Here is a 204,084-nt window from a genome sequence, read left to right as displayed (position 1 = left end):
GTAGCCCTGGCTGTCCTGGAACTCTCTCTGTAGACCAGGCTGGCCTCGAACTCAGAAATCCGCTTGCCTCTGCTCCCCAGAGTGCTGGGATTACAGGCGTGCACCACCACTGCCTGGCTAAATTCTTTTTTTTTTTAATATTTATTTATTTATTATATGTAAGTACACTGTAGCTGTCTTCAGACACCAGAAGAAGGTGTTGGATCTCATTACGGATGGTTGTGAGCTACCATGTGGTTGCTGGGATTTGAACTCAGGACCTTTGGAAGAGCAGTCAGTGCACTTAACTGCTGAGCCATCTCACCAGCCCTTGTGTCTGACTTTCTAATAGTCCTGGTTATATAGTGCCAAATCTCTCCTGGAGACGTACTCTTTGGTAGGGTCTTCAGACAGTATAGGACATCACATGTCTAAAGGAGGAGTATATTAGATGTGTGATTCTAACCACACGGTGTGCAGAAGGCCTACCCAGAGAGAGACACTAATAGCTCAGTGTAGTAGCTACTGATTGCTATCTGCATCCATTACCTTTGGCTACTACGTGGAGAAATGCACCTTTGTCCCTGTCTGGATACTTTTTATGTCAACTTGAAACAAGTCAAAGTCATTTGGGAAGAGGAGGTCTCAATTGAAAAACATCATTTTTAAAAAAGATTTTATTTATTTATTTGATGTATATGAGTACAATTATAGCTACCTTCAGAAGAAGGCATCAGATCCCATTACAGATGGTTGTGAGCTACCATGTGGTTGCTGGGAATTGAACTCAGGACCTCTGGAAGAGCAGTCCGTGCTCTTAACCACTGAGCCATCTCTCCAGCCCCAACATCATTTTCTTAATTAGTGATTGCTGTTGGAGGGTCTGGCCCATTGTGAGTTGGGCCACATCTGGGCAGGTGGTCCTGGGCACGACAGGAAATCAGGCTGAGCAAGCCATGCGTAGCAAGCCGGTGAGCAGCACTCATCCATGACTCCTGCTTCAGTTCCGGCCGTGAGGTTCCTGCCCTGCCTGAATTCCTGCTCCGACTTCCTTAGATGGTAGACGGATGGAAGTGTAAGCCAGGTAAAACCCTTTCCTTCCCAAGTTGCTTATGGTCGTGGTGTTTCTTTCCAGTGGTAGAAACCTAGGACAGTTGCTATTGCCCACATTTGGAGAGAGTATCTGTGGAACTGGAGACTCTGAGGAGAAACTGTCTTGGTGTGCATGAAGCCCTGGTCTCTTTTCTAGCACTGCATTAACCCAGCTATGGTGCACACCTGTAATCCTAACACTGGGGAGGTGGAGGCGGGGTAAGAACATCAAGATCACCCTCGGGCTAGCCTGGGATACTTGAACCCTGTCAAAGGAAAGGAAGGAAGGAAGGAAGGAAGGAAGGGAGGGAGGGAGGGAGGAAAGGCAAGCTGCATCTTTCATGAAAATAATAGCAAGGATGGTGGTCTGAACCCCCTAGATAAAAGACCCACCACCCCCGTGAGATCCCCGGACCTGGGAGGCTCTGAGGAAGTTTGCTAACTGCTAACCGTGGGTACCCTTGGCTTCCTAAATGATTCTCAGTTTCTTAGCATCCGACTACTGCAGTTTATGAATCACACCTGGAAACTGCCCCAGCAGCATTCCGGGACGAGAGAGACAGGCCCTTGCTTCTGATGGCTGATTGATAGTGAGTCAGGGAAAAGGGCACCAGACGGGCAGTCTGGAGAGTCAGACACTGTTCTGCCCAGGAACCTAATGAAGTGGAGAGATTTAGCTGCTTTTTCTGTCTGGTACAAGTGTCTGGGAAACCAGCATTTGGTCCCAAATCCTGCCTCCTGAGTTTCTACCACAGCTCTCTCCCCTCAGGTTAGAGATTACAGCTGGCACTTGCTACACCTGAATGTTTGTACCTCCTCACTTCTCCATAACTCATACATTGAATCCTAGCTCTCAGGTTACAGCACGGGGGTCATAGGTCAAGCTGAGCACTATGATGCGCATGTGTGGTCCTAGCTACCGGGTAACCTGGATGGAAAGATTGCCTGAGGCTGCAAGTGAAAGGAAGCTGGGGAAACAGTGAGGCCTGTCTCAAACAAACAAGGGTGCAGCATGCCCACAATCCTGGCTTTTGGGAAACTGAGGCAGAAACACTGTATTTTGGCAAGTTTAAGGCTGCAGGCTGGAATACATAGGAAAACCCTGCCTCAAAAAACTGAGAAACACTCATCCCCCACCCCCACCCCGCCACACATGTGCGCGCACGCGTGCGCGCGAGCGCACACTCACACACACATGCAACCCCTCCCACACTATATATACACCACACATACATACATTCATACAACATACAGAGCATACAACACAACACACACACACATATACACACGCAACCCCTCCCACACCACATATACAACACACACACATACATACAACATACAGACTACATATATATACACCACACACATATACCACACATATCACACAACATAACACAATACACACACATACCACACACACCACACACACACACATAATACATAGACCACATATATACTACACACACATATACACACAACACACAGACCACATACACACACATACACATGCATGCACACCACCACACATACCACCATACTACACACACCACACTTCTACCATAAACACACATATGCCTCACATACCACACATACCACATACACAGGGTGGGCGTATAGATCAGGCCTTAGAGGGTGATAGGGGTCAGAAAGTTAATTGTAGCATTCATTAATGGGATTAGGTTTTATTTTGTTTCTTTTTTTCTTTTTACTTTTTCTGTTTTTGCTTTGAGACAGGGTCTCACTATGAAGCCCTGGCTGGCCTGGAACTCACTGTGTTGACCAGGTTGATCATGAACTCATAGAGATCTGTCTTTGGCCCTTAAATTCCATGATTACAGGCATACACCACCCTGGCACAGTAGGTTAGTATCTTTTTTTTATAGTTTATTTTGGAGTGTGAACCATGAGCACACGTGCACATGAGGCCAGAGAATAACCGTTCCTGGAGTACTATCTACATTTTTTTTTTTTTTTTGAGATTCAGTCTATTGGTTGGGAGTCCGACAAACGGACTAGATTGGCTGTCTGAGGAGCCCCAGAGCTCTACCTGTCTCTGCCTCTCCAGCGCTAGGATAACAAATACACATCATCATACCTAGCTTTTTGACACAGGTTCTGGGCTTTGAACGCTCAGGCATCACTTTATCAACAGCTGGGCTATCTCCCCAGCCCCTATTTATAGACAAGACCCACGTGCTTATCTGGTCTTTCTGTCATGTGAGGATGTAATGAGACACTGCAGCCTGTGAAACTGGTTGTCACCAGACACAGAGCTGTGACACCTTGACCTTGGGATTCCTAGGCTCTAGACCTAGCTGTCAACAACAGACATTTGCTGTTTAGGAGCCATGGAGGTGGCTGGGAGATTTTGTTTAACAGCCTGAATTGACCAAAAAACACAAATTTGTTTTATGTTCACAATATAGATAGATAGATAGATAGATAGATAGATAGATAGATAGATTATGTACCTTTCTGGATGTATGTTTTATTTAAGCCAACTCTTGGAGATTGCCAATATTCAATCAAATCACAGTCATGTACTTCAGTCCTAATATTATTTCATAACATAAAAATATAAAAATATAAATCCCATCATTGAGCAGCCGTTCAAAATGGTGGTTGTGGGCTATTAATAGCTGTTTTCTCCATGTGTCCAGTGTTCATTCACCATTCATTCAGGAGAGCTCATTATGAGCCAGCGGGTTGCTAAGCCCTGAGGTGCAGAATGAATTCTCATGGGTCGTTTGCAGACTAGTGGGAAGAAAATCCAAAGACGGTCAGGGCTAGTGTGGGCGATGTGTGCTTGTAGTATGCACTTGAATGGTAGAGGTGGGAGGATCGTGAGTTCAAGGTCATGCTTAAGTATATAGTGAATTTCAGGCCAACCTGGGCTATGTGAGACCCAGTTCAAAAGAAAAATGGAGAGGAGTTGGAGAAGGGACTGAGGAGCTGAGGGGGTTTGCAGCCCCATGGAGGAAGCAACAGTGACAACAGGCCAGACCCCTCCCAGGGGACTGGGAGTCCCAGACTGGGGACTGGACCACCAACCAAAGAATACACATGAAGGGACCCATGGTGCTGGCCACATATGTGACAGAGGATGGCCTTGTTGGTCATCAGTGAGAGGAGAGGCCCTCGGGTCTGTGGGTGTTCAATGCCCCAGTGTAGGGGAATGCCAGGGTGGGAGGACAGAGTGGGTAGGTGGGGGAGCACCCTCATAGAGGCAGGGGGAGGAGGGAGGGGGTTTCTGAAGGGGAGACCTGGAAAGGGGAAACCATTTGCAATGTAAATAAAGAAAATAAATATCAAATTAAGAGAAAAAAAAAGAATTTCTAGCAAATGGCCAGGTTGGCTTGAGTTCATCTGTGTAACAAAGACTAATGAGACTTAAGATGGAGAAAAGGAGGAGGAACAATATCATTGCAAGCGCTGGGAAGGAAAACAGCTGAGTAAGGAGAGGCCTGCTTCAGGAAACACCTTCCCTAAAAAGCTTCATTATGAAGCTGACATCCCGTTTTGTTGTTGTTCCTGAGGATGACATTTGACAGACGTTGTAGAGTGTGCATCCCGTCCCCGGGAAGAACAGCTCGAAGAGAGGGAAAAAAGCAAGGTCGTGGACCCCACACCAGAAATATACTAGACAGGGCTGAGAACAAGGAGGCCCGTGTTGTGGGATCACAGAGAGCGAAACAGAGACAAAGACAAGAGGGACTTGGTGAAGCCCGTTGGCCCAGTCAAGGACCTTGAACTTTCCTTCTGTAAGTGGCAAGCTTTCCCCTCGGAGGAGTGAGAGCAGGAAGTGGGGCGCTCTGCTTTTTAGTTTCCAAAGGGCCAGTCTAAGAGCAGGTAGTAAGGGCATCCACACAGAGGCCTCAGAGAAGCCTTCTGTAGGGCGCAGGGGAGAGCCGAGGTTAGCGCTGACCCAGGGTGGGGTGGGCGCAGGTGAGAGGGAGAGCCGAGGTTAGCGCTGACCGAGTGTAGGGTGGAGTGGCGCGCAGGGGAGAGCCGAGGTTAGTGCTGACCCAGGGTGGGGTGGGCGCAGGTGAGAGCCGAGGTTAGCGCTGACCCAGAGTGGGGTGGGCGCAGGGGAGAGCCGAGGTTAGCAATGACCCAGTGCGGGGTGGCAGCGGTGGCACAGAGTGTTGATCCAGACAATAGCCTTTGTAGGCAGAACCTGAGCAGGATTTGTTGCTGCATGGCAGATAGGCTGGGGAGGAGAGTCACTATGTGTATAATGTAAACAGAAACAGCAAAAAAGAAAAAAATCTGTATGCAGTGTGAACAATACTGTTTTAAAATTCAACAAGTAAAAGTGCTTACTGTGTGAGCCTGACTCTCTCAGCTGGATCCATGGTACTCAAAAGAGAAGGGGGGAATTAACTCCTGAAAGTTGTCACACACACACACACACACACACACACACACACACACACACGCACGCACACACACACACATTCAAGCACGCACGCACGCACGCGTGCGCGCGCGCACACACACACATAAGCACGCACGCACGCGCGCTCGCGCGTACATACATACACACACACACACACACACACATACACACACTAGTCTTGAGAGATCAGACAGTCAGAAGCTCAAGCTCATCTTTGACCTCCCAAGTTTGAGGCCAGCTTGTGATTCAAGAGACACTTAAAAAAAAAAAAAAAGGCCTGGCGGTGGGGGCGCACGCCTTTAATTCCAGCACTTGGGAGACAGAGGCAGGTGGATTTCTGAGTCTGAGGCCAGCCTGGTCTACAGAGTGAGTTCCAGGACAGCCAGGGCTACACAGAGAAACCCTGTCTCAAAACAAAACAAAAAACAAACAAAAAATACCTACCCCTCTCACCTGTTCTTGGGAGACAGAGGCAGGCAGATCTCTGTGAGTTCAAGGCCAATCTGGTCTACATACTGAGTTGCAGGACAGTCAGTGCTATAGAGACACCCCCTATTTCAACAAACAAACAAACAAACAAACAAACACAAAAACAAACCAAACAAAATAAAGCTCTCTCGCTCTCAAAACAAAACAAAATAAAACAAAACAAAAAAACAAGTTTTCACTAACAAGGAGGTTAATTGTGGCAAAGTAGACAAAAAAAAAATAAAGGAATTGTTGAGGTCAGATCCCATTTATAAATAGATGTTTAGCAACATTTTTTTCTTTAAAAGAAGGAACTCGAGTCAAGGCTCAGCCATGGCTCAGGGACCTGAGTTTAATTTTCAGTACCCACGTGGTACGGTAGCCTGTAGCTTCTGCTTCCGGGGCTCCGACACCTTCTGGCCTCAGGCCCTCACCTGCACAGACCTCCTCCCCCCACCCCCACCCCCACCCCCGACACATAGACACACACATAATTTAAAAATAACATACATCTTTTTAAAAATCACATGGTAGTTACACACAGTGTAAGTGGCCCGTGAGGAAGATAAGGAAACGGAGGGTCCAGATGGAGGCCTGGAGGAGGCTGGCGAGTCTCTACCGAGGCTGGAGCCACAGTGGATGCTCAAGGAAGACGGTGGAGTTAGTTGAGACAGTGTGTGGCAGGGGGCTGGTCCTCAAGGCTCAGTGCTGGGTAGGGGAAAACCCTGGCCACGCAGGGGAGAAAGCAGGCAGAAGTGTGGCTGTTGCCGAGAGGATGTGAAGATCAGTTACGGCTTCCGGGACTCATTATAGATCCTCAGAGCAGCTAGTACAAATTGATCCTTTTCAGTATCCACGGCGTGCGTGCGTGCATGCGTGCGGAGTGCCTGTGTGTCTGTGTGTACACGGGCTACTGACTGATATTCTATCTCAAAAACAAAACAAGAGCAAATGAAAAAGATAGAAAACGTTAGTGTAGGCCAGGTGCTAAGCACTGTAGCACACATTTGCAATCCCAGAACTCAAGAGGCTAAGGCAACAGGACTGAGTGTTTGCTATGAACCAGCATTACATAGCAAGTTCCAGGACCTTCTGGATTTCTATTAAGAGATCCCGTCTCCAACAAACAACATCAATGACAATGAGAACAAATCAGGACTGGGAAGACGTCTCACTCCCCAGTTAAGAGAACTGGCTACTCTTCCAGAGGACCCAGGATCAATTCCCAGCACCCACATGGCAGCTCATAACCATTACAACTCCAGTTCCAGAGTTTCTGATTCCCTCTTCTGGTGTCCATATGTGAAGCACAGGTTAAAACACCCACACACATAAAATAATCAAAATTCTTAATAAAACTTAAAAATAGAAATCTAGGCTTAAGGATTGAGGATTTAGCTTAGTAGTAGAGTATTTGCCTACTATGTGTAGAGGATTGATCCACAGAACCTGAAAAAAAATAAAATTAAAAGAAATTAAACTCTAAGTTTGACACACTGGAGGACTAAAACGAGACCAAGCATCTTCCAGACGATCCAATAATTTTGTCACATAGCCATATTGCCCTCTGCTGGCCAAATCCGGTTTTGCATAGTAGTCCCAGTCCAGAGTTAATTCCATTTTTTGTTGGTAAGGCCTGCGATGGATGTATTCTATCTTCTATCTATAGTTTTATGGCTGCAATCTGACTGTCACCGGGTCTTTACTTGAAGAAGCAGCTGAGGTGGAAATCCCCTGGGGAAAAAGAGCTTTCTGAATCGAGTTGAGTGTGGTAGTACACACTGTAATCTCAGCACTTGGGAGGTTAAAATGGGTCAGGCTACACGCTGAGCAAGCACTTTCATTATCAGGGATTGCTCCATAAGTCTGCCTGCCACTTCATGGTCACATAACCCACTGGGTAAGGGAAAGGTCACAGGGCTGCAGGTCTGGAGTTCCACTGGCTTTGATTCTGCTTTGATTTTATTATTTTAATTTATTTTCTATTATTTTGGTTTCTTCCCCTTAGATACCTCATCAGACTGAAGCCTCTCAGCTGGGCCCACTTTAAAAAAAAAAAAAAGGATATTTCCAAGGACACACCTCTAATTCCAGCAGCACTCAGGAGGCAGAGGCAGGCACATCTCTGAGCGTTTGAGGTCAGCCTGGTCTACAGAGTAAGTTCTGGGACAGCCAGGGCTATGCAATGAAACCCTGCCTCAAATAAACAAAACAAAAAATAATAAAATTAGTTAATTAATTTTTAAAAAATAAAAGAAAGAAAAAGCTTGGATACTAACATTTTCCCATTTCCTAGGATTTACACGAGGCCCATGCAAGTGATAATCCAGAGGCTATTTTAGTCAAAGTGGAGCACCCTACAATAGAAGGGTTGACAACGGTTGCTTCTGGTTTCACTTCATTAATTTCTTGCCCTAAAGATTTTTAATATGTGCTCATTTGCTTAACAAACCAGAGTGATTGCCTAAGTTTATACAATCACAAAATTCAGTGTGTTGACTGTGAAAAAAAGAGACACGGGGGCAAAATCATGCTCTTGTCTGTAGGGGACACGTGATGGTGAGAAAGACAGACTTGTTAGTCCCAAGTCTGGCTATAAAGAGTCCTGTAAGAGTTACACAGTGGAATCTCTGGGCCAGCCTGGTTTGCAGAACAAGTTCCAGGACATCCAGAGTTACACAGAGAAACCCTGTCTCCAAAAAAATCAAAAACCAACCAACCAACAAAGAGAGAGAGAGAGGGAGAGAGAGAAAGACCTTGTTTCAAAGAGGAATACATGACTGGCCAGAGCGATTAAGAGCACTTGCCACACAAGAGTGACTAAGTTTACTTATGATTCTCTCTGTCTTTCTCTCTCTAACAGTAAATAAAATAAAGTTCTGAACTCTGGGTGTGATTTCAGGGTGTTTCCAGAAGGGGTTTACTGAAGGGGAAACCAGGCCTGGGTAAGGAAAGTCTCTTTGAATGGTGTGAGCAGGACCCACTTGGGGTTGAACTGAGGAAGATGAGGCTGTGTAGATAGGACTAAAAGGAGAAGGACACCTCAAGCAGAGGAGCAGTAGTGGGGCACGGGTACACAGGAAGACAGCGGTGTGTCTTGGGGGGTGGGGGGCCACAAGTCAGAACAGCCGGAAAAGGAAACATGGAAGAATGGTGGGGCTCTTCCAGAGGTCCCGGGTTCAATTCCCAGCACCCACATGGAGGCTCACAGCTGTCTGTAATTCTAATTCTAGGGGATCCAGCACCTTCAAACATACATGCAGGCAAAGTGCCAAGGCACATAAAATAGAGATACATAAATCTTTAAATAAAAAATTTGGTGGAAGACACAAAACTCTGCTCTGAGAGACACTGCTTTAGGTGTGGAGGAGGGGGAAAGGAACTCATTTAGAAAAGGAATTTATTTGTTCATAGTTCAAACTAACTGTGGAGCCAAGGTTGACCTTGAGTTTCTGAGTCTCCTGCCTCAATTTCCTGAGTATTTGGATTACAGGCATTTGCCACTGTGCCCAGATTTTCAGAGGCTGAGGATCAAACCCAGGTTATCGTCCGCTAGACAAGTGCTCTAAGCCAGATTCTTAACCCTGGATCCCCCCTTTTTGAGTGCTTTTTATGGCCTGAGAATGCTCACAGATTGTTTGACCTAATCTTTATGTAAATCCCATAAGGGAAGGTAAACACTCTTATCCTACTGTGAAAATAGCTGTTCAGAGAGGTTAAGTAATTTAGAGGGACTTTCATCTTGGAAGCAATGGGTTTTCACCCTCCCCAAACAGAAGGAAGAGAGCCAGTGGTAACAATATATAGAGAGAGGATACACTTGCAATTTATCCAGTACTGCAGCTGCAGCAGCAGATGAGTTGGCCCCGGGCAGACTTGAGAGTGAAAAAGGCAGCAGCCAAACACAACAAGGAAGTAGCTCAAGAATCCAACGCTATCCAGAAGTCAGTGGCTACAGCCAAGAAAGGTAAAGTTTGCACAGCCAAAACGTCACCAGTAATTGGCCCAAAGGCCAAGTTCATCAGTGGAGCTGGACCAGCAGAGTCGGGAGGAAGGCCAGGGAACTCCGGAAGTGGGCAAGCTACCAGCTAGACCTCAAGCTTCTGGCCCAGCTGACGTTCAAATTCTAGGAATTAAGGGGTAGCAGTGACACAAGGAGATAAGTTTTGTTGGTTTTGTTTGTTTGCTTGCTTGCTTTTTGAGGTGCGGAGGGGCAGTCTCTCGTCCAAGTTAACCACCAACTTGTTCTGTGACTGGGACAGACTTTAAACTGTCGATCTTCCTGCTGCATCTTCTTAATGTGGCTGGAGCCATGTCCAGCTTTATTTCCATTTTTTTTTTAATTTGATAAACTTTATTTTACAAACTTGTGAAGAAAGAGCTGGCTGGTGGTGGTGGTGGTGGTGGTGTCCGTGTCGGTGCATGCTTTCAATCCCAGTACTGAACAAGCAAAAGCAGGCAGATCTCTGTGAGTTTGAGGCCAGCCTGGTCTATAAAGCAAGTTCCAGGGCTACATGGAGAGACCCTGTCTCGAAAAACCAAAACCAACCAAGCAACTATCCAAAAACAAAACCTGTGAATAAAAAAAAAAAAAATCATACACCAAAAGACATTTTAAAACAATTATTTATTCTTATTTTATGTCTTGGAGTGTTTGCCTGCACTATGCATGTGTGCCACACGCATTCCTGGTCTTGGTGGAGGTAAGAAGAGGAAACTGGAGCTCTGGATGTTGGAGGCTGCCATGTAGAACAACCTGCCCTGCGGACCAAACCCAGCCTGATGCGGGAGCAGCCAGCGGGTACTCTAAACTGCCAAGCCCGTTCCCTAGCCCCCCAAATCAGATTTAAGCCCTGAGTATGCTGAAGCAGAGGGTGCTGTTGGGCAGAGATCAGAGCTGACACTGTGTGATCTGGGAAGGTCACCCAGCGAGGAGTGTATTATACAGGCCTGAGGAGCTGAATTGTGGTTCCAGTAATCCCTGTATTGGTGGGGGGAGAAGAGGCAGGGTAGTGGGAGGTAAAGACCCTTAGAGCTCACTGACCAAACACTTACCCAACCTGTGTATTCCACAGACAGGGAGAAACTATCACACACACACACACACACACACACACACACACACACACACAAAAAAAAAAAAAACCCTAAACAAACAAAACCAAAACCAAACGAACTCAAGGGTCTTCTGGAGATGGCTCAGTGGTCAAGAGCATGTGTTGCTCTTATAGAGGACACTGGTTTGGTTCCCAGCACCCACGTGATCCCAGCACCACCCAGATCACAGCTGTCTACAACTCTCATTCCAGGAGATTCAACATCCACTTCTGATTTCTGTGGGCACTAGGAACATACATGGGATACAAACATACATAATGTTGGCAAAACATTCATATACATAAAATAAAATTTAAAAATATCTGGGTAGCCCGGACTGTCCTGGAGCTCAATTTGTAGACCAGGTTGGCCTTGAACTCAGAAATTCACCTGCTTCTGCCTCCCAAGGGCTAAGATTAAAGTCATACATCACTGCACCTGGCTAAAATATTTTTTTTCCAATGAGGTCAATCTCTGGCTTAGAGAGACATCCACATGCACATCCATTTGCACTCGTGTACACACCCACACAAACACCTAAGTATACATATGCACCATACAAGAGCTAGAATCCTAGGCCCGGGTTTGGGTTTTTTTACTTTGTTTTGTTTTATTTTGTTGTTGTTGTTGTTGTTTTCTTTGGTTTTTCCAGACAGGGTTTCTCTGTATAGTCCTGGCTGTCCTGGAACTCACTCTGTAGACCAGGCTGGCTTTAAACTCAGAAATCTGCCTGCTTCTGCCTCCCAAGTGTTGGAATTACAGGTGTGTGCCACCATTGCCTGGCTAGACCCAATTTTTTAATTTATGTAAATCCCATTTTCTTTCTGCTATGGAAGCAAACCAGTTGAAGAAAGCTTCTGTTTGTTTGTTTGTTTGTTTGTTTCAAAAATTTGTTTTGTTTTTAAAGATTTATCTATTGCTTTTTTTTTTTCCTCATTGGGCGTCTGAAGGCAAAACGGGTCACCAGCACTCACTGGGGTCCCCCACAGAAGTTCAGCCAGGGTTCTCGCTCTTGCCATGTCTGCTCTAACTGCCACGGTCCTATCCATAAATACAGGCTGAACATGTGCCGTCTGTGCCTCTGTCAGTATGTGAAGGACACAGGCTTCTTTAAGTTGGAACAAGTGACCTTGAATGGATTATTCTGCCAAGTAGAACAGATCGTGCTAGTCTTTGTGCAAAGAGTAAAACTGTGAAGACCTGGGCTGGCTTAGCCATTAAAGGCTCACAACCAAAAATATGAGTTCGGTTCCCAGCACCATGGCTGTCTCTCCGGCCACCTTTTTTGTTGCATCCGTGCACACAGACTACTAATATAGATAAAAAAACAACTCTTCCTCCTCCCCCCCCACCCCAGACAGGGTTTCTCTGTGTAGCCCTGGCTGTCCTGGAACTCACTCTGTAGACCAGGCTGGCCTCAAACTCAGAAATTTGCCTGCCTCTGCCTCCCAAGTGCAGGGATTAAAGGCATGTGCTACCACTGCCCAGCTTAAAAACAACTCTTAAGAAATGCTATTGGTGGCATGTAAAGTGGATAAATAAGTAAATAAATAAATAAATAAATAATAATATAAAGTAAATAAACAAGTAAAAAGAGGGAAAAATGTGAAGACCTTTAAAAAATTACCTATTTTTACTGAGATGAATACACTGTAGCTGTGTTCAGACACACCAGAAGAAGGCATCAGAACCCATTACATGGGATTGTGAGCCACCATGTGGTTGCTGGGAATTGAACTCAGGACCCCTGGACGAGCAGTCAGTGCTCTTAACTGATGAGCCATCTCTCTACCCAAGAGCTTCTTATTTCATTTGCTTCTCTGCTGCTGTGATAAAACACTGCCTGCCAAGAGTTACTTGGGGAGTAAAGGGTTTATTTGCCCTACATGGTTCAGACATCATCAAGATCATGGAGAGACTTTATTTACTGGCTGGCTTCCAGGTGCACTTTTGGCTATCTTTCTTGTACAACCCATTACTACTTGCCCAGGGGAGCACCTCCCACAGTGGGCTGGGCTCTCTTTTCCATCAATTAGCTATCAAGAATATACTCCACAGACCAATCAGATGCAGCCAATTCCTCAGTTGATTTCCTTTTCCCAGGCATCTCTAGTTTGTGTTGACAAAAATTAACCAGCACGGCTTCACAGATGACGAAATGCTTGTGCTCCCCAAGTGGCAGTACAGTAGAGGAAGAAATCTCTGGGCAAAGGCACAACGGTGCAACTGTCAGTTCTATTACAGCCTGTGTGGGCTCCTTAAGAAGGATCCAGCTCCTAGAATAGTCCCCGGGCTTCGCCGGAGCTAGAAAATTGTGTCGGCATGGTTATTAGGAATATAGACTGGATCAGAGTTGTGGAGGTAGGCTGAGAGGTCAGGAGATGGACAGGCCTTTGAGGGATAGGGAAGATCATGGAGAAGTAGTTGGAACCAGAGGCCATGTACAGACACCAGAGGTGGGATCAGTTAACTGTGCTTCCAGCAGAGCGTTAAAAGAAAGGCCAGGAGTAAACCAGAATAGGGAGAGGAGAACACAAAGCCCAACAATGTTTAGGAGTTAAGCTCTAGGAGGCCTGGTGAAACCCTGAGAAATGGAGAACAGTGACATGTCCCCATCTGCAAGCAAAATGGCTGGAGCAGTGAGAAACTGAGAATGGCGGCTGCCGAGAGAACACGCGTGGGTGGTGCAGTCTCAGCAGACTCACTCAGGGGTTGCATGTGGGAGGAGGGGCTCCCAGACTTGAGGACTGGAGAAACCATTAGCAACCTGACAGAACCCAGTTAACAAAGGAAGGACTACATCTCCCAGCATGCTCGGGTTCGGTGGGGTGACGACTGGCGGTGGCTGCGCCGCATCCGACTGGTGGGCGCGGGACCTGGGTGGGCACCGGAGCCTGTCATCCCCGAGGGGTCGGCGGGGTGCGAGCAGCGATGCACTGCTGTCCCTCGCCCAAGGGCCGCGCCGGGCTCTTGTTCCCCGCCCCGCGGCCCCGCCCCTTGCCCCACCCCAGCCGGGAGACCTAACCCGGGCCGCAGCCCAGCGGCCGCAGCAACATCAGTCTCGCCGCCGCTGCTCCGCCCCATCCCCTTCTGTTTTTCTCTCATTCTCCGGTGGCGGCGGCGGGGAAGGCGAAGGAGAGGTAACAGCAGCTAGCTGCGGCTGCAATGAATGATCCCCCAGTCGGAGGGGAGGACTCCAGGTGAGCCTCTGACCTCGGGAGGACCGGGATCGCCTCGCCGCCCAGGACTCGCATCCCCCGCCATGGATCCCTAGGGGAAGGGAAAAAGGAGGAGGAAAAGACAGCTCTGCCGCCCACCCCCATCTCATTTTCCTCTTCCTTTATCTCATTGTTGCCGGAGCTGTTTACCGTAGCGCTCCCTCTTGCTCCAGCATGGGGTGGGTTCCAGGCACTGCCCTTCGGCAGGAGCAGCTTGCGCGGCTGCTTGGGGATTCTGCCTAATTCTACCTCTCCAGCCTGTGCACGGAAAGCCGTGGAGAGCTGTGGAGGCCTGGACTGCAGCAGTTGGGGCCAACTCCCTGCATCCCCACCCTGGTAGGCTGCATGCGGATTGAAGAGCGGTGCCTGGGGGCTGGGCCAGCCCGACTGATCCTGACCTGGGAGTAGGGCAGGAGGACCGCCCAAACTGCGGAGCGGCCCACCTGGAAGGACAGAGCGGCAAGATGGCCAGTAAGACCAAGGCCAGCGAGGCCCTGAAGGTGGTGGTCCGGTGCCGCCCCCTCAGTAGGAAGGAGGAGGCTGCTGGTCATGAGCAGATTCTGACCATGGACGTGAAACTGGGCCAGGTGACTCTGCGAAACCCCCGCGCGGCAGCCGGGGAGCTGCCCAAGACCTTCACTTTCGATGCTGTGTATGATGCTAGCTCCAAGCAGGCCGACCTGTATGACGAAACGGTGAGGCCCCTGATAGACTCAGTGCTTCAGGGGTTCAATGGCACCGTATTTGCCTATGGCCAGACTGGCACTGGCAAGACCTATACCATGCAGGGGACCTGGGTGGAGCCAGAGCTCCGCGGGGTTATCCCCAATGCCTTTGAGCACATTTTCACCCACATCTCCCGCTCCCAGAACCAGCAGTACCTGGTTCGTGCCTCCTACCTGGAGATCTACCAGGAGGAGATCCGAGACCTGCTCTCCAAGGAACCAGGCAAGAGGCTAGAGCTGAAGGAGAATCCTGAAACAGGCGTCTACATCAAGGACCTCTCTTCCTTTGTCACCAAGAATGTCAAGGAGATTGAGCATGTGATGAACCTGGGGAACCAAGCCCGGGCAGTGGGCAGCACCCACATGAATGAGGTCAGCTCCCGGTCCCATGCCATCTTCGTTATCACAGTGGAGTGCAGTGAGCGGGGCTCCGATGGCCAGGACCATATCCGCGTAGGTAAGCTCAACCTGGTAGACCTGGCCGGCAGTGAGAGGCAGAACAAGGCAGGTCCCAGCACAGCTGGAGGGTCAGCCACACAGCCAGCAGCTGGTGCTGGTAGTGGAGGTGGCAACACTAGTGGCTCTGGCAATAGCGGAGAGAGGCCTAAGGAAGCTTCTAAAATCAATCTCTCACTGTCCGCCCTGGGCAATGTGATTGCTGCTCTGGCTGGCAACAGGAGCACCCACATCCCCTACCGGGACTCCAAGCTGACTCGACTGCTCCAAGACTCACTGGGGGGCAATGCCAAGACCATCATGGTGGCCACCCTGGGTCCAGCTTCTCACAGCTACGACGAGAGCCTCTCTACCCTGCGCTTTGCGAACCGAGCCAAGAACATCAAGAACAAACCGCGGGTGAACGAGGACCCCAAGGACACGCTGCTGAGGGAATTCCAGGAAGAGATCGCCCGCTTGAAGGCCCAGCTGGAGAAGAAAGGGATGCTGGGTAAGCGGAGAAAGAGCAGTCGCAGAAAGAAGGCCGTGTCCGCCCCAGCCGGCTATCCGGAGGGGTCGGTGATTGAGGCCTGGGTAGCTGAAGAAGAAGATGACAACAACAACAACCACCGCCCGCCCCAGCCCATCCTGGAGGCAGCTTTGGAGAAGAACATGGAGAATTACCTGCAGGAACAGAAGGAGCGGCTGGAGGAGGAGAAGGCCGCCATCCAGGATGACCGCAGCCTCGTGAGTGAGGAGAAGCAGAAGCTTCTAGAAGAGAAGGAGAAGATGCTGGAGGATCTGCGGCGGGAGCAGCAGGCCACAGAGCTGCTGGCAGCCAAATACAAGGTAAGGTCCCCAGAGGCTGAGGGGAGGTGGCCCTACCAGCACTTTGATTGGTAGCTCTTCATTTGAGGGTCTGTGAGTCGGCCTGAAGTGGGGTAACCCACCTCAGGACCACACACTGATGACTGCCCTAGAGCAGCCAAGCGAAGTACGTAATACTAGGTAGCCAAGTGCACTTACATGCACGCATCCACACCAAGCAAAGTGGGCAGGTGTCTTGGCTCGGTGGAGATGCTCTGACCGGCCACTGTGCACCTCAGCAAATGGCCCCCGGATTGGTCAGGCCTATGAGAAGCCATGCAGGACTCTCCTCTTGTGAGTGTGGTTTCTCACTCCTGCATGGCCTCCTCTCCTCATGCTTTTTCTTTTCTCTGCAGCAGTCTTTGGACCTCATATCATATTAATAGTCTCTGACATTTGGCTAGCACTTCACAGCTTACAAAGTACCCCATTTTTGTATTCTCTTGTCCCCTCTTCATAGGTGCCATTCCAAGGAGTGGCTTTTAAAGCCTCATCTTACAGATGAGGATGTCAGGCTCAGAAAGTACCAGAACCAAGGTTCCATTCTTCAGAGTAGCTGAGCTGCTACCTGCAGACTTCATGCTTTTAGTCTTCAGTAGCAAGGCCAGGGAATCCTGCTTCCTATGGAAATGACCCAGTGGACGACAGTGCCAGGTCTACCCCTGGGTGTTGTTAGTAAGGGGACTCAGAGTGTCATGTAGGAGGTAGGATGGAGGGAGAAGCAGGCTCAATCCCAGAGACCTAGAGTCCAGGCCTCTTAGGCTCAGGCCCATTGAGTGATTGACTGGCTGTAGATTTCCCTTTTCCTCCTACCTCCATTTCCCTTTTTATAAATAGGATGTTAGCCTGGGGGATCAGAAAGATTCTACCAATCATCTGAGAAAAAAAGAAAAGAAAAGAAAAAAGAAAAAGCAACTAGCTTACACAATGAAACCTCTTGTCAATTATTTCTAATTCCCTATTGTCCTGAGAGATGTCAGGGCTTCTGCATTGGTCCTGGGCTGTCCACTTCCCAGAGAACCTCTGGCTCTACGTGGAATTAAGTTACTGAGTCAATTATAGACCTGTTAAATTTCTTCCTCCTTCTCTTCCCCCCACCCCTGCCTTTCTTCTTTGTAAATGGAATCTCATGTAGTCTAAGCTGGCCTAGAACTCTCTATTTAGCTGAGGATGACCTTGAGGTAATTATCTTCCTGCCTCATCTCCTGATTGCTAGGCTCACAGGCAGGTACCACGCCATGCTTGGTTTATGCTCAGCTGGAGATCAGCCCCAGAGTTTAGTGCATTCTAGACAAGCACTCTACCAACTGAGCTCCATCCCCCAGCTGCCTGTTAAATTTCAGTGCTGCAGATGTCACAACCCAGTGTTCTAGGCATTTCCGGCTCCCTGGAGCCTTCCACACTGGGGTTGGAGGAAAAATATGAAGAACTATGAACTCGCTGGGAAGATCAAACAATTCTTATTTATTCATGCGAGTGTGGGCTAGGAATGGGGAGGCCCAGCCCACAGCCAGTGGAAGAGTGACAGCTGGATCTCTGTGCATTGTCTCTGTACTGGGAATGTGCTGCCACACCAGGGGCTGTGGCCTGGCGTGTTTAATATTTAATTCACTCGTGGAGAAGCTCTGTCAGGATTATACTGAACTGCTTCCTCAAGGGGTCTGGTACCTCCTGGGGAGACACAAGATGATAAAGGCAAGGCTGTTAGTCCAGTCCTGTCTGGCAGGGAGAGAATCTAACATCCAGCCTGCTGTTATTGACTGGAAAATCCTATCTGGCCCGTCAGTCATTGCGTTCTCTTCTAAGACATCCCTTACTCTGTCAAGTTGGGAGGCTGAGGAGATGACACGGGCGAAGAAAGGGAGAAAGTGGACACTTTCAATGTTCTCATAGGGAGCTGACTGGTATTTCCCATACAGTGTTTGCATCTAAGGCGATGTAAGAACGCAGGTGATAAGACAGTCAAGAAGTCAGGGAGGACTCAGGCACAGGTGCGTGGCATGCTGGGAGAGCGAGGCAGAGCAGTCCAAGCCTGGGAGCTGAGGCCAGCCTGGGCGACATGAGGAGACCTTATTTTGAAAATAAATAAACTCACAAGCAAATCAGTCAGTTGATTGATCAAAACAAAGATTGGGGTGGCCAGAACTACAATCCCTGCCTTACAGGCATAGCCCATACAATATTACAATCTTCTTATTGGCAGGGGTCTGGGAGGACCAGTGTAGGCTTGGCTCAGGGTCACATTGGTGGCCTGAGCAGAGCCTAGCCTGTTCATGCACAGTTTACCCTCTTTTCATTGTTTACAGTCCTGATAGTGCAATTTGCTTCTAATGAGTCTATATCAGTTATATACAGTGAGTTTCATCATGGCACGTTTATACATAGATTTAATGTATTTTTATTATATTCACTTCTTGTACCTTCTCTTGTCCCCTCCCTACTTCCACTGGTCCCCTTACTCTTTCCAACCAACTTCTTTTTGTGTGTGTGTGTGTGTGGTGTGCTCTAGTGTTCCAGTGAATTTCATTAAGGTTGCTTATATTTATATATAAATACATATATATATATATGTATATATATATATATATATATATTTGAAATATGGTTTCTCTGTGTAGCCCTGGCTATCCTGGAACTATGTAGACCAGGATGGCTTTGAACTCACAGAGATCCATCTGCCTCTGCCTTCCCAGTGCAGGGATTAAAGTGTGCACTACCAATACCCATCTTTTTTTTTTTTTTTTTCCGAGACAGGGCTTCTCTGTGTAGCCCTGGCTGTCCTGGAACTCACTCTGTAGACCAGGCTGGCCTCGAACTCAGAAATCTGCCTGCCTCTGCCTCCCAGAGTGCTAGGATTACAGGCCTGTGCCACCCCCACCCAGCTTTATACTGTAACATCTCAATCCTATTCCTTCAACACCCAGAAGTAACCTACACAGTTTCAATTTTGCAACTATGGAAACCAAGGCTGGGAGATGGTGGCTGGTCTATGAATCTGGTTAAGTGGCAGAGCCAGTTTTAGAATTCAGGTCTTCTGATGTCCTGTGTTCTTTTCAAATCGCGAAAGGTTTCTCCATGTTTGCTTCCTGTGTGACTGGAGCAAAGACTTTTGCCTCTCTGAGCCTTGGGTTCCCTGTTGTCTAATGAGAAACAGAAGCTTGACATAGATCCCTGGGGAGTGGGTGAGATGGCCATTAAGTACTGGCTGTGAGATAGATAGATAGACAGATAGAAGCTGAGGGGGAAGAGCAGCCTGGGAAATTCCAGGAGAGGAATGAGTCCATATCCTGTGACTTCTGAAGCAGCCACCCCAGGATAATCAGCAGGGATCGAGGCCAGAATGGAATGCAAGCAGAGAACCCAACCTTCCTGTGCTGCCCCTAGGGTACAACCTGGTTGAGCAGTGAGTGCATGGGTTCTGGGATGGCGGAAACATTGTGACAGCTCCTTAGGAAGCCACAGGATAGCGGTAACAATCCTGTCCTTCCTCTTTCCCAGGGTTGCACAGGAGATGAAATGAGATCCTTAGCGTGGGAGCGTTTCAAATAGGTTGAAAACATTGAATGGAATGGAGGGCTTTAGCCGCTGCCGCGGGGTGCCTTCTGTCTGCCAAGCAGGGGTCCGAGACTGACACTTTTGTTGTTCGTTTAACTCTTTCTTTACCCCGCCTTTCTAAGAGCTTTGTCCCAACCCTGCGGAGCCAGGCTGGGAAGGTCTTAGAGACCTCAGGAGCCTGGGAGCTTGCGTCTCTGCCTGCAGTTAACTCTTGCCTACTTTCTGAGTTAGGCAGCAGCTGCGCTCCTCACTTCCTGCCCTCCCACCATTCCTTTCCTCCAGTTCTAACCATCCCCGAGGCCAGCTCAGTGTAGCTGAGTCGACCCAGTGCCCTCATTCGCTGTGTCTGACTCATCTTCCAGGCTGTCTTGCCTGCTTTCCCTGCCTGCCACCCCCAAGGTTTCTGATTCTCTTTGTTCTCCTCTGCGTGTGCACAAACACTGTGCCTGTCTCTTCTAAATCTTTTTTTTTTTTTAATCTCTTTGACTTTTACAGAATTTGCTGTGGGGCTCAGAATAGGTATACAGACATGTGAGGTTTTGGTGGTGACCAGTGCCCTGTGTAGCATTAATCATTAGCAAGCCACACACTTAGGGAGCTGAGGGACTTGATAGCAATCTCATGCTATGAAGTAGGAGGAATAAATAACATTACAGATGCACAGTGCATTACAAGTGCACAGTGAAGACTCCACTCTGTGAGGCTGCACATACACTGGTGCATGCACGTAGACCCGAAGAAGAAAGGCCCTCTCAGATCTAACTCTTGAGAGGTTGATATTGATTCTACAAATTTTGATTCTCCGTGGGTAGAAAGGAAGCTGTTAGGAGGAGGTGGTAGGACACAAACCCCAGGCTGAAATGGGAGCGGGGCAGATGCAGCATTGGAAGCAGGTCTGCAGAGCGAGTGTGGAGCAGGGGCTCTGGCGGGAGCCCAACTCTCTCTGTGTGGTGGGTTTCAAAAAAGAACCCTCAGAAGCAGTCACCAAAGCCAGAGGGATGAGATCACTCCGGGGAGGACAAACTGAACTGAGTACTCATTGTCCCCTTTGTGGGTCCCTCTTCTTCCTCCTATGCTGGAGTATGAGCATTATCCACATACCAGGTTAGCAGACAGGAAGTTTCTACTCAAGCATTAGCAACCTCAGCAATAATAATGAGGTTTACTAAGATCTACTTTGCTAAATTATATGCATATATGCAAATTAGGTTATTTGTTCTATCCATGCACCAGCCATTTCCAGGAAATGTGTTGTCATTGGTCCCATTTTATTTATCTTTTTATTGTGAGGCACCAGGATGGAAGTCAGGGCTTTGGCTGTAGTAGGTAAGCCCCGTACCCCTGAGCTACATTCCTAACCCTAGTTTATTTTTAATTTGGTTTTCGTTTTTACCTGTGCTGTGGACTGAACCCAGCACCTTCCTCATTTATACAAGACAAGCAATCAACCACTGAGCAATATCACCCCACATAACACAAACAACCTTTTAAAATTATTATTATTATTTTGTTTGGTTCTGAGAGATTTTCGCTCTGTGGTGCTGGCTGATCTGGAACTTGGTAAGTAGATCAGATTGTCCTTGAACTCAAAGAGATCAGCCTGCTTTTGCTTCTCAAGTGCAGGAATTATAGCTGCATACTACCATACCTACCACAACTATTTTATTAATTTAATTTTGTTATTTTGTGTGGGGATTTGTGTGTGTGTGTGTGTGTGTGCATACCTGTACACAACATGCATGTTGTACACTGGAGGCTAGAAGAAGGCATTGAATACTTTGGAACTGGAGTTATGGATGGTTGTGAGCCACAGTATGGGTTCTGGGAATCGAACCTGGGTCCTCTGCAGGAACAAGTGCTCTTAACTGCTGTACCATCTCTCTAGCCCTGCAAACTATTATTATTATTATTATTTCTTGCTATGTTGTTTAGGCTAGCCTCCAAATCCCAAAGCTCTTGTTTCAATGTCCTGAATGCTGAGACTGTAAGCATGAACCACCATGCCTGGTTTCAAGAACTGCTTGACAGAATCCACTTGCTTTAAGATTGAGTGTGGGCTGGGGATGGAGCTTAGTTGATAGAGTGCTTACTTACATAGCATGCCTGAAACTGTGGATTCAATACCCAGCATTTACCAGGCATGGTGGTACAAGCCTGTAATCCCAGCATTCCCGAGGTAGAAAGCCTGGAGGATCAAGGGTCAAGGTCATTTTTGGCTCCATAGCAAATTGGAAGTCAGCCTGTGCTATGTGAGCCCCACTTTCAAAACAAACAACATATTGGGTGGCATTAGTGGTGATAGTTTTATGGGTTCATATTTACCCCCAAACTCATTGATTTGAATGCATTAAATATGTACAGCATTATTTTGTGTTAATCATTCCTTGATTCAGTAATAAGCTCTATCTGGAAATGGAGCTCAATGGTAGAATAGTTGTTTAATTTGTCAAGTTCCAAATGAGGCTGGACACCACCCCTAAAACTTCCCCAATAACCTAGACAGTGTGTTCTTTCCAAAAGCTGATCTGGTTTCAAACACCTGTTCTCGAGGACATCGGCCCCAAGCAGACAGTGGGAAATGGGCTTGGTCATCAGAGCTCTGTGTGTACTCTGACCTATCCCAGTTGAGTCTTCTACTGTCAGACCCTGAGAAAAGCTCGGTGGTAACTCATGGCCCATGTTCCAGGCTGGGTCTAACATATAATCAGTGCCTATGGCTTTTCCCCGTTGGTGGGAGTGTATCAGGATTCCCTCTAATCCCTGGTGAGTGTGGTCAGTTCATGGAAGAATTCTGTGCCCGGAGCATTTTGTAAGATAAAAACCTGACTGGAGGAAGCCAATGAGGAGTTGTGGTGGCACCTGCACTTGGAAAGTAGAGGCAGGAGGACACTGACTATGACCCTTTCCCGGAATCCTAGGCCATGTGGTTAATGGTAGAGCTTTGCCTAGCTGGTACAAGGTTCTGAGTTTGATCTAAAGATCTGAAAAATGAGATTTTTTTGGGGGGGGAGATGGGGGTCAGACTGTAAATGTAGCCAAGCCTTGAATTTCTAATCCTCCTGCCTCTATATTCTTAGCGCTGGGCTCTCAGGCTTGCACAGTCGTTCACGGTTTATGTGGTGCTGGGGATCGAACCCAGGGCTCTATGCTTGCCTGTGAGCACTCTGCAAGCTAAACTACCTCCACGGTAGCTTGGTTCGTTTCTTTGGTTGGTTTTTGAAACAGGGTCTGCTGTAGCCTAGGCTAGCCTTGAACACTTGATCATCTTGCCTTCATATCCCAGTAGGTATGTGCCATCATGGCTGGTAATACATTTAACAAAATGATTTGACCATTGGGAAATATGTCTGACTAATTAATTTCCATTTGCAATTTGGGCTTCAGGCTCTGCTGAAGACTTGGTTAGTTCAGGTCTCTCAGCTCTGTGCTGCTGGAGGGATGGGTGAGCATTGTTGCCTTCGGTCCTTCCAGCCCCCGAAACAGGAGATTGGATGAAGTGGCCTTGATAATGTTCGCATTGTGTTCTGAGGACCCAGAGCGAAAGCTTGGAATTCAGATCAAGAAAAGCACTTTGCTCTCTCGACTCGGCCCTGCCAGCCATTGTGCCTGGCCTGGGGCGCTTCTTTTGTAGTTGCAGAACTGTGTGGCAGTCTGAGTGGATAGAAGAATGGCCTATCTCTCCTTAGTAACTGCTGTGTGGGTGTGGAACCTCCATGCTCAGAGCCTGTATGCCATCTGCGTTCTAGCGTTGAGATCTAGAATCTTTGCTTACCTTTTCATCTTTTTATTTTTTTAATGAGACAGGGTCTCACTCTGTAGACCAGGCTGGCCTCAAGCTCAGGAGGATCTGCCAGCCTTTGTCTCCTGAGTGCTGGGATTAAAGGCGTGCGCCACCACATTCCACTATTATTCACCTTTTGATGCTGAAAATGAAACCAAGGCCTCATGCATGTAAAGCCATGCTCCGTCTCTAAGCCCAAACCCATTACTGAACTTTTTAATATCCTGAGACAGTCCTGGACATTAGCTCCCCGTCAAAATAAAGTTACCATCCAGTTGTCTTTTTCCTCCCAGATTTCATTCATTTACTTGTTTGTTTTGCTCTTTTGGGGCAAGGTTTCCAGTATCCTAGGCTGGCCTTGAACTCTGTAAGTAGCTGAGGATGACCTTGAACTTCCGATCCTCCTGCCCCCACTTCTAAAGTGCTGGGATGATGTAAGAGCACCACTATGCCTGGCTTACTTCAGGCTTGGTTTGTTTTTTTGTTTGTTTGTTTGTTTGAGGCGGGGTTTCATGTTTCCTCACACAGATACCCTGGATACAGTTAAGGCTAGCCTCGAACTTCTCGTCCTTCTGCCTCCATTTTCAGAGGGCTAGCTCCTACATATTCCAAACTGTAGACTACCAGGGCTTGGGTTGGCTGTTTTTATTGCAGGAATTTTATTGTCATGTAGGCCTTTTCTTTTTTTCAACTGGTTGGCAGGAAAATACCAAAGGCAGGCGATAGTAGCAATTACTAAGCTGGTTTTCTTTTTCTTCCCCTTGTGTGAGTAAGGCCAAACACTCTGATACCTTCTTTATGTGTATTGATAATTTCAGCCCCACAGTAGCACCATGAAGCAGTGCTGTTCCAATTTCTATGTGACAACTAAGGATGCCAAACAGTGTCACCTGCCTCTGACATGGTGGTTTCAGAGTTCTGAGGCTGTGACTTCCTCCCCTCCACCCTGCAACATGCCTCATAAATTTATGCCAGATCCCTCACTAACAGGTCCCAGTGGGAGCTCTGGTCTCCTGGGAGGCTTAACTCATCAGCCCCGCCCTTCTACATGATGCAAGCCCTCAGACCCTGTTCTCAGCCCATCACCCAAGTCATATCATCAAATCAAATCTTAATATTGCCTGGTGGTGGTGGTGGTGGCGGCGGCGGTGGCGGCGGCGGCAGCAGCAGCGGCGGCGGCTCACTCCTTTAATGCCAGCACTTGGGAGGCAGAGGCTAGCAGATCTCCAGGTTCTAGGTTAGCTTGGTCTATACAGAGTACGTTCTAGGACAGTCAGGGCAACACAGAAAATCCTGTCTCAAAAAACCTTCCAAAAAATATTTTTAAAGCCAATCTCCTCGGCCAGGCTGGCCTTGGCATCCACCCTCCTCAGCCTCCATTGCCACGCTACTTTTTACCTTATAAAAGCAAGACAGCAATGATATTTTGTTTATTAAGTTAGTGTTTTTCTTTTTAGACAATAGTGGGGATTGGACGTATTCCCTGCACTGAACGTGGATACGGGCCAAATGCCCCACCATTTCGCTGAAGCTACCTCCCTTATGTTTTATTTGAAACGGTCTAACTATATAATATAGGTCAACCTGCAACTCACTGTGTAGTTCAGGCTGGACCTTGTGATCCTTTTGCCTCAGTCTTCCCTACAGGTGTATCCTGCTACACTCTACTTGTTTATTTATTTTTACAATAAGCATATATTGCTTTTGTTAGTTTTGCTTTGCAGTGTTGGGCATTGAATGTAATATCATATATGCTATGGTGCTCTGCAGATAATTTACATCTCTAGGCCTACTGCCTTTTATTTTTATGATGTAGGTCACTGTGTAGTCCAGGCTACCCCTGAACTCATGACTCTCCTGCCTTAGCCTCCTGAGGTACCAGGACTAGTGGCATTTACCTGGCTCTTTTTTTTTTTTTTCTTTTTTTGAGACAGGGTTTCTCTGTGTAGCCCTGACTGTCCTGGAACTCACTCTGTAGACCAGGCTGGCCTCGAACTCAGAAATCTGCCTGCCTCTGCTTCCCAAGAACTGGGATTAAAGGTATGCACCATCACCGCCTGGCTTTTTTCTTTATTTTTAAATTTAAAAAATTTGCATTTATTTATTTGTATGGAGGAAGGGTGTTGGTGATATGGCAGTCTTGAGAGTCAGAGGGGACCACTGGGAGTCTGTCAGGATTGGTGGCATGTGTCTCTGTACTTCAAACCTGCTGAGCCACCTTGCCAGCCTGGGGGTTTTTGTTTGTTTGCTTTTTACATTCATTTTATTTTATGTTTGTTGGCATTTGCCTGCATGTATGTCTGTGTGAGGGCATCAGATTCCCTGGAACTGCAGTTACAGACAGTTGTGAGCTGCCATGTGGGTGCTGGGACTCGAACTCAGGTCCTCTAGAAGAGCAGCCAGTGCTCCCAACTAATGAGCCATCTCTACATACATACAGACACACAAACACACAGACACACAAACTCAGACACACACAGACACACAGACACACAGACAGACACAGACACACACAGATACACACATACCCTTTTTTATTCAACAAAAATGAACCTAAACTTTTTAAGGAAGGAAAGAAACTGTCATCAGGGTTCTGTGGTTGAGAAAGAGAGAGAGTTTAGACTCTACACAAAGAAAGCTAGATGTGGTGGTTCATACCTGTAATCCCCGTATTTGAACTATAAAGACAGTAGAATCAGCAGTTCAAGGACAGCCTTGGCTACATAAAGAGTTTGAGGTTAACCTGGGCTACGGGAGACCCTATCTTGAGAAAATAAAGTGTTACCACCATCCCAATAACAAAGGCGGGTGATCCCCGGCACTCAAGAGATGAGTAATAGGGCGCCTATGTGTTTACTCGGTCCCCAGCACCGCGTGGTGGCTGACGACTGCCCGAACCTCTGGCTCTATGTGGTGCACATGCACTCGCACAGGCTTATGCACAGACACAATTAATTAAAAGCAAAACATTGAAACGAAGAATTAGAAATTCAGCATTGACCTGGGTACAGAGTGAGTTCAAGAGTAACCCAAGACAACTTAGTGAAACTGCCTCAAAATAAAAAGTGAAAAAGCTAGTGTTATAACTGAGTTACAATAAAGTGATTGCCTGGGAAGAATGAGACCCTCCGTTCAAACCCAGTATACTGCTCCCCAGAAAGTGTGTGTGTGCCTGTCTGTGTGTCGGTATGTCTGTGCCTTGGTAGGATGATTGACTTAAAAGCTATAAATAATTTAGAGGAATCAGGGTTTGTAATACTAGTCAGTCGATTTAGTTGCTGATAACCCTGCGATTGCACACATCTCTTGATCTTCTGAGGCATGTAAGAAATGCTCCTGCCGCTGTTATTCAGTGCATCACTTGCTAGGCCTGCCCGGCGGGCAGCGGAGGGTCAAGTACTCAGGCGCAGACAGCCTGAGAGGATTGATAGGGAGCCCAGCCGGGAGCCTGGAGTTTGTCACCTACAGTGATCCATCCCTCTGGGGCCTGTACTTCCTCTGTCAAAGACTGAGGCTAGTCAGCCGAAGTACATCCTTAGATTTTTGTCAAGTCTGATGCACTACCATTCTATTTCCTGTATTTGCATGTCAGGTATTGGAGAGAACCTTCTAGAAAGCTACAAATACAAAAGGGAAATGGTGGGTCCAGTGAGATGGATGGCCTCAGGGTAAAGACAGTGGCTGCCGAGCCTGTGACTGGAGTTCTATCTGGAGAGAGCTGACTCCCACATGCCCACCACAGCACAAGCACACATGTGTGCACACACAATAAATAAAGAAGTGTGGTTGGGCAGTGGTGGCTCACGCCTGTAATCCCAGCACTCTGGGAGGTAGAAACAGGCGGATTTCTGAGTTCGAGGCCAGCCTGGTCTACAGAGTGAGTTCCAGGACAGTCAGTCAGGGCTACACAGAGAAACCCTGTCTCGAAAAAACCAAATCCAAAAAAAACCCAACAAAACAAACAAACAAAAAAAAAAGTGTGATAATTTTTGAGGCATGGTTTTTCTGCATAGCCTTGGCTATCTTGGCCTCTGCCTCCTGAGTGCTGGGATTAAAGGCTTATACCATGTGCCCAGCATAAATTTTGTTTTTTGAGAGGGTAATCATGAAGAAAGGTGAGTCAGTTGCAGGTCAGCCTTGGTGCTCCTGCTCTGCCCACCTTTTTCTTAGTCCTCTTCCCTGGCTTGGAAAGGGTACTTCCGGCATCCCCACCTTGTCCAGCACCAGGACCAGAGCCCGGCCTACCTCACTCCCGGCCAATGTTTTTCCACAATCTCTAATTTTTCCTTTTCCTAATGAGAGTATTCTTGGCACTTGAAACATCAGTCACTTTCGCGAGCAGTCTGAGGAGGAGACTCAGACGTAATGCCCTGGTTTATGTCCGCAGGGCAGCAAACCACTGAAAATAGACCTATTCATCTGAAAATAGATCTATTCATGCTCTCCCCTTCATCTCTCCTTTCTTCTTCCCTCATTGCTGACTCCTCAAGACCTGCGGTCAGGGAGCCTGCAAAGGAGAAATAGGGCTGAGTAGGACTGGCTGCCTCTCTAGGAGATGGGCGCAGGGGCTGTTGCGATGGGCTTTTTGGTTTGGTCCTTCGCTGTGAGTAGGGAGTGCATCCAATGGTTCAGCCAGTGAGTTACCCACACTCTATTTCTTTGTGCTTGATTCAGTTGGTTTGTTTGTTTTGCTGCTGCTGTTGTTTCCCAAGTCAGAGTTTCTCTGTGTAGCTCTGGCCGTCCTGGAACTGACTCTATAGACCAGGCTGGCCCCGAACTCAGAGATCCACCTGCCTCTGCCTTGGTAGTGCTGGGACTAAAGGTGTGTGCCATCACCACTAACTGCTTGATTTATTTTTGCAGTGTTATCATGGAACCCAAGGCTTTATTAGGCCTGGCTTCTACCCAGTGAGCTACATTCCCAGTCCTCCTGTATCCATGATCATTTATGAAGCACTTCTAGCTGCTGCCCAACTGGTCTTCTTTAACTGAAGCTTGTAAAAGTGTGTTCTGGCTCCTACTTCACAGATTAGTCCTCTGAAGCCCAGAGGGCGGACACCTTGGATGTTGTAGCGGAGGGTGGCAGAACATATGAGGAAAGGCTCACTCGCATGCCCAGCACTCTCCATGCTATCTGGATACAGACCTTGTAAGGTGGACCCTTCGCATGAGCCTTCCAGGTTTCAGTCTCTTTAGGATTCTAATGATAGAACCTCCCCCAGCATGTGGGTAAGTGCTCCCTAGCCCACCCTCATCCCAGAGGCCCCATAAGTGTCCAGCAAAGGCAAAGGCTGTCTCAGCTGGAAGAGAAGTCAATGGTGCTCTGAGCTTTCCTGATGGCTCTAGAGTCAGCAAAGATCCACAGATCAAATGCAGCTTCTTTCCACACACTGCTGCCCTGCAGCCGGTGGGTAGCCAGGGACAGATAAGAGCCCTGACTTGGAGTCAGGTTAGCGAACAGATATCTTCTTGCTGGCTGGCTCTCTAATCATGGGCAAGTCTGAGCCTTGGTTTTATTGTGTGTCAAGTAGAGACCACAAGCGTAATGTCATGTCATAAGGTTCTTGTGATGATTGCACTGGGTGATGAAGGTGAAAGAGATCTGGTCCAGGGCTGGGGAGGTGAATTAGTGAGCGAGGTGCCATCCAGATCACCCAGGGCCCACGGGGTGAAGAAGAGAACTGACTCCTGCAGCGCTGTCCTCTGACCTCTACATGCCAGTCCTTTAATAAACGCATGTAATTTTTAAAAAAGAGACCTAGTCTAGCCACAGAGATAGGGCAAGATGCATCTGAGACTCTAGTCTTCTGTAGAGTGCCTCAGCATAGCTGGCAGTAACAGGCCAAAGCTGGTTTACCTTCTCTGTTCTTCTAGACTCACACTTGATGGTATCCTCCCCAAAGAGTGGCTGGTCAGGACTGGCTGTCGCCCTTTTAGCTTTCCTAACCAGCACTTAATAAAAAGCACCCCCGGGACACTCTCCCCTCCCCCCTCTCTCAGGGCACATCTATAGTAATGTGTCACCATGCCTAGTTTATGGGGTGCTGAGGATCAAACTCAGGTTCTCTTGTATATTAAGCAAGCAACTGATTGAAATCCCCCAGCTTCCCTCCCTCCCTCTTCTCCTCCCTTCCTTCCACTGAAATCTTGCTGTGTAGCACAGGCTGGCCTTGAACTTGTGGTCTTCCTGCCTGAGCCTCTCAACTACTAGGATCCCAGGTGTTTGCCTCCATACGCAGTTCAGCCTCTGGTTTCATACTTGTTTCCTGGAACTGGGGAACGTGACCTCTGAAAATTCAAGGCTGTGTCTACAAGCTGACATGTCCCCAGGTGATCCTGTTAATTGTATAAGAGCCGACTGACTGCCTTTGATACCCCGAAGTGGAGCCCTAATCAAATTGGGAAATTACTCGGAAAGTGCGGAGTTAATATTACAGGAGTTATGCACACAGATTTCTTAGTCAGGAGACACCAAGCTTGGAGAGCTGTGTTCCTGGGCCTTCACGTCCTGTCTCGAATACATGGAGGTCTGAGGTAATGACTCCCAGTGCCTGCTTGGTCATTGTGTTCAGTTTCTCTCTCTCAAGACTCAGACCATGGTACCCTGGAGCTCCCAACCAGATCTGCTCTATCCCACGGCCGTTTACTCACGCTGAACCTATTTAACATCCAGAGAGGCAAACAGTGCTGTCCCCAGGTCCTGCCTACCCACACCCTTCCCCTGAGAGATTGAAAAGGAAGCACTGACCAATGCAGCTGGTACTCCAGGGAACTTTTCCTTAGGACCATATCTTAGTCAGGGTTTCTATTCCTGCACAAACATCATGACTAAGAAGCAAGTTGGGGAGGAAAGGGTTTATTCCGCTCACATTTCCACACAACTGTTCATCACTAAAGGAAGTCAGGACTGGAACTCAAGCAGGTCAGGAAGCAGGAGCTGATGCAGAGGCCATGGAGGGATATTACTTACTGGCTTGCTTCCCCTGGCTTTCTCAGCCTGCTCTCTTATAGAACCCAGGACTACCAGCCCAGGGATGGCACCACCTACAAGGGGCCCTCCCCCCTTGATCACTAATTGAGGAAATGCCCCACAGCTGGATCTCATGGAGGTATTTCCTTCCCCATCTGAAGCTCCTATCTCTGTGATAACTTCAGCCTGTGCCAAGTTGAAACACAAAACCAGCACCCCGATTGGCAGCCCCTCTGCCCCATGCACCCAGCTTGAACTGGACGAGGGTTAGAGGCTCCTTTTCCCTCTGCTTTCTACAGGTGATGGCTAAGGAGAGAGATCTCTAAGGCAAAGGAGATGAGTGTGCTAGCCTTAGAACAGAAAAAGAAACAAAAAACAAAGAAGCTGATGTGTGACATATTTCAGAGTGTGGGAGTCAAATAGCATGGGCTGAGACTTTGCCCCTGGACCCCAATCTTGATTTAAAACCAGGATCAGCCCCCTCTCCCAACACAAGGCTGGTCTTGTCTGCCAATCCTGGCAGACACTGAGGGTTTGGGTAAGTGTGAAAGACTTACTTAGCAAGAAAGGGATAATGCAGATTCAGTGGTCATTTGGGCTGGGCAGGAGCAGCTGAGGGATGCTGAATAAATAGAATGGGGTGGAAATGGGTAGTTAGTCACTGTCTTAGTCAGGGTTTCTATTCCTGCACAACATCATGACCAAGAAACAAGTTGGGGAGGAAAGGGTTTATTGAGCTTACACTTCCACATTGCTGTTGATCACCAAAGGAAGTCAGGACTGGAACTCAAGCAGGTCAGGAAGCAGGAGCTGATGCAGAGGCCATGGAGGGATGTTTCTTACTGGCTTGCTTCCCCTGGCTTGCTCAGCCTGCTCTCTTATAGAACCCAAGAGCACCAGCCCAGAGATGGTACCACCCACAAGGGGCCCTCCCCACTTAATCACTAATTGAGAAAATGCCCTACAGCTGAATCTCATGGAGGCACTTCCCCAACTAAAGCTCCTTTCTCTCTGATAACTCCAGCCTGTGTCAAGTTGACACACAAAACCAGCCTGTACAGTCACCATCTAGGAGATGTTAATGGAGGACCGGCCAGCAAGGGGGAGTTCAAGGTCTCTTGAAGCAGTTCTAGGTCCAGGAAGCCCTTACAGGAAGCAGGCTGAGACTCACGCCATGGTGACTGTGGGCGAGTGGCTGGGATCTTGGGGACTCATATAATCGTGGTTGATGCCTGATTGCCCGCTCGTATTCTGTCTGATAATGTGCAGATGGGAAATGTAGCCAGGTAATATTTCGCCTTTGGATAAGGAGAATGTGAGCCTAGATATAGGAACCAGGGGAAGGTGGAGGCTGGATAAACAGTTCTACTATATATCACAGGTCCACATGTTCACTCAACAGTCACCCCAGCTGGGCATCACTGGAACATGCCTGAATGGCAGAAAGATCACAGAGTTCATGGAGAGCCTAGTCTATACAGCAAGTTCCAGGTCAGTCTCCTACACAGAAGACTATCTCAAAAACAAAATAAAAGCGGGGCAGTGGTAGTGCACATCTTTAATCCCAGTACTTGAGAGGCAGAGCCAGGCAGATCTCTGTGAGTTTGAGGCCAGCCTGGTTTACTGAGTGAGTTCTAAGGCAACCAGGGCTACACAGAGAAACCATATCTTAAAAAAATAAAAATAAAAATAAAAGTAAACAAACAAACAAAACTATCCCCAAGCAGCTCTTTTTGTTTTTGTTTTGTTTTTGTGTGTGTGTGTGTGTGTGTGTGTGGTTTTTTTTTGTGTGTGTTTTTTTGGCTTTTTTTTTTTCTGAGACAGGGTTTCTCTGTGTAGCCCTGGCTGCCCTGGAACTCACTCTGTAGACCAGGGTGGCCTCGAACTCAGAAATCTGCCTGCCTCTGCCTCCCAGAGTGCTGGGATTACAGGCGTGTGCCACCAGCTTCCCCAAGCAGCTCGTAAGACTGGTTGGGAGAGGAGAGAGCGAGCCTTGGTGAGGTCAGCCTGGAGAATATCAGGTAAAAGGGAAGCCAGGCACGGAGGGAGGGCCATGCCTATAATCTCAGCACACGGAAGACAGGCAGAAAAGTCAGGTGTTCTGAGCCATCCTCAGCTACAAATACAGTTGGAGGTCAGCCTGGACCACATTCAGTCCTAATGCTATCTTGAGGCGGGAAAAAACCCCTGTTTATTAAATTAATTCAATGAGGAGGCTCACTTTTAAATCTACCATTATAACAAATTTTCAATGATAATATTTCATGCTAATGTTACTGTGATAAAATTGTTTGCAGCCAGGCATGATGACATACACCTTTGATTTAATTCCAGTATTGGAAGGAAGAGTCAGGTTAATATCTGTGAGCTTGAAGTCGTCCTGATCTACTTAGTGAGTTCTGGACCAGCCAGTGAGACTCTACATAAATGTGTGTGTGTGTGTGTGTGTGTGTGTGTGTGTGTGTGTGTGTGTGCAGAAGTATAAGCTCCGGAATCCAGAAGGGGACATTAGTCCTCTTACTAATGTAAGAGCTGAACTTACAGACATTTGTGAGCCACCTGACCTGGGTGCTGGAAACCAGGCTTGCGTCTGTTACAAGAGCAGGAAATGCTCTTAAGCACTGAGCCATGGCTCCAGCCCCTCAATCATCCGTTTTTGAGGCTGGGTCTCCTGTAGCCCAAGCTGGCCTTGAACTCTCCATCTTCCTTCTCCCTCCTCTCAAGTGCTGGGGTCTATAGGCCTGCCACACTCACCACTCAGGCCATCTTTCCTTTGGGTGTCCTGAAACCGGCTTCTTTTGAAATCCCACACGTACTCTTGGTCTCTGTTCTAGGGTTGAACGGCGCTTCCTCCTTACCACTGTTTTTGATTGTATCACCTCTGGGCCTAGCCTCTTAACCTTCTTTGTCTTTGCAGCCTGAAGAACCCTATTTTTCCGCCTCTGAGAGTAGCTGTGGGGAGGTCCTTGCCGCTCTTCTCTGGCTCTCATGTCTCCTTTGAGTCTCTGGAGATTCGGAATGGAACCGTACACAGTACTCCAGATCTGGCTGCATCATTGCCAGATCTGCAAGGGGATAATTCATTTTGTTTCCAAAAAGCCTTCACGAAGGTCCTTAGTCACCACTGTAGGATTTTCGGCTGTGGCAGCATATTAAGCTGCGGTCTTCTGGGAGCAGTAGAGAAGCCCTCCCTTCCCTCCCCTGTCCTATTCTGGCTCACAGCTATCATTTAATGAGCAGAGCTAGGATTACTTTCCCATCAAATGGGAATCTGTAACAGAAGCTTGCCTACCTGCCTTTATTTATTTTTTTAATCAGCTCACATTGTTCCTTATGACCTAGAATGATTTGAGGGTATCTGTGAAACTGAACATTTAATCAGTACATGCTTTCTTGTACAGTTTTTTAAAATTAATTTATTTATTTTATGTATATATGAGTACTCTGTCCCTGTCTTCAGACCCACCAGAAGAGGAGCATTAGAATCCAGTAACAGCTGGGCAGTGGTGGCGCACGCCTGTAATCCCAGAACTCTGGGAGGCAGAGGCAGGTGGATTTCTGAGTTCAAGGCCAGCCTGGTCTACAGAGTGAGTTCCAGGACAGCCAGGGCTACACAGAGAAATGCTGTCTTGAAAAACAAAAACAAAAACAAAAACAAAAACAAAAAATCCAGTTACAGATGGCTGTGAGCCACCATGTGGTTGCTGGGAACTGAACTCAGGACCTTTTGAGCCATTTCTCCAGCCCTTTGTGTTTTTTGTTTGTTTGTTTGTTTGTTTGTTTGTTTGTTTTTTAAGAGTTTCTCTGTGTAGCCTTGGCTGGCCTGGACCTCACAGAGATCTCCCCGAATCGGCCTACCGAGGGCTGGGATTAAAGGGGTGCCCCCCCTTCCCCCCAGCTTCCTTGAAGAGTTTCTAACAGATCAGTTCTGCCGTCTCACTTGGGCATTTTCCCACACTGAGTGTCCTTCCCCATCTCCCACGTCCCCATGCAGTGTTGAATGGCCACTGATGTAGGTATGACCTTCTCACAGGCGTTTTAACATCTCGAGTTCTGGCTGCTGGCTTCCCAGGTGCTGCAGTAATTCTGTCCCAGTTTGAAAGAACTCTTGAGAGGTCAGGCGCAATCTTCTTTTACTGAAAACATGTTGCTTGTCCTGTCGTTGGTCCCATTTTCTAAAGTCCTCAGCAGAGGGACATTTAAGTCATCTGGGGACTTAGGAAAATGAAGGTGTGTGTGTGTGTGTGTGTGTAAGCCGACATTACTAACTTCCCACCTTATTGTTTCAGACAAGGTCTGTCAGCGAACCTAGATGTCAGTGAACCTAGATCGACTGGCCAGCAGGTCACAGGGCCCTTTCTGTCTCCATCACCCCTCTTAGCACTGCTGAACTAAACTCAGGTTTATTGTGCTTACACAGCAAGCCTTTTACCCACAAAGTCATGTCCGCAGACCCAGATGCAGAGTCTGGGTGGCCTGTTACTTTCCCAGGAGATTCCGATATGCGGCAAAATTTGAGAAGTATTGTCTTTTTGCTTCGTGCCAAAGTAAAGGATGCTAGAGTTACATAAAATGCTGAGGGAAACATAAAGATTCGAGCCTGGAATAGACAATGTGCCAGATACTGAAACTGGACCGAATGCAGGCCCTCTGAAGACTTGCTGTCCAGGGGTTAGGGTGCTCGGTTGCCTGCACCGGGCTCTCGTCACACCCCTCCCACCTTGTTGCTGGGTTTCCCTGTTGCTGATACCCCACGACAGGGAACATGAGTTGGTGGATGAAAGAAGCTGGCATGGAGTCCAGTAAAAAGGCTCGGGACCTGCCTTGGGAAGAGCCCAAGGACACGGTACCATTCCTCAAATACTCACTGGGCGCTGCCTTCGGTCAGGGACTGTGCTGTGACGCTGATGTATGAGGGAGGCATGAGTTCTGCCTTCATGGAGCTAACGGGATGAGGCAGGGGAATGGTCCTCATGGGGAAATGGTAGAGTGCGCCCTGGTTATGGAGGAGGTCTGAACAGGCAGCTCTGCAGGGATCGAAGGAATTTTCCTAAGCTGTTCCTGCTGGGTCTTTCCAGATGAGCAGTGGTTTTCCAGGAAGCTGTGGAATGAGGAGAAGACAGTGTCAGCTGTCCTCCTGTGGGGAGGAGAGGCCTATTGGATAATCTGAGCCGGGGAGGGAGACGTTGTTTGGACTTGTGTTTTTGGAGACTCAGATGGACAGAAGAGGAAGCTGGGATTGTAAAAGCTGATGGGTGGTCCAGGCTAGCCTTGAGGATTTTAGTGAGGTCAGTGGGGATCAGTGAGGACAGAGGAGACTGGTGTAAACCGCTCTGAGAAGCATTTGGTGGTGACTGGCCTTTCATCGGGGTCTGGCCTTTCATCGGGGTAAGCCCAAAGCCGTGCTGCGGCAAGCCGCCCAGGGCACCAAAATGGAGGGTTCTATAAGTTGTAACTCTGAACTGAGAGGAGTTAATTCTGTGACACAGCGATGGGCTGGCTAGATGGAAAGACAGCCATCCAGGGGGTTCAGAGGGCCATGGTGTACATCAAGGACCCCCTCCCACGGCCTCTTGCTCTCTCCTTTGTCTTTGTGACCACATGTGAGACTCCAGCCACTCCAGCCGTCCACTGCCTTACTGCACAAGCCAGCCTCCGACCGCCCCACAGCATCCTTTAACCCCTGTCCTGCTCCGTTCCCAATGACGTGATGCTCGAAGGGGGCTGCCCATCCCCCCCCACCCCAGCCTGGCAGCACCCCCAGCTCTGAGAGCCCTCAGACATGCCAGCTGGTTCCACTGGGACAAATTCCAGTGGGGAGGCAGCCAGTTTCTTCCAGTGGCTCAAGGTGATGTCAACCTTCCAAGAGGCCATCGATGAAATCAGAGGGCAGTTGGCTGCCCGAGGAAAGTGCCCTCTTCCTCCGGACAGTGACAGAGCATTTCAGGCCGTCACACTTTGTACAAATCAAATTTTTTGTGTCAGCATTGGGTTTCGGAAGCCCCCGTTAAAGGCGCTGATGGGGTGGGGGCTTCACACAGCAAGGAGCTCTCCACGAAGCTGTTATTTTCTCACTGGTGGTCCAGGACTAGTTATCCTTCCTCCCTCTGTCCCCTCCCCCTCTCTCCATTTGTTATGTGGGGAGATGAACAGTGTCCTAGCTGAGGTGTTCACTATGTTGAGGGCTCCATTTAGCACCTGACATTGTGCTGCCTGTGCCTGTGAGGTATCCAGAAATGAATCGGTGTCCTAATACTGCAGATGCGGGAACCATGGTGGTGCCTGGCGGGGCCTCCCGCTTAGTGGGCAGAGCCGAGACTTTTAGGTGGTGTCTAAAGCTGATGCAGCCTCTGGGGCTTCATTTTGTCCCCTGTTGCTGTGGAATCTCTCCCTTGGGTTCGGATTTCCTCAGCAGCCCAAGATTAGACCAAGTTTCCTGCTGCCCCAGTGATGAGCTGTCTTCCTGAGTCAGGAACTACTCAGTACAGGGCTGGGCTGCCGGGTGACCGCCATTTCTCCTCCTGCCATGCCATCTGGGGCTTGGCTGCCAGGAATAGATTGCCACCCACCTCCTCACAGGCATGGTGACCCAGCCGCTCCCTGGTCTCCATAGCAGAGATCAGGTGCCTTCCGTTCCCAAAGGGCTTCTCTCTTCTTCTCATCCTTAAGGATCCTGTCCACAATGGAAGCTTTGTGCTCCAGCTCTGGGGTTGGAGGGGAAAACTCCATTCCCACTGCGGGCTACAGGGCCACTGGATAGGCCTTATGCCTTCTCCTAAAAGGATCAACGGGAAAAGGATCGGAGTCTCTGCTCTGCGGTCCTGCGTGGAGTAGATTTATGGAGTGGAAGCAGAAAAGTCAGAAGGTTTTCCTTGGTTACATAAAAGGGATGGAGGGAAGGAAGAACACACACACACACACACACACACACACCTCACTCTTTCTCGACTCTTATTCTCCAAGACAGGGTTTCTCTGTGAGGCCCTGGCTGTCCTGGAACTTGCTCTTTAGACTAGGCTGATCTTAACACAGAGATCCACCTGCCTCTGCCTTCTGAATGTTGGGGTTAAAGGTGGGTTACCACAACTTACCACAGTTGGGCTGAGAATATTAAACTGTCAATAGGCATGATATATCCGTGTAGTTCCAGCCTCCAGTGTAAGTACCAGGCTAGCCAACATTACACAGTGAGATCCTTTCTCAAAAAACAAAGTAAAGGGCTGTATGTGGTAGTATTCACCTTTAATCCTAGCACTAGGGAGACCGAGGCAGGCCTATCTCTGTGAATTTAAGGCCAGCCTGGGTTCCAGGACAGCCAGTGCTGTTACACAGAGAAACCCTGATTCAAACAAAACCAAAACCAAAAATCAAAACCCCAAACAAAACAACAAAACAACCAGACCAATTAAAGCTATATGCTGAACACGCTTAGAATCCTAGCACTGCTGTCCTCCACTGCAGATAAGGTTTAAGGTTAGTCTGAGTTACAGGAGACCCTGTAACCAACAAACAAAAAGTCCAAAATTGAGATGGTACGGGCCTTTGCCAGTCCCGTCTCTGACCCCACCCCCACCCCACCCCATGACCGTTCCAGGCCATGGAAAGCAAGCTACTCATTGGAGGGCGGAACATCATGGATCACACCAACGAGCAACAGAAGATGTTGGAACTGAAGCGACAGGAGATTGCGGAACAGGTAAGGCTGCTGGGCTTCGGTTCCGAGACATATGGTCTTGGGGTCGTGTGTTGGGTAGGCTGGGAGTGTAAGCCCTGATGAACTGGGACTCCTGGAATTATACTGCTGTACCCAAGCTAGGTCGCTTGGATTCCCTGGGTGTACCAGCTCGGGGTGTCTCTGGGCGAGAGGAAGTGGTAGCTTCTGAAGTCGTTAGCCTTCACAAGACTCCTGGGCCGTGCACACAGATGAGAGTTCATTGCCAACTGTGTGGCTGTTTCCTAAGTCAAGTTAGTTACCAATCAACTATAATGCTACAGGTAATGTCCCCACGGTATGCCAGCACTTAGGGCTGGGGCCTCCATGCACACAGGGCCACACCTGAAGAAGTTGTATTCACAGGACCTGAGAAAAGGGGTTTGTGTCCCTTGTAAAGTCAGGCACTACCACAGCCGATTGAGCCAGCCCCTGAGCTCTGGCAGCCCTCCTCCAGTGGGCGTGGTTTTCTCGTGTGATCCCCCTTACCCTGCCTCGCCCTAGAAACGCCGCGAGCGGGAAATGCAGCAGGAGATGCTGCTCCGAGATGAGGAGACCATGGAGTTACGAGGTACCTACTCGTCCCTGCAGCAGGAGGTGGAAGTTAAAACCAAGAAGCTCAAGAAGGTAAGATGCCCGGCAGGGTAAACAGGTCGCTGCCCAAGAGTCGCGGGCCCAAAGAGGGTGTGCCTCAAAGGCCCCTCCCCACTGCTCTACCCCTGAGCTGTACTTCTTGGGCTGTGGGGTGGGGCACAGCGCGGTCATCCTCACGATCCTGGCTAACTTCTCTACTTTGGGAGTCACCAGTGAATCACAGTTTTGGTCGCTAGGTCAGGGAATGTGATGAGGCTAAGGAGATTTATGTCCTGGGAGGAAGAACCGGTCTCCACACCACTCCAAGGGTCAAGAATCTGGCCACCCGGATCCTGCAAAAGTCGTGGAAATTTGTGACCTGAGATAAAGATCTAGGGTAGAAAATTCCAGTGTGGACTCAGGGAGGAGCCCCAGGAGGCCCCAGGGTTGCTGTTGTGGTCACTCAGAGCTGGCCAGGGCCAGTCCTTTTAGCGGTTATTAGTATAGCAGTCAGCAGTTAGGGGGGAAACAGGAAAGCCATTACTGGCTCTCATGTCCTTACATTTGAGCGGGTTACCTTCGCAGCTCATTCAACTGCCAACTCGGTTCTCCGTGGATTTCCAAAATGAGACATCGCTCCATGCTTATTTATTTTACTTTATTTTGGTTTTTCGAATTGAGACTAGTTTCTTCATGTAGCCCTGGCTGTCCTAGATCTCACTCTGTAGATAAGGCTGGCCTCAAACTCAAGATACCCGCCTGCTTCTGCCTCTCAAGTACTGGGATTAAAGGTGTGAGCCACCACCATCCTCACCACCATCCGGCCTGGCTCTACTCTTTTTTAATCAGTTGTGACCTTTTAGAAAGGTCACAGCTATAGAAAGAGGATATCTGGCTAGCATTCCCTCAGTTCTCTTTCAGTTTGAAATACCCCGGGATACTGAGAGAGAGAGAGAGAGACAGACAGACAGACAGACAGACAGATCTTGGTGGGTTTCAGTGGGTGGGAAGGACTGAAACACAGGAGGTCAATGGCAACCCTTGAGATAGCCCATCCTCCTGACTAGTAGGGATGGGCAGTCACTCTGAGTTCAGAGCAGGATCCCCAGCCTCAGCGCGGGAGGCCCAGGCGGGGTGACTGGGGCTCGTCTGAACACCTCTGAGCCACACTTGTGCACGTACAGCTCTACGCCAAGCTGCAGGCGGTGAAGGCTGAGATCCAGGACCAACACGAGGAGTACATCCGAGTGCGGCAGGACCTGGAGGAGGCGCAGAATGAGCAGACCCGGGAACTCAAGCTCAAGTAGGGCTGGCTCCTCCTCTGGGTCTGGGTCCCCACAGGCTCCCCCAGTTCCTCGGGGCCTCTGTAAGAGATGCTCCTGAAAGCCATATTATAACTATGCGCCCACTTACATGTTTCCCCCTCCTTTGTTTGCATTTCTGTTTTTTTTTTTAAGATGGGTCCCTACTCTGTAGCTCAAGCTGTCTTGAAACTTTTAGCTATCCCTCCTGCCTCAGCTTCCCAGTTACTGGGTTAACAGGTGAAGGCTATCCAGTTTGTATGTCTTTGGTGTTTTGGGCCTAAGGGTATGTAGCTATACATGCATATTATTATTATTATTATTATTATTTTGGAGACTGGGTCTCTCACTGAACCTGGAGCACAGGAGATAGGCCAGCTCTTAAGGTGTTGTATTTCCTCAGCCTAGCTTGATGCCCCCCGTCCTCCTGGTGGAGTGCACACAGAGTGCTAGTGGACGATAACCCTCAGGGCCCTGGGCCCAGTCTTTGCATTAGAAGCCGTGGTCTTCAAGTTCCATTATTGTGTGCAGTGGCGCTGGTCCCTTCCACCCTTGTTCTCCCCGCCTCTCTGTTCCTCTGTGATGAGATCTCTCCCTCCCTCCCTCCCTCCCTCCCTCCCTCCATTTCTGCCTTGTACCCTGCCAGGTACCTCATCATTGAGAACTTCATCCCCCCTGAGGAGAAGAACAAGATCATGAACCGGCTTTTCCTGGACTGCGAGGAGGAGCAGTGGAAGTTCCAGCCACTGGTGCCAGCTGGAGTGTGAGTCCTTGGGCCATTTGTCCGCACCTAGGGCCTGGCAGGCCTCTCCGGGGTCGCCAGTGGTGAGGGCCATGAGACCCAGCTTCAGAGAGACAGGCAGAAACATTTGGGGCATGGGGAGTGGATTAAGAGGTGCACATGGGCCGGGTGGTGGTGGCGCACGCCTTTAATCCCAGCACTTGGGAGGCAGAGACAGGTGGATTTCTGAGTTCGAGGCCAGCCTGGTCTACAAAGTGAGCTCCAGGACAGCCAGGGCTACACAGAGAAACCCTGTCTCAAAAAAGCCCCCCCCCCAAAAAAAAAAGAGGTGCACGTGGAGAATGAGCTTTGCCAGGATCTAACCTGTATGGGTCTCCGTGAAGGAGGTGTCTGGATGTGAAAGGAGCCTGTAAGGGGAGGGGCTTGTGATGGGAAGCGCTTCAGACCCCAGAGTAATGGCTGGTTACTTCTGGTGGATACACGTGTGTCCTTTTGTTGGTTGCCAGAAGTAGCAACAGTTGTTATATTTGCCCATCTCTGCTGTGTAAGAACACAGGCAGAAGGTAAGTCAGACATTTCTGAGCTTGTCGTTCCCGGAGGGAAAGACTGAGAAGTGTCACGCCTGGGCACCATAGAGGCCGGATGCAGTCTGTCTAGCTTCTCAGCTGGGTGATTCAGCAATTCCACCTGTTTCTGCTCTGGAGCGCTCCGAGTCCCGAGGCGCAGCCGCATCAGTTAGCTGGGCATGCAGCGCCCTCTGCTGGTAGATGCGTAGAACGAGGTGGAATATTCAAAGCGGACGGAGTGCCTCACTCAGCTGGACCAAATCTAAATTTAGGAATAATGGCTTTTCAGTGTTGGCACTTTGCTCTTTAAAAAACCACCTTTTGGGACAGGTGTGGTAGTGTACGCTTTTAATCCCAACCCTGGGGAAGCAGAGGCAAGATTTCTGTGAGTTTGAGTCCAGCTTGGTCTACTTAGCCAAGTACAGGCCACCCCAGGGCTGTGTATAGAGATCCTATCACAAAAGAAAGCAAAGCAAAGCAAAAAACCAAAACAAAACATTGTCTTCTGTTACCACATACAATGGTTATTTTTTAGGAAGTTTCATGGTGGGAGAATTCTATTATATAGGTTATATGCATTTTTCCAGTTCCCCAATTACATAATTTATGGATGTTCCTTGCTCCTGGCCCTGAGATCCTTATTACATGTAAATGCCTGTTTAATCTGGAATTGAGAAGGGATATTTGTTTTTGTTTCTTTTTCCTTGAGACAAGAGTCATGCAATGTAGCCAAGGATGGCCTGAAATTCACTGTGTAGTTCAGGCTGGCTTGGGAGACAGAGGCAGGTGGATTTCTGAATTCGAGGCCAGCCTGATCTACAGAGTGAGTTCCAGGACAGCCAGGGCTACACAGAGAAATCCTGTCTCGAAAAACAGAAAAAGAAAAAAAAAAAAAAGAAAGAAAAGAAAAGAAAACCTGAAAGCTAGTCATTCCTCTGAAACTTCTAGCTCTTTAGTTTGCCTTTATGTGGTGTGTGTGTGTGTGTGTGTGTGTGTGTGTTTGAGTGAGGCACTCTTGAAGGCAGGTTGTACCTGTCTGAGCAATATCTCCTTTTGCCCTTTTTTTGTCGTTGAGGCTGACCTTGAACTCCTGATCCTCCTGCCTCTCACTATGTAGCCCAGGCTAGCCTTGCTCCTCTCTGTCTCAGGCTTCCCAGGACTGGGATTGTAGGAATGTGCAACTCCATCCAATTGAGGCAATTCTTAAAACATTTCTTTTAGTTTAATTTAATTTTATGTTTTATGCGTATGAAACATACGCATATGTCTGTATGTCTGTATGTCTGTTCATCATATACTTTCCCCACATATACCACAAAAGGCAGACGAAGGTACAGGGTCCCCTGTGAGCCACTGTGTTGGTGCTAGGACTCAAATCTAGGCCCTCTGGAGGAGCAGGGGCCAGTGTTCTTAACACCAAGCTGCCTTCCCAGACCCCATTCCTTGTTTCTTTTTAATTTTGAAAGCCGTTGGTGTTAGAATAAAGAAAGCAACAGTTCCTCCTCCAAATCCCAGCTGTGACTATACATCCACAGAGAAGCCCAGAGGGTGGGCTAGTGGCAAAGGGGAGTGGTAGCCACCTCCCATCTCCCTGACTACATCTGTCCCCATGAATTCTGCTTTCACAACTGGAACCTGGGGGCGGGGAAGGCCTTGAACACAGGTTTTGGTGAGATGGGGACGCTCTGGAATCTGAGGCTGTGGAAGGACCCTCCCTCCTTTCCCTCCCAGACATGTCCCACAACTCACCAAACACGACTCAAGCGGGACTGAAGATACAAAAGCCCTGTCTCTCACCATTAGAGCATTGTTCAAGTTGTGGGCTGTTTTGATTTGCTGTGGCCTGGGATATTCTGGGATGAGAGCACTGAAGACTGCACAGAGTGGAGAGACATTGTTTGAAACAAATTACCTAAGGCTATGCCGTCCCTTAGGAAAAGGCTTTTGTTAGAAGCAGCAACCCTCCCTTGACTACAACCACAAGAATCACCCTGCCCAGGGCCCTCTCCCAAGCAAGGAGTCATTGTTACTGTGGGACGATGTTTGGACACGACTGTGTCAGCTTATTTGGGAAGTGTTTTCTTCTTTTTGTCTCTTTTGCCTTCATAGTTTTGGTTAAAGTTGCCTTGAAAACAAGTTTTTCCGGATTATGCCAGTTTGTGAGCATGCCTGCTTGCTTAACTTCTCCTTTGTTTTGCTTTTAGGGATAGAGGTTAAACTCTATCTTAGCTAGCACGTTTGAGGGCCTGGGTTCAATTCACCCCTCCCTGCCAAAAAACCTTGTATTTTAATACATTTATAGACAAAGTTTCTTCTTTGGCAAAGTCCCCATAGCACCTAGCTTATAGTCTATGAAGTTATATTGTGACTTTAGCACTTTGTCCTCTGCAAGCACAGTTGTTAGGATTCTCTGCAAAATCATCACGGTACAGTTGAAGGACACTGGACTTGGATGGAAAACATTTTGAATTTGGTGTCTGATGAGATGGCTCAGCAGGCAAAGACACTTGCTGCTCAATCCAAGGACATGAGTTTTCATGGGACCCACATGATGGAAAGAGAAAACCAACTGGCGCAAATTCTCCTGATCTCAACATGAGCGCCTTAACACATATGCGTCACATTTGTACTCATGGGTGCACATACAATGCATAAATTAAGATAAATTAAATGTAATTTATATATGTGTATATATAAATATGTATATATATATATATATATATATATATATACATACACACACACACACACACATATATATATATATAAATTCTGAAATTTAGTGTCTACTTTGCCACATGAGAAATGGTTTGGTTTGACTTTGCTTTTTTTTTTTTTAAAGATTTATTTATTTATTATATGTAAGTACATTGTAGCTGTCTTCAGACACTCCAGAAGAGGGAGCGTGGAGCGTTGGATCTTGTTACGGATGGTTGTGAGCCACCATGTGGTTGCTGGGATTTGAACTCAGGACCTCTGGAAGAGCAGTCGGTGCTCTTAACCGCCGAGCCATCTCTCCAGCCCCCTTGACTTTTTTTTTTTTAAAGATCAGTTTTAGTGTATTGCTCAGGCTGGTCCCAAACTCCTGGCATCAAAGGATTCTCCTCCCTTAGCTCCTCAAACAGCTGGCACTACAGGCACATGCTACCCCGTTCTACTTCGAGAAACTTCTGCTATTTATTTATTCATTCATTTAAGTTAGCCTCTCATTCTACTGCCCTGGCAGGCCCTGAATGTAGCATGTAGCTAAGGTTGACCTTGAATTCCTGATCCTCTGCCTCCCCAGTGTTGGGATATGTATCAGTGTGTGAGACCCTGCTGCCCAGACTCCACTGCCTAGACCCCGCCATGAGGAACCAATCCACAAACATTTGTCAAGCCATCATAGTGATAAAGATGCCAAAGAAGGGGCTATGTCTGTCCCCAGCAAGTGCCGTTCTCTGCTGCTTTTGTTTAGATGTTGACTTTTTAAATTTAGATACATGCATACATACATATGCACACATACACACACATACACACACACACATACACAATTTAAATCTTTAAGAGAAAAGAGAGTGACTAGAAACAACTGACAACAAGAACAGTGCCCACCCTTGAGATGGAGCTCGAGGTTATTTCCATTTGGTTAATTATTTTATTTATATGGGCATTTTGCCTGCACGAATGTCAGTACCACTTGTGTGCCAACTGTCCAGAGGCTGGAAAGACAGCGTTGGATTCGTGGGAAGTGAAGTTGCAGATTGTTATGAGCTCCCATGCGGGTGCTGAGACTCGAACCTGGGTCCTTCACCACAGTCTCCTCTCCAGACCCTCTTCTACCAAATTTAAAGCCAGGTTTTCATGTAGTTCCCAGCCTGTCCTGAGTGCTGGTGTTACAGGAGTCTGTGTCCTGCCTGGTGTCTGTATGTTGTCCTGAGAGTGGTACCTAGAACTTTGTCCATGCTAAACACGTATTCTACCAGCCGAGCTACAGCCCCAGCCCAGGGGGTAGGGTTTTAATATTAAAGAGAAAAATATGATGTTAGACAGTTTTTGGGGGGGGGGTCCTAGGATCTGTTGAACCTATTTTCTGTCATCCTGGGTCTTTTGGAGGTATGGACTGCAGAGCTGCGCCCCAGCCCTGAGCTGTCAGCCATGGCCTGTTTACTACACAGGGATCAATCCTGAAAGTAGGCCTGGGCAGCAAAGGAGTGGATGGATGACTGCTGTCCCAGTTACAGACTCCCTTCCCCCAGCCCCGTCTTCCCCACGCATGCCACCCAGAATAACCCTGGCAGCCTTATTGGGTCGGACTGCCAGTTCCCACTGACCCGCTGCTCTGCCACCTAGCCCTGTCCCTCTGTCCCATTCCCAGAGCCTGAGTTTTCAAAGGCTCTCTCTCTGGCCCCTGCATGTCCCACATGCACTCCTGAGAGACAGTTCAGAGTCACAGAGTACTTGGGAAGGTTCTGATTTTGGGGGTTGCTAATTGTATGATATAAAAGGCACTTGGCTTTTCTAAGCCTGTTTCATCTATACTTAGGAGCGTGGTAGAAAATTCAAAGAGATGTGGAGTGTTCCTTCTCATTGATAAATTACTTTCCTGATGTTCCTGCTTTCTTCTCTGTGGGGTGATGATGCGGTTCTACCTGTGTGCAAGACTGTCACTACAGCTGCCTCTCTGGAAACTAGCCTTCTGGCTTCCTGTAGCCCCTGGGAACAAAAGGCTAGTTAGGGAGGAAAGGATTTATTTCAGCTTACACTTCCAGATAACAGTTCATCACTGAAGGAAGTCCTGACAGGAACCTGGTGGGAGGGGCTGATGCAGAGGCCATGGAGAGGGCTGCTTACTGGCTTGCTCCTCATGCTCACTCAGTGCGCTTTCTTACAGAACCCAGGACCACCAGCCTAGGGATGGCACCGCCCACAATGGGTTGGGTGATCCCTTCATTAATCACTAATTAAGAAAGTGACCTATAGGCATGCCGATGGCCCGATCTTTTTTTTGGGGGGCTGGGGGCGGTGAGACAGGGTTATTCTGTGTAGCCCTGGCTGTCCTGGAACTCACTTTGTAGACCAGGCTGGCCTCGAACTCAGAAATCTGCCTGTGCTTCCCAAGTGCTGGGATTAAAGGCGTGTGCCACCACTGCCTGGCTGATGAGGCGTTTTCTCAATTGTGGTTCCCTACTCTCCAGTGACTCTAGGTGGAGTCAAGTTGACAAAACTAGCCAGCCTGGAGAGTGACTGAGGAAAATATTCAGTATCTACCTCTGGTCTCTATCTATGTGCACACACACACACACACACACACACACACCCTGCACTGAGTGTAACTTCTCGTTCCTGCTGCAGCTTTGGGGCTTCTGTTTTATGCGAGAACAGAATGTCTTGCCTGGGCCTTGCTGAGGCTCCTCCCACCTTCTGCCTTCCCGTGCCACCTATTGAATTCTTTGTTGCTCTCGCTTTGTAGACCAGGCTGGCCTTAAGCTCAGAGATTCACCTGCCTCCCAAGTGCTGGAATTAAAGATGTGTGCCACACCACTGTCCAGCTTAATTAATATTAATTAATTAATAAGTATGTATGAGTGTGGTTTTGTTTCTGTTTTTTGTTTTTTTGGTTTTTTTTTTTTTGTTGTTGTTGTTGTTTGTTTTTGAGACAGGGTTTCTCTGTATAGCCCTGAAACTCACTCTGTAGACCAGGCTGGTCTCGAACTCAGAAATCTACTTGCCTTTGCCTCCCAGAGTGCTGGGATTATAGGAGTGCGCCACCACTGCCCGGCGTGATGGTGCACACTCTTAATTCCAGCACTCAGGAGGTAGAAACAGGCAGATGTGAGTTCCAAGTCAGCTTGGTTTATCTTTCCCAGGCCAGTCAGGGTCACACAGTAAGACAAAACAACTACAAAGGTAGAACCGCACTGTCCAAGCACTTAGGCTCTTGCAGATGACCCTGGTTCATGTCAGCTGTCTGATTCCAATTCCAGGGGGTTAAATATCCTTTTCTGGTCTCTGAGGACACCAGGCATGAACATAGAAAGCCACACTTGAGCCGGGCAGGTGGATTTCTGAGTTCAAGGCCAGCCTGGTCTACGAGTTCCAGGACAGCCAGGGCTATACAGAGAAACCCTGTCTCGGAAAAAAACAAATCCAAAAAACCAAAAAAAAAAAAAAAAAAAAAGGGCACCATCACACTCAGCTGCCTTGTTTTTTAAATCTTTTATTTTATTTTTTGCGTATTTGAGTGTTCTGACTACACATATGCCTGTGTACCGTATTTGTGCATTGGCCAGAAGACGGCATCAGATCCTTTGGAACTGTGGTTGCAGATGGTTGTGAGCCATTATGTGGGTGCTGGGCATCGAACCCAGTCCTCTGGTAGAGCAGCTAGTGCTCTTAACCCTAAGGCAGCCCTTACCTTATCTTTTGAGACAGGGCCTATTTCTAAACATGGAGCTCACCAATTAAACTAGACTAACTGGTCAGCAATCTCTGAAGATCTTCTGGGACTATAGCAGTTATTACTCTGTCTAGCGTTTACACAGGTACTGTCTCAACAGGCGAGTGCTGGCAGTTTCCATTTCTCTGTCTGTTTGTCTGTCTTCTGCTTTGCTTTTGTTGTGCTCGAGGTTGCACCTAAGGTCTTGAACGTGGCAGGAAGTATTCTAGCACTGGGCACATCCGCAGCTCTCTTTCTTTTTATTGCTTCTCACCTTTTTGGGTTGTTTTAGACAAGATGTCATATAGCCCAGATTGATCTTGAACTGACTCTGTAGCTGAAGATGACCTTGAACTCATTTTCCTGCTGGGATCAAAAGCATGCACTGCCCCATATCTGGCCTAGTTTAACCATTTTATTGATTTAACTCTTTCAAATGCCATGGAAAAGCAGATCATCAATAATCAATGTTGTGTGTGTGCACACGTGAGTGCACATGTGTGTGCATGTATGCTGGAGTACACATGACATGTGTGCACATCCTGTGGAGATAAAAGGATAACCTCAGGTGTCATTCCTAAGCACCATGCGCCTTTTGTTTGAGACGGAGCCCCTCACCTGACCAGAGCTTACCAATTAGGCAGGACTTACTGGTTGGGGTCTTCCTGTCTTTGTGTTTCTAGAACGAGGGTTATGAGTGTGTGTGAGACCATACTTTGCCTTTTTATTTTTACATAGTATCTTAGTCCGTGTTTTATTGCTTTGAAGAGACACCATGACCACAATAACTCTTATAAAAGAAAGCATTTAATTGCAGCTGGCTTACAGTTTCAGAGGTTTAGTCCATTGTCAGCATGGTGGCAAGCAGCAGACCAGGTGCTAGAGAAGCAGCTGAGTGTTCTACTTCTGACATACAACAAGGCCACCCCTCCTGATCCTTTCAAATAGTGCTACTTCCTGGTGACCAAGCATTCAAATATATGAGCCTCTCTCTTTTGTTTTTGTTTTTTGAGACAGGGTTTCTCTGTATATCCCTGGCTGTTCTGGAACTCAGAAATCCGCCTGCCTCTGCCTCCCAGAGTGCTGGGATTACAGGCGTGGGCCCCCACCGCAACTTTCTCATTCAAATCACTGCACATCGGCTCTGGGGATTAACCTCAGCTCCTTATCCCAGCATTCAATTAGCCCTTTTATTGTAAGAGAGAAAAATTAGAGTCATAAGACAGTTAAGATATGTTGATTCCTTATATGACACCAGTTGTAAGGTTGTATTAGAACAAGAAAATTGTAGAGCCTGGAGTACACAGGGCCTCCCAGCTACCTGGGTAATAGTTCCTAATAATGCCATTTATTTTGGGTTTCACGCTCCTATTCCAGTGTGGTGTTTTAGGACTATAATCCTAGCATTTGGCAGTTGAGGTGGGAGCTTAGGATCATCCTCAGCTATATAAATTCCAGGCCTTCCTGGGTTACATGAGACCCCATCTCAAAACAGGTAAAAGTCCACTAAACCAACAATAAATTCCTTCTAATATGCCATTTCCCTACAGGAATAACAGCCAAATGAAGAAGCGTCCAACTTCTGCAGTGGGCTACAAGAGACCTATCAGCCAGTATGCTCGGGTTGCCATGGCAATGGGGTCCCATCCCAGATACAGGGTAAGAAGCTGGGAAGTAGAAACCAGGAAGGGAGAGAGACCCAAGGAGAGGGATGCTTACAGGCATGTGCTTCTTAGTATCTGTTGGGGTTGGTCTTGTGTGCTGTGTATTCATTCAGATGCTAAGTTCTGTGCCCCAAGATAGGTTGCAGTCTGGTCATGGGCATTGTATTGACCAATGTGTCTCCAGTAATTTATAGTTGGATAATAAAAGGCTGGATGGGGCTGGAGAGATGGCTCAGCAGGTAAGAGCACCGACTGTTCTTCCAAAGGTCATGAGTTCAAATCCCAGCATCCACATGGTGGCTCACAACCATCCGTAAAGAGATCTGACACCCTATTCTGGTGTCTGAAGACAGCTACAGTGTACTTATATATAATAAAAAAAAAAAAGGCTGGAGGCTGTTACTGGACAGGAGAGGAAGGTAGAACCTGAGATAGGGGTGTGTGTCTCTCAGGTAGGGACCAGGAGGAGAAGGAAAAGACAAGGGAAGAAGGAGGTGGCCATGAGGCAGGATGGACCAAGTGAAGTATGTGGTCAAGAGAAAAACACCTTGAGGACACAGACAGAGCAGAGCAAACAGAGCAAGACTCAGTTGGCAAGAAACACAGGGCCTATGGCTGGAATTAGCTCAGAACTCGGCAATATAGGATTACAGCTCATTAATAAAGCTGTATCAGGTTTGTATCTTTATTCAGGAGCTATACAGGCTATACTGGCTAGAGAGGAGGAAGAACCCCCCCCCCTTAGATTTCTTCTATAGTATCCCCCCCAAACTTTTTGTGATACTTAGACCCAGTACCTGGAAGATACTTTGCTGCTCACATCTGATGCATTATTTTACCACAGGCTGAAAATATCATGTTTTTGGAATTGGATGTATCCCCACCGGCTATCTTTGAGATGGAATTTTCTCATGATCAAGAACAAGACCCACGGGTACTACACATGGAGAGGCTCATGAGACTGGACAGCTTTCTGGAAAGACCTTCCACGTCTAAAGTGCGAAAGTCAAGATCCTGGTTAGTACAACCGTGGTCAGAGTGGGCCCTGGACTGAGGAAATGGGACTGTGTGGATTGGTCAAGGCTGAAGAGGGTCTGAGTGGCAACCGAAGAGACCATGGGGAGGGGGAGGGGAGGGGGAGAGGAGAGGCTTTAATTTCTGTTCTCTGGTTTCCCTAATCTCTCCTTTGGTCCATCTCATTGTCTCTCTACAGGTGCCAGAGTCCTCAGCGGCCTCCTCCACCCTCCACAGCTCATGCCTCCATGGCCTCTGCTCCTCTGCACCCTGCAACAGTGGTAGACCATGACTGACCACCCCCAAGTCAGGCTGCCCCTCATAAAGACTCCTAGGGCAGGGCAGCCATCCCTGGTTCATCCCATCTGATGCTTGGTGCGTGTGTATGTGTGTGCGTGCGCGTCTGTAGTATGTATGCATGTGTGTGTATGTGGACTAGTGTGTGTACTAATGTGTGTGAAGGGGCAAGAAACTGGCAGGTGGTGCCTCTGCCTGTTCTTGGTGCCTCCTCTATTTAATTCATGTTATTTATTCATGGAACTTGGTTAGTGAGAAGAGATCCCCTCGCTTGGGCTGCCTGGCCCTGCCGTGGTCACAGCGTAGCCTCCTTGTTCTTCTGGCTGGGAAGAGCTCTCAGTCAGGCCCCAGCTCCTCACGTCAGCTGCCCCCAGGAGGGAAGATGGCTAGTGCCTGAGAAGACAGTGCTTCCTTTACCAGTCCAAATTCAGTTTCCATCCTCTTGTGTGATGGTGAGCAGCCGCTGACACTTTCTGGGGCTGGTGTCCACTGAGGGTGAGGAGTCCTAAGGGTGTTGGGCTTGCACTCCCGGTGGACTGAGCCTTGCTCTCCTTTCTGGGCCCCGGACTCTCCAGCCTCCGGGGCTCTATCCCAAGGACCTTCAGTAGCCTAAGACTCATTCCAGGCTCTCCAGCCTTGGCAAGAACTCATGGCTTCCCCAACTCCACTTCATTGCCAGCCCTCTCTGCCCTTGGATTGGGAATTGTGAACCAAACCGTTGTTGCCACCATGAGACCTGCAGGAAATGGAACAGTGTGGGAAACACATGGACTGCCATCAGGGGCAATCTCTCCTCAGTTCCCTTGGTTTCCCTCTCTCCTCCAAGAAGCTCCTTTGGAGAACAAACCATCAGGCCACCTCCTCATGTGAGGTGTGGCTTCTTCCTGCTCTGATCACTGTTTCCTAAAGCTGTCAGGGCTCGGTCCACAGTGGAAAGAACCAGTGTCATTTTGCCCCTTACTAAACGCAGATAACAAAATCCTTCGCTTTGTGCCTCCAGCTAATACAAGAAACAAACCCAGGCCCAATCTTTGCCAGATTCACCTTTCACCCCTATTTCTCAGCCACATCTTGGGGGAGGGGCACTATTTTGTTGAAAAAAATCAATCCATTCTTTACTACTTGTGTGACCTGGTCCTTCCTCACCTTCCTTTGTGACCACCCCAAATGTCTCCAGGTATTGCAAGTGATGAGTAAATTTCTATTTTAAAAAGTTAATTTTCATTGACCTTTATTTTTTACATGCAAGATAAAACTTATTTTTTTAAGATTTTATTTTTATTATTTTTAAACCATGCATGTCTGCATACATGAATGCAGAGGCCAGAGAGAGCTGGAATTACAGGTGGTTGTGAGTCACCTGCCGTGAGTGCTGGGACTTGAACTCAGGTCTTCTGGAGGAGCAATGTGTGCTCGTAACTGCTGAGCCATGTCTGGCTGCTTCCTCTCCTTCTTCTTCCTTTTTTTTTTTTTTTTTTTTTAAAGGTGTAGACCTGGCTTGCTACTAGTATTCACTTGCTCTGTGGCCCACCCTTACCTCAAATTTGAGGCACTCCTGCCTCAGCTTCCCAGGGGCTGGGATTATAGATGTGAGCTATGATACCCAGTCTTTATCTTTAAAATGTTTTTGTATATATACATATGCAATCCTGCAAAAATTGTTTGGAGTCACTCAGGTTGAGGTAGAAGAATTGCCAGTGATGACAGCCCATTCTATAAACTGAGACATTGCTTAAAAAGATTTTCAAACCTGGAGAGATGGCTCAGTGGTAAATAGCACTTGCTGCTCTTCCAGAAGGACCCGAGGTGTGTCTGGCAGCCACATCAGGCAGCCCCAGGGGATCTGGAACTCTCCTATGGCCTCTGCAGTGACCTGTACACACATGAACACACCCACCTACGTATACAGACGTACATATAACTAAAGATGAAATACGCTTCTTACAGTTGGGTTTAAACTGCGTTTGGTGGTGCATGCACTGTACACCTTTAATCCCAGCACTTGGGAGATGAAGGCAGACAGATCAGAAGTTCAAGGTCTCCCATGACTCTATAGCAGAAGAGAAAATAAATAATAAAATAAAAAGTTTACATTAAAACCATCCAGTTCTAGCTGTTCTACAACTAACTTGGATTCCTTCCCTAATTGTGCTTCTGATACGCCTCTAAGGGAAAAAAAACCCATACTCCTCTATTTCTGCCGTTTTGTGTTGCTTTGTTTTATTCTGAGCCAGAGTCTATGTATCTATGCAGCACTGGCTGGCCTGGAACACACTGTGTAGACTAGAGTGGATGAAACTCGCAGCTATTTTCCTGCCTCTGCCTCTGCCTCGAGTGCAGGGGTCACAGGCAGGCATCACCATGCGCAGTCCAGCATCTACTCTCTCCAAGTCCTGGAGCGACTGGGAAGCTGCTGCTGAGAGCAGTTTGTTGCAGAAGGGATTGCAATTGCTGCTGTCCACAGTCAGCAGTTTACTGCTTAATTATTATTCACTGAGTATAAAATTAAGTTGAAAAATTAAGAAATTCTCTCTTAATACTAAAAATCATACTGCTAAATATGTTGACTTACTTTCAATATGTATATTTTGGTGGGTGGTAGAGGGTAAATTCAGTGAGAGGAGACAGGAGTTAAGATTTCAAGTGCTCCAGTGTTGGGAGTCCCCTTCCCAGGCTTATAAGCAGGTCTCTTACTTCTGTAAGGCATGAAGATGACACAGATCTGCCAGAAGTTTTGTGTGGCGAAGGGCAGCAGGCCGTTCTCGTCCTCTGGGAAACAAGCCCTTCTTGCACCATTCAAGGTCCTGTCTGAGCATCTCTTGCTTTGACTCCGCTGTTGTCCTTTCTACTGTTCTACTGGACTGAATGGTTGAGCCTTGCGGTTGCCTGTCCTTCAAGGGACTCCTAGGTTTCCATCAGAGCCCTCTGATTATTTGACACTCAGGATTCAAACCAGAGGAATGGCTTTCTCTGGGACAGGAGCTGTGTGTAGAAATCTCCCGATGTGACCTGGGCATTGGGGGACCCCCCCACCTCTGTCATTTGTAGATGAAGCTGCATGAGCCACCCCACTCATCACCTGGACACACTGACTCCGCATTATCTGGGTCACTACCCTCACCGTCTTAGAGCACAATATCCCCACTTCAGCACCGCAGCCAAATGCTGGGCCCAAGGTGTGCTCAGAGGAGGTGCTCCTGCCTATGGTATTGTACATGCGTGTTTATGTATGTACATGTGTGTTTATGTTTGCCTGTACAGGGGGCACTACACTCAATGTAGGATACCCTGGGGACAGGGCTACTGAAGGTGGCTGGATCTCAGTCTCTGTCTCTCTCCTTTTTCTTTCACTGTATCAGACATTTGATTGACAAAGTAAGGGCCTTAATTAGGATCAAATTTCTATGTATGTTGCTATGGCCTTTAATTAAAGTTACACACAGTGGCCCATTCTTGTCACTCTATACATATGGGACATATGTAATATATAAATATATAAATATATACAAAGCATTAACCTCTGTCCCCTTGGTTTAGGATGGAGGCCTTTCTGTTAAGTGGAAATGCACCCTAGCTTGGTGCTGCCAGCAGCCTGCAGGCCCCAGCCCTGTTGAGATTAACACAGTTGACAATAAAGGAATGAGTATCATTGTGGAGTCGATTGCCTGCTTCTCTCCCTTTGCCTCTTCCATCCCCCTTTTCATGTTCACCTCTCTCTCCAGCTTTTTTTTTTTTTTTTTGAGCAAGGGTTCAAAAGTATTTGGAGGTCACCTGCAGCAATCAGAACATCGAGGGAGAAATAACTGCTCAATGAAAGGATGTCTGCAGATTAGCTGCTGGTGGATTAGCTTGGCTGTTAGAGGCTTGGGTAGCATATTCAAGATGTTCATGCACTGTTCTGTTCCTGGCATGGGAAGAAAGAAAAAGATCATAGCTGGGCGAGGGCTGGTGAGAGAGCACAGTGGGTGAAGTGCCTGCTGCCAAAGCTGGCAGCCTGATTGGCTCCCCAGGGCCCACACATAGTATGGAGAGACAACTGATGCCTACAAGTTGTTCTCTGATCTCCATATCTGTGATACAGCACGGGCACACCCCCACACATGCATGCTGTAACATATGATCCAAATTGAGAGTATTTGAATTGAGAGAGGACAAAGGGTCCAGTCAGGAAAATCGTGACTGGAGAGTTGCGACGGGATCTCTAGCACGGCTCACCTCAGAATGGCAGGGGATACTCAGATTAGCTGTCAGGGATTGGACAGAAAAAAAAAGTTGGTGGAAAGCACATGCATGTGTCTGGAACATAGGGAGTGCTGAATTCCAATACAAACCTTAGTTTCTCAACTGGGTGGAGCCCACTGAGAGAACATACAAGCACCATGCTGGAGGCCCTGTGTTCCACTACTGTGCACAAAACAAACATCTTGTTCATCCTGGAGGGAATGAAAAGTAGTGACTCAAAGCCTTGTGTCCTGGCTCACAAGGCAGAAACACCGTGAGCAGTTTGGGCACTGAAGTGTTTTCAAAGATGTTTCTTGCCCCTGTACTTCCAGCCCTCAGGCTCCCCCGAGTGTCACTCTGGTGCTGGAGACACCTACCAGAGATTGCACTGGACTCTTTGAATAAAACAATAAAAAAAGATATAGTGACAACTTTGGTTTCTTTAAAAACCCAGTTATGTGAATATGTTTTTGTTCAATCCCAGGTGTGGGATATGCAGCCACTTCAGACTGTCCACAACCGCTGACTATAACTGTCTCATGCTCCAGGAGGGCGTGATTTTTGCCAGCTGCATATAGTTTATGTTTGGCATTCTGCGGACTCTTGAGAAGGTATAAATGCCAGAGCTCCAGAGGGCTGTGGCAGCTGCTGTTCCCGCTGCTGCTGCTTTTGCTATTGCTGAATTGCTGAATTTCTTGTTGTAGGTATCCTGATGACTGAGATTGGACTTGCCCCCAAGGAACCTGGATGCCCCTAATCAGCCCAAAGGTTGGTGCCCCCCAACCTTTTCTATTTCCTACCTAGTGTTGGAAGGTTGGAAGGTATTAGGGTGGGATAAGGGTTGGAAGAGTAGTAGATCATAGAACCCAATAAAGTACCCCAAAAGTCAAGCTACAGAAGGACATGACTGCTCCTAGGTATGGTGGAAGAGGTTTACTGTTGATAAGAGAGAGAGCACAGGCAGAAAGCCAGTGGGAAAACCCAGAGTGAACATGACCTTCATTCCTGAGCCGGGACATGTGAGGAGATGGGAGAGAAAGGAGAAAGGAATCACCAACCAAGAGGGGCAGACTGGGCCAAGGGGTTAACATAGCCAAAAATGGCTGAGTTATATAGGAGTCAGAAACGCCGGGAGGGGAAATACCTGGGCTGGAGAGTTCAGGATAGGGGACCAATCAGGAGGGGGCCGGTAACAGAGACTGAAGGATGCTGGGAGAACCTGGCGGTCAGCATCCACTTTGGTACGTTAATGAGCACTTCAGCCATTTGTCCCAGGTTTGAGACCTGGGACTCTTTAACACACACTTAAAACACGGCTTTGAGAGCTCCTCGCACGTAGGACATGCAGTCATTCTGCGCTCAGAAGAGAGCTAGGGAAATTGAATCTTACCTGTCCACGTGGCGATGAAGCTGATCCTCCTCACCCCAAAGCCTGAATTTTTCCTCTCCAGCATGCTACTTCTCTATTCCATGAGTACCAAGGAAAACAACAGCTTCCTACATGAGTATGATAGAAAATTTATCTGTCAGCAGCTTCCTGCTGATGTGATCTAGCCACAGGCTCTCCATCTCAGTGCCCAGTTGGTGGGATCAGGACTGACTGAAAGGTTTGCATCAGATAGGTGGGGACGTGACTTGTGGAGTCCTCCAAGAGCTACAAGAGCACCACAACCACGGGAACAGGCGGTTGTGGTTACTACTAGAATGCAGATACAACAGCATTCTCATAAGAATATGATGGCTGGAGCTACCACTGAGTGAGGGGCTGGTGGTAGCAAGACTCTGGGCTTGATCCTCAGTACTGGAGGAAACAGAAACAAATGAAGAAGCTGAGGGCAGCAGTGGAGTAGGTTGGGCTAGGCACTGGACTGCCAGTACCACTGATGTTTTGTTTGTACGTATGTGTCAAAGGACAACCTGAGGAAGTCCCTTCTCTCCCCACATGTGGATTCTGGGCACTGAGCTCAGGCTGATAAGGCTCACAGCAAGCACCTTCACTGCTGAGCCACCGTACTTGTCCACAACTGATGTTAATTGTTTTTACTTACATGAATGTATGTGTGCCAGCATGAGTCTATGTGCACCACGTGTATGCAGATGAGGGCAGCAGATCACCTGGCAATGGAGTGACAGGAGGTTGTGAGCTACCTAATTTGGATGTGCGGCCTCTGCAAGATGAGCAAGTGCTTTTATCCACTGAGCCATCACTCCAGCCCCACAACTGATGCTCTTGACCGCTGAGTCAATGATATAGGATAGCTTTTAAAAAAACTTTTCTTTTTAAAGATTTATTCATTCACTATATGTAAGTATACTTCAGCTATCTTCAGACACCCCAGAAAAGGGCATTAGATCTTACCTTGGATGGTTATAAGCCACCATGTGGTTACTGGGACCTGAACTCAGGACCTTCAAAGAGCAGTCAGTACTTTTAACCACTGAACCATCTCCCCAGTCCCGAAGGATAGCTTTTAAAAAGTCCAATGTGCGGTTATACCATCCCCCTCGTTAATTTTCTTACACCATGGTCCAAGCGTTAACCTCAGCAGGGCACAGTGGTAAACATCTGTAATCCTAGCACTGGAAAGGCAGAAGCAGGGTCATTGCAAATTCAAGGCAAAATTGATCTCCATTACAAGTTCTACATGAGCCTAGGCTACATACAGTAAGACCCTCTCTCAAAAAAACCAGTGTGTGGCTGGACAGACTATTTATTCTTGCAGAGGATCCAGGTTTGGTCCCCAGCACCCACAGCAAGTGGCTTACAATCACCTGCATCTTCAGGGAATCCAATACTTCTGGATTCCCAGGGTACCTACACTCACCTACAGAGAGACACGCACCTGTAAAAATGATTAAAAATTATTAAAAAAGAAAAACCAACTAACATATTCCCTTTCCCCCCAAAAATAGAAAGATCCGAGAGCTCTCTAGGGCTGGAAGATGGTTCAATAGGTAAAGTGCTTGTGCTGCAAGCATGAGACCCCAAGCCCGAGTCCCAGCGCCCACATGAAAAGCCAGGCTACACGCCCCCTTAGAGCTGGATTGGAGACAGGACCATCCAGGGGCTTTCTAGGCCGTCGGTCAGCGTCAGTGAGACTGAACCTCAAGCAATGACGATGGAGAGTAATAGAGTGAGTGGGTACTTTATATTAACTTCTAGCCTCCATGGATGCATTCCCATGCCTGCATACACACAGACTTCCTCCCCCCCCCCCCCAAGAAAGCTATCTAGGGAGCCACACAGAAAATGCATCATTGAGAAAGAACAATGCCCAGGGGAAACTGAAGTGGCCTTAGCCTGTGAAGATGCTCAGCGGGAGACAGTTGGTGTTTAAGGGACCCGATCAGGCCTCAGGGAACTAGGAAGCAAACAAGTTAAAATCGACTTGTAAGCTGGGTGATGACAGCACACACCTTTAATTTCAGCAGAGGCAGGCAGAGATCTCTAGTTTGAAGCCAGGTCCGTCTATAGAGTGACAGGAAAGCCAGGGCTACACAGAGAAACCTTGTCTGACAAACAAAAACAAAAACAAAAACAAAAACAAAAAAACCTGACCTCTAAATTCTCTTGGCTGATCCAAGAATTTCAATGTCATTTCTAGAAAGAAAAAAAAAAAGATCTACTTTTATTGCTTGTCTTGCTACTGAGTGGCAAACCCCCTCTCTCTTAGGAATTGTGACTGTTGTGCTCACCCTGGGAGCGATGATTTCTATTTCAGATACTCTCTTCCACACCTTGTGAGCATCCACAGTTGAAGGATGTGATGGGCCTCTTTGATGTGCAAAGCAGGCTGCTTCTCTCCTCTTTGTTGCTACAGAAATCAAGGCTGGTAGCTGCTGCTGTTATGACAATTTACAGTTGTTCACGGCCCTTTCTCCTTGTCAAATTAAAGGCGTATGTTGACTGCATTTGTTCCTGTTAGGAATTGGAAAAAATTAAAAAATGAGTCTGTGCAGAAGACTGAAAGGGATAAATTGACTATGATACTTGGTTCCCCTCCCAGGAACTGGAGGCCTGGATACCAACCAATTCAACCAGAGGGAAGGGGGGTGGGGGGGGGAAGAGGAGGTTAGAGGAGGGCATAGAGAGCTGGGAATCTTCCCCCACTCAATTTCCCTTACAAGTGACAGGTGGAGAGGGAGTGGAATACAGTATTTAAAAAGCGGATTACAGAGCACTGGGACAACCTACCCATGCCCAGAGGCACCTATACACAAGTCTTAGCAACTAGAAAAAGGAGTCCAGTTGGAATAAAGATTTATAATCATTCACTGGCCGTTGAATCACCACAGTGTGAAAGGCTTTATCTGTTGTTAATAGTGCTTTAGGCATCACGTGCTTAAGTAACAGAGTCCTGAGACAGAGATTCCATTCTGGAGGTCCATACAAATTGGGTCTATCCTCGAAAACAAAACAAAAAGAGCAATGGTGAAAATTAGAAAAAAAGCAAAAAAGGAAAAAGAAAAAAAAAAAGAAGCTGATCTAACTTAGTGTTGTGAGGCTTGCTTGGCACTCACAGGGCCCTGAAGGAGATGGAATGCTTAGACAAAGCAAACTGGAAGATCAGGAGGTCCAGACGGAGACCGTACTTCACTGCTTAGTGAATTCAGAGGCAGCTGGGGACACTGGAGATCCTGCATTGATCATAAACAAAAGAGGAGTTGCTGCTGTGTGATGACTTGATTGTCTTGTCATGAGACACTCAGCCATCAGACCTGTTCCTGGAAACCAAGGTGACTGCAGAGGGAATGACTCACAGCAAAGGAGACATACAAAATTGAGGCTCTTAGCTCCTTGGTAGACATTTGCAGGGGCCAAGGAGCTGTCTGTGCTTTTAGCAAACGTGGCCTCCGCGTCTGTCTCACTCACTTTGAATGGCTGTTTCTCATCAGGTTCACAGCCAACCACCCTTTTTCCATTACAATTTTTCTTTTTCCCTCAAAATGTTTTTAGATGTTATTTGTTTTACATTCTGTGTATGAATGTTTTGCCTGCATGCATGTGTGTGTACTTGGTGGAGCCCCTGAAAGTGGGATTAAGATGCCTGCAGGCATCATGCGGGTGCTGGGAATAAAACCTGAGTCCTCTTCAAACAAGTGGTCTTAACTGCTGATCCATCTACTCAAATAATATATATTTTTTTATAGAGCCCTTCCTTTATAGCCCTCATTGGTATGGTACCTTACTATGTACATCGGTTGGCCTTGAACTTGTGATGATATGCATCATCTCTAGGTGCTAGGAAAACAGTGTGCACCCCTCATCAAATCTTGAACAGAAAACTGTACTAGCTTCCTAAATTCTTAAACACTAAATTCTTTCTACTGTTGCTTTCACTTCCTTGCCTTTCCTCATCATGTTAGCACTCATCAGTGCTGTCTTCCATAGAGTAACAGACTACACAGCCAGGCACTTGGGAGGCAGATGCAGGTGGCAGAGCTCTACTGAGTTCAAGGTCAGCCTGGTCTACATATCGAATTCCAAGCCAAGGCTGCACATAGTGAGATCCCATTTCTCTCTCTCTATTTTTTTTTTTTTTGATTTTTTTAATTTTTTGAGACAGGGTTTCTCTGTATAGCCCTGGCTGTCCTTGAACTCACTCTGTAGACCAGGCTGGCCTCAAACTCAGAAATCCATTTGCCTCTGTCCCCCAAATGCTGGAATTAAAGGTATGTACCACCACCGCCCGTTGAGATTCCATTTCTTTTTTTTTTTTTTTCTCGTGCCAGGGTTTCTCTGTGTAGCCCTGGCTGTCCTGGAACTCACTCTGTAGACCAGGCTGGCCTCAAACTCAGAAATCCACCTGCCTGCCTCTGCCTCCCAAGCGGGGCTTATGCTGCCCTATGGTATAGTGTTGTTCCCGGGTACCAAATGTCATGAGGTGTTCATGAGGTAGCACATACCTTCAATTCTACCACTGGAGCGGCAGAGGCAGGTGGATCTCTGTGAGTTGGAGGCCATCTTGGCCTACATAGTGAGTTCTAGTGAGAACCTGTCTCAAAAAACAAAAAACCAAAAAACCAAAGAGGGATAGACAGCTTAGGAAAATACTCACTAAATGTACTCACTAAAGTGCTTGCTTCATAAGCATACAAACTTGAGTCCAAGACATTGGTGGTGCCCACCTTCAATCCCAGTTCTTGAGCAACAGCAGATCTCTGTGAATTTGGGGCTAGTCTGGTCCAGGACAGCCAGTGCTACACAGAGAAACCCCCTCTTGAAAAGCCTAAAAAAAACAAACAACCCCCCCCCCCCATCCCCAACCCTCCGCCAAAACAATAAGATCTTGAGTTCAATTCTCATGTAAACAGCTAGGTAAACAAACCAGCCCCAAGGTGTGCCAGGGAGTGAGACAGTGTCCTTGGGGCTTGCAGGCCAACCAGCAGGGCCTAATCAGCAAGCTTCAGGGCAAAGAGAGACCTTGCTTCAAAAAAACAAGGTGGAGGGCACGTATGGAATGATCCCAGAGGCTGTCCTCTGAGTTCTCCAGAAGCACACACATGCACATATACCTGCATGCACACACCAAGATAAAGGGCCGGGAATGTTGTAGTTGAAACACTCAGGAGATGAAGGCAAAAAAAAAAAAAAAAAAAAAAAAAAAAAAAAAAAAAAAAGCTAGAATTAAAGGCAATCCTGGGCTACATAGCCTATTCTAAGCCATCCTGACATACAAGACAAAAAACTGTCTCAAAAGGGAAAAAAGGAAGTTTTGTGAAAATATGAAGATGAGCTAAGTTCCTGTATTTGGAATACAAGAAAGTGATTCTACCAAAGACTGAATAGATTTACTTCCAGTTAATCAGGCCGCAAGAGCAGAACTCACAGCATTTTGTATCAGGTGACTTTTTAAAAAAATGTTTTCCTGAGCCGGGCAGTGGTGGCGCACGCCAGTAATCCTAGCACTCTGGGAGGCAGAGGCAGGAGGATTTCTGAGTTCAGGCCAGCTTGGTCTACAGAGTTCGTTCCAGCACAGCCAGGGCTATACAGAGAAACCCTGTCTCGAAAAAAAAACCAAATCCAAAAAACAAAAACAAAAAAATGTCTTCCTGTTTCATGGTCATAGGGACTCTCTGCTGTGGCAGGGCCTTCGCCTGTCCCCTTCCCTTTAGCTCAGTGGTTCTCAACCATCCTAATGCCACAACCTTTTAATGCAGTTCCTCATGCTGTGGTAGCCTCCTACCATAAAATTACTTTTGTTGCTACTTCATAGCTGTCTTTTTGCTATTGTTATGAATTGTAATGTAAATATATTTGGAAGTAGAGGTTTGCCAAAGGGTCATGACCCATAGGTTGAGAACTGCTGGAATGGTCCTAGTCTTGGTCTTTACAAGGTTAGTACCTTGCCTTCTGTCTTCTGCTTCAACCTAATGTCAAATCCCGAGTGGCTCTCTTTGTGACTTACGGGTGCTCACACCCAGTCGCACACTACCATATTAACTAGAAGGCTCTTTGTTTTGTCTTTTTTCTAGGAGGTTTTCTCGTGTAATCCTGGCTGTTCTGTAGACCAGGCTGGCCTCAACTTGCCTCTGCCTGAGACTAAATGTTGGATGTAAAACCCTGTGACCATTAGTGATATAGGGCTAGGACCCTAGTGTTCTGACTAGACTCCATCCCCAGTCACTGGCTATAGCCAGGCTTTCCCTGCCCCAGTCACCTGGCAACAGCCAGACAGCCTGGTCCACTATAAAAGGGGCTGCTTGGCCACTCCTCGCTCTCATCTCTCTTGCCCCTCTTTCTTGTCTTCTTTTCCCTCTTTCCATGTGGTCATGGCAGGCTTATATTTCTCTACTTCCCCTCTCTCACTTTATTTCTCTATAATAAAGCTTTAAAGTCATGGGCTGTTTCTTCTTATCAAAACCCGCCAGGCTGGAGTAATGGAACAGGCCTCTCGTAGTGTTCCCAGCTGACAGAAAGGACCAAGGACTTCTGCGCCTGGCTGGGCTTCCTCTGCAGGTACTTGGGCCTCCGTCCCAAAGGATCAAGTCAAGTCCAGATCCCACCTAGCCAGGTCACCTTCCTCTAGAGGTACACGGGTGCTCACCATCCCTCTACAGGTACACAGGCCCCCTCGCCATTCTCTACAACTAAAGCTGTGTGCTACCACCACCTGAGGTTTTGTTTTTTACAGATTCCCAAAAACCTAAGTGTACTCCACATGTGTGTGGATGCCCAGAGGCTTGCAGAGGGCATCAGAACCCCTGGAACTGGAATTGCAGACAGTTGATTTCATGTGCGCGCTGGGAATTGAATTTGGATCCTTTGCAAAAGCAGTCAGTGCTCTTAATGGCCAACCATTTCTCCAGCTCTTATTTTTGAGGGGTGGGGTTTATGTGGCCCAGGGCGTTCTCATACATACTTAGTATGTGGCTGAAGCTGGTTTTTAACTCCCAACCCTACTGCACCCAACATCAAGCTGGTTTTTCAACACAGTTCTGATATTGCCCTTTCTATTAACTTCTCCCCTATGTTCATTCGAATAAAGTTTCATGACTATAGAACCTGGTATATTTCTGCATTCTTGACATTCAAATCAGTCTTTCACAAATAACCAGTAAGCACTCTTTTTAAAAAATATTTTAACCTGGTATGATGATGGTACACACCTCTAATCCCAGCACTCAAGAGGCAGAGGCAGGTGCATCTCTGTGAGTTTGAGATCAGACTGGTCTAATTAGTAAGTTGCAGGCCAGTCAGAGCTATATCCAGAGACTCTGTCAAACAAATAAAAACCCCACGTCTCAGTGTGGTTGTACACACATGAACACAACTGTCTCTGGAGGCCAGAAGCGGGCATCAGATGCTCTGGAGCTGGAATTGAATTATGCAATTGAGAACCACCTGATCTGGGTATATCTTAGTTAGGGTTTTACTGCTGTGAACAGACACCATGACCAAGGCAAGTCTTAATAAAGGACAACATTTAACTGCAGCTGGCTTACAGGTTCTGAGGTTCAGTCCATTATCATCAAAGCAGACCGTGGCAGTGTCCAGGCAGGCATGGTGCAGGAGGTGAGCATCTGAAGGCTGCTATGAGAAGACTGACTTCCAGGTGGCTAGGACTGGGGTATTAAAGCCCACGCCCACAGTGACACCTACTCCAACAAGGCAATACATCCTAACAGTGCTACTCCCTGACCCAAGCATATACAAACCATTACAGAGTACTAGGAACCCAAGTCCTCTGGAAGAACATCAAGTACTTTTAACTATGCAGCCATCTCTCTAACCCATTCCTTTCTGTTTTTCGAGCTTTTAATTCTGAAACTTTCCCAGTGTTGACATGACAACTGTGTGGCACTGTGGTTTTGTTTTATTTCCTCGGACAGGGCTTTGAAGTGCTGGGCTCAAGCCATCCCGAGTCACTAGGACTTCAGGCATGCATCACCATACCTTGCTAAAAATACAACTTTGTGGTTTTGTTTGTTTGCAGACAGGTCTAGTTATATAGTCCACGTATAGTTTAGAAACTTACTGTGTAGGCCAGGCTGGCATGGAACTAATAACAATTCTCCTGCCTCTGCTTCCATGAATATAAGAATGACAAGCCTGAAACATCATGCCTGACATAAAAATGAATATTCATTGAATCAATCAGTCCATGTTTAGAGAAATCACTGAGGACTTGAAAAATCTAAATAAATTATCCTCAAATCCTAACTGAAGAACTATGGGCAGTTCGTGGCCTCTGAGGAAGAATCAGTTTTCTGTTTGGTGTGGCTTCTGTGCCACCACAATTCAGAGGGTGGTCCACATCCACAATTATAGGGACAGTGTATGTTGGAGGCAATGGGTTTAAAATAAAAGAATATTGAATTGAAGTTAGAGGAGTATCGGCAGGTGGTGGTGGTGGTGGTGGTGGTGGAGGACCTGGGAGGAATTATGGGGAGAAGTGGAGGTAAATATGACCAAATATGCTAAGTGAAAATTTCAAAGAGTAAAAAATATTTTAAAAATTGTTTAAGTTCTATCAGTGAGTGGTAAGGTCAGGATGAATCTAAACCTATTTAAGTTCAGGCTGTCTCCCCTCCATGCAACAATCTATCACGAGTATCTAAGAACTATTTAAGGGTGAGATAGAGCTCAGTTTAGAGCACTTACCTATAAGAGCAAGGCCCTCCATTCTATCTCTAATACAACAAAAACAACTTTAAAAATGCTTTTGGCATCTGAGGAGTATTATGATTATGAAGAACATTTAAGAGAACTTCTGAACGAATGATTAAATTCCTCAGGTTAAATGGGGTAGGAGATGCTGTGGACATATGGCTGGACAAAACCCATGCTAACTAAGGAGTCACGCGGACAGGCTGTCTCCAGATTCTTCTGGCTGGCTCCAGTTCCTCCACCTTCCTTCCGGCTTCCTCCAGGTCCGCAGTAGTTAGCCGCCAGCAGTCCAGTCTGGTTCAAGTCATGGCTCTAGTTTCTCATCATGCTCCTGAGACTAGTTCATCCTTAAGTATAGGAACCAATATAAGGGGACTGGAGAGATGGCTCAGTGGTTAAGATCACTGGCTGCTCTTCAAGAGGTCCTGAATTCAATTGCCAATAACCACATTGTGGTTCACAACCATCTGTAATGGGATCCAATGGCCTCTTCTGGTGTGTCTGAAGACAGCTACAGTGTACTCATATATATAAAATAAATAAATCTTTAAAAAAAAGCCCAACTAAAAAACAACCCCACAAAACAAACAAACAACCAAAAAAATCTGTGGTAGTGAAACCACAAAATGCATCTGTTTACCATCGAGACAGCTCAGCAGGTAAAGGCACTTGGTGCTAAGCCTGATGACTTGAGTTTGATCTATGGGACTCAAATGAAACAAGAGAAATAAATCCTTAAAGTTGCTCTCTGACTTCATATGTGTGTCATGGCATAATAAAATACACAAAATCAAACGATTTCTCTTACACGGTGCTCCAAAGATAGTAATGACCATTCAAACATAGTCCTGTTCTCTTCCAGGGTCTAATATTTAATTCATTGTTGAAAATGACGTTTAGGGGACTGGAGAAATGGCTCAGGGGTTAAGAGTACAGGCTACTCTTCCGAAGGTCCTGAGTTCAAATCCCAGAAACCACGTGATGGCTCACTACCACTTGTAATGAGATCTGACACCCTCTTCTGGTATGTCTGAAGAAAGCAACAGTGTACTCATATACATAAAATAAATAAATATTAAAAAAAATAAAAGAGCTGGGCGGTGGTGGCACACGCCTGTAATCCAGGCACTCTGGGAGGCAGAGGCAGGCGGATTTCTGAGTTCGAGGCCAGCCTGGTCTACAGAGTGAGTTCCAGGACAGCCAGGGCTACACAGAGAAACCCTGTCTTGAAAAAAAACCCCAAAATAAATAAATAAATAAATAAATAAATAAATAAATGAAAGAAAGAAAATGATGTTTAGAACTCACAACCCTCCAGCCTTGGCTTCCCATTGTGCCTGGCTCTGCATTACATAAAGGCTACATTTTAACATACTATTTGTTCTCTCCTTTTCTCTTGGCTCCTGCTGGCCATAACCCTACATAAGCTAAATCTTGTTGCCCTTAGTTAAATTCCACAGACAGGACAAAAAATGGGATTTTGCTATTTCTGACAACAAGGCATAAAAAGATACAACAGTTCATATTCATTGATGTGCCAGGCATTTTTACATTTGTTGTCTTAAACAGAGCCCAGATTTCTGCTTATTTGTGCATGCGCACGCACACACACACAAACATACACAAACACACACACACAGAGAAAGCTAGGGAGGAGAGGGAGAGAGAGGGAGGAGAAGGAGAAGAGGAGGAAGGGAGGGGGAGAGGAAGAGGAAGGGCGAGGAAGGGAGAGGGAGAGAGATACCGTAGCAGAGAACTCTGAAAGATGAAGTGGCATGTCTAAGCTTCCCCACATGTAATATGGTCAGATGAGAATGGGAATATGGGAATTCTAGCCAAAACCAATCTATCTAGTTTGGTTCTATACAGCCACTTGCTGTAGAGCATTATGCTTCTAATTGCAATATTTCCTCCAAATTGAAACATTTGCTCCAGGAAGGACAAGAAAGCTCAGGAGCCTCAGGTGATAAACAAGATCCTATGCCCAGAGAACAACAATCCAAACCAAACCAGACTGAAAGACTCCTGAGAGTGCCTACTGAGAGTATAGATGGGTAAGCAGTTGCTAGGGTTACGATTCTGATGGGGAAACCACCTAAAGAGACATTCTCTCAAGCTGGAAAGAGAGTTCCAGGGTTGCAGGTTTCCAAGCAGGCAGCCATATTGGGGTTTCTGCTTGGGATGTCACAGCGGCTTCTGCCACCTACACTAACAAGTCACTAGTTCATCAAACTGTACAATCCTTATTTTGGTCTGTTATGGGCTATCTTTCTGGGATAAGTAGATGGGTGTGCTAAGTTTCTGTGTCCCCAGGAAAAGTCTGTCAGCCAACACCATTGCTACTGCTCTTACAGAGTCAGTGGCATGGACTTTGAGCTGGACAGAGCTATATCCTGTTGTGTTCCCGGTCAAGACCTGACTTTCGGCAAACATGGTTGAGATTGCAAAGTGGTTAGGACTATGGCTAGGGCCTCAAGCTTCTTCAGCTTGAGATGGGCTTCCTGAACAGACTAAAGACACAGGCTTTGTAGTGAGGAGGTACATCCCATAAATCTTTTTTTTTTTTTTTTTTTTTTTGAGACAGGGTTTCTCTGTGTAGCCCTGGCTGTCCTGGAGCTCACTCTGTAGACCAAACTGGCTTCGAACTCAGAAATCCACCTCTGGCTCTGGCTCTGCCTCCCAAGTACTGGGATTACAGGCGTGCACCACCACTGCCCGGCGGCCCATAAATCTTACTTAAGACAGTGAGTGCAGTGAGTTATTAAAGGAGTGGCTGAATGTGTATATCCATTATCAATTGCCAAAGTCCTGTGACCATTGCTGATGGTCTTTCAAACTTACTAACTTTAACATACCTGCCTGTTTTGACCTGAGAGATAAAGGTGTAAGCTCAATGGTTGAACACTTGTCTAAATGTTGAAGTCCTGGATTTGGTCCCTAGTACAAGTAAGGAAAAATAAATTTAAAAACTGAGGAAAGGTTATCAATTAGGATGGGTGTGGAACTCAGGTGGCAGAGGCAAGCGATCTCTGTGAGTTCGAGTCTAGCCCAGTCTTCATACAAAGTTCCAGAAATGCCAGGGCTACAAAGACCTTGCTTTAAAAAACCAAAAAGGAACCCACATTTATCATATACACATATTGTTGATGGTTCTTTTTTGAGACAGGGTCTCAAGGATGGCCTGGAACTTGCTCTGTAGGAGACTTATTGACAACCCATACTTCTATTTTCCTCAGTGCTTAGATGACAAGGATGCACCACGACATAGCTTTTGACAGAGAAAATATTGCCAACAATAAGGGATTCTGTGAACTGCTGAAACCCATCTAGGGAGCTCCTACATGCTAGACAACAGGTTATCAGTAGAGATGCACCTTCATGGTAAGGCCTGTAATCCCAGGTACTATGGAGGCTGAGTAATTTGGATGGAATTTGGAGTCAAAGCTTGCCTAAGCTACAGAATGAATTCAGTAACAGTCTAGATAATTTAGGGAGACTCTGCCTCTAAGTAAAAACAACAAAACGGCTGAGAGTACAGCGTAGTGGTAGCAGGCTTGTGCTAGGCTACAAGTTCAATCCCCGCATCCCTAGCCACTATGCATTCATTTTATGCTATTTACATGAACAGATAATGGGAGGTAAAATGTTCTGATTATTCAGGAGGGTTTTACTGACATTACAGATAATGAATAGTTCTTGACCAGCTATAGCTGAATCATTCAACAAATATTTAACGGATGCCTGATACATATAAGCTCTGTGCCATGGGCTTAGTTCACGGAGATAAAACACACTTCTCTGATGATACCAATCACATGTAAAAACATAAACGTGGTTCCTAAACTTTTTAAAAAAAGATTTATTTTGTGTATGTGAGTACACTGTTGCTGTCTTCAGACACACCAGAAGAGGGCATTGGATTCCATTACAGATGGTTGTGAGCCACCATGTGATTGCTGGGAACTCAGGACCTCCAGTGCTCTTATCCTCTGAGCTATCTCTCCAGCCCATAAATGTAGTTTCTTTTGGCCTAAAAAAGTCTCTTTAGTTTGCGAGGCAAGGCTTGGAAGCTAACAAACTAGTTTTTGGTATATTCATATCCTATACTCGAGAGTTGGTAAATCAAGCCAACCTGTCTCATCTATTAAACAGATTAATAATAGACGAGAACTGCATGCGGTACGTTTTCAAAAAGATAAGCTTTCTAAAAATGAACTTGAGGGCAAGGTGGTGCATGCCTGTAACTACCAGTAATGGGGAAACAGAAGTGCGGAGTTTAAGGTCCGCCTTACCTGAGCCTGTACCACAACAAAATAAAACATGAATTCATTGGAATGGTAGTTGGCAAGATCACTTGAGCGTCGGGCTCTTTAAGTCTCCAGAGCCTCTCCTCAACACACGCGGCAGGCCACCGCGCAATCAGCCTTTCCCGGGAGTAGATTCCGTTTCCGCTCGCAGATCTTCGCGGTGGGTGTGACTGTCAGACGTCCGACCCACAGACTATGGGCGGCCCTCATTATGCGCGTGCGCCCGAGGAGGCCCGGAGACCGGAAGCGCGGGGGCGTGGCTAACTGCTTCAGACAGCCGGCTCCAGCACCGAGGCTCGGGGCGCGCGCAATGCGCGCTCGTTCGTGCGGCCTGCTGCGTACAGTAGTGACGGCCGCGCGGGAGGGATCACATGACCACAGCGGCTGCCTGTACAGTAAGAACCCAATATGGCAGCGGCGGTAGCAGTGGCAACGGCAGCAGGACCGGCCGCCCCATAGAGCACCCCCCCCCCCCCACTGCGCGCCTCCGCGGCCGCTTCCTCGCTGAGTTGCTTCTCCGGTCCGACTTCCCCTTTCTCCCACCTTTCCCGGCACCGCGGGAAAAGCAGTGCAGGGCGCAGCAGGCAAGGGAACGCAGCCGGAGCAGGGGCACGGAAGCCTCCCAGTCAGTTCAACTACCGACATGAGGGAAAAGGGCCGAAGGAAGAAGGGCAGGACCTGGGCGGAGGCCGCCAAGACGGTAAGGAGGAGGGAGCAGAGAGAAAGGCTGGCAGGAGTTTGTTTTCTCGCTGGCCACCCGTCGCAGGGAAAGGGAGGTCACTTGGCCCCGCGACCGGGTTGAGGAGCACGAAAGCGCGCGCAGAGAGCGGCGGTTAGGGTCGCGTTGGCGAGCCGTGAAGAGACCGAGGCGTCGGCGCGAGTGATCCGTGGCGCGGCTGCCGCTTCTCGCGGGGGCTACGACCGGGACCCCTCGGTGTTCTGAGGTTGCCTGTCGGGGTCATGTCGCTGTCGCCCCCACTCTGTTAGCCCTTGTCTCGGCCCAGTGTGTTGTGCTTGCCCAGTAACCGGTTCTTCTCCCTTGTGCGCCTCGGAGAGCCCCGATTGGATGCAGACAGGAGGCAGCTTGTGCGTGTTTCCAGCCCCGGAAAGGAGAGGGGAGCGCCGGAGCTCGGTGGCGTCCTCCCGGGGAGCAGACGTGCCGCCAGACCGGGGGCCCCTGCTTATCTTGCCCTGGGAGCCAATGTGGGGTCACGAGGCTTTTGTGTTTGCAGCCGGAGCCGAAAGTGCTGGAGGTGTTTAGAAACGAAGTAACAGGTGGGACTTGGAGAATTTTTTTTTCCGTTTCCGTAGAGACCTACTCAGAGCAAGACAGCAGTGCATGGTGGGACGTGTAGTTTATTGGCTTGCTTTCTTTTTTTTTTTCTTTTTTTTCTTCTCTTTCTTTTTTTTTTTTTTTTTAAAGCTAAAGTGAAGGTGGACCGGACCAATGAAATTGTGATCAGTGCCCCTCGCGCCAATTTTGTATATGGAATTTAGAAGTCATTTGACAATGAGTATTTGTGAGAAACCTTTTTTTGAAAAATGTAAAACATGTATTTATGAAGAAAAGGAACCGTAAGGAGAGAAATTTCATCAAGCAGTAGTATCATTTCAACCTCTTAAATAGTGGACAACATAGTGGGTCCTAATAACTGAACCTTTATGGATTATATCTTTTATTTTCTCTTTTAAAAGGTGTGTGTGTGTGTGTGTGTTAGGGATGGAATGTGTACGTGCCATAGTACACACATGTAGAGGTGATAGGACGACTTGTAGGGGTTGATGGAGGGCTCCTAGGATTGAACTCAGGTTATCAGGCGTGCTCGACAGCACATTTACCCTCCGAGGAATCTCAATAGTCCTGGATTGTTTGTTAATTTATTTTTTGAGACAGGGTTTCTCTGCCTTGGAACTCTGTAAACCAGGCTGGCCTTGACCTCAGAGATCCCCCTGCCTCTACCTCCCAAGTCCGGGGAGTATGAACCACCACTGACTGACTCTTGTTTATTTTTAAAATGAAACTTGCAGAATTCAAAAATAATGTTCATCATGGAGAAATTTAAAAAAGTATGAAGAAAATAACTCAGTTCATTCTTTTATTGCCTAGTCAGTCTTGTTTCCCCACATTTGAATTATATTGGTTATTCAACCTGTATTTTGTTTCTATAAGCATGTGTGTTTTTTGTTGAATTTTTTCTGTTTGTTTATTTGAGGATAGCATCTCACAGAAATGATTACCTAAAGTTTGCAGCAATCTTCTTGCCTTTTCCCTTTGAGTGCTGGGTTTGTAGACATGTACTACCATGCACAGTTTTATGGGATTCTGAGGATAGAGCCTAGAGCATCACACATTTTAGGCAAAATACTCTACCACTTGAACTATACCCCCAGCCCACTTAGAGTATGTCTTTGTGACTATACTGGTAGTTTCCTCTAAAAGACAACTCTAGAAATAATTTTTTTGGTGGTAAGGAGTTTCTCTTCCACAGAAGTTTCAGGGACACCTTGTGACTGACTGCTTACTGTTAATAAAAGAGAAGATTCGATTTAAATCTTGCTTAAAATATTTGAATCCCAAAACTAATTATGTGAATTAATTTTAAGTGTCTATGACATCATTATTTATTTATTAGGTTTTAATTTTTGAGACCAGGTTTCACTTTGCCGCCTAGGCAGGCCTTAGCATCCAAAGTGCTAAGATTACAGCATCTCAGCAGTCTCACTATCTTTTTGTAAGATGGACTCTTTCTGTAGCCCTTACTAGTTAAGAACCCTTTATGTAGACCAGACTGGCCTTAAACTGGGATTATAAGCATGCACACAGTCTATACAGTACCATGTGAATTATGATCTTTTTGGGTTAAATAGTTTAATGGTTAGGAAATTGTGACAAATAGGAAGAATAATTTTGCACTTGTTTGATTTTTTTTTTTAACAATGATAATATTTGCTTATTTTGTGCCCTAGCTAAAATTTGTGAATAATAGTGTTTAAAAGACAGAAAGTAGGCTGGGGAGCTACTTAGTGGTTAAGAGCACTTGTATAGAAAGGCACTTTTACATAGTTATCCCACCAAGAGCCCCTTTTCCGCATTAAAAAAAACCACATCATTTGTTATATTTTTATGCATCTTTTTGTGAGGAGAGATTCCTGTGCGTGTCTAAATCTGCGTGAGAGCCAGAGGATGACATTAGGTGCTTTTCTCAGTTGCTCTCCATTTTATTTACTGAGGGAAGGTCTGTCACTAAAATGGAAGCTTGCCAGTTGCTCTACACAGAGTAGCTGGCCAGCTTGCCCATCTCTACTTTCCAGGCACTGGAAATGATAAGATGAGGCCGCCATTTACACCTGGACTTAAAAAAAACGTTTTCAAAAATTGTATTATGTGTATGGGTATTTTGTCTGCATGTGTGTCTTTTCACCATCTGTAGACCTGGGGTCAGAAGAGTGTTTCTGGCCCCCTAGAACTACAGTTAGAGATGGTTGTGAGCTGAACCTTGGCCTTCTGGAAGAGTGCCTTTATCCACTGAGCTATCCTTGGAACCCCCACACCCTGACTTTTCTGTCTTTTGCCATCTGAACTCTGGGCCTTATGTTTGTTCTGTAAGTGCTTTACATTGAGCCAATTTCCCTCTCCTCCTCCTTGTTTTTATATTTCTGTCCTGAAAGTCTACACACCTCCTACCTTGTTGAAGGCAAAACAGAAAATAATCTATTTTGGAGCTAGGAGTAGTGGAGCACACCTTTAGTTCCAGCACTTGGGAGGCAGAGGCAGACAGATCTCTTTAAGTTCAAGGCCTACAGAGAGAGTTCCAGAATGGCCAGGGCTACACAGAGAAACCCTGACTTGAAAAGTTTTCTGTCTCCAGGAAAATAACTATTTTGGATATTAAGTTAAAAATTTCTATAGGGCCATGTTGGGACCGGGTTGCAATCCAGCATCTTTATTTATGTATTGTTTACTTTGTTTTTCGAGACAGGGATTCTCCAGGCTGTCCTGGAACTCACTCTGTAGAACAGAAATACACCTGCCTCCATCTCCCAAGTGCTGGGATTAAAGGCGTGTGCCATCACTGCCTGGCTTGCGATCCGGCATCTTGTGGAAGAAGCAAAAATATCTTTATATTAAGGCCAATTTGTCCTAGGTAGCTGGGTCCTATTTCCAAAAATCTAAAAAAATGTTTGCTACAAAAGGAGCTACTGCTGTATCTCCTAGATTATGAAAACTTGAGAAGAAAAATCTCAAATTTGCAAAGCTGCCTACTGCTTTATTCTCCTATCTCCACTTCCCAAGTGCTGAGATTAACAGGCGTGCAATCTCCACATCTGGTTTTGTTAATGTAAATATTGTCTAGAGCTAGGGTTTTGTAGCATATAACTAAAATCCAACTCTTGGGAAGCTCAAGTAAAAGGGTCTCAACGTTTGAGGCCAGTTCTTCCCCTTAAGAAAAAAAAGACAAAACTATGTGATAGGAAGAGGAAATCTGACTATAGAAATTGATTGATACAAAAACCTGCCTGTTATTTTTCAAAAGTTCTGACTACCCTTCTATTTTTATATTCTTTTTACATGGAAGAATTCAGCATTCAGTTTTCTGGTATTATATATATTTTCTTAATTTTGGTGCAATATGATTCATTATATTTTTAGTTTTGTCCCATGTTACTGAATATACTAAATTTAAAAACTATCAATATGACTTAATATTACATGCTTTAAAATCAAATATAGAAGCCCCATGGTTGCTCATGTTTATGACAATCCAGCAGGAATTCAAGGCTAGCTTCGGCTACATAGAGTTTGAGGCCAGCCTAGGCTTCGTGAAACTTCCTCAGAAATAAAGAAACAAACCAATTTTATTAAATTTATATATTTCCACTATTTAAAAAACCGCAGACAGAGGTGGGCTGGAGAGATGGCTCAGCTGTTAAGCACTGACTGCTCTTCTAGAGGTCCTGAGTTCAATTCCCAGCAACCATCTGTAATAGGATCAAATGCCTTCTTCTAGTTTGTCTGAATACAGCTACAGTGTACTCATATACATAAAATAAATTAAAAAAAAAAAGAGGATAGAGATAGTTAATTCCAGATGAGTTTAGTCTACTGAAAATGTGCATACTAAAATACTAAAAATGTTCAGTTTAGAGCTGGAGAGATGCTTAGTGGTTAAGATCATTTGTTTTTCTTGCAGTGGACCTAGGTTTAGTTCCTAGCAACCTCATGGTGGCTCATAACCATTCATAACTCCAGTTCTAGGGGATGCAATGCCCTCTCTGACCCTTGGGGAAACACATAAACACACACATACATGCAGGCAAAACACTCAACCACATAAAAATTATGTTTAAAAATTCTACTCAAGCTAGCTATGATTGTCATTCTACTAAATATACAAACAGGTGGAGGTGTATATTACATAAAGTTCTATAATTTGCTTTCTTTATGAATATCATGGATGTTTTTCATGCCAACAACTAAATAGCTGCCCCCTTCTCATTTTTTTGAGACAAATTTCATGGTAGCAGGGTTAGGGAGAGTGTGCAAGTGCTAGAAGCCAGTGCACAGGCACAGAGAAACAAACTGGGACAAGGTACATGTGCTCGTTCTCTCTCTGTCTCTCTCTTTCTCTCTCCAAGGACTTAGTCTTTTGTTGTTTGTTTTGTTTTGATTTGTTTTTTGAGACAGGATTTCTCTGTGTAGCTGTCCTGGAACTTGCTCTGTATACAGGCTGGTGTCCTCACTTCTGTCTGCTGCTGCCTCCAGGATGCTAGGGTTAAAGGTGTGGGCCACCAACTCCTGCCTAGGACATTCTTAAAACCAGGCCTTACCTGTTTAGCATTTATCAGATTGCAGATCCATCAATGAGTTTATCCTTTGTTGAAGTCATGGCTTCACAGTCTATTCGCTTCCCTCAATCCCTCTACCTGAACACTGCCTCATTAGGAACCAATCCTTCAATACTTGAGCCCTTTGGGGAAGTATTTTATATCAGAATATAATGGTATCTGTTATATGCTAAAAGTATTCATCACATGAGTACCTAAAGTGCATCCTAGAACTGCATTTAAATTTTTATTTAACTGTAACTACTTGTAAGTGGCAGTATGTGGCTAGTAGGTATTATTGGACAATATAGAGCTAAAACAATTTCCCATGTTTATTGACTGTTTCTATATTCCACTTCCTACCTCCTGTACTGGGAATTGAATTTAGGGCCTTGTGTTTGCTAGGCAAGTACTATATTTATAGCGTGGTACCCCCCCCCCCCTTATTTTAATTTTTGAGACAGTCTTACTAAGTTGCCAAGATTGAACTTCATCTTAATTGGTAGCCAGAGTTGGTCTTGCATCAGTCTACTGAGTGTATGGGATTGCAGAAGAACACCAACGTGCCTGGTTATTTGTGTTTTTTAACCAGTAAACTTGACTATTCAGATTGTTTCTTTGTCTTTTTTCCTACCTTATTTCCTGGACTTTAAATTTTAAATTTTATTTATATGTATGTGGCTGTCTTCATTTATGTATACCATGTGTATGTAGGTACCTGCAGAAGGTGTTAGATACCCTGGAGCTGGAGCTAGAGCTAGAGCAGCTATAAACTGCCTGACATGGGTACTGGAAACTGCTTCGTTCCTGGAAGAACATTCTTAACCACCGAGCTCTCTCCAGCCCCTATTGCATGGTCTGCCTTTCTGTCTTTCCTTTTTAAAGACATTTTACTTTCCCAGTGTTGGAATTTCCTTATAAATTTCCTTCACGTCAATTTCTAAGTGTTTTGTATGTGAAGGTAATTAGCCCTTTGTTATGTTACAGATCTGTTTCTCTGTTTTTAAAATGGATTCATGGAGATTTTCTTTTCTGTACAAATATTTTTAATTTGTGTTTGGTGTGTGTATGCCATGGCTTGCACTTGAAGGTCAGATGACAACTTTTGTGAGTTGTTTCTCTTGTGGGTTCCATTGGTTTTGTAGATCAAACTCAGGTTGCCAGGCTTATTTAGCAAACGCATTTACACTGAGCCATCTTACTGGCCTCTGTCCTGTTCATGTGTCCAAGTATGCACCCCCTGTACATAAATATTTAAGATTTACTTTGTGTATGTGTGTGTGTGGTGTGTGTGTGTATGTGTGTGTGTGTGTGTGAGAGAGAGAGAGAGAGAGAGAGAGAGAGAGAGGATTGATTGATTGATTGATTGATTGATTTGTGTGTCTATAAATGCCTGTGCGGTACCCATAGAGATCAGAAGAGGGCATTTGACTTCCATGGAACTGGAGTTATAGTTGATTGTGAGCTATCTGAACTGAACATGGAAGTGCTCTTCACTGCTGAGCCATCTATCCCCTGTACGTTCAGTGATAATGTAATCAAGTCGACCACCCTTTACCTTTCCTTCTTTTTGGGTTTTGGGATCTTAGGAAATATTTTTCCCATTAAGAGATTAAAAGTTGTAGGATGGGGATGTAGCACAGCCTGAAGAATGCTTGCCTAACATTAACGAATTGGTTCTGTCCCCAGCACTGCATTCATGGCATAAACTGATGATTCATGGCATAAACTGATGTCTTGACATACTCTTGTAATCAGAGGGTTCAGAGTCATTCTCTGCTTCATAAGTTTGAGGTAGTTTGGGCTTGAGACCCTGTAGAGAGTGAGCTGGGAGGAGGTATAGAGGTGTATGTGTAGAGGGGACTAAGTGATTTTATTTATTTAGCTCAGGTAGCCTGTGCTAGCCTCTTGCAATGCCCTCTTGCTATATGAGGATAACCAGATACCCTTGAGTTCTCTCCAGGTCCCCATACTCCCCAAGACAGGGTTTCTCTGTGTAGTCCTAGCTGTCCTGGAACTAGCTCTATAGACCAGGCTGCACTTGAACTCAGGTCCACCTGCCTGTGTCTCCCAAGTGCTATGACTTAAGGCATTCATAACCACGCCTGGCTTGACCTTGAGCTCTTGATTCTCCTGAGTGCTGGAGTTACAAGTGGGTGCCACAATGACAGAATTACATGGTGGTGGGATGCATGCCTTGCTGGGAATGAAATCCAGGGCTTCTTGCATCCCAGGCAAGCTGAATACTAGCTGAACCACATTCCCAAGCCTCTGGAATATAAGCCACTGATGTTTGAATTATTCAATAGCTGGTTTAGTGATACTCAATTTCAAATAATTTGTTTCTGTGGACAGTTTTGGTGCTTTCCCTCATTCTCTTCCTAATTTTTGTGTTTTGTTTTGAGATAATGTCTTTGTAACCCATTTGGAATTTACTGTGTATTACAGGTTGGTCTCCAACCCAACAGCCAGTATGAACCACCAAGCAAAACATAAATCCCTAATATTTAGAAGGAAACTTTTTGATTTTCACAGCTTAATGTTCTTGGAACCCAGGCATACAGAAATTGTGAGATAAATGTATATTGTTTAATCTAAATTGGGTAATAAAATGTATAGTTAAGATTAAGAATAAATACATTGTTGAAGCTGTATAGTGGTAAATTAATAAAATTTGAGAGGTTTCTAAGAAGCAAAGTCAAATTTAATAGACCTCAGTACTATTACTGGTCGGTAAGGGCTGGAGAGATGACTTAGTGTTATGAAATATTCTTGTTGAGAACCCAAATTCCTAGCCAGACTTCAGGGCATTTGTGTGTGTGTGTGTGTGTGTACACATATACATGTGAATGCTCACATACACAAAAATAAAATAAAAATCTTAAAGATGATGGGTAAAAGATTTATAGGTTAATATGTAAAGTCATTGTAAAATGCACAAATTGAGAAGACTAGAAATAGTTTATTGCTAATTTATCTTTGAGTATTGTGAAATATATTTGGAGAAGGCTGAAAAGGTGGTGGTGAGGAAATTGATCTGATGTGTTTTTATTCTAGGAATTATATAACTTTATGCAGGAGATAACATCTATTTTAGGTCGGTTGAGTTGTGTGGGATTTATTACAGAGGTCTGGGACCTATGTGTAGCTGGCTGCTTTTTTTTATGTGGGCTTCATCTTGTTTTCACTTCATATTCCTTCTATTCATATGTCTTACACATTTAGTTCTCCAGTTGTATCTTTCTCAGGTTCTGCTGGTTTCCTGAAGTGTAACAGGGTGTTTTAGTTTGGGTTATACTGCTGTGAACAGACACCAAGGCAACTCTTATAAAGGACAACATTTAAATGGGGCTGACTTATAATTCCAGAGGTTCAGTCCTGTATCACCAAGGAGGGAAGCATGGTAGCATCCAGGCAGGCATGGTGCTGGAGAAGGAGCTGAGAGTTCTACAGCTTGTTCCAAAGGCAAACAGAAGATTGGCTCCCAAGTGACTAGGAGAGTCTAAAAGCCTACCCCCAACTGTGACACATTACATTTTCATACATGTACATGGTAAATTTCTATAATTTTTATCCTGTTATCCTTCCTTGTTGATCTTCTGCTGACACCTTCCTCTTCCCAGCTAAGTTCCCCCTTCTATTTTCTTTGTCAACAGTTTGGCGGCCCACTGATTTTTTTCATTTGGGTTGATACCAGGTACACGGATGAGGGGTTATTTACAGGCTTGTGGTCAGTCACCTTCCCAGTGTAGCCACTGAAGAAAATGCCTCTTACTACTTCTTAGCAACCATTAACTGATTCCTAGGAAGGGATGGGGTCTTAGGAGCCACTTTCACTTACTTGGTTCTTTGAGATAGAGCCTCTAACTCTAGTCCAAGCTGACCTCAAATTTCTGTTGATCTTCTTCCTCAGTCACCTAGCCTCAGCTATGAGCCACACCTTCTTTTTCAGTTGTCTCACTGTGTGTATTGTCCCCACTCCTCCATTGCTCTAGAGAATTCAGTATAAACTTAATTTTCTACTCATGAGTGTTGTGATTATAAAAAGAGAAAGCAGCTTAAGAATATGTTCTATGGGTGTGTGGGGCGTGTGTGTGTGTGTGTGTGTGTGTGTGTGTGTGTGCCTCAGCAAACCCTCGCTGAGGCAAGCATCCCCTTTTATAGTGGGCCAGGCCTACCTGGCTGTTGCCAGGTAACTGTGGGATGGAGCTTAGACGCCTAACAATGAGTATGTTATTTTACTTATCACTATATAGTTCCCTTTACTATCACTTGTATGTATTGTCATTGTCTTATGACACTACAAATTAGAAAGGCTATGAAAAACTATAATTCTTGTATTTTGTCATGGAAAAAATTTAAAGTTCATGAGAATAGCTTACTTACGCTTACCATATATTTGCTCTTTATTATTATTTTTCAAATTTATTATATGTTTGGGTGTTTTGCCTGTATGTATCTTTGTATACTGTGTACATATCTGGTGCTCCTGGAGGTCAGAGGAGGACATTGAATCCCCTGAAGTTGGAGTTACAGTTGTGACTCCAACAACTGGAGGACTGTGGGTGTTGGGAATTGAACCCAGATCTCTTGGAAGAACAGCCAGTGCTCTTAACCACTGAAACCTCTCTCCAGCTCCCCAATCCCCTATTCTTTTATGTCACTTTTATATTTTTTGAGACAGGGTTTCATGTAACCCACAGTAGTGTAGAATTCCCTATGCATCAAGGATGGCCTTGAACTTGATCATTCTGCCTCTTAAGTGCTGGAGTAGGTCAATGTGCTTGACTTGTCTTTCATTATTTATTGTTCAGATTCTTTCTGAAAGTACTTTTCTGCCTTAAAAACTTTCAGCTATTCTTTTAGAGCATTGTCTCTTAGCAACAGACTCTTCAGTGTCTTTTTGTGGGAGAGATTCCTGATAACCACCTCCAGGTTTGATTCTGTAAGACACATACATAGGGTTCAGCTTTTAGTCATACTAATAGTTGTCATCTATTATGACAAAGAATTCAGTTCAAAATTGGGTATGGTAGAAGCAAGACATGGTGTTTGGGCCTATAATCTCATTACTTGGTTGCATATGGGGGCAGGATTTCGTGTTTAAAGGCTCTTTAGGCTACATAAAACCTTATTTTCAAAAACAAAGCAAAACAAAACAATGCTGGGAAGATGGTTCATTTGGTTAAGTGCTTACTACCTACTTCATAAGTACCTAAGTTTGAATCCTCAGCACCCACATAAAAAGCCATATAGTACTGTATGCTTGTAATTTTAGGGCTGGGGAAGAAAGATTGGCAGATCCCTGCTCAACAGCCAGTCCAATCATTGTTTAGCCCCAGGCCCAAGTGAGAGAATATCTTAAAAAGGAAGGTGGAGGGCTGCTACTTCATACTTGAGGTTGACCTCTTAACTCTCCCCACAGGCATACATACATGAACATGTATATGCACACAGAAAATTCAAATTGAAGTGAACAAATGGAAGATGTGCTTGAGGTGAAATTTGGAGGAAGTTTGGAGGAGGAGTAAGATTATACAATGATTAGTTCCTGTAGGAATGATATGACAAGGAGTAAATTGCATGTTAAGAAACAAGGTATTGGACCCCAGGCATGGTGGTGCATGTGTTTAAATCCCAGCACTCAGGAAGCAGAGGCAGGCAGATCTTTGTTCAGGGCTAGCCTGGTGTACAAAGTGAGTTCAGGACAGCCAGGGCTTCTTCACAGAGATCCTGTCTTGAAAAACCAAACCAAACCAAACAAACAAAAAAACTAAAAAGTTTTTATTGAGAAGAGGGTAACAAACTCAATTCCCAACTAACTTCTAGAAGTATGTAGCATAAACCACACAGTTTGTACAGAACCATTTTTCTTCAAATCCCAGTTCCCATATACCAGCCAATGGCTAGTCCTTGGAGGTAGGACAAAATAAGCATATTAGATACAGGCTTGCTTTGTTTTTTTCCTTTTCTTCACATCTCCTTCCTTCCCTCCCCCCCTCCTCCCCTCCCCCCCTCGTTTCTCTATATAAAGTTTTTCAAGGAAGGGTTTCTCTGTGTAGTTCTGGCTGTTATATTTCCATCTGAAGTTTTTCTTACAAAATTATGATTGTTTTTGTGTTTTTAATTGTGCTTGATTTATGAACATTTCTTCTTTTTATTAGTTTTCTGCCAAATGTTAGGTGTGTGTGTTTTGCTTGTTTTTGAAACATAGCACAGGTTGGTGTGGAACTCAAGACCCTTCTGTATATGAGTATACTGTGGTTGTCTTCAGTTTTCCAGAAGAGGGTGTCAGGTCACATTGCAGATGGTTGTAAGCTACCATGTGGTTGCTGGGAATTGAACTCTGGACCTTTGGAAGAGCAGTCAGTGCCATCTCTCCAGCCCCAGTATTTTCTCATTGATTTATCTTAGACAACTTTGTGTATAATAATGTTTTCCAGTTTTCTTTCTGGCTTTTCTTTTTTTGTCTTTCTTTTTTTTTTTTTTTTGACCTAAATTGTTTATTGGATATGAATTCTAGAAATACCACATGTATTATTAGCAGTAACGGTGGAGTTGGAGAGTATTGCTGCATGGTGAGAACTACCAATGGTGTGGTGGAACTTGTGGCCCTTTCCAAGGCCACGGGTCTTTTGGCCAACAGATGTCAGCCCATGCATCTCTCTGTGCTTGTGGACTGGTTTGGTGATACACTGGATGTCAGGATTTCTTCTTTATGGAATGGATCAATGATGATAACCTCAAAAAATTTATATGTGGAATCTTCACCAACCCAGTAGGAATTCAGGACTCTCAAAGCCCCACAATGGCACTCAGCTCTTTCCTCAGCAACAGACCGAAGGCTTTGGGCAAATTTCAGCTGGTTAGCACCATGGCGGACAGGCTTGCCGAAGTTGCACCCTTAGGAACCCAACGCGTTTGGGACCACCACGGCACACACAAATCCGTAAATGACTACTTTGCTTCGCCTTGTACCCCAATCTTCGTGATTTATCAGGCCGGTGGGGCGGGGAGTCCTGTGCAGCCCAGAGAGCTGGTGGTATTGTCAGCAGCAGACCCTCAGAAGAAAGTGCATCATGTCGGACTGTTTCTTCCTCCATAGCTCCTGCATGTATTTGTATGCATCCATCTTGGCTTACCTGATGGCTGCCCCCAGAGGAAAGGAAGAAGACTTTCTCTCACAATCCCTTTTTGTGGCTCCTCCCTTCCTGGCTTTTCCTATGTTTATGAATGTCACTGCACAAAATACGAGCTTTATCACTTTTATGTCCTATTTACAAATAGTTTACTTCATATATCTCTTTGGGAAGTAGACTTAATTAAGGAATCCTCCAAAGGGAATATTTGATTGCATAAAACAAAAGTCCTAGGTTAAAATAAAACTTTTACATAATAGGAAATACAGAAAAGACAAACAAGGAGTAAACCTTTCCCACTCAGTGCCAAGTGTTATAGATGGTACTACTTGACTTTGTTTTAAAGGTGGTATAGCATAACCTTGTCTTGTTTGTGACTTCATTACTATGTAACACAGTCACTGATCTTGAAGAAATAAAATGGGAATAAGTGCTTCTTAACCTTTTTTTTGAGTAAAATCTAGCACAATTCACAAGACCTAGGAACGGTATGGCTTGAGTAAGGAGAATTGATTTTAGAATGTTATCATAGTGAAATTTAGAAGCTAGTTCATATAAAAGCAAATTTCAAGTTATATTTTCTTTCTCTTAGTATTTAGTATTAGTATTTGTTTTCTTTTTGGAGTACCTACATTTGTTTCTTTTTATTTTCTTCTCCTTCATTCTTCCCTCCCTTCTAATAGGATGCTTTTACTGCACATAGTTCAGTTTCTCAGCAGTCATAGTGTTTGTATATAGTAAGTTTGGTTAAGTGGGGAAGCAGCAGCTTCATTTTGTTCTTCAGTTTCAAATATCAGGCAGCAGGGATTTGTATGATAAAGCAGTTGTCAAAGCTCTACTTGCTTCTCATGTTGGGATCAAAATTTGGAGTGGCTAGCATCTCCTTTTATCTTGGTTGGAAATTCATTTCTGTTATTGACAAAGTAGTTAGTTGACTCCCATTCCTGATTTGCTTCTCTGTTCTTAATGTTAGTTGTTGCCTGTGGATTCCATTTCATTGCTAAACCTGCTGAATCTGATGTCCTTGATTAAATGCAGTCTGAGCTCCTACAGATAGTTAAAATAATTTTGTTACTTAAAAAAATGTTTCTATTAATCTTGCAGTTCGGACATTGTTGACCACTACAACTTCAAAATAAATTTGGCTTTTTAAAAATGTTATAAAGGTGTTTCGGTCTTTTGCCTGCACATCTGGTGCTGTGGAGGCCAGAAGAGGGTGTTGGATGCCTTTAAACTGGAGTTATAGATGGTTGTGAACTGAATGAACCTTCCTATGGGTGCTGGGAACTGAACTCAGATTCCCGGAAGAACATCCATTGTTTTTACTGCTGAGCTATCTCTTTCCAACCAAGCCCCATTGTTGTTCAAGATAAGAGTTTCTCTGTTTAGAGCTGGCTATCCTGGAACTCTTCTCTGTAGACCAGGTTGGCCTTGAACTCAGACCCGATTGCTTCTGCCTCCCAGGTTTTGGGATTAAAGACATGTTCCACTACACCTGACTCAAATTTGATAGTTTTTCTTTACTGGCTCTTGTGTAGCACAGATTTCTTAACTTTTCTCTCTCTGTGTGATTACAGAAATATTAGCTAGCCTATAAAAGGATTTTGGGGTGGTAAATACTTTTTGTTTCTTTGTTTCGTTTTTCAAGACAGGGTTGCTTTGTGTAACAAAACTGGCCTGTCTTGGAATTTGTTTTGTAGACTCAGCTGGTCTTGAACTCAAAAGACCTGAGGTACTGGGATTTAAAACATAGGTTATTACATTTTAAATGTAAAATGAAATAATCTAGATTATACAAATTTAGATTCTTTATCCATCTCTGATAATTTTTAAAAAATAGATTTATTTAAAGATTTATTTATTAATTATGAATACAGTCTTCTGACTGTATGCCTGCAGGCCAGATGAGGGCACCAGATCTCATTATAGATGATTATGAGCCACCATGTGGTTGCAGGTAATTGACCTCAGGACCTCTGGAAGACCAAGTCAGTGCTCCTAGCTGCTGAGCCATCTCTCCAGGGGCTAGATCACTGATAACTTAATTATGCTTTTTGCTTTCTCTTTGTTTTGTTTGTGACAGCATTTTATTGTGTAGTTCTGGCCTACTTGGAACTTGCTATGTAGACCAAACTGGCCTGTAACTCACAGAGATCCATTGTCTGCCTGTGCCTCTCTGCCTTTTGGGTGCTAGAAATAAAAACCTGCACTGCTACTTCTGGCTAAGGAGTAGTATTTAAGTACTTTAAGAACCTTCCTTGTTCATTACTATTGACTTGTTTGTACAAAATTTTGCTATTTAACTTTTTTTCTATGTTTAGCTATATTGTCTTAAGAATAGTTTGTAAAAATTGTGTTTTGTAGTTTAAACAGCTTCAGTAGAAATTAATTTTTGTGGGTGAGAGACAAACATTGCCCTCCTGAGGTTAGAATAACAGTAACGGTTTTAGGAAACTGCTAGCCGCCGGGCATTGGTGGCTCATGCCTTTAATCCCAGCACTTGAGAGGCAGAGGTTGAGGCCAGCCTGTTCTACAGAGTGAGTTCTAGGACAGCCAGGAGTATATAGAGAAACCCTGTCTCGAAAAACCAAAACAAACAAACAAACAAACAAACAAACAAAAAACCGCTAGCCTACATTAAACTTGTGGTAAAAGAATATGGTATGCCTCCCTTGGAATCCTTCCCACTTTCAAGAGTTTTCCTCACTTTCCCTTAGTAAATCTACACTTGCTTTATAGTAGTAGTAGTAGTAGTAGTAGTAGTAGTAGTAGTAGTAGTAGTAATGAATGTAATAGTTTGTATAATATTTTTGCTCAGAAATATTTTGATATTTTTCTTCTCAGATTTTTCTAGTGTATGTATATATTTTTCCTCATTCTTCTATATATTTTCTTAGGAGAATTAGGACAATTAAATATAAACAAAAAGTTATCAAGAGGATAAATTGTCCTTTTTGTTATTATTTATTTGTGAGTGCATGTGCACAGAAATGAAAAAACATCTTGCAAGAGGTACTTCTTTTCCTTTATCAAACTCAGGTTATTAAGCTTGGTGGCAACTTTGCTTCTGATCCATCTCACAGTCCTAGGCCTTGTTTTTGTTTTGTTAGCTTTTTAAAACATTTTTATTTTCTCTTTCTTTTTCCCTCTTCCTCCCCCTCCTCTTCCTCCTTCTTCCTCCTCTTCCTTCTCCTTCTCCTCCTCCTCCTTTGTTGTTGTCTTCTTTGTCTTCTGTATAACAGGGTTTCTCTCTGTACCCTGACTGTCCTGGAGCTCTGTAGACCAGGCTAGCCTTAAATTTAAGAGATCTGCCTGCCTCTGCCTCCCAGAGTACTGGGATTAAAGGCATGTTACACCACCTGCTTTCCTAGGTTCTGTTTTTGTTTTGTTGCCCAGGCTGTCATGCATGTTATATAGCCCAGATGCACCTAGAATTTATTGAGGTCTTTCTCTCTCTCTTAAGTGCTGTAATTATAGGCATAAGCCACTTTGAGGGGGAGACAGAATCTATATGTGTAGTCTAAGCTGGTTTATATAACCCTTTGTCCTCCTGCGGCACCTTCTATAATGCTGGAATTATGCAGCCACATATTATTCTGTCTAGTTTTTTGTTTGTTTGTTTGTTTGGTTGGTTTTTTTGGATTTGTTTTTTTCAAGACAGGGTTTCTCTGTATAGCCCTGGCTGTACTGGAACTCACTCTGTAGACCAGGCTGGCCTCCAACTTGGAAATCCACCTCCCTCTGCCAAAGTCTGGGAAGTCTGGGATTACAGGCGTGCACCACCAACACCCGGCTACCTTAAGTGTTTTTATGCATGATAATTTACTCTTGGTTTTTCTTTACAGAGGAGCGGGGTGTGTGTGTGTGTGAATTTAGGATTATTTTCTATTTCTTTGTGCTTTTTTATTAGTAGAAATTAATATATCATTATTTGTGGTGAAAATTGCAGAAAAAAACAAAGGGTTAATAGCCCGAGAAAAACATGTTCTTTTGTTTACTTCATCTAATATTGGTAACATTTCTGATGAAGCTGACATCAGAAATAGGATGTGACACAGATTTTTTTGGTCATCAGGGGGCAATCCTGTTTCGGCATTCTTAATACTGGAGTTAAAAACAGCTTCTTGAAGCATAGCTGTTTGTCCCATCCTAAGAATTGTCATTTTGGTTCTGTTGTTTGTAGTTTGTCTTTTATGAACTCTATAGAGTGGTTTCTGATTATGTATTTGACATTTTGTTTCTGTTAGGATCACACAGCCATGAGGGTTCAGAGAAAGGTCTCATTTGATAGAGTGCTTCATTGCATATAAGAAGTCCTGGAATCCATCCTCACTACAAACTGGGTAGATATAGTGTGTCTGAAGTTCTAACACTGGGGATGTGGAAACAGGAGGGACAGTTCAAGGACATTCTTGGCTGTGTAGGGAGCTATGGGCTTGAGCTGGAAAATCTGTCCTCAAACCAAGCTAAAAGAACTCATCAAATGCTTGTTTAAATTCTATGGAGAAATTCTGTTTGTTTTGGCAACAGAGTCTTACTGTGTACCCTTTAAGAAAGATCTACAAGGAATGTGCCTGGCATTAGCTTTAGTTCTCAAATCTATATACTAAAATTCAAAATGTCTTAATTTTTAGAACTTTTTCAGCTATCTGCATCTATTTTGCATTTATGTCAGCTAGTGGCTAATTTCAAAATTGGTTTACAGCTGCTGCCATGTTCCCTGGGCAGGTGTGTAGGAAGAGAGGGACAGGACCGTGATGTTCCCCAAAGTCTAAAAACTTGGGAGAATTCCCTTCCTCTGTGACACTAGAAAAGGCTTCTTTACTGTGCTTCAGATGAGAATGACAACATTTGTATTGGAGCACTTTCTGTCTGTGTCAGTGTGCTTTTGGGTTTGGGTTGCAGTTGAGTCTAGACCAGGAGGTTATAGAGAAAACAAAACCAGGAAACCCACTTCTGACTAAACCATGTTTTTTCTAATTGTGGTTTCCTTTTATCTGCTACCATTTTGAAGTCCTCAGATAATTATTTTATTCATTCTGTCCAGACTTTTAGTTACATTTAATGGGGAACAAACTGCTTACTGTCTTTATGGCATTCTAAACACTGATACTGATTTTTTTTTTTTAAAGAAGCATGGATTTAATTTAACTACAGTTTGAGGCTATAGTTCATCATGATGGGGAACACATGACAGGGGTTATATACATTTGGAGTCAGATGCAATTTTAATATAGTTGTATGTTCATGTATTTGATTGAGAAAATTTACTGTATGCCCATGCAGGAGTAGTTACTGATAGAAATGTTAACAGATGTTTTTTTGTTTTGTTTCGTTTTTTGTTTGTTTGTTTTAAGATAGCATTTCTCTGTGTATCTCTGGATGCCCAGGAACTTACTCTAGAGCAGGCTGGCCTTAAATTCAGGGATCCACTTGTCTGGTTCCCAAGTACTAGAATTAAAGTAATGGGCCAGCACACCTTGTTAAAATAGAGAATCTTAAGATGTGCACAGTGATAGGTCACAGATAGCGATGGGACTTGGGAATGGAGACTAAAATTGAGCAATTTCATATTTATTGAGTTATTCAAATGTTGATGTTAGACTTTTTGATCTGTTTCTGCTTTAGAATTTGACTTACTGTTTGTGGTTGAGGAAAAAGTCTGGATGAAATCTCTAGATATTTATGTTTTAGATCTAATTATTGTCATCATAATAATACATAATTGTAAGAATGAGAATATAAAATAAAATAAGAATTAATTCATTGTTACTATTTCCTTGTTTTTCAGGTCTTAGAAAAATACCCTAATACACCCATGAGTCATAAAGAAATTCTACAGGTTATCCAGAGAGAAGGATTAAAAGAAATCAGGCAAGTTATTAAACTATTACTAGTAATTATTGTGTTTGCTTATTTAATAATACTTACTATTCTTTGTCTTACACATTGATTGGTATAATATACTTTCTGAACTTCAGGTGTATTCATCTGTCTGTATAGTTTTTAAGTCTGTATATATAAAATAAAAAATAAGTAAAACTCTTCATGAGAAGGTAAAGTATCTCTTTCAAAGCCTATGAATGTTAATTCTTCAGAAGGTCTGAAGTCATCTTTATGGCTTCACCTATCACTTTGTATTTTTGATATACTGAGGTTAGTAATTATTGAATAAAAATGACTAAATGTCAGCTTCTAGAGGTAAGCAGTGCACAAAGAAATAAGATTTGTTAACAAGAATGAAATGGGGAAAATTACTATATGTGTCAAGAGAAAGTCTTTGCTGGGCATTATGACACTGTCCAAGATGCTTTAGAGAGACTGAGTCTTGGAAGATCAACCAACTTGGTTCTAGACCAACTTGGGCAGCATAGCAAGATCCTTTCTTCAAAAATAAATGAGTAAAATAGAGCTGCTAAAGTGTTTCCAGGAGTTAAAGTGCCTGCTAATCTAATCTCTAAGTTCAATCTCTGGAACTCAGTGGGAATAGGGAGGGCAAGAATAACTTCTGGAAGTTGTCCTTTGGTTTCCACATGCATTTTGTGGCACATGCACATTTAAAAATGAATACATAAGCAAATGTTTAATCTTCAAATGTAGTAGATGTATAGGGTCAAAGATAATACACTCCAATTTCTAAGTGTCTTGTTAGTATATAATCATTGCATAATTAAAACTTTCTTTTATCAAAAAAATGTGAAAATTATGTCATTCATTTTGTATATTGAGATAAATTTGGCTATCTACATTGGAGTTCCTTCATAAAGATAAGAAATTTGAACCAAAAAATGAAAACAAGAAAAGTTAGGTATGGTGGGACACATTTGTAATCTCAGTTTTCTGGAAGCTGAGACAAGTGCTGTAAGTTCAAGGCCAATCTTGGATACATACTGAATACTAGGCTGGCAGGGCTATCCAGCAACACTGTCTATTATTAGTTACTTTTTCTGTTGCTGGGATAAAACATGATGACCAAGGAATCTTACAAAAGAAAGTTTTAAAGTGAGTTTACAGTTACAGAGGGTGCTAGAGCAGCAGTTGAGAGCCTCAAGTCTTGATTCACAAGCATGAGACATTAAGGTAACTGGGAATAGGTGGGCTTTTGAAACTTTATCCCATTTCCAGGATACACCTCTAAGGTCATACCTCCTAATCCTTTTTAGTTGGGGACCAAGCGTTCAGGTATATGAGGTTTGGGGGACCATTCTTGTTTAAACTACTACATTCTGTTTTAGAACACCAAATCAAAATCAAAATACATGGTGCAGTATAGAGTTCATTGTCATTACTTTAGGGCAGAAATCATTATCTCTGGAAATCATTATCTTTGGCTATTTACCAAGCTAAATTTCCTCAAAGTGATTTCATTAGAAAAAGCCTAACTTAAGAATGAAGAACATTTTCTGTCTGTAAGATGACTCATAGATAAAAGCATTTGTTTGCTACACACTCCTAAGTTTGACCTCTGGATCTCATGGTGGAAGGAGTAGAAAGGGAGAAACAACTCTCAAAAGTACACATGTACATTTTTTTATTAAGTTAATAACATGTTTTTCTAAGATTAGCTCCTGCCTTTGTGATTAAGCATCTCTCTTCTTATACACTAGTTGTAGTCTGTTGTCAAGCCTGCAAATTTGGTAGGATTGTCAAGAAGAAGAAGTTAAACAAACAAACCCTTAGGTATTGATAGACAAAGGTTTTGTTTTCTTTTTTTGGGAGAGGGGTAGGTAGGATCTTATAGAACTCAGGGTGGCCTAGAAGTTAAACCTTGTAAATAATGAGATTACAGGTATATACCACCTTTTTGTTTTGTTTTGTTTTCTTCAGCCAGGATTTATTAAATAGCCTATGTTGGCCTAGAATTCATAAATCTGATATTACAAGCATGTGCCTCTATGGCAGCAGCAATAATATAATCTAATCTGCTGTTTAAATATGTATCAAATTCATTATAGATCACAGGGAAGCAAATAACCCTTAAGGCAATTCTTGATGACTTTATGACTCCTTGTAATAAAAATGCATGGGAAAAAGAATACTATTACAAAATTCTTACTTGGCTCTAAGCTGTTCTGTTAGGCTTTTTCATAGAATTCGAGTATTTCACTTGTTTTTCTATAGTAGCTCAGGCTATATAGCTAAATTTAAATGTGCAATTTTAGACAATGTTTTGTTTAATTTATGCATTTTGAAAGTGTAATGTTTTATGTAGTAAAGTGGTGATGGTTACTAATTTGAGGATTTGTTAGTATCACAGTATAAATTATTTGGGGGAGTTTACTTATTGTTACTTGTAAAGAAAAATTAAAACCTTTTTTTTTTCCCTCCTCTTATTTTCTTGGGGTGCATTCCAACTCCAGAAGGTAAGAAGTATTACTTTATTCTAAAGGAGTATTAAGCAGTTATAAAGCACTCTTTTACAAGTTTTATTGAGTGTGCTTTGCATGCTTGACTCTTGCTTTATCAAACTAATTGGCTTTGAAATGATGTAATAGTGATAGTGTATAAACATTAATTACTAAGTGTGCTTTTTTTATTGTTTATTTTTATAGTTTGTAACCATTACATGGCCATAATTTTAGAAATTGTGGACTTTAAGATTTATTAAAATTTTCATTTGCCTCATAGCATTGAAGTATATAATTCAGCATGTTGATGAAAGCACAAGATAGAGATGTGCACGTTGCCTGTTGCCTATGAGATTGAAAATATATTTGCTTGACTTGTATAGAGAAAATACTGGTCAGTTGTCTAGTCAAGTGATACCTGAAATCAGGCAGAACAGATTAAAATTCAGTCTGAATCCTTTACTGAGTTGGCTTTTTGTCTGTGTTTATATGCCACTTTAGATAACCTTAGGCTGTAGCAATTTTCTTATAGTATAGTTTTTTGTTTTTATTTCAGCTATATGACTTTTATGTGAGGCTTGAGAACAGGGAAATATATATATATGCTTTTGTGTCATGTATATGCCATGTTTGCTTATAGATTGAAGTCAGTCTCTTGTAACTTTAGTTTGTACTTTAAGTTCGTTTAAGTAATAGGTCATGAATGAAGCTTAATAAGATTTAAATTTTTATAAATATTTTTGGTGTGTCTGTGTGCTTGCCTGTGTATTGTGCTCTGATGACAGGACCTCTGATTTTGGTCTATTGGATACTTTGTAGGTGGTAGCTAGCAGTGGCCTCAGCTCTTTGAGGACAGAGTGACTTAGGCTGGACTACCTTTGTTCTGGTCTGTTTTTCATTGTTTTGTTTTTAAGCAGGGCCTTAAATGTCTCCAAAATGCTGGGCTTGGAGATGTGTGCCACCGTGCCCAGTTTATGCCCAATACCACCTAATAACTCCCTCTTATCTTAGTATTTGCTTTTTTTTTATTTTTATTTTTTTTTTCTCTCTCGAGACAGGGTTTCTCTGTGTAGCCCTGGCTGTCCTGGAACTCTCTGTAGACCAAGCTGGCCTCGAACTCAGAAATCCGCCTGCCTCTGCCTCCCAAGCGCTGGGATTAAAGGCATGCGCCGCCGCCACCACCACCACTACCACCCAGCTAGTATTTGCTTTTGAGGCTTAAAGTCAAAGCCATTTAATATAGCCTAAGATTTACTATAACTCTTAAGTTACTTTTCTGAGAAAGAATTCCTGATAGAAAATATTAGGAATTGGTTAAATGACTTTGTCAACTATTTAACAACTGAGAAGTCCAGCATCTACATCCACATCACCTGACATTATAGGTCTAACACAAAAACAGAAAGCAAACCTAGGCTGGAGACAAAACTCAGCAATTAAGAGCACTTGCTACTCTTGAAGAGGACCCAGTTGAGTTTCCAAAAGTGATTTTTTTTGTAAAGAAACTGAAAGCAGTTATTACAGTACTAGCTATTAAGATATAAAATTACATTGCTAAATGAACAATAACCACCCAATAAGGCAGCAGTATAAAGTTTTATATAATTTTTTGTGTTTTAATTGTCTCCAGTTCAGTTCTTGTATAATTATACAAGAATAGAATTATATAATTATAATTCTTTTTTATTTTTCACAAAGATAATGGGTTTCAATCTCAGTGATCACTCACATTGACGCTTCTTTTACCTGGAATCTTAAGATCCTATATGTTACTTTTTGTACTTATTTTAGAGGCAAAACACTGATTGAAACTTAGTCCAGCTGTTGAGCTTGATAATCTGGGCAGTGGTGGCCTTTAATCCCAGCACTCAGTAGGGGAAGGCACAAGTAACTAGATGTCTGAGTTAGATCACAGAATGTATTCCAAGACAGGTAGGCCTATACAGAAAAACTCCCTCCACCTCCAAAAGACCTTTAGATAGGCAGGCCAAACTCTTATCACAGAAATAGAGAAGCATTCTTTTTCTCTCAAAGCTGCTTTTTATTACCTGTTTATCATAAGATTCAAAAGTTAGGTGTTAACAATGAACCAGTATTTGAAATGACCTTGGTAAAATGGGAGTTAGGTATTTCATGTGTATTTTGTCTCATAAAGACATTATAACAGAAAAGAATTGTATAGCTAGTTAGTGATAGAACTTAAACTCATATTTGTTGTCTATGTGTAAAAGGTAGGCAATTGTTTGGGTAAGGATTTTCCTTGGCTTCCTTGAGAATGGGGATTGCACCCATGGCCTTTACAAGGCATGGTAGGCAGCACTCTACCAAACCTTGGGCAAGGAGGTGGGGTATTTTGTTGTTGTTGTTGTTTTCCACTCCACTGTGTATGTTTTATTTTTTAACAATTTCAGCTGGGCTTCATGGCACATGCCTTTAATCATAACACCCTTGTGGTTTTCTCTCTGGGTTTTAATATATCACATTATTATAGTTAGAAAAGAATGAACACATGTCCATTAGAGATATCCAAGATATTTCACAGGCTCCTTTTTTTTATTGTGTACGGATTTTTATTTTTTATTTTACTCTTTGGGTGTGTTATATGTACATGCTTATGTGGTTGCAAGACATGTGGGTGTGGTAGTCAGGGGTGGACATCAACCATTTTCTTGCCCATCCCTCCCACCAGCAGTCCCCCTTTAACTTTTTTGTTCAGTTAGACTGGGTGAGTAGTGAGCTCCAGTGACCTGCCTTTTTTTTATTATTATTATTAGTTCTTTTTTTAATTAGACATTTTTGTTATTTACATTTCAAATGCTATCCCCTTTTCCTCATTTCCCCTCCAAAAACCCCCTGTCCCATCCCCTATCTTCATGTTCACTAACCTACCCACTTCTGCTTCCCTGACCTGGCATTCCCCTACACTGGTCCAAGGGCCTCTCGTCATTGATGTCCAACCAGGCCATCCTCTGCTACGCATGTGGCTGGAGCCATGGGTCCTTCTGTGTGTACTCTTGAGTTGATGGTTAAGTTCCTGGAAGCTCTGGGGGTACTGGTTGGTTCATAATGTTGTTCCTTCTATGGGGCTGTAAACCCCTTAAGCTACTTGCTCTAGCTTCTCCGTTGGGGACCCGAACCTCAGTTCAGTGGTTGGTAGAGAGCATCCCCCCTCTGTATTTGTCAGGCACTGACAGGGCCTCTGTGGAAAGAGCTATCAGGCTCCTGTCAGCAAGCACTTGTGGGTATCCACAATAGTGTCTGGGTTTGGTAACTATATATGGGATGAATCCCCAGGTGGGGCAGTCTCTGAATGGTTGTTCTTTCAGTCTCTGCTCCACACTTTGTCTCTGTATTTCCTCCCATGGTTATTTTGTACCATATATAAGAAGGACCAAAGTATCCACACTTTGGTCTTCCTTCTTAAGCTTCATGTGGCCTGTGAATTATATCTTGGGTATTCCAAGCTTCTGGGCTAATATCCACTTATCAGGGAGTACAGACCATGTGTGTTCTTTTGTGAATGGGTTACTTCACTCAGGATGATATTTTCTAGTTCCATCCATTTGCCTAAGAATTTCATGAATTCATTGTTTTTAATAGCTGAATGTATCAATTTTCTATATTCATTCCCCTGTTGAGGGACATCTGGGTTTTTTCCAGCTTCTGGCTATTATAAATAAGGCTGCTGTGAACATAGTGGAGCATGTGCCCTTATTACATGTTGGAGCATCTTCTGGGTATATGCCCAGGAATGATATAGCTGAGTCCTCTGGTAATACTTTATCCAGGTTTCTGATGTATTGCCAAACTGATTTTCATAGTGGTTTTACCAGCTTGCAATCCTACCAGCAATGGAGGAGTGTTCCTCCTCTTTTTCCACATCCTCTCCAGCATCTGCTGTCACCTGAGTTTTTGATCTTTGACATTCTGACTGGTGTGAGGTGGAATCTCATTGTTGTTTTGATTTGCATTTCTCTGATGACTAAGGATGTTGAGCATTTCTTTAGGTGCTTCTCAGCCATTCGAGTTTCCTCAGTTGAGAATTCTTTGTTTAGCTCTGTTACCTCCCCCCCCCCCCCCTTTTTTAATAGGGTCATTTGGTTCTCTGGAGTCTAATTTCTTGAGTTCTTTGTAGATATTGGATGTTAGTCCTCTATTGGATGTAGAATTGGTAAACATCTTTTCCCAATCTGTTGGTTGCAATTTTGTCCCATTGACAGTGTCCTTTGCCTTCAGAAGCTTTGCAATTTTATGAGGTCCCGTTTGTCAACTCTTGATCTTAGAGTGTAAGATATTGGTGTTCTGTTCAGGAACTTTTCCCCTGTGCCCATGTCCTCAAGGCTCTTCCCCACTTTCTTTTCTATTTCAGTGTATCTGGTTTTATGTGGAGGTCCTTGATCTACTTGGTCTTGAGCTTTGTATCCACAAGAATGGATAGATTTGCATTTTTAAAAATATGGAACACTTCATGATTTTGTGTGTCATCCTTGTATAGGGGCCATGCAAATCTTCTCTGTATCATTCCAATTTTAGTTTATGTGCTGCTGAAGCAAGCACATGACCTGCCTTTTTTAATGTCAGTTCTTCAGATCTGTCCAAGTTGTTATGACCTCTGTTGCTTTGAGTGTCACCAGCAGAGAACTGAAAGGAAGATGAGTTTAGAATGTGCAGCTAAGTTGTTTTGTGCTAGGCCTGGAGAGATGGCTCAGAAGTTAAGGGTACTGACTGTTCTTCCAGATGTCTGGGGTTCAAATCCCAGCACCAACATGGCAGCTCACAACTGTCTATAACTCCAGTATCGTGACATTTTCTCATAGACATACATGTAGGCAAAACACCAATACACATAAAATAAAGATAGATGATTAAACATTTTTTCAAAAATGTAAAAGTTGTTTCGTCTCTTAATAATTGTAAGAAACCAAAAGAATCAAACAAGACAGCAATAATTACTTAAGGAGTCTCCAGTTACATCCTCTGATTCTATATGCTTTTTAAAAAACTTGCTTATTTATTTAAATATATATGAGTTCTCTATCTGCATATAAACCTGCATATCAGAAGAGGACATCAGCTCACATTACAGATAATTATGAGTTACCATGTGGTTGCTGGGAGTTGAACTCAGGACCTCTGGAAGAGCACCAGTGAGCCAGCTTTCTAGCCTTCCATATGCTCCTTTCCTTTCCCCTTTCCCTTTCCTTTCTTTTTCCTTTTTTCTTTCCTTTCTCTCTTCCCTCCTTTCTTCCTTCCTTTTTCTTTTTGAGATAGAATTTTTTTGTGTACCCTCTGGTTGTCCTGGAACCAGTTCTGTAGCCCAGGCTGGCCTGGAATTGAAGGCCCGAGTCTCCACCTCCTGGCTTCCATATGAACTCTCAGTGTGTTCTCTTGCTACTTCTGTAGATTTCCTAAGATACATGAGTATGTTGCTTTAAGTACCGCAGCACCAGCCGGGCGGTGGTGGCGCACGCCTGTAATCCCAGCACTCTGGGAGGCAGAGGCAGGCGGATTTCTGAGTTCGAGGCCAGCCTGGTCTACAAAGTGAGTTCCAGGACACCCAGGGCTATACAGAGAAACCCTGTCTCTCAAAAACCAAATCCCCCCCCCCCCCCCCAAAAAAAACCCAAAACATTAAGTACCGCAGCACCAAAAGCTGGGAATGGTGTTCCATACCTGTAATACTAGTGCTTTAGAGACTAAACTGGGAAGATTGCCTTGAGTTTGAGGCCAGCCTGGGCTACATCTAGAGTTCCACACGACTTTAGACCTGTGCTAGAGAATGAGAATTCTATCTCAAAGAAACAAAAAAGGAAACGAACAAAAAAAAAAAGCCCAACATCCAAAAAAAGAAAAGTATTAGTATATTTCCTTTAGTACTATAGCCCCTGCCTGACCTGAGGCTGATTTTTTTATAATATTTCTACCACATTTTATTTTCTGTATTTTAATGCTGTTCTTAGTTTCAAGCTTTTATTTTAATAGCTATAAAACATTTTATGTGTATGAATTTTTTTTAAGGATTTATTATTTATTATATATAAGTACACTGTTGGTGTTTTCAGACACACCAGAAGAGGGCATCCAGTCTTATTACAGATGGTTGTGTTGTGAGCCACCATGTGGTTGCTGGGATTTGAACTCAGGACCTTTGGAAAAGCAGTCAGTGCTCTTAACCTCTGAGCCATCTCTCCAGCCCCATGAATTTATTTTTGTTTGTTTGTTTGTTTTTGAGGCGGAGTTTCACAATGTAGCTCTGGTTGGCCTGATATTCATTATGTAGACCAGGATGACCTCAAACTCAGAAATTAACCTGCCTTTGCTTCTCAAGTGCTGAGATTAAAGGCATGTATCAATATTTGATGGGCAGGAGCGTGTATGTATTCATGCACACCATAGTACATGCCTGATGTCTCCAGAGGTTAGAAGGTAGCATTGGAACCTCTCAAACTGGAGTTATAGATGTTTGTAAACTCCCATGTGGGTGCTGGGAATTGAACTTGGGTCCTCTGCAAAAATAACAGGTCTTCTAAACCACAAAGCCATCTTTCTAACCTCTACAATTAGATATTTTATAACATGCTCTGTTTTTTAAATTTGGGGGGCGGCCTTGGGGGAGTCTTTACTCTGTAGCCCAGGCTGACAGAACATTGTCATCTTCCTGCCTCAGCCTCTAGAGCAGTGTTTCTCAAACTCTGGGTTAAGATTCTCTGGCAGGGTGTATCAAAACCCTTTCTCAGGGGTGGCCTAAAACCATAGGAAAATAGATATTTACATTAAAATTAATAACAGTAGTAAAATTACAGTTATAAAGTAACAATGAAATAATTTTTTGGTTGGGGTTCACCCCAACAGCGTGAGGGTATTAAAGAGCGGCAACATTAGGAAGGATGAAAACCACTGCTCTGTAGGCTTGGTTTGAACGGAAGTCACCATGCCCAGGGATATTCTTTAATGCATGTGGCTTTATGCTTAAAACTGCATAGCTTTCTTTCCTGTTTCATTTAGTTTCTTTCTTTCTCCTCTCCCCTCCCTTCTTCACCCCCTCTTTCTTTTTGTTTTTTCGAGACAGGATTCTTCTATGTATCCCTAGCTATCCTGAAACTTGCTCTATTTATTGAGGCTGGCCTTGAACTCAGCAATCAGCCTGCCTCTATCTCCCATATACTGGGATTAAAAGCGTGTGCCACCATACCCAGCCTTCCTGTTTCTTTTTTTTTTCCTTGTTCACATGTGTTTGAGTTTATTGTAGAGAAAAGTAACAGAAATTGTAGTTGGATAAAGAGAAGAATTGGACATAGAACTAATGTAAGCTTCTATCCCCGAACCTTAGCAGCCCAGTCATGGGTCTACATGGTTCTTTTGCATCAAGAAGCTAATCTTGCCAGCCATTTCCATGTTGTAGAACCTCTGCCTTATTTCCTAGCTCTCACTGGCAGTGGCAACAAGGCTTCTCATAGTAGAATTGTCATTTTATGATTTCAGTGGCTCATAGGAGGAGTCTGATTAGAGTCCTGTATGTATCTTCCACATTTCCCTCCACAGTCCTGGCAGTGAACTAAAAGCCATGGCCTTGTATTTAAATCTTCATTCTTCAGGACTATAGACTGGGACTTAAGTACTTGTACTTCAGGTTATTCCCCCGTTTCTTATATATAAACAGTTAGCAAGCCAGACAGTGGTGGCCTTTGATCCTAGCACTTGGAAGGCAGAGACAGGCGGATCTCTGAGTTCAGGGCCAACCTGCTCTACAGTACAGAGGACAGGACAGCCAGGGCTACACAGAGAAACCCTGTCTTGAAAAACAAAAACAAAAACAAAATGCAGTAAAATCTGACAACAGTTGAAAAATGAAAGTTTTTCCCCCTTAGGAATTTGTTTTATAATAGAGGGTAGTATTGAACTTGTGGTCCTGTAGTCTCAGTCTCCTACATTCTAGAATTACAGTTGTGTACAACCATACCTGATCCAGAAAAGAGTTTTTTTTCATCTAGGTATTTAACAAATTTTAAAATGAGGGGGGGGGGGAAACTACTAAATGCAATATAAAAAGTCTATTAAATCCCCTTTAAGTTGTTTAAAGTGATCTTCTGAGAGGTTTAAGTACAAGAAATCATGGCAATTTAGTTTTACTGATCAAATCTAGTTTAGTGCGTACAAGAGAATATTTATATGAATCGTGTGTGTGTGTGTGTGTGTGTGTGTGTGTGTGTCTGTGTGTCTGTGTGTGTGTCTGTGTGTATGTGTGTATGTGTGTATGTGTGTAAGCATGTTCTCTGGCATGTGTGCATGCTTTCCAATTTCATGTTTACTTATAATGTTTCATGTGTAAATAAAGTAGGTTTGCAAAATAAGTTTCATATTGCTATATGAAATTTTTTTTTTGCTTCTATTTAAGTGTTAAAAATTTCCCCCTTTATATATTCAAAGATGAATTCTCCATTTTCTTCATGGCAATAAAGATGATGTATTTCTTTCTGTATTCATATGGAAAGAATGAATTTGTAGTTAGTAAAAGCATTACATAAAGGAATATTAATCAATTAAAAATTAAGTCAGAATTACAAAAAATATTTAGATAATGATCAGATAAACTAATGACTATGTTCTTCACCTTCTTTGCTTTTAGTGGGACTTCCCCGCTTGCATGCTTGAATGCAATGCTGCACACAAACTCCCGAGGAGAAGAAGGCATCTTCTATAAAGTCCCAGGTAGAATGGGAGTGTATACTTTGAAGGTAAGTTGTTGGGGAGACAAGCAATAGTAAGTGACAACATATAATTACTAAGGCATAGAGAGAGACAGAATTCTGTTCTTGAGGAACTTATTTCCAGGAAGAAATAAAATTTGAACCCTAAAGTAAATAAGTGAGTAAAATTTTGGGGAGGGTGAAGATATTCTGGGAGTTGAACTCAGAGCTTCATGAATACTAAAAACTCACCCTCTTTATATGTTTTATTTAAAATAAATTTTTTGACCTTAATTATATCTTATGTGTATGGATGGCTTGCCTGCATGTATATTTATGTACCACATACTTGTAGTGAATGCCAGAAAGGGTGTTGGATCCTCTGGAGCTAGAGTTACAGTTGATTGTTAGCTTCCGTGTGGGTAATGGATTGAACCTGGCTCCTTTAGAGGAGCAGCAGTCCGTGATCCTAACTGCTGTGCCCTCTCTCTAGCCCCTATTTCTTATTTTAGTTTTTTTTTTTTTTTTGGATTTGGTTTTTCTGAGACAGGGTTTCTCTGTGTAGCCCTGGCTGTCCTGGAGCTCACTCTGTAGACCAGGCTGGCCTCGAACTCAGAAATCCACCTGCCTCTGCCTCCCAGAGTGCTGGGATTACAGGTGTGTGCCACCACCGCCCGGCTTATTTCTTATTTCTTATTTTAAAGAGGCTAAAAATGTTGACATTACAAATTTTGTATTGCTTTAGATGCTTTGCTTTATTCATGATCTTCCCCAATACATTTACAGTTCCTGTTTTTATAAGGGAGAAAACTAAAGTTCAAAAGATGTGATTTCTTTACAAGTGTTAGCTGTATAGTATCAGAACAATAATAGGAACTCTGGTCAAACTTAACGCCCACATTCCTTCTTCCATAACAAGTTGCCTAATATGTAATTTGTACACTGAAATGGTGGCCTTTTCTTATCAATACCCTTTCACTTACAAGTAGGAAAATCAATCTACATGAGCTTAGTAAGGAGGCTAGAGAATTTAACTCATACAACTAAACATTCATGGGAAATCCAGGCTGGATCAAAAAGATGTCATCTAGTCTTGGTCTCTGTTCTTTCTTTTAGCTTTATTCTCAGTCAGCTTCTCCTCATCGTATATGAATTCAATCCGAGTCTCCATTCTGCAAAATGTAAGTCTAGAGAGACAAAAGTCCAGTAACTAAAGCAAGAGGCTCCCACCTCATTTAGATTTAACTTACTTTGACCCAGCCCATGTGACACCATACATGAATTATGGCTATTATTAAATGTATAGAATCATTTTTATTCTTGATGTAAGGTTATTACGCTTGTATCAAGTTGATAATTAAAATAACAACAAAAGTTTATCAGCAAGCCAGAATGAATGTTTGGCAGACAGTTATACCCGAAGGGACAAATATACCTCTGTCCCATTACCTCGTATCTCCTAGCTACACACCACAATGCTCAGTAGTAGTGTGGAGTCTACTAACATTAAGAGCATCTAATCTGGGGTGCTGAGATGGATCATGTAAAGGTACAGAAAACCTGTTTTGTCCCCTGGGTGTATATAAATAAAGGAGAGAACCAACTCCCACAAGTTGCCCTTTTAACTTTCATACATGTGCTATGTCACATTGGTGCCTATACTTACATACTAAATAATGTAAAACTAAACAAATGGACATCTTCCAGGTGTGCCTATGCATGCCTGTAATCCTAGCACTCAGGCTGCAGATCTAGGTCCTAGTCAGGCAAGCCTGTGAAGCACAATGAGATCCTGTCTTAAGCAATACAAAACAAGAGAGGAACAAGACCCCATATCTAGGAGCTGAATGTGGTGGTATATAGTTATCAATCCTAATACTCAGGAGGCCAAAGCAAAAGGATCATGTCCAGTCCTAGGATCAATTTATGTAATATACAAACTCCTTTCCCACTTTTTAATCTTAACTTCCTCTGACTTTGTCTGCAGTGTTTAACATTTGTGTATTATGGGACTTTAATTCAAATTGAAGCTTTCACTTTCTCTTTTGATTATTTTCGCTGTTCTAGATCTTCCATAATTTTCTTTGTATTCATTAAAATGCTTACTGTGTTTTAGAGAAGGGGAGGTAAAATCTTAAAATATATTTTCTATTCTTAATACCACTTAGGTCAGTTTTTTGGTATCAGTCTGCTTTGGGAGTTTCTCTCATACATACATCAAGCAATTCTCCCACTGAAATCAGTTGGGCGCCCTTTAACTCAGGTTTTGCACTGTCTATCCATTGTGTCAGGGCTCAATACCATAGATTACCCTTCACTTCAGCTGCTAGTTATAAGTCTTTGGTTGTGACCTAACCTCTGATAGACCAGCTATAATTATTGTTTCATGTTCTTGAGTTTCATTAACTTTCTAGGACTGCTTACAAAAAAAAAAGTCATGGGAAACCTTTTAAGTTTTCCATTTATTGTAACTCAGATAAAAGACATGCAAAGTGAGGTGGTTGTTGAGTATGGAAGCTGTCTTGGCATATCAGCTCCAAGTACAAATGTGATTTTAGCTTTATCCAAAGCCCTAGGCTAGCCTCGAATAGAAGATTTGCGATCGAAGCATCATTCTGTCATTGCTATCTGCTCAGCCATCATCCTTGAGATCTTGGCTAAAGTTGCAATTTTCTAATCCCTTACTTATATTTTAGTAGTCGGCCTCACTGTGAGGCAGGCCATTGGAAACACAGAGTTTAGGTGCTAGAGTCAAAGAACAAACAGCAGAACAATAGGCCTTCCCAATCCCACTAATGACTAGGAAAGTACAAAAGTCAGCTCTCTGTATCAAGAATTTAAGTCTTGAGAGATGGCTCAGCAGTTAAGAGTAATTGTTGATATTGCAGAGGAATAGATTCAGCTTCTAGCATGATGTTCTCTTCTGGTCTCCACAGACACTGCACATATACATGTACATTTGCATATATACAAAACACATAAGATAAATAAAATCTTAAAATAAAAAAGAACTTAGAATTCAAATAATGTATGTCTTGTATCAGATTGTCAAGTCTATGCCAGAAATAAAACTTGGATAAACTATAGTCCTTGAACCCTTTAATGCTTATATTTTCATTTTAAAAATATTTCATATTTATAAAATATACTATGAAACTGTACCATTATAATAAAGCAAAATAAGGTAGTTTTGAATAAAGGGACCTAGAAAGTTTCTGTTATTTACTGGTAAGATTTAAGCTGTACTGAACATATACTTAAGAGGAATGAAGGCCTTCAGGGAACAATAGGCTTTTCTATTGCTTCCCGTTTCTTTGGGGTAGCTCAATACAAGAGACAGATAAAATTCTGAATGAATTTATAAGTAGAAAGAAAAACAGATGAAGTAATGATCACTAGAGTCAAGATAATTGATAAACATTAGCTAACAATTGCGTTTGACTCTGAGCTTTGTGTGTTTGGGTGGTGTGTTGAGTAAGCAGATGTCAGAGGTCATCAGGGAGAACCTTTGGATCAAATCTGTGTTTGAAGAAGATTTTCATGAAAAGGTGATTATAGTTTGAAAGAGAAACTGAGAATAGTAAAAGAGAGGTAGACCTAAGAAGTAGAACACATTGTATTTGGAATGTGTAAAATAGTGGATGAGAAAAGATCCTAAGATTTGGGGGCATGAGCCATTGATCCCAGAGGGATCACAAGTTTTTTGCAAAAAGAAGATAATTATATTTGTATTTCAGATACTTGTTGAACCTACAGGTCAAGATGTCTGGCTGGCAACTAACTCTATAAAAGCTGTCCTGCATTTTGAAGGAAGGAATATAAAAATATGGGGTCTGTATTAAGAAAGTGTATAACATAAGAGATGGATAAGAGGGAAATTTAATTGGAAAATATTCTTACTCGATCAGAATTAATGGTCTTGGGACTATGTCATGTGGTGTCAGTTAGATATAGGATTAGGTTTTTGTGCCTGTCAGTTCATATTTTTAATGTGACTGTAAAAATAATTATGTGGGACCATAAAGTACTGATGGAAAGAAAATCCTTATGAGAAATAGCATTCACTAATTCATTTATTTGTATTTATTTTTTTTAGTATTATGTGAACACACAGTAACTAGTATTGAGCTCTCATAAAGGCTCAATTATTCTAAACATAATTTAATAAGCTCATTTAATTTCTAAGTGACCTTTTAAGGTAGGTACTGTTACCTCACCTTAGAAATTAAAATTAAAGCATGAGAAATTACCTTAGACTAAGGCTGTGTAGTAGGTAGGAGATAAAGCCAGAAAACTTTACTTCTTTAGCCTCTCATATGTAGCTCCCTGGTTATGTTTTTCTCGTACTAAGTAGATAGACATAGTTATTCTTTCTGGTTAACATTCTCATTATTCAGAACTAACATTAAAGTAATTAACATGATTCTTAAAAACAACAACAAAACAAACAATACTCCTTTTCCTGCTGCTTATTATTAACCAATATTGAAGACCTAGTTAGATGAAAATAATATGATTATCTTATTCTCCGGACTTTAATTCTGTAATTCAATTCGGAATACGTAGGGTGCTACCCTACACATACACAATTGTGTCTAAGAAAATTATTAGCTTTTTAAACCTCAACGTTTCATCTTTTACCTGGATTTATATATATCAGTTTTGGTGTAATTTAAACACATGTTGTGCCTGAATATAAATGTTGTATGTAATTTTTATCTTTGGATATAGATCGAAATTAACTTATTTGACCCCCAAAAAGGAAAGTATCAGGATTTTGGCAAATATTTGTGGTTTTACTATAATACTAAAAATCAGCTAATTATTTATTGCATTCCATATTAGAAATTTAGTTTCAATTTGCTAAAATGGTGACAGTCCTAACATTGCCTACATTTTCAGAAAGATGTGCCAGATGGAGTGAAAGAGCTGTCAGAAGGCTCAGAAGAAAGCAGTGATGGCCAGTCAGACTCTCAGAGCTCTGAGAACAGCAGCAGCAGTGACGGTGGCAGCAATAAAGAAGGGAGAAAGAGCAGGTGGAAAAGGAAAGGTAACCTCCCACTGCTGCAGCAGTGCCTTGCTCAGATCATCAGCTCAGACCATCAGCTTCCTCCTCCTTTGGAAGCTTAGTGCTCTGTACTAGTCTTCTGCAGGGGTCCAGGTTTAACCTCTAAGGGCGTCAGCCACTAGCCTTATGAGCCTGTCTGACTGTGGGACTGAGGAACTTTTAAAAAATATGGGACTGGGAGATTGTTCTGTGGCTAATATGCTGTGTAAGCCTAAAGATTTGAGTTTGGAACCCCAGCACCCATTCATGTATAACAATAGTGAAGGGGAAAAGGGAGGTGGAGAGGGAGGGAGGGATGGGGGGTGGGGTGGAGGGGAGAGAGAGAGAGAGAGAGAGAGAGAGAGAGAGAGACCGAGACCGAGACCGAGACCGAGACCGAGACCGATTGGACTTCGTGAATTATCAAAACATGATGGGAACTGTATAAAGATTACAGTTCAAATTCCCAGAATGTAAAAGTTGAACAGGCATGACAGCTGTCTGGGGTCTCAGCCAGCACTTAAGCAAAGGCAGGATTACTAGGTAGATAGACTAGCTTAAGTTGACAAGCTCTTACCTTTTTGGTTCAGTGAGAGATCAGCCTCTACACACAAAACATACACAACACATACAATATGCAAAGGGGAAGAAAACCTTGGAAAATGGTCAAGAAAGATCCATAATGTGACCTCTGTCTCTTCATGTACATGCACATGTGAGCACATAATGCATGGACACTCAACCCCCCACCCCATGTCATTTTGGAGAATACTAAGGTTCCAATTGAAACCTTGTGGAAAGTACAGTGTTTCCATTTGCTTTCTACTCTGACATGTGTCCAGACTTGTTCTCATTGGGTTTTCTTTGTTGTGCTTTTTTGTTTACATATTTTTGGGACAGGGTCTTAACTTGTATCACTGGTTTACAACTGGATAGCCTAGGGCAGCATTCAGTTGGCTAATAATCCTGCCTCTTCCTTCTGAGTGTTCCTAGTACAGGCTAGAAGCCACATTTTGGTAAATGTTGTCTTTTAGCAGTCAAGTTTGTCCTGTGTCCCTTCTTTCTTTCTATATTTGTTAATTATACTTAGTAACCCAGACTAGCACATTTTTTTTTCACTCAGATTTTGTTGTTCACATTGGAATTCACTCTTGATAGTGTATTTTTTAAGATTTGGGAAAGTTGTGCAATTTACAGAGACATACATACATGTGTATGTCATACAGAATATTTTCACTGCCCTAAGTATCCTCTCTGATATCTTACATACTCTTCTACCTAACTTGTGATATTTTCTACTATCTTCATAGGTTTTTGGTTTTTATGGGTCCCCCTCCCCCCCCGCCCTCCCCCACAGGTTTTTCAAGACTGAGTTTCTCTGTGTAGCCCTGGCTATCCTGGAGCTCACTCTGTAGACCAGGCTGGTCTCGAACTCAGAAATCCGCCTGCCTCTGCCTCCCAAGTGCTGGGATTAAAGGCATGTGCCACCACTGCCTGGCATATCTTCATAGTTTTTCTTTTCCAAGACTGTCATGAAGAATTTTTTCAAATGGACATTGCTTTTAAAGTTACATTAAAATTTTTTGTGTGTATGTGCATTCACATGCATGTGAATATACACACCTGCAATTGCATGTGCACTAGTGCCATGGCACTTATTTAGATGTCACTTATAGGAATTAATTGTCTCCTATATTCATGTGGTCAAGGTTGGTGGCAGGGTCCTTACTCACCTGGCTCCAGATTGGCATATTATTTAGTAATGTATATTGGCGGTTACTCCATGTATTTTCATAGCTTATGGGTGTATTTCGTTGTAGAGGTAAGTCGTGTGGCATAGCCATTCACTACCTAGAAGATGTCATTGATTTGGCAATGAAGAGTGAAAACTGCTATGAACATTGTGTGCATATGTTGTCTCTGTGTAAATTCACAGAAGTATGTGACTGCTACAGTGTGAGGAGAATATGTTAAATTTTGTAAGAAGCTGCTGCAGTGCTACAGTGCCTGGTGTTTTGTATTTCCTCCGACACTGAATAGCAGTTGCTATGGCTTTATATCCTGACCAGCATTTTATCATCTATCAGCCCTCTGGACTTTGGCTATTCTAATAGATGTGTATCAGTATGTTACTGTTGTTGTAATTTGTATTTCCATGATTGCATGTAGATTGTGATGTAGAACTCTTTTTTGCATAGTTATTTTGCATTTTAATTTGATTTTTGGTCAGAAATGTACCCAGGTCCTTGGTCCAATTTTCTTAAGGTTGGGATGTTAATTTTTATTGACTTTGGTGCGTTCTTTGTTCATTTTTGAAGAGTAGTCTTTGATTTTTTCTTTAAGATTTATTTTTATTTTATGTGTATGTAAGTTTTGCCTGTGCGTATGTCTGTATCATGTACATACCTGGTGCCCACAGATGCCAGAAGAGGGCATTGGATCCCCTGGGACTGGAATTATGGATGGTTATGAGCCACCATGTGGGTGCTGGGAATTGACTCTGGGTCCTCTGCAAGAGTAGCCAGTTCTCTTTACTGCTGAGCCAGCTCTCTAGCCCTGGATTGTAGTCTTTTATTCGGTAAGTTTTTTCTATGTATTTTCTCCAAAACTCTAGCTGTGTTTTTTATTTTCAAGGGGGGAGTGTTTTGGGGTGGCGGATTGTTTGCTTTGTTCTTTTTATTTTTAATTCTGTTGGCAGTTTTCCCCCTCCAATATGTGTCTGTTTGTATATATGACTAATGAGTACAGGCTAACACATGCCACAGCATGGTGGTGAGAGGGCAGCCTTCAGGGGGCAGTTCTCACCACTTACAACCTTGCTTTGAGGCAGAATTTCTTTTAAGAAATTCTTTTAAGCTTTAAGAATTTCTTTTAAGCTTCTGGGCAGTTCCTTCCATTTTGCCTTAGGAACACTGGGAACAGCTTCCTGATCTGGCTTTTTACCTGTTTCAAAGAACTGAGCTCCCATAGTCAGGGTTTGTCAAGCACTTGTACCCCGTTGAGTAGTCTCTCCAGTTCTGGTTCTGCATTTTCTTTTAATAAAACAAAAGTTTTAAATTTGAATTTAGTTCAGTTTATCAGTCATTTGTTTAGTGAACTTGAGCCTTTGGTATTGTATCTAAAAAGTCATGACAAAATCCAGACTCACCTATGTTTCTTCTCTAGAAGTTTTATATTGAATTTTGTGTTTAAGTCTGTGATTAAGTTTAATTGAGAGAGAGAGAGAGAGAGAGCGAGCGAGCTTGTGTGAGTGTGTTGGTGTGGTAGGGAGAAAGACAAGCTGGCTGGCATGGAGTCTGTGCCGAAGTGTGCATGTGTAGGTCTTATGACAACTTTGTATAGTCCTTCCACCTTCATGTGTGTGGGTTTTGAGGATTTAACCCAGCTTGCCTTGCTCACGGAGCAGTCACCATTACCTGCAGAGCCATCTCACCATTCCAGTTTGAGTTAGTTGTTATGCTAAATCTGTTTCTTGGTCCTGTGGTCCGTGCTGGACTTGGTACAGGTCTTTAGTCTCAGCACTTGGGAGGCAGATTCAGACAGATAGGGATGCAAGGCCAGCCAGGGCTACATAATAAAATCTTACCTCAAAAAAGAAAAAAATGTACAAGTTATATTTTATTTAACTTTGTGAAATGTGGTGGACAACATTCTAAATGTTACCTTGGTTTATTCTCAGCTTATGGCTCTTATGGAAGTTGCTTACCATAACTTATTTGCAACTCTTCTCTATTTCTGTCTTCTAAACTTGGAGCACTTCTGTTCTCAGCTCTCTTCCTTACTAGGAAATGAATATTCTTTACTACTAGCAAACACTAGATGCAGGCTGCCTGTCTTTCATACTATTTGATACCTAACCCAAGACACTTAAGGAATAATGGCTACATTGAAGCCATTTCTCTGGAAGGTACTTTCCTATTAAAGATAACATCTTATCATCTATTCGTACTAATTATTCTGTAGCTTTTTATTAGCTTCTGTTTGAAGCTGGGGGAAATGTTTTTTAAATCTCATATTTAATAAACTATATGTGGCAGTAGAAATTTTGGACTTCTGAGTACTTTATGGAGGTATTGATGTTCATGTGTAAAGTAGGCGTATATTCTCAAGTTTGAATATCTTCTAAATTTAAGTATAAGTAAGTAAACTGCCTTAGACCCTAAGATAATTCTTCCTGTAATAATAGACTCATTCATTTTAACTGCATTAAGAACTGTTGATGTGTCAGATTATAAAAAAATAGGTCATTTTTTTTCTTATTCCCATGGTAATGATTGTGCTATTCTTAGGAAGGAAGGATCAAACTATACTCTCTGGTATAGCTACTAAATACATACAGTTCAAGAAAATCATGTAATCTTAGTTTTAAGTTTGCAAGTTTATTAGAGACATACCCAAATTAGGTAAAAACAAAATGATAGGGTGCTCACCCTCTTTTTTTTTTTTTTTTAAAGCACCTGATTTGGGCAGAATAAAGTGAAAAGGGCTCGGGGCCTATTGAGATGGTTTAGTAGTTAAGAGCACTGAGTATTCTTCCAAACATCATGAGTTTGATTCCTAGCAAGCACATGGCAGCTCACAACTGCCTGATGCCCTCTTCTGGTGTATCTTAAGGTAGTGACACTTTGCTCACATACATAAAATAACTAGCAAAAGTCATGTTTTCTTGGTGGCATCATAAACAAAGAGATCAACATTAAATGTGGCCAGACTAAACTGAACAAAAGTTTAGTTTATTTGCTGGCTGGAATATGCTTCAGCATTTTTGTTTGGGGATGAAGTGCTCACAGGGTTTCATATAGTCCAGGTTAGTCTGGAATGACTATTTCAGTGGAGCTGGCTGTGAACTCTTAGTTTTCTTGCCTCTACCTCCCAAATGCTGGAGTAATAAGCATGTTATCACATCTGGCTTTGTTCTTGGTTTTTTTGTTTGTTTGTTTGTTTGTGTTTGTTTTTGCATGTTTATTTTGTTTTTTGTTTTTGTTTTTTGTTTTTTGTTTTTTTTGAGGGTAAGGGCTCAATGTGTAGCCTTAGCTAGCCTAGAACTCCATACATAGAGATATATATGCCTGGCTCATTTCTACCTTTTAAGAGTAGACCCAGCTGGGCATGGTGGCGCACACCTGTAATCCCAGCACTTGGGAGGCAGAGAGAGGCAGACGGATTTCTGAGTTTGACGCCAATCTGGTCTACAGAGAGTTCCAGGATAGCCAGGGCTATACAGAGAAACCCTGTCTCAAAAAAAAAAAAAAAAAAAAAGCTGGGGAGATGGCTTAGTATTTAGGAGCACTTGTTGCTTTTTGTAAAGTATCCAAGATATTTTCCAGCACTTACATGGCAGCTCATAATTATCTATAAATTCAATAGTGAATCCTATGCCCCTTTTTGACTTCTGAGGATACTAGGGACCACACAGTGTACATGTGCCATGTGCCCATTCATGTAAAATAAAGGTATAGTTTTGTTTGTGTGTTTTATTTTTTAAAAGTGCTACACAAGCTGCAGCAGCCTGTGAGTAGTGTCTCTTGCTGGTGCTTTTTTGTTCAGAAATAATGTCTGTTAGTGGCCTTGTTAAAGAATTTGAGGCCCGCCTGGTCTACAGAGTGAGTTCCAGGACAGCCAGGGCTACAAACCTTGTCTTGAAAAAACCAAATCCAAAAAACCAAAAAAAAAAAAAAAAAAAAAAAAAAAAAATTGAATAAGTGCATTATAATGCAAAAATATCTTAAATTTTCTTGTTAGTAGCTCCCTTGGTAAATTTGAACAGGATGGCCTTACTCTACATTTTACATAATGGTAGAGGATATTAAAAATTAGGTCATAAACATTCAGCATTGTTTTTGATCTGCCTTTGATTCATTTGTTGAATAGGTACAATTCTAGCTATTTCTCCATGACCTATTCTATGGGGAGATATTCTTTGAAGTCACTATCTAATTGTAGATAATCTATAAAGCTGGGAAAAGAGTTTGGAAAGTGAAGTGAGAAGTAAACATGCAATTCATGTTACTTGAGCAATGCATATTCTCAAGAAATGGATAGATGATGGATAAATGCTAAGCCACCAATAATAAAGAGTAGCTTAGTCTCCCTTATGACTTAAACTTGTTATTTTTAGATTATTCACAATATAGTATCCTATAAAACATCAGGTATGTATTATATATTTAGGAATTTAATACTCCCATGAAATTAATGTGGCAGGCCTGTAGCCAAATAGGTATAGCTGCAGTTTTTACATTTGGATGAGGCAAGAAGACTTTGAGTTGGGATCCATTCTGGGCTACTACATATGACCCTATCTTTTTTATTGTTGTTTTTGTTTTGTTTTTTGAGACAAAGTTTCTCTGTATAGTCCTGGCTGTCCTGGAACTCTCTCTGTGGACCAAGCTGGCCTGGAACTCAGAAATCTGCCTGCCTCTGCATCCCAAGTGCTGGGATTAAAGGTGTGAGCCACCACCGCCCAGCTGTCCCTGTCTTAAGGCAAAAATAAGTAAAAACAAAAGGACTGGACTGCAAATGGCTTAGCAGGTTCTCTTGTGGCTAAGTCTCAGGATCTGAGTTTGAACCTTGGAACCTACTTGTTGGAAAGAGTGTGCTGACTTTTGACTTCTTTCCTGACTTCTATAGACATGCTCCTACACACATAAATAAAGGTGGTTTTAAGTACCCCTCAGGTTGGCACACACCTGAAATTCTATCATTTGGCAAGTAGAAGCTAGAGGATTGCAGCAAGTTCAAGGCCAGTCTGGTCTACAAAATGAGTTCTGGGCCTGCTAGGACTTTATACAGAAACACTGAAAAGATTTTAACAACAACAACAACAACAAAAAAGACAGTTCTTCTGTCAGTGAAGCACACTAATTGTGGCTGTTCATTTGTCTTGTTTAGGGCTTTTACTCTTAATCTTTCACAACTATTTCAAATGTATTATAAGACAGGAAGAACATTGAGATAGTATCAAAGCCCACTTCCTTTTTATGTGCAAAAATAAAGAGCTTTGACAGCAGAACTGATACTTTTAGTTAAAAATTGATAGAAACTCTTGATACATGTATAACCTTTCAGCCATATAGGAACAGCCTAAAACTTAGAAACTCAGTCCATTATTAAATATAGCTTATTGATTTCTAAATTAGAGAAAATTACTAGTTTATAGTTTTGATTCTTACTTTTCAAACACGAAACATGTCCAAAGAAGAGCTTTATGGAATTTCAAGTCAAGGTAAGGTGGAATAATGTCAGAAAAATTATTAGTAAAATCAGTTATCTCTGTTACAGTTTTGTGGTCATAACTAAGGATGTGTCTGTCTTTTCCCCAAAATATGTCCTAAGTATTATAAGACAGCTTTCTGGATATTTTTGGTTGTTTTGTTTCATTTCACCCCCTTGGAGACAGGCTTTTCATGTAGTCCTGGCTATCCTGAAACTCATTATGTAGACCAGGCTGGTTTTGAACTCTTTTTGCCTGTGCACTCCCAAGTGCTATGATTAAAGATAGTACATAAGTATAGTTTTTATCTTGTCATAACGAAAAGTTGTGAGATGATTTGCTTTACCTTTTTTTTTTTTTTAAGAAAAAAAGGAGTTACATGAAATACTCCTTTTCACTATAAGGAATTCTTATTTCAAGAGCACATTACTGTTAACACATTTAGACTGTTTTTTATTAAGGTTGGAGTTAGAAAATACATATATCCCTATAGCATTTTTATATATGCTAAGTTACTGAAAGGGGAGGGATTAGGCTTTCGTTCAAATGCATCCTAGAAATTAAACTTTTGACAAAGTTAGCTCAGGTGGCTGAGATGGAGGGTTGGGCACCTTGTATGTTAAAGGCAGTAGCACTGCCAGGACTTTAAGGATAACTAAAAGCAAAAAAGTATCCAGGTGTGATCTTTTCTATTTTATTTAAGGACATGACCGGATTGCAGTAGATGGTCATTGTGTGAAAAGGGACTTATAATCTAGATTGGTGATACAATGTAAACATTTTTATTTATCTTTTTATTTATCTATATGAGTGTTTCACCTACATGTATGTGGGTATATCTGCCTAGGTCAGCTGAGGGCATTGCCTTCCCTGGGACTGGAGTTGCAAATGATTGTAAGCTGCCTTGTGGTTGTTAAGAACCAAACCCAGGTCATCTGAAAGAGCAGCAAGTGCTCTTAACTGCTGAGCCTTTTCTTTCTAGCCTCAGGTCATATAAGTTAAAACTATTCTCAAAACTCCAGTACATCATTAATCTCCCAGTTGCCAAAGGGAACAAATACAGGAAATAAGGTTCATTTTCTATTATAAAGTATTATTCCAGTGAAGTCTTTTTAATGTTTTCCTAGTTCATTTCCTATGTTGCCACAATCTTTTTTGTTAAGATTTTCACTATTTTACTCATGGAGGGATTGAAATCATTTATTTTCCCCTGGGTTTATGGGGCTAGCTTGTTACTTTTCCTTTGTTTTTAAAATTATTCAATCATTTCATGTAAATGTGGAGTAGAGTGGAGAAAAAGCCAATCTTACCATGTCCATCGTGTTTCTCTTCCTGTATTTGATTTACTGAATTTTCTCGGACTGTTATTTACTAGAGAAGGAGCTGATGCATATGTCTATGCATTCGTGTTTTACATTTATATATACTTTGCAGCACAGATTTAGTTGTATTGAAAGTAACTTCTGCTGGGCGGTGGTGGCGCACGCCTGTAATCCCAGCACTCTGGGAGGCAGAGGCAGGCGGATTTCTGAGTTTGAGGCTAGCCTGGTCTACAGAGTGTCTTCCAGGGCAGCCAGGGCTACACAAAGAAACCCTGTCTCGAAAAAAACAAATCCAAAAAACCAAAAAAAAAAAAAAAAGTAACTTCTATCTTTAGTCATCATGTGATTGCACTGTCATAGAGCTTCTCAGGCCTTGACAATTGAGGAATAGGCTCATAAGATCTCAGAGCTTGGATGGGAGCAACACACACATCTCCTCTCTGGCTTCTATGGATTCCCCACTCTGTACTCTCTCTCTTTTTTGGTTTTTCTTGACAGGGTTTCTCTGTGTAGCTCAGGCTGATCTGGAACTCACTCTGTAGACTAGGCTGGCCTTGAACTCAGAAATCTGCCTGCCTCTGTCTCTGCCTCCCGAGTGCTGGGATTAAAGGTGTGCGCCACCACTGCCTGGCGTCACTTCTGTACTCTTAACATTGAAAACTATTCAGTTCCCAAGAACCATAAGCTGGGTTTTTTTGTTTTTTGTTTTTTTTTTAAATAGCCATACCTTTAACATTGATTATAAGCACTGCATACACACAGAAACATACTATTACCTACAGGTTAACTAGTATCAAAGAAGGGTTCTTAGACTTACTTACATGAGACATTACCTTTTTTGGCTTTATGAAATTACTTTAAAATTTTTAGTGTACTATGCTCTAGAAATATGAAATAAAGCAAACAACTATTTAGTTTTTTTAATATAAGATATTACTATTTAATCTTAGTTTAATCTTAATCTGTGTGTGGTAGTCTTGATTTTAGTAATAATGTTAATGTCTGTTTTAAAAGCAGGTCTGTAATAGAAAGCTGAGCTAGAACATAGTGTTAAGCACTCAGTTTTGGCCCTGAGTTTGTTCTCCAGGTGCAAGGAGAACTGACTAGGATGGCCATGAGAATAAACAGAATAGAAATATAAAAACATAGTAACTGACATCGGTTCATACTTTGGGTTGTTGTGGGGTTGTTTGTTTGTTCTCCTTTGAGAAAGTTTCTCTTCGTAGCTCTGGCTGTCTTGGAACTCACTCTGTAGACCAGGCTGGCTTCTAACTCAGAGATCCACTTGTCAGTGCCTCCCAAATGGTGTGTGCCACCTTTGCCCTGTCTCTGCCTTCTTTTTTTTTTTTTTTTTTTAATTGACATTGCAAATGATTTCCCCTTTTCTGGGTCCCCACTCCCCTCAAGTCCCATAAGCCCTCTTCTGTCCCCCTATTCTTCCATCTACCCCTTCCCACTTCCCTGTTCTGGAATTCCCCTATACTCTTTTTTTTTTTTTTTTTTTTTTAACAGCTGAGGACCGAACCCAGGGCCTTGCGCTTGCTAGGCAAGCGCTCTACCACTGAGCTAAATCCCCAACCCCTCCCCTATACTCTTGCACTGAGTCTTTCCCGAACCAGGGGCCACTCTTCCATTCTTTTTGGACATCATTTAATTTGTGGATTATGTCCTGGGTATTCAAAGTTTATAGGCTAATATCCACTTATCAGTGAGTGCATACCATGATTGATCTTTTGAGACTGGGTTACCTCACTTAGTATGATGTTCTCCAGCTCCATCCATTTGTCTAAGAATTTCATGAATTCATTGTTTCTAATGGCTGAATAGTACTCCATTGTGTAAATATACCACATTTTTTGTATCCATTCCTCCCTTGAAGGACATCTAGGTTCTTTCCAGCTTCTGGCTACTACAAATAGGGCTGCTATGAACATAGTGGAGCATGTGTCCTTATTGCATACTGAAGAATCCTCTGGATATATGCCCAGGAGTGGTATAACAGGGTCCTCAGGAAGTGACATGCCCAGTTTTCTGAGGAACCTCCAGACTGATTTCCAAAGTGGTTGCACCATCTTGCAATCCCACCAGCAGTGGAGGAGTGTTCCTCTTTCTCCAAATCCTCACCAACACCTGCTGTCTCCTGAGTTTTTGACCTTAGCCATTCTGACTAGTGTGAGGTGAAATCTCAGGGTTGTTTTGATTTGCATTTCCCTAATGATTAATGATGTTGAACATTTCTTAAGGTGTTTCTCAGCTCTCCGAAGTTCTTCATGTGAAAATTCTTTGTTTAGCTCCATACCCCACTTTTTAATGGGGTTATTTGGTTCTCTGGGTTCTACTTTCTTGAGTTCTTTGTATATATTAGACATTAGCTCTCTGTCGGATTTAGGGTTGGTGAAGATCCTTTCCCAGTCTGTTGGTTGATGTTTTGTCCTTTTGATGGTGTCCTTTGCCTCACAGAAACTGTAGTTTTATGAGGTCCCATTTGTCAATTCTTGATCTTAGAGCGTAAGCTATTGGTGTTCTATTCAGGAACTTTTCCCCTGTGCCCATGTCCTCCAGGGTCTTCCCCAGTTTCTTTTCAATTAGTTTCAGTGTGTCAGGTTTTATGTGGAGGTTCTTGATCCATTTGGAGTTGAGCTTGGTACAAGGAGATAAGAATGGATCGATGCACATTCTTCTGCATGCTGACCTCCAATTGAACTAGCACCATTTGTTGAAAAGACTATCTTTTTTCCACTGGATGCTTTCAGCCCCTTTGTCAAAGACCAAGTGACCATAGGTGTGTTGGTTCATTTCTGGGTCTTCAATCCTATTCCATTGATCTGCTTGCCTGATATTGTACCAATACCATGCAGTTTTTATCACTATTGCTCTGTAGTAGAGTTTAAAGTCTGGGATATTGAATCCCCCTGAAGTTCTTTTACTGTTGAGAATAGTTTTAGCTATCCTGGGTTTTTTGTTATTCCAGATGAATTTGAGAATTGCTCTTTCTAGCTCTATGAAGAACTGGGTTGGGATTTTTATGGGAATAGCATTGAATCTGTAGATTGCCTTTGGCAAGATGGCCATTTTAACTATATTAATCCTGCCAATCCACGAGCATGGAAGGTTTTTCCATTTTCTGAGATCTTCTTCGATTTCCTTTTTCAGAGATCTGAAGTTCTTGTCATATAGGTCTTTCACTTGTTTGGTTAGAGTCACCCCAAGATACTTTATGCTGTTGGTAGCTATTGTGAAGGGGGTCATTTCCCTAATTTCTTTCTCAGTCTGCTTATCCTTTGAATATATAAAGGCTACTGATTTGCTTGTGTTGATTTTGTAGCCAGCCACTTTGCTGAAGTTGTTTATCAGCTGTAGGAGTTCTCTAGTAGAGTTTTTAGGGTAAGTATACGATCATATCATCTGCAAATAGTGATAGTTTGACGTCTTCCTTTCCAATTTGTATCCCTTTGACTTCCTTCTGTTGTCTAATTGCTCTAGCTAGGACTTCAAGTACTATATTGAAAAGATACGGGGAGAGGGGGGCAGCCTTGTCTAGTCCCTGATTTTAGTGGGATTGCTTCAAGTTTCTCTCCATTTAGTTTGATGTTGGCTACTGGTTTGCTGTATATTGCTTTTACTATGTTTAGATATGGGCCTTGAATTCCTGTCCTTTCCAAAACTTTTAGCATGAAAGGATGCTGAATTTTGTCAAATGCTTTTTCAGCATCTAATGAAATGATCATGTGTTTTTTTTTCTTTGAGTTTTATGTAGTGGATAGCATTTATGGATTTCCTTATATTGAACCATCCCTGCATCCCTGGGATGAAGCCTACTTGGTCATGGTGGATGATCGTTTTGATGTGTTCTTGGATTCGGTGGGCAAGAATTTTATTTAGTATTTTTGCATCGATATTCATAAGGGAAATTGGCCTGAAATTCTCTTTCTTAGTTGGATCTTTGTGTGGTTTTGGTATCAGCGTAATAGTGGCTTCAAAGAAGGAGTTGGGTAGTGTTCCTTCTGTTTCTATTTGGTGGAAAAGTTTGAAGAGTATTGGTGTTAAGTCTTCTTTGAAGGTCTGATAGAACCCTGCACTGAAACCATCTGGTCCTGTGCTTTTTTTGGTTGGAAGCCTATCTATGACCCCTTCTATTTCTTTAGGGGTTATGGGTCTGTTTAGATGGTCTATTTGATCCTGGTTTAATTTTGGTAATTGATATCTGTCTAAGAAAATGTCCATTTCCTCCAGATTCTCCAGTTGTGTTGAGTACAGGTTTTTGTAGTAGGATCTGATGATTTTTTGAATTTCCTTGGTTTCTGTTGTAATATCTCCCTTTTCATTTCTAATTTTGTTAATTTGGATACTTTCTCTGTGCCCTTTGGTTAGTCTGGCTAAGGGTTTATCTATCTTGTTGATTTTTTTTCAAAGAACCAGCTTTTGGTCTTGTTGATTCTTTGTATGGTTCTCTTGGTTTCTACTTGATTGATTTCAGCCCTGAGTTTGATGATTTCCTGTCTTCTCCTCCTCCTGGGTGAATTAGCTTCTTCTTGTTCCAGGGTTTTCAGTTGTTCCGTTAATCTTCTAGTGTAAGCTCTCTCTCGAATTTCTTTTTGGAGGCACTCAAAGCTATGAGCACTGCTTTCATTGTGTCCCATAGATTTGTGTATGTTGTGCCTTTATTTTCATTAAATTCTAAGAAATCTTTGCTTTCTTTCTTTATTTCTTCCTTGACCAAGGTAGAGTATTATTCAGTTTCCATGTGTATGTGGGCTTTCTGTTGTTTTTACTGTTTCTAAAGACCACTTTTACTCCATAGTGATCTGATAGGAGGCATGGGATTATTTCAGTCTTCTTATATTTGTTGAGGTCTGTCTTGTGACCAACTATATGATCTATTTTGGAGAAGGTACCATGAGGTGCTGAGAAAAAGGTATATTCTTTTGCTTTGGGATAAAAAGTTCTATATATATATATCTGTTAACTCCAATTGGTTCAAAGCTTCAATTAGTTTCATTGTCTCCCTGTTTAGTTTCTGTTTTCCTGATTGGCCCATTGGTGAAAGTGGAGTGTTGAAGTCACCCACAATTATTGTGTTAGGTGCAATGTGTACTTTGAGCTTTAGTAAAGTTTCTTTTATGAATGAGGGCGCCCTTGTATTTGGGGCATAGATGTTCAGGATTGAGAGTTCTTCTTGTTGGATTTTTCCTTTGACCAGCAAGTAGTGACCTTCCATGTCTCTTTTGATGACATTAGGATGAAAGTCAATTTTATCCGAAATTAGAATTGCAACTCCAGCTTGTTTCCTGGGACCATTTGCTTATAGAATTGTCTTCCAGCCTTTTACTCTAAGGTAGTTTTTGTGTCTTTGACATTGAGGTGTGTTTCCTGTATGCAGCAAAATGTAGGGTCCTGTTTACGTAACTAGTCTGTTAGTCTATGTCTTTTTATTGGGGAATTGAGTCCATTGATGTTAAGAGATATCAAGGAGTAGTGGTTATTGCTTCCTAACATTTTTGATTTTAATTTTATACGTGTGTGGTTATCCTCTTTGGGTTTAATGAAAGAAGCTTAATATCCTGCTCTTTCCAGGGTATAGTTTCCCTCGTTGTACTGGTGCTTTCCCCCTATTATTCTTTGTAGGGCTGGGTTTGTAGAAAGATATTGTGTAAATTTGGTTTTGTCATGGAATATCTTGGTTTCTCCAGCTATAGTAATTGAGAGTTTCGCTGGGTATAATAGTCTTGGCTGGCATTTGTGTTCTCTTAGAGTCTGCATGAGCTCCGCCCAGGATCTTCTAGCTTTCATGGTCTCTGGTGAGAAATCTGGTGTAATTCTGATAGGTCTTCCTTTATATGTTACTCGCCCTTTTTCTCTTACTGCCTTTAATATTCTTTCTTTGTTTAGTACATTTGGGGTTTTGATTATTATGTGACGGGAGGTATTTCTGTTCTGGTCCAGTCTGTTTGGAGTTCTTTAGGCTTCTTTATTTTCATGGGCATCTCTCTCTTTAGGTTAGGGAAGTTTTCTTCCATAATTTTGTTGAAGATATTTGCTGGCCCTTTAAGTTGTAAATCTTCACTCTCATCAAATCCTTAGATTTGGCTTTCTCATTGTGTCCTGGATTTCCTGGATATTTTGGGTTACAAGCTTTTTGCAGTTTGCATTTTCTTTAACTGTAGAGTCCATGGTTTCTATGGTATCTTCAGCATCTGAGAATCTTTCTTCTATCTCTTGTATTCTGTTGTTGATATTTGCATCTATGGTCCCTGATTTCTTCCCAAGGTTTTCTATCTCCAAACTTGTCTCCCTTTGTGCTTTCTTAGTTGTTTCTACTTCTGTTTTTAGATCCTGGAAATTTTTGCTCAGTTCCGTCATTTGCTTGTTTGTGTTTTCCTCTAATTCTTTAAGAGATTTTTATGTTTCCTCTTTCATGACTTCTGCCTGTTGATCAAAGTTCTCCTGTATTTCTTTAAGTGTTTTTTGTGTTTCCTCCTTATTGGCTTTTGTATTCTCCTGAATTTCTTTCAATGATTTTTGTGTTTCCCTTGTAAGGGCTTCTAATTTTTGATCCATTTTCTCCTGAATTTCTTTAAGTATGTCCTTCATGTCTTCCTGTACTAGCATCATGACCAGTGATTTTAAATCCAAATCTTGTTTTTCTGGTGTGTTGGGGTATCCAGGACTTGCTAATGTTGGAGAATTGTGTTCAGATGCTGCCATAATGCCTTGGTTTCTCTTAGTAACTTCCCATGTTTGCCTTTAGCCATCTGGTTCTCCCAGGAGTTAGATGGTCTTATTGTCACTGGCTGGTGCTTCAACCTACTGTGGATCTTTAAGATTATCTCTGGACCACAGGATGACTGGGTTTCTTCTGGCTCAGATTACTGATATGCTGGCTTCCTCTTTTGTGCCTTTGGAGCCCTTCTCATTCTTGCCTCAAGCAATGCTATACTTAGGTTGTCAAGGTCAACCAGGTGTTCTCTATCTGCTCTATTAAGGAGGGAAGAAGTTGTGGTAGGGGTCACACAGGTCCTGCGATGGACTGTCTTGCAGATGAACCGCCTATGTGCTCAGTTCCTGAGTGCAGGCAGACCCCTGGCGGTTTGCACCACCAGAAATCTAAAGCTCAGGGTGATACAGTACCTAGTGATCCTTTTGTGTCCCTGCAGACTGCAAATATGGCTGCAGGGCTTCTCTCCTTCCTCAGCTTCCTGGACAGGACACTGGCCCCCTAGCCAGGTGGGCTGGCAGACAAAAGCCTCCTACGTGCTCAGTTCCTGAGTGCAGGCAGACCCCTGGCGGTTTGCACCACCAGAAATCTAAGGCTCAGGGTGATACAGTACCTAGTGATCCTTTTGTGTCCTGGCAGACAGCAAATATGGCTGCGGGGCTTCTCTCCTTCCACAGCTTCCTGGGCCTGTCTCTGCCTTCTAAGTGCTAGGGTTAAAGTTGTGTGCTACTGCCTTGCTCATATATAGTTTTAATTTATATCAAAACATGATTTTAAATTTAGTTTTACAGAAGTTTAGGACAGGGTCACACAGTTTACAGGTGTTCCCAGAACTTTATAAGTATTCTAGTCTGGCTTTATATTTCCAGTCTTCTAGGTGTAAGTTATACTGTGTTATGTTTTATTTTCTTCTTCACAGAGACCAGGGGTAGCAACAAACAAAATGTTTATCTATCTTCTGAATGTTGTTTTTAAGTACCATCTCTTTTTTAAAAAAATAATTTTTATTTTATGTTCATAGGTATTTTGCCAGCATGTATGTCTGTGTGAGGGTGTTGGATTCCCTGGAGTTGGAGTTAGAGGCAGTTGTGAGACCTTCTCAAAAGAATAAGGTGCTAGGCCTGGAGAGATGGCTCAGAGGTTAAGAGCACTGGCTATTTTTCCAGAGAACCAGGGTTTAGTTCCCAGCACTGACATGACAGCTCACAACTATCTTGAAAAACAATTTTGTTGTTTAAGATGACTTGCATATGCTATGTAATCTAATCAAAAGATAATTAGTTAACCCTTCCATCAATAAAGCCACATTCACAGGCTCTGAGAATTAGGACATGAGCACATGTTCTCAGTGGTCACCACTGTCATCCTACTCCAGGTACCTAGTCATTATTCTGAAAATAAAATATAAGTCTTGGCTTTGCTCCATTCTAGCTTGTTTCTTTTCTCAAGATAGTTGGGTTTTTTAATATGTAAATACAGATAATAACATATACAACAACCAATATGTATGGTATTTTTGTATGAAAATGTAAAAAAATATATCTTTGAAAAACATGTAATGATATAAATCCAGTTATTTAGATCTAGTTATCTCTGAAAATAGAACTTCAGTAGTTTGGAATAGAAAAGAGAACTTACCTGACTTTAGAGAATTATTAGAAAAGTTGATCAAAATCTTGTCCAATCTACCATAGATTTAGGCACATAGCAAAATGAGAGAGGTTTCTCAACATGTGTTCACATCTTGTTAGCTCTTTGAAGTTTTGAGGCATTAGTATTTAAAGAAAATAGTGTTTAAGTTTCATAGATCCTAAGACTAGAACCTGTCATAATTTTAGCCCTTGGTAGGGTGCTGTAATTTAATTGAGTTGGCTTAGTGGCAGGTTTATGCTTTTATTTGCTAGAAAAGGCATGTATCTTAAGGAAGAACCTTCTAAGTAATGTCATGATTATTACAGATAGCTATTTTCTTTTTTCCAGACAATGAAGTATTATTCTTAGATTCTTTAGGGCTGTTCTGAATGTTTGTTTTATATAACCAGGTAGTTTTTAGGAGAAATGAGAAAATGTATATTATGAGATTTTTCTATATCATTAAAAAACCAGTTGAATATGAATATTTTAACTTGTATTTTATGTTCCCTGTAATATAAAATTTGGTTCACTGACCAAATAAACACTTTAACAACACATGGTGATAGTTATGTAAAGAAAGTAGATCCCTTATATATTCCTACTGTAATCATTTCATAAAACAACTTGTCAATTTCTCAAAAAATAAAAATGTGAACATGGAGTTACTATAAGACCCTATAATTTCTCTCCTGGATTAAACTCAAGAACTTGAAGGGCTGGGGGTCCGTGGCGGGCAAACCTTGAATTCACGTTCCTAAAACACAAGCGTTTTATGTCCTTCCCCCCAAAAAAATACATCACAAAGGATAAAAAAGCAAAGGTCAAAACAGACAAGCCCAGTAAGACCAACCAGGAGAGCAGGGAAGACTGTTTGAGACGTTAAACCAAGCAAGTTGTTGCACACCTGTAGTCACAAGACAGTTCTAGGAGACAAACAGACTACAGAGTGACACCTAGGCTACATTGTAATTTATTTCCATTGGTGTCTTGCTTGCATGTCTGTGTAAGGGATTTGGATTTACTGGAAAAGGAGTTACAGACAATTGTGAACTTTTGTGTAGGTACTGTGAGTTGAACGTGGGTCCTCTTGAAGAGCAAGCAGTACTCATAACCATTGAGCCATCGCTCAAGCCCCCGTCTATCAATTAACAACAACTTTGTTCTTAATTGATAAAATATGAATAATTCGACAGTTGGTAAACATAATCAAAATGTGACATACACATACAATAGATTCAACAACAAAAATAACTAGTCCTATGTCATAACATAGATGAACCTTCAAAAGATCGCACTAGTTGAAAAATATTCACTCACAAAATGTTCTTTATTATTTTATCATCAAACATGGGGATTCGACAGAGCTATAGAGACGAAGTAGGTAAGGCAGGGATCATAGGCAAGGTAGAAGGATAGAAGAATGTCCAGCTGTCAGCTGTGCTCTTTAGGGTGGATGATGAAAATTGATGGTGGTGCTAGTTCCACAGTTTTGCATGTTTAAAGTGTTTAACACATTATGCTCTAAGCAATAAATTACCTTAAATACTTTGACCTCTTATTTTATAGTTTGTCAACATCTAATACTACATTGAAGATACATTTTCTTTTTGCCGCTCAATCACCTCTAGAGTTATCAAGCTCATTTTTCTTAAATCATATTGTATGTGTATATGTGCATGCTTATATTTGTTTACATATACCTCAAAGGCCAAAAAAGGATATTAGATGACCTGGAACTAGAATTATAGACAGACAGTTGTGAGCCACCGTATGTTGGGGTTGGGAAACAAATCTGAATTCTCTTTAAGAACATTAAGCTTTCTTAACTGCTGAACCATCTCTCAGTATATGTGTATGTGGGTTTTATTCCCTTTGTTTTAGCATCAAGCTGATTGTATACCAATTCTTCCCCACGTATATAATATGTAACTGTTACATTTATGAAGATGAGGACACAGACGCAGAGTTCAATTGTTTTAGTATCTGGACATTGAAGAGTAGCGTGGAGTGTTGCACTCCAGGGTCACACTACTCTATGTATACTTCCTCTTGATTTTGTGTCAGATGCAAATCTAGCAGCACATGCTTCATGTATCTTGAAGCTTTGTGATGTCAACTAGCCAGTACCTTTTGCTATAAATGCTTTCAGGTCAAGTATTTAAAAAGGTGACATTAGACAATTCTTCAGGAGTTATCAGTAGGATGGATGCCTTGTTCCTACATGATATGTCTGAATCAACAATTTTCATCTTTCTCCTTTACTAACATAAAACATATTCATTGTACTTGTACAAGTTAAGATTTTGGTTCCTAGCACCCACATTGGGCATTTTATAGTGCCTGTGATTTTAGCACCAGAGGGTATGCATGGGCACAGATACAAACACACACTCTGTCTGCCTGCCCCCCCCTCTCTCCCTCCCTCCATCTTACCCCCCCTCCCCCCAAAAAAATTAGGCTGAAGAGATGTCTCAATGGAGTATGGCCTGCTTTTCCAGAGGACCCAGGTTTGATTCTCAGCTAAACAGAACAGATAATGTTGAAGTAGAAGGTAGTTGTTTCCAGCAAAGAAATCTTCAAAATTCCTTTACCTTGGGAACACAGATACTACTCAGAACCTTACTTCTAAGTTCTAACATGATTTATACATGACTTCCTGCTTTTTTAATCACTTCTAATATATTAAACAATGAAGTTATATATACTAATACACACCCCTTCCCCATCCTATCATCCTACACTAGAACTTTCTGAGGAAATAAACTGAAAAGGGTGACTGCAGTACAACTACAAAAGGAAGATCCTCCCTAAAGTGTTTGGTCACAGTTCTTAACAGGTAGCAGCATATGATCTGGGGAAGGAATGGTGCTTGATATCAACTCTGATAACACAATCTTTCCTTGTCAATTTTTCTCTAGTATCATCTAGACTGTCACAGCCATCCTCTCCCCAGTCAGGCTGCCCGTCACCCACCATTCCAGCAAGTAAAGTCATTTCTCAATCACAGAAGCACAGCAAAAAGGCATTAAAGCAGGTAAGAATTGAGTCTGCGTTTATCAGAATAATCTCCAATTAAACATAATTATGAAAGCCTCATAGTTTTCACACTTTTACCTCTGTTGTATAATGGACAATCATGTACTAAGACCATGTTTCAAGAAAACACTGCATCAACCCTTCTGTTAGTAAAATTTCTTGAAAGCTTTTAAATTTGCGTTTTTACAGAGTAAATGTCAGCAGTCTACACATTTGCCACTAATAGTTTGTGTACTCTTGTTTAACACCTATTGTAGGGTTTGTTAATTCTTTTTAACATGATTTTGAAGACCCAGACTTTTTCCTAGTTTGCTAAGTTGTCCTTGTACGTACTAAATCATGAATAGGTATTTTAAGTTTTCAGGGTGTTTATATTTGTCTGGTTGTTATTTTGGGGGTACTAGGGATGAAACTCAATGTTTCTCACACTGAGTCATATTTCCAATCCTCAGGTTTGTTTTCTTTAGAATTTATTGTAATAATCAGATTTTTTTTACTGTTAATCTAATACATACAATCTCATTGCTAGATTTTCCAATATTGCACTAATTTTGAGTATCAAATAGACCCTATATGTTCATTCTTATACAAATTGTAAAGCAATTTCTCTTCCTTCCTCCCTCCCTCCCTCCTTCCCCCTCTCCTTTTCTTTTCCTCTCTCTCTCTCTCTCTCTCTCTCTCTCTCTCTCTGTCTCTCTCTCTCTCTCTCTCTTTCAAATTTTAGCTTGTAGTCAAGTATTGTAATACACCTGTAATCCTGTCACCTCGGAGGCTAAGGTAGTGAAGGGAGAGTTTGATGCCAACCTGGCCTGTACAGTGGTACCCTGTCTGTATTATTTTAGTTTCAATCTTGTAATATTCTTCTTGTACAGTTTTGAAATGAACAAATTTCTACCACAACAGTAACATTGTTTTTTATTCTAGAGTTGGTGAGAAAGTGGTAGAAATTATCTCCACTACCAAGGTTGAATAAGTAATACTTATGTGCCTGGTGGTGGTGGCGCACGCCTTTAATCCCAGCACTTGGGAGGCAGAGGCAGGCAGATTTCTGAGTTTGAGGCCAGCCTGGTCTACAGAGTGAGTTCCAGGGCAGCCAGGGCTACACAGAGAAACCCTGTCTCAGGGGGGAAAAAGCAATACTTACATGGTGGGAAGGGAAACTGGCTCCCTGGAGTTATTCGTGATCTCTACACATATGCCTCCTGGCTGCATCATATACACAATGAATAAATGTTTAAAAAGAAGTTAAAAGGTTTCTTTTACCTAGCTATTATAAATGCTGCTATAAAGTTACATAGTGTTTCCTTTTTTTGTTTTTTATTTCTGTTCATTTATTTGTTCCTGTACCAATTGCAAGTTGGGTTTTCAGTTTTATTGGAATTTTCAAAGAGCTGTCTTTGGATTTTCCTTCCTCCCTTCCTTTCAATGCTTTTGGCTGGCTGCACAGTAACGTGGTCTGAGTCCTTAGGAGGCTGAAGCAAGGGGATCCTAATTGCAAGGCAGCCTGGGCTATCTAGCAAGACACTGTCTAGCAACCCTCTCCAAGAAAAAGCAAATGATTAATAAATACAAACTGACAAATAGGACTGGAGAGATGAATCAATGATTAAGAGCACTGGCTACCCTTCCAGAGGACCTGTGTTCAATTCCCAGCACCCACATCCCAGCTCCCAACTTTCTGTAACTCCAGTGGATCCAACACCTTCAAAAAGTCATATTGACAAAATATCAATGCACATAAAATTAAAAAAAAAACTGACAAGTAATTAGGAAAACATAGACACTTTTTTATTCTCATACTTTAATATTTTTATATCCCAAATTGCCAAGTAAGGTGAAATTGGCAAGTGCAGTATAATATCCCAAATTGCCAAGTAAGGTGAAGTTGTAGTGATGCCGTATAATAAAAAATACTTCATTAAGTATGGATGATTGAACATAGGACCTCATGCATGATAGGCAAGTTCTCTGCCACTGAGCTATATTCACAGCTGCTACAACTTTGTTAGAAATTTTACATTATCTATTTTGAATGTATATGCACCAGGAACATAGAATTAAACAATTTAGGTCTTTTTTGTTTGGTTTGGTTTGGTTTGGTTTTTGGTTTTTCGAGACAGGGGTTCTTTGTGTAGTCCTGGCTGCCCTGGAACTCACTCTGTAGACCAGGCTTGCCTCGAACTCAGAAATCCGCCTGCCTCTGCCTCCCAAGTGCTGGGATTACAGGTGTGTGCCACCACTGCCCAGCTTCAATTTAGGTCTTAAGATAAAAAAATATACAGAAAAATATTTGCAAAAAAGTTTGTTAATAGTAAGAAATAACAAACAGCCTAACTTGATAATTGCTTGTGATTTTACCTCCAGGGAATTCATCACCCTCTTCTGTGCATCACTGCTGCTGCAGACACATGTATAGACACATAAATACCTACAAAAACCTATAAATAATGTTTTACACCCATGATCATGGCTATGACATTCCTGGGACTTGAAGGCTACCTAGTCTAAATGGTTCAGTGAGCTCAAGGTTTAGTGAGAGAACCTACCTAAAAAAAGATTGACTCTACTAGAGAAGGCATTGATATCAACCTTTATACTCCACAAAGACAAACAAAAAAAAACAAAAACCATACTCAAACACAGAGGGCCTCTGCTGAGTAGGTAAGTGGTTGGTCTCCGGTTTTCATCAAACCACACTAGCATAATATCTGAGAACTGTACATGGAAGCCTGGCCAGCAAACTACTTTGACACTATAAGGGAAGAAATTGGAATCAGAACTGTGTTCTCATTATTAACCAACATAGAATGATATCTGGTTGGAGCCAATTCCACAGGGGAACACAGTCATAGAATTAAAGGAGTTCACTTTATATTTGCTAGGGGCGGTCAGATGCATAGGTAACCTTTGCAGCCAGAGTTCTAGATGATTCCCTCAAGGGTGTAAGCAAGTTTGTGACCTAACCTGTGAAAGACCACCCACTCACTTGATAGGCATCTGGACCAGTCCTCACAACTACCAGTCCTCACAACTACCAGTCCTTACAACTACCAGTCCTCACAACTACCAGTCACAAGCATGTAGGAGCCTAGAAAAACATTGAAAGACCTGAACCAGATAAGACTCTTTATATTCTCATCTAGACTTCAGTCGTCCTTCAGTATCCATTGTCAATTCAGCATCTCCCTTGTTTTCTCACTTCTTTTGTTAGTTTGTTTATCCTTTTCTTTACATTTTGATAGGCTTTCTCAAGTGAAGCCAAAACTGAGTTATACAGGAAAGTGGATCTCAAAATGCGGTCCCAAGGCCATCAACCCTATGTCTCAGATTGTTCAAAATACACATTCTTGGGACTGAACAGATGGTTGGGCAGGTACAAGTACTTGTTCTTGCAGAGGACCCTTTGGTTCCTTGCACACATGTCTGGTAGCTTAAAACTGGGTATATCATCAATTCTGGGAGACCTGACGACTTCTCACCTCCAATTGTTGCCTGTACAAATGTGGGGTATATTCATATGAACACATACACATATAAAAATAAATTTGTAAAATAAAAAGTTAAAGAATTAAAATAGGACACATAATCTTAGCTGAATACAAAGAGAACATCAACAGTGTGCTGAATGAAATAAGTCAGTACTATTAGAAATAGTATTAGAAAGCTGCTGGGGAAAACAATATGCAAGTTAGTAATCCTTCCGTACTTTAATATTAAAAACAGACACAGAAAAACCATACACATGCACACACAGAAGGATATGTAGGGGCATTGTTATAGACCAGACTTCTGATGAACATACATGCAAACATTCACAGTGAAATAGTTGAAGGCTGTTTTCAAGAACACTGCAAAGCCTGGTCTACAGTGGGAATTCCAGGATAGTTAAGGGTTATACACAAAGAAATCCTGTCTCGGGAAAAGGAAAAAACAGTGCTATCAAAAACAAGGCTTTGATTTTGGTTCACATTTTACAAATCTATCATGGTGATACTGTCTTGATGTCAAGGACATGACATAGTTATTACCTCCTATGTTGGTGCTGGGTCTTCTCACAGACTTGCCAATAAATAAAGTGTAAATACAGTATAATTTTTTATATATACTTTATATAATATAAAGAGCAAAGTTAAACTATTTACGGAAAACCGAATGTATCCGAAGAAAATAAGTGGATTAAGTTAGCCTATGAAAAGCAAATACTATTCTCTCATTTTTGGTTTCTATGCTATATATAGACATACAACCAAGGTTGTATGTATAATATGTTAACAGACATAAAACTATCAGGTGGTGTATGGAGTGAAATATATTTTACAAAGAACACTCGCTCCAGAATGCATTCTCCACTAAGCTAACCTGACATACAGATACATGCCTTCCTTGTGTACTCTTAAATAAGTTTTGCCACAGTCTGTAGATAATAGTGCTATTTACAAAATGTACAGTAATAGTTTTAATATATTTAGTAGAGATGAGAATATATGAAAAAGAATAAAGAAGTTGAATAAAGATGATTGCCCATAATTATCCTTGAGGATTGTATACCTAAACTTAAGTGATAGTCCAAAAAATAAAAAATTTACCTTTGAGTATGAATTAAATTTTTTAAATTTATTTCTTGTTTTTTTATTTATAATTAGAACCCATAATTTTAATATTTTGAGACTAGGTTTTACAGTGTGGCCTGAAACTCAGATCCTCCTGCTTCTACCTCCTAAAAAGTATGCTAAAAGACGTGTGCCACCACTCCTGGTCCAGAACCCATGAACATTTTAAATCATTTAAACTAAGAGTTATTTTAGACTTATTTACAGGATCAGACATGGTGGTCACACACGGTTGTGAGCTGTCATAGGAGTTTGGGGAGTTAAACCTTTGTTCTCTGAAAGAACAGCAAGTCCTTTTAACTGCTCAGCCATCTCCCCTTGATTGCATGCACGTGTACATGTAGGTATGGATGTGTGTGGCATGTGTATGTATACATGCTTTAATGTCTATGGGAACATAAAGATGGCTATGTTCATGTCTTCACACTTTATCCTGAAAGTTTGATAAGTTAATCACAACCATAAATTTCTCAAATTTGAAGAAGGGGATTTTTTTGTTGTTGAACTTTTTGGTTCTATTTGTGTGTGCATATCTATCTCTATATATGTATGTATCGTTGCACACACCTGGGGGTCAGAGAGTCATTAATCTTCTTCCTGTGTGTGGGTCCTAGGGTTCAAACTCCACAGTCTATGTTTCAAGAGGGATGCCTTTATCCACTGTGCCATCTCACAGGTCTTCTCTTTTTAAATATTTATTCCAAATAACATAATTCTATTAAGAACCTTGTAGAAATAAAAATGACCTAAAATAACAAGAAGGTAGGTTACTGAGACTTTGACAAGTCTCAACTGCTCTTACCCAAGGTAATTTAATACAAATATTTGCCTCTTTTCATACAATCAAGTCAAATTAAGCTTAGTTATTGATGTATGGCTTAATTCTTTTCCCAGATATGATAAAAGTACATGTGCAGTTCTCTAATTAGAAGATTGTGAATTTCTTGCCTTTTTTCCCCCCAAGTTTTTCCATTTAGAAAAAAATTCTAATGATTTTTCCTTGCCTCTATATATAAAGGAATGATTTTGGCCTCTCAGAGTACCTAAACTCTAAAGGTCATTTATGCCTTGCTATTTTTGTTTAATTTAAGCTTTCAATTGCGTTGAGCAGATTTCAGAGTAAATTCTTACCATTTAAATCATGCAGTTTGCTTGGTTCTTACTGTTTTTTTCTTTATAGGCCCTGAAGCAACAACAACAGAAGAAGCAGCAGCAGCAGCAGCAGCAGCAGCAGCAATGCAGACCAAGCATGTCCATCTCCAGTCAACACCTCTCTCTGAAGACTGTCAAAGCGGCTGCTGACTCTGTGCCTGCCAAACCTGGTAGGCAGGCTGAGGATTTCCCCATGGGCAATGGGATTTTTTTTTCCCTAACATACTTGTACTTTGGATATTATAAATTTTTTTACTACATTATTTGTTTTTAAATTGCTATATTTATTAGCATAATCTGTCTGCTGCCACAGAACAAAATCTATCCTAGATACAAAATCCTAGGATAAACAGAAAATACTTTTATAGCTGGGTGGTGTTGGTGTACGCCTTTAATCCCAGCACTTGGGAGGCAGAGGCAGGTGGATTTCTGAGTTCAAGGCCAACCTGGTCTACAGAGTGAGTTTCAGGACAGCCAGGGCTATACAGAGAAACCCTGTCTGGGGAAAAACAAAACAAAACAAAAAAAAAAACAAATCCATAAAACCAAAAAACTTTTATATAAAATTAGCATGTACTTAATTCAAACTATAGCAGTGAAATTTAGATATTTCATTATTGGAAATTAATGAGAAAACTCTAATATATCAGCCTTGATTAGGCTTGATTTAGGCTTTGGAAGCCTAATGCGGTTGAGGTCAGAGGATGGCCTCTGACCATGGTCATTCCCCTGAACCATTCAGCTTCTGATAGCTTCATTTTGTACAGGGTCTTTCATTGGCCTGGAGCTTGTGGTTTAGTCTAAACTGGCTGACCAACCAACCTCAGGAATCCTCCTGTCTCCACTTCCTGGTACTGGGATCACAAATGTGCTGTAATTTGGTTCTTTATGTGGTTTCTAAGGATGAAACTTAGGCCCTTATTCAATAAGAACCTTTTGGACTTAGTCATCTATACAGCTCTAAAGTGAACTCCTTATCAGTGCTCTCATTTAAAATATGAAGATGGAGCTGGAGAGATGGTTCAGTCATTAAGAAAGTGTACTGCTCTTGCAGAGGGCTTGGTATTAGTGCCCACCACCTACTTTTAACTCTAGTTCAAGGGAATCTGATTTCATCCTCTGGTATCTGTGGACACTGCACATACAGGTGAGGCAATAAGATAATGCAGGCATAATGTTCATACACATCAAGTCAAAATAAACTTAAAAATAAAATGTGGAAAATTGTATAGGCTTTCTAAAATACATACACTTATTTTTTCCATTGGACATGTTTCATGGGCTTTGGGTATTTATTATTGCTTGTTTTGTTATTAGTTGTTTTGCCACACACAGTCTTTGTTTTGCATTATATAATTTAATAAAACATTCTACGGACTGCCATAAAAATCAAAGGTCTGAGTCTTACAGAACTTTTTAATTTTGCTAGAGCAGATATTTATAATTGGAGATAAATAATGTAAGAAAAGATGAAAGGGATTTTATTTTACAAATCATTCAAGAGGTTTACATTTTTTCAATCATAAGTCCTATAATTACCATGAAATAATAGTTTGATTAGATCTATTGGGGTTTGGGGAGCAAATAACCTGTGGAGGTCTGAGGCTGACTTGTGGGAGTCAGTTCTCCTTTACCATGGAGGGCCCACAGATGAACTCAGGTTGTCAGGTTGGTAGCTGCCTGCCTTGCCCACCCTCAATGGCCTTTTGTGTATGCACCTCTGTCACCAGTCTTCACTTATTTTTCCCCCTAGCTCTATGGGAAGGAAAGCAATCTGATGGACAGTCAAGCAGTCCCCAGAATTCAAATTCCAGCTTTTCTTCCTCAGTGAAAGTGGAAAATTCTCTGCTAGGCTTGGGGAAGAAGTCTTTCCAGAGGTCTGACAGACTCCACACAAGTAAGTTAGTTCACAAGGACTTCTATTTTTCAGTGCAACAGTGTGTTCACAGTATGTTTGAAATCATTAGCCACTGGCTTGAGTTACTGTTTAATTTTAATTTTATTTTAAATAGTCAGACATGATTTCTTTTGTGTTGTTTTAAAACAAGGTCTCTCTATAAAGCCCTGGCTTTCCTGAAATTTGTACTATGATGAGGATGGCCTTTTCCTTACTAAAGTGCTGGGACTAAAGGTGTGCGCCACTATTCGCGACTAGACTTACTTTTTTTTTTTTTTTATTATCTCAATGTTTTTATTAATGTTTTTGATACAATTTCCTTGAGGATTTATTGTTTCATACAGAGCAATACTAGCCCCCAGCTTTGAGTGTGCTAGGGCCTTGCTCTACCCTAGCTGTGCGCCCTTCATCCCCAGCTTGGTGCCCTTCTCTTTTTAAAGACAGTGTCTCGTTTATACAGTCTAAGATAACTTAGGACTCAACTTTAATTTATACTCTCACTGCTTCAGCCTCACAAGTGATGATATAATAGGAAACACCGCTGCATTCAAATTTGATAATTCCTTCTCAGAGATAAAAATAAACACGGATAGAATTGATTTAATGCCCTTTCCCATTATTAATTTCATTCTTTTATCTTTGAGCTATTAGTTGTCTTTATATTCTGTTCATCCCTTATCAAACTGTGTCACAGAAAAATCTGTTATCAGTCATTTTTTTTTGGTTTACTTCTCTTTGTACCAATAGGTCCTACCTCGTTCTTGTTTTTATAGATAAAAAGATAGAAGGGATTATAATTAAATATTGTAAATTGAACTCCCTTGGAAATCCCTCTAAAATGAGAATACGGACAAAAAAAAATATTTAATCAGTTTGATTGAAGAAAACAAGGAGACAGCCAAATGGGCAGGTGTCAGCAAAGGTTGAAAAGATGAAAATTGGATGAAGCTGAAAAGGAATTGTCATAAATAAGCCAACTATGGCTACAGACCACGAAAAGGGCTCAAGAACTGGAAAAATGGATGACAGAAAAGAAAGGTGAGGCATAGGGTTGAAAAAATTAAAAATTAATGAAAGCATTTTGATGCTTTAAGTAAAAGACAAGTTTATTATGTGTTGAAGTTGAATGGTTTAGCAATATCACATTGAGCTGCAGATCAGTGATAGGGTATTGTGCTGTTTGTTCATTGCTGTAACAACACGTGAGCAACTTCAGGATGTTGAGAGGTTTATTTTGGTTCACAGACTGGAGGTAACAAGCAGAAGCACAGCAGTGGCACCAGTTTTTGTGACAGTAGGAGTAGGCTGGTCATGTCACTTGCTTGTCAAACAGTATCAGACAATACCTCAAAGGTCGGTGCCATTAATCCATCTCTGTCTGCCATGCCCATCTCCCCAAGCAATGCCACTAGCTAGGACCCAGGTGGCAGGAGCTTGTCATCAGCTTTTCACATTCATATCTTCATAGGCACTATTCTGAAATTTGGGGAATAAGTCAAATACAAATACCAAAATGCTTTTCTCAACCACCACTAGCAGATCAGTTGATTAGTAAAGAATAGGAAAGCTCAGAAGATAATTGTGCAGGCACATTTTCAAGATTCATTTAACTACCCATATAATCCTAGTTCTTATAAACTGAGGTAGAAGTATTACATGTTATACTTTATACTGTGTTACACACTGAAGTCCTGATTTAAAGTATCTTTTCTCCCTCCCTCTCTCTCTTGACTTTTATTTTTGGTTTTTTCGAGACAGGGTTTCTCTGTGTAGCTCTAGTTTTCCTGGATCTCACTCTGTAGACCAGGCTGGCCTTGAACTCAGAAATCTGCCTGTTTCTCTGCCTCCCAAGTCCTTGGATTAAAGGCAGGCGCCGCCACTGCCTGGCTTGACAATATACCTCTTTAGTGCTATTTATTATCATTTGGCTTAAAAAGATGTTTTTAAATGTTTTTACTCTTACTTCCTTTCCTGAAAAAATATTTTGCACTTATTTTTATTTCCATATATATAAGGATTTTTGTTCTGAACTTTAGCTGAAGTATCTTTTGACCAGATGTCATGGGTTCTGATACTTGTACCTATGCAGAGTAGTGACAAGAAACATACAGAAATTGACCTTTCTGGCTTCCGTTTGTTACATTTTTACTTAGTCATGTCATTTGAGCATGTTCATGTATCTGTGCAGTGGGTGCTAATAATTACTGAGTTTCGTGTGCATAGAAGCATGTGCCTGTGATCCCAGCTATGCAGAAGTAAATAAACATACTTACAGGCCTGTAATCCCAGCACTCTGGGAGGCAAAGGCAGGCGGATTTCTGAGTTCGAGGCCAGCCTGGTCTACAGAGTGAGTTCCAGGATAGCCAGGACTATACAGAGAAACACTATCTCAAAAAAAAAAAAAAAAAACACAAATCCAAAAATAAATAAATAAATAAATAGCATTATTTGCTTCATGGAGCCATATGAAAAGTAAGGAAGTAAATATAAATGTTCAGAAGTAAGTCTGCTGCTATTCTTGGTATTGTTTGGCATGGCAGAGACATGGTCTTTTAGGCTTAACAATATTGAAGTCCTACTTGTTCAGTGAATTCTGAGTTCATAGAATCAAGATTGTTAATCCAAAATAGTGAACCCTGTGGCTGGCGTAGCTCAGGAGTTAGAGCCTGCACTGCTCTCTGAGTACTTGGTTTCCAGCTCATCTCCAGGCTCACGACCTCCCGCACCTCCAGCACCTGGGAACTTGGTTCCCTCCTCAGCACTGTGCAGATATGGACAGACTCATAGACAGTCACATGCAGACACAACTTAACATTTTTAAATTAGAGCATTGTTTTATAAGTGTGCTTTTTTGGTAAGATTAGTTACTGATTGCATAAGATATGCTAAAATGTTTTTATATGGGCATTTCTCTGTCTCACATAACACATGATTTCTTTATATGTGTCTAAGGCTAGCCATGGGAGAGTCTTTCCCTTATTCCACATCTTTACCAGCATGAACTGTCACTTGTTTTATTAATCTTAGTCATTCTGACAGGTCTAAGATGTACTTTCAAAGGTTTAAATTACATTTCCCTGATGGCTACGGGTGTTTTTCAGCCATTTGAATTTCTTTTAAGAATTCTTTGTTTAGACTTGTACCCCATTCTTTAACTGGGCTATTTGTAGTTTTGAAATAATGTTTTTTGACTTAATTTTTAATGTTAGTCCTCTGTCAGGTGATATATATATCTATATACTTAGTGAAAACCTTTTCCTGTTCGGTAGGCTGCTGTTTTGTCAGAATGATGGTGCCCTTTGCCATGCAGAAACTTTTTAGTTTCTTGTTTTTTCTTTCTTTTCTTTTGTTTATTATTATTATCATTATTATTTATTATTAATTATTATTAATAATTATTAATTATGTCATTATTAATTGTTGATCTTGGTAATCTTAATTATTTTTGTTCTGTTTCAGGAGTCTTTTCCTATGCCAATTAGTACATTCTCTTCTTTCAGGTTCAATGTACCTGGTTTTATGTTGAGGTCTTTGATCCATTTGGAGTTGAATTTTGTACAGGGTAATAGATTCTTCTACATGCAGACATTTAGTTTGACCAAAAACATTTGTAGTAGATGCTGTCTTTGTTCCAGTGCTTATTTCTGGCTTTTTTTATCAAAAATCAAGTGTCTAAGTATGTCAATTTATGCCCTGGTCTTTGTCTATTCCATTGATTATCTTGTCTGTTTTTATGATGATACCAAGCTGGTTTTATTACTATAGCTTTGTAGTAGCTTATAATAGAGTGAAATCAGAACCCATGAGACGTTCCAAAGTTCTTTTATTGTTCAGGATTGTTTTAACAATCCTAGATTTTTGTGTTTCCATATGAAGGTAAGAATAGCTCTTTCAAGATCTATGAAGAATTGTGTTGGAGTCTTGATGAGAATTGCATTGGATCTGTAGATTGATTTGGTGAGATACCTATCTTTACTATGTTGGTATTACCAATCGATGAGCATGCGAGATTTTTTTTTTCATCTTCTCATATCTTCTATTTTTTTCTTCAAAGACTTGAAGTTTTTATCATACAAGTCTTTTTATTGCTATTTGATATCCGTTACATTTATTTTATTATTGACTTTGATACTTGTGTTTTTAATATGCACATTTCTGCTTTAGACATTTATGTTTGTTTTTATAGTTTGCCTTGTTCTAAATTCATTGCTATTATCATCTCTCTTTTCTGTATATTTCAGTAAGGTTTTACTGTGTACCCAATGCTAACTGCCTTCAACCTCCTGCCTTAGAGTGTTTGTAAACCCAGTTGCTCTGGTTACAAATGAACACTTCTATGCCTGTTACCTGTTTCACCTTTTTGCTGTTGCTTCTTCTGTCTTTGTCGCTCTCTCAGTGGCCCGTCATCCCATCCATCCATCCATCCCCCCCCCCCCCCCCCCCCGTGTGTGTATGTGTGTGTAGGATTGTGTTCAGCATGGAGGGTGTGCACCATGCCATCTGTCTTTCCCTATCACTGTCTATCTTATTCTCTTGAGAAAGGATATTTCACCAAGTCTGGAGTTCAGTGTTTAGCTAGACTGGCTGACCAGCAGACCTCTGGAAATCCTCCTGTTTCTGTCTCCCCTGTCTAAGGCCCCCACGCCCAACACATACACAGTCTCTGGGCTTACATGCATATGTGTACACATCTGACTTTTCATGTGAATGCTATAGATCTGAACTTGGGTCATCATGTTTGCACAAGTCCTCTTACCCAGTTAACCATTTCTCAACAGACCCAAATGCCCAATTCTTGACTTCTAGTTGGATATATGTTAAGTCTTCTCATTCTGGTTTTTTTTTTTTTTAACTTAATCTTCTCAAAATAATCTACCTTCTTCTTTTACTCTGGTTAATTTCTTGACTATATATTTTATACCCGAAATACCTGTTATCATTTGTACCACTTAATATCTTTTGTGGTATTATTTTAAGTATAAAATTTTTTGAGCACTTAATTCATTCATAAACACCACCCAGCTCTGATTCCCTGGCAACATTCTTACCCACCTTCAAATCCTGTCTTAAAAATAAAACTCACTGAGTCACCCGTTTGTGGGGGTGGGGGGGAGCACGCAAGCAAGCATGTTTACTGTGGCATGGCCAACCACACGGGTAAGGGAAATTGACTTCCTCAGCTAAAGATGAGGAAGGAGCCCTTTGTTCCTTCCCTTTTCGTACTGGAATACTATCTTTGTCAGCAAACAGCAGCTATGAGATCAAAACTGAAATTCTTGTTATGTGCAGATGAGAGTGTTTTATCCCAATCCAACAAAACTGTTGTCCATACAACCTTACTGCCTTATATCTCACAGTGTTCCTTGAGCCTTATCAAGAGGTAGACTTTTTGATGGTGTGTGTTTTGAGACAGGGTTTCTTGAACCTGGCTGGCTTTGAATTCATTATGTAATGGAAGATAGCCTTAATGATTCTTCTTCCTTTATTTTCTAAGTGCTGGGATTACATGTGTTAACTTCGATAGTAGTCCTAATCCTTCCTTTTTTTTTTTTTTTTTTTTTTTTTTTTTGAGACAGGTTTTCTCTGTGTAGCCCTGGTTGTCCTCGAACTCATTCTGTAGACCAGGCTGACCTCAAACTCAGAAATCCACCTGCCTCTATCTCCCAAGTGCTAGGATTAAAGGCTTGTGCCACCACTGCTGGGATAAGTTTGTTTATTCTTTTCTTTTTAAAGATTTATTTATTTATTTTATGTACATGAGTACACTGTAGCTGTACAGATGGTTGTGCGCTACCAGGCGGTTGCTGGGATTTGAACTTAGGACCTTCGGAAGAGCAGTCAGTGTTCTTATCCACTGAGCCATCTCTCCAGGCCCCAAGCTTGTCAATTCTTGATTGTTGTTTACATTTGCTATTTCCTACCCATTTTACACATAGCAACTCTATTCTATGTTTCATAGCTGTGGTCTAAGTATAAACCTGTTTCTGAATTTTAGTGACACTCATAGTGGCATACTGTATAATTTATTAGATAATTGTTGAGATTCTGTTGTATTTTAATTTCTAAGACTTCCAAGGGCCTGATCTGAGGTAATCCCTTTTCTGTAGCACAGAGTAACATTACTCAGCCAGGAGCTGGTGTGTATTTACACTGAGAACTGCATAGCTTTGTACAATAACTCTTTTTATATAAGAGTGTCAGGGGCTAGCCAAATGACTCAGCAGGTAAGAACACTTGCTTCCAAGTCTGAACACCCAAATTTCACCCCTAGGGTGCAAATGATAGGAGAGAATTAACTCCTGAAAGTTTTTCCCTGACCTTCATATATGCTCTGTTGGCTTTTACCTTTCAACACACAAACGAACATAAAATAAATAATGTAAGGCAATGATTTTTAAGATATATTTATTTATTTTATGTGAGTACCCTCTTGCTGTCCTCAGACACCAGAAGAGGGCCTCAGATCTCATTATAGATGGTTGTGAGCCACCATGTAGTTGCTGGGAATTGAACTCAGAACCTCTGGAAGAGCAGTCAGTGCTCTTCACAGCTGAGCCATCTTTTCAGCCTGTAAAACAATGTTTTAAGTTTGTTAAATATTTATTACAAGCTGGGCAGTGGTGGCGTACACTTTTAGTCTCAGCATTTGGGAGTTAGAGGCATGCGTTTTCTGAGTTCCAGGACAGCCTGGGCTACACAGAAAAACCACATCTGGGGCGGGCGGGGGGGGGGGGGGGAAGAAAAAATATTTATTACAAGTTTTCTTTAAGATTATGCTATAAATTTCAGTTCAGAAATACTTAGGTTTTTTGCTGTTTCCTGCATATTTCACATTCAATTATTGCTGTATTTGCCTTTTTATGGAAACGTTTTTAACGTTAAAATGCCTTTTCATTTTTTCTTAAACTTTTATTACAAGACTTAAATTTACATAATGAGAATAATGAAAGATGGAAGATTTAAAAATAAGATTCAGTGGAAATAGTAAAAATTATGAAAATATCTAAAAACAAAGCACCACAGTTTTAAAATTAATATTACTAATCTTTGTGTCCTTAAATCTGTTTATCTTTTTTGTTGTTTTAAAGCAAAAATGCAGATCATATTAGCCTGGAACTCAAAGCCCAGGGTAGCTGCGCTTTGAGCTGTACAAACTGCGTATGTACAGAGAACGCTTGTTTAGAACACAGCTCGTGTAAAAGATCCAGGTTTGGTTCCCAGCATTGTGTGGCTCACAACTCCCTGGAACTTCAGCCTAAAGGGAACAGAGGGCTTCTTCTTGTCCTTTCTCACAAGCTTGTTTAATTGGGGGGAGAAAGCTGTCTCTTAGGTATCTGACGAACAGCTTTTAGAGATCTACTTTTAGAGATCTACTTTTATAGGTTTTTTTGTTTGTTTATTCTTGATAAATTATCAGAATTTATTTTCTTTGCCTTAGACATTTCTAAGACTTTTTAACTGTCAGTATATATAGTATTTAATTCTGAGTTTTTTTCCATTTTTTACTTTTACTACAAGGCAAACTATGATTAGATACAAAACTGAAAGGAAGCCAAATGATAAAATAATTGTTTTCTGAATTCTGTAGGACAAATGAAAAGGACTAAATGTGCTGACATTGATGTGGAGACTCCTGATTCCATTCTGGTTAATACTAACCTTCGAGCCCTGATCAACAAGCACACCTTTTCAGTTCTCCCTGGAGACTGCCAGCAGCGCCTGCTTCTCTTGCTTCCAGAGGTGGATCGGCAGGTATGTAATGTCAAACGTACATAACTGTATAACTGAATGAGTCTTGTTTATCATTATCTCATGTATTCTAGGCTGTACTTAGACTATAGAGCTGAGGATGTCTCATACTTAGGTTTATTTCCTGAGGGATTACAGATGTCTCACCATGGAGAGAGAGAGAGAGAGAGAGAGAGAGAGAGAGAGAGAATGTACAGAGTGTATTTCAGTACAGCCAAGACTACATATAGCGTCATCAAAACCAAACAAATAAAAAAAATATCATTTTATGTATTCCTATAAAAGTGTGATGCTAACAGTACTGTTCCCTTACTTACCTTGAAAATACAAGAAACCAACCACTCAACAAAAGAAATGGTTCCACCCAAGTTTAGTTTAGTAAAGCAGTGAGTTTATTAACATTACTTTATAGGACTTTGGAGCTGGATAGCAAGAAAGTCTCCCCTAGTATTGTTGATGACTCAAAACCTGCATCCCTAGAGCTCCTTATCCAATGAGCAGTCAGTTTACTCAGCTGGAGAGTTTACTGCTTCACCACCACCACCACCACCACCACCCATATACACTTGTAAGTTTTAGGAGCCTCTAGACAGTTGCCACTCAACCTTCCTAATCTTACTACCTTTTAATATAGTTCCTCATGTTGTATGAGCATAAAATTACTTTCATTGCTACCTCAAGTTATAATTTTGTGAGTATATGAATTATAATTAAATATATTTGGAGATAGAGGTTTGCCAAAGGGGTCATGAACCACAGGTTGAGACCCCCACATTGTGTCTCCTTTGCTTTTGAAGCTTCTGAGGGTCCCTCAGTCTTTGAGTAGGGAATGTCTCAGTTCAAAGGCAGTAGCTATACTACTAAGTTAGAAATAAGGGTGTATGTCTTAGCAGGTAAGTTTTATAAAATAAACCTTATAAGGGAGATGGACTCTCTAATTTTGATTTAAAAAATCAGGCTGGAGATAAGAGACTCGTGGTAAGATGCTTGTGTAGCATGCAAGGGCCCCTAGTTTTAGTTCCTCGTGCTGTGATGAAAGAAAAAGGGAGGGAGGAAGAATGTAATGAAAGACCATCGGGGTGAGAGTTGGAAGGAGATAGGGGAAATAGAAAGTTGAATGGTTATCCCGATTGAGATACAGGTATCAATAGATTCTAGTTCGAGAGTTTAATTGTCTTGTTTTATTATTAACAGGATAGTGCCTCAGTTAAGGGAGAAGAGTCAAGCTAAAGATGTGAATTCAGATAAGCATAGATAACTAGAAGTATGTAGAACATGAAATATTAGTGATAGTTAAGTTTGTTACTTTTTCTTTGTTAAATCTCTCTAAAAGGAGCATTTAGGATTCTTTTCATAATAAAATAATTAAGTCCCAATATGAGTTTTGAACAAAAGAAAACTACCAAGAACAAATGCTAGAGGGTTGGGAACTGCCAAAATAGTGATCAGAAAGACTTGGTTTTGGCATGGCTGTAATATATGGTCTGAAAATGCTTTCATTAAAGAAAAATGGCTAGTTAAGTTTTTCTTCTCTGTGAGGAGGAAATGAGATCATTATGCTTTTTTAAGCTTGTTTTCTTGAATTTATTTTTATTTATGCCTATGTATATACCTGTGCATATATGCTCACACTTGCACTTGTGTGTGTAAGTACCCACAGCGGCCAGATGACAGTGTCAAAACTTTCAAAAGCTGGACTTGTAATGATTGTGGGCCACCTGACATGGGTGATAGGAACTATGAATTCAGGTCCTTTGGAGGTGCTCTTAACTGCTGAGGCATTTCTCCAGCCTCCTATTCACTTTTATATATTCGTTTTCATATATTTATATATCTGTTTGAGTTCTACCAGATCTGGTAGTAAGGCTTGGAATTTCATCTAACTGAAAGAATGAGATAAAGGGATTCCAGAAAACAAAAAATTAAATTGGGTGAGGTAATATATATTTCCCATAGATGGAAGTCAAGGCAGGAGGATCTGGGATTTCAAGACTTGAGCCACATGGGACCCTGACTCAAAACAACTAGCAGCAACAACAATAATAACAGAAAGAAGCAAGGGTGAGTGGGCTGTAGAGATGGCTCAGCAGTTAAGAGCATTGACTGTTCTTCCAAAGGTCCTGAGTTCAAATCCCTGCAACCACTTGGTGGCTCACAACTATCCATAATGAGATCTAACTCCATCTTCTGAAGACAGCTATGATATACTTACATATAATAAATAAATCTTTTTATTTTTTATTTATTTATTTATTTTTTAAAGCTAGGGAGAACCTTAAAAGCCAGGCAGGTTGATGTACCTGTAATCCCAATACTGGGCAGGAAGAGACAGAAGTATTTCTGGGACTTGAGAGTCACCCATTCAGGACAAACTGAGGAATCCATCGTAAAAATAAAATGAAGAGTGGTAGAGGAAGACATGACACCCCACTCCCACACATATACATGCATTGTACGTATATGAATACACAAAAGCAGCAAACAACAGACTGCCAAAGATACAGTTCAGTAGAACACTTGCCTACCTTCTGTAAGCTCATAGGTTTAGTCTCTTTCCTTTTTAATCCTTATTAAAACAGTCTGAAAGGTGGCCATGCTAGATACCTTTAATCCCAGCACTCTGGGAGCAGAGGCAGCAGATCTCTGTGAGTTCAAGGCCAGACTGATTTACAGTGCCAAGTTCCCAGATAGCTAGGGCTGTTGTTCTCCACCCACTCACACACACATTTTCCCTAGTTTATAATAATAGACTGTATTGTCTAGTTTATAATCAGCTTCACAAGGTAAGCTGCACAAATCATTATAATTGTTTGACTACAAAGTCAGAGTGAAGTGCTTCTCATTCTATAACCTGTTTTTTATTTGGTTTTTGAGACAGGGTTTCTCTGTAGCCTAGAATTTGCTATGTAGACTAGGCTGGCCTGGAACTCAGATCCGCCTGCTTCTGCTTTGAGTCCTGGGATTAAAGGTGTGCACCATCACACCAGCTTGAAGTCTGTTTGCTATAAGACTTGCTTTGATGCCAGTTTCTTAGTGCTTAGTGCTATAATCAGCATGTGTGAAAACAGTTCAGAGTACTGTGAATAATTCAGATAATTAGATATTCTTGTAGCAGTAGTGACTAAAGGACAATTGTTCCTAGTGACTTAATTCTCCACCTTTTTTTTTTTTTTTTTTTTTTTTTGGAATTTGTTTTTTTCGAGACAGGGTTTCTCTGTGTAGCCCTGGCTGTCCTGGAACTCACTCTGTAGACCAGGCTAGCCTCGAACTCAGAAATCCGCCTGCCTCTGCCTCCCAGAGTGCTGGGATTACAGGCTTGTGCCACCACTGCTCGGCTCACCTTTTATTTTCAAAATAGTTACTTTGGAGGATATCCACCTAGTTAATTCCTGATAGGAGAAATTAGTTGATTAAAGCTTCAGCATGATTTTTAAGCAACTTGGTTGATTTCATGGGGTGCTCTCATTTGCATGTATTCTTATGTCCTATTTTTTGTGTTGTTCCACCCCTAAGTACAAGTATTGGGGAGTAATAGGCAAAGTATTATAGGAAACATTACTTAGTCTCTTTGCAGCAGGCTGATGCTTTTTCTCAGAAACACTTATGACTCTATACCTTCTGTTAGAAGTTTGTGGTGAGCCAGGTGGTGGTGACACACACCTGTAATAATCCCAGCACTCTGGGAGGCAGAGGCAGATGGATTTCTGAGTTCGAGGCCAGCCTGGTCTACAGAGTGAGTTCCAGGACATCCAGGACTATACAGAGAAACTCTGTCTTGAAAAAGACCAAAAAAAAAAGTTTGTGGTGGGTGGTTGTTTAAAGATAAATATTTTTAAATGTGTATGAGTGTTTAGTTGTATATATGTATGTTTATATCCTGTGCATGTGTGCCTGATTCCTTAAGTGGCCATAAGAGTGCCCTGCATCCCCTGGAACTATAATTATGATGGTTATACACTGTCTTGTACGTGCTGGGATCCAAGCCTGAGTCCTCTGCAAGAGCAGAACATTCTCTTAACCACTAGCCCTCTCTGTCCATCTCTTGGCATGTGTAGCTTTAATGAAAGGGATGTTAAGAGTTTTCTAGTTCAACTTCCCACAAAGGGCAATTCTATAGGGTTTTAAATTTTGTTTGTGTTTTTTTTAATAGAAAGCTAGTTGGCCAGTATTGATAAGATACTGGGAAGACAGTGTTATTTAAGTTTCGATATGTGTCAGTGTGGATAATGTTTGAGTTGAAAATATTGTAAACAAAGTAGTCTGTGAGAAAACTAAATTATAGTGTGTTGTACATAACTTAGTACAAATAATTGACTCTGATCAAAAGGAAAGAAATAACATGTATTTAAGTGTTATTCAGTAAACAATATTTTTCCAACATTTTCCATTTTATTGTGAAATGGAGTTGAAATGTGAGAAAGGAAGACGGATACACATGAAAGGATTTTTCTTTTAAAGGAGAAACGTTATTACAGGTTTTTTTTAAAGCAGTAAAAGAAGGAGTTAGCTATGTTTCTATGGATGGATTTAATTGTACATACCATACATTCTGTTAACATGAAGTGCATATTGTTGCCCCTTTCCATTGAATGGTTTTCCCTGGCTTTTTGATATAGGTTGGTCCAGATGGCTTGATGAAGTTGAATGGCTCAGCCCTTAACAATGAGTTCTTCACTTCTGCAGCCCAGGGCTGGAAAGAAAGGCTCTCAGAAGGTAAGTATTCTGCCCTGTGGCTCCCAGGGTCTTCGTCCCACTCACTGCATGAGATACTGGAATAGATTTCAAAGGTAAACGTAATAGCCAGGATTCTTAAGAGGAAGAGAATGAATATGTATACATTCACACACACAGAGATAGGGAATTTATTAGAATGGCTTACAGCTAGTCTGGCAATAACTGTATACCAACAGAAGATCCAAGAGTCTAATAGTAGCAGTTTTGTCCATGAGTCTGGATGTCTCGGTGGTCATCAGTATATGCTGGAATCCAAAAGAAGTAGGCTGCAGTGCCAGTCGAGTATGCAGACAAAGAACAAGCTTCTTCCTTATGTAAGCTGCCTCCAAAAGGTGTGACCCAGAGGTGGTCTTCCCACTGCAAATGATGGAATTAAGAGAAGAACATCCCTCAGAGTTATGATCAGTCACTCATGTTTTAGTTAATTCCAAATGTGGTCAAATTGACAACCTAGAATAGCCATCATAGTGAAGATCATTAAATTTTCTAAATGTAGAATTTTCTGTCCTGTGTGAAACAGTTAGACAGATAACTGTAGCCCCTGATTAACTCCAGCAGTATAATTGTGTTAACAATTTCAGTCACTTGAGAAACTAAAACATATATTTTAGTTGTGAACTTCACCTTAACAATTGAGCCATCACTTTAGCACTGTATTATGTTTTTAAAGCACTCTTTCTAACATCTCTGGTTCGGTATTCCAGATTAATACTGAGGAACTTAATTAACTGAATTCTAAGTTTTCTTTACTAGATAAATTGAAGGTTTAGTTATTTTATGATGCTTTGAATCCATTTAGTAAACAGCATAGTAAGTTCCTTTTTCCTGACAATTAAAATCTTATTGACATCTCTCTCTTTAGGTTAGGGAAGTTTTCTTCCATAATTTTATTGAAGATATTTGCTGGCCCTTTAAGTTGTAAATCTTCACTCTCATCTATGCCTATAATCCTTAGGTTTAGTCTTCTCCTTGTGTCCTGGATTTCCTGGATATTTTCTGTTACAAGCTTTTTGCATTTTCTTTAACTGTTGAATCCATGGTTTCTATGGTATCTTCAGCATCTGAGATTCTTTCTTCTATCTCTTGTATTCTGTTGTTGATATTTGCTTCTATGTCCCCTGATTTCTTCCCAAGGTTTTCTATCTCCAAATTTGTCTCCCTTTGAGTTTTCTTAGTAGTTTCTACTTCTGATTTTAGATCCTGGGTGGTTTTGCTTAGCTCCTTCACTTGCTTGTTTGTGCTTTCCTGTAATTCTTTAAGAGATTTTTGTGTTTCCTTTTTCATGACCTCAGCCTGTTGACCAAAGTTCTCCTGTATTTCTTTAAGTGATTTTTGCGTCTCCTCCTTATTGGCTTTTGTATTCTCCTGAATTTCTTTCAATGATTTTTGTGTTTCCCTTGTAAAGGCTTCTAACTTTTGATCCATTTTCTCCGGAATTTCTTTAAGTGTGTCCTTCATGTGTTCCTGTACCAGCATCATGACCAGTGATTTTAAATCCAAATCTTGTTTTACTGGTGTGATGGGGTATCCAGGACATGCTGTTAAAGGAGAATTGGGTTCAGATGCTGCCATATTGCCTTGATTTCTGTTAGTGACGTTCCTGCGTTTGCCTTTTGCCATCTAGTTCTCACTGGTGTTAGTTGGTCTTGTCAATGCTAGACTCACCAGTGCAAGCTGCCTCTTCCCAGATGGCCTCTGGTGCACAGCTGACCTCCTGCACTGCTTGGAGACAGGGTGCTGTGGCCCAGGCTGTTCAGATCCCGAAGCAGACATCTGAAGGCTCCCGCAGGGGCCTGCTGGACTCACCAGAGCACACTGACTCCTCCCAGCTGGCCTCCTGGGTGTCAGGAGAGAGCATACACTAACAGCTTAATGACACACCTGAAAGCCCTGGAACAAAAAGAAGCTAATTCACCCAGGAGTAGTAGAAGGCAGGAAATCATCATACTCAGGGCTGAAATCAATCAAGTAGAAACAAAGAGAACCATACAAAGAATCAATAAAACCAGGAGCTGGTTTCTAAAATCAACAAGATAGATAAACCCTTAGCCAGACTAACCAAAGGGCACAGAGACAGTATCCAGATTAACAAACTTAGAAATGAAAAGGGAGATATAACAACAGAAACTGAGGAAATTAAAAAAAATCATTAGATCCTACTACAAAAGCCTATACTCAACACAACTGGAGAATCTGGAGGAAATGGACAGTTTCCTAGACAGATATTCGACACCAAAACTAAGTCAGGATCAAATATATCAACTAAATAGTCCCATAACACCTGAAGAAATAAAAAGGGTCATAGAAAGTCTCCCAACCAAAAAAAGCACGGGACCAGATGGCTTCAGTGCAGAATTCTATCAGACCTTCATAGAAGACCTAACACCAATACTCTTCAAACTATTCCACAAAATAGAAACAGAAGTAACTCTACCCAACTCGTTCTATGAAGCCACAATTACGCTGATACCAAAACCACACAAAGATCCAACAAAGAAAGAGAACTTCAGTCCAATTTCTCTTATGAATATTGATGCAGAAATACTTAATAAAAATCTTGCCAACCGAATCCAAGAACACATCAAAACAATCATCCACCATGATCAAGTAGGCTTCATCCCAGGGATGCAGGGATGGATAAGGAAATCCATCAATGCTATCCACTACATAAACAAACTCAAAGAAAAAAACCATATGATCATCTTATTAGATGCAGAAAAAGCATTTGACAAAATTCAGCATCCTTTCATGCTAAAAGTCTTGGAAAGAACAGGATTTCAAGGCCCATACCTAAACATCGTTAAAACAATATACAGCAAACCAGTAGCCAACATCAAACTAAACGGAGAGAAACTTGAAGCAATCCCACTAAAATCAGGGACTAGACAAGGCTGTCCTCTCTCTCCATATCTTTTCAATATAGTACTTGAAGTTCTAGCTAGAGCAATTAGACAACATAAGGAAGTCAAGGGGATACAAATTGGAAAGGAAGAAGTCAAATTATCACTATTTGCAGATGACATGATAGTCTACTTAAGTGACCCGAAAACCTCCACCAGAGAACTCCTACAGCTGATAAACAGCTTCAGCAAAGTGACTGGTTATAAAATCAACTCAAGCAAATCAGTTGCCTTCTTATGCTCAAAGGGTAAGCAGGCTGAGAAAGAAGTTAGGGAAATGACACCCTTCACAATAGCCACAAACAATATAAAGTATCTTGGTGTGACTCTAACCAAATAAGTGAAAGATCTATACCACAAGAACTTCAGGTCTCTGAAGGAAATCGAAGAAGACTCAGAAAAAAAGTGAAAGTGCTCAGAAAATGGAAAAATCTGCCATGCTCGTGGATCGGCTGGATTAATATAGTTAAAATGGCCATCTTGCCAGAAGCGATCTACAGATTCAATGCAATCCCCATCAAAATCCCAACTAAGTTCTCCACAGAGTTAGAAAAAGCAATTCTCAAATTCATCTGGAATAACAAAAAACCAAGGATAGCTAAAACTATTCTCAACAACAAAAGAAATTCTGGGGGAATCTGTATCCCTGACTTCAAGCAATACTACAGAGCAATAGTGTTAAAAACTGCATGGTATTGGCACAGTGACAGACAAGTGGACCAATGGAATAGAATTGAAGATCCAGAAATGAACCCACACACCTATGGTCACTTGATCTTCGACAAAGGAGCCAGTGGAAAAAAGATAGCCTTTTCAACAAATGGTGCTGGTTCAATTGGAGGTCAGCATGCAGAAGAATGCGAATTGATCCATTCTTATCTCCATGTACTAAACTTCACTCCAAGTGGATCAAGGACCTCCATGTAAAACCAGACACACTGAAACTATAGAAAAGAAACTGGGGAAGACCCTAGAGGAGGACATGGGCTCGGGGGTGGGGGGGGGGAGTTCCTGAACAGATCACCCCAGGGAACCAAATAACCCTATTAAAAAATGGGGTACAGATCTAAACAGAATTTTCACCTGAAGAAATTCGGATGGCCGAGAGGTACCTTACAAAGTGCTCAACATCATTAGTCGTTAGGGAAATGCAAATCAAAACAACCCTGAGATTTCACCTTACACCATTCAGAATGGCTAAGGTCAAAAACTCAGGAGACGGCAGGTGGTTGGCAAGGATGTGGAGAAAGAGGAACACTCCTCTACTGCTGGTGGGGCTGTAAGATGATACAACCACTTTGGAAATCAGTCTGGAGGTTCCTCAGAAAAGTGGACATGAGACTTCCAGAGGACCCTGCTATACCTCTCCTGGGCATATACCCAAAGGATTCCCCGGCATGCAATAAAGACACATGCTCCATTATGTTCATAGCAATCTTATTTATAATAGCCAGAAGCTGGAAAGAACCCAGATGCCCCTCAAAGGAGGAATGGATACAGAAAATGTGATATATTTACACAGTGGAATACTACTCAGCAATTAGAAACAATGAGTTCACAAAATTTATAGGCAAATGGTTTGATCTGGAAAATATCATCCTAAGTGAGGTAACCCAGTCACAAAAGAATACACATGGAATGCAATCTCTGATAAGTGGATATTAATTAGCCCAGAAGCCCTGAATACCCAAGGCAAAAATCGCATAACAAATGACTCCCATGAAGAAGTATGGAGAAGGTCCTGATCCTGGAAAGGATTGATCTAGCATTGGAGGTGAATATAAGGACAGAGGAAAAAAAGGAGGGAGGTGATTGGAGAATGGATGGAGAGAAGAAGGTTTATGGGACATATGGGGAGGGGGGATCTGGGAAAGGGGAAATCATTTGGAATGTAAACAAAGAATATAGAAAATAAAAATATTAATAAAAAAATCTTACTGATCTGATTTCACATACTGTAGGGTTCACTCATTTGAAGTAACAGAACTTTTATGGACCATCACTCAGAAATTACTGGCCTTGGTTACTTGTCCTTGTGTATCTGATTTAACAGATTTAATGAAGGCAATAGTAAATTTTTTTTTTCAATACAGGCTTTCTTTGTATAACCCTGACTATCCTGGAACTTACTTTGTAACCCAGACTGGCCTCGAACTCACAGAGATCCTCATGCCTCTGCCTCCAAGTGCTAGGATTAGAGGCTTCTACCATGACTTCCAGTTAATGTAGATTATTTTAAAAGTTATTAATTGTTTTCACTACTGTGTATGATACCTATCAATAGTATCCGTTCTTTAGTTATTATCTCAGTTGCTCTTCTATTGCCCAGACCAAACACCATGACCAAAATAACTTATGGAACAAACCTCCGCACCAGAGCTCCGAGGGTCTAAACCACCAACAAAGGAGTACACATTGAGGGACCCATAACTCCAGCAGCATATATAGCAGAGGATGGCCTTGTGAAGCAGCAGTGGGAGAAGAGGTCATTGGCCCAGTGAAGGCTCAATGCCCCAGTGTAGGGAATGCAAGGGCGGGGAGGCAGGAGTAAGGGGGGGGGGGTGGAGATAGGGGGAGGAAACCAGGAAAGGGGATAACATTTGAAATGTAAATAAAGAAAATATCCAATAAAAAAAGAAAGGAAATAAATTTGAAAATCAGTGTTAGAGGTGAGAAGAAATCTGCATGATATATGTTGTCCGTAATTGGAAGAAGACACATTGGGAAACAGCTGGAGCATATTAAAACTGTGGGCCTTAGCTGCATATTGAAAATCACAGGGTAGTTTGTGACAGTGTCTGTACTCCACCTACTGGTGTTTCCTTTTCTTTTCTGATTTGCTTCTTTAGGAAGTTGTTGCTTTGACATGATAATATTCTGTTCTGGTATGAGTCATTCATGATAAGAATCTATAAATAATGCTTTTCTGTTGATACATTGCAGGTGAATTTACCCCTGAAATGCAGGTGAGAATTCGACAAGAGATTGAGAAGGAGAAGAAAGTAGAGCTGTGGAAGGAACAATTCTTTGAAAGTTACTATGGTCAGAGGTAAGTGAAGGCAGACTCTGTATCCTCCAGGTGTTCATGTCACATGTCATGTGATATCTCTATGTTTTACCTTATTGGAAAGTCGAGTTCCTAGATACCTGTAATTTTTATATCATGAATTCTTTTTCATTAATAATAGCCTTAGCCAGGTTGTGGTGGCGCACTCTTTATACCCTTGCACTCACGAGGTTTATCTTAGTGAGTTTGAGACCAACCTGGTCTACAGAGTGAGTTCCAGGACAGCCAGGTTTACATAGAGAAACCCCATCTTGAAAAACCCAAACAAAAGAGCAGCTTTTTGTTTTTAAAGAACCATGGCTGTACAGAATTCTATCACTTATAATCCCTGGTCCTTAACTTTCATTGTAGACAAAGTAGATTCTACTTGCTTGAAAAAGAAAATGACTTGAACGTTTTCTTCTTTCTTTAATCTTAGAGTCCTTCCTTGGAAAATACTGGCTTTTAGTAATTTCATGAGATAGAATTATACTTGAGAGTTCTGTGCATTTTTATATGATTTTCTAAAATGTTAATTATTATAAACCAGTCAGGAATCCAAAGAGTTGTATAATGGTGGGCCATTATACCAAGCATGTAATGAAATCCTTTCTTCTGTGACTAGGGGATGTACATCACTGAATCAAGACACACACTTTATTTTTAAAGGGCTATAGTCTGAAACAACCTTTTTCTTTTTAAGGTTTTGGACACCAAAAAAAAAAAAATTCAAAATGAAATTTTACTGGATAACTTTAATAGTTTTGTTTGGTTTGAGTAGGATTACATATTCCAGCTCCTGTTTGTTAGTCTCCTTTCTGCATAGCAGTAAGTGCCAGTGAGAAGGCTTCATTAACCACAGAAAAAGTAAAGGCTTTTTTTAGCTCCAAGTATAAATGTCCATCTTCTTTAAAGTCACTTAAGATAGATACCTACTAAAATTAAGAGTCTCAAATGCTGATTTTTCTATAAATTTATTTAAAGAAACAGATAAAATTGATGGTAAGTATAATCTTGTAAATCACAGTAAATCTTTGGGTGCACATGTCACAGTGTGGAGTTGGTTCTTTCTAGCATATTAGTTCCTTGGTGCAAACCTAGGTGGCCATCTCATTGGCGCTAAATAGACTTTTTTATTACTAATAAAAAATTTAAGGTGATAGAGAAGGTTTGATTGTTGCTGGTTAAGTAATAATATAAAATATATAAAAAGTGTCACTGGTGACCCATAAATTAGCTTCACTTTTTACAAGCTATACTGTGCAAGTCCTAGCTGACTTTCACCTCCAGATAGCTCAGCAGCACATAACCTCAGAACTTTAGACTTAGCCTAAATAGAATTTAAACAGGCTCTCTACAGATTCATTTCTAATTCTTAGCTTCTGGAGAACATTAATAACTGTTTTCTCAGGTTTCCCTTAGAAGTCTTGGGCCAAACTTCCTACAAACACTAGTGAAGAAAATTCATCACAGTTCCAACCTAAGTCTCAGGATAGAACCACTTGACCTTTCTTTAGGTTCTTCTAAACCTAAAGCCTTTGTTTCAAGACATTATGACTCCTATATAAGCAGAAATAACAATGACAGTAAACACTATAGAACTTTTATTGTGTACCAAGTGTGTACTTCGCATGGAGTAACTTCATCAGTAGCAACATTGAAGTTGTTAATTCCAATGTTCAAGTAAAAGAACTAAGATGTAGAAGCCTACCCAGCTAGCCAGTGTCTTGTCAACAGTTGCTGTCAGAGCCAGGATCTGAATTTACTTTGGCTGAAGAGTTCTACAGAAAAATAGTTTCAGGGGTTTTCTAGTTATTGACATAGTCTACTTTTCTCATGTTTATAGTAACATGTGCTGTTTCCCAACTAACAGCTGTTTCTGTTTTTTAGTTCTGGCCTAAGCCTTGAAGATTCACAGAAACTGACAGCTTCCCCAGGTGATTCCAAAGCAAAGAAAACCCCAGCTGAGCAACCAAAATTCATACTTTCTTCAGAGACCTCTCCTGTCAGAATCATCCCAATAGTTCCTCAGTCTGAGTGTAAAGAAGCAGCAGTGCAAATACCATCACCATTCAAAAAAGAAGAAAGCCAAGATGAGGCAAGGCCAAACTCTAAATCCCCAGAACCTGTTCTTGCATCAGCTAGCAATACAAATGAACTTATCACCGTGAAGCCGATGAAAAGCCCTAAGGATGAGGGTCTCTTAGAGCAGAAGCCAGTTGCCTCTGCTGAACAAGAATCTGAGAAAGAAAATCATGTCACCACAGCTTGTATAAATATTAAAAGTGAGAACCACGAAGTGTTAGCTATATCCCCAAGCAAATCTAAAAGTGCTGGATTAGAAAAATCTGTAACAAAGCCTGTTGCAGAAGCTGGTCCACTGGACCCTGATATGAAGATGCCTCCAGCAACTGTTACTGATCAGATCCCAGAAAGTCTCAAGAGGAAATCTTCTCTTACCCAAGAAGAGGCCACTAGCAGCTGGGAGAAAAGGCCACGAATCACTGAGACTCACCAGCACCAGCAGCCATTTCAGGTCTCCCCACAGCCCTTTCTTAATAGAGGGGACAGGGTCCAAGTGCGAAAAGTCCCACCTCTCAAGGTGAGAAAGTGCTTGTTGTACCTGCTAAGTCTCATAACTGGTGGTGTTAACATAGAACCAGTAGTGTACATTTAATATACATATAACTGTGGTATTATATAAATAAAATTAGTAATAATCAGGCTTTAGAACTGCTTTCCTACATTTATTTCTTGATATCTGAATAAACAACCCCAGCCCACTTACTATTCACATCTTAGAGGCAAAGTCTTGCTATGTAACTCTGCTGGCCTTGAAGTGTCTCACTCTTTCTGTTGCTGGTTATTGAGTGCTGGAATTATTTATTAAAAAATCGGAAATAAATTCTAGACTTAGGAACTGTATTAAATTTTAGCTTAATATAGAGTGGTCTACACTGAAGACTTAATCCAATCTGACCAGATTTATAGAATTTCTCCTTTATTATTTGTTTGTTTGTTTGTTTGTTTGTTTCGAGACAGTATTTCTCTGTGTAGCCCTGGCTGTCCTGGAACTCACTCTATAGACCATGCTGGCCTTGAACTCAGAAATCCTCCTGCCTCTGCCTCCCAGAGTGCTGGGATTACAAGCGTGTGCCACCACTGCCCAGCTGTTTTGTTTCTTAAGACAGGGTTTCTCTGTGTAGCTTTGGAGGCCCTGGAGCTCGTTCTGTAGCCTTAAACTAACACATAGTTGAACCTATGTGTGGCCTTACACTTGAAGAACTGGCTTGTATTACTAGGCTTAGCTAAGCATATTCTCAAATAAGGTTGTTTGTCTCCACACACATTTCCTGTTTTTTATTTAATAGTTGTATCTATTTTCTCTCTCTTTTTTTTTTAAGATGTATGTAAGTACACTGTTGCTGTCTTCAGACACACCAGAAGAGAGCATCAGATCTTATTACAGATGGTTGTGAGCCACCATGTGGTTGCTGGGAATTGAACTCAGGATCCCTGGAAGAGCAGTCAGTGCTCTTAATCTATGAGCCATCTCTCCAACCCTCTATTTTCCCTTACAGTCTCTTCTCTTAAAGCAAGAGGCAACAATTGCTTCTTTCTTTCTTTTTTTGTTTTGTTTGTTTGTTTGGATTTGGTTTTTTCAAGACAGGGTTTCTCTGTATAGCTCTGGCTGTCCTGGAACTCACTCTGTAGACCAGGCTGCCCTCGAACTCAGAAATCCGCCTGCCTCTGCCTCCCAGAGTGCTGGGATTACAGGCATGCGCCACCACCACCCGGCCAATTGCTTCTTTCTTACCCACACAGCTTCTACACCATTGTGTGCTGAGTAAATAATGCTGTCTAAGCTTTTAGAACTAAGTATTAAAAACACATACTTTTTAAGTATGTGAATTTTATGACAACTGCTTTTAAATAACACACTGATTTCTGGGGTATAAGGAGTAGGTTTTTAATACTTCTGACTTTTTGAATAATGAAAAATAGTGACTACAATTTATAGTTGAAATTTACAGAAAGATTACATGCTTTTCTTATAATTGTTCACTTAATTTTTGAAATTATTTACTCTAGAATGTTAACATTTTTGCTCTTTTATTTCCACCACATACTGAAAGGGGTCATATCTGAATGTATATTCCTTAATTTCCAGAGTTTTATTTAAGACACCAATCAGTTTCTTTTATGATATAAAAATGAGTTCAAAGTCAACATAATGGCACATGCTTTTACCTTTAGTATCAGAGACGGGGGATCTGTGAGTTAAAGGGCACCCTGGTCTACACTGTCAGGATAGCTTAAACTACACAGTGAGACCCTGTCTCAAAAAAAAAAAAATTAATGGTTTGAAAATAGTTTTTCACTATTTTTTTTCTTTAGTGTAATACATATTTTTCTATGTATTCTGATTCATAAGCTGGGGGATGGAGCCCAAAACCACATACATTTTTAAAAGGTTATATAATCAAGTACAGAATTTACCAGGGGTGAAAATGACTGGCAGACAATATGTGCGTGGGCTTTTATGTGGGTGGACAGAGTAGGGTTGAACCCTAGACACAATGTGTGTTCTTACTTGTAGAGCAGCCATGTCTGTCAAGGGTGCTTTGCATTATCTGCTCTAGTCTTACAGCCGGAAATTGATCTGTGCCTTCCCCCCATCCCTTACTTTTTTAGATCCCTGTCTCCAGAATCTCCCCGATGCTGTGTTCTACATCGCAGGTCTCTCCCAGGGCTCGTTTTCCAACCTCCATCACTAATCCTTACAGAACAGGAGCCAGAACTCTGGCAGACATCAAAGCAAAAGCCCAGTTGGTCAAAGCACAAAAGGCAGCAGCCGCAGCAGCTGCTGCAGCTGCTGCAGCCGCCTCAGTTGGAGGGACCATTCCAGGACCTGGCCCTGGGGGTGGACAAAGTCCAAGAGAGGGTGGTGAAAGGAAAACTGCTGGAGGAGGGAGTGCAGGCTCAGACCCAGTCAGTACAAATGGAAAAAGTCCCACACTGGAACTGGCTGGAACTGGAAGCAGGGGAGGTACGAGAGAACTTTTACCCTGTGGTTCTCAACCTGAGACCAATACACCAGGCCAAGCACAGCCTCCTGGTGTCTCTGGAGCACAACTACAGCAAACCTCCTCAGTGCCTGCAGGACTTGCCATCAGTGGAACATGCACAAGCGTCCCATTAGCAGCCCACATAGAAATATCAAACAGTGAAAAACCAAACCCCCACAAGGCAACAGCCACAGCAGCCTCTCCTTACCACTCACAAGACCCTAGGAGTTGCAGACTTGAGAAAGCTCTGTCTCCAACAGGGCCTCCTCTGATCTCAGGAGCCTCACCTGTTTGTTTTGTAGCTGATGGCACAGTTGAGCCCAAAGCTGGTTCTAACAAGAATGCACCAAAGCCTTCAGCCTTAGCAAAGACAACTGCTTCTGCTCCACTAGATATGACTTCCTCTCCTGTAACATCTTTATTGACAACAGCCAGTTTAGAAAAACTCCCTATGCCCCAGATCAGTGGAACTGCAACATCTACTGGATCAGCTCCATCCTCAAGCACTTTGCCAGCAGCTTCTAGCCTTAAAACCCCAGGAACTTCTGCAAATATGAATGGACCCATTTCAAGACCAAGTTCTAGTATCCCTGCTAATAATCCTCTAGTTACTCAGCTGCTCCAGGGCAAAGATGTTCCCTTGGAGCAAATTCTGCCGAAACCTCTCACCAAAATTGAAATGAAAACAGTTCCACTGACTGCAAAAGATGAAAAGGGAATAGGGATATTCCCTGGTACCAGTGTAATGGAAAGTAGCAGCAGAGAGGAAGGTAATGGCAGGCAGGCCCATCTGGCTGTCCAGCAGCTGGGGAAAACCCTGCAGAGTAAGCAGCTTTCCCAAGTCCCAAGGCCAGTTTTCACTGCTAAGGACCGGAAGGACCCCTGCATCGACACTCACCAGTACCAAGAAGGTCTAAGTAAAACAACGCAAGATCAGCTCTTTCAGACTCTTATCCAGAGGGCTCAGAGACAGAGTGTTCTTTCATTTGTGCCACCCTCTCAGTTCAACTTTGCTCACTCAGGTTTCCACATGGAAGACATCTCCACAAGCCAGAAGTTTATGCTGGGTTTTGCTGGCAGAAGGACATCCAAGCCTGCAATGGCAGGTCACTATTTACTTAATATTTCCACCTATGGCCGGGGTACAGAGAGTGTTAAGAGGACCCATTCTGTAAATCCTGAGGAACGGCTTTGTCTGAGTAGCCCCACCGGGGCCTTGAGAATGGCACATGCAGATTGTAAGAACACCACTGGAGAAAGCAGCAGCAGCAAAGAAGATGACAGTGATGACGATAGCGTGAGTGATGAGCAGGCGCCTGTTTCAATGAAGGAGGAGCCCTGGACTTCTCAGAGTTCTGGCAAGCATCCCCACTGTGGGGAAGCTCTATCCACCAATGATTGTTTAGCTAACAAGAATGGTAAGACTGAGGCACCAGTGAGTGAGCAAACCACTTTAGGCAAGGAGAATTACATATTCTCTAGAGGCCAAACATTTGATGAAAAAACCCTGGCCAGAGATTTTATTCAGGCAGCACATAAACAAATGACTCATGCTGCGAGAGGTAAAACAGTATGTAGCAGCCCTGAGCTTTTCCATTCTACTGCTCTCTCTCTCCCTGCAGACAGTCCCACACATCAGCCTCTACTCCTTCCACCACTGCAAACCCCCAAATTGTATGGAAGCCCCACACAGATAGGGCCAAGCTACAGAGGCATGATCAATGTCTCCACCTCATCAGACATGGACCATAACTCTGCTATACCAGGCAGCCAGGTATCTAGCAGTGTAGGGGATGTCATGTCGTTTTCAGTGACTGTCACTACCATCCCTGCTAGCCAAGCAATGAATCCCAGCAGCCATGGCCAGACAATTCCTGTTCAGACTTTTCCTGATGAGAATAGTATCGAGGACACACCATCAAAATGTTACTGCCGGTTGAAAGCCATGATCATGTGCAAAGGATGTGGGGCTTTCTGCCACGATGATTGCATTGGCCCCTCCAAACTGTGTGTCTCCTGCCTCGTTGTTCGGTAATAAGACTAGCTCACATAAAGGAAGGGTAGGCTTAAAAAGTCATGTTCTTGCACCATTTTAAAATCACAGAAATAAAGTTTCAGTTGTCTCAAAAGACGTTAATCAGGCATACAGAATGCAGGTCTTCACATTTATAGGAAGAGCACCTTGTCTGAGTCAAATAGGACTGAATTGGTGACAAAGTTTGCACTTACAAAATCATGTAAATATGTCACATTTTGTTTTAACATTATTTTCAAAGTATTTAGGTAATGATGTATTAACTTTACATTCAGATTTATATTCCATTTCTTTTGACTCTGAGAAAAGTTGAATGGTATGAATAGTGAAAGGAAGCTCTCTGCCTCTGACCTTCTCCCGGGCTACGAAAAGGAAAGTGACCACCGTGCTGATTATGTCTTCACAGACTGGTTCTGGTTCTTAACAAATAAGATGGCCTTCGTGGGATTTAGTTTAGGGTTTGCACATCCCTTCACTTTAGGTGGAACCATTTTCAGTGGAATTTTCAAAAGGTATTAACCTCCCAGACAGTGTTTTCCACCCTGACAGTCCTGGCATTGCTTTTGGCGTCCATAAATCAGTACTATTGTTAAGCAGAGCTCTGCTGTTAAGTAAGTGGGTTCTGCTTCTAAGTGACTCCTATGTGAGACTAGTTGTACATGGCAGGAATTCCAGCAATAATACATCCCAACCTTGAGTCAGTCATGGGCCCCAAAAATAGACACATTAGGGGTGGAGGTGTGTGGGGGTATGTGTACATGTACTGTGTAATTTTGGAAAAGGAATGAAATAGGAGAAGCTGAAACGTCAAGGAATTTGAAAGATTGATTTTAACACTGGACAGAAAATACAGTCTTTTCCTATTCTCTCAATCTATTTTTAGGTAGAAAAGTTCTTTAATGGTACTTCTGCTTTGGCATCCACAGCATAAGAGATGGATATAGCTACCCTGTGCCATCCTACTATTAATTTTTGCACCCACACACAGAACAAACAAGAAGACAGTTTGCTGTTTTAGAAAGTGAGTCTACTACTTCAGCTGTCAGGACTGCCAGGATGCCTAACATGAAAGGGCCTTGTGAGTAACTAATGGGATTGTTGGCTGGGAGATTTTGCTGCTTTTCTTTTGATTTTTTTTTTTTTTTTTTTTTTTTAAATTCTCCCAGCACTCTGGAAGCAGAGGCAGACCAGTCTCTTAAGTTTGAGGCTGATCTTCATAATGAGCTCCAGGACAACCAGGGCTACCTAAGAAGCCCTGTCTCAAAACAGAAACAAAACCATAAAAAAGAAGCAAACAAACAAGGGGCTGGAGAGATGGCTCAGTGACTAAGAGCACTATCTGCTGTTCCAGAGGTCCTGAGTTCAGTTTCCAGCAACCACATGGTGGCTCACAACCATCTGTAATGGGATCTGATGCCCTCTTCTGGTTTGTCTGAAGACAGTGACAAGTGTACTCACATACATAAATAAGACTTTAAAAAAAGAAAAACTCTAGTTGGTGGACATGGTGAAAAATGCCTTTAGTTTCAGCACTTGGGAGGAAGAGGCAGGTGAATTGTACTGGGTTAGGGCCAGTATGGTTTGCATAGCAAGTTCCAGGGTACACAGTGAAACATTTGTCTTTTTTGGGGGTTGTTTTCTTTTTCTTTCTTTTTCTTTTTTTGTTTTGTTTTGTTTTGTTTTTGTTTTTCGAGACAGGGTTTCTCTGTATAGCCCTGGCTATCCTGGAACTCACTCTGTAGACCAAGCTGGCCTCGAACTCAGAAATCCACCTGCCTCTGCCTCCCAGAGTGCTGGGATTACAGGAGTATGCTACCACTGCCCGGCTAACACTTGTCTTTTAAAAAAAAGAAAACATAATAAAAAAAAGTTAGTTGCAAAATTGTAAAGAAATAATGTTTAAGTTACAGTTAAAAATGGTTTAAGGAAAATAGTTCACTAGATTTTAGTATTAAATAGTCTGTATTGTTTGGTTCAGGTCTTGTAATTTGAAGTATGTGGTGTAATTTTGCAACCCCGTATAGGTATATTTCAAACGCTATTTATAGCATTTATTTACTTAAACTCAGAACAGTTTAAACTTGTTAATTACATCACATTCCAGATTGGAGAAAGGAGAAAGATTTTTCCTGCCATGTGATGCTTATCCCTGTCCACCCTACTTTTTTGATTCAACCACTGAGAGTGCTTCCTCAGTCCCTGCTCCAAACTCTATGAAACTCACCTTTCATCTTTCTTCCCTGCTATTACAGACCTGATTAGTTACCGGTTTAAATTCTGTATACAGCACTAGTCAAGACATTGTGATATCCTTCCATCCTCCCCCTTTATTCCAGGAAATGCATAGCTTAGAGAAAAGAAAGGCTGCAAGAATTCAGGGTTAAGAAGTGTGTATGTTCTGAAGTGAAGGATCAGTAAGGAATAAAAGCCAGGGTTCTGCTCCTAACCCTTCAGGACAATGGGTAGTCCCCATGGGACCTTAAAAGACCCGTATCTGAGCAGTCTCCCTTGTCTAGCCTGCTGGAAGAGGGTCAATGAATCAGAATGGACCTCATGCGGTCAGTGACTAGTTTATATTAGTGAAAATAATTTTCCTACATCCTACCTTGCTTTCCAGAAAGGCTTTTGCTCCATAGTTTCCGTAATCTAAGACTGGATGGACAGGAGGCATTAGGGACTTCAGGTCCACTTAAAGAGGAAATTATCGTTAAACTTGTTCCACTCAGGCCATGTAAGTCGTAAGTATTGCTCTTCACTAGATTCTACTTAGTAATACCCAAATAATTTGCATTCAAAAGTATTCCAAAAGCAGGATTTTTTTTTTTAGATTGAAAATATATTAAATAAGAATCCATTTAGTCTCAATTTGTTTTAAAACATGTTTTCAGATGGAAGGCAGATCATTCATCTTATAAATTGACAGAAAATAAACCAGTCTGGCCCTTTTGAGTTTGTCACTCCAGCTCCAGTAACTATTAACACAAATGTTGTCAAGGCCTTTCAGTTACTTTACCTTTAAGCCAACTCTGAACTGGTTCAATGAGTGCTAAGCTTACTTTGGGCTTTGGGTGGCAGTTTCCAGTGAGGTATTAAATATATCTGATACCTGAAGGCTGTGTGCCCCACCAGCCTTCAAATTAGTCTGTGTCAATGGCTGGGATAGTACTTGTAGTGTTTCAACTGACTGTGATTTTTTGAGTGTTCTGAGTTGCCTACGTAGAACACTCCGTAAATCATAAAGGGTTTTTTTGTCTTGATTTTTTTTTAATAATCAGCATTCTTTAGCCCACTAATATGGGGGTGGGGAGAACAGCACAAGTAACCTGGAGTTGTTTGGCCTTGGTTCCTTTTACTCCAGTGCTCAACACTGAGGCTATCTCCCATGTTCTGTGTGGCAGATCTTAAAGAGTTAAGATCTGGCAAGTGGAGCTTTTCTTGAGAGGGAAAGGCTGCATTTCTATGGGTATAGAGATGTGGATATTTGAGAGCCTATCTCAGATGTAAATTAATAGACCTCACTGCCTTCCAGCTGAAGGTGCGTTCTATATAGAAGGGTACCATCAGTTACCATTCTGACTGCTCCATACTGCTTTCCTCCACTTCAGAAAGTCTTCATGAGCCCTTGGGTTAAATGGTTGGTTATGAGCAGGCTTTCCTCTATCATTGTTCTACCATTGCTTTAGAGCTCATTGTCAGTGCACAGCCTCAGAATTGTTTCCTCCCAGACTTAACAAGGAGAAGAAAGTTTCTTGTTGCTTTACAACAATGTGTGCTAAGTGCTGAACAGTCCAAAGAGACTTTGCAAAACATGACAGGCAGGGACCTTTTCCTATGTGTTTCAATACCTATACCTATTGAACAAAGCAGTAGGTAGACATTTCCTAAAGTTGAAGCAGTAGCTTCATAGAGTCTTGGTTACTTTATTTTTTTTAATGCTTTACATTTGATACAACTATTGAAGATCAATTTAAAAAAATAACTTTCCAGTAATATATTTTAAGTAATATATATTTTAATATCTATGTAAAAAGTGACAGTGGAGGACTGAATTTCTCATGTATACTATGTTTAATGGTAGGGTCTCACTGATAAGGCACAAATTCTTTGTAAGGAGTTGCTCTAAAAACACTCAGATTATTTCCCAAAAACAAAAACAAAAAAATGCAATAATGGGAATGATTTGGGGCTTTTATTTTTTACAAAAAAAGAAAGAAAATTGACTTATTTACCACAAGCTATTTTTCCCTCTCTGGTGATAAGGTTTGTACAGACTGGTTTGGTAAATGCTAAATTTTTGTGTCTTTTGCCTTTTTAAAGGAATTGTTAACATTGGAATTGAGGGTATGTACAGAGAAGTTGGTGTCAATGCCATTTAATAAGTCATATTTTTTCACAAATAAGGAAAAATCATTTTAATGAGAATTTTAAGTATTTGCAATAAATATATGTATATAGATTGTATGTATTCATATATTATTTTTCATTTTATTATTAAGTAAAAGATAATTAAAAGTGAAATTAAAAATCTTGTAGTTTTTGATGAATCTTGAGGTCTGACATCTGAATGTAACATGGGGAAGGGCCTTCAAATAGTTGCCTTATGCAGTTAGGGGAAGATCACCACAGACTGGGAAAGAGTAAGTCGAAGAACATGGCCATACGTCAGGACAGTGTATTTCAGAACTTAAGTAAAAGTATGAAAACGTCATAGCTCCTCTCTGTTATGTCTTCACCTTCAACTGTTGTTTTCCTAACCACCTAATGGCACTGGAAGAGCAGAGTAGTCCCTTGGAGTACATCTGCGATTCCTTCTAGCATCAAGGAAGGTAAGGAGACATGTTAGGAGGAATGGACTTTTACAGTAACTGATACTTTGTTACATGTTAGTACCAACACATTCCACGCCTTTAGGATGTTGAAGAACTAACCTCTTAAACAGAAACAGAAACAGAAGACTTGTTTTCTCTCTCTCAGTCATTCTCCGAGGTGAGTTCCATAGCCAAATTTATGTTGTGCTTGACTGATCTGGGCAGTTTAAAACCTAGATCTTTGTTAACACCTGTGCCTTGATTAGGTTGTTTCCGAATAATTAGGAAGATGACTTGTGTCAAGAGCATTTAGGGAAATGAGCAGTGGATAAACTATTTGAAGTTAAATGTCTTTGTTCCCACACCTGGATTATTCTTAAAAAAAACTCACTGTGGTAGTCAAATAAGTGGTTTGGGGATATAATGGGTAGGACATAATATCTACATAGATGGTTTTGGAAGTAGAGATCTCCTGGTCTGTAAAATTTGTAATGAAGTTCAATGATATAAAAGCTCACCTGCTCTTTTCCTTCAGTGCTGGAATTAAAGGCATGTGCCACCAAGTTAGGCTACCTAGCTTTTTCAAAAGTAACTTGAAGTTTCCAACATCTGAGTTATGTAAAAACATTGAAGTTAGTATAGCTATCCAAGAGATAGTGTTACAGTTCTCAACTGAAAGATTTTGGGAACCATAGAAAAACTCAGTCACTAAAAGCACTTACTGCCCAAGGATGAAGACCTGCCTGTAGGACCCTAACTTCCATAGAAGGTGAGTGTATGTTGTATTTGCCTGTAACACTACCTCTGGAGAGATAAAGCCTAAACTTGGAGGTTTCCCAATCAGTTAAACTCCAGGTTCAGTAAGAAAAGCCTGACTCAAAAAAATAAGGTGGAGCATCGTCTGAAAACATTCCCACATGAACCTTGGTCTAACCTTTGTCCTCCACATGTACCCATGCAGAGAAGTGCACTTGAATTACATATGTGTGAACACACAAATGGAATTTGTTTACTCAGGGAATATCAGCATCATAATTCCTAATCATAAAAGGAAGGAAGGTGAAATTATGACCATTAAAATAACTCCCATTTACTTAATAGTACATACTTAACCATTAGCACACTCACTTTGTAAGCAAAATCCATATTCTTGTGATCCTTGAATCTTAGAAACCTATGTTCATTGCTTTTTACACAACTTTCTCTCAGCTGACTTTCAGTCAAATTGAACAATTGAGATTTTTATATACAAATCCTGTTACTTAAGTATTTATTGGGTATTTAGCTATGTGCTTAACCCTTACAAAGTGCTGCTTATGCAAGGATAAGAAAAATTCACAGGGCTGGAGAGATGGCTCAGAAGGTAAGATCACTGACTGTTCTTCCAGAGGTTCCAAGTTCAGTTCCCAGCAACCACGTGGCTCACAACCATCTGTAATGGGATCTGACGCTCTCTTCTGGTGTGTCTGAAGACAGCTACAGTATGCACATATACATAAAATAATTCTTTAAAAAAAAAAAAAACTGCCCCTAGATGACAGCAGCTAATGTCATCTGATTAGCCTAATTAGAAACTGAATTCACTCATACAAAAGCATCTGAAGCATTGTTCCTTTTCCTTAGGGCCCAAGTCCTAATATTTTAGGACTTTCTGAGTAGTAAGAAGTCATGGTCAGTAGTTGGCTCTTGCGTTTTCCTTACTTCTTGTCTTTAGGCAAAAGTTTGGGTTCACAACTTTGTCAAAAGGTGTGCATTTGCACTTCAAAGAGCTGCTCAGTGTATTTCACCAAGTGATATTTTCAGCTCTGTCCAGGAAACCTGCCCTTTGTGACCTTTCACAGAAGATATACTACAGACTGAGGAATGAGTGCTTCCATACACCATAACATTCATCTAGAAGGGGACTTTCCAGAAGGCTCTCAACAACAGAGAAAACCATATGATGGTTGTGGGGGCTACCTGTGACTAGATAGTGGGTTCTGTGGAGCCTCAATCTCATTTTTCTTGTTCTTTAGGGGCAGATATAAAATTTGAATTTTTTTTTTTTTTTTTTTTTTTTTTTTTTTTGTCCTAACTGCAAAATTTAAAGGAACCATCAGGGAGAAAAAACAATAAACCTGGGATGTAGTTTTTAAGTGGACTTAAACTTTTGAGTTGAGTGCCTTACTCTTTTTTAAAAGTACTTTTTAAAAATTGCAGGTTTATTTAACATGAGTCACTATGAGTATACCATGGAATTTGGTTTAGTTTTCTGAAAATTATGGTAGCTTTTGCCACAAATAAGGGCTTGGGACTGTGTACCTGTATCTGAACTTGGCTGGCTTCATGAACACGTGGCCAACTGGAGTCAAAATTCATTTTATTAAATTTAACCAATATTTATCTTTATTAAGTGAACCTAATTAGAAACTGAATTCACTCATACAAAAGTATCTGAAGATAAGTTAGAATTTATCTTACACATAGCCTCTGTCCTTCATATGGAACATGTGGGATATAAAGTTAGTTTTAAAACCAAACTAATGTTTTCAGGTAACCTAGAGTTTAGAAATGAAATTGGAGGTTCATCTTCAAGGTAGCAGCTCTTAAGTCAACATAGGACAGCTTCTGTATTTACCTGCTGTACCCTGTATATCATTTTAATAGCTAAGTCCAGTTCTCCCAGAGTTTCATTTTGCCACCAGTGGTCAATGGAGAGAAGGGTGTGGTCACATGACTGAAGTTCCTAGCAATTGGCAAATGAAGGGTGGAAGATGAGTCCAAGATCATCTTCACCTATAGCAAATTCAAGGCCATATCCTGCTACATGAAACCCTGCCTCAATAGAGAAGGGGATGTTCTGGGCTGGGAATGATAATTTAATCAGACTTGTCCTCTGGGAAAACATATGAAAGGTCTAGTACATGATGAATGAATCAAAATTTAAAAGCCTCTGTAGCCATAAATGCTTTGATGGGTTTTCAGGACTCCTAATGGAACGAGTTCCTGCAGCATACCTTTCACCAGCACCAAGAGAATCAGAATGGAAGAGATGAGTTTAACATTAGTCTCATGGACTGGGATCTTTGTGCACATAGACCTTAGCACTTTGAACATGAACAGTCTGCCTTTCAACTCTGTACTATCATCTGTCCTCTCACTTTATACTCTCCCCTTTATTGGTACTATAGAAGCTGTTTTCTTGCAAGTTGAATGTATGATAATGGTTCTGTCTTAATGACTGGTGTTGAATAAAGGCATACAATTTTACTCTAGTTGTGCCTTTTCTTTCTAAGAAAATGGAACATGTGATATATGGCTTACCTGCTTCTTGTCCTTTCTCTGATTCATTACTAAACTAGTGTTTCTTTACAAGACATCCAAAAGGATTTTGGGAACTTAATTTGAGCCCAAGTATGTCTTTTAAAAACATTTACAAAGTTTAGATTGGCTTATTTCACCACCACTGTTGTGAGTTTGGGGGTTTTGTCTTGATTATACAGTGTTTTTCTACAATGACTTGTAGCAGTGTTTGGAACCTTTAGCATAGTGTCAGGGGAGATTCATCATAAATACTTAGTCCACCCCTGACCCTGAGTCCTCAGATACCCAATGATAAAAATCCCCGAGAAGATTGTGTAGGATCATAGCCCTAGTACCAAGCTCCCTCCTTCTACCAGGAAGTTCACCTCAGGTTTGAGATAGCCCTCATGGAGCTCTGCATAACAGAATAGGTCTACAAATATTACTATTGTAGAGATGAATGTAAATTGTGGTGTATCCTAGCCTGCAGATACCCTTGACTTAAAGACAGCTAGGAGAGTTGGTCTTGAGTACTCGAGTCTGGAGTGAAGCAAAGATGCTAGCTATTCAGTTCTTTTTCACATACCTTTAATCTCAGCACAAGCAGAGGCAGAAGGATCTCGTGAGTTCAAGGCCAGCCTAGTCTGTCTACAAAGTGAGTACACCAGAGATACATAGAGACCTCCTGTCTTGAAAAACTAAAAAAAAAAAATGTAAAAGGAAACCATCCCACAAGCTACACTAATGTTGTGGCAAAAGCACAAGCCCATTGAGTACAGTGCCCAGAAATAAACGTGTCTGTAGATAAATGATTGCAACATGTCAATGGGGAAAGGGCAGTTCTCAAAAGATGTGGGAACGTTAACTTGATGTTCACAAGCAAAATAACAGGACCCTTACCTAACATTGAGAAATTAAGTCAATCAGAAGAAAGCAGTGTTTCATTGGATTTGATAGTTGTTTCCTGGATTTGAAAGGCCAAAAAGGAAAGAGTAGATACAAGTGAACTTAAGCTGGCCATGGTGGTATATGCCTTGATCTCAGGACAAAGAAACAGGAAGAGCTTGAATTCCAGGCTAATTGGTCTACATAGGAACATCTGTTCTAGGCAGTGCTACATAGTGAGACCTTGTATCAAATAAAATGTAAAACACAGTTTACATATTTGTGTATCAAAGAACATCAAAATGAAAGGTCAACTTGGAGAATGGCAGAAAATAGAATACTTGCAAGTATATCTAATTCTGAATATATAAAGGGTTGAGGGCTGTCTTAGTCACTGTTCTATTGAAGACATGCTATGATTATGGCAACTGTTACAAGGAAAAGCACATGTACATATATATATACACACACACACACACACGTGTGTGTGTGTGTGTGTGTGTGTGTGTGTGTGTGTGTGTGTGTGTGTGTGTATCCACCGTTTGGTTGCTGGGAACTAAACTCAGGACCCCTGAAAGAACAATCTGCTTTTAACTGCCAAGCCATCTCTCCAGCTCAAAAGAAAACATTTAGTTGGGGGCTTGTTTACAGTTTCAGAGGTTTAGTTCATTGTATGGTGGACAGCATGGTAGTAGGTGTCATCCTGACCCCCAGGCAGAAAGAGAAGCCTGGGTCAGGCATGGGCTTTTGAAGCCTAAAGCCCAGTGCCAGAGGCATACTGCCTCCAACAAAGACAAACCCACTCCAAAAGTCCATACCTTGTAATAGTTCTAATCCTTCTCAAACAGTGCACTCCCTGATGACTAAACATTCAAATATATGAGCCTTTGAGACCAATTCTTATTTAAGCCACCTAAAGGGCAAAGCACACGAGTAGATTTTTTTTTTTTACCCCAAAGTCAATGTCCAGATGACAAGGATGAAATAGAACCCTTATGCCTTGATGATAGAAGTGTAAAGGCTGTAGCTATTGGGTTAACTTTTGTGTTTCATCTTTACGACAAACACTTTAAGGGAGGAAGTATTTATTTTGGCTCCAGGTTTCAGTCCATGGCCAGCTATCTCTGTTGCTTCTAGACAGCAGTGGTGAAGCAGTGTCATGATAGAAAAGATTTGCGGAGCAAAGTTGCTTACCTCATAGCAGATGAAATGCAGAGAAAGGAGTAGAATGTGGAGGACAAAGTATGTCTTTCCAACACATGACCCTTGTGACCTTCTGAGTAGGTCTGACCTTTCTATCACCTTCCCAGATAGTATCTACCAGTTGGAGTCCAAGCCTTGAACACATGAGCCTGAAGGGCACATTTCACATTCCAGCTATACTAACAGTATAAGAATTACCACAGGATCCAGCAGTATATAGCCAGGGAAGGGACTCATTTTTATTGAGACAAGTCATGTTCAAACATTTGTATACCAATATTTGTGATATTTTAATAGCCTTAACGTAAGCAACCCTAATGTCCACTAATGGACAACTGGGAGAAAGGTGTTTTATAGGTACAGTAGGACATCATCCAGCCTTAAAGAGGAAAAAAATGTACTCAGCAACATGTTGAACCTTGAAGACATGCCCAGTAAACAAGCCAGACACAACATAGACAATTACTGCATGATTCCAGGAATGTGAAACTCCCAGAGTAGTCAGAATCACATCCAGGAGCAAAAGGATGGAAGAAAATGGGAGTTGTGTTTAATCGGTTCAGTAGTTCTGAGAAATATAAAAAAGTTGTGATGTGGTGGTACAACAGTTTTGATTGCCAAGTTGGCATGATGTCGCATTAGCCAGGAAGAGAGTCTCAGCGAGAACTTGCCTTGATTATGTTGGTCTGTGAACATGCCTAGGGTGGATTTGTAAAATCCAGGGTGGAGTTGAGGAGAGAAGCCTCACCATGACTGTGGGTGCCACCGTTCCCTGGGTTGACTGTGGCCTGCCTGCCTTGTCTGCTCTTTGTTCCTAACCACGAATGTGATATGACCAAGTCCTGCCGCCACCTGCTGCTGTAGTGTCCTCTCCCTCCTTGGTTGCTTTTGTCAGGATGCTATAGCAGTACTTAAGGCTGTCTTGGAACTTTACCAGGCTAGCCTCAAACTCAAGAGATCTGCCTGCGGCTCTAGCACAATTTAAAAGCCTAATTTTTCTACATTATGATTTTTGTACCTGTGTTGAGAGCCAGTCTTGTAATATATCTGTGGGATAAATTGTTTTTTGGACCCCATTCTATTGACATGGTTGTATGGCACTGAATATTATAACATTGCCTTAATTACTGCTACCTTATAAATCTTGAAGTCTTGTGCTGGGTGGTGGTGGCGCACGTCTGTAATCCCAGCACTCTGGGAGGCAGAGGCAGGCGGATTTCTGAGTTTGAGGCTAGCCTGGTCTACAAAGTGAGTTCTAGGACAGCCAGGGGCTATACAGAGAAACCCTGTCTCCAAAAAACCAATAAAATAAAATAAAATAAAATAAAGAAAGAAAGAAAGAAAGAAAGAAAGAAAGAAAAAGAAGTCTTGTAATATTAATCTCTCAACTTTACTTTCTATTTGTGAAATTGAATAAACCTTGTTAGAGTCATTATTTCTACATGAATTGGAGTACCATATTTTTTTTTTACAAACTTTCTACAATTTTTTTATTGGAACTTGTTGATTTATTTACTTAGAGACAAGTTCCCTGTAATCTAGAATTTACTAGGTAGCCAAATATTCTCAAACTCATGGTAGTCCTCCTGACTCAGCCGCCCAAGTCTGGAATTACTGTAGACTTGGAGTTTTCACCAAACACCCACTTACTGAAATAATAGCTCTGAAAATTATTTATGAATAAATGCCTAAGTCATGCTTTTAACAAGCTTTGGCTTGTTCCCCTACTAGCTCATAACTTGTATAAACCATTTACTCTAATCTATGTGTGCAACACAACTGATTACCTCGACTCAGTTTCATATGTCCATCATCTCAGAATCCCGATGGCTAATTCGCTCTGGACTCTTTCCCAGAATTCTATCTTTCTCTGCCAGATGTCCCACCTTCTATTTCCTGCCTCAGGTAATACACCATCAGCTTTTTATTGACAGGTGATGTTTCCATGCAGTTCATAATAGATTCTCTCTACAGATTACAAATGTAATTCCAAATTTCGATTATGTTTAAGAAATGCATTAATTAGGGGGGATTGACAGCATAATATTGCCTGATCATCTACCTTATGTATGATTCTTCAATTTTAGCAATGGTAATCCTTTGTCAGATTTACTCTAAATGATACTATAAGTAAAAATCAATCCTAAATGATACTGCAAAGATAAGTTATCACTGAATATTAAAAATATATAGCTATGGCTTTCCTAGAAATCACTCTGTAGAACAGACTGGCTTCAAATTAACAAGAGATCTGCCTGCCTCTGCCTCCCAAGTGCTGGCATTAAAGGTATACACCACTACACCTGTCTTAATTTATTTCATTCCTTTTCTTTTCTATTCTTTCCTCTTTCTTTGTTCCTTCCTTCCTTCCTTTCTTCTTTCTTCCTCTCTCTCTCTCTCTCTCTCTCTCTCTCTCTCTTTCTTTCTTTCTTTCTTTCTTTCTTTCTTTCTTTCTTTCTTTCTTTCTTTCTTTCTTTCTTTCTTTCTTTCTTTCTTTCTTTCTTTCTTTCTTTCTTTCTTCTTTTTTTCAAGACAAAGTTTTTTTGTATAACCCTGGCTGTCCTGGAACTTGATATATAGATCAGGCTGGCCTTAAACTCAGAGATCCACCTGCTTCCTCCTCTGCTGGCATTAAAGGCATGAAGTACTACCACCTGCCTAGTTAAACATTATTTTGGTGGGGGGCATGGGTGCACGCACACACGTGCACTCACATGCTGTGGTCCTGAGAGAGGAAGGCTGGTAGGTGGGTCTCTTTCTACTGTGTATTTAGTGGCGGGCAGAACTGGTGTTATTATGCTGTTGGCCCTTTGGTTTTAACTTGGAATCAGGATCTCCTTGTGCAGCCCTGGCTTGTCTGTACTCATGATGGTCCCTTGCCTCTGTTGAGATTACACCTGCATGAATGATGGGCTTTAACACTGAAACTAAGCTGTACAGTGATGGTGCACACCTTTAATCCCAGCACTCAGGAGGCAAAGGCAGTCTTGGGGGAAAGAATCATTTTTAACCAAATTGGTGGATACAAGGATACAAATATTTGGTTTATTTTTTTTTCTACTGATTTTGCTGCTTCTGTGTTGCTGAACTTGACAGCTGTGGTGGCTTCTTTGCACAGACCTATGGATGCTTATGCTAGGTCTCCATAGTGTCTGGTGTCTGCCTCACAAAGCCTGTTACGTCACATGCTGAGAGCACACGGAGCCCATTGCTTTTTTTAATCAGAGCTACAGAGTGGGACTCTATCTGAGAGAGAGAGACAGAGACAGAGACAGAGACAGAGAGGGGGAAGGGAAGAAAGAAAGACTGAAGGTGAAGAGGCTGAAGAGATGGCTCACTGGTTGAGGCAGGCACACTGCTCTTCCAAAGTACTTGGGTTCTATTCCCAGCATCTAGAGGCTCACAACTACCTATAACTCAAACTCCAGAGGGACTGGAAGCCTTTGAGCTCTGAGGGCCCCTGCACACACCCACACACAGCTGCTATTAAAATACTATCTTTAAAAATTTGCTTATTAGGGGTCTGGTGTGATGGCTCAGCGGTTAAGATCACTGGCTGCTCTTCCAGAGGTCCTGAGTTAATTTCCCAGCAACTACATGGTGGCTCACAACCATCTGTAATGGTTCTGATGCCCTCTTCTGGTGTGTCTGAAGACAGCAACAGTGTGCTCACATACATAAAATCTTTTTTAAAAAATTGCTTATTAGGAAATATATGTTTATAACTTTTTCCTATACAGCTCTGAATACCTGTCATTTTAGTATGTATAACAAAATGAGTTTATTCATGAAACAATTTTGTTTGTTGTATTTTGTCTGTTGAATGCAAGGCATAGTAGTTATGTTGGCAAAAATTATTTATGATATGTAGTTAAACTATGAAATAAATTAGGCTTTCACCATATAACACCGTTTAGGACAATAAAGAAATATAGTTTTAGGGGCTGGAGAGATGGCTTAGCAGTAAGAGTACTTTCTGCTCTCCCAGAGGCCATAAGTTCAAATCCCAGCAACCACGTGGTGGCTCACAACCATCCGTAATGAGAGTTGACACCCTTTCCTGGAGTGTCTGAAGACAGCTATAGTGTACTTACATGTAACAATAAATAAAATCTTTAAAAAAAGAAAAGAACTATAGTTTTAGATTTGGGTATTTCTAGAAAGGAGCAAAGTAAGCCTGACCCTTAGAACAGTGGGCACTGCTTGTTGGCCATGATGAAATGTGAGCTTTTAAATCAAAACAAAATCATAACAAAAGATGTGTTCGCCACTATGAACTTGAGAAATTTCTAATATTGAAGTTCTCCGAGAGATTAAAAATACAAAAGACATGCCCACATGCCTTTGATGTTATTGAATGAATTTGAAACCACACTGGAATGCTCTGCCATCCTCCTACCTTGTGGGGACACAGCACGAAGGCCTCCAGCAGACTCAGGGACAGAGTGGGGACTGAACCCCATTTCCTGAGTTGTCCCAAGATACTTCTCTTCTGAGCATGTCCTGCTGTGGCCAGCCAGACTCCTCTGTATTGACCCCCTCGGCTCCACTGTCTACTAGGGAGGAATCCAAGACTCCTCTGGGGAAGAAACTCTGCAATTAGACTAAATATAGCTGGGAGAGGCTGCATCTCATTTGGACTAATTATCCTGTCACCCATCAGAAGAACAAAGAGTGAAGAATTTTCAAGCCTCCTCTTCTCTATTCCTTTCAACAGCTTGGGCCTTTATGTAATGGGCCTGACCCTGGGGCCAGGAGACAAAGGCTAACTTGATCAGAAATGCTGACTGTGAAATAAATGCCTGGACTGCTAAGGAGGACAATGACAAAGTGTAGCTTCCCTCCCCAGCACAAGATCTCCGTGAGAATGAGAAGGGGGCTGCGGTATGGGATTCCTCAGTACTTGAAATACATGGGTGGTAGTACCAGGTGCTGGTGGACAACCTGACCAAGGGGCAATCACACAATACAGCTCTAACTCCTTCTGCAGGGTTCCCCATTCTAAAACCTAACAAACACTGAACACATACTTTAAAAAGAGAGAAAGATAAATAAATGGACTGAAAACTTGGATTCAGTGACCTAGAGATGATTTGACTCATTTGCATATCTAAGTAGAGTTTTCTTTTTTCTTTTTCTTTTTTAAGATTTATTTATTATATGTAAGCACACTGTAGCTGTCTTCAGACACACCAGAAGAGGGCATCAGATCTTATTAAGGATGGTTGTGAGCCACCATGTGGTTGCTGGGATTTGAACTCCAGACCTTAAGAAGAGCAGTCAGTGCTCTTAACCGCTGAGCCAACTCTAGTAGAGTTTTCTAAGGATAAATTGGACATGGTCTTCCTCTGGAGCTTTGGTGGTGGTGGTGTTTTGTTTTTATAGGTTGGGAAATTTCGTGGTCTCCACAAGTCTGTGTGAGGGTGTCAGGTCCCCTGTAACTAGAGTTACAGATAGTAGTAAGCCGTGGTATGGGTGGTAGGAATTAAACTCCACTGCAAGAGCAGTCAGTGCTCTTAGCCACTGAGCCATCTCTCTAGTCCCAGCTTTGAATATGAACAACCTGTTAGGATAGGAGAATTGACACCTTCCAAGTACAAGACCCTGAACTGTAGCTGCTAGTATTCTAATACTAATTGTGCCCCGCCCCCAAGCTGTTTGCCTGAGAGGGTCTGCATTTGGCTTCTGGGAAACCGCCCCGCCCCGCCCCGCCCCAGTTAATCCTGACTGGTAAATAATGATGCCAGCAGCCAATAGCTGAGGAAAAGAAAGGCGGGGTTTCAGCTTCCCTGGGCTTGGGACCACAAGGAGGGGAGAGGAAGGAGGAGGGCCCATGCCTGAGGTGTGTGCGGGAGACAGAAGCAGACCAGCCATGCAAAGGAACTCAGAGAACTCTGCCCAGAGGGCTGCTCAGCTGGGTCTAGAGCAGCCAAGGCTGAACACAGAAATTAGTAAGTAGTAACTCAGAACTATCCAACAGCATGGAGGTTAGGCAGCTGCCCAGCTATTGTGCTGCTTTAGGCATTTTAAAATATAAAGGCTGTACGTGTATCTTTTATTCAGGACCGTAAACCATTGAGGTAGGAAGCAGCACTGCACCAGGATTTCTTAAATTTTGTTTTGTTTTGTTTTTTGTTTTTTGTTTTTTTTTTGTTTTTTTTTGGTTTTTGGATTTGGTTTTTTCGAGACAGGGTTTCTCTGTGTAGCCCTGGCTGTCCTGGAACTCACTTTGTAGACCAGGCTGGCTTCGACCTCCTTAAGGATTTCTTAAATATTAAAACTACACTGAAGTGGTTCTCCAGCGCCCCTCGTCCCTGGGAGGGGATCAGCCGAAGCTCACTGTCATCCATGAATGACATCACAGCGCAGAGCTCTCTGAGGCAGCACTTGTGAGTTGGTACTGTCAGGTGGCTTCTCAGCACTTCTGAGGAGGTAGCTTCTTTTTGCCCAATCCTTTCTCCTCTGTTATGCGCAAGTGTCACAGGATACAGGAGGCTCAATGTGTCTAAGACTTTGAAGTAAAATTTGCTTCTGTCTGGGGATAATTCAAAACAAATGACTGCACTCAGAAGTTTCCTTCTAGACCAGTGGTTCTCAACCTGTGGGGCTCAACCTCTTCGGGGAGTCAAGGAGTTGGACAACCCTTTTACAAGAGTCACCTAAAACCTTTGGAAAACACAGATCTTTACATGAAGATTCATAAGAGTAGCAAAATTATAGTTAAGTATCAGTAGGGGGTAGAGAGATGGCGCAGTGGTTAAGGGCACTGGCTGCCCTTCCAGAGGTCTTGAGTTCAATTCCCAGCAACCACATGGTGGCTCACAACCATCTTTAATGGGATCTGATGCCCTCTTCTGGAATGTGGGTGTACATACAGATAGAATGCTCATATACATAAGAATAAATCTTTAAAAATATTTTTTAGAAAAAAAATAAAGAATCAATAAAAATTTTATGGCTGGCAAGTCGCCACAACATGAGAAGGCAAATGTACTAAAGTGTTGCCGTGATTCTATGTTTTGCTTCGCCGCTGGGATGCTGGAACACTGGGGTGGCGATGCTTGCTTGGGAAGGCAGAAAAACACAGGCTCAATAGGCTACGTTCCTTTCTTGCCGCTGAGCTTGTGGGACACCTACACATCACTCAGGGAGGCAAAACTAGGGCTCCCATTCCATGTTTCTCCAGGTAAGAAATGTCGGGGGCTGGGACAGAGGCTGTGATTCTCAACTTTCTGTTCACTGAGACACAGCTGGGAACCATAAAGAGTTGAGAATGGGGACTCCCATCCTCCTTACACAGGAGGACTGAGAGGAGTTAGGAATGGAGGACCCTTAGGCCTGAGATAAACTCTGGGTGGGGTGGGGAGGGGGGGGCAGAATATGGCTTGCTCAGGTTGAGTGCCAGGAGGGCGGAAGGGCCTTCTGAGAGAGACTTAGGCAAGGCCCTGTATTACAAAAGCTTACCCACACCCCTCCCTCCCCACAGAAGTCCTCTATGAAGGCAACAGTCCTTGCTTATCCAAACTGTTGATTCATAGTGGATGAGGATGCATATGAATTACTCAGGGTGAACCAGAGTTTAAATACTTTTCGCAGGAAGATAGGCCCAGGAAGGGAAGCTCATTGCCTAGACACTTGGGGCCTATCTAGATACCTCATTAGCACGGAGAAGGCTGGGTTTCTGTGCTACACGACTGGTCGTCCTGTTATTGAGATGTCATGGTCATGTGCTCCAGGACAGGAACCTGGTCAGGAGCTTATTTAAATAACCTTCCGTTCTCAACTATGTGTTTACCAAGGTTTTTTTTTTTTTTTTTTTTTTTTTTTTTTTTTTTTTTAAATCTACACAGCCATACCAGTTTTTCTGTCTGGTGGCACGGTTCCACTTGCCCCACAGGTTGCAATATTAGGTTTCTCAGCCTGAGTGCTGTTGACATTAGGGGAGCTCCGCTGTACATTTTAGGATGCTTAGAGCCTCCCTGGCCTTAATCCACAAGACAGCAGCAGTAGATATCAGCCCAAGATGACAACACAAATGTTGTCAGATGTCCCTCGAGGAACAGAACCAGCACCTGTGAAAATGGCTGCTCTAGAATACTACACTCCAAATGCACACATGGATTGTGTGTACTTTGGAGTGTTTGGGGAAAGGGGATGGATAGTTTGTGATCATTTAACGTTTTATCACTAGAGTACTTCTCTAGACCCTGGTTTCACTGAAGGAAGTTTCAGAAGGACGAGAGCAATGTGTGTTTTATCTCAGTAGTCATGAGATCAGTCTACTGACTGAAAGTGACCATTTGCAAACATCTGTGGAATGATCACCACCAATCACTGACTTACCATCTATCACTTACCATGGTGTTCCCTTCTTTCCCTATCTTTCTGTCAGCTCTTTTAAGCTAGGGTCTCATGACACCTGGCTCTGTCTTGAACTCACTTTGTAGCCATGGAGACCTTTCCTCCTGAACGCCCTGTCTCCGTCCCCTCAAGAACTGAGATTACTGGCAAACGCCAACCGCCACACCCAGGGGACATTAGCGCTGCCAGGACAGCTGCTGTCCTCTCAAGCCATGGTATTTCACGTCCAGTTCCTCTCCTCACCCCCAATTTCTTTTTACATGGAAAAAAAACAAAAAACAAACAAACAAACAAACCAAAAAAACAACTTCTTGTGTGTCTGTGTGTGACACGTTCATGCTGTTGCTTGAAGAGGACAGGAGAGGGTGCTAGATCTCCTGGAGCTGGGATGACAAGCAATTGTGAGCGGCACAGTATAGGTGCTGGGAACCAGCCTGAGGTGGAAAACTGGGATAAAATGATATAGATAGATATAGACTCAGATGGGATTTATCTCAGTGCCTTACAGGCTGTGGTCCTGATTCAGGGTGGGTCTTCTGATTTCAGTTGATCAGGATTTAGGGTATGTCTTCCACCTCAAATAATACAAATAGAAATATCCCTTACAGGTGCAACCAGCTGCTTGGGTGTTACTTAGCTGCAGAAGTAGTCAAGGTGACAACTGAGCAGGCTCTTCAGCCTCTAGTCTAATTTTTTTTTTTTTGTAGGAAGAGTCCCTGTAACCTAGACTGGGTTTATATTTACTGTATAGCTGAAATATATCTTGAAATCCTGATGCTCCTTCCATTCTCTCAAATGCTAGGATTAGAGGCCAGTACCCACCCCACCAGCTCCTCTTTTTATCTCCTTTTTGTTGTTGTTGTTGTTTAAGATTTCTTTATTTTATGTATGTGAGTACACTGTCACTCTCTTCAGACATACTGAGAGAGGGGAGGCATTAGACCCTATTACAGATGGTTGAGAGCCACCATGTGGTTGCTGGGATTTGAACTCAGGACCTCTGGAAGAGCAATCAGTGTTCTTAACGGCTGAGCCATCTCTCCAACTCACTTTTACCTCCTTTTAAAAAAATCCTCTTCCTCTTCCTCTTGTTCCTCTTCCTTCTCCTCCTCCTTCTCTTCCTCTTCTTTATAAACAGGGTCTTACTCTAGCACTCTGTAGCCCAGGTTGGCCTTGACGTCCCTATTTATAGCCTAGGACAGCTTTGGACTTGTGTGTGATTCTCCCATTTCAGCTTGCCAAATACTGAGATTGCATATAAGAGTCACCATGCCAGTATCATCTTCTTAGATTCTTAGGAATGAACTGAAATGCCTACTGACCAAAGTCCCAGCTCCCTCTAGGAAAGTTGGGAAGAAGCCAGATTTTTCTAGATCCGAACAATGTACCAGACAATTAGGAGGTGCTATCCTGGAATTATCACTGCTGTTCTGGACACTTTAGCTAGCTGCAGGGCTCATACTTGTCCCTGTCAACAGTTAAACATGCCCAGGTGTCATTAAGCCACAAATGAGGCTAGCAAGGGCTTGACTCACATAGTCAGACTCCCAGAAATACACAAGACTGACTTGTCATTGTGGGGTTTTATGGTACGGATTTCAGGCATGGTATAAGTGGAAAAACTGAGGCCCTACGATAGTCAAGTCACAAAGTTGCTATATATACATAGTCACTCACAGTTGGAATCATACAAGGTTGCTGTTCTGACTTTCACACACGATTCCACAATGGAGCTGGGAAGACCATTCTCAAGTTCCACGAATTCTGGTTCTTGGAAGAATTTGAGTAAATGGATCACATTCTCCATGGTGTGGGCTTGGAAGGGGCAGAGGAACAGGACCTGGTGTGGAGCCAACAGCCCCTAAGCAATGCCAAGCCAGTGTGGCAGCTGGAACACAGGATGAATAGCAGGCAGGATAGGACTGGCCTGGTCAGGACAGACAGAGGCAAAGCATTCAGCATTTATCACAGGGCTGAGCAAGATGAGACAGAACCCAAGACCCAGTGCCTGTCTCCACTCCAGCTGCAGACAGGACAACTGAGTGCATTGCTCCTCCAGAGAGTCTGGTATCAGATAAGTCAGGGCACCTGGCAGGCTGCCCACCAGCGCTGGGGAGCGTGTGTGTTAAATTGCATGCCCATTCAAGCATTCAGTGGGTGGAAAGCTAGCGTGGCAGTGAAGCTAGCATTCTCTACACATATTCTTGAACATTTTATGGGATGCTTTCATTCTTAAAAACATGGTATACCTTTGAGCTGGGCATGGTGGTACACCTGTATATCTGTAGTCCTAGCAACTCTGCACCTAAAGCAAGGATCACTGGAGTCTTGGAGTTCCCACACATGCTCATACACATTCAGGAAGAGGAGGAGGAAGAGGAGAAGGAGGAACTGTGCTTTGGGTAGCTGTGTGCTTACAGTTGTTGTCGGATCCATCAGAAGTCTAGACAGGGAGACTTTGTAACTACTTCCAGAAGCAATGGCCAAGGAATCCTCGGGGAGCAGTGACTCTACTTACCTTTCTTCTTCTTCTTCTTCTTCTTCTTCTTCTCCTTCTCCTCCTCCTCCTCCTCCTCCTCCTCCTCCTCCTTCTTCTTCTTCTTCCTCCTCCTTCTCCCCTCCTCCTCCTCCTCTTCTTCCTCTTCCTCTTCTTCCTCTTCCTCTTCTTCCTCCTCCTCTTCCTCCTTCTCCTCCTCTTCCTCCTCTTCCTCCTTCTCCTCCTCTTCCTCCTCTTCCTCCTTTTCCTCCTCCTCCTCCCCCTTCTTCTTTTTCGTTTTTTGTTTTTCATTTTTCTAGACAGGATTTCTCTGTGTAGCCCTGGTTGTCCTGGAACTCACTCTGTAGACCAGGCTGGCCTTGAACTCAGAAATCTGTCTGCCTCTACATCCCAAGTGCTGGGATTAAAGGCATGCACTGCCACTGTCTGGCTCTACTTACCTTTCTTGACTAAGAATACCTTCCAGGTAGGGAGTCAACCCCAAAAATGGAAACTAAAGCAGAGAAACAAAAGTCCAACGAGACAGGGTTTTGGCAACATGCCCATTGTGTCCCTGACACATGGACCTGGCCAGGAGCCTGGAGAAACACTGGCCCCTTTCTCCACATAGAGCTTGGGAAACACACTGGACTGCTAGGACACAAATCTATACACTCATGACCATCACATCAAACCATGCACCTTCTGGGGCGGGGATGTGGCTCTGTAGAGGGAGCATGTCTAGTTTGTAGGGGCTGTAGATTCATTCCCAACACCACAAAAGCAACTACAAATTGCAGCCTCAGTTCTACAAGAAAGATAATTAACATTTTAATTTAGTCCATCCTTTCCCTTTCTAATATGAACTCACAGTATATATTACAAATAGAAATTATTATTTTCTATTATTTCATTAATGATAAAATTCTGGGCTAAAGATAAAGTTCAGCTGGTAGAGTAAAGTATCAAAGCCCAGGTCTGATTTTTAGAACTACATACACCAGGTAGCAAACAGAAGTTGAAGCTTGTCTTCAGCTGTATTGGGAATTGGAGCATTTTCAGTTATATTGGCTAGCCTGGGCTACATAAGACTGTGTCTCAAAAAAAAATGCCGATGTATAGAAACTCAAATGCTGGTATATATATATATATATATATATATATATATATATATATATATATATTAATGGATGGAAGTTGATAGTATGTGCATGAGTATACACGTGCATGTTCACATGTGTGTATGCATGATGCATGTGCGTGTGCTTATGCGTGTAGCCCTGAAGCAACTATGTTTTCAAGGGTCTGTAACTGGTCGCTTTGCAGCCATGTTAGCTGACAGCCAATCCACAGATCAGTTGTGCCATGGACTCGCAGCCATCATTAAGAAGGCTAGAAAGACCAGGTAAAAGCTTTTCAAACACGCAACTTTTTGTTACAGGGCAAGACTTCCACTGTTTGCAAGACAGTAGGCTAAATAATGGTCTCAGCAGCCAGGCACAGGGCCTCAGACTTGGCGCCTGGGAAGCAAAGCCCAGATAACAGAAGAAGGAACTGTGCAGGCCTGATTAAGCTAAATTAGATCATGTGATAGAGAGCCTTTCCTGGATTATCCTGCAGGCAGGATGTGGTCAGCCTGGAAGCGAGGGGGAGGCAGGGCAGAGCAGGTGGGAGGTGGGAGCTCTCCCATCAGTTAACATGCTAGCTTCATGTTAACTGAAGCCAGCTCTCTCTCTCTCTCTCTCTCTCTCTCTCTCTCTCTCTCTCTCTCTCTCTCTCTCTCTGACAAATTTCTATACATAGTCTGGCTGTCCTGTATTTCATTTTGTAGACCAGGCTGGCCTCAAACTCAGGAATCAGCCGGCCTCTGCCTTGAAAGTGCTGGGATTAAAAATGTGCACACATATGTTTCATCCTGACCCAGTGTAGGCGTACATTCAGGAAGTCAGAAAACATGTAGAAGCTATCCAGGGAAAGGGCATGGAGCTTTTCCTCCTGTGTCTGCTTAAGTCTTTTCTTGGGAGTCTAATTCCATCTCCCTCCACCTCCCTCCTCCACCTCCCTCCTCCACCTCCCTCTTCCATCTCCCTCCTCCATCTCCCTCCTCCACCTCCCTCCTCCATCTCCCTCCTCCATCTCCCTCCTCCATCTCCCTCCTCCATCTCCCTCCTCCACCTCCATCTTCCATCTCCCTCCTCCATCTCCCTCCTCCATCTCCCTCCTCCACCTCCATCCTCCATCTCCCTCCTCCACCTCCATCCTCCATCTCCCTCCTCCATCTCCCTCCTCCATCTCCCTCCTCCATCTCCCTGAACTGGAATCTGCCACTGCTAGTCTGGTGTGGGAAGACCTTACAAAGCAGTCTCAATATTTCTTCTCTTACCATCAATAAGGAACAAATCAGCAAATAAACACACAAGGAGCTCAATGAGTCACCAAGCATCTACAAGCCTACAGTTTGGTAAGCACTGTATTGATACCACAGGCCAAAGACAATGAATATATCCCCTGCCCATGGAAAAGACAGAGATGTTCACCGTTATCTCCAGCACAGTGTATAAAACTGTACGGTAGGCTATGGAAATGACTACATCCGTAACTTGTTGAGATTTGGTCTGTTGCTATGTATTGTAATGTTAATACTGGCCCTGGTTGCTGCAGGGATGAGGAGATCCCACACCGAGTTATCCCTGATTGGCCAATAAAGATGCCTACAGTCCACAGGCAGGGCTTGGGGTCTAAGTAGAGACCATGAGGAGAGGAGAGAGAAGGTGGAGAGAGGAGAAGACACCATGGGATACGGGAATCAGGAAAATATGGCCCCGAGGGCTGCCAATCACAGTAAGAATGGCCCAGGTGCAACATGGCAGGTTCTAACTCGGGGTTATTGATAGGGAAGTAGACATAATAGCATAGAGGACAGATGTCTGCCCAGCTCCAGTGCTTTAAAGGCTTATCATTAATAGAAAGGGTTTTGGTATTTTATCTAAGAATTAAATGATCCAAAGCAAGGTAGAAGCCCATTACTGATATTTTCCACAATGGTAATGTGCTTTCTGCACGGGAGTGAGGATCTGAGTTCAGTCCACAGCACTCATGTGAGAAAGCCAAGCCTGGCAGCCTGTGCCCATAACCCCGCACCCTCGGGGGCGGCGGAGATCTGGATTCTCTGGGGCTCACTAGCCAGTCAGCGTGTTAGACTCAATGAGTTCCAGGTTCAGTGAAAAATGTCTCAAAAAAAAAAAAAAAACAAAAAGTTGTGGCTGGAGAGATGGCTCAGTGCTTAAGAGCTTGTATTTATCTTCCAGAAGGATCCTAGTTCAATTCCCCTGTCAGACAGTTCTCAACCGGCTGTAGCTCCAGCTCAGCTACCACCTCTGGTCTCTAAGAGTACCTCTACACACCTCTCTCTCTCTCTCTCTCTCTCTCTCTCTCTCTCTCTCTCTCTCACACACACACACACACACACACACACACACACACACACAATTAAATCTTTAAAAACTAATACGGTGACATGCAGTTGAGGAATACACAGAACAAACATCAGCCTCTAGCCCCCCTGTACACACAACACACAACACAATACAATTTCCATAGTAGGTGGATCAAACACTCAAGAGAAACACATTCATTCTGACTAGAGGTGATTCCATATAGGACTTGTTATGCGGTCGGGGATTTGGGGGGGAGCTGGCTACTTCACAAAGGCTTCATGAAGAAGAGCCGCTCTCTTTAGCCGACTCCAACAACGCACTCTTTATCTCATTCTTCCCCCTACCAAGGTCCCTGCCTCTCCAAGGAGCTGGAGAGATGGCTCAGCAGTTAAGAGCACTGACTGCTCTTCTAGAGGTCCTGAGTTTGATTCCCAGGAACCACACAATGGCTAACAACCTCTGTAATGAGATCTGATGCCTTCTTCTGGTGTGTCTGAAAACAGCTACCATGTACTCATGTACATAAAATAAATAAGTGATTCTTTAAAAGATTCTTAAAATCCTTTTTAAAAATTAAGAATACATGGAGGTTTATGGGGGGGAACATCTGGAAAATGTCTGTTAATGTGCCCTTTGGAAGACAGAAGTGGGTTATGGTATGTGATTTTCTTTCTGCTGTCTTTTAGTAGAATGGTTTTGATGATCACTTACTGCTAATACCTCCACCTCTCTCTCCCTGTCCCTGTCCCCCCCTTCCCCTGTGTGTGTGTGTGTGTGTGTGTGTGTGTGTGTGTGTGTGTGTGTGTGTGAAGAATAATCTACAGGGATATGGCATCTTACCAATGGTTACTCCACTGAAGGAAATGTCTCTCCCTACCCCATCGGCCATTACTATTAACTGTCTTTAAAGAATGGTCTGCTTCCAGACTGAGCCCTTTTCTTCCTAGCCACTGCCCTGCCTGCCACCAGCATTTAGTCCAGCGCTCCCCTGAACAGGACTCTCCTTCTTCCACAGTTCCTTAACCTATAAATCCCTGTGAACTTAAGGCAACAGCAAGCCACCCTGGGGCACTGGGGCTGTCGGGCCAACGAAAGTAGATGTGCAGAGAGGCAAGAGAGGCACAAGGCCCTGCCCCTCTGATGATTGCACAGCGAGGTGTGGCAAGCCAGCTAGGGATCTGGGTCTATCTGTTGCCCTTGGAGCCACAGATTCCACCTCTGTAGTAAGTTTCCCTTTACTGAAGCGAATTGGCTGAAATTCTACCCTCAATAGGAAGCGACTGACCACAGGGGGACAAATCTGACTGCCTGTGTCAACAGTCCACATTCTTGCCATTCTTAATGGTTAAGTGGCCATCCTGAAATGTTAATGTATTATAACAATTTCACAAGGTCTTGGGTCATTGGCAGTCTTTCCTGCTTATTGCCGGCACTACAGCCAACATACAGAACAGTTAACTTATCCTCCATACATAAGACCAGAGACTGCTGAGAGGGGTTTTGTCTGTTTTCTCCCCACTTCCCTCCTATTCCCTGACACCAGCCCCAGCAGGGCATCTACTTTCCCACAGCCCTACTTAAACTGGGTTTTATTTTTATTTCAATTTGTGTAATGGTGCTTTACAATTACTTAACTGGTGCTTTTAAATTGCTAGTTAGATTCAGTGAGAATTAAATTGGATAATATACACAGAGACCTGGCATACAGCAAATTGGATTTTAAAATCATTCTGAACTACTATTTAATTAAAACTTAGATATTGATCTTTTTTTTTAAAATCTATTTTGCTGAGTGATGTGTTCTCTTATCTACATAAAACTTCTTCTCAGCCATGGCAGCCACCTGGAGCCCAGGCCTCAGTCTCTGCTCTCTCCCATCCCTACTGAGGGACTTCATTTAGTCTCATGAAGTTAATACTGTCTACGTGCTGGGAACTCTGCAGTTTGTTCTTGAGATACCTCTCCACTATACCCCTAGCTCATCTCACTGGCTCTTTGATCTTCCCACTTCAGGGGTACCTCCTAGTAATCTATCAGGCCTGAATTCCTGCTCCCGATCTAAGCAAATGCCAAAGGCTCCTTCCAGGCTGAAGCTAAACATTCTGAGTTATTGCTGCCTTGATTTACCCCACCATCAGCCTCCTTGTCTTTCTGGCACTATATTTTTTAATGTTTATGGGTGTTTTGCCTGCATGAATTTGCAGTCCTGACTTTAAAACACACACACACACACACACACACACACACACACACATATACACATATACACTAGGGGCTAGAGACAGCCTTAAGAGCACTGGTTGCTTTTTTAAAGGACTAAGGTTTGGAGCCGGGCAGTGGTGGCGCATGCCTGTAATCCCAGCACTCTGGGAGGCAGAGGCAGGCAGATTTCTGAGTTCGATGCCAGCCTGGTCTACAGAGTGAGTTCCAGGACTGCCAGGGCTAGACAGTGAAACCCTGTCTCGAAAAAACCAAATAAAAAAACTAAACAAACAAACAAACAACCAACAAAAAGGACTAAGGTTTGGTTTGTAACACCTGTATAGCAGGTCGTGACCATCTGTAACTACAGTTCCAGGGGATCTGATACTTCTGACCTCTTTGGGCTCCTGGGTACACATTCCCACACATAAAGTAGAATATTTATAAGTTAAAAAAACATAAAACATATGCTAGACATAATGTCATCTTTACAACGTCCCAGAACTTCCCATCCCTTCATCCTCACCGTGTTCACTGTCTTCCTGTATATGAGTCCCATTCAGCAGAGTTGTGTCGCCAGGTGCAGATGCCAAGGAGAGGGAGAGCCCCGCCTCCAGCTCTCCAGCAGGGCTTCCTCACAGCAGCCACTGGCGAGAGGAGTGGACTGCTGGCTCCCTTAGGGCCAGTCAAGATTCCTTTGGTCTGGAAGTGTTGACTCTTTAGGCAAAGAAACTCAGGAGCACAACTGGGGCTCTGCTTGTTAAGGAAGGAATTGGGCATAAATACTGGGCAGGAATCTAAACAGAGTCCATCATAAGTGAGAGGTCATGATCTTACTGTGTAGCCAAGGCTAGTATTGAACTTATAACCTGCCTTGGCCTCCTAAATGTTGGGATTACCAATGCACACCATAACCCCTAGTTTATGCTTTGGTTTTGGTATCAGTGTGGGTGAATTAGGAAATAGTCACTCCTCTTTTGGAGAAACTTGTGAAGGATTTTAATTATTTCTCTTTAAATATTTTATTTTATTTTATAAAAATTATGTGTATGCTGTGGGTCTCTGTGTGGGTATGTGCACATGGGTATAGGTGTCTGTGGGAACCAGAGGAGGGTGCTGGATCCCCTGCAGTTGGAGTTGAAGGCAAATCAGTCACCTGTGAGAGACCCTTTGGCAGCCCTTTAATTCATTGGTAGAAGTCACCAATGAAGCCACGGGAGTTTAGACTTTTCTCTGTGGTCTTGTTTAGGGATTGAATTCAGCCGTCCCATGCAGTTTAGGGGAGTGCTGCATCTTGTGGGCTTTTATTTGCAACCAGTGAAATCTCTGTATCTGTTTGCACCAATGAATTCTTGTCTGTCTATTCAGGTGTTCAATTCTTTTGAGTCAATGTTGCAGTTTCTGTCTTTGTTATCTAATTTGTCTGCACACAATTGCTCCAGACAGTCCCTGTGATTCTATTTCTGGAAAGTCAGTAGTCGTGTGGCCTTCTCTCATGCTAGTAATCAAGTCTTTTTTTTCTTGCTAAGGCTAGCTAATAGCTTGTCTTGTTTCTCTTCTAAAGACTGGATCCGTTTTTGCCCCATTGGTGGTATCTTGTTTTCCTATCCTGTCTTTCTGTTCTCTTTCGTTGACCTCTGCCTGATCTGCCTCCCTTCCTTATGATTATACTGGGCTTAGATTCTCTGTCTTTTCTCGGTTTTCCGTTGATTTGGTTCTAAGGATGGCACCTAGGGCTTTGCTCTGACTGAGCTACACCCTCGCACCTTTTCCTTGGCTTCAGACTCAAAATCATCTAAGCCTCAAGTACTGAGGTTGTGTGTACCACTTCACCTGGTGTACATGTATTGTTTGGTGTGTGTTGTGTTGTGCTGTGTGTGTGTGTATGTGTGTGTTATAAGAGTCCATGATTTGCTGAAGAATGATGGCTTGTACAGATGGCTCACAACCATCTGTAATGAGATTCGATGCCGTCTTATGGTGTGTCTGAAGACAGCTACAGTGTACTCACATAAAAATAAATAAATAAATCTTTTTGTTTGTTTGTTTGTTTGTTTTGGGGGGGTGGTTTTTTTGAGACAGGGTTTCTCTGTATAGCCCTGGCTGCCCTGGAACTCACTGTGTAGACCAGGCTGGACTCGAACTCAGAAATCCTCCTGCCTCTGCCTCCCAAGTGCTGGGATTAAAGGTGTGTGACACCACCACTAGACATAAATCTTTAAAAAAAAAGAATTCACCTTGAATCCCAGCACTTGGGAGGCAGAGGCAGGCAGATTTCTGAGTTCGAGGCCAGCCTGGTCTACAGAGTGAGTTCCAGGACAGCCAGGGCTATACAGAGAAACTCTGTCTTGGAAAACAAAAAACAAAAAACAAAAAACAAAAACAAAAACAAACAAAAAATTTTTTTAAAAATGAATTACAGTATTGAAGCTGGGTATTGTGGTGCATACCTATAATATAGCATTGGAGATGATAGGGCAGCGGGATTGTAAACATGAAGTCATTTTGGCCCATATAGCAAGACTCTTACACATATATACTAAGTGATGTACATGTAGGATAAACAGAAAATATAAAGACATTCTATATTAATTTTCTCGTTTTCCCCCTTCTGGTTGCTCATGCCTATGTTGTGCCTTACTGTGGCGAGGGCAGGGTCAGCTTCAGTAACTTTCAAGCCTTCTGAGTAGACATATGAACTGATGTCTCACTCAGGGCCTTGCTGCTTTACATTTTTTATCCACAAGCCAGCGACTTCTTGTTTAGTTAATTATGTCTCTTAGGAGACAGAGGATTAGACACACAGGTCTGGAAGCAGGGCTCAGCGGCAGAGTGCTTTCCTAGTGTGGTGAGTGATATTAACACATCCTCTCTGGAATCGGAGACAGGGCTGCAGGCCCACCTGTGAGGGATTAGTTAGGTCAGCTCCTGGGTTTCTGATTATCCTCATTATTCTAATAGAAATGGGAAGTCTCACTAAAGGAGGGAAGAGCAGTTCCTGACGGAAGCTTGGGACAGCTCTGTGTCGATCAGCTGCTTCAGACATATCCAGCCGGGACTCGCTGGCCTGGTGTCCCTTGAAATGTAAGCAAAAAATAACCTTTTTTTCCTCTTAAGTGGGTTTTGTCAGGGTACTTGTGGATGGTGACAGTTAGCATACACAAGCCCCTGGGTCCCCAGTACCACATAAAACGGGAGGTGACCTATGATTACAAGGGTGACCCCGCCCTTGTACTCCTAGTCCTAAGGAGGCAGAGAGCAGGAGGGTTGGACGTTCACAGCAAGTTGGAGGCCCTACTTCAAGTAAAATGAAATCAAAAGAAAGCTGTCCATCAAGACAGATGTTTGCCCTGTCCCTCTGAAAATAACCATTTTCCGTGAATCCTCACACTTCACCTCTGTGCCCACCACACCTGGGGCACTGACCCCGTGTCAGTGTCTGAGCACTCTCCTGTAGATTCTGCCCAGCCCCCACCCCCACCCCCACCCCCACAAGCCCTCCCAGTTTCTCCTCACACTGCCCGCCCTTTTTTTCTTTGTTTCTTTGACTGTTTCCTCGAACAGCCTTGGCTTGTGCTTCCAGCAGTTCATCTTGCCCTGCCGTCCCCACCTGGGTATTTATAGGTTGCCACCACACCTCCTGTCTCTTCAGACTGTGCAGAAGTTGGCACTTTCAGATTCTCTCCTCCCTCCGTCCACAGAGAGAATAGCTTCTGCCCATCTGCAGCACGAGACCAGGCGGGGGTATATTTCGCTAAAAGTATATTTCGATCAGAAATTGCTCATAAGCAAAGCTGAATTTTGATCTGTCCCCGCCACTTACCAAGGGGGAGGAAAGACTGAAAATACAGATTTGGTCTCCACAGCAGAGATGTGGGTCTGTCTGCCCTAGGGCCTATTGAGGAGCGAGCGTTTTTTGACCAGTATATTAAATCTCTCTGGGCTCCTCTCAGGGACCTAGCAATAGGCTTAAGACAGCGCCTGCCACCACGAGGTGTGCCAGGCGAGATGCCCACCACTCCAACTCTTTCTCTGTTGCCACAAATTCCCTGAATTCCCTGCCAGTTGTTATGGTCTCCCCCACCCCCACCCCCACCCCAGAATTGCTGTAGCCATTTTGTTCCAAGCCTGTCAGCTATTTCATATTGTTACTGTAACACGTCTGCCGGTTGTTGACACTGAGAAGTGACTTGACACAAAGCAAGGACACGGTGACCACACACCCCGTTTTGTTCTGTATACTCTGAAAGTTCTGTATGAGGTCTGCTAATCTTTATTTATTATTTATTTAATATGTGTAAGTATATTGTAGCTGTCTTCAGACACACCAGAAGAGGGTGTCAGATCTCATTACGGTTGGTTGTGAGTCACCATGTGGTTGCTGGCATTTGAACTCAGGACCTTTAGAAGAGCAGTCGGTGCTCTTAACCACTGAGCCATCTCTCCAGCCCCAAGGTTTGCTAATCTTAAGAATTTCCCTAAAGCTTCACATAGGGCCCATTGAGTTACAGGTCAATATGAACTATTATGTCTAAAATACCTTAAGTCAGAGCTGACCACTGGGCAGCACTTCCCGTACCTGTATATGAACTCACTGTGGGTTTTGTGGGAACAACAGAAAAGGATATCCATTGTCATAGTTCAGATAATTCTGAGCTCTGTCCCTGGTCTGACCAGTATTAGGGTGTGCATTCAATAAACTATTATTTTTTCTTTTGGTTTTTCGAGACAGGGTTTCTCTGTGTAGCTCTGACTGTCCTGGAACTCACTCTGCAGACCAGGCTAGCCTCGAACTCAGAAATCCACCTGCCTCTGCCATCTCCCAAGTGTTCTTGGTTAACTGAGATTAGTGTTCATATGGTTTGTGTGACAATTCTGAACCCCAACACCAATCATACCCCCCCTCGAACGCTAGGCTGACTCTGTGACAGGCTTCAGATTGGCAGTTCAGGAAACAAGGCCTAGATTTCTAAGAACTGGGCAAGCCCAGGCCTCAGGAGCTGCCCTACCACCTGCCTGAGGCAAGGACAGTGGGTCACAGCACTTTCAAAGCTTCCTCAGCAATGGTTTCCACCTTCCACACCCCAGTAACGGAATGTCCCTAGAGATGGAGCAAGATAAAGGTCACCTCCCCCTGAACCCCCTAATGTGCTTAAATCAGGCCTGTGAGCTCACTTGGTTCTCTCTCTCTCTCTCTCTCTCTCTCTCTCTCTCTCTCTCTCTTGGTAATGGGAGACCCCAGCATGATGGACTTCTGCAGAATAGAACACTTTGTGTTTACACACTATTTGAGTCAAGGGTATCATTCTTTGGCGAATCATGGACCCTTACACCCTTTCTATTCTTCTTGATACCCCATCCTCTAGCCTTCCCTCATGGCTCTGCTTCCATCGGTCTGCCTGTCTGTGTGTCTGTCTTGCCTGTACCCCTTCTCCAGGTCCTCACTCTCCTCCCTTCCCCCAAATAAACCCCTTTATACCAGATCTGTCGCATGGCCTCATTCTCAGGCCACACCTCGGCCTGGCCCTGCTAGGTACCCTCACTGCCTTGTATTTCATAACACCCGGTACAGTGGTCACCCAGATGTGGTGTCGTTCAGGAACACGTGAGCAAGACTGCGACCAGGCTAGAGTATCCTCAGGTGCTGTGCCCGTCGGTGTGTTCTGCCTAATTCTCAGGAATCGAGGCTTCTTCGTGGCTCTGTGGACCTCTCTCTCCAATCCTGTCTGAGTTTGCCTCACAGATTCCTGTTCTATCAGCTACTCTAGTGTGGGTCATTGATGGGGTCATAAAAAGAGAGAAAAGGGTTTAGAGAGTGTGGCACAGCGGTGTGGGGGACCACACGCACACAGACATGGTATAGAGTAGAGTTTATTCACGCAGAGGATAGGAGTTAATGGTGTATGGAGGCAGAGAAAGGCAGAGAGAGGGAGAGGGAGAGGGAGAGAGAGAGAGAGAGTGAAAAAGCCCAAAACAAAAGTACCACATGCTGGCAAAAGCTGTCCAACCAGCTCCAGCTACCACCCTGGGGCCCCTGGCCTTCCAAGGCTCGGGTACCACCAGCTCCCTGCTATAGATATGGTCAACAAGGTCACTGGGCAAAGGCTTGTCCCAACCCCCGCAAGCCAAAAGGACCATGTCCTAGGTGTCATCGTGAGGGACATTGGGCTATCGATTGCCCTCGTGTCATGCAGAACAGAGGGCCATCCCATCCAGAAACCCCTCCAACTGACCTCCTGGCTAGCTCGCCAAAATGTTGGGTTTTTCCATGCAGGTCGTCTACCTATGCCACAGCACAGGCACCTGTCTGCCTGCTGCGTGATGTGGGCCGCAGTGAGATACACCAGGCCAAACAGTGCCACGTGGGGTTTTATTTAAGATGGGGAAAGGTGTAATGGGTGGGAGGAAGGAAGGAAAAGAGGGGGGGGGGAAACGCTACCCAATTATATACGGGTGATGACGTAAATTACAGGTAAAGGTGGGCCATTGAATTCTGGGTATATGGCGGCTGTTGCCTTGGCAACAGGCCTATAGTTATACTGTCCTAATTGTCGCCTATATGACATCACAGGTCTCACAGGTCTCGGTACCAACAGAAAGACTGTAGAGAAGTGGAGGCCGGCCATGACCACATGGAGAGAGGGGGAGGGGAGGAGAGAGTGCCAAGAGGCAAGAGAGATGAGAGAGAGAGAGAGAGAGAGAGAGAGAGAGAGAGAGAGAGGAGGGGCAAATAACTCCTTTTATAGTGGGCCAGGTCTATGGGGTGGGACATACCTGACTGTTGCCAGGTAATTGTGGGGTGGAGCTTAGACAGAATACTAACAGTCATAGCTGTTATATTACAACTGTGGTCTTAGTGACTAGCTGCTAGGAGACTCAGGTGACATTTGAAGTGAAAAACCAGTCTGCAGGCTCCTCTTCCTTCCCTGCAGCACACACACTGACCTCTGTGTAAGGCCCTCCCCTCTCCCCTCTCCCCTCTCCCCTCTCCCCTCTCCCCTCTCCCCTCTTCTCCCCTCTCCCCTCTCCCCTCTCCTCCCCTCTCCCCTCTCCCCTCTCCCCTCTCCCCTCTCCCCTCTCCCCTCTCCCCTCTCCCCTCTCCCCTCTCCCCTTTCCCCTCTCCCCTCTCCTTTCCTCCACCTCTGAAAAGCATAGCTCTCCAGTCACGACCCAAGACAGATGGGCCTGGAGCCCTAGTGAGTGTCTTGTTGGCAGCAGCTAAGTGTTCTGCTTCCCACGTTATCTGTCTTTCTGAAAATCAGCATCCATCTGTCTGTCCGTATCTCTCACCTTCCATCTGAAGGACCATCTCCATCTAATTATATCTTCCCAGTTCTCCACCGTGCACCTGCCTGGGGCGTTATAGCAACTCTGGCCGTATGAAGTCCAAGCTGCTCCCTTCAATAGCATCTTCTCGGTCTCAGTCACAGACTCTTCATCACTGATTGATGGTGGACAGGTTAGTGCTGCAGCCCATCAAGTCAGATGAAGGGCAGCATCATTAAGGTTGCTTTATTGCTGCTCTGCTGTGTGGTATTTCATTGTGGACAGCAAGTGGTAAGCTGTAGTCAAGTGATAGCTCGCTGAAGACTCAATATGTATCTAAGTTAGATCTGACCTCTGACTCATAAACCAAGAAAATACGGGCTTGGAATTCAGTCCAAGCATCTGCATGGGGCGTGTTTCACTACTAGGAAGCAGAGGGCAGTGTTTGGGGGCCAGGGAGGAGAGGGGTCCCAAACACTGCCAAGGGGTGGAACGCAAAGGTGGAAGCCACTGACTGACCGTCCGCTGCTCGCTCACGCTCCACGGGATCCTGAGAGTTTTATGTCAGCTTTATGAAAGCTCAAGTCATCTGAGAGGAGGAAACCTCAATGAAGAAAATGCCTCCATGAGGTCGGACTGAGCCCAAACCTAGGGCGGTTTCTTAATTAGTGACTGCTGGGGGTGGGGGCAGCCCATTGTGGGTGGTACCACTCCTGGGCTGATGGCCCTGGGACTGAGCAAGACTCTCCATGGCCTCTGCATCAGCTCCTGCCTCCAGGATCTTGTCCTGTTTGAGTTCCTGTCCTGACTTCCTTCAGTGATGATCTGTGTTGAGGGAGGGTAAGCCTAATAAACCCTTTGCTCCCCAAGTTTGTTTGGTCACGGTGTTTCCTCACAGAAATGGTGGCTTTAACTAAGACCCTACCGCACCTGCAGAAGAGGGCAGAGCGTGGTGAATGGGAGAGTAAAGCAAGCTGGGCAGACTGGATGTGGTGGCACCTGGCTGTCACCAGTGGCACCAGCACTTGAGAGGCAGAGGCAGAATTTCAAGCTCTGCGCAGCTCCAAGCCAGCCAAGGCTACAGTGAAACAAATAGGATCCAACCTTAAAAAAGGGAGGGCGGGGCAAGACATGATATAGACCAGATTGGAACAGAAGGCTGGCTGGCTCCGAAGCCTGTTTTCTGATGCACGTACATCAGAGAAGGAAGATGGGTGTTTCATGAAAACTTGGTTTTATTTTTACAAATAGCCAGCTCCAGCCTTGTCCCTGCCAAACCCCTGCTGGTCCACACAGCGTGTTTCACACCACTGCGCGTGTGTATTGGTGCATGGGAATGGGGCTTCCAGAGCCGCCTGGGGCTCCCGTATGACAAGATCTCTTACCCATGGGATCATCTCATTGCCCTGAGATCTTCCATTCCCCAAATTAAAATATTCAAGTGTAAGATTCAGCCTTGAATCCTAAAGGGCTCCCGAGTCCCAGCCTCGGGTTCCAGAGACAGACATGTGTGAAGTCACCCATTCCCTGGCTGGGTGGTATATCCAGTTTTCCCTTGAGTCCAGCATTCCACTGGCCAGCATCTCACAGTCTCAGTCAAAGCCACATTAATTTGTTTGTTTTTTTAATTTTACTTATGTGTATCATTTAAAAAAATATATCACAGTGGCAGGGAGATGGCTCGGTAGGAGGAGCCTGACAGCCTGAGTCTGTCCTGGAGCACACATAAAATCCTGGGTGCAGTGCCCTGCACCCGCACTTCCGCATACCTATAGCAAACATAGAGGGACTCAGAGGAATCCACCAGAAGCCCTCCTGGAATGTATGGTGGCAGAAACAAGAGAGAGCATTGCCTCAAAAATACAAAAGGTAGAAGAGAGACCCAAAGCCCCTTTGAAAGCTGTCCTCTGATCCCCACTTGGCATCGTGTGCACATGCACCCCACACACACAAATTTTGAAGAAAAAATCCCCAAACTATTGGCTGGAGAGGTGGCCTCATTAGTTAAGAGCCCTTGCTGTTCTCACAGAGGACCTGGGTTCAGTTATCAGCACCCACATGGTGACTCACAACTGTCTGTAACTCCAGCTCCAGGGGTCTGGTGTCCTTTTTTGACCTTTGAGGGCTTGTGTCACAATTACATACATGCAGGCAAAATACTCATACATACCAAAACTCCTATTATATTTGAGTAAATATAATAAATACACACACATATGTACATATATATATATACACACACACATATATATATATAAGGTAATTTTTACTTTTGAATATACATACAACAGAATTGAACAGTATCTGCTCGTGGGTGACTAGATAGAAACTATTGTGGTATATCTGTACAATGGACTATCTCCAACTTGCAAAGGGAAGCAATCCTAAGATAGGCTACAGCATGGATCAACCTTGAAGTCATGCTAAGTGAAATAAGCCAGCAACAGACATGCTGTATGATGCACTCCCATGAGGTTCTGGGGCCAGGAAGTTCACAGAGATGGAGCCTGGAGCAGAGGCCTCCTGAGCCTGGGGCAGTTATGTGCAAGGGTTACAGAGTTTACAGCTGGTGATGCTGGCAGTTTGGGGGATGGTTGTGGTGATAGCTGCAGATAACCTAACACATTGGTGCCACCCTGTAGGCTCAAGAGCACATTTTACAGTGTATGCACTTTACTACAATGTCCTTGAAATTATATTATTTGACTATATGTCTACACAGGTATATGCAACATATAGAAACCAGAGATAAACATTCAGGAGACTGCCATCTTACGTGTTTTTAAATTTAAAAAAATTGTAATGTTTTATAAACATTAAAAAATGTTTGTCTGCAATAAGTGTGTGTGCACCAACTATGGTCAGAGCTCTCGGAGGAGAGATGCCCTAGAACTGGGGTTTCTGGCAGCTGTGAACCAACAGATGGGTACTCAGAACTGAACTCTGGTCTTCTGCAAGAGTGGTAAGTTCTCTTAACTCTTAAGCCACCTCTCCAGCCTTTGTTATCTTTGAAGGAATATTTTCTTTTTATTTGTCATGTTATATGTACGGGTGTTTTGGCTGCATGTGTGTCTGTATACCACACATGCATGTCTGGTGCCAGAACAGGTCATGGGATGCCCTGGAATTGGGGGGTTGCAGGTGGTTGTGATGTGGGTGCCATGTGGGTGCTGAGAATTGAACCCTGGTCTCCTGGGAGAATAGCCAGTGCTCTTAACCACAGAGCCATCTCTCCAGCCCTAGCATCTTATTTTTTAAGAAAGGGTTCCTCCCTGGGACCTAGGAGTGCTAACCCAGAAAGTGCCAGAGTCTCTGTTGCTGCAGAGCTGAGACTACAAGCATGGACCACAATGCCTAGCTTTAATGCAGGTGCCAGGGACTTAACTCAGGCCCTCCTGTGTGCTGGTGATTTCTACCGTCAACTTGACACAATCTAGAATCACCTGCAAAGAGTAATGAGGAATTAGCTATATCATGTTGGCCTGCGGGAGATTGTCTTAATTGTTAATTGATTTCAAAAGTCCCAGCCCACTGTGGGCAGCACCATTCCCTAGGGTCAGAGCAGGCAAGTCCCAAACAAGAAAGAAAATAAAGGAGAAAGCTAGCTAAGAGCAATCAATCAAACATTTATTCTTTCTCTGGTCTTGAGTGTGGATACAATGTGACTAGTTGCCAGAGTTTATGCCTTGATTCTCTCTCACTGATGGCTTTTAACCTGATTGTAAGTCAAATGAACTCTTTCCATTGTTGTTGTTTTTTTTTTAAGATTTATTTTTGCCAGTTGGAGGGATGGCCCAGTGGTTAAGAGCACAGACTGCTCTTCCAGAGGTCTTGAGTTCAATTACCATCTGTAATGAGATCCAATGCCCTCTTCTGGTGTGTCTCAAGACAGCTGCAGTGTACTCATATACATATAAGATAAATAGATAATTCTTTTTTAAAAAAAGGTTTAGCCAGGTGGTGGTGGCACATGCCTGTAATCCCAGCACCCTGGGAAGCAGAGGCAGGCAGATTTCTGAGTTCGAGGCCAGCCTGGTCTACAGAGTGGGTTCCAGGACAGTTCCAGGGTTATACAGAGAAACCCTGTCTCAGAAAAAAAAAAAAAGATTTAATTTTGCTTCAATTGTGTGTGTGTCCTGTGCGTGTACAGTGCTTGCAGAGGCCGTGGGTATCAGTTCTTCCAGGACTTTCTTACATGCAGTGGTGACCTGCTTGGCAATGAATGCTGGGTATTGAACTCAGGTCCTCTGGAAGATCAGGCCATACTCTTAACTGCTAAGCAATCAATCGCTCCCACCCCTTCCCTAAGATTTTTGGATGATTTTTGTTTTTGTTTTGGTCAAGGTTTTTTTTTTTAATCACAGTAACAAAAATAAAACTAGAACGTTGTGCTTATGTGGCAAGCACGTTACTGACGGAGCCATCTCCCAGCTTCTAAACACAGTCTCTAACAATTAAAGCAGTAAGTCACTGGCAATGCCAGCGCGACGTTATCAGCATCTTATCTTTTCAAGCAGCCTGTGTGCTGACTGAAGCCAGCTTGAGGAGCTCATCCTCTGACATAAGCAGAAGCCCCAGCAGCTGCCTTAGCACGGGGCCCCAGGCCAGGTCAGCTCTCTCTAGCCTGTCCTTGAAAGCTTGTGAAGCCTCCTCATTCCCAGCCTCCCACGGGACTTGCTGTGTCACAGCGCAACCTGGATCATGGCTTCCCCAAGCTGCCCTGCTCCAGGCTGCCTGCGTCACTGGAGGAAAGCAATGTAGCAGCTGCCTATCCATGCTCCCAGCTCTGCAGGGACTTCAGTGTTGCCCGGAAATCCCATTCTTCTCAGGTCCCTTTTGAATGTGACTCTTTTCAAAATCCCTCTGCTTTTAAATTTTTTTCAGTTTGTCAGAGGCCCCCATCATCCTTTCCTGTCACCCCTCCTAGCCTGGCTTCTCTCCTGTCCTCTCTGTGTCTGTTGTACTCTGGTGTCTTGCTCCTATCCACCCTTTAGAGGCCTCTGCTGTTCTCTGGTCCTGATTGGCTGGACCACTCCCCCAGACCAGTGCACAAGAGGCTTCTCACCTCTGCTCTTTAGCTCCTGCAGGCCAGACAACCTGAAACACCTTCTTCACACAAGACCAGACAGGAGTCATCCCCTCCAGGTAAACAATCTAGTGGCCCCTCCTTCTCATTAAATGCTCTGCCTTGCACCACTGCCCCTCTATTCCCTCCCCTCTCCCTTCTACCATCCCCCCACTTAGCCAGAGGCTCCTCCCCGTGGTCCTACTTGTTTGTATTTTTTGTCCTTGGTGACTTTCTCATGGGGATGTCTCAGGAGGGTGGCTGCTTCAGATGAAGAACTTGTCTTCCCTTCAGATGAGAATGAGGCCAGACATCTCCTCTTGGGGCTCTCCCTCTGGTTCCCACCAACAATAACACCTGGGTCAGGTGTGTTCAAGTTCTGTCCAAGTTCCTTGTGTGTGTTGGTCCCCTGCCAAGGTCATCTCAGGTGAAAGGCAGGGCACCTCATGGTTTTTCTGAGTGGTCTGTTTCTCTTTCTGGCTCCCTGTCTTTGATCCGGCTCCCCATGGCCTAGATTCTCCTCCCTTGTATGGGCCATCCTGATCTTCCCTTCTTGGTCCCTGATGGGTTTCTTAAATGCTTCTAGAAGAGTCTCCTGCTCGGGCTTGTGCAGCAGTCGTAGGAGAGCAAGTGGCTTGGACTTTTTTGTTTTGACCCTTTAGGAAGACCAGCCATGTCCCTAGAACAAAGGGCAGAGATGACATAAGACTGTGACAAGGCCAGTCTAGCAAGAGAAAGAATCAGTAGGAAGGCGAGAGTACATCTTTCCCTGTGGTCTCTTCTCTTTCATGCTGTGCCCCCACCCGTACTCCTGCCCTGTGGTGTTGGAGTCAAGCCAGGACTTTGGACACAGCAGACAAGTACATTCTGTTTGTTTGTTTGTTTGTTTGTTTGTTGTTTTTTTTCAAGACAGGGTTTCTCTGTGTAGCCCTGGCTGTCCTGGAACTCACTCTGTAGATCAGGCTGTCCTGGAACTCAGAAATCTGCCTGCCTCTGCCTCCCAAGTGCTGGGATTAAAGGTGTGTGCCATCACCACCCAGCTAGTAACAAACATTTTTAAGGTGCTTGAATCTTATTCCCCATGCAGCCTTCTGAAAAATACCCTAGCAATTTATATAATCGATTTTGGTACTGACATAATTTGTTGCTAATGCTGATGTCATCTCAAAACACATTATTACATCAGAAGTACTTTGGGGTTTGTTTGTGTAGTCAAGCCTCTTCCTAGAACCTTAGACCTTTCAGAATTGGAGGACATCTGCTTGTTTTACAAACCAAGTAAGACTCAGAGAGATCATGTACATCCCTACTCCAGCTCGGTTTGAAAACAACAGTATGCCAGGCTGTGGTGGTTTGCATATGCTCTGCCCAGGGAGTGGCACCATTAGAAGGTGTAGCCCTGTTGGAGTAAGTGTGTCACTGTGGGAATGGGCTTAAGACCCTCATTCTAGCCTCCTGCACCATGCCTGTCTGGATGCTCCCACCTTGATGATAATGCCCTGTAAGCCAATGTTGTCCTTTATAAGAGTTGACTTGGTTGTGGTGTCTTCACAGCAGTATAACCCTAAGACACATCCCAAGTGCTGGGATTGCAGATGTGTGCCACCAGATCTGACTCCTTTGTTCTTTGTCATTTTTCCTTCCTTCCTTCCTTCCTTCCTTCCTTCCTTCCTTCCTTCCTTCCTTCCTTCCTTCCTTCTTCCCTCCCTCCTCCCTCTCTCTCTCTCTCTCTTTCTCTCTCTCTCTCTTTCTCTTTTATACACAGTTTCTTTGTAGCTCTGGCTGCTCTAGAACTTGTTCTTTAGACTAGGCTAGCCTCAAACTCTCAGAGACCTTCCTGCTTCTGCCTCCTGAGTGCTGACATTAAAGGTGTGCTCTACCACTGCCTGGCTGGCTCCTTTGTGCTTACTGAGGCCAGATTTGACATGACAATTTAAGGGCAAGTTCCCAAGATGGCAAGACCCAGTGTCCAAGTGTTTATGAAGCCTCTGATTGTATGGGTTAAAGCAACCCGTGAGCTCAAGGTCAGTATCCAAGAGGAAGGGAGTCACATGACCATCATCCGGTCAGGCTCGGTCTACTGCAGTTCTCTGAGCTTCCCAGGCCTCCCACATGCCCTCACACATGTCCTCACACATGCCCTCCCACATGCCCTCACACATACCCTCACATATGTCCTCACACATGTCCTCACACATGCCCTCCCACATGCCCTCACACATGCCCTCCCACATGCCCTCACACATGTCCTCACACATGTCCTCACACATGCCCTCACACATGTCCTCACACACGCCCTCACACATGTCCTCACACATGCCCTCCCACATGCCCTCACACATGCCCTCACACATGCCCTCCCACATGCCCTCACACATGTCCTCACACATGTCCTCACACATGCCCTCACACATGCCCTCACACATGTCCTCCCACATACCCTCCCACATGCCCTCACACATGTCCTCACACATGTCCTCACACATGTCCTCACACATGTCCTCCCACATGCTCTCACACATGTCCTCACACATGTCCTCACACATGCCCTCACACATGTCCTCACACATGCCCTCACACATGTCCTCACACATGTCCTCACACATGTCCTCCCACATACCCTCACATATGCCCTCACACATGCCCTCACACATGTCCTCACACATGCCCTCCCACATGCCCTCCCACATGCCCTCACACATGCCCTCCCACATGCCCTCACACATGTCCTCCCACATGTCCTCACACATGCCCTCACACATGTCCTCACACATGCCCTCACACATGTCCTCACACATGCCCTCACACATGTCCTCACACACGCCCTCAAACATGTCCTCACACACGCCCTCACACACGCCCTCACACATGTCCTCACACATGCCCTCACACATGTCCTTACACATGTCCTTACACATGTCCTCACACAATGCCCTCACACATGTCCTCACACATGCCCTCACACATGTCCTCACACATGCCCTCACACATGCCCTCTGCATCACCTACGTGGTGACCCCAGGGCCTCATGATCTAGACCAAGCTCAATGCAGTTCCTTCCATGTCTCCTCCTGATTCAAGGACCAGTGACTTTGAAAGAGAAATGGGAGATCCATGGGGTTCTGCCAGTCTGAAAGAAGCAGCCCTCCCTGGTGTCCTGACCCCCTGCTGTGAACACAGGTTGTTCCTGCAGCAGGCCCATGGAGCTCCCTGGGGTGCTTGGGGGCATTGCAGCTTTTGCTTCCATTGTTTAGACGCATTTCCTTGCTTTTAAAAATTATTTATTTAAAAATTCTTTTAAGCTTATCTTTATGTGTATGAGTCTTGCTTTCATGTATGTATTTGTATCATGTGCATGTTCTGTGTCCTTAGAGGTCAGAAGAGGGAGTCAGAGCCCTTGGAACTGTAGCCCCAGATGGTTGTGATCCACCATGTGGCTGCTGGGGACTAAACCTGAGTTCTTTGCAAAGGCAACAAGTGCTGTTAACCTCTGAGACATCCCTCCAGCCCTGCGTATTTCCTTTCTAATAGGAACTAGCCTTTGTCTATAGCTAGGTAGCTTCTCAACATACTTTCTGCCTTTAGAAAGTGGGGAACCCAGAGGCTTGTTCATTTTAAATTCTGGTTCTAAAATTCACAGAAAGCATTGTCCACTATTCACACATAGAAAATAGTCTACTTGTCAGCCATAGTCAAACCCATAACTGGTTCCGCCATGCTCTGTCCTTCCCTCAGGGAGCCTATTGGCAAGTGACAATGACTGAGCATCTTACCATCTTCTGCCATCAGCCTCAAGAGCTCTGAACAAAGGAGGCTTCCAGTCCAGCCTCAAACTTAATTTAGTCTCCACGCTGAAGCAGTGTCTCTTTGTAATCCTCTTTGGTGAAGGAAAGCCCAGACATCTGAAAACATTGGTTTCTGCAGCCAGTCCCTCTCAAACCCTGTGAACGCTTCTTCTAAATCCAGTTTGCAAGTCAAACAGCTCCTCCTTCCCTTACAGTTAAAGCTGCTAAAAAGACAATTTACACCTTTAACACTCTGCCTGGAAATTTCCTTAGCTGCAGTCACTGGTTCATTAGGTATGTTTGCGTCCTCCACGGAACCACACGTGACAGTTTCACAGCACAGCTTGCGCTATGACTCTCATTACCCATCCTCACTGTGTAACGCAGACCTAGCCACAGCCTTCGGGAGCCGTTTCCTCTGCCTTTCCTGTCCGCAGTCACAGCCTCCTTCCTACCCTGCAGCTTCCCTCGGCCAGGCAGCCCAAAGTGCTCCCTTTGTTCAGGCATGATTATTACCAAGGGTTTAGCTATGGAGCAAAATTAACAACAATAACTAATAATAAATAAGAGCAGTTATAATAATTCACAATTATGAAAGTTATGTGAACATGCTCTCTCTCTGTCTCTCTCTCTGTCTCTCTCTCTGTCTCTCTCTCTGTCTCTCTCTCTGCCACAAGATAATGTGCACACTGTGGTTATACTGAACAAATGGATGATTTGAGCCCCTGCTGGGGTGTAGTAAGATGACAGTCTATTCCACTATGCTATTCAGAATAACAGTTTAAAATGTAAGAATTGGAGGCTGCAGAGATGGCTCTGCAGTGAAGAGTGCGTGCTGCTCTTGCAGACAATTTGAGTTTGGTTCCCAGCACTCTCGCCAGGTGGCTCACATCCAGCCGTAGCTTCAGGGTCAGTGGATTTGATTGTTATGGTGATTTTTTTTTTTTTTTTTGACTACACAGCTTTGAGCTCCTGGGGAGTTGCACCCATCAGGGATCTGAGAATGGAACACACACACACACACACACACACACACACACACACACTTAATCTTAAACTGCTTTGGCTAACTCAATGACTGGGCACTCCTAAACAAGGCCGTTCAGCGTCAGTACGTGCAGATTCCTGAGTAAATCAAACCATCAGAGCTGCTGCTCTCCGTCTGATACCCTCTATGGCCTCTGCGGGTTCCTGCATGCATGCACACATACCCATATACAGACACGTACATTATTATATAATAAAAAACAGCTTTAAAGTCTAAGAACTTTTTTCTTCTGTAGAATTCCATTCACTTTAGGACCTCAGGTGACTGTGGGCAGCAAGGGGCCTCAGGTGACTGGGTTGAAAGACTATGGCTAAGGGACAATGTCAGCCGGGCCAGAATGTGCAAGATTGTCTCATCTGAGGATCCAGAAATGGAAGCTGACCTAAGTCTACCTCACCTTCCTCCCACAGGCCCTTCATCCTCCCTTCAGGTAGACTAGCTTTTCTGTCTTTCTCCCTTCCTTCATTCCTTCCTTCGTTCCTTCCTTCATTCCTTCCTTCTCATTTTTCAAGACAGGGTTTCTCTGTGTAGCCCTGGCTGTCCTCCAACTCGATCTGTAGATCAGGCTGGCTTCGAACTCAGATATCTGCCTGCCTCTGCCTCCCAAGTGCTAAGATGACAGCCACTACCACCAGGCTAGGCTGGCTTTCTTACACAGTTGCCATAGGACACTGTGCCAAGAGAACACACCTCCATGTTCAATTTCTTCCAACATTCGCTCCTGTCACATGTGTTGTGGCATGTAGTGGGAGGCTCACACACATGTGCATGTGTACCAAGTGGTGTGATCCACAAGGACCGTTATTGCAATGGTCTACTGCCAAGCTTCTGGATGGAATGAGTCTCACTTTCCTTTGGGTTTCCTCTTTCCTTTGAACTTGATTAAAATGCTGTCCATGCAAATGTGTATGTGTGTGTGTGTGTGTGTGTGTGTGTGCATGTAGAACACAAAAGTTGACATCTAGTGTCCTTCTCTCTCTTTCTCCACCTTCTTTTTTTAGACAGAGTCCCTCACTGAACCTAGAGCTCACTGATTGGCTACATTGGCTAGCCAGTCAATCTCTCGTATCAATCCTGTATCTGTCTGCCTCTTAGTACTGTGATCACACACAGGCCCATGGTGCCTTTAACATGGGTTCTGGGAGTCTGAACTCAGGTCCTCATGCTTGAGTGCAGAACAGCAGGCCCTTTATGCGGGTACTTGTCACCCCAGCCTCTTCATAGAATCTTTTGAAAAGTATCAATTCTGTTTGTCACACTTGCCATCTTCAAGTTTCTGGAGGCAGACATCCCTGAGTCTCCTTTCTATCCAACTTTCCATTCATAGCACAAACTGGGACCCATTAAATAATAGCTACGATGAACAAGCCCCAGACTCACAGAATGACGCACTCATAGTTATGGTCAGATATGCAAGGGGCTCATCTCAGCATTTCTCTCCAAGGGTCCAAAGTACTGTATCGACCCGAAGGCCCACGACTCTCCCAGGTTTCTGAGACACCACTGAAGGGTGTGTTGGATGGTGGGCACAGACATGTTAGCTTAGTCCAACAGTTGTGGAGAGCAAATGGCTCAGTGGTTAAGAGCACTTCTTCCTCCTTGCAGAGAAGCCGAGTTTGGTTCCCAGCACCCACCTTGGGTTGCTTACAACAGCCTGTGACCCCAGCCACACACAGTCGGTGTCCTCTCATGGCCTCTACATGCACATGGAACAGACATAAACTCAGGCACACACATATGCACACAAAATAGAGCTTTTATTTATTTTTTTAAACCATAACCAGGTTATACCTGTGCCACAGTCAGGTGCAGATTCTCTGTGGCCCCACCAGGACCCCAGGCCCGCTTCTCCTCATCTATCAAGAACTCTTTATGTACTTGCTGGTTTTGACCATGAGCCCTGAATTTGAGGAACTTGTAACCTAGCCGAGGAAACAAGGAACATGTGTGCACCAACTGCAAACGCTTACCCGGTGTGACGGTCAAGCTCCACTGTCAGCCTGACGGGATTTGGAGTCACCCGGGAGACAGTCTTAGGTCTTCACCATTTCAAGAGTATGTACTTTCCCCAAAGCATTTTAGGTGATTGGCGTGCAGCCAAGATGTTTAACTTGGAGATTTAACCTGAGAGGGAAGACATACCCCGAATGTCGGTGACACTCTCTCAGGCTCTGCAGTCTCGGACTGAGTAGGAAGGGAAATGTGAGGAAGCCAGCTGAAGACCAGCATGCCTCTCTCTCTGATCCTTGGGTGCCGTGACTGGATACCTCTGCTCCTGCTGCCTCCACACTGTGATGGACTATACCCTTCTTAAACCCAGAGCCAAAAGAGCCCTCTTTTGTCATAGCATATCACAGGACTGAACACACCAGCCAATCTGCTGACAGATTAAGTCAATGCCTCTGACCTGGCCTCAGCAAGGTTTTGTTTGCGATATAATCCTGCTATGTAGCCCCTGGATGTCTGGTTGGAGCTCATGAATGTTGGTGTCCTTTAGGCTGGCTTCCACTTCCTGCTGATCTTTCTGCCTCTCTTTCCTGAGTAGTGAGATTGCAGGCCTGAGCCACCATCTACTCCTTTTATCAGACCCGG

The 204,084-nt window shown here is 43.0% G+C and overlaps 2 protein-coding genes, 1 long non-coding RNA gene and 1 other non-coding gene across 8 annotated transcripts; 2 read left to right on the top strand and 2 right to left on the bottom strand.

The window, feature by feature from the left end:
* Positions 1 to 14,077: 14,077 nt before the first annotated feature.
* Kif3c (kinesin family member 3C) lies at positions 14,078 to 52,093 on the top strand. The gene is made up of 8 exons (XM_052186208.1): positions 14,078 to 16,262; positions 38,181 to 38,282; positions 38,802 to 38,924; positions 40,055 to 40,173; positions 40,818 to 40,934; positions 49,451 to 49,559; positions 50,409 to 50,581; positions 50,778 to 52,093. Exons 1-8 carry the CDS (start codon positions 14,718 to 14,720, stop codon positions 50,872 to 50,874), a joined length of 2,385 nt encoding a protein of 794 aa, XP_052042168.1. The 5' UTR covers positions 14,078 to 14,717; the 3' UTR covers positions 50,875 to 52,093.
* Positions 52,094 to 52,826: 733 nt separating this feature from the next.
* Positions 52,827 to 69,716, bottom strand: LOC127687515 (uncharacterized). The gene is made up of 8 exons (XR_007978405.1): positions 69,500 to 69,716; positions 59,618 to 59,734; positions 59,292 to 59,496; positions 58,793 to 59,015; positions 58,656 to 58,697; positions 57,145 to 57,211; positions 53,448 to 56,593; positions 52,827 to 52,925 (listed from the first exon to the last, which is right to left on the bottom strand). It is a non-coding gene; the product is annotated as an uncharacterized LOC127687515 (long non-coding RNA).
* Positions 69,717 to 69,890: 174 nt separating this feature from the next.
* Asxl2 (ASXL transcriptional regulator 2) lies at positions 69,891 to 165,731 on the top strand. 5 transcript variants are annotated; one of them, XM_052186201.1, is made up of 12 exons: positions 69,893 to 70,214; positions 88,271 to 88,353; positions 99,454 to 99,562; positions 104,417 to 104,564; positions 124,365 to 124,480; positions 130,273 to 130,414; positions 131,998 to 132,141; positions 139,730 to 139,893; positions 144,507 to 144,603; positions 150,468 to 150,573; positions 152,461 to 153,172; positions 155,266 to 165,731. In XM_052186201.1, exons 1-12 carry the CDS (start codon positions 70,158 to 70,160, stop codon positions 157,672 to 157,674), a joined length of 4,287 nt encoding a protein of 1,428 aa, XP_052042161.1. In that variant the 5' UTR covers positions 69,893 to 70,157; the 3' UTR covers positions 157,675 to 165,731. The 5 variants fall into 5 exon arrangements, with proteins under 5 accessions (XP_052042162.1, XP_052042161.1, XP_052042164.1 ...); XM_052186202.1 differs by lacking the exon at positions 131,998 to 132,141 and having other exon boundaries at positions 69,891 to 70,214; XM_052186204.1 differs by lacking the exons at positions 69,893 to 70,214; positions 88,271 to 88,353 and adding an exon at positions 100,631 to 100,695 and having other exon boundaries at positions 99,505 to 99,562.
* Positions 95,278 to 95,384, bottom strand: LOC127688068 (U6 spliceosomal RNA). Its single transcript, XR_007978533.1, has one exon. It is a non-coding gene; the product is annotated as a U6 spliceosomal RNA (small nuclear RNA).
* Positions 165,732 to 204,084: the final 38,353 nt, after the last annotated feature.

This window comes from Apodemus sylvaticus, chromosome 6, assembly GCF_947179515.1.
Source record: "Apodemus sylvaticus chromosome 6, mApoSyl1.1, whole genome shotgun sequence".
NCBI lineage: Eukaryota > Metazoa > Chordata > Mammalia > Rodentia > Muridae > Apodemus > Apodemus sylvaticus.
Note: the sequence above shows the minus strand (reverse complement) of the source record. Positions and strands in the feature narration are given on the sequence as shown.

Excerpts from the sequence above, each read along its gene's own strand:
- Kif3c (XM_052186208.1), top strand. The coding sequence starts at position 14,718 with ATGGCCAGTAAGACCAAGGCCAGCGAGGCCCTGAAGGTGGTGGTCCGG. Across the intron at positions 40,935-49,450 it reads CCACTGGTGCCAGCTGGAGT|GAATAACAGCCAAATGAAGA; the intron begins GTGAGTCCTTGG and ends ATTTCCCTACAG. Across the intron at positions 49,560-50,408 it reads GGTCCCATCCCAGATACAGG|GCTGAAAATATCATGTTTTT; the intron begins GTAAGAAGCTGG and ends ATTTTACCACAG.
- Asxl2 (XM_052186201.1), top strand. The coding sequence starts at position 70,158 with ATGAGGGAAAAGGGCCGAAGGAAGAAGGGCAGGACCTGGGCGGAGGCC. Across the intron at positions 124,481-130,272 it reads GCAAAAAGGCATTAAAGCAG|GCCCTGAAGCAACAACAACA; the intron begins GTAAGAATTGAG and ends TTTTCTTTATAG. Across the intron at positions 153,173-155,265 it reads GAAAAGTCCCACCTCTCAAG|ATCCCTGTCTCCAGAATCTC; the intron begins GTGAGAAAGTGC and ends TTACTTTTTTAG.